At 42.7% G+C, this 219,832-nt stretch overlaps 16 protein-coding genes across 24 annotated transcripts; 8 read left to right on the top strand and 8 right to left on the bottom strand.

The window, feature by feature from the left end:
- The first annotated feature begins 17,163 nt into the window (after positions 1–17,163).
- On the top strand, positions 17,164–20,860 carry gale (UDP-galactose-4-epimerase). Of its 2 annotated transcripts, none has more exons than XM_063498846.1 (11): positions 17,164–17,329; positions 18,001–18,130; positions 18,336–18,448; positions 18,799–18,912; positions 19,228–19,404; positions 19,485–19,598; positions 19,714–19,780; positions 19,881–19,966; positions 20,060–20,137; positions 20,274–20,388; positions 20,513–20,860. In XM_063498846.1, the coding sequence occupies exons 2-11, from the start codon at positions 18,010–18,012 to the stop codon at positions 20,572–20,574; spliced, it is 1,047 nt and encodes a 348-aa protein (XP_063354916.1). In that variant the 5' UTR covers positions 17,164–17,329; positions 18,001–18,009; the 3' UTR covers positions 20,575–20,860. The 2 variants fall into 2 exon arrangements, with proteins under 2 accessions (XP_063354916.1, XP_063354915.1); XM_063498845.1 differs by having other exon boundaries at positions 18,333–18,448.
- A 288-nt stretch (positions 20,861–21,148) lies between these two features.
- zbtb8a (zinc finger and BTB domain containing 8A) lies at positions 21,149–25,537 on the top strand. 2 transcript variants are annotated; one of them, XM_063498669.1, is made up of 4 exons: positions 21,149–21,308; positions 22,478–23,340; positions 23,435–23,604; positions 23,753–25,537. In XM_063498669.1, the coding sequence occupies exons 1-4, from the start codon at positions 21,244–21,246 to the stop codon at positions 24,068–24,070; spliced, it is 1,416 nt and encodes a 471-aa protein (XP_063354739.1). In that variant the 5' UTR covers positions 21,149–21,243; the 3' UTR covers positions 24,071–25,537. The 2 variants fall into 2 exon arrangements, with proteins under 2 accessions (XP_063354739.1, XP_063354740.1); XM_063498670.1 differs by lacking the exon at positions 21,149–21,308 and adding an exon at positions 21,581–22,162.
- Positions 25,538–27,075: 1,538 nt separating this feature from the next.
- hmgcl (3-hydroxy-3-methylglutaryl-CoA lyase) lies at positions 27,076–31,333 on the top strand. Its single transcript, XM_063498029.1, has 9 exons — positions 27,076–27,189; positions 27,361–27,444; positions 27,563–27,670; positions 27,788–27,883; positions 28,007–28,155; positions 28,249–28,312; positions 28,397–28,585; positions 30,445–30,570; positions 30,697–31,333. Exons 1-9 carry the CDS (start codon positions 27,094–27,096, stop codon positions 30,796–30,798), a joined length of 1,014 nt encoding a protein of 337 aa, XP_063354099.1. The 5' UTR covers positions 27,076–27,093; the 3' UTR covers positions 30,799–31,333.
- An 854-nt stretch (positions 31,334–32,187) lies between these two features.
- On the bottom strand, positions 32,188–34,870 carry gjb3 (gap junction protein beta 3). 2 transcript variants are annotated; one of them, XM_063498521.1, is made up of 2 exons: positions 34,789–34,870; positions 32,188–33,912 (listed from the first exon to the last, which is right to left on the bottom strand). In XM_063498521.1, exon 2 carries the CDS (start codon positions 33,848–33,850, stop codon positions 32,990–32,992), a length of 861 nt encoding a protein of 286 aa, XP_063354591.1. In that variant the 5' UTR covers positions 33,851–33,912; positions 34,789–34,870; the 3' UTR covers positions 32,188–32,989. The 2 variants fall into 2 exon arrangements, with proteins under 2 accessions (XP_063354591.1, XP_063354590.1); XM_063498520.1 differs by lacking the exon at positions 34,789–34,870 and adding an exon at positions 34,602–34,702.
- A 3,189-nt stretch (positions 34,871–38,059) lies between these two features.
- gjb10 (gap junction protein beta 10) lies at positions 38,060–39,885 on the bottom strand. The gene is made up of 2 exons (XM_063498536.1): positions 39,815–39,885; positions 38,060–39,426 (listed from the first exon to the last, which is right to left on the bottom strand). Exon 2 carries the CDS (start codon positions 39,340–39,342, stop codon positions 38,557–38,559), a length of 786 nt encoding a protein of 261 aa, XP_063354606.1. The 5' UTR covers positions 39,343–39,426; positions 39,815–39,885; the 3' UTR covers positions 38,060–38,556.
- An 845-nt stretch (positions 39,886–40,730) lies between these two features.
- Positions 40,731–46,510, bottom strand: ppie (peptidylprolyl isomerase E (cyclophilin E)). Its single transcript, XM_063499563.1, has 10 exons — positions 46,468–46,510; positions 46,095–46,193; positions 45,957–46,000; positions 44,708–44,734; positions 44,170–44,251; positions 43,981–44,084; positions 43,768–43,891; positions 43,465–43,650; positions 41,551–41,693; positions 40,731–40,952 (listed from the first exon to the last, which is right to left on the bottom strand). Exons 1-10 carry the CDS (start codon positions 46,496–46,498, stop codon positions 40,884–40,886), a joined length of 909 nt encoding a protein of 302 aa, XP_063355633.1. The 5' UTR covers positions 46,499–46,510; the 3' UTR covers positions 40,731–40,883.
- Positions 46,511–48,435: 1,925 nt separating this feature from the next.
- On the bottom strand, positions 48,436–58,451 carry pabpc4 (poly(A) binding protein, cytoplasmic 4 (inducible form)). The gene is made up of 15 exons (XM_063499067.1): positions 57,864–58,451; positions 55,036–55,229; positions 53,451–53,566; positions 52,362–52,501; positions 51,660–51,754; positions 51,448–51,585; positions 51,244–51,339; positions 50,901–51,170; positions 49,958–50,048; positions 49,766–49,861; positions 49,509–49,639; positions 49,337–49,427; positions 49,116–49,246; positions 48,904–49,028; positions 48,436–48,802 (listed from the first exon to the last, which is right to left on the bottom strand). The coding sequence occupies exons 1-14, from the start codon at positions 58,054–58,056 to the stop codon at positions 48,927–48,929; spliced, it is 1,884 nt and encodes a 627-aa protein (XP_063355137.1). The 5' UTR covers positions 58,057–58,451; the 3' UTR covers positions 48,436–48,802; positions 48,904–48,926.
- A 5,680-nt stretch (positions 58,452–64,131) lies between these two features.
- Positions 64,132–70,525, top strand: tmem54a (transmembrane protein 54a). Its single transcript, XM_065472086.1, has 8 exons — positions 64,132–64,263; positions 64,347–64,450; positions 64,624–64,712; positions 65,923–66,119; positions 66,592–66,651; positions 68,265–68,459; positions 68,548–68,685; positions 70,394–70,525. Exons 1-8 carry the CDS (start codon positions 64,132–64,134, stop codon positions 70,523–70,525), a joined length of 1,047 nt encoding a protein of 348 aa, XP_065328158.1.
- A 354-nt stretch (positions 70,526–70,879) lies between these two features.
- On the bottom strand, positions 70,880–75,901 carry LOC134645834 (probable histone deacetylase 1-B). Of its 2 annotated transcripts, none has more exons than XM_063499439.1 (14): positions 75,776–75,901; positions 74,962–75,074; positions 74,771–74,888; positions 74,620–74,694; positions 74,358–74,496; positions 73,561–73,702; positions 73,392–73,484; positions 73,199–73,307; positions 72,964–73,104; positions 72,694–72,802; positions 72,207–72,337; positions 71,938–72,108; positions 71,760–71,811; positions 70,880–71,658 (listed from the first exon to the last, which is right to left on the bottom strand). In XM_063499439.1, the coding sequence occupies exons 1-14, from the start codon at positions 75,825–75,827 to the stop codon at positions 71,631–71,633; spliced, it is 1,473 nt and encodes a 490-aa protein (XP_063355509.1). In that variant the 5' UTR covers positions 75,828–75,901; the 3' UTR covers positions 70,880–71,630. The 2 variants fall into 2 exon arrangements, with proteins under 2 accessions (XP_063355509.1, XP_063355510.1); XM_063499440.1 differs by having other exon boundaries at positions 71,956–72,108.
- A 1,550-nt stretch (positions 75,902–77,451) lies between these two features.
- lck (LCK proto-oncogene, Src family tyrosine kinase) lies at positions 77,452–93,146 on the bottom strand. Of its 2 annotated transcripts, XM_063497104.1 has the most exons (13): positions 93,008–93,146; positions 91,203–91,315; positions 90,588–90,648; positions 89,576–89,666; positions 87,725–87,823; positions 87,470–87,573; positions 85,154–85,303; positions 84,906–85,058; positions 82,481–82,660; positions 80,506–80,582; positions 78,681–78,834; positions 78,457–78,588; positions 77,452–78,366 (listed from the first exon to the last, which is right to left on the bottom strand). In XM_063497104.1, exons 2-13 carry the CDS (start codon positions 91,308–91,310, stop codon positions 78,170–78,172), a joined length of 1,506 nt encoding a protein of 501 aa, XP_063353174.1. In that variant the 5' UTR covers positions 91,311–91,315; positions 93,008–93,146; the 3' UTR covers positions 77,452–78,169. The 2 variants fall into 2 exon arrangements, with proteins under 2 accessions (XP_063353174.1, XP_063353175.1); XM_063497105.1 differs by lacking the exon at positions 93,008–93,146 and having other exon boundaries at positions 91,203–91,361.
- A 2,593-nt stretch (positions 93,147–95,739) lies between these two features.
- On the bottom strand, positions 95,740–99,216 carry fam167b (family with sequence similarity 167 member B). The gene is made up of 2 exons (XM_063498016.1): positions 98,852–99,216; positions 95,740–98,393 (listed from the first exon to the last, which is right to left on the bottom strand). The coding sequence occupies exons 1-2, from the start codon at positions 99,188–99,190 to the stop codon at positions 98,130–98,132; spliced, it is 603 nt and encodes a 200-aa protein (XP_063354086.1). The 5' UTR covers positions 99,191–99,216; the 3' UTR covers positions 95,740–98,129.
- Positions 99,217–101,416: 2,200 nt separating this feature from the next.
- On the top strand, positions 101,417–108,299 carry zgc:154055 (uncharacterized protein LOC556036 homolog). Its single transcript, XM_063497879.1, has 10 exons — positions 101,417–101,818; positions 102,930–103,038; positions 103,178–103,303; positions 104,984–105,157; positions 105,814–106,031; positions 106,106–106,267; positions 107,182–107,323; positions 107,581–107,801; positions 107,887–108,038; positions 108,185–108,299. The coding sequence occupies exons 1-10, from the start codon at positions 101,634–101,636 to the stop codon at positions 108,283–108,285; spliced, it is 1,590 nt and encodes a 529-aa protein (XP_063353949.1). The 5' UTR covers positions 101,417–101,633; the 3' UTR covers positions 108,286–108,299.
- Positions 108,300–109,466: 1,167 nt separating this feature from the next.
- On the top strand, positions 109,467–112,807 carry tdh2 (L-threonine dehydrogenase 2). Of its 2 annotated transcripts, none has more exons than XM_063497881.1 (9): positions 109,467–110,138; positions 110,268–110,462; positions 111,043–111,085; positions 111,170–111,240; positions 111,329–111,478; positions 111,571–111,743; positions 111,822–111,912; positions 111,995–112,264; positions 112,351–112,807. In XM_063497881.1, the coding sequence occupies exons 2-9, from the start codon at positions 110,282–110,284 to the stop codon at positions 112,494–112,496; spliced, it is 1,125 nt and encodes a 374-aa protein (XP_063353951.1). In that variant the 5' UTR covers positions 109,467–110,138; positions 110,268–110,281; the 3' UTR covers positions 112,497–112,807. The 2 variants fall into 2 exon arrangements, with proteins under 2 accessions (XP_063353951.1, XP_063353950.1); XM_063497880.1 differs by having other exon boundaries at positions 110,248–110,462.
- A 2,474-nt stretch (positions 112,808–115,281) lies between these two features.
- srrm1 (serine/arginine repetitive matrix 1) lies at positions 115,282–126,608 on the top strand. Of its 2 annotated transcripts, XM_063497424.1 has the most exons (17): positions 115,282–115,387; positions 116,302–116,391; positions 118,138–118,260; positions 120,435–120,605; positions 120,952–121,046; positions 121,143–121,391; positions 121,484–121,666; positions 121,762–121,881; positions 121,984–122,192; positions 122,390–122,470; positions 122,984–123,070; positions 123,284–123,419; positions 124,125–124,214; positions 124,414–124,893; positions 124,998–125,178; positions 125,529–125,705; positions 125,794–126,608. In XM_063497424.1, the coding sequence occupies exons 1-17, from the start codon at positions 115,367–115,369 to the stop codon at positions 125,902–125,904; spliced, it is 2,604 nt and encodes an 867-aa protein (XP_063353494.1). In that variant the 5' UTR covers positions 115,282–115,366; the 3' UTR covers positions 125,905–126,608. The 2 variants fall into 2 exon arrangements, with proteins under 2 accessions (XP_063353494.1, XP_063353495.1); XM_063497425.2 differs by lacking the exons at positions 115,282–115,387; positions 116,302–116,391; positions 118,138–118,260 and adding an exon at positions 118,514–118,635.
- A 3,189-nt stretch (positions 126,609–129,797) lies between these two features.
- On the top strand, positions 129,798–149,740 carry clic4 (chloride intracellular channel 4). Its single transcript, XM_063499246.1, has 6 exons — positions 129,798–130,108; positions 141,499–141,608; positions 145,787–145,912; positions 146,241–146,347; positions 147,171–147,352; positions 147,966–149,740. The coding sequence occupies exons 1-6, from the start codon at positions 130,040–130,042 to the stop codon at positions 148,128–148,130; spliced, it is 759 nt and encodes a 252-aa protein (XP_063355316.1). The 5' UTR covers positions 129,798–130,039; the 3' UTR covers positions 148,131–149,740.
- A 20,250-nt stretch (positions 149,741–169,990) lies between these two features.
- On the bottom strand, positions 169,991–217,670 carry runx3 (RUNX family transcription factor 3). Of its 2 annotated transcripts, XM_063499254.1 has the most exons (7): positions 217,660–217,670; positions 198,688–198,929; positions 197,828–197,984; positions 196,351–196,455; positions 184,081–184,227; positions 177,802–177,876; positions 169,991–173,033 (listed from the first exon to the last, which is right to left on the bottom strand). In XM_063499254.1, the coding sequence occupies exons 2-7, from the start codon at positions 198,850–198,852 to the stop codon at positions 172,552–172,554; spliced, it is 1,131 nt and encodes a 376-aa protein (XP_063355324.1). In that variant the 5' UTR covers positions 198,853–198,929; positions 217,660–217,670; the 3' UTR covers positions 169,991–172,551. The 2 variants fall into 2 exon arrangements, with proteins under 2 accessions (XP_063355324.1, XP_063355322.1); XM_063499252.1 differs by lacking the exon at positions 217,660–217,670 and having other exon boundaries at positions 198,688–199,800.
- Positions 217,671–219,832: the final 2,162 nt, after the last annotated feature.

Genomic DNA, 219,832 nt, shown 5'->3' with positions numbered 1-219,832 from the left:
GTACAATTCTGCTGGAAGAAGCTAATCTAAGTTTGGATTGTGTCGGATCCACGTTTTTAACAAACTGAACGGTTTGATTTACTTTCAAATGTCTCAAAGCAAAACTCAGCTTGAGTTAAACTGACTCATTTCGCAGCACGTCTCCATCTAACAAAGACAGACCGCACTGTTGTCTATTTCTCTTCACCGTCAGCGCTCTGTGATTTTCTCATATTTCGTGTGCAAGTCTTCTTTTTTTCGCCATAATGGCTAAATGTATGCGGCAGTGCGCCACTTGGCAGAGTGTGCATTCTTTTTCCCTTTCAGTCGGCAGACCAGGGAGGAATTAATCTCCATCATCGGACATTGTTCCCCTCATTTGCATAAAGCTGCAGTATGACCAAGTCAAATAATTGCACAATCGGAGCCGAGCCGCAGGCCTGTGCCTTGCTTTCAATAGGCCTCTGTGCCCCGGTGCCTCCTCACCTGCCTGAAAACACACCGTTATGTTTGTTGGAAATGGTTAAATGATAGATTAGCTGAATAATAATGTAACAAAGTCTGAAATGCCCATGAGGCAGACTTAAAACTGCGGGAAACCTTTAAATTATTTCAGTAAGTGACAAAGTTTGACCACGATTTTGAAGTTTTCTCTGAGAATCACGTTTAAACGTGTCGTTCATCTAATCGTAGCTGGGTTTTTTTTGTTGTTTTTGTATGTTGTTTTATTTTCACGGGTTTCATCGACTGGCCCAGAGGTAATTATAGATTTTCTCTAATTGAGAAACCTCTCTAAAACCTTATTTCTGTCCCTGCTGCATCACGCTCTCCTCCGCCGCTCTGTAACTGTTGTTCTTTCAGTCTGCGCGTCTATTAGTCGTGGTTTGTTGGGACTACAAGCTTTGATGGCATTTTAACGAGTTCCTCTTTCCCCCGAGATAATTTCTGTGGGGCGCGTGGGCCGGTGTGTTGGCCTTGGCCGTACCGACGCATGCGCGTGTTTGCTCAGTGGCGCGTGCTGCCCTGCGCGGACGGGAAGCATAGGCGCCTAATTAGCATACAGCTGCAGCTGCTTTAACGCAGGCCCAACTCCATCCTTCTAACCTTATGGCATGCTATAGGAGTCCACTATTGCTCGAATTTGCCTCTTTCTTACAGGTTATGATGTTTATGTTGAAATATAATATCGGTAAACGTGTAAAATATATCAATAAGTACATTTTAGATGTTTTTTTTCATTGAGGTTAAATCACATTTCTTTGCTAAAGGCACGCTTTGTTTTGTTTTTTGTCCATCCTTTTGCAAATAAGCTCTTACAATGACTGCTAAACCTTTGTAGGCCTGTTAGTTTATGGCTTAACTGCATCACCAGAAGCCTGATTTGAATACTGGTCCATTTCTGAGCTTCTGGCTTCAGAGCTCAGCTCTTACTTCATTGCACCACCTACAGGATGAAGGGTTAAACTCGGTGACAAAGGCAGAGTTTACCTCCAGTCACCAGAACCTAATGATCTTTTAGGCATCACCACATAGTTTGTGTTCAGCATTACTCGTGATTACAGACGGAGCTTTGGAGCCGTTTGGTCATGTCACACAGATTGGATTACACTTATTCTCGCTGTAGCTGTACAGACACCTCCTGTACATCCCTGATGAATGATTGCCTCCATGTGCTGTGCCAATCAAAGCCAATTTGAAAGTGCAATAGGACGTGACTGTAATTGGTGCTCACTACAGGGCCACATTCAATGCACTGTCAATCAATTATTGTAATGGATTAGCTGAGCTCCTATTCTGGCTGGTTGTAATCTGATAGAGGGCTTTTTCAGCACCATGGAGAGAGCCAGCGAGGGATCCAGATTTAATCAGACTGGCTGTGGACACAGCACAGCCTCGGCTACAGCCTTTGTCCCCAACGCTGAGAGCAGGCAGAGACCAGCAGTAGAACAGAGATGCAGCAGAACAAAAGAGCCTAATGAAGCCATTGTTTTTTTTTGTTTTTTTTTTAATATCCTTGTTCAAAACACACAGACACAATTTTTATCAAGGGAAACAGTGTTTTACTTCACTCTCGTCCAGTCATCCGGCTTCACCGGCTCCATATTCCTCGACTTATTCAATACCTTCAAAGCTCGCAGTGACTTGGCATTCTCATATTTTTCAGACCTTCACCCTTACACCCCTTCCCAGTTTCAGCTGCTCTTCTGACTGCTCCTCACTTCAAACCTAACACCACGGGTGCCCGAGCTTTCAGCTGTGGTGCAACTCATCACCTCTACACCTTCGCCAGCTTGACTCTTTGTCACAGTTCAAATCTCAGCTCAAAACCTGCCTGTTTTCATTTGCATATCAGCTGTAATCATCCTGTTATGTTTTACTTGTTGTTTAGCGTTGTGTAAGATGACCTCGAGTGTTTGAAACACGCCAACGGATGAAATGTGTTATTGCTGTTGTCGTCTCCAGCTCTAAGTTAGTCGGTGCGTTTTCCCTCACTGTGGGAAAATAAATTTATTTTTAAAAATAACTGCAGTTCTAAAACACCTTTGTATTCAAGTTTCCAGATACTGACTGTAAACTGAAGGATTTTAGTGCCTGAAGTACTTTGTTTGAAGGTCACATCTCTAATGCGGGCTAACACCTTAGTTTCCTGCTCTCTGACCAGAGATCATCGTGGCTGTTTTCACAATTTGCGTCCCGTGTGACCTGGAAAACCATCTGTAGGCGATGTGGGGGAATTCAACAAGTCCCTGCGAGGCAGGAGTCAAACTGCTCCTGTAAAGAGCAACAATAGTAAAAGGTTTGTAGAAAAGAAGTCAGACGGTAGAGCCAGAGGATCAATGGGGAAATTGGCTGTTTAGCAACGAGTGCAGCACGGAGGTCACTGTCTAGACTTTAAAGTGTACTTTGGATGGATGCCCATGAGACCAGGTTACTGTGAAAAGCCCCATAAAGTGGTATAGCTCTGAGCTTAAGACTAATGGACCTGGTGGACCTGACTGGGAATGTCCCTGATGCCATCTGTACGTTTGACGGTGATGCTGATGACTTTATGACAGCACAGACAGATGTTTTCTGGCTTTAATGACATTTCTAAAAAGGTTCTGTGGATCTAGCTGGCAAAACAGTCTTTTTGGAATATAGCCGCAGTGCATCTTTAGAGGGGGATTGTGAGGAAATCCAAGGCGAATAAACGAGAATGCCACGAATGCTTTTAGTGTTTATATCAAACATCGTATGATCAGACATGTGAACAAAGGCTTCAAAGGGACAACACCAGATTTTTCCCCCCTTGTAAAGAGCCTGTTATTAAAAGGAGGTCTTTCTGCATATCAGGCATCAGTTGCTGGAGTCCCAGGGGCATGTTTAGCTCTAATTTACTCATCAAAAACATCAGAGTGTCTCTCAATAATCTCTGCAGTCCATTGGTTGTTTGGGGTGGAGTCCCCTGTCAGAAAGCATGCCCTGGAATGTTAAACACTAATTCACCTCTGAGCGGTGGAGGTGGATAAAGTGATTGTTCTATCTGGGAGCTGATTAAAACAGGCTCTAGCCCGTTTCTCCCCTCTGCGTTCACCTCTGACGTCCATCACATTCATTTCAGTATTCATGAGTGGATGAGAAAGCCCAGGCAGAGCGGCTGCCGTATTACGGATAATAAGGCCAGCGGGCACCACATTCACTGCCACAGGTTCCCCCACCCCCACCCCTGCCCCAGCTCATTCAATTACTCTACAAGAGTTCTCTGAGGCACAGCTGCACTATGGGGGTAAAGAGGAGCAAATTGAGGTACATTCATATAGACGCACACACACTCACGCACCTCACAGATACAAAGAAGTGGAGGAGGTACGCACACGGCAGCGAGAGCAGCCAGCGTATAAAGGATCTCACTGACAGGCATTTAGCTTAGTAGTCAATACATTACACAAGTAGACAACAAAAAAAGGCTCATCCTCTCTAACTCACTGGCTCCCTGAAGATTATATTGATAATGACTCTATAAGAGAAATGAAACCAAGGCCATTCCTCATAGACTCCATATATGAGGTTGCCATTATCTTGATGAAAGTGTAGACAGCAGCTGTATCATCTACGAGCATGAAAGATGGACTCTGGCAGACCTAATGGGCCATATCCGTTATCTATTGATTATCATCCATTCATCTAAAGATGCATTAGGGCCGTGTGAAAATCTCTGTTAAAAACATAACTGCCTGCTTCCTGAATTATTTACAGAGTTAGGTTTTAAACAATGGCTCTAAATGTGATTGTCCACCTGGTGTTATCACTCAAGAGAAGACTGGCTGCTCTCCGTGGTGCTGAACTTCTCCCCTGGAGTTTACAGTAGCAGCTGTCTCGTAGAGCACTGAGGTCTGTAAAACACTTAATGTGTAAATCCTGCTCTCAGTGCGCCAATAAAACACCAATTTTTCCACTGTGCGTGCTTTGATTGGTTTTAAAATTAAAATTATACATAATACTTTTTGGAAATTCATGTATTTGCTCATGTCCCACACAACGATTGGCCAAATCTTTGCATTTCTAATGGAAATGTTTGGCTTATCTTAGTAAAGCACAGCGCTCTCCTTTTAAGTAAATTTATCCTTTTGTTTTTATCCTTTTGTTATAAGTGTTATAAGGGTAAAACCACAGCCTGTAACATGATATCGCGAGTTTAGCCGTTTCCCTTGCTTTCAGCTTTTCTGCAGATTCATATTTACTTAAATCAGCGAGAGTGGTATTGATTCTCTTTTCAAACACTTACTCTAGCAACTTAAATTGTAGGCTACAGAAAAAGATGAACGTAGCCACCGTGATGTCTCCAGTCAGATTTGAAGCTTTATGCTGGAGCATCTTGGATTTTTTATTTTTATTTTTTTAGCGGTGGATCTATGAAACTGAGGAAATCCCAATGCAGACTTGTAAAAAGCTAGTGATTGAGATCATCGATTCAACAGGAAAGCGTTTAATAAGGTCATAAATTAAGGGAGCAAGAAGGTCATTTTCTCATAGATTTCTATACAATGCATCTTTTTTTTTAAGGAATAGGAGTCGCCCCCTGCTGGCAGTCAGAAAAAATACAGATTTAGGGCACATGTGCACTGGCTTCAGTGCAGCATGTAGTCTGTTTAGTAAGCCTGTTTCACAGACATATCTTCGAGTATTACGGCCACACGTTGACTTTAATAACGTACCTACTTTCAGCCGCTCCTTTATTCACCAGGGTCCTCACAGCAGGTAACTCTGCACGTGTGATTGGCAGATTTTTACACTAAATCAAACGTGTTTCGCTCCTTAGATGAATGTGTAAACCACTTTATCTTTCATTAATATAACAAATGCTATGTCATCATGACATATCTTTTTCTCCTGCTCTCACAGTTCTCCGCTGAGATTTATCAAAATCTAACAAATGCATAAGTCCTGGAGACATTTTGAGCTCAATTATCAAGTCCACCCTTAACACATGTACATTTCTTGACATTTGATTTGGGAATTTTCCAAACAAAGAATTCACAGAATTGGTACACTCTTCATTAGATTGCATAATTTGCATTCTCTTGTAATTGTGCTGCTTCCTTGATTATTAAATGATCACCCTAATTAGGGAGCATAATAGGGTTAATCAGACTCTGCTCGTCACACTTATTATTCCTCCAAAAAATGAAGGAAAAAGATACAGTACTTGATTAATTATATCAGCCTTTTCATCAGCTGGGCTACCATCCCCCCCTGAAATTAATATCATGTTGTAAATGGAAGGAAGGAGCTGGCCGGACACAGACAGATGAAAGATTTCACTCAAATTAATTAAGCACTAATTATGCGGCGGGAGTTGGGAGCAGTTTGCATAATGAGCTCTATCAAAAGAGATCAGTCATGAAGAGGGACTGTAGAGTTTCTATACAGCCTTCAGATCATACAGACACACCACTGCACTGCACGAAGAGGGCTAGCAGAGAAGTGGGAAGAGGGTTAAAGCACTTCGATGCTTGAGTCGTGAGGTTGAGGAGTGTTTTGTTTGGTTTGTCAACATGCCGAGGATCAGAGCCTTCCTCACTTGTGCCACAAATATGGATTATTCCATTCTCACTTAAAGGTATCACATCTGTCCCGGGGCTGTGTATGTAATTTTTTTCTTCCAGCTTAAGAATGAGATAATGAATTCCCCAGTCTGGCGAGAGGAAATAAGAACAGAATGTACCTATAAGTCCAAGCTAATCACAAACAACCTGCATCCACACTCGAGGGAGCTTTAAAGACCCTAATCACCTCCCACTCCAATTCTTGTGGTGTTCTGTTATTGCTGATCAGGGACTACACTGTGGCTATCTATTTAGACAATGGGAAAAGGGATTAAATAGACAGAAACTCTAGGTCTTAATCGCCTGTTTAATCACTGCAACTGTGCAGTCTGTGGAGCTGAGTTACTTGAACTGATTTGTGCCATAGCAGCAGCAATCATGCATTGGCTAATCAGGGTGCACAGCCCGGAACTGCCCTTCAAGGTCTCCGAGTGGAATTACAAAGACTATGATTAGTTAATCAAATGAAGAACCCAATGTCCTTTCTTTATTTGTGTATACACCTTATCTAAATGGAAATTGTATAGCTGAGGCACTTCCAGAAGGGCACATCTACATGTGAATGATCCTCCTCGAGTCCTTGGCACTGAATGCAGAATAAGATCTTTCACTCCCAATCATCGTGTTATGGCATTGTGGGGACTTTTACATGTCTGAATGATATTTGTTGTCGATGCACGTGCGAATGATGCAATCACTCCGTCTGTTGTCAAGTAAATCACAAAGCACTAGACAGCAACTCTTCGAACGCTCGTGATGATCTGTGACAGAATGTCAAGACTGTATTACTTTGAGAAAGGAGAGAGGGGGAAGCAGACGGACAGCTTTCCGATTATGACGATAAACAAAAAGGAATTAATCAAATGTGCAAAAGGCTAGTATGTATGTATGTGGCACAGAGATGCTGTATGTAAGCCTTTAATCATGTTGGGTCTCTGCTAATCAGGTAGCCTCCTCTCATTGTTTCCTACCAGAGTCCAGATGATCTTTCCATCATCTGGATTCACTTACTGGTAATATCACAAATCTGTTGTAAAGACAACCAACCAACCAATACATCAAACAAATACACCAAAGATTAAAATTGTGTTTAAGCAGCTATATGTATTACTGATGCTCAGCTCATCTAAACTTTAGTCTCTCCTCTCAGCACACAGAGATCAGAGCGACCTTCCAGGAATGGTGGTGCTATGGTCCAGAGAATTGATTGGTCAGTAGGAGGTGATTTCATACCTGCTGATCTCTAGTCTGCATCATAACCTGCTCCAGAAAGGTTATCTGGATAAGATGAAACCCTGCTTTGTAAAACTGGGCCCTGTTCTGACAGTAAATTAAGAAAATATTGAAAAAGTCACCATGTGGAATACAGAGTTCTGTTCTTTAACTCTAAAGGTGACCATTTTCACCATCATCATTTTAGCTTTTCTTTTATGATCTGCTGACTCATATCTTAGTGACCGGCAGTAGTGGCACATCCATCCTTTTTGGTCCTTTTGGACACTACTGGGTTCCATGATTAACCAAAACAACGCCATGCAGGACCATAAAGTCATCAGGAACGTGCTTATTGAGTTCACTCGTCAAAGAAGCCAGTGTTTAAATTTCCGTAGGCTTCTACACTGAGGACTTATTTTTGCAACTACAGGAGATTACAACAAATGTAGATTAAGCCACTTACTTCACTTGTCTGACCCAGAAGTTAGGTCCATCCTTTATATACAGTCTATCGCCTGGTTTTTGTCCTTCTGTAATAAATTTTTCTCCTGGACATTTTTACTAGTTTGCATTAATTTGCTAATGCACTAATGGCTTGTGTAGGTTTTCTCTGCACAAATACATTTTCTGTTATGTTGCTTTGTGACTCACCTAGTTCATTTAAATCAGATTCAAAAATTATGGTGAAAATGACTCAAAATAATCAAAACATCTAAAACTCCGGTAAAACCTTCACTTGAACTACAACTGAATTTTAGCATCAACAGTCAACAACATGCTACATTTTAGTTGTTTCCAGTTGCTTTTAAATAACAAATATGTTCTGGGTTCACTACATGGTGTCCAAGAGTGTACAAGTCCAAGGTGGGAATGCCATAAAATGGATGCATCCGTGTGTCTTTTATTGAAATGCTCGTGCTAATGAAACAAGAATTCCAAAGGATGCTGTAAGAGTGTCGTTGACTCGGCCCAGCCAAAAGCACATTATCATACACAGCCATTAAATGCGCTCTTTTCTTTTCGGTATTTGAAAAGCGAAAAATGCTTCCCCATATTTCCCCCCACTATTTATCACTCATAACTGTGCGTTGAATTACATTTAGATTGATTTTAAATAAAGTCATTTTTTAGTGTTAAAGCTTTCTCTGCCTCCTGTCAGACATGCTGTTTGACATTGTGACTCTTGTTCGTAAGGAGAAAAGAATTTCCCTCCATTGCTTTGTGATAACTTCCTTCCAGGGCCAGCAGACTTGACCCGCACACTCCTACTAGAATCACCTCTATTATTAGTCCGTGACAGCAGCCCCGTGGAGGGCGGGGGCCTCCCTGAAAGGTACAGGGTCGCGGATGTCCCAATCCATCTCTGTCTGCCAAGCGATTGATTGTGATTTAGTGCACGGGGCAGGAGATGGTGGGGTTCCATTCTGATGAGCGATAGGTGGGAACCCTTTGACTCCCAGCACATGGCAAGCAGAGGCAGGGCTATGATGAGGGGTCACAGGCAGCTGGTGGGGGTAACTATGGTGGTAGAAGCAAGGTGGGGGTTGTGTGGATCACAAGATAGAAGATGTCAGAGATCCAGGACAAAGCCCCTCTTCCCCAGCAGACAACCAACCGCCTGAGTCCATCACTTTACCCATCTATCACCCATCCGGCTTTGTGGGCAGCGTAACAGTTGCCTGCTAATTGTTCATCATCAGGGGGATCCATCATCAGCGACGATCAGTGTGAATAGAGAGGGGCAGGGAGGCCACATCAAAAATATAAGCCCCTATGAGGGGCGTCGTGCCAGCTGCTTGAAAAAAGTGGGTTTATCCCACTGAAAGAATGAGCGACATTACCATCCTGGATTTACCTCCAAGACATATGAACACCAAGAGTGTAAGATAGAGCTGATTGGATGCTTAGAAATGAACAGCTTCTTCATTTTTTGGATTCTGAATCAGGATTTTTCCAATATTGTGCTCTCAGAAACTCTGGGGACATACTGTGTCTGCCTTGATTAGGAGACTAAAATATGGCCAGAGTGAAGAGGATATATTTGATATCCTGTCAGATGCTCCAATTTCCCAGTTCTCCTCTAAATATCACCGACCCCAGACAGATATGCATAATACACAATATCTGACTGGAAATCAGAGGGAAATGGCTTTCACTTTTTTCTTTTTTAATTTCATTTTTAAATCTCAGTACTCAGGAGCAAAGTTCAGACAGAAAATATTCATCCCGCTGTTTTTTTTCTCCCACTTCAGGCCTGGTGTGAGACACAAGCTGTTCTAGGATGGATGTTAAGCCCAGCCGCAGCCTCGCTTCACTGGGCCGCTCCGGCAGCTTAACTCCATAATCAACCTGAGACCAGCTTTGCTAGGAAATACACTGCACGTGTTAGGCTGCATTTTTATATAATGAGGGGGTTATCTGCTGTTTACTTTTTATTATCCACCCAACCATCCATTAGCCGTTCTCGCTTACCCTTTTAGAGGGTCGCGCAGGGCTGGAACTCCAAACACAAACGCCGTAGCCAGCCAAACCCAGAACCTTTTTGCTGTGAGACGCACTTCATATTTGTGATTTATATATTTTTGTTTTTGTCCATTTAGATTGTATCCAAAAACATTGTTGTCTCAAATACATGTGACCTTAATATTATGAGGCCAGCAGTGAATAAGGCCAGCATATTGTCAATCACAGGAAGTTGTGTCAGCCAGGTGAATGTGTAGCCAGTAACCTGATCTGCTGTTGACAGAACAGGGACAGGTGCACCAGCCAAACTAATCCATACATGCATGCCAGACACAGGTCATCCATTAAGGCAGATTGATTCAAAGCATTAAAAGACTGTTCCTCAACAATCCCTGGCCCGGCCTTACCTTTGCTGTTGCCACGATACCAAATTGCAGTAATTCAAGATGGCCTGAACTGGAAAGGGAAAGGAATGTTCACTGTTTGCCCAGCTAATGCTGGAAACATTTTGTCACACAGCAGCCGAGGGAACATTTCTGGAAGTTTTGTCTGAGCTTTAGAAAATGAAAATGAACTGGCTGGTTTAGCATCTGATGTATTAGATATAGAGACTCTTTATTTAACCCGAGTTTCTTGCTGCAGAAATATCGAGTACCTCGGGCTCGTGGGAGGACTTAGACCCTGCGTGGCCATTTCACATAACAGCCTTGTATAAAGACATATAAACCAGATTTCACTTTGATTCAGTGTTATTATCAAGCCCACTGCTATGAGGCCCCAAATGCCAAATAAAGGTTTACTGGCAGAGGCTAGACATCTGCTGCTTTCTGATTGGTTGACAATGCAGCAGTAGTCTCACCTGTTTTCCACAGCCCAGTGCATGGTAAACACCCTGAGTCAGACCTGCAGGGAGAAGGAGCCCATCTGGTCAGCAGCATTAACAACTAGCTCTTTAACAATGGCTTCCAGGAAAAGGAGAAGGGCACAACAGGCCATATCAGCCAATAAAAACAGGCTATGCATGACATTTAGCGCCTGATGTGGGGCTTAGCAGTATACAGGTTACCTACTGTCCACACCAGCCTCTGGCAATAAAACAAAAGCCAATCTCACAGAGCGAGGGGGATGCTGTGCATAAAGCTGCCTGTTTCGGCTGTTGATCTTATAAAATCTGTATAAAGATGCACACGGAGCATCAAGGAAGAGGATCATTTTCATATAAACATCAAGCAGCATAAAAAGCTATTTTTTTCTGCTATGCACAATAGTTTTCAAAAAGCTTTGCAATAATCAAACGGACCGCGAGAGTTAATGTATAGGCTCGTTTAAAAAGATGAAAAACATGAAAAAGTGCGAGACAGATAAGAGGAGAAAACCACGTCTACTTCTAGATGTGGAAGTGGACGCATATCTACAGAAAACCACTGAGGAGGTTATTTGACTAAACAGTGCCATCTTCTGTTCTGCTGTTAAACTCTGAAACTGCAAATGTCACATTGCTGAATTTGTGATCACACCAGCTTCCTCACTGCTCTACAAACAGTTTTTCATTATTGTCAAACCTGTGGAGCTGAACTAACGCACATTACTACAAGAGGCCAGACAGGCTAGGAAACGGAGGCACCTCGGGTTTTTAAATATCTGATCGTGTCTGTTTTTTGCAACTAGGACACAGAGGATGGATGCAAACTCTAAATAAGATCTAGGATTTATCAAGAGGGATGTGAAGACAGAAATGTTCGGGGTGGAGTTTGAACAGCAAGCAATGGGCTCTCTACAGCTGCTGGCACTAATGAGGATAATTACCCCCGTAATAACATTAGCCTATCTGAGGGAATGGAGGGGAAGGACAAGTGGTTGTGTTTGTGTGTGGGAGGGTATTCAAGCTTGTGTGTGTGCGTGCATGCTCGTGCCTTTCCTTCTATCTCACTTGCGGTCTCTCCCTCATTCCCTGAATCTCAATATCTCTTTGTTAGCCCACAATAATTGTATTTGGGCCTCATATCCGCCATATCAGATTCGAGTTTGTACAAGGTAATTAGCAGAGGAAGGGAAGCCTCCACACCAGGAGGACAAATGCCCCCATGACATCATTCTGGCTCCACTCAGGAGGGGAAGCTTTTTCCCCTCGCTCCCTCTTACTCATCTTTCTTGTCATTCGGCTGTCAAGAAAGCACAATTAATGGGGGCAGACTTGTAGTAGCAGGCAAAAAGTTGATGACATTGAAAAGGAGGAGAGCCGGGATTAAGAAGATAAAGAAATGAAGAGATGGAGGAGAAAATGGGGTGGAAAGTGATTTGAGATGAGATGGAGGGCTGTGTTTTTGCAGCAGGCCTGTAATCTCCAATCAGCTTCTACTAACAGACAGCAGGGGAAAGTTCCTCGGCGTTAATGCAGCTTGCCATTCAGAAGGAGCCGGTGTATCCAGCTGGGAGTCGGGGGATGAGGGGAGGATTAACGGGCACTCAGGTGGAGAGAGATGAAGAGAATCAGACGGAGACCCCGCGGACGGTCACACCCTCTCTCCCTCCATCTCTCACGCTCCTTTTTATTTTTGATGAACAAATGTACTCCGCCGTTTTAAGAGTGGAGTGGCGAAAGAAGGAGGAAATGATGGAAGCTTTACTTTAGGGGTGACTTCTCTATCTGTTGATGATTCTAATTTGGATCTGTCCTCCAGAAGACAAATCAAAAGCTTCTCCTGTATTGTGAAGGACCTGGATCTAGTATCTGCCTGCCGTGAAAGAACATCCCAGATTTTCCTTACAGATCAGTAAAACATGATCAGACAAATTTAAAAAGCTCCACAAGTCCACGTAGAAGTGATTTACTCTTGTGCTCTAATGTATCATTGTAAAAAAGTCAACTATATGCAGAGGCATTGCTAAATTAGTCATTCATCATATCAAATGAAGCACGACTGACAAACATCATGTCTTTTAATTTTATTTATTTCTTTTTTTGGCTGATCCCATGTGCTGGTTGAAACATTTTTTTCCTGAAGCCTCCTCATCAGCTGCTCCTCTAAACTGACTTAAATTAATGGCAGGTAATCTGCAGATGCCAGCTGTGCAGCATCACTGCCTTCCTCCAAATGATCAAAGAGTTCTTCCTCTTCTTCCTCATGGCTACACGGCCTTTCATCGACTTCATCTTTGCAAAGAAGATTTTTTTTAAAAAAAATTAGAAATAAAATATGTATGGTGTAGTTAAAATGGGTTTGCCATCCAGCTGAGAACAGTTAACAGACCTTGTTGTCTGAGAACTCACTTCTCCGAAAGTATTGTGGGAGATGCGACAGCAGACTCCTGCAGCAAAGCGAATCTATCTGTCTCGAACAAGACTGAACAGAAATGGGACTAAAAAGATAAAGAAATGAAGAGATGGAGGAAAAAATAGGATGGAAAGTGTTTTGATAGACCCTAAAACAATTTTGTGTCTTGGCAGTTGAAGTCATTGCAGGTGAATGATGGTGCAACACATTGCCATGTGAGTAAGGTCTGCACATTTTGTTGCTACTGTCATCTCAGCTTTCAGTCCAGTTTTGTTTCAAACAGAGGCTCTTTACTGAGGGATGATGGAACATATGACTCAACACCAGCTTTTCTCTCTTTAGTAAAAATAGATCTGTTTCTCCATCTGCAGTAATTTATATTTTGTGGTATGGCTATTTTCTGGGACCTTTTCACACTTCCATGTGCATATCTGAAAAACCTAAGGTAGGGAGAGCACTCATCCCTGCCTGTGCACGTACAGTTAGGCCCACATGTTTTAGGACAATGACACATTCTTTGTAATTTTGCCTCTGTAAACCAGTAAAATTAGGGGAAAAAAAGTTTCACTGTCCAAAAATCTGTGGATCAAAATGTACACAGACCCCTCGCAGAACAGGGGATTCATAAATAACAGACTGTGAGATCAGAAATAACATGGATGACATTAAGTCAGTGTAAAGGTGGGATGTAAAAAAACAGCTTGCAGAGTGTGCAACAACTGCATGCAGGTTGAAGCAGCTTAAATACTTTATATTTTTGCAGATATATTGAGATAGCACAAGTTTTCCTGTTTAAATTGATACTTCTCTGGTTAACTATTATACTTTGACAAGATGATAGTCAAACAACAGGTAACAGTTAAAAATGTAAAAGCGTATTTTATTGTAACCTACCTTTTAAGCCACATGGATCATTCGGTATTCCAGAAATAAAGGGTCTGGTATCTTTTATAAAGTCATTTTGGTGATTATTTTCCAGTGTTTGAAAGCTCACAGAAGAATTTGTTTTCAGCAGAACTCTTGAGGATAAATATGTGCAAAATCAGTTTTAATATTCTTTAGTATTCTTGATTAGATGATTGCTGGATGAAGGGGTGTTAAAGTGGCACAGGACACAGTTTAATTTAACAGAAATTCTTAGTGAAACACGCAGTTGTGTATAAAAACTGAAGGTCTGCTCAAACCTGAACAGAAATGTTAGGATCATCTCCTGTCAGGAAGTCAGTCCCTGTCCTCCTCCGGTTCAAGTTTGGAAGAGGGTAGGCTGCGCTCTCACAGCCAAAGGTGATGTCACTCCCTGGATAGCTGGAGAGATTTATGGGACCTCAAAGGATACAGCAAACTGCGGTAAAAGGAAAGGAACACCCCAGTGTTTAATCGCCTAAAACTGCTCCATGTCAAGATAATAATGCATTTACAGTTTTAAAATATGAACTTTCCTAAACTATGATGTATGAAAAACAGAAGTGCATTAACTGGAATAACAGGGTCCCCTCCTGCTGAGGTTTATGGATGTGTTACTGCTGCTGGCAGCCTCTCTCAGCTGGCAAATATTGGGGTGGGTCCACCCATCTGAGCCACACACAGGGACTTTCTCCTGGCACACACATGAAGGCTCTGGCTTGGTCCTGTGTCCCCTCTTTGGTAATTTAATCTGGCAACCAAGGCAATCTCCACAGTGGTCGTATAACTTCTAAGCTCCATCTGGGTCACGCTACACGTTTGCACACAGCATCTGTAAGTGTCCTGCACCCAGTCTGCAGAGCAGCTGTCCAGCACTGGAGGGCAGAGGTGCTCGTCACACTCCCTGCAACCCTCCACCTCCTCCCACAGCCGCAGACAAATATGGTGCTGGGTCGGCAGCCTGGGGGAGCGTGCACCCTTACATCCATGCATACATAGACGCAAGCAAAGCTGAGGCCTGCTGCTAACACGCATCAGTGCACAAAGTCAAAAATGAAGTCTAAAGTAACCAACTGAGGCCAGACAATGTAACTGCAAAATGGCTGCAAAATGAACCACATTCATAAGAGAGATTGCATTCCTGTTTTTCTGCTCTCTTACAGTCAAATAGTAACATGTTGTTCCTCCTCTGAGTTTTAAATGTTTCCTTCTGTCTCCTCTCCTCTGTCCTCTTCTGAATGGTTGATTTAGTTTTTTTTTTATTAATACCATTGAACATTGCTGAATGATATTGCCATGCTCGTGCCCCTCCTTTGAGATTTCTTCATCAGCTTCGATTCCTTCCTAACAAAGAGATGGAATTTACAGGGAATGAAGCGAACAAACTTCATCTCTCAGGTATCTGTTTCTTTTTTTTTTCTTACTTTACTCACAATTCTGCTGCCTTTCATCGTGTGCCAGTGAGACAGGACTGGAAACTGGGATTTACAAATACTACGGGAGATAAAAGAATTCTGCGCAGTCTGCAGGTTTCAGGTTGAAAAACTTTTGTCAGCTATGACATTCATGTCTCTTAGAATTATGACTTTAACAGATATAACTTACATTCAAGGTACTGTATCTGACCAGGAGGAAAATCATCATGTTTAGATTCACTAAAACATGAGGTCATTTTGTATCTGCATGTTTGTTTTTTGTTGTTGTTTGTTTGTTTGTTTGTTTTTACAGAGCCTGCTATTATTTTTGGGATTTGAAATGTTAGCCTGCAGTTTGTGTCTTAAGCCTGTAACACTACCATATTTGACGCATGGGTTCTCTAAATCAGTGTGATTTTATTTTAATTTCTCAGAGAGTTTAATAAATACTCCAGTTTACAAGAAAATTGATTTCTGGCAACTATTTCATAGTACAGGCATTAAGGGGTTAATATAATTGATTTCAGCTTCCTAAAACATTTTTTAAAGTGTTCACTGAGATGTGCTGTGTAGCTTAACTGAGTTTCATTAGGCTGCTGTGTCATAAAGACACTGGTGACTTAATTATTTGGGTTGGAGAAGGGTTCGGTCACCAGCAGCGGCTGAGACTGGGTGGAGGGCAATTTGTTCAACCACGTCTTAATGTCATTTGCTTAAATCAAATCCATAAACATGCTATAATAATACGTTGTAATACTATATCATAGTAGTGCCTCATATGATATATGAGGCACTTAAATGCTATGAGGCCTGGTTTGAAAGCCTTCTGTGTTTGTGTTTACTCCTGCGAAGCTGCACTGCCGGTAAGTGTGGTTTTTAGGTAACGTGGCACTTTTCCCTTCGCCATCTAGTGTGGCTCTGTGCGTACACAGAGGTGGAGGCTCTGCACAAACGCTTCCTTGTGTAAATGCCAAAGAGGCGTGGCTTACCTCACACGTCACGTCGCTCACGTAGCACGGCAAGAGGGTTGGAGATCCGTGAAGTTAGTGAAGACGCGTCATTAAAATCCGTTTAATGCTTCAAAGTAAGAAATAAATTTGTTTAATGTTCCCAATAAATGTTAATATTACATTTATAAAAGAGCACAGAGGCTGCACATTTAGGGGTCACCCCAACAGATCATCTGCCTCACCTTTTCTCCAGCGTCCTCCTCTGTCACCCCAACACTCTCCATCAATGAACCTGTTTTCCTCCTCCTGCTGCATCCAATATATATCCAGTGTTCCTCTACTGCACATGTCTCAGCCCCATCCCTCTAACTTTAACTCCAAACCTGAGCTGTCCTTCTGGTCACTAGCACCCTTGCCTCACATAAGAAGGTTGTGGGTTTGAATCCAGTCTGGGGGTCTCTGTCTGGAGTTCGCACGTTTTTCCTGTGCTTACCTGGATCCTATCTGGCTTCCTCCAACAGACCAAAGACAATTAGTAAAGTAAGTAAATAGGTAAATTTTGGTGAATTAGATTAGCAGATGAGAATGGATGGATGGACTGCTACTAATAAAGCATCTGATGGCCAGTGGTGTTAAAGTATATATCAGTGTAACATTAATGGATGTCAGAATTTAAGGAGTAAAGGAAACAGCGACGGACCTAAAACTAAACTAAACTGAGATGGACTGTAAAGAAGTCCATCAGTTATATTTATCCCATATGGTTTCACAGAGGTTGGTTTCGCTTTCTTGAAACTAAAGTGAAGTTACCATTTGTGCTTTTATTTTGAAAGTAGACGTACAGGAAGTTGTCTGTTAGACTTTCGCTTGACTCCGCCCCACGTTTTACAGGAAGTAAAGAAATGTCTACAGGAACAACTAGAAGACTTCACTGAATGAACTGACGGATAAACCTTCAACACTCACCTCTTCTGCTTCTGCTTCCGACAACGTTTATCAAGAGTCTCCACCGGAAACGCCTTTTTATCTCTCAAAGAGAAACGGTGAGTATTTTACAGAAACTCTAAATGAAAGTGAACTGTTGTGTTTCATTTTAGCACTTATTACTTAGGTTATGTTTTTATTCTTCAAGTAATATTATCAGTTTCGGTTATTTAGCCTGAAGAAGCAGCTTTTACTTTTTTTCTTTTCTTTTTTTTTTAAAGCCTTTAAAGTTGCTCTTATCGAATATTTCATCCATTTGAATTAACTGTAATATGTGGCGTTCTGTAGAGAGATAAAGTATAAGCCTTGAGATATTCTGATTGCTTCCGTGGAACAAACAGGATGTCTTAAAGCTGAGTAATAACTGGAACTGAGTAATAAAGTTTCATCATACAAAGTGCAGGGAAGTTGTGGCCTGTTGGAAAGAGAATATCACTCTCTCGAAAGATAAGATGGCTCTTAGCAATAGCCAGTAGTCACTGACGTGTTATTCTTCGAGCAATATAATTGTTTCATGTGGTTGGACGGGTGAAGGCTTGAACCTGCTGACGTGGTACAATACAGGTGTGTCACTTAGCTTTAAAGTGGACTTAACAAAGCTTTCAGGTGTGTCAGGATAAAGGATCTCCTCATCCTCCAGTCAGGGTGGCATAGTTTTGCTTCCACTACAGCATTCAGACTGAGAGAGGATTTTGATTGACTTGATGTGATTGTATCTTTTATCCATCAGACCCAAAGAATGGCAGAGAAGGTGCTGGTCACAGGTGGAGGAGGCTACATCGGGAGTCACTGTGTGGTGGAGCTCATTGAAGCAGGCTACCAGCCAGTCGTGGTGGATAACTTCAGTAACGCTGTGCGAGGTGAGCTCACCAATTAAGAGCTTTTACTGAGAAAATTACTGAAAAAATTGTAGGGTCTACCTTACAGTATAAATTGCCTTGAGGCAACTGATTTGGCGCTGTATAATTAAAATTGAATTGAACTGAAAAATAATCAGCGTGATACTTAGACCTAGTGTTTCTCTGTGTGTGTGTGTGTGTATCCATGGTGTTTTGGATTGAGGAGAAGGGAATGTGCCAGAGAGCATACGCAGGATAGAAAAGCTCCTGAAAACCAGCATTGAGTTTCATGAACTGGACCTCCTCGACCGCCCCGGCTTGGAAAAGCTGTTCAAAAAGGTCAGAAAGTTGTTACACTTGGTTTGTTTTTCCTGATTATTCCTCTGCATCTGCTACTATTTTAGAGAGTGCCAACAGTGTACACACTTTGATTTGTAAAGTCAGTGTGTTTGGGGTTGTTTGGCTAAAAAAAACAGCCCAATTTCTGCTTTACTGTTACACACATAAAACAATCAGCAATAAGATAAATGCACCACCATTTAACTTTTTTAGCCTTTGTTTGTTTCCTTAAAAATGTCCCTGCTGGCCTGCATAAACTGTCATGAAGGCAGTCCATTTGTAGTATTTGCATGCCTTAAATCTGAAACCGGCCTGTGTCACACATGTGCTTCTCTGTTTGTGTGTTGCAGCATTCCTTCAGTGCTGTGATTCACTTTGCGGGGCTGAAAGCTGTGGGCGAGTCGGTGGAGAAGCCATTACTCTACTACAAAGTGAACCTCACCGCCTTCATGAACCTGCTTGAGGTCAGTCAGTAGCTCCTGGGTGATCTGATCTCAGATCTGCACTTTCAATCTTTGCTCTGCACTCATTATTAATCCCTGCTCTGACCTTATTCTGTGTTTGCCGAGCGCACACCCGTGTGTTCATTTGAAAATGAGCTGATAAATTCTAAAACCGCATCCTTCTGAGATGTTATGCATGTTGAGCTCATCATAACAGCCAGAATCAGCCTTTTTTCCTCAGCCCTGAGCTGAATGCATGTGTGCTGTGGACTGCTGACTCGCTGGCCACTGATTGTGTGTATGTGTCATGTTTATGTGTATCTGCATGTGTCCCAGGTGATGCAGGCTCACAGAGTGCACAATCTGGTCTTCAGCAGCTCCGCCACAGTATATGGAGACCCCCAGCACCTCCCCATAGATGAGCAGCACCCCGTGGGAGGCTGCACTAACCCCTACGGGAAGACCAAGTACTTCATCGAGGAGATGGTCAAGGACCACTGTAAAGCTGAGAAGGTAAACTCAGAAGAAACTCATTCACAGACGCGCACATCTCCATCTCCTGAGTTGTCTCATTATTCCTTCTCTGTGGGCAGGACTGGAATGCTGTGCTGCTACGCTATTTCAACCCAATTGGCGCTCATTGCTCCGGTCAGATAGGAGAGGACCCTCAGGGTATCCCTAACAACCTGCTGCCATATGTTGCCCAGGTATCTAAAGTCTCTGCCAGATGCCACGCTGTGCTCATCATAGTGATTGTATTTCAGTCTTTCATCTGTCTCCATGAATCACATGACTCCGATTTGCTTGCATTGCTTAATTTAGGTCGCCGTTGGGAGACGAGAGTGTCTGAGCGTATATGGGAATGACTACGACACGATCGATGGCACAGGTAACGGAAATCACTGCACTTGCAAGCAGCTTTGAAATAGCACTTTAAATAGCAGCCAGATACTCAGTACCATGCAAACGAGGCTCCTTTCTCTTTGCAGGTGTGAGAGATTACATTCATGTTGTGGATCTGGCAAAGGGACACATAGCTGCTCTGAAAAAGCTGAAGGAGGACTGCGGGTGCAAGGTATAACAACTTGGAGCAAATTTCCATCACGACCATTGTCACATAGATGCTTTAGGTATTTATTAGTGTGTGTGTGTGTGTGTGTGTGTGTAGGTTTACAACCTTGGGACAGGAAAAGGCTACTCAGTGCTTGAGATGGTGAAAGCCATGGAGAAGGCTTCAGGAAAAGAGGTGAGTCATCGTGGTTACTGTGAGAGCTGAATCATGTTTATAGAAGTGACGCAAAGCACGACCAATCTGGCACTGTGGAAATACGTCTGATCACCTTATTTGTCCATGTAATTAACATAATGTGTTTTCTGTTTAGATCACATATAAGATCGCCCCTCGCAGAGGAGGAGACGTAGCTTCCTGCTACGCCGACCCTCGCCTAGCTGAGAAGGAGCTGGGCTGGAAGGCTCAATTTGACCTGGAAAGAATGTGTAAGGACAGCCACGCTGGAAAATCTGATTCTTCTCCATGATTGCTTTTCTACAGTCAAATAAAAGTGTTGTAGTATCTCCCGTATGATCTCTGTGTTTTTTCTTTGCACCCCTTTCCATGCAGGTGAGGACCTGTGGCGCTGGCAGTCCATGAACCCCACCGGATTTTCTAACGACACTTGCTGACGCAACCCGAGCGGACTGTTGCTTAAAAATCCTCTTTTAAAATCACCAAAGGGAACCACCAGCTTCCTCATTCGCGCAATGACACATAAGACCTCAAGAGAAGCTGCATTGTTTTTATTTTTGTTAAACTCTAATGATTCAGCTGACTACAAGAAGAGTATCTAAATGTCTGTTTACTCTTTGCTGTTAGCTCAGACTTAACAACTGATATTTTCTCTATAAATGTATTGATCTGTGAGCCATAACAATGAAAGAATAAATTAATTTTCTTACTGAAAAGCTGAAACTTTGCCTTGACTGTCTGGAGTGATTGTAACCCCGGTTGTTGTTGTTGTTAGATACATATAAATATTTTTTTCTGAAATACGGGGGCAGATTAAAGACTCGGACCTGTGTGGTGAGGTTAGAGGAGCATCATGAGCCCCTGCACAAATACTGTATGAATGTCGCTCCTTTCGCAACGAGGGCGTCTGTTTAAACGGGGCACTGGGACTTTAAATGGCTCCTTGAACCCTCGGGCACCCAGTTAATAAACACCCACGTCAGCACTGTGCTCCAGTCGGTCTAACCGGGTTTCGGTCTTTAGGGCTGAGCAGGAAGTGCCTGACTGTGGACCCTGGACGAGCAAAGAAAAGAGCGGAGGGGGGGAAAGGCAAACGGGAATTAAACATGGATATGGTGGCGGACTTGGGGGCGAGCAGGCTGTACAGGGCGCCGGGTGAATCGAGCCACCAGTGAGTATCGATGGATTTTGTCAGGGGGGGTATGAAGGCGTGGGGCGTAAGCGGGTCCTGCCGACACCTCGCGCCTGCGAAGCAGTCGCTCGCTTTGGGCAGCAGTCAAATCCTCCCCGCTGCTCGCCGGACCTCCGGAGAGAAGTGGGGGTGGTCTTGAGGATGAAAACGGGCGTGTTAGTGCGTCGTTGCCCCAGACTGTTACACAATGCGAATAGATGTGTTTTTCCAGCTCGCAGCGCGCTCACTTGCCGGAGGTTTGTGTCTGTTTTTCTATTGTGTGCTGGCTGAAGCCTGAAGTGGGCGTCGCTCCAGGACAGACAGACTGGGCTGCCCGCTTTCCTCTCGCAGGACTGCAGCACTGTCGTGTCGCTTTGTAGGTCGAAGGATGTCTGATTTTACGCGGAAGAGCTCGGTGGGGACGTTAGACTTGATTTCGCGTGCCGTGAAAGGCACCGTGGAGTCCTGCGGGCGGGCGTTGCACCGTGGGTTGTCGGGCGCTGCGGAGGTTGTCACACAGCCGCGCTGACGGCTCATTAAACACGAAAGCGTGCAATCCCGAGCCTGCACGAGCACGGATTGAACAGGTTACCGTGAAATAAGAACTGTTCTGAAAATCAGGGTGCTGGACATTTTTTTTCTCTTTGCGTGTCCGGCTGCAGTGTTTTATTTTCTCTTCCTACAAGTCTGACGCGTTTACTCCATCGGGGGTTTCCGGAGCGCGTGAGACCTCAGCAATGATTAAAGGTTTTGTCACCCGATGCTCTCTGACTGACTTGAGTCGGGTGTAACCCATTAGGAGAAGATTTTGCTTGAAGGATCCTTCAACAAATCAAAATGCAGAAAAAAGTCAGGTGGGCGGGCCCTCTGCTGAGCCGGTGTAGAGACAAAGATGCAATAATTGACAGCTGGAAGCATGTGGTGATGCTGCTGTGTTTGTTATGCTCAGATCAGTGTGGCATGATTACCATTGTAGGCTGTTACCAGACCATTAAAATCCAGAAGCCCGTGTTTCCTTTATTTATCTTGTTAATTTGGCATTGGGAGAAGTTCAGTAATGAATGTCCACCAGGTCACGGGACTTCTGTCATTTCTTATTTTCTTGCTAAAGAAGTGAGTGTGTCCTGCATACAGAGCTAGTGAGCGAGCTGTCATGTTGTCTCCTGCAGGCAGCCTCAGAGGTGGTTCAACACGGCCGACATCACAGTGTCTCACCAAAGCAACCTGCTGAAGCAGCTCAACCAGCAGCGCCGCCAGGAGCTTTTCTGTGACTGCAGTGTGTTGGTGGAGGGCCAGCTCTTCAGGGCTCACCGCAATGTTTTGTTCGCCAGCAGCGGCTACTTCCGCATGCTGCTGTCCCAGGGGCCCGATGACTCCGTCAACGCCACCTTCGACGTCTTCAGCCCCGAGACCTTCACCGTCATCCTGGATTTCATCTACTCCGGCCAGCTGGACCTCTCCAGTCACAATGTGATTGAAGTTATGTCTGCAGCCAGCTACCTGCAGATGAACAACGTCATCAGCTACTGCAAGAACTTCATCAAGTCCTCCTTGGACATCAGTGTGAAAGATGAAGACAGCGATCGCTGCCTCAGCTTGTCTGAGACCTGTAGCTTTACCAGCGGAGCAGGAGAAGACTCCACAGAGCAGCATCAGGGCCCCTGCTCTGTCAGCCCTCCACCTGCGCTCTGGACTCGGGACAACTCCAGATCACAGTCTAGCTTTATGGGAAAGGACTCGGACCAGGATCCTTCGGCCTCAGCCCTGAAGACTGACCCTAACAGCCCTGTTAATGAGCTCAGTGCAGATGCGGAAGACCTCCAGGACCCTCAGGACCCTTTGTACACCTTGCCTGGATCAGAGCGTCGGCGTGGAAAAGGGAGCACAAAGAGGCGAGCGACCAACAGCGCTCGGTCCAACCAGCATGAAGACTTGGACATCCAGGAGGCGCGGACACGAAAGGCTGAAAAGGCAGAGGAGCTTTACGCTACTCTACCACCGATTGTGGGTGTTATTGGACACTTTAATAAAGGTGTGTGCTGCCAGAAGATGATGATGACTGGAACACTTGGACAGAGATGATAGGAACAAGTCAAATGTCACATTTTGTCTGTTCCTCTTTGCAGATTCGAATCCTACCATGCGCTTCAAATGCCCCTTTTGCACACACACAGTGAAGAGGAAAGCAGACCTGAAGCGTCACCTGCGCTGTCACACCGGGGAGAGGCCGTATCCATGCCAGGCCTGCAATAAGCGCTTTACTCGCTTGGAGCATCTACGCAGCCATTTTGAGACAGTAGGTGTTTTCACAGCAGATGGTAAATTTACACTTTCTTCGGTGTCTGTGTCGGCTTACAGCTCCAGGAAAACAAGCTGCTAAACAAATTGACTCTAATATTGAATAAATCTTTATCCGATCTTTTCTTTTCTTTTTAATCTCCCAGATTCATCAAGCCAGGAAGCTGGTGTGCAGGAAGTGTAAGTGTCAAGTGACCGAGGAGACCGGGCATGTGGTGTGTGAGGGCACGAGACGCTACCGCATGTGCACGGTGTGCATCCAGGAAGTGGGCTGTGACGACGTCCCCATGAACAGCCTGGAGGGGCACAACGAGGAGCCGGCGCTGTTACTGGGTGTGGACGGGGAGGAGGAGGGGGACACAAAGAGGAGCTGGATGGTGACTGACGACGATGACCTGGCAGAAGACTCGGGCGCCGACCTCATCATCCAGCAAGTGGACGTCAGCGATGAAGAGCTGCAGTGAAACTGGACCAAAGTGTGCGTGTGTTTTTGTGTGTTTGTGTGTGTGCAGATGCGTACCCATATTTGAAGTGTTTGTGTTTTAAAGTGCCCCTGGTATGCTTATTTTCAATTTAGGGGTTTACTACAATAAGTTTACATTCATTAGTATTCAAAAATCATTTTTCTCATATTGTACTGTGCATAGTGTTACTGCTGCACCTCTTTTCACCATCTGCCTGAAATGATCTGTTCTAGGAAAGCGAGGTATCCAGCCAGAGTTACGAGTACCCCGGAGAGTACTTTAGCAAGAGCAGTTAATTAAATTACAATTTCATTAAAGAATTGATTGAACTTATAGAATTTTTGGCAGATAATTAATTGAAAGTAATGGTTAAATAGCAGAATTGGGTGAAAAAAGTCATGCATAAATGATTCAAACATATAAGAAATGATCAAAAATGAAATATCCTGCTAAAAGCACAGCTAAAATCTTTAGCTAAGAGAATATGCAGTTCAAATGGTTGATTGTGGATGAATATAACAGTTATATAACAGTTACAATTAAAACACAACAGAAAAATAAAACCTGTTTTGTAGGCTGTATTATAACACAACTAAAGATGGTTAGCCGTGCAGCATGTTTGGGATTTCTACTGTCATTAGATTTTTTTAATTAAAAATGGAAAAAAAGAAATTCACCAGGTCTTCAGTTCATCAGCCGGAGGGCACAAAAGCTTGTTTTCATTCTTCCAGCCTCGCAGAATATTTGGTTTGCTGACATATTTTACATTTAGTTTGTAGAAAAGAGAAAAATGGCAGACTTTTAGGCAGTTGGTGCAACTGGATGTAGCTGTGAGGCATTCTTTGTTTAGCTGCTAGACTGGCATTTTACAAGGTGACATAGAGAAGTAATGGAAGAACAGCCAGTTTCACAGGCAGTTTCACTTCAGTGTTTTGTGTGAGTGGGTGAAACTTTACTTTTAATAAAGGTGTGAAGAATAGGGAAAAACCCCAAAAGCTTAACAGGGGCACTTTAAAGCCAAGCAGGAGAGTTTATGCATAAAATGTGGGATTCACTCATGTAAAAACACACGTTTATGATATGTTGTGTATTAGTTTAGTCTTTTCTTATCAGTTTGTTGAGCTTTGTCAGAAAAAAAATGAAGGTTTTCTGTTAAGCTTCATAAAGATATGCAGTATCTGAAGCATGCATACTATGTGTTTCCTTTGCTTCAATCATAATATGATATTATAATCCTTTCAATAAGCTTTTTTTCTCTCGTGCATGAAAAGCTTTGGTCCTTTTGGCTGCTTTCTGCCGGCCTTTCAGCAAAAAGGTGAAGAACAGAATGATCACCTGTATCCTGTAGGGACAGTCTTTTTAAATGTTTTGTTATGATATGCAGTATGATACAAACACATTCATAATTTATTTGTTTGTTTGTTTGTTTTTTACTTTTGGACACATTAAAGATATTTTTATAAATTTGTTTTTGGGTCTTTAACTTTAATCACAAACAACTGAACGACTTCTCATACAAAGGAGGCTCTGTTTTTTATTATTCTTACAGGAGTATTAAATGGAGTAGTAAATGTAAGATAGAAGTAAAGTCATAGAAAAATAAATAAGATAAAGGACAACGATTGTGGGAAAACTGGTAACAGTGAAAAAGTGCAATAAACTAAACTTGAAAAAATTATAAAATTTTGTATATAGTTTTGTCATCTTGGAACGAATACATCAGTATATACAAAAACTTTACAACTCTGAATGCAAATTGCATGTTATCAATAAAATCAATTCTGGAGTCATTACGGCATCTGTGATGGAAAGGTTTAAATAATAAACGATAAACTATTACAACAATGTTGAATATAACCTATTTAAAACTATAAACAGAGGAAAATTGGATCAAGATGAAAAATTCAATCATCTTCCAGTTAATTTCTGACAAACTGTCATCTCACTCTGACAATGATTTGCTTACATCTTCAAGAATGTTCTTGGTTCGATGTTGTGGGGAGGTTTTTCTTAACCATGGAAATAATTCTGTGATCATTCACTTTAGTTATCTGCTGAATTTCTTGCTATTCCTCTGATACACCTACTTTTGTTCTTTAAACCTTATTCTGAAAGTTCCTGTCGTGGAACTTTTTAGTAATAAAGTCTGCAACACGGTCAGCTGTGGTCAAGCTATTTTAATTACTGCATGTAGGAGAGCCAACACACATCAAACATTACAGTTCACAGTCATGCGAGCTCTGCCCTTAAGATGTTGCAGGTCTCTTTTATACCCTCACACACAATTCTCGGTATCTTTTCCTGTCAGAGAGAAACTCCCTCTATCTTTTCCCATGAAGCTCCTGGCACTGGTCTTCTTGGGAGTTTCGTCCTTGTACGTCCTAACAGTTAGCAGATAACACAGTGAAACATCGTTTCACAAAGTCATGTTGACACATAATGTGAAAACTAGAATTTTCCCCATTACATTACAGATAAAAGCTACCAAACACAAGTTCAATACTTCGACAATAAATCAACTCTGGATGTTTTATCTGGTTAAACTGCCTTGCCATTTACCACTGAAGCTCTGAAAATGAAGGACCACAAACACATAGTCCTTCATCCATAGTTTGCTACTGTAATAGTGTACAGATGCAAAACTACAAATATTGTGGACCTAATTATATTTTAAAAGGAAAGGAAACATATCTGGCCACAAGGAAAACCAAAAGTGAGCTAAATTAAAAATTAAAAGATAATAATCTAATAATCTGGTTTTGCTGGAAGTTTCTTCCTGCTAAAATTGAGTTTTCTCTTCCCACTGTCCACAAGTGCTTGCTCACAGTGGGTCGTTTGATTTTGGGTGTATTGTAGCCTCTAGAGGAAACTGTTATTGTGATTTGGCGCTTCATAAATCATAAACAATTCTTTCAGTTCCACCCTTTCGCCCATAGATGGCGTCCACGCGGTGCTTTCGTGAGCCTGTGAGGACCTCGCGCCTGGAGGGGACGTCGTGACGTCAAACCGGAGGCTGGACCATCATGGCGACTGTCATGAAGCTCGTTCACAGGAGCGCTTTAACGTCGCTTATGGGGCAGCACTGCCTGTCGTTCAGCTCCGCGGCGGCGCACAGAGCAGTGAGTTTGAACTCTGTGTGATATGATGCGCTCCTTAGATGGACGGCCGTGTTTGTCCGCTAGCTGTTAGCGTCCCCTGCTGTTATGCTAAGTGTCGTTACATGACCGAGGCCCCCGATTAGCTAGCTGCTGGTAATTTAACACCACTTGTTTCTTCTGTTTGTGTTTTAGGCTGGAATAAGAGCGGGCCAGGCTCTTCCAGGGAAGGTGAAAATAGTGGAGGTGGGACCAAGAGACGGCCTTCAGAATGAGAAGGTAGCGTGTGTTTATGATGGCGCAGGTGCATAGTTCGTGCTTTGCGTCACCAGATGATAACAGAGTTACCCGAGTTAGTTAGGCCGTTCCTTACATAACCAACTCTTTCCACTTTCAGACTCTTGTACCAACAGAGGCCAAAATTAAATTAATTAACATGCTGTCAGAGTCGGGGCTGTCCGTCATTGAGGCCACCAGCTTCGTTTCCCCAAAGTGGGTTCCACAGGTGAGTGTGCACCCCCCACACGCGCACACAGTGCTGGCACATCCGGCTAAGGGCAGTACAGAAACTGCATGACTTCTTTTTGTCACTGCTGACCGGTTTCTGTCATCCAAATGTCAGATGGCAGACCAGGTGGAGGTGATGAAGGGTATCAGCAGGAAGCCCGGGGTGACTTATCAAGTCCTCACCCCCAATCTCCAGGGTTTCCAGGCTGCTGTGAGTGTCAAGCATCCAATCTCATCACCCGTCACTACATAAACATCCTCCATCGCCATCTTCACACACAGTCGGTGGTGCTTCAGTTTAATTCCTCACAAGAAATGCTCTTATTTACTTCAGGTGAAGGCAGGAGCCCCAGAAGTAGCCATATTTGGTGCTGCGTCTGAGCTCTTCAGCAAGAAGAACATAAACTGCTCAGTGGATGAGAGTTTACAGCGCTTTGACGAGGTTATGAAAGCAGCTAAAGAGGCCGGTGTGCCAGTTAGAGGGTAAGAATAGTGGCCTCCCCTCAACTGTCAGCAGATCTTTAAATCACTTCAATTGCCCTCTAATTCTTGCTTATGTGCTTCTTGTCATCACAGTTATGTCTCCTGTGTCGTCGGATGCCCATATGAAGGCAAGGTGGCACCTGAAAAAGTGGCACATGTGAGTTATGGCTTCTTTAAAAAAAAATGCACAACTATTCGGCATTAATTGATGTCGCCGCTCAATCTGTCCTCTGCCTCACAGGTAGCTAAGCGGCTGTACTCCATGGGCTGCTACGAGATTTCTCTGGGTGACACCATCGGAGTGGGAACTCCAGGCAGCATGACTAAAATGTTGGAGGCAGTGATTAAAGAGGTGCCCGTCAGCGCCTTGGCGGTGCACTGCCATGACACCTATGGCCAGGCTCTGGGTAACATCCTTGTAGCTTTACAGGTCAGGCTGGTTTGAGACTATTTTGTATACACACACATATTCTAGGGCTGCCACAAACGATTATTTTGATAGTCGACTTGTCAGATCATGCATAAAATGTGCAGCTTATTGCTCCAGCATGTATCTGCTCTTACATAACTATCATTAGCCTACAGCTTTAAGTGTTTAAGGTATGTGCTCACTAAAAATAAAGATACAATGACAGTTTATTGAAGATTAGATTAGGTAAAACTTTATTAATCCCTCGGGTGGGTTCCTCCAGGAAATTCTGTTTCCAGTAGCACATCACTGACAGAAATTGCAAAACGTAAGCAGAACTAGAAATATACCATATATGCACATATATAAATACAGAGACATATAAAACTACAGAGTATATAATAGCGATAAATAGGCAATGCCAGGGACTATACTGCACAACTACACTATATTGTGAGTCTATAGCACCGTTGAATATAGAAAAATATTGCACAGTGAGGAGAGGACAGAACTATTAGATATATAACATCATCACAAAGAAGTAGCAAGCAACCTGTAGCTGGGCATCCAACTTCTGGGCTCCTACCCTCCTATCCTAAATCAAGGTGTATGCAGCTACCATACTGGTGAGATTGACTTCTGCACTCCCACACACTGAGAATCCCACTACTGATCTCTACTTCTACTCTACTACCTCCTGATAGATAACGATCACTGGATGCAACAACAGTATCTTAAAAACAATCCTGCGGGGGGGGGTGATGATATCTCCCCCCTGTCCTGGCGTCCTGGCTCCCCCTTGCCGTAGCATGTGTGTTGTACCTTGTCAATCTCTAGCTGCTGTAGGCTCGCTTATCTTTACTGGATACAGATGCCCCAGGCGGGAATCGAACTTAGAACTCCCACTCCAGAGGCATGTAGTCTTACCACTACGCTATCCAGCTGCTATAAATGTACATATATATATATACATACATACATACACACACATATATATGTGTGTGTATGTATGTATATATATATATATATATATACACACACACATACACACATATATACACACACACATACACACATATATACATATATATATATATATATATATATATATATATATGCGCGCACCGTGAATAAAAATACAATAGTATACAGGAAATTGAAGTACTTTTATTTCCCCCTTTACCAACATAATCAAGGGACTCTAAAAAAGCTCTGCAATTAGTGAAAATTGTGAATGAAAAATCTAAGATAAATAATGGAGCTGGAAAATTGTTCTTGAATTCAACCGTTTCTGAGACACGTGGGTGAAAATCACCTGGCGTTAGTGTTCTAGGGTTAATCTTTGAGTAATGCAGATAGGATAATTGGGTGTCCTCAGCTGATCTGTTGTTTGCAGGATTGTACTCAAATATTTGATTTCTTTAGGCGGGGTTTGTATCATCAGGCTTCAGTTCGCCTCACGTAGCTTGGGCGCTACGTTTTAACCTTCTTAAAAAAAAATACAGAGGAAAAATATTATTTGTGGTTCTGCTTTTTATAGAGCAGGAGAGTGAGGAACACCTCTCTGTACACCGAGTGAGCTGCAGCAAGGCTGACACTTTTTTGTTTGTAAAGGGGGGAAAAAAGGAAGAGTCGTTCTGTTGCTTCTAATTTTCTTTCTGCGTGATTATATAGAGGAAGTCACATGACAGCCATTAACTTCCAGCTGGTGGTGCTATGTTGTTTGTGTATGTTTTTTCTTAATCACCCCATTTTGCTGTTGATTACCACTCAGTCTCTTTAAAAGAAAACCTGTTATTTTTGGATAGCTGTAGCTGGTCACTGTTGTCTTTTTTTCCTGATTTCTACGCTTTGTGTTTGTTTGTTTGTTTGTTTTTCAGATGGGAATCAGTGTGGTGGATTCATCAGTCGCTGGACTGGGAGGCTGTCCCTATGCCCAGGGGGCTTCTGGGAATGTTTCAACTGAAGATGTAGTTTATATGCTGCATGGACTTGGAATTCAGACGGTAGGAGGACTGCAGACTTTGTCTGCGTAGATGCTGCTCGATCTGCTACCTGGCTGCTTGAAGATAATTACGACTTCCGTGCTTAAGTGCTCTAATATGACCTCTTAAATTTTGTCTTTACCCCAGGGGGTCGACCTCTCTAAGCTGATGGATGCTGGAGCTTTCATCTGTCGAACCCTCAACAGGAAATCCAGCTCCAAGGTGGCACAGGCAGCCTGCAAACTGTAGAGGAAAGACAAACTGGAGGCTCTCTCTCTCAGACTGAACACTAAAGCGTGATTATGTAACCTGGAGCTGATCTCCTCTCTGTGATTTTTTTTGGGGGGGTTAATTTATCTTCTATGGAAGATTGGGATCAGTAGGCTATGCCAGTCGAATCAGAGTAAAATATCTAATTGGATATTAACATGACAGCATTGCTGGAACGGTGCCTTATGTAAAGTCAATGTAATCACATCACGACCTGTGTGCCTGTGTTTTAATGGTGTGCTTACATTAGTTTCCAGGCACTGGGGAAGCCAACATGATCGCCAGACTTTGTTTATAACAATAAATTATCCAGTAAGCATCTTGTGGGTATGGATGACATCACCATTTGAGTTCCCATCATTCTCCATCCTCGACTCAGGCATTGAGCTGGCTGGTGAAAAACTGTATTTACACAGGTTAATTTTATTTTAAATGTATTTATTTTCAAATCTAAAATGCAAATGTTTCTGTAGACTTTTAGTTTTAAAAATAAAGATTGATAAATTGTCTTGAATCTTAAGGATCACATGTGTCTTATCTGGTATGATCTGTGGCCTGAAAGGTAGCTATACCTATACTCACATTTATTTTGTGCTTTTTAACCGTACCTCACACCCACAGCCAATTTAGAGTAATCGGTTAACATGACATGTACGTCTCTGGGCACCAGAGAACATGCAAACTCCTGCAGAAAGGCCCCAGCTGGGTTTCAAACTAGTAACCTTGTAACAATGAGTTTGCAATGCAAGACAATGGAGGTGAGAGTGCATCTTCACCATCTCTATAGTAATTTTCCAGCTTGCGGAAATGACTCAGGATAAAAACGGTTCCTGCTACACCTTTTAAAACCGGCTTTGCGAGCCTGACGGGCAGATTGAGATTCCAGAAATGTCCGTTAAAGATCTTAGACGAGAAAAGCCTGAAGGAATGAGTCGGTGACTGAAATCTAACAGTTATGTAATTATCTAAATTCTAACGTGTTTACAAATGTGAACGTATGTTGATTTTTCAAATCGACGTATGTGTTTGAAACAACATAAACATAATATATTGACAAGTAGACGTCCCACCTGATCACAGAACGGCCTAAAAAATTAATCCAGGGGATTAAAGGCAGCTCTTAATAGCAACTGTAGAAAGTTTCAGGTCCTTACTGTTTTCTCAAACAAAGAAACAAATTATATAAATACATTTAAAATACTTTCGAGGATGAAGATAGGGCTGTTTTTAGACATTTTAGGCATTTGATGAACTGGCATGGAGTGACGCTCTGATAAAAGACCAAACAGAAACATATTCCAAACATTTAACATCTTTACAATTATAAAAATGAAATAATAACAAGGACAGGAAATACAATTCCTCCGAGTTTCCACAGTGGCCGATGAGTGACTCACAAAAATACTTGAATACAGTTCAGTGAGCTGTGTGTGTGTCTCCACAGTCTTCCAGCTCTACCAGCACTGAATTAAACAGCAGCATTCCTTTCACCTTTAAAATCAACAGTGGTCTTGGATCAGACGGCGTTGTGTACAAGTACGTCAAAACACAGCGTGTCTACAGCATAAACCTGAGACCAAGCAACATGTCTACCAAGGATTCAGAAAGAACAATGCAACAACAATAAATGCATTTTTTGTTACCATAGTTGATCCTAAATGCAATAGAAAACTCATTTTTTAAGCCAGTTTGCACAATTTCTAGTATTCCTCAAACATACGTATCACCAAACAAGCCTCCACACTCCACTGCACAACTCTTTACTATAAAACTGGGAACGGAAATCCATGATTTAGGTTCAAATTAAAATAAAGAGATCACAGAAGCAAAACGGGAAGTAGGGTGCTCTTACATGGGATACTGGCAGGGAGGATTAATTACCACCACCACCCCCTCACCGCACAGTGAACCTTTATTACAAAATTCAAACCGCATATCCCTAAAAGACCAATTTTGCTTCAAGCCAAAACAAAAGTTCATGTGCTCCTTAAGTCTTGCATGTGGACACAAGGGTCCACAGGATGAATCCAGTACTGATGACTCAACTTCCAGGCTCTGACAGAATGTAGTTTGGCTCATTGTTCTGAGTCTCTCGTTTTTTTAGTTCTGTCTTTGGATTGCAGCCCAAACTCTGCAGAGCTTTTGCTCTTTGGCCTGGTTTCAGCTCTGATCATGAGATGGATAGGTTAGGAGCAGAGGCTCGTATCTTCTCCTCAAGTCTGATTGAAGATGGCCTGTACGGAGGAGACTTGTATGAAGATTTGAGGAACGCAGGCTTTTCCTTTAGATCATGCTTCGACCCAACACGGTTGTAGTTGTTAAAGGGGTCCTCAAAGTCGTCATGTTGGATGTCCATGGCACGGTTGCGTCTTTTAACCTTTTTTGCACACCTTACAATGCGCTTGTAGATGAGATAAAAGATCTCACAGATATTCAGGACGATGCAGAGGGCTGAAGCTCCGACCATGAAGTATGTAAAGACTTTCTTTTCAGTGGGGTGACCAATGTAGCAGTCCACAACGTTCGGGCAAGGCAGCACTTCACACTTGACCAGCCTTGGCAGGTAGAAGCTGTCGTATATTCGATGGAGGATATAGAGGAAGGCGATTTCAATTCCCGTCTTAGCAAAGAGGCTGATCAGGTAGGTCCACCATAAGCCGCCATGTTTCTTGCCCGTGTTGTTGTACAGCTTGGTGTTCTCACCATGCTTGGCCTTGTACTTGCGCTCACGGTCATCACGATACGCCACATGCATGACCACCATTAATGATGGACAGGTGACAAAGATGAGCTGCAAGGCCCATAGGCGGATGTGGGAGATGGGGAAGAAGTGATCATAGCAGACGTTGGCACAGCCGGGCTGCTTGGTGTTGCAGTCAAAGTCCTTCTGCTCGTCACCCCACACTCGTTCTGCTGCCACCACATACACCAACACCCTGAACACAAACACCACTGACAGCCAAAGACGCCCAAATGCCGTGGAGTATTTGTTCACCCCACTGAGGAGGGCTTGAAAGGTTTTCCAGTCCATGGTCTAGTCTGGCAGTTAAGTATCTCGGTTCTGGAACTGTGAGTAGCAGTTTCTCTTCAGACCTGGATGTGGTAAAATGAAGAATGGTTGAGCATATATTCACTATCACCTGAATTATCCGCTTTGAGACTCTGAACGTTAGTGTTTGTGAGCTCTTACATAAGAGGCTTTCTTTAAAAATGAAAAAATTTTCTTACTTAAAAGGAAAAAAATGGCACTGGATCTTCTAAAGCTGATTTTTATTTAAAAACAGCTCCCACTTCTAATCTATCAGTGCTACCAGAAACACCCACAAACGCAATTATGAGTAGGCTTCATGCCAGCTTGCTCAAAAAGGAAATAGCTGAGCCAACACTAACACACCCAGGGCTTATACACATAAAATGTACTTTTTGGAACTTTATAGTTAAACAGTTAAACATTAAAAGGAGATAAATAAGCACCAGTCCTATTATGTTAATTTGTTAATGAGTAGACTCGGGTTCTTTGAATCTTTACAGGTCTTTAAAAAAAGCCTGTTACGCACGGGCTGTCTTGGGTTTTGTTTAGTTTTTTGACTTTTTGGACACCGCGGCACGTACATGGCTCTTCTCATTCACCAGAGATAAATTACAGTTACATAAATTGCTCTACGAAAGTCAGCGAATCGATCACTCAGCCTGCGATCATTTCCAGCTTGCGCAAACGCGAAGTAAATTTACGAAGTTTAAATGTCAAAATCAAGAGGAGGAAGAAAAAGGTTTTCACTAACCCAAGAGTTTTAATCCATAATTGTTCCAAACCGATGCAAGCACGTGTATATTCCCCGATGATCTGTCGTTTCTTTGAGTTCGTTTGACTCCTTTAGTGCACAGATCTGGCTCTGCTCGCCAGGTAAGGGAACGCAGTGCTGAGAAATGTCTTTGTGGGTGTGGTTAAGACGAAAGACTAGAACTTACCCCCAGATGTTCCTCATCTCCCTCTCTCCCTGTGCCTCTTGTTCGCCAAGACAGTATAAAAACTATCACAGCAACGAACTGCGTTGTTTCCGGGTAATTCTTGTAGGATTTGAAAATACGGGAGCAATCACCACACTTGGTTCAAATGTACTGGTGGCAATCTGGGGACCACCAGGAATCATTCTGAGGGTCTGAAGATCAGACTTATCATTACTTCACAGTGAATAAGAGTCTTCTTCCCCACACATGTACCTTCTGAGGTGTACCAATATTAATCTGACTGATTAAATCTCATCGAACAGCGTTAACTGGCATAAACCCCTTCAATATATTACTTATTTATTTATTTTTCAAAGGTTTAAAAGGCAAAGCGCTTAGCTTCATTTTTTTATGTTTGAGGATTCCAAGAACAGGGTTTGCTGCCTTGCCTCAACTTGTTTCTGAGTGCTTAACAGAGTAGACTAAAAGGAGGACACACCCTAAGGTGAATACATTTTTTGTTGTTTTGTGTGACTCTTCCTCTTCATGTTGAAACTTTCCCTACACTACTTTTTTTTTTTCTTTTAACGAGGTTAAAGCAAAAGATTAGACTTTTGTTAGCTGAGAGATCAGTTTGTATATTTGTTTTGTTTCTGTTCTTTTCTTTGTAAATGAATCAGTTTTCTTCTTTCATTTAATTATGACTTTCAAGGCTGAATATTGTGTTTCCTTTATGCTTTTCAAGCGTGTACTCTTCTCAGATAACAACTCACAAACTCCCAGAACGCTCAAGCTCCTCTTCATTGTAAGATCATAAGCTGCAGCTTTTGTCTCCTCATCTGTAGGCTAAAAACAGTATTGTATTATTTTGCAGATGAAGATTCTGTCTGGAACATCCAATGTCTGTTTGTTTGAAATTCCAGGGCCTTGCTACAACTTGCCAGCTCTTGTGCTGAAAGCATTTGTATTATATACAAATAATATAATACAATAATATAAGTCAGGTTTGTTTGTACTGTTTAGTATCACAAACACAATGCCCTAATGGGTTTGGTACAGGCTCATAATAACCATGGCTCCCCACCAAACACAAAAGTTAAAATAAGTCCAGGAAAAGTTCTCAGAAATCACAGAAGTTCCTGTTCAGGTGTCACATGCACGGTGCAAAACCAAACCTGATCATTAAGTTAAGTTACCGTTACTCTTTGCACCTTGTAAACCGCTTAAAAGACAGAGTTAAAATAAGAACTTTGAACTGAGATGTGAATTACAATTCATTTATCCAGAACCAGGTGAAAATGTGCACAACCACAATTAATTCAACTGTATATCTTTAAATGCTTTAGAAAGAACTTCCTTTACATATTCCAGTCTTGCATTCAAACAACAAACACCTTTGTGTCATTTTGTAAATGTAAAAGCAACATTAGAGGCAGATTGTTGAAGTGGTGCTCTCTTTAAATGACATGGTTGAACTTTTCAGGAAATCCTCTGAGGGCAGGGCAGCACAACATCAGCAATTCACAACTTAGATCAGTTCAGTGGACAGAAATTACATTCAGTTCGGGGAGGGGTTAAAAAAAAGAGTCTTCTAGACTTTTAATGAAGAACTAGTCAAGGCAGATGAGGCACGCCTGGAAAAATGCAGACTGTGACTCAACCGTGGCAAGTCTTTACGTGAGAGGCCAAAACAACAGGATAAACACTTCTCTGGTTGTGATGAAAGTAAGGAAACAGAACAGAGGAAGTTGGTGCAAGATGAGAAGATACACCAGGGAAGGTCTGATGATGAGGCTCATTAAAGAAAAGACCCACACAAACAGACCACATAGAACAAGGACAGAACAGAGCTGAGCATGAAGTTGCTCTAAATTTCAGTGCCAGTTTATATTACACAATACTTTATGTGACGAAGGTTAATAAAGTTATTATTGGGTTATTGTCATCACCATAAAATATCAACTATCTAAGGTCCACGTTCGTCTTCTGCCTTTTCCCTTGTGGAAGGATCCTCTAAAAAAAATTCTGACTAATTTACTTTATGTTAAGCCAAATCATGACTGGTCACACTGCTTCAGGAAAACTTGCATTGTTCCATGACAGGAAAACATTATGGCCGTAACTAAAGTTACTCTCATTTCTAATGCATCTAATTGTGCTGGACCTGGTGGGAAACAACCACCTATTCCAAAGTTTCTCCCACCAAAAGCCCCAAACTCAACAACAGTGAGTTACATATATAAAACTATGTAAACTTGCAATTATTCCCATTTGTGGCAGACGGTACCAGTGAGTTTTGGGGCATTTGTCAAATAATCTGAACTATTGGCATTTAAGATTCTCTCAATCAATATTTAATTCATCTCTAGATGGCCCGACAAGGACCTCCGGCAGCCTGGAGAATATTTCTGAAAGTTCAGGTAATTTTAAGGATCACTTGACCTAAGTCATGCACATACATACCAAAACAAATTTTTCTACTTAGTCCACGTTACATGAAAATCCACTGCACATCTCTCATATTTCTGATGCCATTCCACAGTGAAGGTGAAAGTGGGTTTCCTGAATGTTATTACGATAATCTACAGACCTCACGGGTATTTTTTGAAAGGAGTGTCTGCTAAAATAGACTTTAACAGTTCCAGTTAAACATTCATGGCTACATGTCTCAATGAGAGCAAAAAACTCTCTCCTTAGGTCTACTTCATCTCTCTTACAGTGTAAATGCTGGAGCTGTCCATTCAGAATAACAAATTCCTGTGCTGGGTGGATCCACACGTCAGCAGGGATGAAACAAACCGAGGAGTGGGAGGTTCCTGCTCTGCCCGTCTCAAAGTACCAGTCAACTGTAAAAAGTTATGAGGGCGCTGCTCATGGCAACAAAGCAATTTGTGCAGCCAATGAGAGAGGGTCTTATGAAACACACGGATGAAGGAAGAAAACAAGAGAAGAAAGTCTGACGCCTTAGTCCAACCACAGAACCTCTAATCCTTTTCTGGACAGGCCGTCTGCTTTACATTGTTCTGCATGGGAAGATTATCTGTTTACTGGAACTACAGCTCTCATTCTGAAGTTAATACAGTATATGCTGCAGTATGTGGACCTCTAGGACTCAACCCTGGACTAATAAAAACATACTCAAAATGCAAAATTATAATCTTTAATGAAAAATAATCACAACAAAACTGCATCTCAGTGCAGTGAAATATAAACACCCTGATATCACTGACTGCTCTTTGTTCTCTACTGCATGTACACAGGAAATACTTTTCAGAAACAACAACAACAACTACAGACAGTAAAATGCACCAACTTTCCAACCTTTTGATAAATAATGAAAAATACAGTTCACCAAGAGTCTAACACACGTGTCTGAGTCAGAGGGAAAGACTGCACACAGTTTGAACCAAACATCTTGAGGCTGGGCAAGAGCAGAGGGAAAATCTTACACACTTACAGCCACATGTGTTTGTAAAACCTTACTCGCCAAACCAGCGAGTGACTCATGTATTTGATCTCAAGGCTAAGTTGGACACCGCTTTGCACAAATTGGTTTTTATTCTCTGAAAGGGCTAAAGAAATGTAAACCGTAAAATAAGTCCCTACAGCAGAGAGGAGTGCAGAATTTAAACTTTTAAAACCATATAGAGTAAACTACACTGCAGTTCAGTCTCTGAGAAGAAGAAAAATCTTCTGTCAAGTCTTTTAAGGAAGTTGCTGTAGAATGACGAGAGACAGCTTTGCTTTCCCATGTCTTTTTCATAAAGTCTGTGTAATGTTCTCAGTATCTCAAGATACGACGACATAGTACGGCTTCTTAACATTGGTGCCTTGTTCCGCTGACTTTAGAGCGTTTGCCTCCATCAGTTTGCTTCCGCTGGACATTGAGTGGGTGATGACCTGACGAGAGTGATGGGCTGAGCTGAGAAACTCATGGCAGCGTTTTCCGACTAGGTAGAGGATTTCAAAAAAGGAGAGGAGGATGCAGGCCAAGCTGGTGACCACCATGAAGATGGTGAAGATTCTCTTCTCAGTAGGCCGAGAGATGAAGCAATCCACCGTGTTGGGGCAGGGAACCTCTGTACACTTAATGAGACTGGGGAAGCTGTAGCCCTCGTACATGTGGTAAACGAGGAAGACGAAGGTGGCGTCCACGCCTATTTTGAAGACCAAAGTGAGGACATAGGTCCACCACAGGCCTCCACGCTTCTTGCCCGTGTTTGGGTAGAGACGTTTGCAGTTCTCTCCATACTTTAGCTGGTTTTTCCGTTCTCTGTCCTCCCTGTAGGCGACGTGCATCACCACCAGGAACGAGGGGCAGGTGACGAAGATAAGCTGGAGGGCCCACAGGCGCACATGGGAGACGGGGAAGAAGTGGTCAAAGCAGACATTATGGCAGCCGGGCTGATTTGTGTTGCATGTGAAGTCTTTCTGTTCATCTCCCCACACCTTTTCTGCTGCCACCACGAACACCATAATTCTAAAGAGAAAAACAACAGAGAGCCACACTCTGCCGAAGGCTGTGGAGTATTTGTTCACCCCGCTGAGGAGGCCCTGGAGAACTACCCAATTCATGATGACTTTTGTTCACAGTCTGTCTGCTGATGGAAGACAGAGGCAGCCGTTGGTGGAACAGACCAACGTGAGGGATAAACTAGCCTGAAACAAGAAGAAAACGCAGTCGAGTCACAAATGCATAAAAAGGGAGAAGGAACAAAGTGAGGAGGAGCTGGGTCATAAACGTACACGTTTGCGTGTTTACACGGATTTGGGGCAACAGTGAAATACACAAATCCGTGTAACGTGAGCAGAAAAGAGACTGAAAACGTATACCGTGTGTTTTCAGTAGCAAAACGTCTGACTTTGGCAATCATCTGCGTGCGGAGTCTCAATCCGTCAAGTCAAACCAGCCTTTCAACTTCACACAGTTTTAACAGTTAACGCGCAATAGCGCAAACCAAAGTAGACAACAAGCACTAAAAACACACTGAAACAAACTGGCTTTAATATCTGAGCAACTTCTTTACACATGTCTGAGAATACTCACAGTTTAAACCCAGATGTCGCGGTTCAAAGTCGGAGCGCAGGAGCGGAGTTTGGACGAACCTCTCCGATGACACTCTCGGAACATTTCCCAACAGGATGGGAGTGGAAGGGGCGGAGTCGCCCGTCTGCCTCGAGCTCAGCGTGTTCAGGTGAAATAACTGCTCCACCTAGAACTTGTTCAGTCATGGGGAGTTATTTTGGCTGCTTTGAAATATGCAAAAATAATTCCGCTGCAACTTTTTTCCTCCTCGCTGTTATTTTTTTTAGAAGACTAATTAAAAATCAATGATGTGGTGGATCCTGTTCAGCTGGGAAACAACAAGCTTAAGCAGAGACAGGCACAAGTTAAGGCAAACTGAAAGAATGCAGATGTCTATTTACACTGTCTGCTGCACATTTGTGCTAATTTGCAGTTGTGAGATTTTTTTATCTGCATATTCGCTAAATAACGTTTCCCGAACAAAATGCCTTAAAAGTCATTTCAACATTAAAATTTTCTGTAACACCAAACGTCCACTTTCATTCTTGTTCTAAATGTCTTTACAGTAGATTTAGATTTATTTAGATATATCATGCCTAATTTGCATATTACTCTTTGCTTTATATTTTGCAGTTCACATTAGATATTCCTAGATTGGAAGCAGCCCCCTCTACTTTTGTGAGGGGCAGCCAATCGGAGGAAAGCGACCTTTAAAGGGAGGATGGTCTTTAAGTGAGTTGCACCAAAACCCAGGTTAAGATTAATTAGGATTATTTTTAAATTTGAATCATGCAAGAATAAAATTACGGAGCATATTAGGTCCCTTTAACCTTGCAAAACCATACAACAGTAAATATCTGCAAAAAAATTGCCTTCACTGTGGCGCTAAGCAGATAAGACAATCAAAGAAACACGTTTCATTATAAAATGAGTTTATTGAAATATTTACATGGCAGAAGATCTGGTTTCAAAGTACAAAACAGCAAAAGGTCATCTTGCTCTCAGACATGTGCCGCTTTCATACACACACACACACACACACACACACACACACACACACACACACACACACACACACAGTGCTTTTTGTTCACACATACTCTCCACAGTCCGAGATGATCACTTTCTGCTTCGGCTTTCCGTCTTTGGCTCCCTGAGCCTGCAGAGAGAAAACAACAACAAGTTATCTGACATGACATGATCGTTCACTGTCAGTCCTTTAAAAGTGACATCTACAGGGCCACAGTAGTCCGAGCCGTCTCTGCAGATCATTCCAGAAACAGGGAGCCACGCATTTGAAAGCTTTGTTGTCCGATTCTGTTCTGAATGTTGTGATAGCTTTTATATACACTTTATACTAGTATACTGAATATTCCACCCCCATATTCAACATCCTTTGCTCTCCACCATCTCTCCTCTGCACATGTCCAAAACATCTCAGCATCGCTTCCTTAACTTTGTCTCCAAGCTGCACAACCTGAGCTGTTCTTGAGAATTTTCTAAACAGAAAGGTCCTGTCCACCACTGAAACACTCCAGATGCAAAATGAAGGCGTGAAAAGGCGAAACAAAACTGTGCTGGAAAGGTCTGTGTTGGGAAGACGCACATCCCATCCGGTGCATTCCCAGGTTTATGGAGCACAAACAGTGGTGTATATTGAAAAAGAACACTGTTTTTTCTTAACCAATACCTCTTAAAAGTGAAACAGCAGCCTACACTGTTAGAAAGAAAACTCCTCCTGCAGCTTTGACCCTTACCTCCATTGCTCGCAGCACATCCATCCCCTCCACCAGCTCTCCAAACACCACATGTTTGCCATCCAACCAGTCCGTTTTGTCAGTGGTGATGAAGAACTGAGAGCCATTTGTGTTTGACCCAGAGTTCGCCATGGAGAGTTGCCCTGTGTGCATAGGAGACAACAGTTAGTCAGTCAGCCCTGCCTGAGCCTAGTTCTGCTCGAGGTTGCTTCCTATTAAAAAGTAGTTTTTCCTTCCCACTTTCATCAGGTGCTGCACATAGGGGATCATCAGATTTTGGGGGTTTAGGCCTAATACTGTAGACCATAAACGATCTGCTGTAGTGAATCGGCAGCATTTTAATAAAACTGGTTTCAACTGAATGTGGAAAATATGTTGTTACAATATGTCTGCACAAAGTCTGTGATAACATTACCAGTATTGCAATGATACAACGTGTGTATTAGCTGTACAGCCCTATTGTTCTTCTTTATCAGGTCCAGTCTGCTCGCATAAGCACCAAACACTGAATAGCCTCGATCCACTTAATCAACAAAAGTAAAAGAATTCAAACATGCTTTTACTGAATGAGGTCAAAAATCTGAGGGTAAATACATGCCACGAGTAAATAAAATAGCTTTTCTTATTCACTGTGGATTTTGCAATGTTCGTTCTGCACATGTTCATATAACAGTGATGAAGAAATTATGATTTATCAGTCATCTCTATGTCACGAGTCTAAAATCATGCCTTTTGTGCAGAACCTGCCTACGTATAGCAGTGCTGATAACCCAAACAAAAACCTAGAGCACCATGATAGCTGTGTAATATTCTTCGTGTTATTCCTATTTGACAGGGAATGCGCACGTTAACACGTTAATAAAAATATAAGACTCTTGATTTTACATCTTTAGCCTCTCACAAAAAGTTATAGATTAGAAGTGGCACTACGAATATTACAGAAACACACCTGCCAGGTTACAAGTGATCACAGATCGAGTTTGTCACTGAGATGCGTCTTCCATGTAGGATTTGTTACTGCAAACTGTGAGCTATTCCAGTATTTACTTTCCTTTAGTCAGTTTGTTGAGTGGGTTGCGCCTACATAGTTAATCATGTAGCCTGCAAATTACTTTAAAAAGAACTCATTCTCATCTATAACGCTAATTTTAAAAATGCCTTTGCGTCAGTAAAGTTCAGAAATCCACCAGTAAGGTTCATTCTTCGTTAAGGCATAACTGTAGTTTTCAGGCTAATAATCCTGAAGTGCCAGAATTACACTTAATGCCATTTATGTTCAATGGTAATTGACAGTAGTGTTAGTTTAAATAGGTGTTAACTAAAAGTCAGATAAAAAGATCATTACAGCAGCTCTTAGTTACGATTGTGTCCAGTGGTGAGAAAAGTAAGTTTGTCATGAACTAGATCCCACTTGTTTGACTCGTGTGAATGTGATTGGACGATGGACTGATCTGTTACATTCGCCAACCTGTGACACAAGTCTGTCAGCGAGTTATTTGTGTTTCCTCACTTGATTTATGAGTTTTCAGCTACATATGCAAAGAATTCCAAATGTGAGCAACAGCTTCAGTCGTGCCACGCCGCTTTTCAACACTTTAGCAATCACAGGTTTGAAACAAAAATGCTGGCGTGTCCAATCCGGCTGTAGGAACAGGAAGTAAGAGCCAACACACCTTTGTCTTTTGTTGCGCTTCTGACGTAAATCACAAAAGAGCTGATTCACACTGAAAGACCCGTTTTTCCAGTGTTAACACTAATTACACAAGCAACTGCAGCTGTTTTTTTTAAACTGGAAGATATAGAAATACCTCTCCAGTACTGATATGTCATAAAAAAGCTACATCAGCTAAAAACCAGGAGCCTTGCTGACATGCTTCACTGCACCTTCTCAGAGCAGCATAAACGACTGCTCACCTGGAGCTGTGTGTTTAAGGACAAAGTTTTCATCATCAAACTTCCGGCCATAGATGGACTTCCCGCCGGTGCCGTTGTGGTTGGTGAAGTCGCCTCCTTGGCACATAAACTGAGGGATGATGCGGTGGAAGCTGCTGCCCTTGTAGCCGAAGCCCTTTTCGTGAGTGCACAAGCAGCGGAAGTTCTCTAAAATTAAAGAGCAGAGTTATTCTAACAGATAACACAGGTTTCTTTCTACACACATGGAGACCAGTTCAGAAAAAGAGGAAAAATTTGGGATTTGTAGCATATACACATACACACCTGCTGTCATGGGAACAATGTCAGCCCGGAGCAGGAAGCGCAGTCTCCCTGCTGGCTTGTTGCCGATCTTTATGTCCATGTAGACCTGAGGATTTACTCTGCCCTTTTTAGCCGGGGGCTCACCCTGCAAGAACCAATTATCGCCTTGCATCTTAACAGATTTATAGAGTGAAGACCTCACAGAGACACAGATTAGAAGTGAAATCCTCTCACCTCCTGAGCTGTAGTTTGGGGTGTTTCTCCAGCTGCTGCCTCTGCCTCAGCTTCTTCCACGGTCTTCCCAGAAAACTTTTTCAACCAGTCATCATCCGACCACACTGCAGGAAAGGCAGACTTAAAGTTAAAACCGCAATTGTTTTTTTTAAAGAGACAAACAAAATGTATGAAGTGTTTGTTATTCACCTGGTCGAGAAGAACCTTCTTTGATTCTCATGGGTTTGGCGATATTGACGCGGACAGTCCTTCCAAAAAGTTCAGACTCATTCTAGAGGGATAAAAAAACATTTTAACAATAATCAAGCAGATCATTTTGTTTAATATTACAAGGTTTTTGACAGAGTGAAGTTATCTGTGAGTGTCTGCATAACAACCATACTAAGAGCTGCTCCAGATCTCAGACTACTAAGGAAACCTGCTTCGGTGCTTCCCTTAATACCAAATTTAGCAGATGATACACTAGAATGTCCTTTATGACACTTAATGAAAACAAATGATCAGGTGACTGCCGTGTTTTCAATCATGTGCCACGACTTTCTAATATTTAGGGTCGTGGTGGGGTCGGAGACTATCCCCGTTGTCATAGGGCGGGAGGCGGGGTACATCCCGGACAGGTCGGCAGGCTGTCCGATTGATTGATTGGTAAAAGGGTTCTTTTGATAATGTTTTTTGGCTATTCAATGGGAATAACGTCTCTGGTCTAGCAGTTATATGAGAAACTTACCATGTTATCAATAGCTGCTGCAGCATCCTGCAGAAGATGAGAAAGAAGCCATAAATAGGTTATGAGGACAGAAATATGTTTCTCCTGAAGTCACCAATAACCATTCAAATGACTCACTTTGGTAAATTCCCAGCTCTTAAAACTGCAAGATGCAGATGAACACTAATTAATGACTAATACCCAAGTTAATACTAAGTGATGATTCCACGCCAGAGAACAAACAAAACTACTTCAACAAGGAAGTGGAAGATCATATTAAGATTTAATACATTGTAATTTTTAATTTAAATTAAAGTATACAGAGCAAGATTAACATGTGCATAAAATAATCTGTGATTGATTCATTTTACCTCAGTTCATCAAAAAAACATGGATATTTCAAAAATGAGAGAGAACATCAAACTTTTTTCATATAATATGAACACAAACTCCCTCTTCCTAAAAGCGATGACTTGGATTTGGTAGGTAGTGTCATATCTGTGGAATTACACACTTGAGATAAATGAAAATGTGTTTTTGTAATATGTGTAAAACCATTCACCTAATGTGAACCCTGGCCTTAAAGATACTATGTGCCTTACTGGGGATTTATGCTTCAGTGTGAAATCTACACTGTAGCTACATTATAACTGCAAACCCCTTTGAAACCCTACATCCTAACCCAACAGCATAACATGATGTCCAGCTCCCACAAAATCTAACTACATGTGGGGTCGATGCAGCCCACAGCTACTGTGAGCGGCCTGCCGCCGTCAAGCAAATTCCTAGAGGGTGATGGCTGAAACTATCAGAGTGGATGTGAGAGAATGTACAAAGAAGTAGAAGAACTGGAGGAACAAGTAGGAACCTTAAAAAAACTGATCACACGAAAGCACGAGGACCCAGGAGAAAAAAAAAGTACCAGCGTTTATTTTTGTTTCTATCATAACTCACAGCATATAAAGCACCAGGACACGACTGTTATCTAGCTTTGTAGATAACAGGTTTTTTAAATGATATCAGAAGAATATCCAAACAGCTGCCTATCTTCATCCCCATTAAGTATTTTTAGTAAGATTTTTAATGACAGCAGGGACCTGACATTTTGCATAATCATTATTAAAAAGAAATTTTTGCCTGGAATTTTTTTCAGGAAAATCTGACCTGACATAGAATGACCCAACGATATTTGTTCCACTGCTGTATCATTTACATAATACCATTAATAGGCTAATATTAGCACACTGTAGGCTGTTGACGCCGGACTCACCTCTGCAAGCTCAAATTCGATGAATGCAAAACCTCTGTGCTTCTCTGAAAATGTAAAGCACAAGACAAAGCGAACACTTTCATCTTGTGCTGCTGCAGGGTTTATTGTTAATCGTGGATAAAACGGTCCTGATCTTACCCGTTTCATAGTCCAGCGGGATCTGGATGTCGATGATGTCTCCAAAGGGAATAAAGGCAGCATGGAGCACCTTCTCATCCACCTCTTCTGCTAAACCACCTGACATAAACACGCATTTTTAAGATCCGCATTCCAAAAAAGGGAAAAACATTTTAAACAAATACAGTGTAGAGAGCTGGGATAACGGACAGTATTTACATGCCGGGTTAAACGTGAGCTCATTTTTCGGGCTAAACTTCGCTTTCGCGCGTCTTTGTCGTGTTCCTGACATGCGCAGAATTACTGCTACGATACAGATTTATAATACAGTCGTAAACTCGTAAGCTACATACACTCAAACAGCGAAAATTTAACAAAAACAGCCATAACGTACCCACATACAACACCCGCTTGTTAGCCGCCATATTGGATTTAACCCTTCAACTTTGAACCCAGCAGCTTCCTATTGGTGGAGAGAACCCGAACTAAAACAGGCAGCCTCAGATTAGTGAACTCTACCGCCCTCTGTCGGAGGAATCTCCCATTATTACCAATAAACTCTGAATTTTACTTCAATTTAGATTTTTTGTAGTTTTAAAGCCACGATGCAATCTGATCTTTGCTTTGATTTTTTTTAATTAATCTATTTTTGTCCAAGACCGTCCCGCTTAGTTATCAAGCCTATGTAATCAAATTACAGGAAATAAGTAACTTTTATCAGCCTGGGTCACACTTGAAAAGTGCTATTAAATCATAGTTACATTGCCATGGATTACTTTTTTGTTTCTCTTTAAACTGCCACTTTAAATTGGTGTAGAGGGAAGATGTTAAACCATTTAATCACTGGGTTCCTCGAAACAAGTGAAGAAACCCTTACAGGCAAGCTTCCATGTTAGTAAGCCAAAAATAAAATCATTTGATGTGGGTACAGATTTGATTAAATAAAGGCACGAGCAACAACTTACAGTTCACAGTGTAAAAACAATGGAGCATAACTTGGTAAGATTGCTTAGTGGGAAAAACAAGAGCAAAGCAGAAATTTAATGGCAGCATCCAACGTGAAGGCCGAGTCAAAACATACTCCGAGGTTTCCAATAGAAGACTTAGCAAAAATGGCAAGAGGACCTAGAGTTTCCATTACTTTGGGCATAAAATTCATAAAGGCTCCTGTTTTCTCTTCATTAACTTTTAATAGAGTCAAACTAATTTCCACATGTCTCTCCTAAATCAAATATTTTCTCTCTGCCTGAAACCAGTCCTTTAATCCGTCAGAGAAATTAATCACAAATAGTAGAAAACAATTGCAAACTTCACAATTCCTCAAAACTGTTAATAGGACAAGCTAAAGACAGAGTTTGACATTTTACTACAACCTTTTAATTCTTTGCAAAATTTGCATTTTCAGAAGTAATGTGTAAGCACTACAAAGCCACTTTGACAGTTTTCCCACTGGATCATTTGAATATAGGGAAACGTTTCCTAACTTTTTTCCTTCTTTTTGATTAAATGCTAAGAAAAGAAACACCCTAAATAACACCAAACACAACTTATAAGTACGTTATCATGTTTCAGTATTACTTGGTACCAAAGTGTTTATCAGACACACACTTAAGTGTGTTTGGTCAATAACAGATTTTGCAATTTTGGCTCTGTACACCACCACCATGGATTTTATATCAAACAGTCAAGACGTGACTGGAGTGCAGACTTTAGCATTAATTTAAGGAGTTTAACAAAAGTTTAGCATTGCAACCATTTTAAAAACATAGTTCCCCATTTTCAGAGGCTTAATAGCAGCTGGACAAATTAACTTAATAATTTTTCTTGTTTTTAATATTTGGATGAAAAATCAATGACTGCTGAAAGACTAGAGCCCATGAATATCATCAGGTGCTTTGTTTCATCACTTGAGATGCTCGGCCAGGCTGTCACTGCAGTCACCTTCACTTGCTACTTGGTTTGTGGGTCTGTGCCTTCAGTTTTATCTTCAGTAATGAGAAAAGGTTGCTCTATTGGGCTGAGATCAGGTGCCTGACTTGGCCACTGAAGATTATCTAGATTTATTTACCTGGAGTAAACTCTTGCTTTTGCAGCTCTGTGTAATTATCCATTTGCACGTTGTAGTGCTCTCTGTTCGGCTTCATTTCAGTTGTCTGAACCTGAGCAGAGTCTATAGCTCTGCACACTCCACATCACATCCTGCTGCTTCCATCAACAGTCACATGATCATTAAACTCTGGTGGTCCAGTTCCACTGCCCATGCTATAACATTACCTCCATCACGTTTCACAGATTACTTGATATACTTCTCCCCTTCTGCACTTTCCTTCTCAATTAAAATAACACAAGGTGAGTCGCCTGGACATATCATCCCTTTATTGAAATTACCACACACCCATTGATAACGTGTTAGGATGGAGGAGTCATCTCACACCAACATGAAGCTTTCAAGCAAAGACAAAGAACAAGGCTCTTTTTACTTCCTCTCCTTTGCCACAAAATAAAGGGCCTTTGTTCAAGATTCATTTGCATCACTGCATCTGGTATGCAGCGTTAAAAGTATTACAGAACTACAAAATTATGCATTATGTAATATTTTTTCAAAGTGTACATTTAAAATAATGTTTTCCTTTTTTTTTTTCTTGATTTGTTTTCGTGCGATTGTTCAGAAGACTCTGGGCTTTCCAGTGTAGTGCGTCTCTTCCCATCTCTTCTCAGTTTTCTATGCTCTGAAACAACACAATGTCTTCCCATTAGTGCCACACAATCTTTATTATGTATAGCCTAATGAACCTGATTGATGAGCTTGACTAAACATGGATTTCCATACCAAGTTAGAATAGCTCAGAGTCTTCAGGATGTGGCAGCAGCAGCAGTAGGAGCCATGCCACCTACTTTCTGGGTGGCATCTTTCTTCGCCTGGTGAGCCTGTAGAACTGCAACAGCTTCTTCTACCTGTACAAACACAACCACAAACATGAGCATGACGCAGCTTAGAAAATGGATACCAGACTATTCAGTGTGCTTGAGGTAGCGAGGTACCTTTGAACGTAGAGACTCATGGGACTCAAGCATGTGTAGTAATTCAGAGTTGTCGATCTCCAGCAACATGCCAGTGATCTTTCCTGCTAGGTTGGCATGCATGGCCTGAATCAGTGGGAACAGACGCTCCCCTACGGAGAAAAAAAAAAATTGTGAGTGAGTATAAATTTGCCAAAAAACCAAAACCCTGAACAGCATTTGTTTGTAACTGTCAGTCTTACCCAGCATCTGTTTCTGCTCCTGAGGAGGTGCAGCAGCCAGCATGGAGGCCGTGAGAGGCTCTTGGCCCTGAACGTGCACAGCTGGCTGAGTCTGGAAGGCACAGTTAAGACTTAATGAGGAACAATGTGTCAATTATTTGGATGCTTAATGTGGGAGAAGTTAATGTGATACCTGCTGTAAGGCAATAGGTTGCACCACCTGGGGGTTGGGGTTACGGACACCTGTGGCGTATTTGTAAGGAGGCATGGCCCGAGGACCGGAGACTCCAACTGAAGGACGAGGACCCATGCTCTGACCACCAGCTAGCAACCACGAGGAAGAAATTATAGTTTTAATAACACGGAAAACATTTGTATAACATCAATATCATTGACTTCAAATTCCAAACCCGTAGTCAACGAAATGATGCTATTTTTTTGTGAATGCACCTCGTGGGCCTTGTGTGTTGCCGCTAGGACTCATGTGTCTGAGGTTGGCACGGGGCCCTGGCTGACGCAGCGAGCTGGGCATTGCTTGGAAACCCCCTGGAAGTGATGAAAGAACAGATAAAAACAATGTGAGTATGGGCTTAATGTTTAATATATCACAGACATATGCTCCATCATGGTCCACAGGCTCACCTTGACCTCGTCCACCTTGTTGCTGCCATCGGGGATTTGGTCGCATTTGAGCGAGCTGATTGGGTGCATAGTATGTAGTCCTATTCTGAGCCTGATGAATGCAAGAAAGTCAAATGTATCATCTTAAAAAAAAAATCATATTAAATCAAAACTGCTGATCGGACTCATTTTATTATATATAAACGTTTTTCCATCTTTGCTAGAATGAAATACAAACTTATTATTTTGGGTCCTTGGAGACAATCAGAACAACCCTGACAGCAACATACTCTCTCCATGTTGAGCCCAGCGTCAGGCCGTAGTAGTTAATCCTCAAATCAACTCTTTCCCCCATAAAAACGACATTCGAGGACACCCCAGCACCCTCAATGATCAGTTTTGACACCTCAGTATATATCAATAAAAATGCGGTGGGACGACCATTAGAATAGTTTCTGAGTTTTTCCAAGGATAGCTTCATAGCCAGAGACCACCCTCACTAACCTCTGATGCACACCCAGTCATTTTGTTCTTCAAGCAGGCCTGAAATATGACAGAAACCACCCTGAACATGCATGCGTTCCTACTTGTAGGCTTTCAAGGGGAGAAGAATTAAGTTGCTGCTGCTTCTGCAATGCACTTTGCAACCGATCTCCACTTTGCATGGCATTAATGCCTGCTCTGTCCTGTAACAGGTGTTGCTGCTGCTGCTCATCCAGCTTCTGTCTTTTCTTTGTTTTTGCAAAAGAAGTCATCTTTTAACCAAGTGGTCATGACTGAAATCACTTTTTTGAGCTTTTTCACAATAACACCTGCACTACAGCTCTAAACAAAAACAGTAAAGTTGAACAAAAAAGGTGAAAAGCATCTGTGCATTTGTGATTGTAATATAGCCCTTTCATATTAAACACAGTAATACAATCAGTTTTAAAATGCACATCAAGCCTGAATTTGATTCTCACACCTGCGGCACAGCTGGCATGAAGTATCCACTAGTGGGCTGGAACTGATTAATGATGGCATTAGCTGGCATGGCCCTCATGCCAGCTATTCGCTGCATGTACTGGTTGGTGAGATGGGCTTTGCGCTCCTCTTTGCGCTGAGCAAGAGCCACGTAGAGAGGTTTAGAGCCAACAATACGTCCGTTCATTTCAGTCACAGCCTTGGTAGCCTCTTCAGGGGAGGAAAAGCAGACAAAGCCAAAGCCCTTGGAGCGCCCCTCCTCTAGCATCACCTAAAATACAGACAGCGGAGGTAACTTATGTGTTGAAGTCTCTTATTTATTCAGTGTATTGAGCCATTTTTACCTTAGCACTTGTAATTGAGCCAAATGGAGAGAACTCCTTGCGCAGTTTCTCATCATCTATTGTGTCATCCAAGTTTTTAATATAAAGATTAACTCCCTGAAACAAAAGGTAAGATTTATCCAGAACCATCAGCTTACTTACTGACATTGAAATATAAAATTAATTGATTTTTATTTTGACAGACGACCAGTAGTTTCTGCAGACCTGATAACGACTGATCCTCTCTTGTTTCAGCTGCTCAAACTTCCTCTTCAGCTCCGCCTGCCTCTCCATTTTCTTCTGAGCTCGGCCCACGAACACAGTTTTTCCGTTGAGTTCAGTGCCATTCATCTCCTCTACAGCCTTTAAACAAAGCCACATTTGTCAGAGAAAACAGATAAACGCACACTTGACACATTTCCAAAAGTACCAAGTACCTTGTTGGCATCCTCGTGTTTTTCGTAACTAACAAATCCAAACCCTCTGGATTTGCCGCTGGGGTCTGTCATCACCTTCACACTGAGTGTTTTGCCTGCAAATGCCAAAGAAAGTGGATGGAAAATGAAACAATGTGGCTGCACAGGAATATCAGTGAAGCACAGCATTTTTGAACTCCATCTACTAAAGGTAAAACCCACAAATTGCTCCCAGTGCACCGGCTACAACCGGATCTCTCCCAGGATGTTGTTCTGGATTTGCGCATCTGCTATGTGCACTGGATTATCTTCACACATCTTTCAAAACAGTGACCCTTTCCTTCTGGGTGAGAGGTCAAAGTCAAAGGGAGCCAAGTCTGGCAAGAGTGTGGATCAACCTGAATGAGCTACACTTTGATCTCTCCCAGGTCTTCCCCTGGAGGACAAAGTCACAGTACACAACGTGCATGCTCGTCATTGCTTTACTAACCAGATGCACCACCTTCAGACTTGGACAACTGGATTGTACCTTGAGACACAGCTCATAATGATCCTAATCAAGAAAGATGAGCAGTTGTGACACAGAAGTTTTGTTTTGCTGTCCTTTCAAGTTACAGGTCTACACTTAAACTGCAGTGGTCAGAGCGATCTAAAAGTAGCAGGAGTGCTGCAAATGCTGCAACTCTTCATCTGGAAACGATCAGGAAACAAATTTAGATTTACCGTATTTGTCAAAAATCTCCTTCAGGCGTTCATCATCCATGTCGTCCCCAAAATTCTTGATGTAAACGTTGGTAAACTCCTTAGCTTTGGCACCGAGTTCAGCCTCCCGTTCTTTGCGAGATTTGAAACGACCCACAAACCTGAAGACAGAGGGAGAGCAGCACAGGCACACTCTTGTAAAACAGTCTTGACAAAAGAGAAAAAAGCAAAAAACAACAAACCAGACTCCATCTCTTTTGACTTCCACTTTCCAGTCTACAAAAACACTGGCTGTCCGGGGTTCCACGTTAAGAATGATCAGCAAAAACCTAACCCCGCAAACACAAGAACAGGGACAACATCCACAACACAAATTCACAGCTACGTTTCATCATGGGACTCATCATTCCTGGGGTGAACAACGTGTACAATCCATTCAACTGCTGTTAATACCACCAGAGGCAGGCAGATATGTCGGCATGCTAGACAACACAGTGGCAACCATCTTAATTCTTGGTCCAAAACTTGATGTGGAGGTAGATGGAGAGGGATGGAGGAACAGTACAAACGAAAGCTGAGGAGGACCAAATGATCTTATATACCTTGCCATGATGACCTCTCCCCTTCTGCCATCCAGTATTGCATTCCTGCATTCGATCCATCACTAAAACACACAAGCATGGTCATACACACACACACAAACACTCCAAGATGGGTGACCAGCAAGTGAACTGAGGCAACAGAAAATGCAACTGGTAGGAAGGAAAGGTAAGAGGTTTTTAGTCTGTTGTCTCTTAGTTTAGAGGCTATCGTCAGACTGGCGGCAGTAAGAGATGAGTGTATTAGTCATATTATTCACACACAAGCTCACCAACTGAAAAAAAGACACAAAAAGTCAGTTCGCGCAACACAAAGGTAGGACACACAAGTCAGATTTATACATTAGACACAGAATACAACACGATCTAATGCACATAAGCTGCGGTTTTCAATATCATGATAACTTTCATATTATATCAAAGTCAGCTTGAAATTCAGGCAAATTCTTCAAAAGTCTTCCAACAACATTAAACATCCACACCTCCAGTTCAGAGATTATCAGACACTCACACCTTGCGGTCATTCAGAAGCATGCCGTTCATCTTCTCGATGGCGCGATCAGCCGCGTCCTGGGTCTCAAAATGGACAAAGGCATACCCCTTGGAGCCGTTTTCATCACAGACCACCTAGAGTGCAGGGAGACGCACATGAAGCAAGTTCGACATTTGGAGAGTGGCGTAAGGCGACTCAAATCGGTTTTATCACTTCTCTGGATGTGTCCAGTGAAGAAATGATGTTTTGCTGTTTTAAATGGATTTATTGTAAAACTCCTTTAATTTAATTGTAATTTTTCATATATTTTGTCACTGTTTTTAATTAAATTTTCCTTTCTTTTCTTTTTTTCCCTTAAAGATACAATAACAGATTCTAGGCTTCTGCTATCAGCTACAAGCTTAAACAGCAATACTGTTTAAGTATTGCTTAAAAGGATCCATTATGCTTTTTTTCTAGAGTAGCTTTGCATGATTGCCTGTCTGAAATAAGCCATTCTATCTCCTCAATAAATCAATTTTTCAAATGGAATACCTTCACAAACAGAAAGTTTGAGGGGAGCTTACAAACTATCTGAAATCAAACATTTGGAGTGAATCCTGAGGTTTTGGCTTTAAAGGATTATTTGTACATAAACTGACGTCATTACTGGAAACACTGCCCATGTGTAATGTGAGCATCCACCACAGGAAGAGCAATCTTGCACCAAATACACCAAATCTGTCAGGAGTTCAGCAACCAAACTTGGCACACATGCACATCTCAGACCTCTGAAGGTTCTTATCTATATCAGATATTGTGATGCCATCATGTTGCCTAACAACCACCTACCAACAGCTGAAGCTGCCACAGGTTTCACATTTATGCACCTTTAACACCATAAAAAGGCACTTTATCGTTCTTATTTTATGACAAAAAACATCAAATGTATATCCGTATATATCCTCTCTGAATATTATGATATATGATCTATTATTATACTATCATGTTGCCTGGTGTTTGTTAGTTTGTTGCCTGGGAGTCACCTATCCACAACAATAATTTACTGACTATAAAATTTCAATTTGTGATAAATAACTGTGCTAAAGGTGCTAATTTGTCAATCTTACAAAATAATAATTTACCAAAGCATCTAATTATGCTTTTTCCCTCAGCTGCATGTTATTGACCCACAAAAGTAAAGCATGGAGCATTAAAATATGCAACGATAAGAAAAGTTAATTTATGACATGAATATGGGGGTATATTCGATAGAACCTATTTTTCACCAGATCAGAAAAACTAAAGAAAGGCCTAACAGGTCCAAATTAAGAAACAGGTGTGGGGACATTCCTGGTCCCTTTTCTTGTTTTGAACGCGTGCAACTACCAAAAAGTTGCAAACTTGGTGCATTTACAGAAACTGAGGCAAAAAGCAGTTGAGGCGTTGTTTTTTTTTTACATTTGTCCTCTAAAGGCTTCTGTTAAATTTGACCACTTTATGCTCAAGGTGGAATTTGACTAGTTTTCCTGTTGGAACCATGATTTTTTTTTAATGTATGTGTTAAATTTCAAACCAGCAAATAAATTAATACATAAATAAATCAGTGTTATGTCAACTGTACCTTGCAGGAGAGGATGTTGCCAAAGGCAGAGAAGGTGTCGTACAGGGCTTTGTTGTCAATGGACTTGTCGAGGTTCTTGATAAAAACATTGCCCACACCAGACTTCCTGAGGGAGGGATCTCTTTGGGACCACATGATTCTGATTGGCTTCCCTTTCACCACGTCAAAATTCATGGTGTCCAGGGCTCTTTCAGCTGCCGGAGGAAGAGCAGAGAGGTCACAGGAAAGGTCACTGGTGGTTATTTACATGTCAGAAAACATATCAGTCACCTTTATGTGTCATGCTTCGGTCTGTTATCTGCTGATACCATGCAACAATAATAATGCAGCCATTTTTAATGCATGCACTATAATAATAAAAGCGAGAAACCGCTTAAATGCATTACAACAGGCCGCTAACATGTTCAAAGGGGTGAAGGTACTGCAGCAGACAATGAGGCTGATGAGCTTTCTGCAAGCAGCTGGGAAAAGTGTGGGGGGCAGCTGCAGTGGGCTAGCTTGGAGCACATGTCTCCCTGTTCTGATTAACCACATGCTGCTGAGCCACATGCCACTTAGCAATGCAGCAGGCCTTCATTTAAGAATATCAGCTCATGTGTTGTAGAGATGTGCAGTAATATGTTTGCATTGACCTTTATTCTGCGATCTGTAGGCCCGGGCGAACAAATGTACACTTTTTTCCCCCCCTCACACATCATGTGGGCACATGCCAAACATCCTTTTGTTCACACTCTCTCACTCACACACACACACACACACACACACACACACACACACACACACACACACACACACACACACACACACACACACACACACACACACACACACACGTCTGGTTTGCTATCCTCGTGGGGACATCCCATTGACATAATGCTTTCCCTAGCCCCTTACCCTAACCCTAACCATTAAAAATGAATGCCTAACCCTAACCCTTACCCTAAACCTAACCATAACCTAATTGTAACCCTGACAGTAAAACCGCATTTTGAGTGTGAAAATTGCTTTCAACCCCGAGGGGACCTGGATTTTGGTCCCCACGGTGCAGAAAGTCCCCACCAGGATAGTAAAAGTCAGATTTTGGTCCCCACCAGGATAGTACGAACCCGTACACACACACACACACACACACACACACACACACACGGCTTTCCAGCTGAAAGTGTCTGGTAAACAAAGCGGAGCTGCCTTGCGTCTGCTGGCATCAGCAGTTTGGTTTGCAATTGTACTTCACAACCTGTGCGCTCAGGGAAGGTGAGTGGTCACCGTCAAAAAAAACGGGGACTTCGGGAAGGTTCAGAGTTGGAAACTTTATTCAAAAAAGGCCAAAGTGACCTCTGTTGACCTCATATATCAGATGTGTCGTTTAGAAGAGAAAATGGAGCCATTAACGGTCTTGAATTACCCATTATTGTTAACCACTTTTTATTTAAGCATTACGGAGCAGGCACGTTTTGGGCTGCACAGGGGGAAGCTATATTTAGAGAGGGGTCCTGAGAGGTATGTGCTGGCATGGAGTGTGAGTAGAGCATTCTCTACCACTGATGGGGAAGAGACATGTTTAAAAAGAATGCTCAGAAGAGTGACACCCGGGTTTGTGTTTGTTTACAGATACAACTGTGACATTAAGAAATCCAGCAGGGAACACAGCGAAGCATGAAGACCGCTCTGTTTCATATGAAACGCTCGTTACTAACATATGCTTAGTTATAGTTTTGCATTAGTAGCTGTATTGTTCAGGCTCAAAGCTACTGCCCCACAGACACGTGCTCAGGACTCCATTTAAATGCCCAACAGCCAACACCCCCTCCCCCCTGGTGTCTACACCTCTTGTAACAAATGGTGTCTTCTAACTTTTGGCTCTTCTCACGTTTGTAACGGAATGATATCCTGGAAGCGAGCCACTTGTAACCTCTCATTTACTTTGGCTTTTGGTAACCGACTCGAGTGCAGATAAGCTGTGACAGGTGTTTTTTGTTGATAGGACAAACAGTGTCAGCGGGCCCCCAAAGAGAACCACAACACCTGCTACCTTTGCTCAGTGCTTTGATACTCCTGCATTGTAGCTGGAAACAGTTTTATCACAAAAGGTACTTAACAGCATTGCTGATACGGTTACATATACATTCACTTTTGTGTATCATGACAGATTAACAGCTTTAAGTGGTGAGGATATAACAGATAACCCAACAGTGTGAGTGAACTAATCCCAGCTATTAAAGCTGGGATTCAATTCAAATAGAAACAGGATCAGGTTTTTCCATTTGCAGTGAATATACCGACAAGCAGCAGCACAAACAAGCAACAAGCAGTGCAGCGGGCTCAGCTGTGCTTGTCTCTTTCATGCTTTCAGTGAACATGCCAGCAGAGGGCAATGGGAGTTAGTTTCACTCAACTCATTGGCCCTTTAAATAGGCACAGAAATGGGTCATTTTGGTTTTTAAAAAGGTGTAGGAAAAGACTTCATATACCCAAATCTAGGCCTGTGTTTTATGGGGATGGTTTGTTGATTTTGGCCAACTTTTAAGGACAGTTTAAACTCTGCATGTTCTGGGGGCTTGAATTACATTAGAGACACACACAGGCTGCTATATTACCAACCATACACGAGAACTGGGACGTGCTTATGTAGGTCAAATAACTGATCCCATCTAAAGAACTGCTATGAACATTTCACACCGCAAAATTAACCAAATTTATTTGCGTTCATTTCAGGCTCTGTACACAGTTTCAATGGCAGGCTGGAAACGCATTTCTACTATGTCAACATGTTCACGCCTTGTGGAGGCAACGTGCTCACACAGCACAGCTATCCCATCCCTGCTTACCGTCAGCCGGCTGTGAGAAGTTCACATAAGCGTATCCCAGGGACCGCCGGGTGATCATGTCTCGGCAGACCCGAATGGAGAGCACCGGTCCGGCAGGGCTGAATTTCTCGTACAGCATAGCCTCCGTGATGTCGGGGTGCAGGTCGCCAACGTAGAGAGAAGCCATCGGATAACTCCCCGTCGCTGTGTTCATATCGCTGATTTCAGAGGATAAACGCAAGGCTTCGTTTTAAAAAACGCCAGAAAAATGTCGGTATGGTCTCTAATCCGGATCCAAACTGCGCTTTGGCTTAAAGACACGCTGCACAGACAGCTGATCGGGCGTTTTGAAAATGCCAAACCTGGAAAAAGCAGCGCGATAAAGACGGGTGTCTTCTGAAGTGTTTCCTTTAAAAAAGACGACAACTTCGAGTTAAGCCGGAGGCCTGATGTTTATGTTTTTTTAAAATAATATTTTGCTATTTTTTTTAAAAAGGTTTCTATTTCTTTAAGTAGATCTGCACTTTTTAAGATTTTGTGGATTTTATATTTTTTATATTATTTTTATTTTAAGTTTTTCAGGAACAGTGAGTTGGACACTCACGGTTGTTTTGTGGCCGGGGAAAGAGACTGCGTGGGGGGAAGCATGGGCACTTTATAGAGAGTGACGGTGCGGAGGAAATAGTGGCCAGGGTCAAACTTGGGGTAGAAAAAACACTGAGCATGCGGCGTAAAAGGGAGAGCGCACATGGTACTGTCCCAACTACAGCGCCCAGCTCCCTACAGCGACATCTGGGTGGGAATAAAAGCCTTTCACAGTAGCCAGGATGGGGTGTTTTATAAACAGGCTAATAATGTGATGCACTATTGAGCACCGGTGGAGAAATGTTGTGAATGAGTATGACTGCCTTATTTAGTCGACAGTGTCATTTTAAAAAAAAAGAAAAAAAGAAAAAAAAAGCAACTTGTGTTTCAGACGTTTGCTGCTATGATGCCAGGTTTCTCTTGGAAATGAGATTTTTACCTGGATAAATAAAGGACTAATACAAATACAACTTTTATTTTAAAAAGCAAAAGTAATGAAACCAGATAAGTGCACATCAGTTTTATTTAGCTCAAGTACAAGTTTAAAGTCTTTTAAAGCCGTGGTTATTCTGCATTCTTCATCCTCCTGAGGAAAAACAAAAACCAAATTAAATCAGCCATCTTCACATGCATTAAACAGTCTGCCAGCTAACTGCAAACAAGTCATTTACCTCAACAAATTCAAGAAAGTTGAGTGCAGCCCCTTTAGTTTCAACTGTTTTCTTTCCACTGGACTTGTCTTGTGCACCACTGCCTCTTCCTCATAACTCAGTGTCTGCGACCCATCAGCAGCTTTGGAAAAGGTGAGTTTGGAGCGCGTTATTGGTGGGATTTCATGTGTTCCTTCAGGCATCACAGCACCATCGGTCAGCATCTGGGGCAGATCATCACGGTTTGGGTCCTTAATCTCATTCTGCAGCCATTTTTCACTTTGGGATTCCTCTACAGCAGCTGTGTTGTCCAATTCTGCTGAATTTGGCCTTTCAGCCAGCATAAGGTACTTAACACTAATCTCAGCTGGCAAAGAAAAATTAACCGGTTCCTCTTTGCTGTCAAAGTTGCCAGATCTTCCAGACCGGCTTTTTCTTTTGAAGTCCTCTGGAATAGCTGGTTGTGGAGGAATCTTCCACCCGTTAACCATAGTTGGCAAATTCATAGTTGACGGAGAAACACTACTGAAACTTTGACCTTTGATCTCATTGGTCGGATTCGGATGAGGTTCTTGATTTGTGGTTGAAGAATGCAGTTTGGTAATGTCATTCGAGTCAGACTGAGGCGGCACCTGTTCAGGTAGCCAGAGTGTCAGCCTGGTGGCAGGGTCCTGACTCACAACCACTACACCCTCTGGGCCAGCATTGAATTTGCTTCTTGGAACAGAAGAAACTATCACATCAGCAAGATCTGGAGGAGCAGACTGCATGGAGTTTGGGACATTAGCAGTGTCTTGTTCGGCGATTGAAGGCAGAGTTCTCTCACCATCTTCATCCACAATGACAAAGGGACCAGTGCTGACCATAGCTTTGGCATCTGAAATGACATGCATGCAGGAAGTCTGTTATGAAGTTTCTGTCTTCCATCACCTTCAGACAGAAAACCAAAGCACTTACCACCAGGAAGGTTTTTGCCTTTACACCTTGAGCTACAGCACTCGCATGCCTCCAAATCACCACTTAGTTCCTCCCATCTGAAAGGAAAGTTTAATTTATAGGACATTTGTAAAAGAAACAAAACGCATACATTATGTGAATATTGATACCTTGATTCAATCACATTGTAGTTGCAGGATTTAGAGCCAGGGGTGACACCTTGGCCTGAGATCAGCACGCTACAGTGGATATACAACTTGTAGAGAAGAGTACACAAGTCAGTTCAGAGAAGATTCAGAGCTGCACATCAGTGAAATCAGTTTATAGGGACTTACCTCAGAAATGAGATAAGATGTGTTCAGAACAAAATTAACCGCATCTGCTCTGTTGGAGGCCACAAACGTCACTATAGTAGTGGAGGAACCCAGTGGGGTTACGCACCTGCAGAAAGCAGTGATATCACAGGCGATCAGAAGGTTAGACATAACAAAAACAGTTGAGATAAACACCCAACTGAAAACTCACCCTTTGTTAAATATGACTGTTTGCCTTGGTTTGGCTTGAGGCTCAGGGAACACAGAGACAAAGCAGGACTGGATGAAAGCCTCTTGATTTATTCTGGTTTTAGCCAAAACCTGAAGATTGACAAGCTGGCCTCTTTTGTAGATGTTTGACTCTGCTGCGCTCGTCCAGGACGCTGCAAGAAAGAACCGTGTTTACAAATTAAGCTGCAGCTAAAACTTGACGTTGGATGTGTTTTATTACTTACGACTCATGGCTTTGATGCTAATATCATCATTTTCAGGAAGTGCTGTGTCGCTAAACTTTGGCATCTTGTTCAACCTGTAAATACATGGACCTACTGTAAGTATGGTTGGTGACTAGCTGCAGACATTGAAGTAACAGCATACCTTTTTGCAACACAGAACACGTGGACTGCAGAGGGAGTTTTCCACCAGGTGGGAGAAATTCTTCTTAGATTCAAGAACAGGGTGTTGGTGAACACCAAGTCATCCTCCACCTGTAAGATGGTGGAGTTTTGGTAAAGGCTTCATAAACAGATGCAGAACTGCAACAGAACTTTATGCTCACCATAGGTGTAGTTCCACATTCATCAAAACCATAAGTGAAGACAAATTCATTTGCAAGCTCTCCATTGCTGAAGCAGCCATTGCCCAGCTGTATTTCCTCTCCAGTCAGTTTGAGACCACTGACACTCTTATCAACCAGCACAGTTAGTGTAGATGCGTCACAATACACCTGTACTCTGGGAACATTGAGGAAGGGAGAGAGTCCAGCTAGCCTGTGAAAGTCAGGGATCCAGGATCGCCAGGAGCTGAAGATTGTGCCTTGCGGAGTAAAATCAAAGTTTCTTCCAAATGAAAAAGGCACTCGATTTTCATAAACTCCCACAACATCCTGGGTGAATCTGCCATTGTGATACAGAACAGACTGAACAGAAATAAAACAAACAAGAAACACACAAAAAGATATCTGCGTGGTCCTCATCATGAGCCCCAAACCAGACCAACAATTCAGCTCCTTCTCCTGCGACAAGTGCGTCATTAATAAGGTGCAGCGATAGTGGAGACAGGTGCTGGCAATCAAGCCAATGAAGCTGACTGGAAATGATTCTTCATTCAGTGTTAACATCACGGCAGCTGGATGGGACGCATTTAAGATGCTATGAGTGAAAAATGCAAAAATAAAATGAAGCAAAATGTGTATCTTGTTCACATTTGTGGTTGTTCAGAACTTGGTTTTAGAAATCACTCCATTGAAGGCCCAACCAGCTGCTGTTTAAACCTGTTCTTGAGAACTATTCCAACCAGAAGGCATAAAGACAGGATGGCTTTATATGGAGACGAGCTAAAAACAGCACGTTTCAGACAGAGGGACACTGAAGGGCTGCACCAAGGCCCCGTTTTAGATAAGTCAGGATTATTTGGAACTGTAAATTATGCAAAACTGTTTTAGTAGACTCCAAACACAAAAAATATGGTGCTGGATATAAGAATTTTGCCTGTTTGTGGGCTTGGTGACAACATCAAAACTTGTAGGTTAAGTCATCTGGCAGGCCATTCCTCGGCTACAATCTGAACAAACCAAAAGCTGTGAAAACTTGGTTAGTTTGGGTTAATCTAATGTCTATAACACCAAAAAACTTAGGGGGTTAGGGGGAAAAACTACAGAATTTTCTTAGGCAAAAATATTCAAAATTATATATTTCTATTAAGTAGATGAAAGACATGTAATTTAACTCTGGCTCTTCTTCTGTGTTGAGCAAACCTCAAGATTTAAGATTTAAGATTACATGTGTTAGATGTGTGTAGGCACACATGGCAGAAAACAAAATCACACTATAATTCTGGAATACTTTCAGGGAATGAAAGGAGTTGAAGGATAGCACAAAAGAGGAAATTGGTTATAAATGATTAAAGAAAGACATAAACTGGGAGCACACCACCTTCTGCCTCATCTAGGTGGAGCCATTGTCAAAAAGCTGACTAAAGGAGACTTGGGTGCATGATGCTTGCACCTAAAGGCCAGGCAAGTCATGCATGGCAGGCGCGTAACCCAGATTAACTGAGAACTCATCAGATGGCTGTCAGATAAGGATGTTGTTTGTTACAAGGTAAAAATGATTGCTTGCTATTTTGAATTTAGGGCACTGAATGTGGTTTTTAATTTGAGATTTCTAAATCTCAAATTTAGAAACGTGACTAATTCTCCACTGATGCTGGTTGTGAACAGACAAGCGTCTGCTTTTTTTTTAGCAGCTGATTAATCGATTAAGACCCAATGAATACAGAGCATTTGCCCAACACTTTGTTCTTTTATTTGACACTGGTATTGTTGTGATGGATTGTGCAAAGTCAGGAAAATTTTTAATTTGTAACATAGGTCTCTCCCCAGCAATATAAAGCTTGAGCAGGCAAATGCAGTACTGTGCAAAAATCTTGAGCCTCCCTCATTTCTTTACATTTAGCTTCCAAAGCGACATTTTTTTCACTGGGTTTTCTGGAGGTCTTTCAAAGATTTTCTTTGAACATTGGCCACGTTTTCACTCATTTTCAGTCCCGTCCTTGTACCTGACAATTTTTGGAAGAGTGTTTGGTTGTTTTTGTTTTGTTTTTTACATTTGTTAAGACACTTAACACTGACATATGAGTCACTTAAGCATTAAAAAGGGATCTAACTCATAGGAACAAGCTTTTTGTCTACACATAACAGACACGTTAGAACGAAAAACCAAAAAACAAATTAAAATTGTAACTTTGGTTCTTTGTCTTAAAGAATTTTACAGATTGTTCCCATTTCTTTAGTATAATCTTTGTCAGAGATAAAATATATTCACAGGCATGAAATATTACTTTTGCACAAAGGGATTCCCAGAAAGCTGTCAGCTGAAACCTTGGCATATATCATCCAGTCCTTAAAAACTGAGGAAACTGGACAAGAGGAGGATGAAACAGTATCTGAAAACTATCTGTAAAACACAGTGGAGGTGCTGTCATGGTTGAGGCTCCATTTCAAACAGTAATGGGATTATTAATGTAGAAAAGCACCATCAGGTTTTGATATCTGGAAAGCATCTGATTGGCCACAGCTTCATTTTTTTTAGCATGACAATGATCCCAAGCGCACTAACAATGCAGTAAAAGCATACCTGAATATAAAAACACACAAAGGAATACTCCCCAGACCCGCAACTCAACTTACTTAAACTGTGTGGCTTGAGAGCAGAACAAAAGGCAGCAAATGTCACTTTGAGGCTTGTTAGACTTGTACAAACTCTGCTTGTGCCTTATCTGTTTCCATATAGTGTAGTCTACATGTTTTAAGAAGTAGCTGCACTAATTCCCAATTTCCTTGCAAAATATAAAGAAATGAGGGGTGATTCAAGACTTTTGCATGGTCCTGTAAATAACAATTGGCCTATATTCTCATTCTGGGAGAATAGGAAGGCTAAATCCAGGTTCAGTTTTAAACTTTTTGCAGAGAATATGTAAGCTACAGTCAACAGCATTCATAAGTATAAGAGTATTTCCCATCAGCAGACAAAGTTTGTCTGAGTCCACTTAAACCTGCCGTTGTGGTTAATAAGTTACACAATCATGAAGCACGGTGACATGGTGATTAGCACTGTTGCCTCACAGCAAGAAGGTCCTGAATCCATCAGGCCGGGGTGTTTCTGTGTGGAGTTCTCTCCGGGTACTCCGGCTCCCTCCGACATCCAAAGACATGCAGTTAGTGGGGTTGGGTTAACTGGTAACTCTAAATTGCCCACAGGTGTGCGTGAAGGTCAGTGGAAATGGTTGTGTGTCTCTAGGTGTTAGCCCTGCGACACACTGGCGACCTGTCCAGAGTGTACCCTGCCTCTCCCCCTAAGACAGCCGGGATAGGCTCCAGTCCCCCTGCCACCCTGACAAGGAAGTTAATGGATGGGATCACGATCATGACACTTTTTTTAAAAAAAAATCTAAAAACAATCTAATAAAATATAATAATAGCCTATGTGAATAAACTGTATTGTTTGGAAACATATGAATCCTTGTTATTGTCTCCGACCGACACTGGAGTGTTTTTTTTTTTTTTTTTTTTTTAAGGTATCGTGGGCGGACCTTCCGCTCAGGTAGAGCCCGTGTGTTCCCAGGTGTGCGGCGTTTAGACGAAACCGACAACCCGGCGAAAAACGGTAGAGTCAGAAAGCTGTCGAGAATGAATTTACAAATGACAATAATATGAAAAACAAAGGAAACAGAAGGGGCACAGGTGAGTTAACCTTTCACGAAGTCTGGCAGGTACCGAGCAGGGGAATGTACGTGCTAAAGTTTCTAGGCGTGGTCTGTGCTTTTGAACATGGAGCTCAGTGAGGAAGAGACATAACCAAACCACAGTGTTATTGTTCTATTATAACTTAATATTTTAGTGTTTTTCTCGCCGTTTATACCAGTTAAGAATAATCCACCCATCGTATGGTTAGGTTTTACTATCAGTGATATTTCTTTAGACTTTCCTTGATATACAAGTGAATCTTTTGGATAGCTGTGAATTATTGGATGCTAACAGTTTGGATAGGATAGTACAGTATGAAGCTTGTACCCCTCTAAGCATCCTTTAAAAGTATGGAGCCAAATAAAGGTGAAAGGATTAGCTTATACTTTATCTATTCACACTGGGAGTTCGGTACTGTTACTGCTACTAATAGAGACTTTACACTGCGGTGGGAAAATGTGTGGCAACAAAGGACAAACTGCCAATATTATGACTGAAAACATTGCAAGTATTTCCACAGCACCCACCTGTGAGTGAGAGGAGCGGACCATTGGGCCACCTCTGTGTGGTGATAAATGTTTGAACACCCCACCCTAAGCTTTGTCTTGTTTGGTTCAGGATTTGCTTACATGGTCTCTTAAAATGTGTGCTTCACTTTTCTTTCCTCTTAAAACGAGGGACACAGAATAGTGCAGCATGAGCCTGCTGAGACCTGCAGTCTTACCACAGCTGCAGTATTTTCTGCATGCAGTGGAAGACATCTTCAGGCCTCTCTGCAGGGGGCTGGGGATAATTGTGGTTACTGCCTTGTTCTCATATTGTGCTAACCGCTGCCCCGCTTCCTTTTTAACTTTGAATAAGCCATGGTAAAGTCTGCAGTAACTTCACACAAGGTTTCAGTGTTTCACATTGAGATCGTATTTCAGTTCAATTCACATTTAATAAACTTGTATGCACACGCGTCAAGCTGGTGTGCACACAGCTGTCAGAAAGTATGAACTGCTGCACACACAATGCAATCATGATGTAGCTGTTTATCAGTTTTTTCCCCTGACAGAGATCATCATGTTCAAAGCTAAGTTAAGCTCATGATTTCAAAATAACATATGTTTGGTTTTGGCTTCCCTCAGGACTATGCTGTGCCAACCTCAAGGACAACAAAGTCTTGATGAAGATGGGGTTGGCGCTGGTGCTGGTGGGCCATGTAAACTTTATTCTTGGAGCACTGGTGCACGGCGCTGTGCTCAGACACATCAGTCTGCAACTCCAGGTCAAGAATTTGGTGTACCCCATCGCCAATATCATCGCTATCGTGGCAGGTCTTTTGGTAAGGGCTAGGACAGATATCCGCGTACTGTTACATACTGCATATTAAAAGAAAAAAAAAAAGAGAAAATTACAGGACATATATTTAAAGGGTCATTAATGGCTTTATCCTGACCACACCAAAGGGCCAATCCCTGGATTAAATAAACAAACAAACCCATTGAAAAGCTGTAGGAGAAGCAGGTTTACAGAGACAAATTTACAATCGGAAACATGATCAAACCATCACAATGGCACATTCAGTATACAGCTGGAGTGTCCTCTCAGTCACTTGAATGTTAAACTGAATGTTTGAGTCATGTTGCGTCATCTGTCTGAGTAATCATCCTTTTTTGCTGAACTTCTGCTCACGTTCTGTAACTTCTGTCGGTGCTGTGCTTTTGGAAACCGAATTTCCCAGAGGAACCCACCCGAGGGATTAATAAAGTTTTATCTTATCTTATCTTATCTCTTATCTTCTGGTTTTTCTTTAGGGAGGGATCTGTGGAATAACAGCTATAGTCCTATCCAGAAACAAGAAAAACAGGATCCTGGTAAATATTCACTTTGCCAAACGGCTCTTGTTTCCTGGCTGCTGTTAGAACCTGCTTTTTGTTTGTGACTCAGTGCATGCGTGTGTGTGTAGATAACGATTTAAATACGTAACATACTTGCATGCAAGCGTAAGCTCCAAACATGTTTGAAACATTGGATGTTTTCACTGAACAATCTGTGCCATCAGCTACATGCTAAATGTCATCTTTTCTATCATGGAGAAATATCTCTATCACTTCCCAACATACACTACAGCTCAAAAGACTTTAGCCAACTCACACTTCTTTATATTTTGCTACCAAGGAGTGCTCTTGAGCAATACTCCAAAAGTTGACTCTGATCATCTGGACGTAGCATTTTCAGTCCAGATGAACAGAATCAACTTTTGGAGATTTACTTACCTGGATGAATGAGCATGCATCAAGACTCTTGAGCAATAGTTCTCCAGGCATTCTAAAGCTAGTGTCCAGTTTTGTTTTGTTTTGTTTCTTAAGGGAACATTGGATGCTTTTTCAACCATTTCAGTTGAAAAAGCATCTGAAAATTTTCAGATGATTGTTTTTGAGATTCTTTTTTGTTAATCCACATAACACAACATAACATAAGAACCCATTTGAAATTGCTTCTTTAGGCACTTTGTTACAAGTAACCTTTCACAAAAATCATAGTTTGTTCCAGTTTCTTCATCTGACTCTATGAAAAATGCCGCAGTTTAAAAATAACAGTTTGACAGGCATAAAATAGCAGTTTTGCACAAAGTGATTCCCAGAGTGCTGTTGGCTGAAAATTTATATCTTAGCATATCTTAGCCTGATGTGCAGTGTGTCCTTCAGAAATCCAAGGAAACAGGACAAGTGAACGATAAATATGAAGTGGCAGGCCTAAAAAACTGCAGGTTAACAATATTTGAAAGTCATGTCTTTAAGAAAGATGACCCAACACAGAGATGTATCTGGCACATTAGCTGATCCATTTACCGTTTACTGAAGCCTCATCAGAAATGGTCTCAATGGAAGAATTCATTTTTAAGTAAATGAAACTGGGACAAAAAAACGTTGAGTGGACTGAAAATCAGTGGCAACAGTTCTTGTGGAGTGGTGAGCAATTGAAAATGTTCGGTTAAAACTGGCGTCAGTCTGTACACAAAAGGTAAGGAGGGGGTTACATGGAGTGTCTAGAACCATGTGTAAAACACAGTGGAGGCTCTGTCATGGTCTGGAACTGCATTTCAGTCAATGTTGAAGGTTAAAACTGATGGATCTATGAATGTTGAAAAGTATTATCAGATTTTCACCCATCACACACTTTCCATCAGGAATGTGTCTAATTGGCCACAGCTTCATTTTATTTATTTATTTATTTAGTTGTTAGCATGACAATAATCCCAGCGCTGTTTTGGCAGTCCAAAAAAAGCATACTTAGATGGAAAAACACACAATGGGACATTTTGAGTCATGGCTTGGCCTCCCCACAGTCCCACAAAGCTTTGAATGTCGTTCAAGAAGCCTGGAGAACTTTTCCTGAATAGTACTTAAAGGTGGTCATTCCAAGTATTGACTTTCAAGATCATTCGAATTGTACCAACTCTGTTTTCGTCGTGTTGTTTTTGCAGATATGGGTCCTGCTGGTCTTCAGTTTCATAGCAGGTTTCCTGGCGTCTGCCTCCACCGTGGGCTTGTTAGTTTCTGTGGTTACAGCCATTATGTCCAAAGGAAAGGCCCTGCTGACACAATGCAACGAAGCCGTTCAGAATATTAGCTCTTTTAGCATCACAAGTGAATGCCCCTTTGACCCCACCCGTATCTATGTAAGTTTAATATAAACATTCATCTAGTGACCCCACTTCTGATTTGAACTGTTGTGTGGTGATCAGTTTTGCACTTTGTTTCATCAAGGCGACCACCATCATTCTGTGGCTGCCGCTCATCTTTATGTCTGTTGTGGAAGCAGTGTTCTCCTTCCATTGCTTTGCTGCCTGCACTTCATTCCTCTACCTCTGTCCATGCAGGAAGAGGCCACGTGTGAAGAACAGGGTAAGCTACAGTCAGATCATGGTCAGCAGCGTTAGCGTTACATTACTTATTAGGGTCACATTATAGTAACAAATTTCAAGATTTTGTTTTTGTGAGGAAAATGATAACGATAATACATTTCTACCTGACATTCTTACAATGATATCTCTCTAGAATAAATATATATTAAAAAGGCAGAGATGTAAATGCTGAATAATCATCAGCCAAACATCACAATGTCTAGTTTTGGTTGAAAAATACTTTGAAAAGAAAATTTGCGAAGATGTTGAAGATGTCATATCGCCATTTGTGGGACGTCCTTCTTGGTAGAAGCAAGAAAAAGTTTGTGTACAAGAATAGTTTTATTTGATCATTTTAACGACCAGTCACTGATTCAGTCACTGATCACTTTTGAGTGACAGCAGAGCAAAGAAGGGAAGCGATGATTAATTTTAGGAAAAAATGGGATAATAATTTTAAGAAAACGTGAAAAAGTTAAACACAGAGGTTGATGCAGAAATAGCAGCAGACTGTGAGTGTCTCTGTATGCTAGAACAATATTAAAAACTGAACATGTGCACTTTAAGCACTTTTATATAAGCACTTTTCCAGTGCTCATATTAATAAGGTCTCACCTATTTGAAGTAAGGAAAAAAGCAAGTAAAGAAACGTATCGCTGTCATTGTAGCCCTATAATTGATACCAAATCTGATGCATTAAAATTGTTCTTCCATTAAATTAATATTTGTGCGTAACACAGTTTTATTCATTTTTTTTCAGCTGAAGCATCGGTGCAGCGTAACGATCTGAATGTAAAGAATAAATCAGCCTAATGTCCGAATTAAGCTTTAGTGGGAAATCTACTCCGTAACTTATGACGTAATCTCCCTTAACCCTAACCTACCCTCCAACTGTCCATGCCAAGCAGAAGCTTTGTGGGCTGCGTTGCCCGCTGTCAAAGTTTGCCCGCTGAAGCATAATTCGGGCATTAGCTGCATGTGGATTTCTTACAGCGTCCACAAGTATAAATAGGTGTCCTGTTTTATGATAATATATTAATGCTAATGAAACACTTGTAAAGTCCTCCTGTTCAAACCCAGGGTTAAACATGAAGTTTCCTGGATAACTCCAAAATCCTGTATTGTAGGCTTCATTGTATCCATAAGTAGCAACGTGATTTGTGTTTGTGTTTAATACAGACAAATGGAGGACAGTGGTAACTGGTGCTACAGATATGGCATAGCTTATATAATCTGCAAGATCTTCAGCTAAATATAGACCAATTTCAAACCAAGCAGTACAATGACTAGTAACTCGTACATAAATCTTGTCACAATTAAAACTTAAATTTTGTGGTTGTTGGGTTATCTCAAACCCAGGTATTACCCAAAATAATGAAAACACATTTGTGCACTCTAGAAAATATGAAATAATGTGATTGAAAAATGAGTTGTGGACCAAACTGTTTGGATGTAACATCTTAGCTACATGTTAAAAAAAAAAAAATAACCAAAACAAACTCCTGTCTCGATGCATGTTGCATGACATGTACTTGTGTTTTGAACCAATTTCTGCATATATAGCTTTGCAGTAGCTCTAATCAAGAGATTAGAAGTTGACATCTTATTGCCACCATGAAGTAAACCTGTGCTATTAATTCTATCCCATCCCCACTGTTGGAAAACATCAGCATGTGCCCTGTGATCATGTGAAATCACTCATATTTCAGGTGCGGAGATCTGCTGAAACCACACCAATGCCGACACCGCAATATAGGGAGACGGACGCTGAAGCAGGAGCTACAGAGCAGGATGACCTGCTGGACAGCAACACTGCTGAGGTGCAGAGTGACTCACTCTGAAGCAGCTGAATCTAAGAGAATAGGTTACAAAGTGCTGAGCTGCACTGGCTAAAGCGTGGGGTGTTACACACTTAATGTATGAAGACAAGTTGACAATAGGGCTAGCCTTTTTATATCAAAATGCACGATCAAACAGTACTGCTACTGGTTTGGTTTAATATTTAGATTTTTTGTTTAATGTACTGATGTCTTAAATACAGAGCTGCCACCTGTAGCTTAAAAGTTATTTTCTTTTAAAAAGCTAACTTGGTTATTTTTTTGTATTCTTATGTCAAAGAATTAAAACTTTTCCAAACAAAACTGAAAACTTCTACAGAAGCTTTTGTTGCTCAATAACATCTGGAAGCTCTCGTCTTTTGTGTTGAACACTTTTACTGATGTTTTTCAGAATACAAATTTATATATACACACACAACAGATGATCTCTGACATGTCTTGCCTCCCAAGTTCCTGTGAAATCTAAGCCTTACACTAAGTCTGATTCAATCTGACAAAACGTTATCAATATCACAAGCCAGGAGCCCCAGAAATCAGACAAAGATGTCATTGTGTCTGTAAAGGATATAAACTAGAACCTGAAATATAAAAATATGCTTATGATGTGCCACACAAAAGCTAATTGCAAATGTTCAAGCATCTCACTGACTTTGGCAGGCAAGACCAGTGACACAACATTACAGAAAAGGATCTAGGGTACCAGCATGCTGTTCAACTACATATTCAAAGGCACAGGACAAAAGTGGGACTGAAATACCTAAAATAAAGTAGCCAAAATATCATATGATTTAAATAAATTAAATCCATCAGATATATAAAAGCAGACATGTGCGAAGCCATTTTTACATTATTGGTCACAAGAGGGGGAAAAAAGCAAGTATAAGAGCATAAAAAAATGAAACCGTATACAAAAACAACACTTCAGTCCATTAACAGCAAAGTTGAAAAGGTTTTCTAGAAAAACACAGAACCCGTCTCCATTCTCATGGAGAGAGGTCTCATTGTAAAGTCCTTTATTTGTTTCCACTGCAGCAGTCTTATCCAAACAAAATCTCGCTTTAACATCCGTTCTGATCTGTTGTATTGGCATCACTGGGTGCTGAGGACCTCAAGGTGTCTTGGATTCCTCTTTTGGCCTAAAGAACCCAGAGTAACAGTGAGTAAGGACATTATTAGCATTCCCACTTAACCACCTCCTGGACGACAGGGTCAATGTGTGTGTGCAGTGTTTTCTCACTTTGATGTGTCCATTTTCTCCTCCTCTGGCACCTTCTCCTCTTCTTTGACTTCTGTTAAAAAACAAAAATAGCATCAGCCACCCTGAGAGCCATAAAAATCATATTTAACAATATAAGTGCTCATTATATTACAGAACTACATGAGATAGGTGAGATGAGAATGAAAAGAATAGATACCTTTTGTTTCTCCCTCACCTTTCTTCTCCTTTTCTTCTCCCTCTTTCTCTCCTTCGGTTTTAGTTCGCTTGACCTTCTTGAAGCTGGCAGCATTTCTGCGGCCTCCTTCACCTTCATCCTCCGAGTCAGAGAACTCCTCCTCACAGGCTATCCTCTTGTCACGAGAACGAACTGAGGGATTAAATTTGAACATGTTACACTCTCCCGTCTGGCAGTTTGAACTGAACTGGGGTCAGTGTGAAGGTAAAGCGACTGTATGAGGTTCTTACTGGATACACGCTTGTTGGGATCCTCCTCCTCCTCATCCCCGCTGTCCTCCTGCACTGCATCCTCTGGAATGGCCTGCATCTGGACACCAGGGGCATGAGGGAGCATCCGCAAGTTCTCAAACAGGCGCTGCCTAGAGGGCAGAAAGAGGATTTTTCAGTCAAAACATTTTCCACAACCTATGTGAGCTGATCTTTTCCAGCAAGGCTGCTATAAAAACTAAAGAGCTGTTGAGGAAGAGCTTTGTGTATGCCTTTCTTCAATTCTAGCCAGGACATCAGATTTGTGTTCATTTAACAGGCCCAGGTTTCACACCGAGTGTAAGCAAACAGACCAAATTGCTGATTTAGGTTCTGTTTTGGGCTACAATGTGTCATTTTGGAACATGTTTTGCTGGCAGGGTGCTACGGGATATTTTTGTTCTATAAAATGTGTCGTGGCTCAAAAAAGGTTGAAAAATACTAATTTAATCTATTTTCATGAGCTTACTTGATCTTCTCCAGGTAGTCGTTGGTGTTCTGATTGGTCATGTTGGAGGGGCTGATGTGCAGCTTGAAGTCTGGCCCAAAGTACTCAAAGTAGTCGTTGTATGGAAGCTCTGTGAAGCATGTTTTATTAAAAGTATGTTAATGCTTTAAGGAGGCTGCTGGCCTCCTTTAGTGCTATGAAACCAAAGTTTGCTGCTAGTTCGTGGGACCACCACAGAAGAAGGTTACCCAACGTCTGTGTCTTAATTACAGCAAAGACATTTAAACACACCATTTGGGATGGAGGTATCTAGGGCCACGGCAGTCTCATACGTCCAGCAGCGTGCCACATTACGGATAGTATAGCCTCCTCCACCCAGCATAAGCAGTGGCAGGTTGAAGCTCTTCATATACTCCACACACTTAGCATGACCTAAAGCACACAACATGGAAATAATCATTAAGCCTTCTTTAGAGTGTCAGTCCAATTTAGATCAAGAGAAGAGGATTTTTTTTAGTTAGCCAACCTTTAATGGTGAGGTTAAAGCAACCAAGCCTGTCTCCAGACAGCGAATCGGCCCCACACTGGAGAACCACCGCACTGGGTTGGTACATCTCCATCACTTTAGCCATGATCTACACAAACAACACAAACACTATCACGAATGTTTCAGTCCAAAAATGTCAAAGTGCAGAAGTTACCAATAGCTTTTTACTCACAGGCTTAAATATGGCTTCATAGGACTCATCGTCAATCCCATCCCTCAGCGGGTAATTCACAGCGTAATATTTGCCCTTTCCAGCTCCGATGTCCTACAGAGAACAAAGCAAATATCAACTGGCTGCATTACCACACTGACATTTTGAAATGTATTCATCAAAGACCTACCCTGAGGTCACCGGTGCCAGGGAAGTACTCTCCATACTTGTGGAAGGACACGGTCATGACACGGTCTGTGGTGTAGAAAGCCTCTTCCACACCATCTCCGTGATGGATGTCAATATCTATGTACAGAACTCTCTGGTGGTATCTGAAAATAAAAGGAAAAGTTCTTGGAATCCACATAATGTCAGAAATATCGTCATTTACTTTTGAGGCTATATCACTTGTGCGCTTTGGGTCAGTGTCTTCCTTCATCTTGCAACAACACAGTTTCTTCAAAGAACAGTTTGTTATCAGCTGTGAGGTACCAAAGAAACCACAAACCACGATGCTTCTTCCAGTATGTTTCACAACTGGAATGAGGTTTTGGTATGCAGTGTCTTTTTTTTTTCTTTTTCTGCCCTCCCAAAGGTGGTCTTTTGAATTGAATTTGGATTTTGGTGGGCCTTGAGACTTCTACAGTGTTTTTATCAACAGTCATGCCTTTATTTACACCTCCTGGTATGACTTTTGATGGATTTATACTGAGTATAGTGAGTCTGATGAGCAATCAAGTGTTGAGAAAAGCTATTTTGCCTTTTCCAATTTGTGCAAACTTAGAATTCTTCATCTAAGGCTGTGTGAAAGTTGATTTTATCGTGTTATAGTTCCTACCAACCCATCTGTCTTGCACTGATCACTGATAAGAGTGTGGGACCTCCTCAACTTTTGTTTTCAATCTACTCATCTAAAACTGTATGTTTTGGAGAAGTAATTTGCAGACTTTTGCTTCCCTTTTCCCTGCTGTAGCATTTTTGACTTACTTCAGTAACTCCAGGATAGCCAACACGATGTCATTGACATAACAAAACCCAGAGGCCTCTGACTTCTTGGCGTGATGAAGGCCTCCAGCCCAGTTGATAGCAATGTCTGTCTGCTGTTTGTTCAACTTCACAGCACCGGCTGGAGGACCACGAGGATGTGAGAATTGAGAATCAGATTATGCTGAATTTAGCAGATTACTGACATTATTACTGAAAGATGCTGCATGCCTCTCTGATGAGAGTTCAAATAAAGAAAACTCACCAACGGAGCCCCCGCCTGACAGCTGGCAGAACTCAAATAATCCATCAAACACTGGACAGTCCTCCCCCACATTAACTGTAAAGAAAAGCACAAAATTAGTCAACATACACAATCAGTTTAATTGACTTTACCTAAACAGCGAGTCTCTTACATCTCTGCATTTGTTTGCTGTATTCTGACATGTTATCGGGCCGGATTGAACGCAGGAACTTGATGTAATCGTCACTGTGATACTTGGTCATCTCCTCTCCACTCGCTTTGTGTGGACGCTGCAACAAAAAGGGCAAATTACTACAGCTACTAAAGCCAAGCTTACACATCCAGACTGTAACTTTCACATACGTATATTTCCATCTTTCTGTAGAGGCCATAGTTCAGTAACAGGTTGTGTGTCATGCGGATTCGGTGGGGCTTCATGGGATGACCCTGGCCATAATAATAGTTTCCAACATCACCTGAAATGAGAACAAATAAAAACACACTGGATTACTATTTTACTCTACAGTCACGACCTCAGTTAGGAGAAGCAGAGCTGAAGTACAGAGGTTTGCACGTATGAAACATCCATGCAGCGGAAAAGGTTGTGAAGGTATCCAGCTGTAACTTCACGCAGGTCTGTTAAGGACCTCCAGCCAAGACACGCAGATCAAAGAGTCTCTGTTAAAGTCCAAACTTGTGGCGTACACGGAGGATTTAGTGCACTGTGGGTCAATATCGATGAAAAGCGTTTTTTTTAACCAGAACCACCGACATCTGAAGGAAGTAAGACGACCTAACCAAGTGTTAGCTTACTATTAACCAACTGCATTAACAATGAAGTACCCATTGTTAGCCTGCTAGCTAGTAACGTTAACTAGTCCAGTTAAAGTAACAAGGTCCGGAAGAAAACGCATTTAAGCAACATCTGAAAAGAAACCATGATGTTTAGACAGTCTGAGCAAATATTATTGGAACATTAAGGCTCTGCTCGGACACCGCGGGAATGTGAGCGGCTCAGATGATGCGAAGCCGCCTGCGACTCGAGCTAGCTACGTTAGCAACAGTGCCAGGTTAGCAGGAGGTTAAAAAAAGAAACGGTAACCTTTGTTAGTGCAGAGAGGCGGGTTTAATTCATCAACACGCCAGCGGTTTAGAGTGCAGCCACCCCAGTACTCACCATCATAGTAGTAGCAAACTTTTTTCTTTGTTCCTTGAGAAGTAAGCGCCATTTTTAGTCCGTTTTTAGCTGAATTTCACCGCCGCCGCACACACACCGCAGGAGACAACGGCGACAAGAGGCGGAGAGTTTGTGCCACGGCCAATCAATGGAGTGTGATGCTACAGTCTCACCACAGGGGGCGACAGAGGAACAGGCTGACAGAATCCACGACATGAACCTCAGCGCGGATGAGGAAGGAAATTAGTTATGTAGTTTACCTCATTAAAGACAGCAATATCATAATTGTTTTTATTTTAGTTAGAAGAGATTCTGCTTCATCCAAATCTCAACATTAATATAGAAGCAGAAGTATAATAAAGATCCCTTTAGGGGTCGCCAAAGTGGATCATCTGCCTCCATCTCAGCCGATCTGTAGCATCCTGTCAGCCTCACCTCTCCAACTTTGTCTCTATTTGTCTCTGTCCTTCTGATGTAGGCATTCCTTATCTTTTCTATCATTGAAAATCTTAAAATCTTCAGCTTGGCCACCTGACTTTTTTGTTACTATCACTGTCTCCTTTCTCCATCTTTTTCTATGTAACTTTGCACTGTCCACTTTCTGCCGTAACAAAACAAATTTCCCACGTGTGGGACTAATAAAGGTTATCTTATCTCATCTTGTTAGCGTCTTTTCACCCTTTCACTCTCACTGCTATCCTTTTGTCACAAATCAGCGTCTCCGTCTCCTTACTCCACCCTGCCTGCACTCTCTGCTTCACCTGTCTTGTGCTCATTCTCATTCGCACATGTCTTCTCTCTTGCTTCTGACTTTCATTCCTCTCCTATCCAGTGCATACCTCCACCTCTGTGGGCTCTCTTCCACCTGCTCCCTGCTCTAACTACAGATCACAATGTCACCTGTGAACATCATAGTCCTCAGAGCCTGCTGTCTGATCGTGTGTGTCAACTGTTCCATCACCATTGCTTCTCTCCATCGTACCAGCAGCTCTCCTCCTTTACCTGTCAGAGTCTTTAAATTAGAGTCCATACTCTCACCTCTGCCCTGCCTTTCATTCTTTCTCTGCTTCCTAACACACCTTCTCTTTTCTTTTTCATTTGTCTTCAGCCGACCTTTGCACAGTTTCCACCTTCACCCTGTTGCCCAACAGCACCAAAGGAAGTCATTGTTAAACTGGGATCTGACTGAAATGGTATGAAGATCTAATTTTTGGTATGGCAAAAAGTTTACTATGTCCTTCCTGATACAACACTCTCGATTGATCCAGGACTGGAACCAGCACTACAGGTATGCTGGCTTTTGTCTGGACAGAAAACAAAGCAATTAGTATATTTAATTATAAGTAAAGCCAAAGCTAAAACTGAGATTGATTTTGTTTTATTTAACTTACAAAAATAAATTGTTTAGGGAAAAAAATTACAGTACTTGGGAAAAGCCTCCCTATATTATTATTATTATGAAAAACTGAGCTAGAATTGATGCTTTAATTAGTATAAACTAAACTAAAAGCAGTAAACTTACTCAAGCAAACCCACTCGGGAAAAGAAAACTAAACTGAAAACAAAAATTAAAAATTAATTCTTAATAAATATATAGAAAAAACAAAAAAATGACTGTGTTGTAAACAGCATTTTAATGATGCGGCTGCTTTCTCCATATTTAATCAGAGGCACATTTCTCAAATATAAACGTCTGTGTTATGTAAATAAAATCCTACAATAAGCAAGTAGCGCTGCCCCTAAAATAAATACAGCATTGTAAAATATTATTTGCCTTTAAAACGAAATGCAGTACAAGTTTAAAGAACCCAAGATCAATGGAAGACTCAGAAGTTACCCCAAAACTTACAGTACTCGAGCAATAGCAATAGTTTGACGGCTCTCATGATTTTAGGGTAACGCACTGCAACATCAGCAATGATAAACTAAAATAATGCACATGTCATCTGGTAACAAACAACATTCACGAACAACTTCTCTTTTTTTACTGAAATTAAAACACTTTCAAAAACATTTATTAAACAGCAGAGGTAAAACACAGCTGAAGCAGTGAACAGTATTTACATGTTAACAACAAGCACCAGGAGAGCAGCTGCTTATCCAGCTACATCGGTCAGTCCCCAGTTAATTCAAGCAGCTTGGCGATCACTCTCCCCTCTGCTGCTGGCTCTGATCCAGCTGTTTCTGGTTCTTATTCATAGTTCCATAGGTAATAGTATCATATCTAAGTGGTCACGTCAGAATATATTTGATGCAGAAACTTGGAAAATGTCTGTTTATCTCTATCAGTAGAAAGGCATGCATTCTTCTAAAGAAAAAAAATCAAAATCCAGCATCCACTTTCACAGGCTGTGCCTTAGTTTGAATCTGTTTATTGTATGTGTCTATTCCTAGCTATTCCTGGTATTGCCTCTCTGTGGATGTGAAGAAATCCTCCAGAACATTCCTCAGGTACTCGAACGTAGGTCTCTCCTCCGGACTCTCCTTCCAGCAGTGACACATGATGCTATAAAGAGCATCGGAGCAGTTGTCAGGCTGTGGCATTCTGTAGCCCCGCTCCAGGTTCTGGATTACCTCTGGGTTGGACATACCTGATAAAAAATAAATAAACAAATAAGAAATCAAATGTTTTTACAATTATTATTATTACTAGAATGAGTAATACGAGTGTGATCATTTACCAGGGTAAGGAATGCGTCCATATGTCACTATTTCTGTAAGGAGGATCCCAAATGACCACACATCAGATTTTATGGAGAAGGTGCCATAATTAATAGCTTCTGGGGCCGTCCATTTAATGGGGAACTTTGCACCTAGAAACAATGGAGAAGATTAAACAAGAATCTATGAAATGTTCTGAAATAGAGCCGAAGAGATGCCGTGATATAGGTAAAGCTGTTGCTACCCTCTCTCGCTGTGTATTCGTTGTCCTCTATGAGTCGTGCGAGTCCAAAGTCGGCAACCTTGCAGATGAGCTCATGAGAGACGAGAATATTGGCAGCTCGCAGATCTCGATGAATGTAATTTTTCTGCTCAATAAATGCCATGCCGTCAGCCACCTGCAGGGGACAGCACATGACAAAAGAAGCATGAGGCATGAGTGTGTGTGTTCAAGCACAAAATAAATGGCTGTAGACGGCCTGTGTGTATTTTAGCACTGTGCAATGTTTGTGTGTTAGACACATGAACCAGACAGGTTCCCAAAGTAGGGAGTTGACTACTTCCTCGGGTCAGTTCTCTCTACCCTTTCACCTCTGTGCTCCACCCAGGTGCGCAACACCAGCTCTACTTCCCAAAACAAAACGCTGCAGTCCTGGCTTTACCTTCCCACAGACTGAGAGTTTAATACACTGGCAGTCTGTGACTCATTCAGGTACAACACAGCTCATTTTGAAATATGTGGACCTATAAGGCACTCTGATAGTGCACTCTGATGAATCAGGAAATTGATGCTGAGGATTTCCACAGAATTCACCACCCCACAAACACAAATTATCTGATAAATTTATGGCGATCTGTTCATTTCTCTAGTTTTATCTCGTTTTTCTGAAGCTGCGGTGCATATTTCGGGCGTGAGAATGTGTCACATAGGCGGGGAGAAACCTGAGATGTACGTATGTTTGTGTCTTTCACAAAGCGGCAGCGTGACCTCCACCTCTACCTCTTTAAACCTCTTTACACCTTTGTTCCATTCATTTGATTGTGGCATGAAACAAATAATGGAAAGCATTTAAAAAGTTCTTAAAACCACACTTCGATTTGTGGTTGCCACTGTCAAAATATTATGAGTAAAATCTCTAATTCCTCTAACTGCATGCATGTACTTTGATTTAAACATAAGGTAGGGTTGTGACCACGGCAATAAATCACATTTGTCTCTATGGTCCACTGCATGGTGGTTACAGTTACCACAAAATCTATCAGTGCATAACTGGCTTGAAAACGTTGATTCTGTAAAAATGCGTTCACTGCTGTGCACAAACTCCAGCCCTCTGCAGCGAGCTCTGAGGCGTTCGAGAATTTGCCTCTTGCACATCAAGAATCTCGTCAGGTTAGACTTTGAAGCTTCAGCCTGCCTTCCTGTGGTTTTGTTTTCCATTCCCAAACCTACACATTTAACTTCTTTGACAGGTTATATTTCACAAAGTAGGAGTGGGTACGAATAGTAATATATGCTTAAAATTTTGCAGCTGACGCCAGTGTGAAGTCAGCAGCTGGCTGGTTTAGCTTCGCTTTGCACTAAGAAGGGAAAGATAAGGAAGCAGTGGGTCTGACTTGAAAGAAGTTTCAACTACACTTTTTCGTTTTCGACCTAAGCTTATTATAATACTTTCACTGCCACATGTATTCAGTGGCAAAGGCCATACTTTTAAAATTTTAGCTACGTTGGCATCTTTGTGCAAATGTGTGATTAAAAAAATACAAGATAAAATGTTCAGGCAATAGCCCCTTTGTTCAGTGGTAATAAGCCTCTGTGGTATATGTGCCACAGTGTCTAGACCAGCCTGCATTCATCAACATGGTTTCACATCTGCGCACACACACACACACACACACGCGCGGTTCTGATATTATCACCAGATTAAACTAAGCCTCAACAGTGGGTACTTTACTGCGTGGAAGTGCTGCACTAGAATAATAGGAAGTGAAAAACTAAATTTTGTAAATAACTTGAAGAGAGGATGAAGATAAGTGGGCAGATATATTCACTGTAACAATAAATGTCTTGCCTGAGATGACATCTCTATCAGGACGTTCATGGGCAAATTGCTCCCCTCTGTTGTTTTCAGGTAATCCACCAGGCTACCTGTAAGAAAAATATACAACTTAAGTTTTCATTCATTCAAAAAGAATAACAGGTTGCATAATGGCGTGTCCACATTACTAACTGTTATGCAACAAAGATTAGGCAACAACGAATGCTAAAATGAATTGAAAAAACCGTGCACTGTCCACAAGACTAATTATATTTCCCTTTATCCACAAAAAAAGCGCTCGCGATTCTCCGCAGCCATAAATACAGCGAGCTGGACCAGAATAGCAACTCAAATCAGTGAAATATCACTTGGAGGAAGTAGAGACCATCAGTCAAGTTTCTGATAGCTGACTTTGTGCTGACTTTGATTAGCAGAGAACAATACCTCTGTGCGCCACCCAACCAAGTCAGACCAAAGGAAATAGTTTCAGAGGAATGACTGTGCCAGGAAAGAAGAGGCAGTTACTCCTCTGCTTAAGTCCGGAAGACAGCTTTTGAAGTATGAGAACCAGGGTAAAGCTCTTTGTCAAGGTCACAAAGGGAAGCTGGGATGGCACGCCTGTTATTTTCCATCTTTGTTGTCTCTGATAATAAAAAAAGGGAGAAGCAGAAAAGATGGGAACTCCAGAGCCGTCCTTTCTTTTCACAACAGAAGCGACAATTGTGTCCCGTTAACATGTGGATCCCAGACAAAGACACGGCCTCACGTAGAACCAGTGCTGGTGGTTTGCAAGCTACTCACAGACGACTATACAAAGGCACGCCATTCATTTCAGCTGTAGGCCCGTTGTTGTGTTTGTGACAGCATCTCTCTGTGCATTTTGCGATTGTTCCTCTCAGTGAAAAATTTGTGGGCAGTAAACCTTTATTGAGAGTACTGAAACTGCTAACATGATTTGTGATTCACTGCAATTCCTCATATGTTATGTAAGAGGAGAGGGGAAAAGAGGAAGACACAGCGGCGAGATGCTGAACAAACTGTTATTCAAAGCGCTGCGGCATGTTTGTTTACGGCCGCAGCGGTGCAGTGTGCCGACATTTGTGTAAATGCGTCCCTGGAAAAGAGCCAGGCACCATCAGGGGTCTGTGTGAACAATAACACAGTGATTCATCCTCTCCTAATTTAACACCCTTCGTCTCAGACGGGCCCAGAGAGACTTCCCCTCGATGCGTAAACACCAGTAACCTGTCTGGAAGAGGCCCAGGAAAGAAGTGAAAGTTCATGTTTGCTTTGAAACATTTTAGCACCCAGCAGTGAAGGCCACGAGGAGAAGCCGAAAATGGCCTATCAGAGGCTTGGCTGCTTCATCAAAGCAGCAGGTTTTAAGAGTTACTGTGGCTGCCTCATTCAGATTTCCTCACACGACTCGATTCATGTAAAAATTACAGAGCTTCATCTCTTATCAAACATCAAAGTCAAACAAACAGAAGGGCAGCTGTGGATGTACCATCAAAACCTATTCTACTGATTCAACAGGCTCACTGAGGTGGAGCAGATGTATGACGACATTATGACTCAGGGAAAAGAAGAAACGCATTGGGCTGCCCGCTCTTTTGTTCGAGCATGTGCTTTCACCCAAAGTCTGATAGGAGATCAACATGTTTAATCCTGAGCGTCTATAACAGCGCAAGAACTTACAACAGAAATTCTTTTGTCTTTGCTGCAGGCTGCAGGCACAGAGCTCACCCTGACACAGCAGGAGATTAGGGCAACGATTTCAGACAGGCTTAGACATATTTTAGATTATTTAATTGAATGGAAAGGAGCTGGTGTGATTACAAACGCATATCTCTTTAATTTACCTTCAAATAGGAACTGCTCAGAAACACTCTGGTTTATTTTCCTTTAATGCTTCAGCTGACATGTGGAATTCCCTCTTGAGTGTTGGGCGTTACTAGCTCATTAGTAAAATTCTCCAGGTTGTGACACATGTTGTGTTTCTGCCTACCATTTTCCATGTACTCGGTGACAATGTAGATCGGCTCCTGGGTAACCACAGCGAAGAGGCGGACGAGGCGAGGATGCTGCAGGTTCTTCATCATGTTGGCTTCTGCCAAGAAGGCTTCCACTGACATAGTGCCCATTTTCAGATTCTTGATTGCCACTTTCCTGTCGTTGTTGTAGACACCTGAAAACATATGGGCATATAGATATCACAGGGTTAACTCATGCTGGTGTTTACCACTTAGCACTTTTTACTTTAGTATGTCAGAGCTGAAAAAATTGAGCTAACAAGCAAGTGCCAAAAAATGGCAAGTGTTTGAATGGCCACTAGAGGCTGGTTTAAAGAAAGTTAATCCCTTCAGACTTTAAAAAAAAAAACAAACTTGAGAGATGAAATAAACCTTCCCATAGTCAGGTGCAAAAACAGGTTTATAACTCTTTCGCTGTTCAAATCGTGGCAAGAGGACATGCAAACGCATGACTGTGGGTTGAAGTTTGAAAGGACTCTGAGTGGCCAAAAAGACAAAAGAAGTGTTATATAAATACACATCCATTTAGCCTTTGGAGTTACGCATTACAAGGGTGTGTCTGTTTTGAGTGTCTTAATATTTAATCTGTTACCCACCACCAGTCCAGTATTTGTGCAGTGCACCAGCACAGACTATGACTTTAACTTGCTAAGCAGTTTGTCTGTGAGATGGCTAAAATGAAGTGGGTGACTCCACGTTTGCCGTTTATTAAATAACATTAAATGCTAAATCATTACTTTGTGTGTGGCCATGACTAACCGAGTCAAGCCAAATGTTAGAGCGCTGCTTGAAAAAAGTCACCCAGTACTTTATATAGTGTAAGGTAAAGACCCCAGAATAATACAGAGAAAACCCAAGAATCCGATGACCTCCTATGAGCAAGCACTTGGTGGCAGGGGGAAGGAAAAGCTCAGTTTTAACAGGAAGAAGCCTCTGACAGAACCGGGCTCAGGGCAGCCATCTGCCGTGTCTGGGGTTGAGGGTGAGGGGAGGAGCGTTTAAAGCTGAATGGAGAAATGCGGTGTATAAAAATGTTTGCAGGCTCAGTTCTTCTGAAAATGAAATCATTGTGGGTGTAGCAACAGAAGATTTATTATTGCACAGCACCAATCCCAGCTATGGAGACATTTGGTAAAGCTGTCTTTTAATAAGATGTTTTATCTTCATTTTATTGTCTTTTTTTCCTTCCCTGTAATGAAGGCCGATTGATATCATATCGTGCCAAATATGTCAAACAAAGTAAAGTCAGCAGGACTCCACTCTATTCATTTTTAGAAAATGTAACGACTTTTATCCACAATCAAATATTAGATTATAATCCTGAACTGATTGACAAACAAAGCTATGCCTCTACTCCAACTAAGAATGTTCTGTTCTGTCCACACGAGTAATTAAGCCCATCTAGTTGCCGGCTGGTGATTTGATGACTCTAAACACAGCTCTTTTGTCACCAGTGGAGCGATTCAACGTGGGCCAGACGAGCAACAGTTTTTAAATGGCTTTCATGCAAACGGGATCTCATTCCAGCTCTGGAACACTGACACCCTCCTCATGCCAACTAAAGCCACAACCGAGCAGTTTCACTTTCAGTTACACAAAGCGCTGAACAATTCACACCAAGCATGAAGTGCAGCGATACTGTGAGCAAATTATTTTTACTATTCAAAGCATCTCTCTGCCCCTTTTATCTACTATGGAAATCTCGTTAGAAGACGTAGTTGTGTATTTTCATGTGCATGTAAATAAACATTTCAAAGCCAGTGACAGTCGCACCCACAATTCAAGAATGTCACTGAACCAATGTTTGGATGAGGATGAAGAAACAAACAGAGCTCTGGCTACATGGGAGACGACATTGTAAGTATAAAGTGGCTGTGAGTGGAGAAGTTCCATGGTTGGTAATGTTTAGCTCTTAAAGAGAGGTTTGTTTGGGATGTTAAATGGTGCTGGCAAATGAGGATGGGGAATAGAGGGAAAGTTACTCCTGCAATTCAGTAATAATGGGGTTGTGGTACAGATTAGTTCAACTGATACCCATGTGATCCAAACATTTTGTGTCTTGTTTACCTTAATCCTTCACAATCACAATTGCCATTCATGGATGTATTGTTAGGAGACATGAGCTCACAGGAAAGCCAAATTTATGCTGCTTGAGCGATGTTGTGTAACACGGTTAATACCTCCCATCACTCTTCAGTTAACCAGCTCAAACAAGCCTACAATTAAGACTGCATGGAGGAAACGCTTCTGCATACACTGCAGAAAAACCCTGGCGAAAACTTTTTGGCAGCCACTCAGTCAAGGCCACAACCAGATTGAGCAACTGGGCTTTGTACACACGATCTTTTTCTGCAAAATTCTGCAGGCCTTTAAAAGTCATGCAAATGGAAATGCACTGACCCATCCAGACTTCTCCAAACTGCCCAGCTCCGAGCCTGCGTTCCAGTTTCAGGGACTCACGAGGAATCTCCCACTCGTCCTGCCACCAGGGCTTCTGCGGTGCCCTCGACTGACATGGTTTCACCAGCTTTGTGCACAGCCCGTCTGCATCACCTGGATGACAAAGAAAGGAAACGTATAAAATTATTGGAATGAAGACCCCACAGTAACCAGCAATATCGATAATCCCCTCAAGAGGCTGTACGCACGTGAGTGATGCTGGACGAGCTCCTTCAGCGAGTTGAAGGATATCTTCGCTGTGATGTAGAAGCCACCATTGTCCATGTTGCGGATCCTGTAGTGCTTCACTCCTTCACCTGTGTTATGGTCCAGATCTCTCACTGATAACGAGTATGATCCTGGAACAGGAAGTTAGAACCATGATGATTTACTCTAAAATGTCCTAACTAAGCTTTTCACTGTCAGACACTGCAGGCTTTCCAAAATACATCATCCACTACAATGCATGAAATTAGTGGCTAATGTATTGGAAATGTCAATATTAATACATTAGTACTATTAAACATTTTTAATTTTCTCATAATATAGACAAAGTTTAATGCTAAAATGGCCTTTGAAGCAGAAATAATGTTGTGGGCTGATTCGCTCTGCATAGATTTGCAACATCGTGACAGCTTTAATGCTTAAAGTTGCTAATCTGATCATTTTTACCAACTGGGAGCATTGAAAGTCCTTTCCACCTGACAAAACTGAGATACATGCACTATCTACTCCCATGTAACATAAAAATGTTTGCTTTGTTTCCCATAATGCTTTAAACAGGAAGCATATTGGTGTCATGGAGTTGTTATAGCTTGAACACACGTGGTAACCTCTGGGGCTTGAAAATTAAGAAAAGGCTTTGATGAGGCAGTATTAGGGTCTCAGCTGTTTTGAGTGACAGGTTGATGATACGTGTAGCTTCTAGTTGTCTTCCAGGTGTCACCTCACCCGCTTCCTGTCACCGAAATGGACTTTTTGAGCATGTTTGCTGCCATGCTAACAGACCGTCCACAAAACTCTTCCAGTTTTTCGGTGAGTGACTTACTAGTATTATCTTATTTATGTGCTAACACTAACAGCGAGTAGCTGTGTGTGCATCTGGATGCATCTTAGCAATTAAGCTAGCTAATATAGCACTCACTGACCATATCAAAGATGGCCAACATGATGGGGTGATAGCGGCGTTTGCAAACAGACTACAGTTTTCTCGGTGAGAAAAAGCCCCAGCACTGGTCTCTGTAAACAGTTTCCTGGTGGTTTTATGGGTTTAGTCGCTGGTTTTTGGTGAGTTTTTTGATTTGTTGAGTAAAATATTAAGTCCATTTTGTAAAGTTTGATCATTCTAAGTGTCAGAAAGCGGGTTTATCGAGAGGATGCTCATTAGCTAACGACTTTTGGTTTTCATATTAGCACTCAACCATCTGGTCCAAGTATTGCCACTCATTGCTCCACAATAGTGAAGCCCATAATGCCAAACTTCAAGCTTTGAAATATAGTTGTGCAATCATCCATCTTTTATACACAGCTTATGTTTTATTCAGCTGAAGGCGAGAGTTTGAATCCTGTCACATTTCGGAAAATTTACCAATGTGAGAAAAAAAGCGACCAAATGATGCAACCATCACTCGATTAAGCTGGCAATGAAGAAAGCACGACAATGATTCTCAGACAGGTTTTGGTTTACGTGGCCGGGGTCCTCTTGTAAAGCTTAATGCACATATGGGAACACCCCTCAGTAACCAGCCTACATTGTAGAGACGCTGGTGTGGTCGTCTTTTTGTTGGAAAATGATTTGGGTGGGTTTTTTTAATGTGTTTTTATTGTTTTATGTGTCATGAGATTTATCTTGTTTTTATGGACTATGAGTCTGGGATAAATAAAGATTGATTGATTGTAATAATTTATATTTTATAGTTATTTTACCACAATGCATAGAAACATCAGTTTTCTCACAAAATGTGAGTCACCGTGTGTTCCAGTGTGTTATGAGTCAGAGTTAAATATCTGTGGTAATCACACTGTACTGCGTTGTTCTGTGAGGCTGTACGTGGGCACAGTCGAGTACTTTAACAATTATAAGGTTCATTCGACGATGTTAAAAAAGCACAGTGCAGACCGCCGTACAGAACTGTGTGTCAGTGGCTAAAATAATGAATCGTGGCAGACTTCAGGTGGGTGAGCATTTAGCAGTCGTGGCTTCATTTACAGTGAAATTAATGCAGCATGTAAGTCCCCGGCCATAGTTTTATTTTTAGCAAGAAGCAGGAAAACAAAACTGAGACAAAACAGATGAGACAAATTGGGAAACAGGTAGTGGGATTACGGGAAATGCACGTAATAACAAAACTGACTGATACTGAGGAAACCAGTCATATTGTTCATGATCTCACTTGTTCCATTTAGGCTATTAAAGGTTTAAAGTGTGACACAAAGCATTTAAGTGCATCTCAATGTGAAGTAAAACAGACTGCTGAGAAGCTGCCTGCAGATCTGTGCAGTCGGTTTTCTGTAGAGCATTTTACCTTTGGCGGTCTCACTCTCTCGAATCAGGAAGGAACCCTGCGTATTCCCAGGAGCGAGGAGCAGCCTCATGGCTTCGTTTCTCGAAATGTTCCTGAAGAACCACCTGCAGCGCAAACACACCATATGCTTCACACTTTGAGCTAACCACTTCCCTTCCCTCAGGGACAGATAATGCATTGTATGACATGAGATGGTGTTGAGGTTGAATGACATGGCTTTGAAAGGCGTGTCAGCGTGCTTCCTGTGTGACGTACGGTTCGGTCTCCACGGTGGACAATGCGACAAAGTTGTGGGGGATGTAGCCCTGCTGGCCTGTGGTGAGAGACTCTGCCAGATACCATTCTGGATCATCCCTGCAGGTCAGAAGAGGCAGCAACAATACTATGAATTAGTTATCATAGCCGCGATGCGTGTCACACAGCTTCAGAAAGCAGGTTCAGTTCAACCCCAAAAAGGCCTCAATAGTCTTTACGTGAATAAAATGAAGTGCATCGCTGGGAGGGAGAAAAATGTGTTGCTCTGTGTAAAAGAAGAAGACGCTGAAGGGAAAGAAGGATGCTCAGCACAGACTTAATTGTAAATGGCTCTAAAAATTAAAGATTTAAGATCTTGAGCTACATAAATGAATCTTGTTATGTCGTTGGAGTTCTGCCTAAAATCATTAACAATTGTCACATCTTTTAAAACAATATTAGCTAGCAGTCGTGCCAGGAAGTTATGTTTTCTATGTCACAAACATATTTTTTTACTGAAAAACTGGTATATCTTGCTACATTAAGTGTGCATGCAGAACACTAGCTTTTTATATTTTGATATGTTAGCTTTCACTTTCAAGCAAAAGATTATTTTCTTTTCTTCGTACATATTCTAATGAGTTTCTATTGCACATTTTTATATTTACCTACATATATATAGTATAGTATGTCATATGGCTTTATTTCCTTTGCTGTTATATATATGTTTTTCTCTTGTCGTTAAAGTTTGCGTTTCCTCTTTCGAACCCGCAAAATCACATGTCTGAATTTTTTTGGCACTTTTTTGTATTTATTCAATTTTCAACAGCACACAGTGACAGGAAGTGTTGGGTGAGATCATGTAGTCACAACATCTCCCATCTGAAAATACATTATAAAACACATGGCGTGTATTTACAGTGGGTGCTCGGCAGTCCATCAGACCCACAGCTGTGAGCAAAAAATATTTATAAATGTGCAAGTATGAATAAAAGCTGAATTTAAGTCATTTGCAAATACGTTAATCCCAATATTTAACTGAAAACGTACAAAGACAATATAGCAAATGATAACTCTGCATTTTTGTTGTTTTTTAAAAAATGTGCTCAATTTAAATTTGGCGTCAACAATACATTAAAAGAAAACGTGCGGACAGAGCAGTTAAAGACTGGAAAAACTGTGTAATACCAAAACAACAGTTGGTGGAACATGAAGCCAGAAATGTTAATTAGAATTATAACGAGCGTCGCGCAGATGTTTTCTAATTTAAGTCTTTATCTGAGTGATATCTGAGTCTTTCGTATTTAACGCTAGGGCGAGGCTGAGCACCTGAAATATCGATACCCATGATCTAAAAACACCACAGCCATCTTTTGGTGTAGTAAACAATGCATACTGCCATGCAGGTGACAGACGTTCTTGCTTATTTTAGCAAAACACTGCTACTCTGTATTATTATTACAACAGCTTGGCTTCACTTGTGGTCCAGATGTGTCAGCCATTCCAAAAACAAGATTACCCCAGCTGTTCCAATCAACAAACAAAAAAGAGATTTCACTTTCAAAACTGCAACAATTGATTTTCTCGTTTTCCTAACATACACAGAGTTACGATACACAGTGGAAAGTGTGTCAGTCCCAGCTTTTTTCAAACATATTTCTGGCATTAAAGTCAAAATGAGTGTATATATAGTTAAAAACAAAACAGTGCAGTTTCTCAGTTTGGGTTGTCTTTGTACAATCATCAATTAAATGTCCTGGTGTTAAGGTTTTATAGCTTATGTTGCACTATTTATGGGGTGAGTGGATAATGGACCAGATTAGTTCTTGGTTTTCTTTGCAAGACATTGCTGTGTGTTTAAAAGCAGATTACTTGTTGAGGATCTTGAGTTTGTCTCCTTTGTCGAAGCCGAGGTCGCCGTCATGAGTGGGCTCATAGCTGTAAATGGCCACCACAACGTTGACTGCAAGACAAAATTTGTAGTTTTAGATACAATTTACTTACAATTAACATGTCAAGCTTATTTCAATCTATTCCATTTTACATATCTGACAAAGACATGTAGGGCCTTTTCACGGCGGCACATTGTAATGCAAAGACCACCCAACATTACACAGAAAAAGCCAACGATCCCCTGTGAGCGTGAGCTGGCTATGGCGAATGATCCCCTTGCATCAGAGTGTACGAGAACAGCAAGTAGACATTTACAGGTGACTTAATTAAAGATTTATTTATAGGGCAAGATAAAGGCATAATAAATTGTTGTCTTTTCATTAATTATAGAACTAACTCCAACTTAGAGGCTAAAAATATAATAGATAAACTAGCGGAAGCTGTTTCCTGCATGGGGAAGTGAATCATCATAAAAAATGTGTCACTACATGATTTACTGTAAGTATCTAAAACCTGCACTGATCCCGGATCACATTCATTATTACACAAAGGACCCAGGAAACAAAGTGTGGCTGTGGTACTTGAGTACACAATAAGCCCAAAGTTACTTGAATAATTTCATGCATGCTTGGTCATATTTGTGTAAACAGCAAGAGGAACCACCGCAGAAACCAGAAAATGGAATGCGAATGGAAAACTTTGTGTTCATAAACAATGAAATGGAAAGATTTATAGTGTGATGGGATGAGGGAAAAGTCCAGATGTACTGACACTGACACAATAAAAAAACCTTTCATTATATTACATAATTATGCATACAATTACTTTCAAATTCTACTCATGCAGTGTGTCTATTAGCCCGCAGGAAAAGTGCTAAACTGAGGCTGTCGTGTGTAACTAAGTGAAATAATTAAAAATGGATTTAACTCCATCAGGATACGTTTACAGACACACAGACGCAGAAAAATGTAGTTGTTCTAAAACTTATTACCTGGTAAAGGTGATGTAGGAGGTGTCATCTGCGATGGATATGGAATCAGCTGATCTGTGTACTGGGAAGAAATAAACAAGATTAAATTTCCATTTTATACTTTGTAAGATTTGTGCGGTCAAACAAGACACCATCGCACGTCACATTCACTGTAAAACCGTGAAGTTCTACGGTTTCATACGTGGATCGTGACGGTAAATCGTAAGCGGTTTGATTTTTTTTAACTTCCAGGTGAAATCTCTGTGTTACACCACACCACATGTGGTTTTCTCCTTTATTTCTGTCATTTCCAGTCTAATGGGAAATCTAATTCTCAGAGAGGAAACAAACAACATTGGACGGATAGTTACGCCCGTATTTAATTACACAACCAAAAGGAAACTTTCCTCGCAGTTATGTAAGTTATACAGGAATCTATGACAATAACCAACAACAATCCACACAACACAAAATACACAAAATACACTGTGGGTTTACAGCTTATGTGTTTGTCCCCCAAGTGGTCATTCACACTCACCACAAACCAGAAGCTTTTCATGTATGGACGCTCATTCATGCACTGCACCAACACACTCACACTAACGTCCACATACTACACACAAAATGAACACTTACTGGGTTGCATGATTGTGGCGGTATGGGACAGTTGCAGTGTTCGCAGATTTCATCCAAGTTCTCGATCCAGTCACTGTCTGAATAGTCTGAACTGCAGTTGCAGCCCATCTTTTCTACACGGCGGAAATTTGTGGTTATTTTCAAAATGCGATGGTCATAAAATTTGAGCAACAACTTTGCAGTGGAAGAAATGGCATCTTAGATTCACCAACGAATGATTCCACATCGGTTTACAACCACATATTATGATCAGTATTTAAAATTATGTAAGTCGAATTCTCTTGGAAAATCTAAAGAAAACAGTATGAATAAATCTTTTTTGACTAAATTTGAAATTGTGTGCTCTAAAAAGCTTTTGCTTCCGAAAACTGCTTCAGTCGGATGTGATCGAGGGCCTCGCCTCAAAATGGAGCCTCAGAGGTAAATCGGGCTCAGAAATAAGAGTCTGAGACCTGAAGGGACTTTAAAAAAAAATGCTACCCTACGTCAGTTAAACAAAATCACATCTAGAACTGACACAGTTTTGCTATAATGTTCAGCACAGGAAATCACATCAGGCCGTCACCTGCTCTCATTCTGGAGAAAGTAAAGCAGGCCCTGCAGAACTGTACCAGTGCTAATCTGGTATAATCCAGCATCTGCACGTGCTCTGTATTGTGTTTTAGACTGGTACTCTGTATGAACCGGCTTTCTCAGGCTCGCTTGGCTCCCACCAGACCATTCATGGAAGAAGGTCAGTGGGCCAATCGCAGCAGCCGTCTGTCCCAAAGGCTCAAAGCCGTGAGAAAAATCTGGAGAGGCCTCACCCGGCAGTAACAGCCCACTACTGCCCCGAGACCCCAAGAAAGGAATCACAGAGGGATCATAAAGATGTTTTTACTTTATCATCAGCACTCCTACACTTACTGACACACACTCGGGGAGTAATACAAGTCAGCATTTTCCACTGAGGGGTTACCCTCTGCTTTTTATCATCGACATCTGAAGGCTTTTCCAAAATCATACTGATGGTTGTTGTTATTGTTTCCAATGTAGCCAAGGCTACTTCAGATATTAAGTGTACCAGAAATGATGTGACGAGCCAAGATTTTAAGACTTTTGACTTCAGTCACTCATTGTCAGTTCAGAAGCTTGAAGAAACAAACCATAAAAAACATCTTTTTTGTAAAAAATAATAGATTTTAATAGAGTGGAATAGATATTTGATTGATTTAAGTTTTTATGTAAATTGCTGGGACACCATTTTAACAGCATACTGTTATATTTATTTACCGTTTTAACAGTTGTCATTGTCGACATTGTTTCCATATACAGACAAACTTGTATAGGAAGTGTCAACTTTGTATCAAAATACATCAATACCCAAACTTCTTTTTTTTTGGGAAAATGTTATTTAAGGACAGATTAATAAAGTAGATTTACAGAAGCGTTTGTATTTCATTACAAGAAAACGGTTTGCTCTTTTGTGGTCACATCTTCCTTGTAATGCAGATTTATATCAACAGAGGAGATAACCAGTAACTGAATGCGCTTTGTTACTGTTGTGAAAGATGAATTTCAGCAGGCTGAACATTATTCATTTATTTATGTATTTATTTTGCGTTGCTGCTATTTGTTATTTTTTTTAAGTTCAGTAAACTTCATAGAAAAGTCCAAATTTGAAAACAAGCCCCAGATTTATGTAGAATATTTGCTTTAAGACAAGAAAGACGTTTAAATCCTTTCCTGTTACATCTTTATCACAGTTTGTCTTTACCCCTTTAACCTAATCTTAAAGTAAGAAGAATCACACGTGTGAAACTCACCTCTTTGGATATCAAACGTCTCCTCAAGCGTCCAATAATGTCCAGTAATGTCAGATTTCAGGTGCCGCCATTGGGAAATCTTATTTAAATCTTCTTTTTTTAAAAAGAGCTGTTTAAGTGCAGCAAGCAAGTTTTTCAGCACTTGAGCCAAGGTGTGAAGATGTCATCATCCGCTTCTCTTATTATAACGCTATCACAGGAGCACTTATGCGGTGCCTGCATGCACACATGCGCACTGTGGAGGGGAGCAACCCAGAGAGTTTCCTGTCGTTGAAAGGTTGAGGGTTGCTCTGCAGGCTTTTAACAGGTGCTTACTGTGCAGCTGTGTGAGAGCAAGGGGGAACGTTATGGGCTCTACGGTAAAGGGGTCAGGACAGCACCTTTCCCAAACAGGGGAACAAGACATGAATTTTCCAAAACAGTTTAGAGACGGGGGGCTTTTGTAGGCCGCGCTTTTGTGTCGCTCGCTGTTTGCATTTAACGTGCGAGTTGCTGACCTTTAAAGTAAAGAACATCTTCAGTGTGCAGCTGAGGTGTTGGTCCAGAGCGGTTCAAAAGATATTTGAATACCTTGCAGCACTTGGGACAGTTGCATTTCCTGTGTCGTGGTTTTATGCCTCAGGTGTTAAGTCAACAAGACTACAAAGTTTTCTTTTTTAGTCAAACATGTGGTTTGAGGATATTCTTGTCTGTGGCCAAAAAATGCTTTAAAATCAACCTTTGGTCTTAGTTTACTCAGCTTACTATTAAAAAACTGTGAAAATATAAACAGAAAAAGCTCGTCACAAGCTCCACATCTCCTTTATATAGAACATTTTGTAACATAGAATCATAATTTTTGCTCTTATTTTGCCTAGCAGGCTGTATCATGGTCACATTTCTACTCGAGAGAAGGCATAAAGTAAAAACCTCTCTGGCTGTTAACACCCTCTAAGCCTGTGCTGTCGCATTTTCGACATTTCATACAACTCTAGCCGTGGACCGCATCTCTTGTCTTGTGGTGAACGGCTGCTGCTACATAGCGTGCACTGGCAGGAAGTCAGTCCAAACATTACAAGAAGTGCACAGAAATATGTGCTTAGAAGACTGCCACAGCATAGATTAAGTCTCACTCATGATGAAACCACCTGAGTTCACTCTTTTTTCCGTTAAAGTGCAGAGTATAAATCTAGGAGGATGTGTGAAATGTGCTTCGCTTTTCTTTTTTTTAATTTTGAGAGTGATGTAAATAGGTAGGTGCATGTGACTGAAGATAAAGTCTAATCATCCAAGAACTCTTCTTTGATACGTGCTGGGAGAAAAAGAGTCCCGCCATGTTTGGAGATCAGCTTTGTGCAGGCCTTCTGGAGCTTTAAGGGTATTCCTTTCTTCCTCTCGACCACAGTTGTCACTACTTCCAAATGTGGTTGGAAATCACATTCTGTTACGCAATCAAACTGCGATGCTATCAGTGTGCAGAAAGTTTTCCAGACCTCCTACCTCCTGCTACATGATGCAGGTGCTGGCCTCTTTCATGAATGTAAATGAGGGTTCTTTTTTTGCTTTTTTTTGCCTCTAGTGCTTACTCATGTGCATCATGTAAGCTTACTTGGCTTCACAATAAACAGATGGATTATTATTCTTTATTTACACTATAATATGTTCTGCTGGTTTGATGGCAGGCAGAAAGATACGGGCAAAAAAGGGTCACGGGAAAGTATCTACAGGGCAAAGAATGAGCAGCCTGAGAAACACAAGTCTGCAGCCCTTTATTCTGAAGGCATTCACTCAAGAATACGGCCTCAAGCCATAGTACTTAATCCTCTGTCTCTTCCATATGATACTCATTTCCATGTGTCTAACTATTGAGGTCCCGCGACCCACATGAGATCATACAACTCCTGAAGTATGTGATCATTTCAACAGCCCTAGTTGCGCTCTCATTTAACACGGTGTCCGCGCTCTGCCAAGGCATATTTCGTGTCGAGCTTGACTATGTCTGTTTCTGCACATCCCTCCAGGGCCCCTTTCATACGTCTGAGTGTTACAGCAGGTCATGGCTGTCTCTTGGGAGGAAAGAAGATACCGTTGTGCCTGGGTGGCTTTAGGACTGAGGGTGGATGATGGAGATGGATGTGCTAGAACATGTGGGGATGTTTTCCCTCACTTACACCGACAGAAATCATACAGTCATCAGCATTTCATATCTCTGTTCATCCATGCTCATGTCTGCTCCTCTCATCTCACAACAACAATTCATTTGAGCTCCTTTAAACATGGCAGGAGTACCTCTGGGCACCCGAGTAAGTGCAGGGTCGAACTGGCCATTGTTTGGATGAGCAGAGCTTGTTTGTTTGACTGTCCTTGCAGTGTTCACAGCTCAGTTTCAGAGCCTTTTACCCATAATTTTAACCCTGATCTTAAACTGAGCCTAACCCTAATTCTAACTTCAACCAGAACTACCTACAAACAGGTCTCTGAAAGGCTGTAAAAATAAAAAATAAAAAAGCAAAAAGAAAAGAGATATCTAACCAAAACTTTCAAGCTTTTACAAAATATCATGACTCTAAACGCTCGAAACCTCAACCTGTTTCTGAAAAAGATGGCTGGGAATGTTTTCATTTCACTATTCGCTGTGCGTGGTTTCCTGAGACACTTATGTTGCTCAGATGAGAGTTTTTTTGAGAAAGCTGTGACCCATTCTGAACAGGCAGGTGTAACACTGTCTCCCATCATATAGTAATTATAACTGATTCAAATATGACAAAAACCTCTTTAATATGTCCTTTATGTGAAAGAAAAAGATTTAGGAATTTACACTTTAAGGCGTTTTTTTTATATATTCTTTCAGTTAAGTCATTACATTCATATTACAACTTGATTTAACAATCTGCATAGAATAATACATTTAATAGATGTTTTACACTTTTAATGCAACCAAAGTTAAATTCATTCATTCTTTAAAAAAAACTAAAATAAAGAGAAAATCATTTAAAATACAAAATACACTTGGTCACTGGCCAGCCACATATAGTCTAAAATCAGTGCTCTGCAGCATCCTGACGTGCTAATGAAAAACAAAGAACAGCGGACACGAGCTCCTGGTTTGTGTCACTGCAGCAGCTAGGTTGCAGAGATATTTTTGGTTTGTGAAGAAGAGGTGTAAAAATGCTGGAGTGTGACCTGCCTGTGGCTGCTGTAAGTGTCTGCATTAAAGGACTTTGTTTACTTCAACGTGTTGCTGAGCATTTCCGTATCGGCCCAGACCAGACAGGAGCAGCTGCCTTCATGCATCAGTTTCAGTAAAGCTGTGTTTCCCAAACTTTTTGGCTCGTGACCTTTTAAAGGGGTCGTTAATGGCTTTGCCTAAATCTTACTTGACATTCAAAGTGCCGAAAATATATTTGATGGGAATACATTTGACTCTTTTCAGAAGTCATGACCCAGTTACTTAAAAAATAAATAAATAAAAATCTGCAGATGTGAACATCAGCAGTTAGTGCGCGGCTGTGCAGAAATGGTATCTAATCATGATGCTTGTAAAAGCATGATGGCATGTAAGAAGTAAAGAGGTTTTAACCTTACTTAACTGCAGTCCTCACATGGCAGATCACGGTAGGTTAAAAATAAAACTTGAGTCATGATTTCAGAGAAGAGACGTTGCTGCTGAGGTATTTAAATGTATTTTAGGGGAGAGCTATTAGATTCCATTATATTCAAGAGAAGCCAGGCAAAGTGAGAAACTCACAGCCAACCCAAACCAATCCAGAGAGATGAGTAGCATGAGTAGCACTGCAGGCCACAGGGGAAATATGTAATTTTGGTTTGTTGTTTTTTTCTGCACGGATTCAAGCTTGAAAACAGCTTCAATATGTTTTGTCTTTATTTCATTTTCTAAATTGTAACATCTCACTTTTGTTCCAAGACCTATTTAGGTTGGCAGCATAACTTCTGAGGTGATGTAAAGTAGTGTGACCTGAACACGTGGGAGGGCTATTTTCATTTCTGTATAAACTTAAAGTTGACCTAACATTTCCTCATTTTCTGTCATACAGTGCTTAACAAATGAATTAGATCAGAAATGATTTAGAAATCTGTAAAAAAAGAAAAAGAAAAAAAAGACTTGAACAAAAAATTATTTTCTTTTGTTTTTTATCAGGCAAATTGTTGCTTCTGTTCAGGAATGCAAGTAAATGACTGTAAATGACTGTAATTCTCAGATAACATTAATTATATTTTTTTATTTTATTTTCATTACAAATATAAATTTGATTAAAGCGCCTGCACGTGCTGACAGATTTCAGAAGCATAAAAATTAATTTGGTAATTTTCGAATGCATGCTCTAATGCATGTGTTAATCACTGTATATATAAGTTATATCTGTTCTAGGCACATTACAATGGAGAACAGTCATATTAAACATGAATGAAGTTCCCAATAATGAGGTCAGTGTATGCAAAGTAATCCCCGTGAGCCAAAAGCTCAGGCTGCAGACTGCTCCAAACACAGTTTCCAACAGTTTTTTTCTAATGACCTCAATGAGAGGGGATAACCTTAACAAAATCGCCTCACCTCTTCTCAAGAGGGGCAGCCAGTCACAATAAAGGTGGATTCGAGGAGCTGAAATGTCTCGTTTCCAACAGTGGGTGGAGTGAACTCAGTAGAAGGTAAATAAGGCATAGTTGAAATGTGAATATGTGAATATAAACAGATTTATAAATGAGTTATTGTCCCGCTTAAACTTCTTTGTTAAATATGAATTTGCATCACCAAATCACCTTGGTTTCTGATATTAAAAATATACTCAGTTCACTGAGTATACGTCAGTCTAGCTCTTAGTCTTCATTAATTCTCTCAGTCAACAGCAGAGCTGCCCAGACCTCATCCAGCAGGAAGCTGCGTGATGATAAAGGTGTGTGAGCTGCAGGTCTGTATGCACAGGCTTCCTCATGCATGTCATACCAAGGCACACATCAAAGTCATCATCGTTTTCATTTTCATTCACAGCTGCTAGTGGCTCATCTTTACTTTTGCCCCACTGCACCTCCCAAAACGGAAATAACCCTTTATAACAATAATGCCTACACAAACACAGAGGAGGTGACGGAGCGTCCTCAGTGGCACGAGTGAGGCCTGCGGTCTTTAACACAGTGAGAAACGCCTGGAGTTGATGTTCATCTTGGTGAGGCCCAGATGTTTTAGAGGGGTGGACAGAGCAAAGGCAGCCTTCATAGGGATATCACACAGCAGGTCCGACTCCTCTCCGCACTCCTCCAGCTCGTACGTTGCGTCGTCCAGCATCTCCTTGTGACGGTGGCACACTTGCTCCACTTTGAGCCGATGGATCTCCACCCGCAGACGGATCAGCTGACGGGCCAGTCGGTTGTCCTGAACTTGCATTTCCCTCTGAGGGTAGAGGAGGGGGTGGAGGGAGCGCGGTTGAGAAGAAAGTGAGTTTCAGTGTTCAGTTTAGCAGAACATATGTGGAAGTTTGGATTTGGATGGTGCCTATCTCCTCATCAAAGGGTAAAAATCATGTGGAATAGATGGGTTGCAGCTTATGAGAAAACAGGCACCATATTGTTTCACAATCTGTGTGTTTAGACTTCTTTCCCTTAAGTTAAGACAAGCAGTCATGCAAGGAAGATCACTGACACCTAAAGAGATGCCTATCTGTTTTAAAGGTGAAGTAGGAGATAGATAGCTATCTGTATTTCTCGAGAATGGATAAGAACTCTGTATTATTTATTTATTTATTCATTTATTAGTTTTAATGATTGGAGATTATCAAGAAGTGAAAATTATTTCTCAGGGCGTGACGCATCTTTAGATAAAAATCTAATCAAATTTCTGGAGGAACTCACCAGCTCTTTTCTAAGATGCTCCAGGGCATCGTCCATGGTGTCAAAGCCACAGATGCTGCCCACAACCAGTTCTGAGCTCCCGTTCCTCAAAATTGCCGGCACGGAAACGACTTGCTGTCCTCCTGAGTCGGGATCGTCCGCGGAATTTCTTTCCTTCCACGCTCGGCTCTGTACGCGCTCCTGCCACTCGAGGTAGGACGGTCTGCGGGTCTGTAACTTCAGCTTCTCCGTGAGCGCTTTCACGCTGTCCAGATCCTCCGTGTCGCCCTCGGAGGACGAGCCGTCTCCAAGCTCCTTAAAATCCATCGATGCAGCAGATTGCTGATACACACTGAGCATTCAGGGAGCAGGCTCGCTTTCTGCGCTGGCAGCTTGGCGATTAGAGCGCAACAGGTCCATGCCTCTTCCTTTATAGGGAGAAATAGCGCAGTGACCGCCCATCCCGCACAGGACAGGGAGGCTGGAGAGTTTGCAAGCTTTTGTCAGGCGAGGGAACAAGATATCCTGAAACCTAATCCCCCAGGATCTTACAGCAAAGTCTGATTATCTGCCTAATAAAAAAATAGATTTTATTACTGTGCATTCACAAGTTAAATGACTTAAAACGATTTAAAATAGTTTTACATTTATATTACAGGAGAAACTGCCAACAGAGAAACGAATACAGATGTATGCATGTATTTCCTGGACATCACACGTTGATGTGCAGGAATCGCTTTTCTCTTTCTGCTTGCCTTGCTTTGCATTCTGGGGTAGTTTTGATCTAAAAGTGGGTCAATTAACTGCCTGCACTGAAGTACAGATTAAATTTTCATCTGCAGTATGAAAATGGAAATAATCAAGTAAAGTACAAAAAACGTGCGGGTGGATGTCTGAGAAAAATCTATACATACTTACATACTTACACACAGTCAGGTGAAAAACCAAGTTTTCTGTTCAGCTATGTAAAAAAGTAAGTAGCCTGCAGGCTTACTGTGCAATTTCCCAACAAATTCCCCTCAAGGTCAGACCGAGCAATGCTCAGAAAAACTGCAAAAACCCAGGAGCTCCATCTCAGACTCTACAGGCCCCAGTTAGCATGTTAAAGGTTAAAGTTCATGACAATAAAATTAGAAAAAGACAGAACACCTTGGCTTCTTTGGAAGGGTTGCCAGGAGAAAGCCTCCTCTCTAAAAATAACATGGCAGCACGGCTTAGGTTGGCAAAGTTGCAAATGAACAAACCATAAGACTTCTGGAACAACATCCATTTGTTTGTCCATAACGCACAGCACCATGTTTGCAGACACCCAAACATAACTTATCAGCCCAAACCCCTTATATCAACTGTGAGCATGGTGGTGGAGGTGTGCTGATTTGGGCACCTAGCAGTCACTGAGTATACCTCCTCCTCTGTATACCGATGCAGAATGAAATGTGGAGACATCTGTCCAACAGATAAAAATTGGCCAAAACTGGGTCATGTAACAGGACAATTACCCCAACCACAGCAGCAGAGATACAACGGCTAAACTGCTTAAAAAAAAAAAAAAAAAAAAGCAAAAGAATCAATGTGCTGCAATGATCCAGTCAAAGTACAGAGCTCAACCTGACTGAGAAGAGCTGTGCATGAATAAGATCCTGCAAACCTCAATGAGCTGAAGCAACGCTGTAAAGACGAGCGGGGCTAAAACTCTTCCACAATGTGACACATCGATAAAGTCAAACAGAAAACTGCCAGAGGTACTTCTACAAGCTTCTGAATCATGGGGGTGGACTCAGTTTATCACTAAGACTGCATATAAAACTTACTGGATACATACACTCAAGTACATAAATATATCTAAGCTAGTTATTTTAGGCCTATGTTGCTCACTTTTTTCTTTCACTTTAAAACATGTTTGTGGGTGTGTTTTCTTGCATCAGTGTTCCTGTTTTTATTATTGTGGTTTATGCTGCATGAATTATATTCCCTGGGGCAAAATGTGTGTTTAAATGGATGGATGGGATAGGACAAAGCACCATATTTTCCAGTTGGTTCAACAGCCCACACGTGGGTGCACAGATACACTGTACTCTATTACGTTACGTTTACTCTTTACATTAAGGCTAGATACTTATTTATATATTTTACAGGTGACTTTATTTAATGTGTCATAGCTGAAAGTTGTAGGTTCAGTACCAGCTACACTTGTTTACACTGTAATGCATCGTAATACCAGCAAAGTGATACTGTGTCAATATTTTGTGGCTGACAGATTTCAATAGTTACACACAGCAAAAGCCAACTTGGCAGAGGAGTTGTGATTTACGATCTTTTGTGCTTGAGTATGGCGCCATCTAGTGACAATCTAATATACTACAGGCACCTCACAGTGGCTCCTTCCCCTCCCCGCCCTCCCTTCTGCAGTGCGCATAAGTTTTACTAGTGATAAGTGACACTTCTCACTCACTGTCTCAGGAAACGTAGACTTCCGCCTTTTGTCGCCTAAAGCAGCACATTTTCCACTCCCACGGCAGTTGAGCTTTGCCAGCTGTGTGTGCAAAGGTGTAGCCACATAAGAGGACGACAATGTTCAGGAAAATATGAAGCTTCTTCTATTTATAGACTTCTTATCGCCAATCAAACAGAGCGCGGCTGCAACGCTGCCCAACCAGCTGTGCGTGCAGAGGAGGAAGCCTGCTTTCGTTTTCTTACAAGAGACGCGAGGACGTGATTGAGGTGCTGCTCGGCCTCTTCTGTAGTTTAGAAAGAACAGAAACAAAGTTCTGCAGACGGACTTTGGGTGTTTGAAGGGGGGCTGATGGAGTTTGCTGAGCACATCAAGACGGCCAATGTGGAGGATGTTGTGCTCCGACAGCCGCTGCAACCTCCGAGCAGAGGAACCCTGTGCATCACCGGCCACCACCTGCTCTTCTCGGACAGGGAGGAGAGCGACTCCCGGCAGGTTTTATTGCTCCTCAGGAACATCGATGCCATTGAGAAAAGGTGAGGCAGGATTGAGGTCAGAAAGGTGATAAGGAACCAGATCAAAAATGCGTCTTATTAAGAAAGGTAACGAGTATCCTGCGAGAACAATGTCGCACTTTTCTCTATCTCAATTATTTTTTAATTGATTAAATTGTTGATTAAATCTTTTGATGGTGGACTCGTGACTCTTAGAACTTCTTTATTATGATTGTAACTCGCTTGATCAAACCAGTAATCACACTAATCAACACGAAACGGTGTGAACTTGCCGGTAATTCCTCTAATCTCTCATTCCTTCCTCAAATCTTTTTTAACCAGTGTGGAAAACCTTACGGGCTATTCCGGTTTCTTCTCTAATGCAAGCCACAGTGAAAGGTTGGACATCCTCTGTGTTGCCATGTCATGCTGTGTGTTGCTCTTGTTACCCGCAATTCTGAAGAAGTAACATTTCCCAACAAGATTAACGCAACGTTTTTTCCGTTTGCCGACCTCCACATGCTGTGTGCTGCTTGCAACTAACAGCTTTTTTTCTTCATAGCTTTCTGAAACCTTTTGGTAGGTATTGCCCCCCCCCCCCCTCCCCCACCACACACACACAAACACACACACACACACACACACACACACACACACACACATGTCTGGTTTGCTATCCTCGTGGGGACATCCCATTGACATAATGCTTTCCCTAGCCCCTTACCCTAACCCTAACCATTAAAAATGAATGCCTAACCCTAACCCTTACCCTAAACCTAACCATAACCTAATTGTAACCCTGACAGTAAAACCGCATTTTGAGTGTGAAAATTGCTTTCAACCCCGAGGGGACCTGGATTTTGGTCCCCACGGTGCAGAAAGTCCCCACCAGGATAGTAAAAGTCAGATTTTGGTCCCCACCAGGATAGTACGAACCCGTACACACACACACACACACACACAATCTACCTGACTCGTTTTGCCCACTTTTTCTGCTGCAAGTCGAGCCTTATGCACCTCCATAGGCAATATATGGGGCTCTTAGAGGGGGTGCATTTTTTCTTTTGTGTAAGAATCATATATTTGTGTTTGTGTGTGTGTGTGTGTGTGTGTGTGTGTGTGTGTGTGTGTGTGTGTGTGTGTGTGTGTGTAGGATGTCTGGTTCATCTGGAACAATTACGATGAAGTGTAAAGATCTGCGTGTGCTCCAGCTTGAAATCCCAGGCATGGAACAGTGTCTCAACATTGCACACTCTATCGAGGTATACAACTAATGCAACCTGAAACACACAGGCATAAGAAAAGCAATCTAACTGTTGGTCTTAGAGTATCCTGTTATTTTTCTGCATATGTTTTTCACTGCTTTGCATGTATCGGTAATCTCTCTTTAACTTTCTGCAGACACTGTCCTGTCTGGACTGCGTGTCCGCAATGTACCCTTTCTTTTACCGACCTGTTGATCTCAGCCTGCCGGAGCAGTGGGGTCTCTCATCTCCTGAAATGCACTACAGTCAGATGAAGGAACTTGTAAGCAACATATAAAACTCTGTATGCTTGTTTTCTGCTGTACATAATGTAATACTTGTAGACACAGACATTTTTCAGGTAACATTTTCCAGCAATGTCCCTACAACCACATGACAGGAAAATGCCAGGGAAGTGTAGGGGTCGGGATTCAGGATATCCTTCTTGCTTAGCTTTCATTTGTTTCCCCCTTAACTTCAGAATGTGTTGCACACAGCTTGAATTCATGTATAACACACCAACGTCTTCCCGTGGGAATGGCATGTTGCTATGGTGAAGGGTCGCAGCTGAGGGCAGCATTTTTGCATGTGTTTTACAGACACAAAATTCCCAGAACATGTAGGATATCTGTGCTTTTAACCAGACCAGCCTGAGTAGTGTTTTTCACCCAGGATAAAGTGGTTAGAATTTGCAAGTCCCAATTATTTCTCTCCCACTGACTCTTTCCATCAAAACAGGAGCTGAGCTGTTCTGTGTAGTTATAAACTACGAGCTTAGACTCTATGCCAAAAGGAGTTTTGAAGAATACCTTTTACCATTTAGGGAACTTGATGATTAAGTTTCTTTGATAAAATTAAAAAAAGTGAGAAAGTTGTTATAGCTGTAAGGCAAACAGAGCTATAGTGATTTAGCTTAGCCTGACACATTATAGGAGAATTCTTCAACAGCAATGATGGTGAAAGAAGTGTGACACCTTACTTTGGCGCAGACAGGTGATTTGATGCATGGTTTCTATGGTTTTATGTCATTGTGATGTTTCAAATAAGAGTGCAGGGATGTTTTAAGATAGTTGCTGAGTGGCTTCCAGAAGGACTTTAGCTTAGCTTAGCTTACAAAAAACATTAGAAGTAGCTGTAAACAGCTGATCTGGCTCCCTGCAAGGGTAAGAATCAGTGAGCTTCAGAAGCAACACTTCTGAAGCTCACTGATTACTATGCTGTATTTTTTTGATTTTACCTGTTTTTTATAGGCAGGCTCCTCTGGTCACCAACCTCACAGTGCCAAAAAGACTTAAAAAGAGACATGCCCCACGTTAGGTTTTGTGCACATTAAGGAAAGCAGATATTCAGTAGAGGTCTTTGAATGGAAGCTTTCTTTACTTGGGAGAGAGCCAAGCTACTGTTTACAGTACTTATCCTTAAGTAACCAGTTGGTTAGAGTACATTTTTATTTGTTATATTGAGGAAATGGTACCTATTCATGAGGTTAACCGATTAGAATCAAGTTCCACAATTTGGGTTTTCAGGACTGCACCTAATCAGGTGTAGGTACTACTGAGAAAAAAAGTCCCTAAAAGAGGCCACACAGGAGTGATCCTGCAGTCTGGACATGAAGAAAGGTTCAGATCTCCCTAAAATCATCCCCAAGTTCATGAACTGGTAAACAGCCTGTCCAGTAGTAGTCATGGTCTTTTATTTTTCTTAATCTCTTAATAAGAAATCAAATAAGCCATCATAGGGCAGTTGTTATTACTTAAAGATCCACTAAGGATTAGCTTGGAGCATAAGCACACGCTTTATGCAAAATAAAAATAACGGGACTTTCCTCACCTGTGAACTGGACTACTCCCAGTCCAGCTCAGCTCAAAGAGTCCCCTGTGACTTTAGCAACCGGGAGGTTAGCATGAATAATAACAGGTTACTTGATACTAAAGCTCACATTTTCCTTTATCGCCTTTTTCAGTATGAGAAGTGGAGACTGAGCACCGTGAACAGAGATTACTCGGTTTGTCCCTCCTACCCTCCGGCAGTCATCGTCCCAAAAAGCATAGACGACGACACGCTGAAAAAAGCAGCCAAATTCAGACAGGGAGGACGTTTCCCTGTTCTCTGCTACTACCACAAGAAGAACGGCATGGTGAGGTGATTTAGTGTTCACTTTTAGTGTCACGGTTTGTGGCAGAATGGCTAAAAGCAATATAAAATCCAAACATGAACAGAAAACACCAGAGGAAACAAACAATCCAACGACTAACACAGGAGAGACAGGGGGACAATATATAGTCGAAGGAAGTGGGAACGGCTGAAGACAAGACACAGGTGAAGAGAATCAAACAGCCACACAGGAGGGAAGCAAAACTAGACAAGACACAGGATATGTATATATATCTATCTATCTATCTATCTATCTATATATATATATATATATATATAGATAGATAGATAGATAGATAGATATAGATATATATATATAACTGACTACCAAAATAAAAGATCTGAATTGCTGAACATGGAGAACTTGACTCAGGAGGATAGAACAGTACTCAGAGGAAAGAGAGTGAAACTAAAACTCATAAAACCAGTGAACAGAAGAAAACTGTCAAATATTGCGCAACACTTGACACCAGGAAGCCATAGAGAAACTCATTCCATAATGATGCAAAATACTCGAGAGCCAAAATCAAAGCAATCATACGAAAATAAAATAATTTAAAGTCCCAAATTCAAAAAACCTGTTATGGTTAAGGCTACACATTTAACTGAACATTGTTAACAGGATGAAAAATGTTGTAGGTAATCATGCGCAGCAGTCAGCCGCTGCTAGGAGCCAATAGGAAGCGCTGCAAGGAAGATGAGCTGCTCCTCCAGGCTGTGATTGAGGGTTCGGACAAAGGCTACATAATTGACACTCGCTCCAGTCAGCAGGCTCAACAGGCCAGGATGACAGGTGGAGGGTTTGAGTCTAAATCGTTCTACAACTGCTGGAAGAGATTTCACAGACAGATGGAAAGGTGTGTTTGCTGACTGTCTGATAATACTGATTTGTCAAACTTGCTTCACTACACACTGCCTCATATGTGTGCAGGGGTAAAGCTCTCCAGGAGAGCCTAATTAAACTGGTGGAGGCTTGTTGTGACGAGTCCAACAACATGGACCGCTGGCTCAGTAAGCTGGAGAATTCAAAGTGGCTGTCACACGTCCAAAATGCTCTTTCCACTGCCGGCCTGCTGGTGGAGTGTGTGGAGAGGTATGAACAACACCCACACTCTTATGACTTGGAAAACTTTATGGTAATATCTTGTGACTAATTCAATTTTATCTGGAAAGTACCAATTTACAGCAACTCCCATCTCAATGTGCTTTTTATTGTAAAGACGCTATAATATTAGAGAGAAAACCCACCGAGGATCAGCACTTGGTGACAGTGGGGAGGAAGAAATTACTTTTAACAGGAACAGAGCTCAGACATAATCAGGATCAGGGACAGGCAGCTATCTGCTCTAAGTTTAGTCTTCAAACTTTCCTTTTTGCTAAAGCATATAGTTAGGGCTGGATCAGGTGACCCTGAATCCTCCCTTAGTTATGCTGCAATAGGTGTAAGCTGCTGGGGGATTCCCATGATGCACTGGGCTTTTCTTCTTCACTCACTGTGTAAATAGACCTCTCTGCACTGAATCATACTTGTTATTAATCTCTGGCTCTCTACCACAGCATGTCTTTATCCTGTCTTCCTTCTCCCTCCTCAACCAATCACAGCAGATGGCCCCGCCCCTCCCTCAGCCTGGTTCTGTTTCTTCCTGTTAAAAGGGAGTTTTTCCTTCCCACTGTCGCCAAAGTGCTTGCTCATAGGGGGTCATATGATTGTTTGGCTTTTCTCTGTATGTATTATTGTAGGGTCTACCTTACAGTACAAAGCGCCTTGAGGTGACTATTGTTGTGATTTGGCGCTGTATAAGTAAAATTGAATTGAATTGAATGTAGAGACAGAAATACCAAGAGCTACCACAAGCAGACACAGGACAAGGAAGTGAGGGCAAGTCAACAACCACTTCTTTTAAATCTTGAAGAAACAGAAAGAAGGCAGTTCCCATAACTGTCTTCCTTACATATACACACTGGTTTGCTTTTCTTATACATGTTAATGAGTGTTGTTTCTTCCAGGGATGGCCATTCTGTTCTTGTTCACGGCTCTGAAGGGACAGACTGCTCTTTGCTCATCAGCACTCTGGCTCAGCTCATCATGGATCCATGCTGCCGCACAGTGGAGGGCTTCTTGGGACTGCTGGAGAGAGAGTGGATACAGGCGCGTGCCAGGTTTTAAGTCGGGGAGGATTAGGAAGAATTTTAAATGTCTTTTTTCTTGATTTGCTCCCATAAATGTTGGCGAGAATCCAAAGAAATGCATTGTAATGTTGGGGATCTCAGTCTACTTCTGACACGAGTGTCCAAACAAGTCGTGAGCTTTTAAAAATAGAAGCACACCCAGCGACTACAGGACTGAGTCTATCTGTTGCCACAAAATTAGATCCTAAAAGCTGACATGTGTTTGTGTGTTTGCAGGCAGGACACCCGTTCCAGCAGCGATGCGCTCACTCAGCTTACTCCCATGCTCGTCTCCAGCAGGAGTCTCCGGTGTTCCTGCTGCTGCTGGACTGTGTGTGGCAGCTTTGGCGGCAGTTCCCCTTGGCTCTGGGCTTCTCTGAGGCGCTGCTCCTGCGACTGGCGACTGAAGCTTATGCCTCGGATTATGGCACCTTTCTGTGTAACAGTGATCAGGAAAGGTCAGTTTTTTCTACATATTTAAAGATTGCTGCTGAGTGTCTTCATTTCAAACTAAGATTCACATTTTATTTGCCTTTCAATCAGGTGTGCCTTGGGAGTAAAGGACAGGACTCACTGTTTGTTCCAGGCTCTGCTAAGGCCCACAGAGAGGGATTACTACTCTAACCCCCTGTATGAACGCACTGAGCTAGCAATCTGGCCCTCAGTTCATCCTCAGTCCCTGCAGCTCTGGAAAGGTGAGCTTTGCCCGGCACTTGTCTTCAGACCTTATCTTTGTTAGCCTTTAATGTAATTGCAGTGTTGCTGTTCTGAGCTTATGTTGTTACCGCTTTAGTTTAGTTTAAGTGTTGGTGCTCACTCTGCCCCGCTGTCTGACCCTCAGGCTATTTTTTGAGGTGGACCCAGCAGGTTCGTCACCTTGAAGAGGCTCAGGAGGAAATCAGAAACATGGTCATTGAGTGGGGGAAGTTAGCACGCAGCTGATGCCTCGTTCGTGTGAACGAGGTGGGATCACATGGTTCCAAGGAGTTAAAACAAAATACCTGATTTTGATTTGACCTCTCGCCTTCAAGGTTGCCCGCTGGGCACTTCTGGACTGTTTTCGCCCTGGCTGAAACTTGTAGATCACTCCAAACCTGGAAGTCCCATTCTTATTGCACTCCATGGATTTAAAAACTTCTATGCCAGTATGATCCAGCTTTTATTAAAGATACTTACCTGTGAAGAGGACAGTGTACCAGACCAAACAGCAGACTCCACAGTGTTCCAGTCAGGTGAGGAGTGTGAGTGCGTTGAAAAGGCAAGACGATCTTCATGTTCCTCCTCAGAATGATATTCAAATTGTAGGCTCACGATTTTGATGTGTTCCAACACGCATCACATTCAAAATTGTGCAGGGGGCAGAAGAATTTCATGAGGGTTAGATTGACTTGGACAAAACAGTTAGATTTTGGATACATGTCTAAATTCACCTGTTTCACAAAGCTGTGGATACCCATTGTTAGAGATGTTAAGCAGGAAAATGGCACACTGAATTGTAACTAAAATGTTTTTCAAAGAAGGAAAAATTGCCAACAGTGACGCTATCCAACCACGCAGCTCTGTTTACCACAGTGGAAAATCTTAGTCTTTTTAAAGACGTGTGAAGACTTGCCTTCAAAACGGCAGTAAAGATGTAACAGTATAGAGTATATGAAGTGTCCCTCCTACCTCAGTCAGACTCAGAGCAGTTTAACAGAACAAACAGAAATGGCTGGCGTCCTCGATGCTTTATATTTAGACAGGATCTTAAAACCGCAGCGGTCTGGAGGTGACACAAACTTGAGAGAAAGATCAGCTAAATTTAAATTAGGTGCTTTTCTTTTTATTGACAGAGTTGCAGAACTTTGTGATCCTACCTTGTGTGAATTAGAGAAGATGGTTAACCTGAACATGTTGAAAGTTGGTTCAAGATGAATGTTAACAATATGCAATGCCTAATATGTTTTAATGTACAGTATTTTTTACACTTGCATAAAAGTTTTCTTACAAAAAATGTGGTGCTTGTGTGATTTTGATACACTAGGCTTGTGTTTCGGTCTAGCATTTTCATATATATTTATCCCATATTGTGTTAAATAATGATTGATGTTACTCTGATTTCTCTTTTCTAACCTGTATGCTGAGATAACCTGACTGCCTTATGACTATAGATTTACATTTAATAGACTGAAGCAGGAGTACCTTTACAGCTCCCCATGCATCACTATGAACAGGCATATTTCACCAACATGTCTAAGTGATTCCTTCAGAACTCTAAAGCTGTTAAATACAGAGGACAAAACTTGCCAAAGCTTTGTTATTTTTCCAGTGTTTAGCATAATTGCAAAGGGATAATTATTTCATGATATGTATTCACTCATAAATATTATGAATAGAAGTCGGCTGTATAACAGACACACCTCCCAGTCCTGTTAAGCTCAGCTAAACACTCTTCACAATGCAAATCCCTGTGCACAGCAAGTCAGCATGTTTGCACACACGTTGCTTTGCACGCTGGAGACTGTAGTCCTGCTCAGTCAGGAGCCACAAGCCCTGGTGATTACACAAAGTGGAGAAGAACCACATAGCCCAGCATGACTTAACGCACCTGCTTATTTATCCAGCTTGACTGGGTGAACTGAAACGGTGACCAATGGGCTGGTAATCTTTTTGATTCTCACCCCTAAATGCTGTCTTATCAGCCCTTATTTTATAGTTTAGTTTAGTGGACTAGTTGTGAATTCACTGTTACATCTGCTGCTTGTGGAACAAGAATCATCTGCCTGGGATTCTTTTTCTAAATTATAAGGACACAGGTAATACATTTTCCCCTTTTTTTAAAACATTTCGAAACATCTTGTTTGTGCCCAGGTGTCATTCAAGAGATTTTAACGGGTTTGGTGTAATATATTTGCTCTGCTTAAGTTTGGTGTAACTTTATCAAGGACTGCTCCTGGACATGCGGGTCTGTGTGCCCTCTGCGGCGGTCCTGGGCCTGTTTTGCCGAGGCTGTCTCAGCAGGTCGCGGAGCTGGCCTGGCCGCAGCTTCAGTTCTTTGCCCAGGCAGATGAGCAGGTGGAACAGCCAGGACACCTGCAGCCCCCCATCTCCTCAGGAAAACGTGCGCGTGCTCATCACAGGTGATGCAAATTTCCATCCATCATTAACGCACAATAGTTGCTTGTGTGTGATGTTGATGTATTCAGGAAAGGACTTTTCCACAGTTGCCCAAACACTGAGCCTGGGAAGCTGCCATTGTTTTCTACCACTTTCACTGCGCTGCCTCTGTTCTGAATTGTTGTAAGAGAGAATGAGTCGGATCATTTCCGAGCAGAGTCCCAGTTTCAGATCAAATCAAGTGTAGAAATATGATAATGAAGAATTAGTTTTACTGGAGTATCAGTGTGAAATGCTACAAACATGTGCTGCAGGGTTTTTTGAGTTGTGTTCACTTTGCTCCAACAGCGGGAGCCCATTTTGATTCATCACAATAGAGTGTGTACAGACAGTGCTAGTGAAATAAAAGGGCCAATGAGTGACTGTGGGGAGAATAATAGCCTGCTGTCACTTTTTGTCCTAGGATCAACAAACACAAAGCTTTATTCATCTGAAAGTGAAAACCAACAACATGGATTTGACTTTTATCGATTTTCCAGTCTTCCACAAATACAGATTATCTGTGTGCACAGGTAGAAAGTTAACGCCTGCCTTTGTCTGCAGGTGGGCTTGGGCAGTTAGGTGTGGGACTTGCACAGATGCTGAGGTGAGATTGTAGAAATTCCTGAGATCTTGAAACTTGCTAAAAGGTTTGAAGTTTAAATGTCATCATATTTTTGTTAATGTCTAGAAAACAGTATGGAAGGGACAATGTAATCCTGTCAGACATCAAGAAGCCTCCACCTCACGTTTACGCCAATGGTATGTAAAATCTAATTCAAGTATGCGTATTACTTTAAAAGTTACCGATTACTTTACTTTTTTTCTGGCATCACTGTTGTTTTTTTAGGCCCGTTTGTATACGCTGATGTTTTGGACTACAAACACCTCCGAGAACTTATTGTAAACAATCGCGTCACTTGGCTGGTCCACTACAGCGCTCTGCTTAGTGCTGTGGGTGAGGCTAATGTGGCTTTGGCACGAAAGATCAACATCACAGGTCTGCTTGAACATGCACATGCTTTACACATAACCAGGTTTTAAGGAACAATCAGGGTTGAACTCGTGCTCTCTTCTTTTCTGCCCATCCAGGCCTACATAATGTGCTGGACTTGGCCTTAGAGAACTGTTTGCGCCTCTTTGTCCCCAGCACTATTGGGGCATTTGGTCCCTCTTCTCCACGTGACCCGGCCCCTGACCTCTGTGTTCAAAGACCTCGAACCATCTACGGCGTGTCTAAAGTGCATGGTGAACTGATGGGGGAGGTAAAATGTTTTTTGTACACGTGCTTACAGAGACGCCTGTGACTCCATTTCATTTTCAATCAGCTTCTCTTTCTTTAGTATCTCCATCATAAATACGGCTTGGACTTCCGCTGCCTGCGTTACCCTGGAGTGATATCAGTTAACACACCTCCTGGTGGTGGAACTACAGGTATTACCTGTGTGTGTTGTGCAGATGTACTCCAATCCATTGGATGTCATGGACTAAGTGCTCCGGACCTCTGTCTTCACAGACTACGCAGTTCAGATCTTCCATGATGCTCTCAGCACAGGTCACCATGAGTGCTACCTGCGACCTGACACCCGTCTTCCCATGATGCATATCTCTGACTGCCACCGTGCCACGGTAGAGTTCATGCAGGCTCCAGAGTGCCAGCTGTCACTGCGCACCTACAACATAGCTGCCATGAGCTTCACCCCTGAAGAGGTGGCCCAAGAAATCCGCAAGCATCTCCCTCACCTCAAGGTCACCTACAATCCTGACACTGTCCGCCAGACCATTGGTATGGTATCTTTTTGTTTTTAAATCACTGGTTGGACTGATAATAAACCAATATAAAACTAAATTGTCCTTGCTGGTTTTTTGCAGCAGACAGCTGGCCTGTGAGATTTGATGACACCAATGCCAGGAGAGACTGGGGCTGGGCGCCAGCCTTCGGGCTTGAGGAGCTGGTGTCGGACATGCTCCGCTCCATCCGAGACAAGAGGACCAGCGAGGGATTGCCAGTCAGCTAGCAAAACCTGCTGCACCAAGACTAACCAATGCCCTACCTACCACTGACTTTTCTTCAGTCTACATTTACCAACAGCACACTTTGTTTTACTTCACTTTTACAAATTGTCAACCAGTATCATCTGTTTGTCTGGAGCATCGCTGCACCGTGCCAGGGACTGATTGTAAAATGGAAATTCTCAGTCATAACCTCTTTATATTCAGTGGAAAGTGAGATGTCAAACACATGTGCACACACACACACACACATGCACACACACAGACACACAGACACACACACAAACACACACACACACACACACACACACACATGCACACACACAGACACACACACACACACACACACACACACATGCACACACACAGACACACACACACTTCAGTCTTTTCAGGGAATCAGATACTGTCAAACCTTCTCTTCATCTTTGTGGTTTTTATTGTTCTCATGGTATAAGCATCACTTTACACATGGGCATGTTGCCTCAGGTGGAACAGAAACATTTCTTAAGCTTTAAAGAGTTTCAGATGTTGATCGCATGCATGGGCACACCAGCGTGTTTCAGCGTCTGTTACAATATCTAATACAATATGGACAAGTTCCACGTGTAGAACAACAAATCTGTTGGACATTTTGAATCCAGGATCATCTGGAATGACTGGCTCAGTTGACTTTGGACTGTAATGAAAAATCATGTATCCTGGCTGTTTTGTAAAGCACTCTTTTATAATATAGGCTATCAAACGAAACTCACAGTATATACAACCGCACTACCCTTGCCGTGGCACAGAACAGGAAGCCTTTACTTTTTTGCCAGCGGTGTGATTACAAATATGAATGAGTAACAGTATCAAATGAGGCCGTATTTACTTAGGAAAACAATATATTAAAAATGCTGTGTACTTTGAATCAGACCTTTAATAATAAAAATGTTATTTACCCAAAGAGCATTGAATACCGTATGCTGCCAAAGTTTCTTTTTTCTGTGTCGTTTTTACATCCAAAACACCCGATCAGCATCAAAACAAGAACGCTATAAAATGAAAAATTAAACTTCTATTTAAGAAATAGTTAAAGTTGTCTCATCTATGCTTTCATTCTCTAATTTGAGTAACATATACAAAATTAAGGTATTCACCAGCCACTTTGTTAGGTACACCTGTTCTAAATATCTAACTAGCCAATCACACCGATTAAGGCATGTAGAAAGTCCAGATAGTCTGCTGAAGTTCAAACCAAGCATCTGACTGGGAAAGAAACATGATTTAAGACACTTTAAATTGTTATTTTCAGACTGGCTAGTCTGAGTATTTAAGTTGCTGATCTTTTAAGATTTTCCAACACAGCCATTTCTAGGATTTACAGAGGTCTTAAAAAAGAGAAAATACCAAGTGAGTAGCCGCTCAGGTGAAAATCTAGCGAACAGGAAGGCAACAGAAAATTAAAAAACCCCCCACAAAAAAACAAGTTATAACCAAGGTCTGCAGACAAGCATCTCTGAATACACAACACATGCTTGTAGCAGATGGGCTACAACAGCAGAAGACTACACTGAGTCCTACTGGGTGAGTTAAAAACAGGAAACTGAGGCTACAAGTCACACAAGCTCAGCAAATTTGGACAAAATAAGACCGGAAAAGCATTTCGTGGTTGATAAGTCTCTGTTTCTGCAGCAGCATCTGGATGATAGAGTCATAACTGAAGTAACAACATGAAAGCATGGATCCATCCTGCCTGGTAGCAGCAATTCCGGCTCCTAGTGGAGGTATAATGGTGTCGGGGGGATTTACCAAAATCTCTGCAGAATGTTTCCAGCAATCTGTTGAATTCTGTAAAGAATTAAAGGAAATGGCTATAGAACAGGGCTCCAAATATAGTATCTAACTGATTAATTTCTTGATAAATATGGTCCAAATTTGATTTTAAGAGCCCATCTCTTGTTATGAATGTGGAATTTCCCTGACGATGAGATCAACAGGTTTGTTTTTTGGCTGGAAATGGGACTGGGGGGGGTCTTATTCATATCTGTGCAAGCTGTCTCTGCATATTGAGGCACATTCTAGTCACTGATTGCTTTGCCAAAATCATTTAATGCAAAATGGACTGTGATTTTTGCAGATGACATTGTGATCTGTGGTGAGAACAGAGAAGAGGTATGAGTAAAAATGAGTACATGAGAGGAACAACACAGGTTAGCAAGGAGGGTGAGATGGTTTGGACATGTGTAGAGGAGGGATAGAAGATATATTGGACAAAGGATGTTGAAGATGGAACTGTCAGGCAGGAGGAGAAGATGAAGACTACAGAGAAGAAGGATCTCCAAAAGTGAAGAAGGATGTTGCAACAGAGGAAGATGCTAGGGATAGGGTGAGGCGGAGGCAAATGCAGGCTGGGGTGACCCCTAAAGGGAGCAGCAAGAAGAAAGTATATAGATGGGTTTGTTTGTTTTTCATTTAATCAGAGACCTTCCTAAGTGACCTCAAAATCTTTTAAATGACAGTGCACACTGAAATAAATAATTCCATGAAGATTAATATCTCCCCATGTTTACCTTTACCAGCGCTTGTTGGAGCTGCAGTTATGTGGTAAAAGCAGAGGAATGAGCTAAGTAATGGGAGTTCGTGTGGCGGATTGAAGGGCTGAAGCACATTTAAAGCCAGCAGCAGAATCTCAAGAATAACAAAAGCTAAGCTAGCGACTGCCACATTTCGTGCATCAGGTGATGAGCGGAATCTTCTTCCTCCTCACTGTAGCTGCAGTACCTGTTGCTTCCTGTGGGGGCACTCCATTCATCCGGCTCGTCACCCTGAATTTCACCGGCGGACCAGCACACGGCTTTCTCCACAGCACAAGTTACGATCCATTTCACCTAAAATGGACGCGGGATTCTTCCGCGTAAGTTCTTCAAACTTTTATCTTTGTATTTGGTATATTATTATTTAGCTGCATGTAGATCTATATACGTTTTATGGGATGGATGTTTCCTATGTGTCTTCAGTGAAGAGCCATGCAGCTAGCTAAACAGCGGTCAGGGCTTCGACTATCAACTGGGAGCCAACAGTCTCAGGATTTGCAATTAGTCTGCTTCACCTGGTGTATTCTGGGAGTTGTTGCGTGTTCCCTATATTGATGTTTTCTGTCTTATAATTTATGAAAGTGTGTAACTTCTTACGTTAAAACCCCGTACGTGTTATTTTACAGACAAATTTACAGGAAATAGACGAGTCAAGTTAGCCAGCTAACTAAAGATGGCGCCCGGGCGGTGCATCGCTTCTGTCTCCATGAGCTAGTCACGACTGCTGCTGTGCTGGCCTTAGCAAGCCCTCCGTGTTTGCTGAATAATGACATTAATGTGTCTTTTAATATTCTGTCAATGCCAACTCCGCTGTCAGTCAAAGTAGCCTTCGGGCTGTGCCTAAGCGAACGCCTGTGCGTTAGCTTTCGAGGATTAAGCAAGTGGTTAGCATGGCTAATGCTAACCGACTTGTGTCAGTGTCGCCTGAGGCTCAGGTAGAGGAGCTAAAAAGAACATGAAGCGGCGCTCTAGGGAACACACGTGTCTTAAGTCTTTATTTTAAGACACGTTAGCGTGAGCAACGTAATGTTTTTCCATCTTAACATTATTAACGAGAGTCAAAGTTTATCGGTAAGTAAGACTGCTGTAACTAACATGGGCCTAATAGTGAGGAGGCTGTGCAGCTTGAGACTAAAAACACTGTTCGAGACGGGTTTCTGTTCGTCTCTGATTTGACATGTCCAATGAAAGCTGATCATCACGAGTCCGCTGATGTTGGCTGTTATTTCTGCAGGGTACGAGTGCGGAGCAGGACAACCGCTTCAGCAACAAGCAGAAGAAACTGCTGAAGCAGCTGAAATTTGCAGAATGTTTGGACAAAAAGGTAAATGATTACCCGCAGTGACATTTGTTTTGACATTTTTCTTCTCAAATAACTGTTAATGATTGGTAAAATCACATTATTTTAATTTTCAAAAATCATGTTAAATAGTTATCTACAAACTTGTATCAACATGAGGCAGTTTATGGCAATCTGTGTAGCCTGGACATTCATATACCACAGGTATGAGTGTGTCTGTGAGAGACATTTTAGTGGCCACCACCTCACCAGGCCTGTGATTAATGAGCTTAAGTCAGGTGGGGGGTTTTTTGGTTTTTTTTAATCCGGTAGCCAAAAATAAAAGGTAAATGTTCATTTTTCTGTTAATTAGTCATTACTTTAACTTTGGTTTATTTATATATAACCTGTTTATATTTTTAGTCTCCACCCAAATGCCGTTTTTGAACCTTTGCAGGGGACTGCCTGGTCAGTAACAGGTGGGACAACAATTAATATAGTTGAGTAACATTTAAGGAAAGCCACAAAAGTTTTTGATTTAAAAAGTCCTTCTTTTTTTGTCACTGTAACTTCTTAAAAAGACACAAAGAAGTGACAGTGGGGGTTGAGGGTAGGACGCCATCTAGAGCGCACCACATTTGAATAAAAGGGATTATTGGAACACGTTATCACTTATAAGGAAAACTTGACACATGACGTTTTAAAAGCAGATCTTAAAACAGCCAAATGTGTGATCAGTTGATACATTAACGTTGATACATTAATACGTTTGTATTTGTCTTCTGTTTGTGTATTTTTATTTGTATATCACATATCAGAAGTTTTGTATTTTTTGAATTGATGACCACTAAGTGGTTCCATGGTCCACACATGGTTACACATTGGTCTTAACAAGCAAAAGATCCCGGGTTCTTCAACATAACGACCGACCCATGACGTCCATTAATATAAAGCGTCAGAGTCAGATAAAAACAATTTTAAGGTGCGACGAGATAAAAATTAAACTGGATCCCAAAAGTGAACTTCTTTGTACAAGAGCTAAAAGTTAAGTCAAGTACAACAAGCATAAAACCAGACAGCTTTATAGAGTAGAATGATGCATCTGGTAAAGTAAATGTAATATGGCAAAACTAATATCTTACATTAAATTAAAATAAATACAGTAAAATATAGATTTATGCAGAAATATAAAGCCAAGCTTTGTGCTACATTTTTCACCCCAAAGCCATCCCTGGTGAGAAAATCCTTTTGTTTGACAAAAAAGGTTTTTAAATTTACCTTTTATGATTTTTAAATATGTAAGTCAGATCTTTTAAGGACAGTAAAGCTTTTTTTTTCTTTATTTAAATCCCTGCCATAGATGAATCACTGTGTTTTGTCTTGTGGGATTTGTGTGTAATCTATTTAGTCGTCAGACATCAGAGTGAAATGGACAGGTTTTTGTCAGATAACACAATCGCTTTGTGCTCTGATTGCATTTTGTGCTCATTCTGAGCCAGGAAAAGCCATGTTACATAATAATATATTTATAACAAAGCAAAAAAAATTGTTAAAAACGACCTCCTAAATCTGGCTACAAAACAGAATTGCAAATATCGGATGGAATTAAAGCAGCTGTGTATAAAACAGTGTGAGCTGGCAGCGCAGGGTTGAAATAAACCGTTAAGATGAGAGAAGAGACAAAACGTTATGAAAGATATCTTGTATCTTTTCAGGTGCATATAAACTGAAACTTACTGTTCACTGGAAATGCTGCTGTTTCTTGTCACTAACGGTCTGTTTCACGCTCAGGTGGACATGACCAAAGTGAACCTAGAAGTCATCAAACCTTGGATTACGCAGCGAGTCACCGAGATTTTGGGGTTCGAGGATGACGTCGTCATAGAGTTCATATTTAACCAGCTTGAGGAGAAGGTAATGTCTTTAATCGTGTTTATTTTTTGTTCTTTCAGAACTGTCATATATTGAAGGGCATTGCTTAGTGCTTAGTCAGTAAGAACGATATAAGCAAATAATTACACGTCCTAGTCAAACTGAGATTGAATGGGAAAAGTAACAGTTGGTGTAAGACTGATTTATAATGACATTACCATGTTTTGCTGTTATGTGACAAAGTGCCTTTATCCAGCAGTCTTCTAATGATGATGTGATTTATGATTTAAAAGGCCTGAACCAATATGGATGTTATACCTTGCATCAGAAGTATAGCACCAACACCTAATTAGCTCTCTCCTGAGCCCAAAGTCACTGAGCCCAACTCTCCCTTCATGATGCAGTGTGTGGTTTGAGGTGAGTTATATGCAGGGATCACCTATATCATGTCAGTGAAAGAAACGCCTAAAAAAATAAATCAATTTTAAAAAATGCCATAATCATATTCTTCGTAGGTGTTGACAGCCCATCGGTAGACTGCCCAACTCCCTTTAAACGTAACAGGAGGTACAGGCTCAAAACAGGACATAAATGGGCTGAAACAGCCTGATTTTCTGTTCTTTCTACCAATTGGGTTATCACGCAAAACTGAAAAGTATTGTCTCACTGACCACCTCTGATTGCAAGTTTTTACTGTCTTTTGCACTCTGTTGAGTGTGGTCAGAAGTGTTTTCGCTTTCACTTGTTACCACACATAACAGTCATGTGAGGGTGTCAAGAACACAGCCCAAGTGTTATAACGTCACTGCAGCAAGTTGAGAACTTCAACCTCTGGAGGTCAGCATAAACACGATTTTCACCCGTAAGAAACAATACTTTTCAACTTGGTTTTAAGTTAGTACAAGTTCACTTATTTTCTACAAAACCCCTCTTAACAGTAAACCTGTAATATTGTAGATCCTATTTTTGTAGACTAAAGTGTACATTCACTCCAGGCTGTTTTATTTTACAAGCATTATGTCCAGCTGTTTTCCTTTCCATGAACTCTACTCTGTCCCACTGATAGATCAAAGCATGTAAGATGTCTGGAACTTGGGTAACTTCCATTGCACAGACATACTTTATAAAACAGGAAACATTTCAGATAATTTATACTCTGTATTTGTAATTACCATACAGTCAGTGTACTCGTATATTTTTTGAATGCAAGTTTTGATTTCAGTGCCATTTATCTTCGTTTATGGCTCGTTATTCTAAGAAAATCCAGATGTGTGTATTTTCATATTTTATGTCACCAGCATCACACATGTGTATTATTTTTTACTTATTATTTTATCTTTTACTTGCCAGTGGGTGGGGTGGGCTGTTTAAGCTAAATTTAAAGGGTACTGTTGCATAATGGAAAACAGTTGATACAGTTAATGAGATTACGCTATCTCACAATCATTCTATCAGTTGTTGAAATAAAACTCAGTTTTTGTGTAACTGTGTACTCATTATTGCTTGTTCGTCTCTTGCAATTTAGATAAATGATATAACATTAAGCTCATGGTGGTTGAGTCTCAAGCAGTAGGGAGGCGGAAGCAAGCCAAGGGAGCTCCGTGCCCACTGATCCCACGGGACTCACTGAAGACACCGGAACTGTACTTGCAGTGTTGGGTTTTAATGCACTCTGTATTGTGGCTGTTTGTTTACCTCCTGAAGTGTAGACTGTGGGGAGACTGGAAAGCAAGGGGTGGGTAGCGACCAAGGGGATGTATGGTAGTGGGCTAGCACTGAAGAAATCAAATTATACTACAATTTCTTTGTATTATGGGAGGTTTTGTTTTCTTCTTTTTCTTTTTTGTTATGGTAGATTGTAAATCTAGGGCAGCAGAATTGCATGCTGTGTTTATTTTATTTCTTTAACATCATTAGATGTGTCTCCCCTCAGCTAGCTCACAATCTCAGTTTCCTGAGTTTGTGAGTACAATTTAAATCAGTCTCATTTTTGTAGGTTGAGTCTAATATTGGACCCAGGGATGTTAAATAGTCTAGTCAGTGTCTTACATGTTTTTAAGATGGTTAACTAAATAGTCTGAGGTATAAATTTATAGAGGAGTAGAAGGTAGGGAGCCCCGTTTGTGGGACCCTACCCCCCCTTGATGTTTGGTCTTCAAGTATTTCAATGGCTACGTTTTTTTTTTTTCTCTCCTCCCTTCGTGTGTGTGTTGCAGCACCCAGATAGCAAGATGATGCAGATCAACCTGACAGGCTTTCTGAACGGGAAGAACGCCCGGGAGTTTATGAAGGACCTCTGGCCCCTGCTGCTGAGCGCCCAGGAGAACATTGCAGGCATCCCCTCAGCTTTTCTGGAACAGAAGAAAGAGGAAATCAAACAGAGACAGGTGGGTTTTTCTAAATGGTGGAAGCGGGGATGGGTGAGATCACGCTGAGCTTGGTGGCTTTCCATTTATTTTTTTGAAAGTGTGTCATACAAGACTTTTTTTCTTTTTTTGGGTGGGGGGTGGCTTTTGTTGTAAGTTTGCACAGCTGCTCCTCAAACAATTACATGTAGGAGGGGACCTGTAGCACAGACAAGGGAATATAATGGTGTAAAATAAGTCTTGACAAATTGCAGTAATAAGACCCCTTTTCTCTTAAAAAACTCTACAAAATATATCATGTTGAACTCAGTAATTATTTAAACATGGGAGTAAAATGATTCATCTCTCATTGATCTGTTTCTGGCAGATTGAACAGGAGAAACTTGCTTCTCTGAAGAAGGTGGATGAGGAAAAGAAGGAAAAGGACCTTAGAGAACGGGCTCAGTCAAAGAGCCCCAGGAGGTACGATTATTTTCATTTTGAGACCCGTAGATGGAACTACAGCTTGTGAATTTGTTGTAGAACATGCAAACCTCTTGTATTTGCCTCTCTGGCCAGACGGAAAACGAGGTCACCATCGCCGCGAAGGAGGTCGCCATCACCACGGAGGAGGTCACCAGCGAAGCGGGAAAGGAAACGCAGCCCCTCACGCTCACCAAGGCGCAAACAAGCTAGTCCAGTTGGTGGCAGTTCACCCCCTCCGCCCCTGATGCAGCTGTCCACAAAATCTTCAGAGCAGCCGGTAGAACCAGATACTTCAGGAAGAGCTGTGCCAGAGGCAGTCGTCCAAGAAGCTTCTTCCACCTGGTTTGTGGAATTCTTGCTTTTATTTGAAGTGGGCATTTAGTTGGACTGGTATTATTTAGAACTTAAGACATTTAAATACTTTTCTTTTGCAGTGAGACAGTTGTGGAAGTAGTGAAAGCCGACTCTGTGAATGAAGTCAAAGAACAGTCGCCAGAGAAAACCCTTAAGAAAGAAGAAAGACCGAGGTCACGAGAAAGGGAGAAGGACACGAGGAGGGAAAGACACCACCGCTCACGCTCTCATTCTCGTTCTCGCAGACGCCGCTCGCGCTCTAGGTGATTTGACGTGTGGCTTTAACTTAAACTTTCATTATGAAAAATCAAAGTCTGTAAAGGAGTTTTCTATATTTGCTGATTCTCTACCCAATCAGATCGTACTCCCCTCGCAGAAGACAAAGTCCCAGAAGGAGAATGTCTCCTCGTCGTAGGAGCCCTCCTAGACGTGCGCCAGCTAGCTCCAGGCACAGACATAGGCGTTCCCCCGTCCGCAGGTCGATATATTTATTGATTTTTTTGTATTGGCATGGATTTAATATTTTACTTCATGTTGTCTGTGGTATACAGAATACTTTAAACCTTTTCGTGTCCCACAGGAGGCGCTCCCGCTCTGCTTCATCCTCTGGTAGCAGCTCATCAGGCTCTCGCTCGCCTAAAAAAGCAGTGAAAAGAATATCTACCACACCACCCCGAAAACAGGTCCATCATCCTGATACTTCCATTAGTCCCACAGGCAAGAACAGACGATCACCGTCTCCACGAGCTAGAAGGGGCCGGGGCTCTCCTTCCCCACCCAGATCATCAGGTGTGCTTCAGTTCCTCCTTTGTACATTATATTAAAATATTTTTACCTATGAAAACATTTGAAGACTTTATGCTTCTTCTGCACAACCAGTGTTGGATTCCAGTGTTAAACTTTATGAGTAATCTCTAAGCTCGTTGCTGTTATTTCAGTAAATCTGTGACAAGTGCATATAATCTTTGCTGTGCATTGTTTTTCAGGGTTTAAGAGAAAACAAGGAGCAAGGGCTGATTCTCCCCCTGACAACGTCAAGCCCAGACCATCTGAAGGCTCCGACTCGGGTAAGTGTAAAACGTGTTAAAGAACCATGCTGCCTTTCACCTCATGGATCTCTAAATGTGGCGACTGTTTAACACTTTAACTCATTACTTTGCGCCCTGTGCAGTTACTGTGGCTTTCAACAGGATGTACATGTTCACTTGTCATGCTTGTGCACCATATTTTGTACTAGGAGAGCTTAGTTTTAATTGTTCTCATTGAGAAATTAATTTACCAACACAGTCGGGTACTTGTGTGAAATTCTCAGCATTCCCGAGCCTCAGTCTTTGGCTTGCTCCCACACTGAGAAGGCTGAGTCCGTGTAACATGAAGGATCTCTTCACAGGCTGAACCTGAGCCACCAGAATTGTTAAACTGTGTACTAATGCAAGGGGAAACTGTAAATGTTGTAACATGATGACAGACCAAGCGTCACAGCTATAAGTCTGTCTTCTGTAATACTTGTAGCATTTCCTTGGCAGTCTGTTTCCCGGCTTTGCTAACACTGATGGGACACTCAATGCTCTGCATTTCAGAGGAGGATAAAAATGAGAAAGGGGCAACAGCAGATTCGGTGCAGCAGCGACGTCAGTATCGCAGGCAGAACCGACAATCGTCTTCAGGTTAAAAGCGTTTTTATCCCCGTTCTTTCTTTTCCCATACCCCAACCCCCTCCCCTCTCTCTTTAACAAGTCTGTCCATGTCATCTTGCACTCATCGTCTCATGGACTTTTGAAGCTGTGTCCTAACCCCAACCTTGGTGTTTTTTCCCTGACCGCATACAGCAAAGGCTTCGCCGAAGCAGCTCTTGATGTCATTTGTTTGTGTGGTTTCAGAAACGGGGTCTTCATCCTCAGAAGATGAGGCGCCCAAGAGGGCAACAGGAGGGTCAGGTGCCAGAAATGGTGAGGTCAGGAGGAGGCGCAGTCGTACACCGTCTCCTCGAAGGCGACACAGGGATCCCTCACCGAGGTCAGATAACACAGTATTTACACATTATCTGACTTTCATTATCTCACTTTTACCTCCAAATCTTAATAGTTTGTGCTCTGCTTATCTTGTTTGTATGTATTAATTTTATTCCTCTGCGCCGACAGAGGCCTACTCAGGGCCAGACAGTGTTACGTTAAGTACAGTGTATCACTATCCGCCCACTTTCATCCATAATGTGGCACAAATGGAGCTGCGTGGGTGCTGCTCTTCCTAAAAGTGGATGTTTATTTTCCACATAACATAGTAACGTAGGCTGTACTAGCTGGAGAGCACTGGATCACAGTCTGCGTTGTTCATAGAACAGCTGATATCTTTTTTTTTTCTTTTTTAAAGTCTTGCTCATTGTGCTCGTGCCTGGCAGCGGACCAGTCTCGACCCTGGGCTTTGTAGTACTGTGGCTGAAGCTGACTTACAGTCAAATCTAAGTTAAAGATTGTGACACATTAATTACATTAAGAATTTGTAGCTTTTTTGTCACTGGCAGTTATTTACTGGTGTGTGTATATATTTTAATCCAGTGATTGCTTTATTTTGGCCAGTGAATCCTTTATTACCAAATTCCTTCAAGGTCTTCATAACAGATGTTTTGACTCTTTATAGACCTTGAATAAACCTGCAGCTTGTCTAGTTATGGGAGGCGGGCGGCCACAAGTTGGTGACTCTGATTTTGTTTTTTCCTTGCAGGAAAAGACGTTCTCCATCTCCAGTACGCAGACGTCGCACCCCTACTCCTCCTCGGCGTCGCAGATCTCCCTCTCCTCCTCAAAGACGCAGGTATAAGAATGTTTCCTTTTAAATTTAGACAAATGATCTATCCAAACTTTAGTGTTGCAAACAGACTCCTGGGCAATGGCATGCGTTTCATACAGGAGTCATTGTTCCTGTCCTGTGGTTCTTATGAAATACTTAAAATTTTATGAATTACTTACTAATTTTAAAGGATTTCCTAAAGGTTGTATTTCCTGCTTCACAGGTCTCCTTCCCCACCACCCCGTCGTAGATCTCCATCCCCCAGACGATATTCTCCCCCTATCCAACGTCGCTACAGCCCTTCACCTTTGCCTTCTCAGAAGAGGAAGCTGTCTAACTCTCCAATGAAACGCTCTTCACCGGCTACCAAGCGACGTCCCTCCAGATCCCCCAGACATAGAAGCTCTCCTCCTCCAAGAAGACGATCCCCTCCCTCCTCTACATCTCCACCCAGACACAGGAGGAGCCCCATGCTGCCACCTGGGCGGCGAAGCAGAGATGCACGATCCCCTGTTGCAGCATCCAGACGCCTCTCCCCATCCCCTGCAAACCGCAGTCACGCTGTTAGAGGATCCACAACCCCCCCACGGCGCTATGAAACCTCGAGCACATCTCCATCTAACCAGCGCAGACAACAGTCACCTCCACACAATAAAGTCATCCGCAGAGTTTCACGCACCCCAGAACGCCGTGACAACCAGAGGTAGGGATCACTTATGTATCAGACAGAACAGTGTTTCAATTTCTGTTTACCTGTGACATTTTTGTGTGCCAATTATCTGATGTCACCTGTGTCATCTCTCTCAGACCATCTCCAAGCCCTCAGCCTATAAGAAGAGCGTCCTCCAGATCTGTTTCCCCAGAACCAGCACCTCAGAAACGTCCGACTCAAGCATCCGCCTCCCCTTCCCCGTCTCGCTCTGCCAGTGCATCTCCACCACCAGCCAAGAAAGCCAGCAGCGGTTCTGGAAGTCGATCTCCAAGCAAGGTTTGAGCTTATTGGCAGATATAAACAATATTTTTTGAATTTATTTTTTTTAATGGAATGGAGGTGAGGGGAAAAAGTTTAATGGTCTAACTGTTCAAATCTGTGCACGCCAATCATGGCAAGTTATAGCCTCAGGAAGTTGAACTTTTGCAGCATTGTTAAAAGGAAATGTCATCATATATGTTCAGTGTTTTTAAAACTTGAAACTCTAAAATTCTAAATTTCTCCAACAGAAACACATTAGCTGTAAGCTGAGCTGCAGCACCGTTGCCATAATCCTTCTCTTAGCTTTGTGTTGATATAAACATGCTTCATGCCTGTGTCGTCAAGTTCTGATGTTTCTCTTTCAGACTTCGGATGTTGACGGCAGTGCAAAGAAAAAGAAGAAGAAGAAGGAAAAGAAACACAAGAAGGAGAAGAAGCATAAAAAGCACAAGAAGCATAAGAAGGAGAAGAGCAGTGCTGTTGCTGTGACTGGAGACACACAGGAGAACCAGGCTGCAGAGGAGGACAGAGATTCCAGAAAGGTAACATCCGTTTCCTCTCTGTCTGATTTCTGTTCGGTACAACAGCGGATATAGGTCGTTGAGTAAATGATGCGTTGTTGTTGTTTAGGAATCGGACAGTGACGTGGAAAACACCTTGGATGATCTGGAAAAGCACCTTAGAGAGAAAGCGCTGCGCTCCATGAGGAAGGCCCAGATGTCTCCATCACAGATGTCCTGAAAGCGAGCGGCTCTCACTCGTCAATTTTCCAATCACTCTTGATGTTTGTCATCAACCTGGTTCAGCTTTAGAATGTACAAATTGTTAAACCTTGACTTTTGTGTTTCTTTTTACTGGTTTGGTACATTCTGAAGGGTTTGATTTGTTGGTTAGTGTATTATCTGAACTGTAAAGAAGCTTGTGATGTTCATAATTTTAATTTGTCAGCAGGGAAACAAGTTAGGCTCAGAGGTTTTGATTTGGGCAGGTTAAATATTATTTCCACAGCCTACAGTAGATTCTGTTGAGAAATGATTGCATGTGCAGTGATTGTCTCTGATGTGCATGAACCACTGACCTTATGAAGTATAGGTAACTATACAGTAACATACAGTTACAGTTACTTTTGCCTTTTAGTTGTGAGAGACGGCTGTGTCCACTATTAAAGAGGCTGTAACGGAACCTTTTGTCCCATATTGTAACTTAATAGAGGTTTCAGCATCATTTAACCTGCTTATTTTTGAGTTTTAAATTCTTGTTTGAAGACAATGTGATACCTGCTTTAAGTTTTTTTGTTTGTTTTTTTCCAAACCGATAGATGATGCAGTTTGTGTTGACACTCTTGTACCAAGCTAATCTCTGTGGGACTGCTAATAGTATCTTTGTATTTAGTAATTTGCCTCTTGTCATCTTGTCCTTTCAGAATTAAAACCTTTTTTATAGGATTAATGGTTTTGGAACATTTTGTCATTCATTTTTTTGGTGTAATAAAATGTTGTAGAAAAGAATCTAAAAAGGGATTATTATTATTATTAGTTTTATTTGTTTAGAAAAATAGGGTGCTGCAAAGTCAGGACAAGCAGCAAAAATGCTAATTTCTATTTCTCTGTCATAATCAAAAGTGCAATTGCCAAACATTTTTGTGTCAACTTAGTAAAATTCTATTAAATCCATCTTAAACGACAAACATTTTGGAACAAGGTTCTGTATAAGGCCTGAGTTCATTTAGCTTAGATTTAGTTTGAAAACAGTTCTATATTATGTAATGTATGAGATCAAATTTAAGAAGCCATGAGCTTTAGAAACATACAGCAGCACAAACACCTGGAAGGGTCAGGACCTTTTCATCACAACCTGAACTCATTTAGGCAGCTAAGTAACTTCTGACATTTGAATATTCTTCAGGAATAGTTCTCCGGGCTTTTGAGGCACATTCAAAGCTTTTCTTTGGATGTTGTCTGCCTTCAGAGCCCACACTGCTTCAGTAATGTTGAGGTCTGGGCTCTGGAGATCAATCCATGACCGGTCGTGTTCCATCGTGTGATTTTTATTTTTTTTATTTTTTTATTTTTTAAATCCAGATATGCTCTTAGTGCACTGTCAGTGTGTTTGGGATCATTGTGACTTTGAAATGAAGCTGTAAAAAGACTCGTTCCAGTATTTTATGCTGGATCAAAATTTGAAGACTTTTAGGTCTTCTATCAATTTTGACATGATCCCCAAACTATGAGACGTTCCACCATGTTTTACAGATGGCTGCAGACTCACTGTTGTACCTGTATCGTCCACTTTCATAACACACACACCATGCTGTTTTATGAACTTACTGGTTTTCAGATAATAGCTGTTAAGGAATCACTGTCAGTAAATTGTGCTATCTTTTGTCATTTTTCATTGATTGTATTAAAGACGTGTTTATTTTTTAATACAAAGTTCCTAAAGATACAATTTAAAATGGGTTCTTTGCTAAGTTGTCTGTGATGTGTAAACACAACACTGGTTCATCCCTTGAGTTAGCCTTTTTTATGCTTGAATAATTCATAAGACTTAACAAACAAAAGGATTGGACTGAAAACGAGTCAAAAAACAGCCAAAGAAAAGCTTTGAAAGACCATCGGAGAGGCTAAAGCTCAACACCACTTAAAAAGAATTACAAGTCTGGCTCTTTGGAAGCTAAATATAAGGAAGTTAGGGGTGGTTCAGAACATTTGCACAGTAGTAGGTGTAGACTTCAGTGCAGATGCAGGAGACACCTCCCTCAGAACGTGTATTTTCCCCCAGGCAGATTTACCTAAAGAAAAAAGTACTATACCATTACTCAGCAAAGCAACAATTTCTCTGACTGGGTGGATCTCTAACTGCCTGAAATATGATTGTGAATTATGAGCTTCTACCACCACTGACATTTTGTGGTAAATGTCATTATCTCCACCACACACATACGGTGTTGCGATCTCAGCAGCAGCAGCAGCAGCACGTCTCCTCCTCATGATGGCTTCCATATGCTGCAGGTTCATGACGATGAAAAACACTAAAAGGAAAAAGAGGGAGGTCCTTTTTAAAAAAAAAAAATCTGAAAAAAGTAAAGTTCATGATGGAAGGGGCTTGTGGAACAACCCAAAGTAACAGTTTTCTGCATAATTTTAGCAGTCTCTCACATTGTTATGGAGGAATTTTACTCTACTCTTCTTAACATTGCTTCAGTTCTTTGAGGTTTGCAATCACCACAGCATTTTAGTCAGGTCAGAACTTTGACTGGGCCCTAATTCTTTTCATTCCAATGTGTTTAAGCTTTAACTTTCGGACAGATGGCCTCATATCTGACTCTAGAATACTTTGGTACACAGAGGAGTTTGTTTTCAACTCAGAGACTCCGAGGTGCCCCGATCCTGTGGCTGTAAAAACAAGTGCAAATCATCACCTTTTCACTCTTTTTTTTAGAGAGAGAAGTTTTCTCCGTTCATACTTTTTTACTATTTTTCTAATTTTACTGTCATGATTTTTAACATTTAACATGCTAACTGAGGCCTGAAGAGTCTGAGACGTAGTGCTTCTGCAATGTCTCTCAGTACTACACCGTCTGACCTTTGGGTAAATTTGTTGGGATTTCCTAACCTGGCAAAATTGTAGCATTATGTTAACACATGCATGAATGTGTCAGACCAGCAGGCTGCAAAAACTTCTGCTCTTTTGCAGATGATCAGTTAATCAAGTAGATTTGATTACCTGGCTTCCACTTACCCTCCTAATTCCTAAGGAAGCAGTGAGGTTTTTTTCATAGGACTGCATAGAATCCCTAAGAAGAATTTGGTGACTCTAGGTTCTGCTTGATTTTTAAAAAATATGATTAAGATTAAGTCCAAGGTGATGTTTTTTTCCTCACCCAGAACTCTGACAACTCAACAAGATGATGCTGTTGTATTTCATCTTGGAGCTACAGCTAAGCCTCTTGTGACAGTTACACAATTCAGCAATCAAAACCACAATCGAAGCCATAAGAGTCCTTTATTGAATGACCTGTTCATAAAAGCAGTTTCTGTGTAGAAAAACTGCTTCTTGAGTTTGCAGCAGAACTTTGAATTTGACTGATTTCTCTAAAACTTAATGTCTTCTTTCAAGCAGCAATGCCTGCAGCTTACAATAAAACAGAATAGACCCAAAAAATACTTAAATAAGATAAAAAACTAAACCGAAATTTAAAATAAAGGAAAAAATTATTAAATTAAATTTATTTTATTATTATATCATTTTTTAAAAAGGAAAATATTTAAAAATTTTAAAAAAATGTATTTAAGTGTATATTTACAATAAAGGAAAGAGGTATATACATATATACATATATATATATATATATATATATATATATATATATATATATATATATATACATATATATATACACATATATATATATATATATATATATATATATATAATTATTAATTCAACTGGCTTACTGAATGATACGTACTTTTTTATGGTGCCTGTGCCACCCCTATGAAAGTCCTGGAAACGCCCCTGCTTTTTACTGGGATCCTTAGCGACCGGACTCCCTCCACCTCCAACCCTCCCCGCTGATGACGTCACGCTTTAAATATTCCCGTAGCTTCTTCACGCCGTCCTCATCACCGTCACCACCCACCCAGCAGATAGATCCTGTGGCGGGTCAGCCGTACGTGTGTAGCCTGGAAGCGTTTCTGTTGTCTGGAAGGCGCCGCTGCTCTGGTCCGCTTTGCTGTGCAGACCCTGAAGGGAAGAAAAAGGCGTCTTCGGGATTGAGTGCGCAAAAAAGGGGGGAGGCGGATAAGAGCTAAGTCGGGCGTGGTAGCGGGGAAAACTCATCTTTGTGAGGAGAAACTTCAGAGCAGCAGCCACCATGTCGCTGTCGGTCCCGCAGAACGGAGTGAAGGCGGATAGTGAGCCCGTTATCGAGCTGTTTGTGAAGGTAAGACCGCAGGATAAGTTTTTCTCTTTCTCTCTCTCGGCGAGGACACTTGGCTGAACCCACATCTGCGCTTTGTGCTCTCACGCGCTTTATTTCTGCCTCGAAAGCGAGTAATGTTAGAGATTTGCACAAATAGTGTCTCCACGCAGGACGGCTGTATGGAGGCGTGTGTTTGAAAGGCTCGGAGCTACATGTTCATTTACATCCATAAACCTCTTTGCCATTGTGGCCATGTGGAGCCTGCAGTGTCACCAGGAGGGCGGATACGGCCATCTCCCACCTCTCCACCCCTCAGCGTGGGTGAAGATCAGCCTGCCGTGCTGAAAACGGGGCGCTAATTCTGCAACAAAAGCCCGGCAGCTGTGCTTCATAAGAGTCCACCCGAAAGTGGGATACATGCTGCAGCTGCATTTTCGTGTTTGGGGCACTCAGTGGTAGATGGTATGAGAACTGACCCTGGTTCAGCTTTAAATAAGAGTGCAGGGTGTTTGATGTTTGGTTCACCAAAGCAACAAAGAGCCCTGAAGGACGAACTGCTTCACCAGTTTTCCAGCTTTGTTTCACACACAAAAGAAAGTGTGTGGCAGACAATGCTGTTGGTGCATTTTCATTAAAATTGTTTAAAGTGGGCAGTTGGGTAGCTTAATGGATGATCTCCTGCTCAGTGGAGACCCTGGTGGAGGTGGCTGTGGATGCCTGTTTTTTTTCTTTCTTTGAGCCTGATGCTTCCCAGAGCGGGAAAATGGCACCAGGAAGAATAGAGGGAGAAGCACACTGGGACTGAAGGGGGCTGGGGTAGTGGGAGGAGGCTGTGGGGTAGTGAATTAGGTGGTGGAGTGTATGGGTGTTGGTACGGCAGGCTCATAACAGCAACAGTGGATGATTGCGGCTTTGAAAACACTGATACATGCTACATATGAGAGCAATTACCCTCAATAAGCCCAATTTATAAAGGGATCCCTATCTAGGAGAACCACCTCCGTTAGATCATATCAGTTGGATGCAGTACAAACCCCGCCTCCGTCATGTTTGTGGTGTTTTTGTAGTCTCTGAGTTTAAAGAGGAGGTCTCCTCAGTGTAAAACTACAGGAACAAACCGTCCAGTGCTGCTTCTACTACTGCACTTCACTGCCTACAGGAGAGGTTACATCATCCCGAGGCCTGGAAGGTTTGCACTTGTGGCCAGCTCTTCCCTCCCAACCCCTCCCTTTCTAGCCCGCGCAGCCAGAAGTTTCTTCATTGTGTATCTTCTGGACACGTCTGCGTGGAAGTGTGCTAGCGTTTCCCTTCACTCCCTCTCACATGGCTCCGTGTTGCATGTACCAGAGTTTGACTTGTACACATCTATTATTCATGCAGCCGTTTTCACTGTGTTGCATTAAACACAGCCATGGGAGACAATGGCTGGCATGCAGGTTGCCATAGGCACATTGCTGTTAGCTGGGCCTCTGGGAACAGCTGATAACAAAGTGTGTGTGTGTGTGTGTGTGTGTGCTCTCCACACACAGCTGTCAGATCTGTTAGGCCTCTGCCACATATCAAAGCTGACTAATTATGCTTCCAGAATATCAGTTGCCACAGTGTCCATGTCTATAGATTGAGAGGCGTCAACACTGTTTACTCATTAAAAGTAGCTGGCTCACCCAGTTCAGAGACTGTTCGATTATCTTGCAGCTTTTTACCACCAGTGTTTATAGCAACAGTTGTCAAACTGCTATGGGAACACTTGCAGTGGGCTCATCAAGGGTGGGGAGGTGAAGCTCGTATTGTCTCTGTTTATTGCTCTGTCACATCAGCACAATGTGATGACTTTGTAAATGGGAGGATCGACCCTTGACCTCATCACAGCGCAGCAGATTAGATATTGTTTTTGATCATGAGTAGCTGTTGGGCTGTGGAGGGTGACTTCCTAGCATCCACCCAGCACATTAGAATACTAAATGAGATGTCGTAATTAAATGGGACAGTAAAGCCTGTGTCTATCTTTTGTTTTTGTATTATTTGTTTGAAATTGTTCCTCTTAATCACGACATCATCCAGACTTGGGAGCACATTAGACTGCTTTGACCTAAGCGCAGAGCATTGCAGACCAGTGTTTTGTGGTAATTCGTGGATGTCTGCTACCACAGTGTCAAAATATGCCAAACAGGAATGTATGAACCTCTTTGAAGCTCCCCACTGCAGGCATCATCTTTGGTAACCATGTTCAGTTTCTTTTGATGTTTTAGGTAATGGTGCTGTCTCCTGTCAGTCCCCTTTCCATGGTCACGCCAACTGTTGGACTTTTCTGTGAATAAAAGTAACCTCTGCTTAAATGTGATTGGTCAGTCGAGCTCGGGCTACAAATGTAACCTGAAAGATTCACACTTGCTCTCGCTCGCAACCTCTAAATCCTCACATTTAACACAATCATTCTGCTCTTCAATGGTTCTCACATCATTTCCTCGCCAACTTCATCTCCTTCTCTGACGATCAGCTCTCCCGCCCTGATGGCGTTCAGCTCCAACCCTTCTGCTGGTTTTGGGGGCTATCACGGTAGAAGGCGACTCTCCTCTAACCTTCCAAATTCAACCTTCAGCCTCACTTCTCCATCAAGTCTTCTCATTGTCCAGATTTCATCCTGATCTCTAGAGAGGAGAAGTCTAAAAAACACAACATTTAAGATCATAAGAGCAGCACGAGAAGCACTCCACTGAGAGTCTAAGGAGCTTAGAAAGAAAAGCGTCTGGACTTCTTTAAGTTGCTTGAAGATGTTTCACAGACACACTCGACACAGAGAAACTTTTAACTTATTTCCTCTCCGTACCAAGCCAAAGGCACAAGAGTGATGCAACCAAGGGTTAGCCCACAGACCAGTTGTTTGATTAAACGTTAGAAAACTAATCAGCCACATTTCCAAAAAGTGGAGGAAGCTTCCAGGTCTCAAGTTTCTTTCACCTGCATTTTACTTAATGGTCACAAATGAGCAGGAGCAATAACTTGTTGTGCCTACACTAACTGCCAGCATTGTAACTATAATCCTATATTCTGTTTATGGTTATTCCACATGTTTTTGGTACTGCCACCTGGTGACAGGACGCAGCAACAACATGTAAATGCCAGCATGCAAAGCTGTGCATAAGATGGGAGCACAGCCATGCTGGTTCTTTACATTTTGTGTTCATAACTCGCTCTCAAATTATTCTGTATGTTTTATTCAGTTTTCCTTACGAAATTAATTCGGGACAGGCATGCAAATGAGTCATTCTGCACCAGCATATGATCATGGGTGGATGACAGTGAATGGAATATAGATGAGTCAAAGGAAACAAACAGGCTTTATCTCCACTCGCATTTGTGCGTCTGCTGGCTGAGACTGTGCCAGGGTCACACGACCGGTCGCAAAGCCTTATGCTGCTTCCAGCTCTCAGGCCAGCAGAGGTTGAAAACATGTTCAAGAAGTGCTTTTAGGTCTGGATGGCAGACTGTTTACAATGCCATGGGAGCCGTGGAGATGAAGGCCTACAAAGCCCAGAGAGGCGCTCACAGCTATGCAGCGCTTCTGTGCGGTCAAGGAGGCTAAAACGTTGTTAGCTCGGTCTGTAAAAGAGAACAATGACAGCTCGGGTTTAACTTCATCTTAACGCGCTACACTCTGAGCTGTTTGCAGGCTTTGCCAAGATCGGCTCATCATGTTGTGCAAGCAGTTGGAGCATGTGATGGTCAGATGTATGGCTTGTATACTGCGGCTCATAACAATGCACTGCTCACCCAAAAGGTGTAACCATAAAAATGTCGGTAGTTTGAAAGGTTTAGTATCACTACCCGTAGCAGTGAGGTTCCATTTATTGTTTGTTTCTTTTCAGCATAAAATAAACCGTTCCTTTGTCCCTCGGGTGGTATTCTAGGGAACGAAGTGCTGTTTCTTTATAGGAAAATCAATAGAGCGCTTTATTTTTTGTGAGTAACGCTGCAGTCAGCATCTTGAGTTAGAGGACAGAGATTAATGGCTTGTTAGTGGTGTGGAGCTTGCTGAGCTTGTGCTGTGTGTCCTCGTTTCTGCACCATGGACTTGCTTTTGCAGCACCTGGCCTGTCACAACTTCTTCTTTGTAACTGTCTGGTTGACTGACTCTCTGGCCACTGGCCTAATCGATCTGGCAGTGTGTTATTACACCAATCTGAAATGGGGCTTTGGAACCACTCAGAAGTTAATTTATGTTCTTGCCAGTGGAGTATAACATGTACTTAAGCAACACGGCCCTAGTTGTACCTAAATAAATGGCTCTTATGTAAATGATGTTCAAATTTAAAAGCTTGAGTCATCTCATTGAGGGGCGGAAGAGCTGGTCTCATTTCTGTGCTGTTCAGTCAGGAAGCCGATGGCTAATGACGCATTTTTCAATGACAGGAAATGAGGTCAGTCCAGAGCAGCACGGATTGGAGAACTTAAGGAATGGATCCAACCACTGAGTCATGTGTTATACTATTATTGTTAAGGCTGTACCTGCCGCAGCCTCTGGCTGTAGCTCCTCTATTACTTTTATTTTCAGAGGTTGTGTGTGTGTGTGTGTGTGTGTGTGTGTGTGTGTGTGTGTGTGTGTGTGTGTGTGTGTGTGTGTGTGTGTGTGTGTGTGTGTGTGTGTGTGTGTGTGTGTGTGTGTGTGTGTGTGTGTGTGTGTGTGTGAACCCTTAAACCACATGCAGTACATCAATACTGATTGGGATTACAATCATTTGATGAAGGTGCATGCTTATTGCTGACTTGATGCTTTGCTTGTGGCAAACATTTATATATGTGGAAATGCTCAGTACTCGTGCAAAGTCAGGCTTGTCCATGAGTGTTTTGCATGTTAGATTTTTATGATGGTATAAAAAAAAAAAACTGTCGATCATGCACCAGACAGGCACTGAAATGCAGCTCGCCGGTGGGTCAGAGTGAATCCTGATGCTGTGGCTGGTGTTTGTGTAGCCACGGTCTGGGCTTCTGCCGCCATATGTGTTTCTGGCATGCGTGGTAATGGCACACTAAGGATGTGTTGATGCCAAAGGGTGCTTCATAGCTGTCTAGACAGGGCTTTTGCCCTGAAGAAATCACTACAGGGTTCGGGGTTGCTTTGATTACAACACTGTGCAGGCAGACTTCAAGTTTACTGTTAAAGGCTTGTTTTGGGTCATTTCAAAGGAAAGTGAGGAGAAACGGGCAGGAACAACGCAAACATTTGGCTTTTGTGTTTGCGAGTAAGAGCGCGTCTCCCTTTATGGTCAGTGAAGTGTTTGCAGAGGTGGGGTCGGGGCTGACCTGAGTATGCAGCTTATTGTTTGTATTAGGCACTTGAAAAAACAGCAGAGTGAGGAGTCAGTTGGTTCATGCTCGTCTCCCACATTTACTGTCTGCTCTGCCTTCATTTTGGATCTGCATTACTCATCACTTCCACTCACCCTGGGCCTGGAGAAACCTGACCTGGCTGCTGCTTATCTCCTCTGGTTATTGAGTAAACTTACATCATTGCCACAGCAAGAGTAAGCCTCTTTTAGACGTCAGCTTTCCACAACTTTCCACTGAATCTGACTGGGGGTTTTTTGGCATAGAAATCCTGTGAACAGTAGGCTTGTGTCTCAGTGGAAGTCTTAAGTTTTCCCCTGAGTGATGTCAGCCTGAGTCACAGCCACACCGAGGATGTTGCGATGTTTCCATGTCCCAGCAGAATCCGACTCCTCTGCACACTCGGGCATCCACCCTGTCTCAGGTTGGAGTGATTCAGCCAAGAGGCCAAATCTGACTGGCTGATTTGGTCAGTCTGCCAGGAACCCTTTTAAGTACATGAAACTTACTTCACATGTTGAATTATTGCTCATCTTCATTTCTTACTTTTTCTGATTTTCATCAAACGGCTGCTGAATTCAGATTGATTTATTTGGGCAGACTTGACAGGCTGCTTGGTATTAACATAAAAATGCTGGCATTTAACAATGTTTTTTTGTTATCCATAATCTACTTTATGTTTTTATATCTTCTTTATGATCAGCTTGGTCTATAAAATGTCTCAGAAGTCCAAACACTGGATAGTTTATGCGTGTAAAAGTTTTTAATACAGATTTTTTATTTTTATCTTAAATAAAACTTGATTAAAAATTAATTAGATCCTTTCCGAATAAAATAAGAACATATTATTATTTTTATTCCTTTTGTCGTCTTATTCATAGACGTCAGCTTATGAATAAGGCGGTGACATATACAGAGTCAGTTCATGTACAACTAGGAAAGTTTCTGGAGAAAATGCCACAGCAGAACTTCTGTATTTTCAGTTATTTTACATTGTTAAATATTAAAATTGGCTGTGGTGTGGCTGACCCTCACCCTGCCATGTCTGACAGTGTGTCTAATGAATTCCAGCCTGACTCTGTTTAGCTTAATCATTCAATGCCAGCGTAAGCTGACAAACCACGAGGGGAAAAAAGCGGGCAGTTTTTGGGTCCAGCTTCTTTTAATCCTACCTTGGCCTATATGTGTGTGAGTGTGTGTGTCCAGCAAACAGGGAGAGGCGCTGCCATGACGCTAGCAGGGCTGCCCACCCTCAAACGGACATTCCTGCAGTGTGTCGAAGCAGCCGAGCTCCAGAGCTCGTTACTTTGTCAGTTCCTTATTCGGTCAAGTGTGGCTTGAACTCGCTGAGCAGCCCAACCTATTTAGAATGTGAAGTGTGGGGAGGGGAAGGCGAGGGCCGCCACGTTACTAAAATTAGGCGGTGAGCAGAGATTGGGAGGACTGGGCCCAGCATGAACAGGATCATTGTCCTCAGCTGCTCACTGTAGAAGCTGTGATATCACACCGCTGCTCTAGAAAAGGAATGTCTGTCTTAGATAATGTTGAGAGCCTTTCTGTGAGTGAGTGAGAAAGGTGTGGGGAGCACATTAAGCAACTCTTTTATGTGCCAGGTTGTAAAATGTTACTGGACTGCAGTGGATAAAAGGATACCTTGCGTCCCAGTTAAAAGTACAGCCATCTTTAAGAGCTCAGATGGCAATGAAACGTTCAGGAATCCTTGTCATCACTGCTGAGATCTGTTGGACATTAACAGGGACGTTCCTGACTGGCTTAGTGATTTAAATAGATGACACACAACAGGCGCTGGATGAAGTTAAACGTTGTCTCTACAGATACTGCGTGTGACTTTAGATGATTTAAAACCATTAATCAGATTCTTAAGTAAACAAAATGCATTTTAAACGTTTGAGTGGATTTTTGTGGATAAAACTGCACACAGACTGCAGTTCCACTTTGTTATGTTATAGTTTCAGGTGTGCAGGTCTGCTAGAGTAAGAGGCTTCGTGGAGATCTTTAAATGCCTTCTAATTTTTAATTTTATTTATTTTAATTTTATTTTCCATATTTACAAGAGGAGGATACTACACTGCACAGCACCAGCTATGCACTTTATGTAGATTTCAAAGAGGTCTCAACTGAGTGTTATCCCCACTTTAAGGTGGATGAAAGCCTCACAACCCAGCGTGCTTCTGCAGTGCTTTGATGTTGGAAATGAAGGATGTTGAAAAGTAATTTCCACCTTACTTGATTCGATCTCCTGGGGTGCAGCCCAGGCTAGTGAGGGGTGGCTGTGTAGCATCTGAGACCCAACAGTGAGCTGGCGTTGTACAGTAATGCATAAAGAAACATGACACTTTGCTAATATCCCCGCTGACGCCTGGCAAGGGAAGTAATGTTGAACCATCCAATAGGAAAAAACGTCGATGAGGAAGTGATGAGCGGTGTGACCTCAGCGCGTTCAAGACGAGTTGGCTGCTTGTCATGCGCCCTTCCAGTGTCTCCAAGGAAGTCCTGGCCTACTCCTGCTGGTAATTGGCTGACATGAGAAGGTGATCAGCTGATGCAGCTCACCTGGGCTTTCCAGGCTATAAAAGATGACTTACTCTCTTTGATTTAACAGAAACTAGTGTGCACTCCCTCCATGTCACACACTTGGAGCCAGTTTGTGCCGGTTGTCCTGGGTACCGCTGCCTGCATTCCTCTGTGTGTTTTGTTCTAAATATCTGTTTGGTCAACTTGCTGTGCCTTGGAATTGTTTTGCTGGCAAGGAAAACTTGAGCTTGTGGGAGTGGCTGGTAGAAAGGACCACTTTGTGTTGTCGTCTTCTGTTACTTTGACTTGTGTTTTGACTTAGTTGTTACATCACTGGCTCCACGAAGAAAGGGAAAGGGGAAGTGATAAGAGGTATGACCTCACTGGCTGGAGAAGTCTGCGTGTGTTTGCCCACACAGACCCACCCTCATTGTACTCGTCGATGCGTCACACTGTCCTGAACTCCTAGATAACATCCAAGATTAAACATGACTCACACCCTTCATCAAGCAGCTGTGTGTGCTGGGATTAAATAAACAAGCATCTGCTGACTTACCATCCACTGAGCCTAAAATAAAGCTGGAGAGCCTGTTGGCAGCAGTCAGCTGTTGCTGCTGTGGGCCAGACGTTATTGCAGCAGATTTGCATTTGTGTGAATCTGTGAACGATTTCTGCAAAGTGCGAAGTTTCTTTTTTTTTTTTTTAACAAATAATTATTGTGTGTACTTCTTGTAAAATGTGCTTCTTTCCAAACTCGTGGGCTTTGCCTTATAAAGATTTTCTCCCCTAACTACAGTTTTATTGCCTTTTTTTGCTTGCTAGCTGATGACGTACCCGGCGATCTACAAACAGAAAGTGCTTTGTGCTGAAGCCCTTTCCTGAATGTCACACCTTAATAGAGGCCTTCTGGAAAGTGTCAGTTGGGCCCATAGGCTCCATATTAGAAGAAAAAAAGAAATCTAAGGTTTTCTGATTCTTCTGGATTTATTTTGGCTATTTTAAAAGCAGAAGTGCTTAAAATGTCAATCAAAAGCCGTTCATTTAGTGCCTGGCAGCTGCTCCCGAGGAGCACGTCGGAAATGCAGCTCCACCAGCATCACTGCTTAAACTAAACAAAGCGCCGTCTTCGGCGGGAGGAACAGGACATTTCTGGAATAGTTTCTCCCTCCTCTCCGAATGCCCAACCCCCCTCTGACTCCACAGAGGGGCCCAGGATAAGGGGTAAGGGATAAAGAGGGAAGAGAAGGAGGAGGAAGAAACAAGAGGGCCAAAAAGCACACTGAAGCTTACTATCTTTCCTCTTCTTCACGCTTTAAGCATCCGTTACCACTTGTTCTCCCTCCTGTTGGTTAGCACCACATGATCCCCAGTTTCCTTCTGGTTTCCTGTAATCTCTCTCTCTGTGTCTGCAGCCTGCTCTGCTGCAGAGTCCAGAGAGTAGGAGTCTGAATGCCCAGAACCTGAAATTGCACTGAGACAGGAAGAAAAAATGAAATGTCTTTCTCAGCTGCTGTGGCCTTCTGTCTCACCACTCGACGTGCAGAACTCAGATGAACTCTCCTTGAAAGCGGTTCACTGAGTGGACGTGCAGTAACATCTTCATAAATGACATTCAACAGTGTATTTGCATTTTATCACCACCAAAAGAGAGCTGGCTGCAGACCGCTCACCTGTGCATTGTAATCCCTTTTCACAATGCATGCATTGCTTTCCATGTCATACGTTCTGGCCATTGCCATGGGAACAGTTGCTGTGCTGCGTTACCACCCTTGATGCAGACCTGAATGCTTCTCTGTAGGTGTAGCGCTGCGGGGAAAATGGAGTAATCATCCCATTGATGTCTTTCTGATCCCCTTAGGTTCAGCTAATGCTAGTCCAGCACTTCAGGGCTAAAGCCTTATTTTGGAATTGAATCGTGTAATGTGAAAAGGGGACTTTCATTTGCTAAACAATGGCAGTGATCTAATCCAAGCTTTTCAGATATTGAATTCAGAGAGGGAGAGGGAGAGGACAGTGGCAGTACAATGGGAGCCAGCAGGCAGATCAAACAGAGCCGTCTCACTGGGCGTCACACAGAGGACAACAGCAGCCAGCCTGTCCACAGCAGCAAGGAGCTGCTGCACTGACTGAACCCTCCATAACAAAGCGCCCTATTGAGGACCTGCATATCTGACATTAAAAAATATATATTTTTAAAGTTAAAAATCATTTGAATCTTATGTTTATTCAGCACTCTTTTGCAAATTGGTGGTATTTATGTGTGATTTGTATATCTTTTGCATTACTTGGTATAGCAGACGCCTCTGTGCAGGTGGAAAAAGGCTGAAAAGGACTAAAGAAGCAAAGCTGAAGGGAATGAGCAGCGAGTGACGTCACACGAGGCAGACAACAAAAAATAAATGACATTCAGCCTATTCAGAGGCTCTGCTACAGTTATCCACTGAATGAATAAGTGGATTCCAGAGTGCCAGGGTTTCAATGACCTCCATGTATGTCCTTGTTAATAGAATAGCTTGGCAGGGTTGGTTACCACAGAGCGCACGAGCTGGATGATGGAGGTTGTTGTGTGTCTGCTTTTGTGAATATTGAAGAGGAAGTACAAAGAAAATGCCATTTTTCTCAATGCATGTTTTTAAAAATGACAATTAAGAAAAGAAAGTAAGCAGGATTTCTTTAAGACACCGCGTAAAACTCTTAATCGGATGAAACGCTTACTCTGCCTTCTGATGTGGAGTCCAGATGATATTTGTGCTCATGTCTCTGAGTTGCGCAAAAGATCATTTAACTGGAAAAAAAAAAAATCTGGAGTAAAACTAATAAAACAGCCAGCTGTATGTATGTGTGTGTGTTTGTGCGCAGATTAATTTCCTGCATTATTCCCTAGTTTTGCAGTACTTAGGCTGAACTGCTATTGATTTGTTTTATTTTTTAAACAGATTAAATTTAATATCCAAATAGCGTCTTTACCGCGCTCCTTCCCATCACTAAACGATGAGTGTGCGTCATTCATTTGGAGCGCACACGCCACTTCCATTGATCTCGTTCCCCCCACAACTCGGCCTTGTTTTTGTGCAGTCTGGCTAAGAAGGAAGCACAAGGCTATCTGAGCCTTAATCACTCTACAAGTTTCCTGTTGCTCTTAGGCTGTGGTTCTCCAAATGGAAGGGGGAAGTGTGCAGACGCCTTTAAAGGCAAGTGAGTCTGTTCTTCAGTCTTTCCCTCCTGCTCGAGTCTGAAAGAGTCATTGTGTGAAACGGGCCCCTCTGGGTGAGCGCAGCAAAGCGCCTAGGTTGTGCAGTACAGCTGAAATCTCTATCAAGGTTATCAGGACCTGTTTGTGTTTTGGACTAAACAGTAAGCAAAGTGCTGTCGGTCATGGGAACCAGTCATACGTGCTTTTAGATCTTTGTCTGCTAGATTGGGTTGTATGCCAGTGGTAATTAAATGTGAGATGCTTCCACCCATCTTTTGTGTACTCAGGTCTCAGGAATGGTACCTGGAATATGTTTCTAGTGGTTAATCCTTCTCCTCTGTCTGTGTGTTTGTTGAAGGCGGGAAGTGATGGTGAGAGCATTGGGAACTGCCCCTTCTCCCAGAGACTCTTCATGATTCTGTGGCTGAAAGGAGTCGTCTTCAACGTCACTACTGTGGATCTAAAGAGGTGAGCGCTGTTCTCTTTCCTCTATAATCATCTGTTCCATCATTTTTCCTTCTTTGTTAGCCTACTGGAGCGTTCCTGGGCGTTTCCCAGTGTACTGCTTTGATCCAGCCCCGCCTCTGACACACTCACTGCTTCCCCACTGCTTATTTGGTTTTCCCATGACCCCTTCCCAGGCCAGGGAAAATTGGGGGAAACTAAACATTCAGACTCTGGAGAGGTTATTTTAAGATTCTTGACTCTGCTCACTTCCTGCCTAGAATTTGTTGGGCAACTGTCTTTTTTTTTTTTTTTAAACCACTGGGATCAGTGATCCTCTGCAATTTTTTTTTTTTTCCTTGCCAGCTGCAAGCCAACACACTTTCACATGTGGATTCCAGTACTAGGAGCTCCAAACAGACTACGTTTCCGTCTGTATGATTCATCTAAATACTCCCTAAATGTTTATCCACTTGTTAGGCCTGATTATTTTGAGCTGTATCCACCAGTCAGATGGACGCCTGGTTTCTGCAGTCTCTATTTATGTGTCTTTAGATTTTTAAGATTACCGACACTGGTTTCCACAGTGTCGTTCATCCTTTGTAGCAACAGCAGAGATGCATTTGATAAAAGCGTTTCCTTTGTTTTTTGTTTTTTTAGACCGCTCACAGGAGGAAAGTAAGAGCCATTTGACTAGTGGCTTAATTTTCACACATGCCTTGACGTTCAGGATGAGTGCATGGGTTTGGGTATTTTGCATATATTTTCCTCCCGGGTAGAAGGTCTCTGTGTGAGGCAGTGAATAACGTCCACTGCTTTTGCTGTAGCTGGCCAAAGGCCATATTTGCTGCAGAAGCAAAAAAAAAATATATTGTTATTGTTTCTTTTTGTTTCCGTTGGGTAGGTAGCAGCCAGTTAATCAAATGCATTTGAGTAACTGATCATCAGGAAGTGTGAGCACTGCTATAAAAGCTGAATTTTGTCAGTTTGCTGGTCTGGTCTGGACCAGCAAACTGACAAAGTGCTGGTCCAGTGTTAACAGGATGTCAAGAAGGAACAACATCAGTAATCTCAGAGAAGCAACTGCTGCTGCTCATCAGTCTGTGAAAGAATGTGCTCATCATTCTGCAGTGAGAGAGATTATTCACAAGTCGCAAACATTCAACACAGCTGTGAATCCTCACAGCAGTGGGTGTCCCAGCATACTGACCCCGTCAGACCGTGCAGTGCTGAGGGGAAAAGTGCAAGAACTGCAGGGAAAGTGCAAAAAAATCCCACGAGCTGCAGCTTGGACTTCACAGGTGTCAGTTTGCATGTGTTAAAAGTTAGGAAAACCTGTAAAGTGTGGCCTCTTTGGAAGGGTTGTTGGGAGTAGGGCAGGGCAATATGGCCAAAAATATTTATCACGAAATATATTTGAAAATTTGCAATAACGATATAACTGATGCAAAACAAAATACTTTACAACTCCACAACTTTGTTAGTGCAAAAAACCCCCATAAATGTATTTTCACTTAAACAAGCAGCTGTTTTTTATGTGCTTTAAAGTTATATATTATATAAAAATGTAACAGTGCAAATGCAAATTCTTTGCTGACAGTTTAACCAAAAGGCATTTCAAGTGGAAACTGGCCGACATATCCTCAGCATAACCATGTATAACATCCACAAAACTTAAAAAGAGGTTATACACACACAATACGGTAATATTATGTTGAAGCACAGTACGTATCACTCCGCGAGGCTCCTGCCTACGATAGCCGTAATTAGTGATGCGCGAATCATGAACGAATCGTTCAATACTCGAGAATCACTTTACTGACTCATGAATCATGATTCACAAGCCCAACTGACTCACTGACTCATCCCTGTTGCTGTTAGCAGCAATATATCTAGCTTATAATTAAAATTGTGGAGAAAAACACAACATCCAGTATCTTAACAAAAACATTTCTGCTCTGAACTGGAAGAAAAAACCGAGTAGAAGCTCACATCAAGACAATATCCTCGGTTCACAGTAGCATCGCTCTGCTAACATGCTAACAGCACATTTGAGCTACTCACCCCCTCCTTTCCTGTGCTGAATCGTAGAGCCAGCGAGTCACTCAGGACTCGCTAACCCCCTCCCTCCTGTGCTGAATCGTAGAGCCAGCGAGTCACTCAGGACTCGCTAACCCCCTCCCTCCTGTGCTGAATCGTAGAGCCAGCGAGTCACTCAGGACTCGCTCACCCCCTCCCTCCTGTGCTGAATCGTAGAGCCAGCGAGTCACTCAGGACTCGCTCACCCCCTCCCTCCTGTGCTGAATCGTAGAGCCAGCGAGTCACTCAGGACTCGCTAACCCCCTCCCTCCTGTGCTGAATCATAGAGCGAACGAATCACTCACTCACTCACCCCCTCCCTCCGGGCTCACAGCTTCTTCTTCTTGGTTGGCAACCAATGTTAAGGCGCATTACCGCCCCCTGGCTCACGGCTCAGTGGACATTTAGATGAGAAAATATATACTTGACACATTTAAGGAAAATACTAATAAAATAATGTTCCCTTTAGAAATTTTTTTGCTCTTTTTTGCTTTATAAAATTGTTTTCTTTTAGAATCACTCATCTTAGCAGTAGGATTTACATGAAAAGAGAAAAGAAATTAAGTTTGAGTGAAAATGTACATTTTTTGCACTCTCTGGTCAACTGACTCAGTGAATCAAATGACTCAAAAAACCCGATTCACTTTGGTGAGTGACTCATTAAAACTCGATTCAGTAAAAAGAATCAAATTTACCATCACTAGCCGTAATGCTCCGACAATCCATCAAGCGGTGCGGCTTCGTAGCTTAGCAAAGTCGTACTAAAACATTTTTGACAGATTTTCGAGCGCCGTGTAGCACATAAAATCGGTTCGGTAATAACGACGGCCCGCTTGCATGCGCTACCAAAAATTGTGCTTTTGTTGTGTATCTGACGGACGAAAGCCAAACCAGTTCCACACCACTGAAGCACCATTTTTACAAACCAATTCTGGTTCATCCGTTTCACTCAACGATAAGCTTTCGCCCTTCTCATTCTCTGTCGCCGTCATGCTTTTTCCGCCGTGTGCGTATGAAAACGAAGGCACTGCGCGTGCGCGTTTTACCCATATTCTATCGCGATATTTCATTTTCTTAGGCAATGATAACATACCGGTGTTACCGTGAACAGTATGATATGGCCCAGCCCTAGTTGGGAGAAAGCCTCTTCTCTCGGTTTGGGTTTGCGAAGCTGCATCTGAACAAACCAGGAGACTGATTCTGTAAGTTACTGTACTTGGTCTCACACACTTTCTGCAGTTCGTCTGGTTTTTGTTGAATAGATAACAACACAGCATAACGTGCCATGTGTTTTTTCTCATTTTAAAACCTGCAAAGAACCGTTTTTATTTTATTTATTTATTTTAACTGAAAGTGGGACTAGTTTCATGGCTGTACTACAGATTCTGGTGACACGGCATGTGTAATTTTGGGTCAGCAGTAAAATGGCAACCAAGTCAAATATGGTGTTTTATTTCTTCTTGTCGTCTTTCAAGGCTCTCCTGTTTTTCTGTGATTCGAGGCAGTTCCTTCCTCACTCCTCGGTGATAATCGGAGGGCATGTCACTTCCCCCTGACATGCCAAAGAGTTGAAGTAATTTCCCCTTTTTTCTGCCCTTAAATGGTTTGTCCCAAAGCTCGCCATCATTATGGGCATGGACTCAAAAACCTGCACTGTTGGATAAATGATGTTGATGGTATTATTAATATCGGTCACACTGTTTAGACAAACCCATCAGCGGCTGAGTCACTGCTGTTTTGTTGTTTTTATACTGAAGACTCATTCAGCACATGCTCATTGCTGTTTGTGTGTCAGCCTCATCTGCCTGCCAGAGACATCTGGCACGAAATGTGCTGGTTTGAAGGCCACAGAGAAAAAAGGGGACAAAACAGCAAGCAGCACAGCGGCTCCAGCTGGAGGAGGAGGAGGGGGGTTGTAGAGGTCTGAAAAGACATGCAGCAGAAACGCAGCCCTTTAAATATTTGAACTTAAAGTAATTACACAGTATATTATACACACAGTATTAAGTTAAATCTCTGGTTCCTTTTGTGGGGATAAAAGCAGATTTTACATGTTAGAAACAAGCTCCTGGATTGGTTCTGCCTTCATCTGCCCACTGACATTTTTCCACTCCGTGTCCCAGGAAGCCCGCAGACCTCCAGAACCTGGCCCCCGGCACGCACCCGCCCTTCATCACCTTCAACGGCGAGGTCAAAACTGACGTCAACAAGATCGAGGAGTTTCTTGAGGATGTTCTCTCCCCGCCCAAGTGAGTGCTTTCGCTTTCAAACTCCTGCGATGACTGCTTGCCACACCTAGACACCAAACACCCCCCACTTATGATTAACTGCACCATGAGCAGTTAATTACAGAGCCTTTTGTTGATCGTAAATGACGATTAAATAAAGTTTTGCGGTATTTATTTTATTGTCAACACATTTTATGAGCCTTCCACTTATGTGTGTTGGTGTCTGTCAGTAGTAAATGGGGCTATTATTGAGCTGTTCTTTGCTCATTTTTATTTTCTAATGATGTCTGCACAGAGAAAATGTAAAATAACAGCAGCATATGTGGCTTCATATGTGTTTATTTTGCAGGTACATCAAGCTTGGTGCAAGACATCCTGAGTCAAACACCGCTGGCATGGACATCTTTGCCAAGTTTTCTGCATACATCAAGAACTCCAAACCAGATGGGAACGAGGGTAAGTCTTTACGCGCGTGCACGCGGGAAGGTGCAGGACTCCGGAGCAGAGATATAGAAACCTTTCAGCTTCAGTGTGTAGTGTGCTTTATTGGTTGCTAGGTGACACTGGTAGCCCTGCCTGGATTGGTGGATTATAGCCTGACTCGAGAACACACAGCGCTTTTGTTCTGCTACCTCCTCCTGTCCTTTCGCTCCCAGTCTCACCTGGAACTTTCTAGAAAAGTGCACAGCCATGATCCAGAGAGCGAACTGGTGCTCATAACCTCACCCTCGTTCCAGATTTATGTCGCCCACAGTCTGTAAACGACTGTCAGAAATTTAATATATTATTGGAATAATGTGAAGAAAAAGTAGTCTATTGTCTTTGAAATCCCGTTGTGTCCTTCTTTGGGGGGAAATGTGGGAGTATGATGTTTTGGAATGTAAAAAAACAGACTTATCATATCATGTTTTAGTTGGCTGATCTCCACTCTGAGAAAATATCAAACCACAGTGAGCTGGATGTGAAAGCCAAGGCTATGTCAACAGAGTTAGAGAGTGAATGTCATGGTTCAGTGATAAGTTACGGGTTAGATCTACTGTCAAACCACTACACCTCGTATGTGTTCATTCATGACATACTTTCTATTTGTGGAATGAATTCTTTAGTATCTGTAGATGGGTGGAGTGTGAGGACAAACTATCACCTGTGCATTCCTTTTGAGATGGCATTTGAACTTATAAAAGTGCTCTCATATTTATAAAGTGCTCTCTGTGTGCGTCTCTTGATGAAATGCTGCCACCGTGTGGTTGCTCTGCAGTAACCGTCTCCTTCTTTGCAGCTCTAGAGCGCGGGCTGCTGAAGACCCTGCAGAAGCTGGACGAGTATCTTCGCTCGCCGCTGCCCGACGAGATCGATCACAACAGCATAGAAGACGTCAAAGTTTCTAACCGCAAGTTCTTGGATGGGGACGAAATGACCCTGGCTGACTGTAACCTGCTGCCCAAGCTGCATATAGTCAAGGTGAGTCGTGAAACACACCTGCAGGCGTTGTCATTTAACCACCGAATCAATGTTTTTTTAAGAAGAGAGCGTACAAGCTGTACTTGAGGAATCTCTCGCCTCATGCTTCAATTACTGGAAAAAATGAAAATGGTTCTCGTGTAATTCTCAGGCTAATTAATCTGAATAAAGGAGAACACCTGTGTGCATGCTCGGGCTGGTCGGATAGAAACGGCTCATTGTTTGGAACTTAAGCTTTTCAGTCACCAGCAATGAGGCTGCTGTTCATGCTTCTGAAAATAAACTGAAAGGTCCTAATATATCTCTACAGGGCAGTTAATTTTCTTAGTTTGTGATCATTTTAGAAATTAATTTTCAAGAAAATACTAAAAACATTTTCCCACAGCCCAAGGTTATATATTAAAATGCTTTAGCAAATATTGGTGCATCATCAGAAATTTTGCCCTTGCCACTCTATACTGTTTACTTTTCACTGCTCTGCTTCAAAAATTACCCAGCTACCCCGGCTCCCTTGATAAATTTTAACAGTTAACCTTTAATGTGTCATATTTGTGGAGTTTTTGGGACATCAACAGTGTGATTGAATGACTCGTGTTCCCCTTCGTTCTTTCAGGTGGTGACTAAGAAGTACAGAGGCTTCGAAATCCCCAAAGAGATGACGGGCATCTGGAAGTACCTGAACAACGCCTACACACGCGAAGAGTTCACCAACACCTGCCCCAGCGACAACGAGATCGAGATCGCCTACGCAGACGTAGCCAAGAGGCTGGTCAAATGAGCTCCTCCGTCGCGACCGCCTCCTTCCATCCCCACCACCTCTCTACACTCCCCTGCACCTCCCCATCCTCGGCACCGGGACTGATGTGCTCATTCATCATAAAGGAAAAAAAAAAACTTTGGACTTCGTTTCCTTCTCTCCTCATCTAGAGTGAACTCCATGCATGAACCCTTGGTCATTCATTTCTTTTTTTTCTTCCGGTCATTATGAAGGTCTGTTTAGTTGAATCACCCTCGCTCATATTTGTCCCCTTTAATTGCTTTTTGTTTTTCATTTGCCAATGAATGTTGTGAGGCGATGGAGAAGCAGCCAGGCGTGTACGTCAGTGCTTGTCGATGCTGGGAGTCAAGCGCGCTCCCTGATAAGTGACCTTCAAGCTGACCTTTCCTCCGTATGCAGGGGGAAAGGCCACACGCTGGTATTTCACTGTCGTCTGTTTAAATTTCACTGTCGTCCGTTTCTTGGATTTCTGAAGACTAAGAAGCTTTTTTTTCTTTCCCCTCATCTTTGTTTATGTAAACAGTGTTGACGCTTCAGTGTTTTTTGGCTCAAGTATTTGACAGGTTAAAATAGAAGCTAATCCAAACCTAAGTGGTCGACATATCAACTGAGAGATGCTTTATTTTAATGTTGAGCTGTTTAAAATAAATGAGAATATTTGTAACTGCAGGTAAATCTACCTGGCAACCATGCTCTGATTTCCTCACTGCCCTAAGTGGGCACAAGTCTTGTAGAACTGTAGGAAATTTCCCGTACTGCTTGCAGAAGTAACAGCAGGAAAAATGCAGCCTGAGGTCTAAGAAATATTCACCTGTATGTAGCTTATTATTGCCTTTGAAAGCGGCTGTTTTAATCAGTAGAGTTTATTCTCATATCGAACACGTCGTGCTTACTGTAGCCGTAGTTTGGATTATACGTCATGAACCAAAAATGGGGGGGGGCACATTATTCTGGTCTCACTGTGGATGACAAATGAAGAAACCACACACGCTCACCGTCTCCTGCTTCATAACACACAGGTTGAAGGACACTAATGCTGGGTTGAGCACCAAGAAAAGCAACTCTAAAGATATTTATGACTAAAAAAAAAAAGAATAGAGGAGAGTAGCAATGAAGGAACAGCTGTTCAGATTTCTGTCATCAGTCCGTATGTAGATCGATCTCTGAGGTAGCGAATGTAGTAGCTCCAAAAAGTGCTTTAGTGTGGATAAAGCAAAACCTGTTTTTGTTTTCTCCCATTTGCCATGTTTTTCTTTTTTTTCCTTTCATGAATTTGTTATAAAACAAATCTGATGGAAAAGGAATTGTAAATATTTGTTTTCATTGCTCAGATTGTAAATTGAAAGCATTTCATCTGAACCTTTGAGGAAACGTGGGCCTTTTTCTTGCCTGCTTGGATTTGAACACTAGAGAAAGCATCTCCTCTTTGCCTTACTCGTTTCTCTCTGCAGATGTTTCGCAGGAAGGATTTTTGTTTTACGATATCATTTCATGACAACGTGAGTGTGGCGTTGTACCAAGAAAATATCCAAGCTATGTCATTGTTTTGGGTTTTTGTTTTTTTTTTGGTTTTTTTTTAACAATATTGACTGAATTAAATAAACTTCTTATTGGCACTCGGGGCTTGTGTGTTTGTTTAAACCATCAGTGTTTTAGTTACATTTCACAGCCCAAAGCAACATCCCATACCAAATGAAACTAGCTAAATTCACTTAAACCTTATATTGTAACATAAAGAGTCTAAATCCATCAGTGTGAAGATCTGCTAAGGTGGTAAAAGTGAAGAGGACGAGCCCTCTTTTAACAGGAAGATGAATTTGAAAAGCGTAGTTAAAGCCCTAATGTCACTCTAGACGTGCTGGAATGAAAAAGAGGACAAGATGTGTGTGAAAAGCCTGACAGGGACTAGAAAGAGAGAGCAGATTTCTCCTGTATTGGCTTCCCTTCATTGGCTCCCTGTTAAATCCAGAATTCAAAATCCTGCTCCTCACATACAAGGTCTTAAATAATCAGGCCCATCCTGTAATGACCTTGTAGTACCATATCACCCTATTAGAGCACTTCGCTCTCACACTGCAGGCTTACTTGTTGTTCCTAGAGTATTTAAAAGTAGAATGGGAGGCAGAGCCTTCAGTTTTCAGGCCCCTCTTCTGTGGAACCAGCTTCCAGTTTGGATTCGATTAGGCTTTAAACTTTCCTTTTTGCTAAAGCATATAGTTAGGGCTGGACATGGTGACCCTGAATCCTCCCTTAGTTATGCTGCAATAGGTGTAGACTGCTGGGGGATTCCCATGATGCATTTAGTATTTCTTCTTCACTCACTATGTGTTAATAGACCTCTCTGCATTGAATCATATCTGTTATTAACCTCTGTCTCTCTTCCACAGCATGTCTTTATCCTGTCTTCCTTCTCTCACCTCAACCAATCACAGCAGATGGCCCCGCCCCTCCCTGAGCCTGGTTCTGCCGGAGGTTTCTTCCTGTTAAAAGGGAGTTTTTCCTTCCCAGTGTCGTATGATTGCTGGGTTTTTCTCTGTATCTATTATTGTAGCGTCTACCTTACAATATAAAACGCCTTGAGGTGACTGTTGTTGGGATTTGGCACTCTATAAATAAAATTGAATGTGTTTAACAAAAAATGAAAAACCTATGCAGGTCTACTATTCCTTAAGGCAATTAAAAACAAGCTCCAAAGAAATGAAATACAGATGGAAATATGTTGTACAGCTGTAAAGTGGTCGATGAGTTCTTATACTCGGGGTCACACTGATGAGAGCGGCTGTGTTGGAAACGGTGCCATTTAAGAAAAGGGAGGAGGGAAAGATGGAGGCGGCTGACTTAATGATGTTAAGATTTGTGTTGGAAATGTAAATATGGACAGGATTAGGAATGATTATATCAGAGGGGAAAAACTAAGAGAGGTGATATTGAGTTGCTTTGGATAAGTGTGGAGGAGTCATTATTGGTATGCTGAAGACGGAGCTGCCAGGGAAAAAGAAAAGAAGTCCAAAGCGGGGTTTATGGGTGTCATGACAGAGGATATGGAGATGATTGGTGTGACAGTGGAAGATGCAGAGAACTGGGAGAGATGGAAAATGATACTGCTGTGGCGATGACCTCCAACAGGAGCGGCTGAGAGAAAAGGGGAAACTAGGATATAGTATTTTTGATATTAGGTCTCAGGTTGAGCGGTTTGGAGGCTAAGATGGAAAGACAAGGCTGAGATGGCTTGGACATGTGCAGAAGAGAGAAAGTGGATACACCAGACAAGAGAAAAGCTGCAGAGAAGATCCGTGAATGCAGTGAGGGAGGACATGCAGAGGGTTGGGGTGACAGAAAAGGACGCTGGGATAGGGTGAGATGGAGGCAGATCCACTGTGGCGACCTCTAAAGGGAGCAACCCAAAGTAGAAGAGGTCTAACTTGTTTTTGTTCCTGGTGCTTTTTACTAGCTTGGCAAGGTCCTTGGCACTCTCACCTTTGGTCTGACCTGTCTGATGTTGGACTATGATAAAGAATATCAAATACACTACAAACATTGTGGTCCAGCTTCTTCCCTACATGGAAAACAAGCTTTCTCACAGCCACGAACAGCTTACCCTGGAACAAAACGCACACCTTCTAATGAGTATCGGCACCACAGTTTGTCCAGGTGCACAGCATCAGGATCCTGATTTCACATTAGCAGCTATGATTTATGTTATTATTTATCTTTTCCTGGTGTGATGAATGTCTCTCTGCGTGTTGCTGTGATGTGAGAATAAAGTTTCACTGCAATAAAAGTAGACATGTAGCAGTTATGGAACCATTTATAGCCTTCTGTGAATAAGGCCTGAACGGGAATTTGAGGTATCGCATTTAGTTTTATTTTCCGCTTACTCGTGTTTAACAAAAACAGATGTGTGCCTCTGCCAGAGAGGAAATCCACATCTGAATGACTGGAACCGGTAGCACAAAAACATCCCAAGCATCCCACAGAGGTACGGGTCACCCTGACATTTTTAACTCTTAAAAATGAAATCAAATTAAGTCCCGATTAGGAAATGCAGCAGGAATTTGTTTTCGGCACGATAATAAAAATATCTATTTGGCTTTCTTGCTCTACCTTCAAATATATTGCTGTGAGTCTACAGGATTTGGAGATCTGATACACAGATTTACAGGAATCCTTGCGCCAAAACATGTTTGTTTCCAGCTCTATTCTTCTGCAAGGAATGTGTCATGTGGGTGTCCGCCCACTGTGGCTTCCACCTCCCCCCCAAAGACACCCATTTGCAGTAAACTTGGTGATGTTTTCAGCCAGTTCCCTACTGTTCCTACACATAAACAAGCCCATTCTGAAGGGCTGATTGCAGCCAAACTTTCGCAAGAGAAGAAAAAAAAAGGTGTGGGGGCGTAAAATTTTTGGATGCCCTCCAGCTCATTAAAGTGTCATGTTTCAGCCTCAGAGATTCATGGACCGCCTGCTCACTGGTGAGCACTGAGACATGGACTCCACTTGTAATTCACAGGCAGGAAATCCACCCAGATGCAAACAGACAGATGTGTGTGTGTCCATGTGTGTTTTGGTGTGTGTGTTCCTTTCTGAGGTAAGAACCAACACAACAAGGCTGGCTATCGTTCAGACCACACAATCATTACAAGCACAGCGAGTGTATTAGTTTAATTGGGTAATGAAGGTGAGGCCAGGAGGGGCCGAATGTTATTTCTCAAACATGTAGACTGGGAATGTGCGGCTTTGTAAGTCTATCTTCGTAAGGAGCAGTTTGAGTTTTAGACCTTGAGGACATTTTTGGAAAGTGAGGAGAATTCTGCTTTTTGGAGCGAGCTTCAAAGAGGTGTTTGAGGGCTAAGAGTTGGTTTCCAAGTTAAGGTTAGAATTAGACCGAGGTCAGGCATGCATGCATGTGTGTATATGTGTGTTTTTCTCTTTATTACACACCGTGTGAGGGAGCCAGCACGTCAGCTAAACTACAAAGACACACTGACTACATTTATAATCTTGGATCTTTCTTTGTTTCAGTGAGAAAACCTCCCCATCTATTATTCATTGACGCTTTAGTTTTGCCCCATTATGTTTTACCTTTAACACGTTAACTCAATCAGCTGTGTATGCTTTAGTGGAGCCGTTTCTTTTTGGCATTGACTCTTTCCCAGCACTGCCAGTTCAATTTGCAGGTTTTACACAACACCCATTTATACAGCTGACTAAATATTTACACTGGTAAAGTAGCTCGCTCAAGGGTACACAGTGATATCCCAACTGGGTTTTGGACCTACAATGTGTTAAAAACCTTCTTTGCATATGGACTCTGTGCACCTGACATTTGATGTGGCTCCATGTATTTGATTTATCCTGCTGACTGACAGGACACAGACCTGAACATTTTATATGCCACGAGAACCCGAGATTATCGCTTTTTGCTGTGAATATTGCCCAGAAACACTGCTGTGGTGTAAAATATTAGACTTTAAAGGTTTGTCAGCAAGTTAAATGCTCTTCAGATAACCCTAGTTCACCAAAACTTGTAATAAACTGTCGGTATGAATAGCCTGTGTTTACTTTAAAAAGTCAAGAGTGTTTGCACACAATATTTAAATGATGCGTTCAGAGGCAGAAATCTCAGCTTTGGTTTCATTCTTGTGCCCCGTACACCACACGGTTAGAGAAGCACTGGTTTGGCCAACATTTAAACAGCAACCATGAACCTTAATACTCACTCGGGGTAATGGTGTCCAGTTTGTGGCCACAATATGCATACAGGATTTAAAGTTACACATTCAAGCAGTCCCATGAATCTTTGCTCTTACTGGATTTTATTCTTAGAAATATCAAACAGATCGCTAAATGAAACATGCACAGTCCTGTGAAAAAGTACGTTTCAACAGGACTCTATTCAATCCTACACACACCTTTACTGCTTCCATAGGAATCAACAGGAACTGGCAGCCACTACTAATCAAGTGCACTTTATTAAATAATCAGCAACAGTAAGCGTGAGCATCTCCATCAAAACAGAAATGTTGTCTGTTTGTAGATCTGGAAGCTTCAGGAGGGGACATCCCAGCAAATTCACCCCAAGGTCAGACCGTGCCATACTCAGAGAAACTGCAAAAAACAAAGCGCTGCTCTGAGGCCTCAGTTAGCAGGATACATCCTAAAGTTCATGATAGTACAGTTACAAAAAGACTAAACAGGTTTGTAAAGCTGCATCTGAATAAACAAAGAGTTCTGCAATAATGTACTTTGGACAGACAAGACCAGAGTGGAGACACCTCATACCAGCTGCCAGCACGAAGGTTGATGATTTGGACATTTTGCTGTCACTGGGTAGACAATGAACTTCTCTGTATGCCAAAGTGCTCCAGAGTCAAATGTGAGGCTGTCGAGCAGCTAAAGCTTGGCCCAAATAGGACAATGACGCCACACTCAGCAGCAGCTATACAGCAGCACGGCTGACAAAGAAAAGAGTCAAATCAGTCACAATTCCAGCAATTTGAATGCTGTGACAGCTGTGTATAAATTATTGCCCAATTATTGTGAACTTAGAATACTTTCTTTTTCACAGGACTGCATATAATACAGATGGGTTGAAATAAAACTTCAAACACTGCTGTTTGCACTTACAGTGTCATAGTATTCATGCTCACGTGTATACAAATGATCTGACCTCTGTCGTGATCGCTTTAGCTCTTCAGGAGAAACTGCACAGTGTTCAGTGTGGCCCAAAGGTGCCATCAGCCAGCATCAGACTGAGTTAACCTCTCTCGGGGTTGAGCTTTATGATAGTTTAGGGGGCCAAACAAACATGTTCGGTTCAGCGATCTCAAAGAGAAGCCTGCTGGCAGACCAAGACAAGAATACACTGCTGCATATTTGTAATAAACCACAGTTTATATCATACAATGAAACAAGGCAGCATTACTCTTCTGGTCTTACTATCATATGCTTCCTAACACATTAAACAGTAAATAAAAAAAACTATAAAACAGCAAAAATAACAACATGATACAAGCAGACGTGGATTTTGTCCATATGTTGGTTCCAAACATGTTAATAAAGTGACCATCAGACATGTGATTGTAGTAAAATAAAGACTGACTTTATTTTCTATTTCCATTACAGGAACATATGAAAGCAAAACAAAACAACTTTTCTACTTTTTGTTTTTCGGCGGCTTGTGAGGTCCAGGCTCTGATGTGTGGAGCCAATGCCTGAAGAACATAAGCACCAGTAGTATGTAGCGATTACCATAATTATAATTATGTGGTTCTGAAAGTATGCATTTCCTATTTTTCTGTTACAACAGTCGGGCACGCCTTAATAGGGTGTCTTAGCTGTCTAAACACACTGTAAACCAGAGTGTGACTTGTAAATGAACTAATAACATTAATAGTGGCTGTATTCCACTCAGGTGAGCCAGTTGCAACCTGCATGCTGGCTGAGCTTCGGGATACTGGCACATATATATATGGAGCACAATCATAATTAATGTTATTAGTTCCACCTGTGCTTTCCCTGCTATGAAAAGCCATTTTGTTCAGCGATGACTGCGCAACACATCGCTGCACGTGGTTTAAACTGCGGCTGTGCGAGTGTGTCCGTATTCAACAATGAGCAGAAAGTGTGGAGCTGCTGCCATCCTGGCACAGGCCCCGCGGTGTTGCTGCTGCTGTTGTTGTTGGATTGCGGTGAATTTCAGGCATTTCTCGAGTACTGCAGACCTCACAGCCCCCATAATGCTTTCCATGCTCTTTATCTGCTCCTTACATCTACACTAATGTTATTCAGAAAATATGCTGGCATGAGCTCGCCTCCTTTAAAACCCTCCGTCGTCTGCGGCTGGTTAACAGGAGCGCCGACCCGGCGTGCTGATCCTTCAACAAGGTGCGCTTTTCTTGCCAAACGTCTTCCACTCCTAGAACCTGTCACTGACCCATCATCTTGCACGTCTTTCTTGGCACCAACAGAAACTTTTTCCCTTTTTCTTTTTTGTCTAGTGGTAAGTTACCCATGTCTGATAGGCCTGGAAAAAACCGTCAATATGCTCAGAGTGATGCGGAGTGGCACACTGCAGGAAAGCGCGAAACTCGAGCGCAGTGCTCGTTATTTGGCTTTCACATGTAATAAATATCAATATTTTGGCAATTTACCAAACTAACAGTGTGAAGACTGTAATAAATGGTTCACGTGTTGTAGGGGCGGTGTTTTAAAGGTGTAGTCCACCCAAAGATACAGTACAAGGAAGTTAATACTGTTGCAAGCAAGGCTACAAAAAGTTGCCTACATGCGTACATAGAGGCCACTTTATTAGATGCACCTGTTCAAGTGCTTCTTAATGCAAATACTTAATTAGCCAATCGCATGGCAACAACTGAGTGCGGTCATGCATGCATGTAGGGTCAAGGTGAACTGCTGAAGCTAAGCATCAGGATGGAGGAGACTCTGAGTGAGGCACGGTTGTGTGGTCTGAATGTTTCAGAATCTGCTGATCTGCTGGGATTTCCCCACACAACCACGTCCAGGGTTTACAGAGAATGGTCCTAAATACAGAAGGTATCCAGTGCCAGCAGTCAGAGGAGAATGACCAGTCTGTTTAGGTTGCTTTTTGGCAACAGTAGCTCAAATTAAACCAAGGAATGCTGAAGAGCATCTCTGAAGCACGAGACGTCAAACCTTGAAGCTCCGGCAGCAGAAGGCCACACTGAGTGCCACTCCTGTCTGCTGAGAGCAAGAAACTGAGGCTGTAATTTATTCCTGGCTTCTCTGCACTCTGGCTTGCACTTCAGGATGCTTTTACCAGCTAGAAATCAAAACGAGGAGGAGCTTTACTGTCAGTAAGGGGCATGTGAGAGAAGTCTATTGTCATTTCAGCAGGGAGGAGCCAGCTGGGATGTTTCTATTTAACTGGCGTCTGCAGTTGTGGCTGGCATGAAAAGAAAGCCTGAGCTGGAAATGCATGATTGGCAGTGAATTCCCTTTTATGATATTCTTTACCTGTTATTCATGGCCATTTTATAGACAAACATGTATTTTCTCCAGTGAAATTCCACTTTAAAAACTGGTTTCAAGTATATTTGAGTGATTTTTGTGAATTGAAGGCCAAAACCTCTTTTTGGAGGTTTCCCAAGCCAGTTGAGAAAAGTGTATCCTGGTTTTGACCCACATTTTCCTTCATGTTGAACATGCGATACACCTGAGCTGGCTCCTCTTGATGCAAAGGATCAGGAGCTCCTCTGTATATGTTTTATTTTCCCACTGTTGCATCCAAAATCTTCCTTTTTCTGTCTGCGAATCTGTGGCATCTTTTATATACGATGAGGTCGGCGTAAAAAAGGAATCATGACCAACACTCCACACCTTTTATCAACCATTAACAGTAAAACTGGGTCCAAGTGCTCGGGCAGTTTTCTTTAAGAACATTACAGTCAGCGTGATAATATCAGCAGATGCTTGTTTGTTTCTTTTAGCAACAAAAATTGTGTTTATTCAACTTATTTTGACTTCATATTTTTCTCTCCAGTCATCCACACCCAGTCTGCAAAAAGAAGTGGTGCTAAAACAGTTGTTCCAGACAGCAGATGAACTGAATGACCGCACAAAGGCTCACGATATGATAAATACAGATTATTTGAAACTGTCGATCATGCAGAGCTGCTCTAGTGGAGTCCCAGAATAAAAATATGGAGGTGGAAATGAGCATAATGGGTCTGAAAATATTAGAAGGTCAGAAAACAATCAGCGTAAGCAACATAATATCATACTATAATAACTAATGTAAGTGGATTGGTTTTATTAGTGACCCCAAAATATTTAAGCCACATATTGTTAGTGTAGTTGGTTCAAGTAGGATAGTATTTTTAGATATTTGTGTGCAATTTGGTAGTTTAATCCAAGTTTATTTTACAGGAACAAATGTTGCTCATGTGTTTTCATGATATAAATCATTTCCCTTCTTGTTGTGCACAGGAGCAGAAATCATCAGATGGGTATCTCAAGGAACATCTCGACTGTCTGCATCTCTGAGCAGCACCACAGGTACAAGATGTGTTTATTCGTCTGTTTCCATTCAGTACACAAACACTGGCACCCATTATTTTGGGAGTCGTACGGTTCTGCATTACCGTTCAAGTTTTTAGACCACCGAGTAACAACCCAGCTTATCTGCGCCTCTTCAGTGCCTACAGTCAACCAGTCAGGGTGGATTTTTGTGTGCTTGCATTGTTTATTTTAGCCCTCATTAAAACGTGGTAGTTTGGCTTTCTCTCTCCAGGGTTTGGTGGCTACTGTGGTGGGGAGATAGGGGAATGCGGTGGACCCCTTGGGCGTCCCACAAAAAGCTGCCTAACCCCCTTCCCCGGCTCACCACTCACCCCATCTGGGTCCTGCAGTCACACCCTGTGGCAGGGCTGCGGTTAACTGCAGCTGTTGACTGGTAAAGAGGCACAGTGAGGGGTTCTAGGAGGCAAATCCAAGCAGATGTGACTTTCACTTTAACTACCACTAGAGGGTACTCAACCACAGTAAGCCAAAACAGGGGGACCTCAGAAAGCTGGCACAAACTCTTCTCCCGGGGTTTCTTTCTTATCTCTTTTACATGGTCAGCACTTTTTTGCAGGGAGCACAAGAAGTTGTGTGTGTGTGTGTGTGTGTGTAAGAATAAAGAGAGATGTGTCTTTTACAGGAGATGTTTTTAAAGAGAAAAAGGGGGGCAGAGAGCCCTCCTCAGTACTTAAAAGACACCTTGTGACGTCAGCTCTGCTGCCTCAAGCAGCTTTTGTCCATGTTGTTTAGTCTCTTTATAGGACTACAATAGTGGTCTGTTTTATTTTGTCTGTGACGAGGAAAAAAAAACTATTAGACATAAAAGGCTTTGCTCTGTCAGCAGCCACACCCTGACCTTCGCTCCACACATTTACCTTGCAGTTTATGCTACCTTAGTGTATCAGAGCCTGCGGCAAATACCTGTCTGGTATGCTCTGTGTGTGCGGCTGTGCATGAGTTTAATGCTGTGTCTGAACGGTGTATTTTCACAATGCACCATACTACTGTTGTTCATTTTTAAAGGAATCAGGAAACGTCTGTTGGGTGTCTTGATAATCCCAAGTGTGTGTGCTTAACAGACAGCGCACGTATGTGTGTGTGCGTGTCTTTGTGCTAAAGTGAACTAGCAGGTTCTCTTTCAGAGTTATACAGCACATCGAGGGGGAGAGAGAGAGAGAAGAGGTCTTTGAAGTTTTGGTTCTGCCATCCGTCTCCAGCTCTCAGGCTTTCTTTTCATGCCAGCCACTGCAGATGCCTGTTAAAGAGAAACACCCCAGCTGGCTCCTCCCTGCCATGTCTCTTTAGTAAAATGACAACAGGCTGCACTCACATGCCCCGTACTGACAGTAACGCTCCTTTCTGTTGTGATTTCTAGCTGGTAAAAGCATGCCAGAGTGCAAGCCCGAGTGCAGAGAAGCCTAGAATGAAAAGCAGTTAAAGAGCAGCCAGTATTAATGGACAAATCTGATCTCCCCTTTCTCCAGCTGCTCACCCGCCATTGCAGGTTTTCCTCTGATTTAAACCAGTGTCTCCTTTACACGCCAGCAACCATAGACGATGCTATGACATTTAGCTTTAACACTGGAGGAGGAAAGCAGCAGCAGCAGGAGGATGATGATGAGGGGAGATGTATTGATTACCCTTAGCTGTTCTTTCATAGTCTGTGCGCTTGGTTTGTGTTGGCTAAGCCCTCTAGCCTAATGGCTTTTAGACTTCCATTAGGTCGTTGCAGGCAGCGTGGTTTAAGTAAGTAACAAAAGGCTCTGTCAGAATGCTTTAAGCATTAATAAGACAGTCGGTGTTACTTCTCTGGTCTGCCAGCTCATCAGGAACACACAAGTCTGGATCAGAAAGCCAGAAGGCTGGTTTACTGTCGTCATCTCAAGCTTTTATTTGGCTATATTGCTCCTGGTAAGCCCAGAGCTGGATTAGCTTTTAGACTTTGGGGAATTTGTTTCGATTGAGCAGTGAAAGCTGCGGCTCACTCACCCCGTAAACTTTCAGGGTCCTGGAACTGTGCGCAGTAAAAGTCCTGTCTCACACTGACAAACGTGAAGAAGTGCCAGGAGCTCTCGGCATTTGTATGGTTCACTTAATGAGGAGAGAGCTATGGCTCGAAGTAGGGAAAGAGGCTCAATAGGAATGGGGTGAGGAGTGCATTGTTTGGTGCTACATGGCAACAGACCCGTGTCACCAGTTTTAAGGAGGCTTTTGTGTTGCCGAGTTGTTTTCTGGTTCTACTTTTATGGGCATCTTGTTTTTATAAAAGTTGTTTATTAGGAGCGAGGTCCTTCTACTTTTGGTATAAGAAGCTGTGGCCTACACTGTTTCAAATCTCTGTAATTATTGGGTAGGTCTAGCTTTGATGGTGAACATGCTAGTATTTCGATATGTACACGTTTCCCATATACACTAACTTACAGCTCGTCTCATACTGGTTTGATTCCCTTTCAACAGTCTGCGGGTGTACGCTGCCGCACTGACCCATCAGTCCCAACAAACTCCTCTGCTTTCTGGATATTGTGTGGTCTGCACGTCTTAATGTTGCTGCATCCCTGCAATCCCTCAAAGTCCTGAGCTTTAATGCATCGGTTACCATATTTTTCCACCGAGATGACTGTCGCTTGCCGGGAAAGCTTCACATTGTGTGTATGTGCGTGCATGCACTTGTGCCATTTTTGGACAAGACCCTGTGTTCTCTCTGCACCAGCTACGGAAGCCTCCAGGGTCCATTTCTTCTGTGGCTAGACCACATAACCTAGAATCCTGCTTTGGTTGGAAATGTGTCTGTTTTCTTTTTTCATCAGCCATCATAAAACAGACAAACTCCCCAACTGTCTCCATCCTATATTAACAAGCTGTGTTTGGCCCTGGACTCATCTTAACAGCTCTTCTCTGGGTTTCTGCTGGTTACAGTAAAAATTAACACCTCCTCTACTGCAGGCTGAGGCTTTTCATTGTGTGGATCCAGTTTCTGCTAAGACCTGCTCAGTCATGTGGTCTGTTTATGTTTATTGCCTATAAGAACCTCCAGACTTTACACACTGTATGTAAATGATGTGAAAGGTCTGCACGATGGCACCCACTGGTTCTTTGGCAGCTGCCGTGGTGTTTTCTTTGTTGCTAAGTAGCATGCAAGTAAAACTGCAGACACCAAAGCTGCGCACAGACGTCTTGCTATTTATCAGATCGTTTTATTTTTAAAAAACGTTCTGCAGAAAACACCGACAGCAAGAGAGGTTGAGTTCAGTGAGTGAAATTAGTGGAGGTGAAACCAGGCAAACGACTTGCAGCTACAGCTGCCTGTGCTGGCGTACTCGTCAGTCAAAGCGGCCATGCCCCAAACTTTAAGCCCTACTGAATCCGAACGGGTGAGTAATAAAACAATTTGTCCAAAGTACAGTTCTTATGAAGGGTGAAATTTGCTTTAGAGGCCAAAACAGGTTTTGTAGCAGACGGTAAACACGTGGGCACTCCTTGATTCAGCCTCAAGTGGACATTAGAGGAACTGCAGTTCTTGGCACTTTCACTTTAACTTTATTTTTGCAGACAGTTGCTGCTCGGGGTCTGCTTTGATATTGGGTAGTATTTACAGGACTGTACAAGTCTTGAGTTCTGCCTCATTTTGTTCTTATATTTTGCTTTTAAGAACAATTTTTTAAAGTGCTCTTGAGCAATAGTTCTCCACATTTTCTTTGGCTGCTTTTTTATTCTTTTTCAGTCCATTTTCAGAGAAATATCACTTAACACTGACCTATGAATTATTCAAGCATAAAAAGGCCTAACTCAGGGGATGAACCAGTGTTGCATCTACAGATAACAGACACTGGTGGCTCATTGCAAAAACACATCTGTCCTCGTTTCTTTAGCTGAATCTATGAATAAACAGATTGACAAGCATAAAATAGGATTTTTGCAACAGTGAGATAATTTCCAAAGAGCTCTTATCTGAAAACTTGGCATATCCCAGCCTGGTGTGGAGTGTGTCCTTGAATAAATGAAAGGAAAGTGGACAAGTAGAGGACAAAAAAAGGACACAGTATCTAAAAGTCATGTCTCTAAATGGCCTGTAGTCCTGGGTGTCTCGTCAAAATTGATGGAATTATCAACACAGAAATCTGATGGCAGAAAAGTCCGATCAGATTTTGATGCACTGTGCAGCAACATCTGGAAAGTGTCTGATTGGCTCCGTTTTTTCAGCATGACAATGATCCCAAACACGCTGCCAGTGTAGTAAAAGCATACCTGGATAGAAAAACACTATCAGTCATGGATTTGCCTCCAGAGCCTGGACCTCAACGTTATTGAAGCAGTATGGGATCATCCTGACAGAGAACAGAACAAAACGCAGAAACATCCAAAGAAGAGCTCTGAATATTCTTCGGGAAGCCTGGAGAAACGTTCCTGAAGACCGGAAAGAAAGCTTTCCTAAAAGAGAGTTCATGCTGTGAGGAAGAATAAAGGAGGTCATACCAGTTATTGACTTTCAAGTTTATTAGATTTGTACAAAGTTTATTTTTGCCTTATATACCGCATTTTCATTTATATTCCAGTTGGTGCGCCTGTTTTTCATTTCCATAGTCAAAATATAAAGAAATGAGGCATGGCTCAAGACTTTTGCACAGCACTGTATATAAATGATCTTTTGATACTTGCTAAGCTTCCTCACATTCTCTCCTTTCACATGTTTTCTGCTGCTAGACGTGACCATTGTCTGCAGTAATTTTGCAGGATTATCCCCTCACCACGCCACCTCAGACATACTTGAGTGGCGCTCCAAGACGAGGATAAATCTACCTTGGCCTCTTGCTGGCTGGCTGCTCTCTGGTCTGCCAACCAAGCAAGGAAACAATAGAAGTCCAGAACAATGTGCTGGCTGCAGATCAGTAGGGGCCCACTTGGACTCTCCCAGACGCTACGTCTTATTTCCTTTTTGATTACTCACGCCTGCCTGATGAGCGGCATACTCACACTCCTCGCCGTCTGCCCGTGAGAGAAATCGCAAAGAAAAGACTTTTTGTCGGAGGCTGGTTTTGATTTGCAGGCTGGAATGCCTTTGTGATAATGTCGCAAGATTTGCTGGCAACGAGAAAAGTTGGGGAGAGTTGTGATGTGCACATTTTCCAATTTTAGGCACTCTCAGGTGTCAAGGCTGTCAGAGCATGTGTGCTTATGTGTGTCAGAGTGTTTTTCTGTGTCGATTTATGTCACTTTCCACCGATAGGCTTTCAGGATATGCTCGTAAACAGCTTTTAAATGAAGGAATAATAGTACTGGTCAACTGTAATGCCACCCAAGCGTGCTGCACGCCTGCTGTGGGCTGGGCTCCCTTTGCCTTGGCTCTTGCTAACTCCCACTTCTCCTTGTAACCCCCCCCTTCACCGCCAGGCCGGAGGTAGGAAATCAAACCAATTACGGTTGTATTTAAAGAAAATTGGAGCAGGGCCGGAAAAGTGGGGGCATTTCCAAAAGCCACAAAAATAAAACTGCAGGGCCACACTTGACAGGATACATGGTGGCTGGAGAAGAAAACGTAAGGAGAAATCCAGTGTGAGCAATGAATGGCTACTCTATCTTAATAAAGCAGTCAGAGCTGGTAATCTACCCTAGCAACAAAACGTGCCAAAAACTGTAATATTCCTCTGGATGTCATCAATAATCTGTTTCTGTGTCGGTCTCGAGGAGAGAGATTGATGGATTTTGCTTCCCGGTGGATCTGCTTGATGGATGGCGTTTAAGCGGCCAACCTTGTTTATATTCAGGTCTGCTGTGCCCCGCTGCGACTGGCCTGCCAAACGGCCGCACCTCATAACGTGGCTGAATGTGCCAAGAGCCCAAATCCTCCTTGGCGTGCTCTGCTGCTGCAGCCCCTGCTGCGGTGTGGTACGGGGTCTCTCATAAAACACAAACACCTGTATGCTTCATGACTAATGCACATATGCGCACAATCCTTTGGCCAGTGTGTGTCACAGTCTGAAGCCGCCTTTACAGCCAAAAAGCTTGTCTGGGATCAGTTGTGTGATCGCCACCTCCTGATCTGATGCATTCTCTCTGTTTTACCTCTCTCCCCCCCTCCATCGCTCTCTGATCCTCCTCCTCGCTGTCATCTCTCAGGAAAACCCCCTCATTACCAGGGCCCAAATGTAAATGCTTCATTTTCCATAACCCCACAATCCCTCTTTGTTCCACGGCCCATTTGGCTGTTATATCTCAGCAATTATTTCTAAATCTGAATGCTCCCAAACAGACTCCTCCAGATACTTGAAAGATATTTTTCTTCCTTCATCTTCCCCTCTGCCTCATGGGCAAAAACAAAAGGAGCAGAAATCAAGGTGTCTGGTGTCTGCAGGCCATCATACCTCATGTGTGTAAACTCATGTACACACACACACACACACACACACAGTCAGCACCTTGTTCTACAGGTGCATGCATAGAAAACAAGAAAAGCACACACTCAGACAGACTGTTTACTTCACATGCACACACCATAAAGAGTGTAACATGATCTCCCATTAAGGATGAAAACAAACCAGTGAGTGGGAGGTGTCCCCTGAGGACATCCACAGTAGCTATAGTGGAACCATTGAACCATGGGAACTGGTTAGCAGAGCCCTGCGGGGCGGCTACGGCCAGACACAGGGGTGGGTTACTTCCACGCACACACTGTTGGCTGGTGATGGAAACACCAAAGTAATGGCTTTTAATCACGTCACCTGTCTAACAGTAACAATGGTTCACATTTTATTGGGTGTCAGCAGTAATTTGATTTATCCACACCTGGCTTTGTTGATGTTTGACAATCAAAGCACCAGGATCACAACAGCGATAAAAGTGACTGCGAAGGAGAAAATGACGATTTAAGAAACGCAACACTGATTATTTAGTAATGTTTAAAAAGATGCTTTAATCTTGTTGCTCTGTGTCAATCGTCTTTTTTTACCCACTGATTTCTTAACAGCCACTTATTAGATAACAGATAACAACCATGTAGATTTACTGTTACATAGAGATGCAAAGGAATTAGTGACTTTGCTGCTTCCAAAGGAGACAACGGGAGCAAGAAAGGACGGGACAATGCAGCTTTTAACAGCCATCCACGTTCCCACGTGATCCAAAACAGACTTAAGCAATCATCCTCATTTTACTCGCTGTTTGCGCACATGGATTAAAAAAAAAGGAGTAGTAGTAAGGGAGATAGAAAGATAGAAAGTGTGTATGTGAACCACCAATTTAGCAAGTTCCCCTGCTCAAGTGAACACAGACCTGGTCCACAGGGATCCCCGTTTCCTCTCCTCGCCGTCTTCCTTCCCCCCACTAAAGCCCCTACCATGAGCCTGGCAGAGAGCTATAGTGTGCGTGTGTGTGTGCGTGCGTGTGTGTGCGTATTAATTTCCTGTTTTATAGAGGAAGTAGTGTTTGCATGTACAGATCGTTATTCAGATTTTCTCTGTGAGAAAAAAGCACAGAAAAAAAAAGATTGTGTCAATTCTCATGAATCTGTATGGGAACAACGAGTATTGTTTCTGGGAAGCTGCCCTACTTTCTTAGTAAAAACATATTTTGGTTCACTGGTAAAGTGCAAATGCAGTGTCTAAATCAAACTGAAAAGCATGTCATTTCATTATTCCAATCAACAAAACACTACAAACTATCGTCCTTTCATTTCAAATGTTCTACTTTTACTCCCTGACAAATTAATCAAATTAAGGGCAGATTGGTTAGACACAGAAAGCTGTGGTCATTATGCAATAAGGACAATCTACATCACAGCCAGTAGGACGTCTAAATGAAAGTTAGCTGCTGTGGTCTTAGCCAGATTACCCTCTAACCATGGACTGAGCCACAGGTCGGCCATCCAGTGGTCTGATGGGTTTCTATAAAGGCCTCCTTCTGTTTTTGATTCATTTACATGTCTTGGTTTCCTGTGATGAGATGACTGAGTTTAGTCATAAGATTGTTTCGAGCGTCGCTTATCGGTGTCATCACACGTCTTTGTATGAGCGTTACTCAGTAAATGACGTGCAATGTGAAATTCTGTGAATTGCCACCACGGAAGGAAAAAAGAAAACATCCTGCAGCCATGCGGCCTTAAAAGAAAATCCTGTGGTTCGAAATCACGCCTAAGTTTCATTCGGGGCTGTTAAATCATAAAAGAATGCAACTGGCAATATGGGCAGAAGGATGTAGGATATATTATTGCTTTTTGCATCTGCATCTGTGGAGTTATTTTCGTGTCTGTAATGTGCAGTCAAGCAGAACAAGTCTGCTGTGAAAAAACAGGCCTGAGAGAATCACCATAGACTCTGTGATTTTTTTTTTTTTTTTTTTTTTTTTTTTTTTTTTGCAAGTAAAATAAACACGAGATTAAAATATGAATAAAGGAGTTTTGCTTGCAAATCTAACAGTTTGTACTTGTTGCTGAGCTGATTGTAGTTGGGAAGTGCACTGAAACAGGCTCCCTCTTGTTTACTGACAGCAGTCAGTCGGCACTTACGATTAAGACGTGTGATATTTTTCAGGGTAGGTTAAGCTCAACAATATCCAGGTTTGTTAACAAAACTCTTAAGATTCATGTTATAATCACAAATTCCCTCAAAATGAAGGTTAGAAAAAATATTCATTTCTTTCCAAAAATCTGCAGATTATCATTTTTACCATTGCATTAAAGAAGTAATCATTACATCCTCACAGCTGAAATTAGGAACATATTTCACATCTTGGCTTCAAAAGTTCAAGTGTGATGATGATGATGATTCAACAACAGTTATCGTGTTGTTCATGGCCCACGTCTCTTAACCTTTATATTTTCCCCCTCTTTTTAAGCATAAATAGTCACAGGTAATGAAGCATTTATTTATCAAACTGATGAGTAACAGCTTGAGATATCGTAGGAAAATATGTTCGGTTGTAACCAAATATTTTCCAGGTGCTGTCAGTACACTGATGAGATCACATGTAGGAGGACTTTAAACTAAACGGCAGTGTTTTCCTTTGCTAAGGTTAGTTGAGATCTAAAAACCGTTTTTATTCATTTTTTTCATACATTTCCCAGCAGTGCATCCAGGGAGACGGTTAAAGTGCGACACAGCTGATTTAACAGATTGTTCTTTGGGAGATTTTTAAGAGCGACGCGTCTCCCATCGCTGCTGAATTTGTTTGTGTTTTTATGAGATCAGCAGCTCATTAAGAGGTCACACAGCAGAGTGTCGTGCTGGCAGCTCTCCGGGTCCATCTGACACTGTGACCGTTGCTCCCGCTTTGAGCGGGAACCGACTCCTACAGTACAGCCCCGCAGAGAGGTGCTCCACTGTGGGAACTGGGAGTCGCCCGGTTCCAAAGATCAGTCTCTGTAGACTCGGCATGGATGAGAAACTACCTTCACTGGGATCCTTCTGAACTAGGAGAATTCTCTCTCTCTCTCTTCATCTCTCCCTCCATATCCCACTCTGCATCAGCAAAGCAGTGCTGGTCCTCTGTGTGAGAATGGTTGCATCACAGCTCTCGCGGTTTCTTAGCCCCTGGCCCCTGTGTTCCTCGGTCAATCTGTGGGAACCCTGATTTTGGACGGTAGTTGCTGTTCCCACCACCAGTCTGGTTAGAAAATAGACTGCTGGCCAACGTACCAGGCACCCAAAACAAGCCGGTTCAGGCCCACTGCTTCTCACGGGTTCAGGGCAGAGGTTGTTATTGGCTCCAGAAGAGGCTGTAATTGGTTTCGCATGCAGGTATCACAGAAGCGACAGCGGATACTGTTATCATGAGAAACTTTCTCTGTTTCTCTTTGTTTGTGTCTTATTTCCAGTTCAGTGCTTTATCATCTTTCTTTTGAATAAAGATGAAAAATCCTGGAGGCCAATAAGCAACAGACAGAATAAACAAAGCAGTCGTTAGTTATTCTTTTCTATCACCATGGGGCAAGTTATGCCTCTATTTTTTTCAACTTTACCCACTTAAAAAGTGGTTTTGTTTGTCCTATACACCAATTCATCATGCCTTTTGACTACAATCACATCCAGACAGGCAGCCTGATCCAGGCAAATGCTTCCCCTCTTTCCGGGAGAGTTACAGTTTTCGGAAGAGGAGCAGCAGCGCTGCAGGAACAGAGAGAAGATGAAGAAAGCAGCTCTGCTCGTGTAAATCCACGACTAAGGCAGAGCCAGATGAGAGCCTCTCTGCTCAACACATGTGGACAAGAGAGTCGGGTCTCACAGAGTGTGTGAAGACAGCTGGAAAATTCCCCTGAGCCTGGCCTAATTGAAAGCTTATCATTTTCTCTTTGTGCTTCCTGAGTGGTGGGGGATCAGCGAGGGGCGAGGCAGAGCGCTTCTCTGTGATGAGACCTGGAGGAAACGCTGTCGTGAACTCGCACTGTAAAGTGGAGCTCAGACCGTCTGGGTGGAGGGCTGGTGCATGATCTGTCAGCGGGGGATTGTGTGCGTCTGCGTGGAAATGCTTTGAGTGTGCAGAGTTAATTGAATGCAGTGTGTATCGAGGCTGCATGTGTGCATCCTGAGGCTCTGTTGTTCTGCCAGCGCTGCCCCCATAGAAGGCCTGACACAGACACACGCATGCAGCAGAAGCCACACAAAGGCAAAGAAAGGAGAGAGCTGAACGAGAAGAAAGGATGAAAGAGGCAAAGAAAGAGAAAATGCAAGAGTATAAACACAGGAAACAAAAGAGTGAAAAATTAGTGAAAAACAAAGTGAAAGCCTTTCATAGCACATCAACAGGTGGCATTAGTTAAAGAGCGAAGAATTGTGGGTGTTTGGTGTCAGGATAACCACATCTGAAATCAGACCACCCCGCAAGGTGGCATCTCAAGTGTTTAATCTTATGGCTCGGCTTCAAATGGGGCAAACAGATGCCATCAGCGCGGTGTAAATTAACGACCGCGCCATCGGTTAAAAAAGGCCGCCGACATTCCAAACTTCTGTATTGTTTTTAACAAGTGACGACTTGCCGACGTGCGCTAACATGGAGGCTGCCAGGGTGGTGTTGGATTCCTGAGCAGCGTTTTATTTACGCTCAGGGTACCACCGCGCTGACAGCTGAGGCATTTTCAAACCTCTGGGAAGCGAGGGGAATTGCCAGCGAGAGTTTCGCTAATGGGAGAGAGGAGGAGAATTATTAGAGGGTTACTGGGCACAACCCAGCAAATGTAAGGTTATGAGATGAAAACGGTGGCATTCGTGGTATTTTCTGTGTGAGCAGAAGAAGTTAGAAGTACAGAAATTGCTGGATCAGAATGTGCTGGCATGGAATCGGGTCCCATGGATGTTTATGAGGGTTTTCTTTTTCCTTCTTCATTTCTCAGCTGATGTGATGGTGTGTTGGATTCTGGAGACGATTTAAAAATGTACCCCCCCTGTGTTTTAACCCTCAACACCTCGCCCTGTTAAACTACAACACCTCACAAGCCTAGGAGTACTGCTACACTGTGCTATTGTTTTTATAATTAAGCAAATAAATTCAAAGAATGTGGCCATAAATATGCAACTTTAATCTTACCTAGGTGTGATTTATTCATTTCACTCCAAGAGTTCCTTTGAAGGGGGGCTATAATGGTTCATTCCTGGACTCTGCTGTAGTAGCTGAAGCCTTTCGGCTCTGTTTTTATGTTCTCTTTGAGCCTTTTTTCTGATTGGCTGCTCCCTGTAAACAAAAGGTTTCACAAGTGGGTGGGTGGAGCTGTGAGCCTGAAGTGTGGCCATGTTTTACAAATCTTATCCTCCAAAAAAAAAAAGCTTTGGAGACAAAAGTGAGACACATTTTTTTTTTTTAATTAAAATGAATAAAAACTACATTATCGCAAACTTTACAAGCACTCAGTATAGAAGCATTATTGATATCATTACATACATGGTGAAATTTTTTTTTAAATTAACATACCAGTTTCAGATGTACATGCTTTGAGCATTAAAGAGATGGAGAGAGCAAGATGAAGGAACATTTTGCTGGAAAGGGATTGTTTAAAAAAAAAAAAAGTAACATTGTGCTCTTTAATTAACACGCAATAAAAATAAGATTTACTCACACACTTGGGCTTGTTTGCAGAAGAAAAACAAAAACAATGATATTTTTTGCCACACATTTTCTCCATCGAAAACATCCAAACAGTATTACAGGCAGTTGTGAAGATCTTTGGTTTTTTGTGTTTGAAGGAACCACACAAATCTCAGTACGTAGGTGGTTTCTCTAGCTGCATGATGTTTGCCTATAATACAGTAAGGTTTTCAGGCATATCCAGGCCAAAGGGAGATAGGAATGAGACGTTGTCATTTAGAAAAAAACTAGGAATAAGGCAGAGGGCATACAAAACAGCTTGCATACTTTTTTTTCCTTTACCTGAGCTGCAAATGCTAGCTTCTTTGGATCACTTCTCACTTTGACATTAAAGCTTACTTGTTTATCACATGAGCCGCCAACTTTCAGAGTCGTGAATACTAATCATCTTCATTCTTGTGAAAGAGTTTCCTGGTAAATACTGGATACCTGATACTTTTTGTAGATATCTTTAGCACACCTCGTGCCAAGGCGATGTGTGCAGGCAGAGCTGGCGGAGCTACGACCCCCTGGCACTGACAGTAAATTAGACTGGGGGCCATAAAAGGTTTCAAAGCACTCACTGATTATTTAGAACAAAAGGACCGGTGCACAACAACAGAGGGGTTTTTTTTCAACTGCCCCTGGTTTTGTAAGAAGATACCCCTTTTGACCCCACCTGTTTTCCTCCATCCCTTCATCCTCTCCTCCTAATTTATGGAAACACGGGATCACATGTGTAGCTAAAGGGGAAAGGCCCTCCCAGGACAGGGGGAATGCGCACACACACCTGTGGTGCAGGAATGTGTTTGTGTGTCTGATCACGAAATTATTTGGCGAAAGACTTAAGTTGATGTCTATATATCTATCATGTTTAGTTCGGCACGCTTCTGGATATTTGTAAATGTATAAACCCAAAAATAAAGAGAGAAATGAAAGTTCAAACATAGTGCAAAAAATTCAGCAAATGGCTTTTTTGTCTTTTTAAGCGCAGGAAGGCAATTTTGGAACTTTTTTAAAAGCTTACAGCTCTAGAAGATGCTGTTGGGCACTGTTCACTCAGGAATAAAAGTTTTAGTGCATCAAAGCTACATTGGAAGGCAAAAAATTACATTAAAGGTTTTGGTTTTTTTATAATTTAGTAGCAATATATTACACAAATTCCAAATTTATACTTAACAACAAAACATGGTATATATACTGTATATATATTTATATAAAAAAAAGGAAAGGCAGAGAGAAATGCTTAAGGATTTGGGGTATATGCATACATTTCCTCAAATTTTGGCTCAAATAAATATGAAAGGTAAACTGTCTCATCCAGTTTAAAAATACCAGACTAGGACTTTTTTTTCTTTAGAAAAGGGCTTGAATAAGAACATCAAAGGAAAAGTAAAGAGTAGAGACAACAGGACTCCTACAGAAAAACAAAAAAACCAAGAAACCCTCCTCTGCTTTAGTCTTTATACATTCCTTGAAATATCAGCCACTGTCCTGTTGAAACGTGATCGACTGATGACGCGGCAGAGGAGAAGTCATATCTAAAAACATGACAGGTAAAATGCTTTTGTTTCTCAATAATGCAGCAGTTGTGTCGAAACATCCACTGCGCAGTGTGGCTCCAAACGCTAATGTGTCCATTTGGATAATAAATTAGGCAATAAGGTACTGCATAACCACCGTGAGCGCACGAAACAGCCTTGGGTGCAACTGACAATGTTTTCACAACTGACTCAATAATTTTTTACAATGTTGAAATTTGACAGAAATTAAAGCTTTAAAAAGGAAGGATTGCTACAGCAGTGCAGCCATGCCTCGCAGGAGTCGACATCCAGCCCGACTTCTCTTCTCCGCCCGCCGAGTGAGCTGGATCGGTCTGTTTGAGGGATTTCTGCTGCGGTTTTTCAGTTCATCAGCTGTGCTGATTGATCACACCTCCGCCGCCTTTTGTTCATTTGTCTTTGATGAGTACCTGTTTGCACAAGACAAATGATGCTGACACATTACTGCGGCTTCTCTCGTTTTACTCTCTCTTCTGTTTACAGTCTCTGCCGAGTAACGCGTCAGCTCGTATGGCTTTTCCGGTTCTTTGACGGTACCTCGGTACAGTGCAGGAGTTCAAGAATTTACAAAACAAATAGAAGTCTTGGGGGAGTTGGTAAAAGCTTAAGGTCTTTAAAGCGAGTGCTGGAGAAATAAAAGACAAACATGCAGCATTTCTCTTTTTTTGTTTTTTTTCTTCTTTTCTTTCAGTGTTCAGCTTCTTTTTTTCTTTGTTCATCATCCTCTTTACTTTGTTTTCTCCTTCTCTTCTTGTCTAGCTGTCTGTCAGTCAGTAAGGCCTCCAGACAGATTCATCCAAGCGACCCGAAGCGCTCATGGCTGTGGGGGAGTTGCTGTGGCTGCCGTCGGCTTCGACGCCCTCGCTCTGGGTGTTTAGGCCCGGGTTCATCAGGCTGTTGGTCCCACCAGTGCCTGTAGCCCCCGAGCAGGACAGTAGGCGGGTGGGAGAGCGCTCGCCCCCGGTATTCCCCGGAGCCACCATGGAGAACTGGTAGGATCCAGAGCCTGTACCATAATACAGGTAAGAGTTGGACTGGAAGTTTTGGGATTGGTTGTTTGAGTAGGGTGGTGGCAGGTAGGTGTGGTATCTAGTAGAGGCTGACATGCTAAGGCCACTAATGCCAGTGCTGGAGGTGTTGGCGGAGTAGGGGAAGGCCCCGGGGTAGTGCATGCGGGGATCTGAGAAGCGAGGGTCGGTCAGCGGTGACAGAGACGGGAAGGTGGTCCTCTGCGGGAAGAGCTCTGTAGTCGCTGTTATAAAAACAGAAAAACAAAAGGTTGGAAAGAGCCAGAAAACATTCAAACTGCTCTTGCAATTATGAAACCAGCAACTCAGAGATCTCTCTTTTCTATTATTCGCAAGAAAAAAAAGACCCACATTTCCAGAGCAGCAAATCTCCCCAGACCCCCAATTCTGAGCTCAAGTTTCTTGCGATATACCGGTCCATGGAAATGTTTGCTCAAAGTAATGAACTGAGACATTTCTTTGCTTAATAACAGTCATCAAGCACTGACAGCACATCATCCCACAGCCCCGTGCACAAGACTGAAGTTATGAAAAGGCCCCCTTGCCACAGCCCTCCCACCACTGCTTCAAAAGACGCAACGCACAGTTTTCTATCTTTTTCGGAGCAATGAAAAGAGGCATTGTCTGTAGTGAGGGGTGCTTTGTATAAACACCGACGGCTCGCTGCACTGTTGTGCGGCTCGTCATAAATCATATTTAGGTGGCAGAGGCAGACGGTCACACTCGGAGACGGCCAGAGAGACAGAGAAGGGGAGGGGACGCAGGAAGAGAAATTGTGTTTCTGTGTATATCTAAACTAATGTGTATCACAGTGAAGGACCTGTCAGAGTCGCTGCCAAGTGTAATCTGACAGGTAACGGTGCACAGTTGAACCAGGCTGCTATGTCTGCCATTTCACTGCACACTTTCTCATTTATTCAGCTGGCAAAAGGGAAATAGAAATATTGCTGAAGGGTTCGGCTTGGCGGTTTGCTGCTCTGAGATTTGATGCCACTACTGTCACCAAGTAACTCAAACACCATATTTCCCTCCTCGCTCAGCTAAGGAGTGTTATTGGCTGATCTTACACCACCCGAGCTTTGGAAACGAACCCATTCACAGATTTATGAAAGCTGCCGACTGACACCTCCGATAGTATTTGTGTTTCAGTCCAAGTACAGCACCAGTTATTTTCCAAGTTTCTGCTTAATGTACTTATGATACCTTTGATTTATTTTCACTTTGTTTTAATTGCATGTAAGCTAAATGCTAACACTGGGAAAATTACCTGCTACTGTTGTGGTTTTACTGGCTTCAGACACACTTTTAAATTCCCAGGTAAAGGTGTGAAATATTAATTGTTGCCTGGCAAGTTGAGCGCGTCGAGTCTTTGTGTTCATGACACTCAGATATTTTGCAAAACAGTAAGGTGGCCTTCAGCCAGAACAAACGCCCTTGACCTGGTTGTATGCCATAAAGACTAGTGAGTGTTCCTCATACCTGATGTCAGCCTACAGTATGCGCTCAGTCCACGCCTGTGTGCGCCCGTGGTTATTTGTTTGTCTGCGTGTGGCTTCCATGGGTCCAGTGTGCCCACATGACTTCAAGTGTAAAATGTGGATTTGGATGGCAGAGAAAAGAAAGCTTGTATTTGTCAAATAGCAAGCGCTTGCACGCCACAGCCCCGAGGGGGGAGAATGCCAAACTTGCGTGCCACGGTCTTGTTGAAATGTCTTTTCCCTGTGTCTGGAGAAGTGGGTCCATTTTCAGCTGCAAAAAAATCAGTTCCTTTGCAATTTCCATGGCCCCAGCTTTACTCTTTGTTTTTTTTTTTCCAGCAACACATTGCTGCTGTTGAATTTCCTTTTTTTTTTTTTTTTTTTTTTTGGAGGGGATGAGGGAGTTAGTAGTGGTGGTGGGGGGGGGGGGGGCTGTTTCTTTTTCCAGAGTCTACCAGGCACAGGAGTCGGGCTCCGTATCTGATTTCACGTGAGGAAAATCCAAGCCCTCAGCTGCTGTTGATTCGGGTGAAGTGGAGTCAGCCTACTAATTCCTACCGGACTCTCAAAAAGCTTTTGCTCCCTCTCCCCGTCTCTCACTCTCTCTCCCTGTCTGTCCCTTCATCTGTCCCACTCTGTGCTAAATTTAGGCTTCGGGGTGAAACTGGGGAGGGGTTCTGTGGCTTGGGGACACGACAGCTCTCGCTGCTGCCGCCCACGCAGCACACGATCTCCGCTTAATTGAAGTCGGTGGAAATGTGTGGGCCAAACTGCGGTGGGGATCGACTCCTGTGTTCCGTCAGGGGAAACTGGACTGGACGCTTATCACAACACCTTAATGGGCTTGTGCAGTCTCAGGTTTTTGGCTGGGAGCCCTGAGGAGTCTGGTACAGTACAGTAGCTCCCTCTGGAGGAGAGGGCTAAACAAACTGTCCTGTAATTGAGAAGCAAAGTTTGCAGTCTGCTTTTTCTCCCTCTTGATTGCGTTGCATACCTTCCTGCATCCCCACCCTCCCCCACCCAACATAAGTGCAGGGTTTGCTGCTGCGGCTGTGGTAACGGTGGTGTATCTTTGGCAGAGAGGGTCTTCCTAACTGAGCCGAGTACTTGCTGCCTGTAACCTCTACGGCACAAAACCACACATGATCTCCATTAGGCTCATCTGAAACGTGTTGACTAAATTGCAGGGACAGGATAAAGGATGGACCCCAGAGGCCTAGCTAGCACAGTGTGTGATGTTCTGAGTGTATGAAGCGGGTAGCTGGGAATCGGGGCTTTTATAGAGAACACGGTGTTCCAGCATGAGCTCTGAAGTGCAGCGCCATGCTCTTTTTGAATTCTGCAGTGCCAAGGGTGGAGCCCTCCTCCTTTCTGCTTAGGTCAAGAAGTCCTCTAGTCCACACTCAAGCGTGTAACCCAGATATGACAGGAGGTTTGTCTCGTTTGCATACGGGAGAAACTGATTTTGGTTGTTAACATAAGGGCAGGTTTGAGGCGGTCACGTCTCTGTGTGTAATTGTGCACGGGCTTATGTGTGTGTGTGTATGCACGTGTGCCTGAATGTGGTGGCTGACAATGGGGGGGATGCAAATCCAGGCGTTCACCTGTGAAATGTTTACTCAGGCTTGATGCAAACTGTGACAGCCAGCACCCAGGGAAGGGTGTCTCAGGCAAATAAGTGGAAGGAGGAAAAAGAGAGAAGCCTGGGCTGGTGGGGCTACGTGGAAAGAGCCTCTGTGCTGTGTAATAAGATTGTTTTCTAATCTTTTTCTCTGATATAATCCCTGAAAAGGCCCAGCTGCTCTGCATTGTGGACTCCCGAGAAGGGATTTAAGTCCTTTCACAAGCAGAAAGCGCCTGGTTGATTTATTGACTGGTTTGAACAGTGGATGCCATTAGGTTGAGAAGGCGCTGTTGATAATTGGCCGACGAGTACAGGGTAACGTAACGCCACGGCAGGGCCGGTGCTGCAGAATAGGAGACCCAAATGAACACAAATGATCTCCAGGTGTTTATTTAAGCGCCGAGGCTTTGGAGCCGGAGCATCATGTCGGATGCAAATACCGATCACCTCTGTACTGTGGCAACACGGTCGGCAGCCCCAAAGCCTCATCCACCTTAGCACTTTATCATGTGAGCGCAGATAATTTTGCATGTTCTCAACTTGTGACATGCAACACAAGCAAGGGAAAAAGAAGTCTGTGATTACAAAAACCCTGAGATTTCCCTAATGCGTCGACACACGAGGTGACATGATTAAAATATTTTTTTGTTAAGTAAATCTTTTTCTGCGAGAGATATGATACTCACTTGTAAAGTGACTGGTGTGATGTATTTGTTAACCAGTTATTGGGATTGTAGCTACATGAGAATTGCTGTTGTTAAATTTTTTTTCTCACTGCTTTCAGTGTCTCCCACAAACACCAACAAACACGTATAATTCTGCTGTGTCAGTGCTTAGACACATTTCTCTTCTTTGCCTTAGACATTGTGTTGTATCTGATAACATGCAGAAAAGAGAGCAAGACCACAGTGCTAAATCTAAAAGTCATTTTGTGTCTGAATGCGGGACTTCGTCACAGCGTGAGCGTATGAGTCAGCACGTCCGGTGTGGAGTGGTGGGTTGTGCGTAGGAGAATGCGAGACTGAGAGGGCTTTTTGATCAAAATTGCCAAGATACAAATGAAACAAAGGAGAAGGAGGAAAGGCAGTGGAAGAAAATGAAGAAAAAAAGAAAAGAAAAGCGGATGGTGGCATTACGGGAACGCCGTGTGATGTAGTTTGGCCCTACAGGCAAAATGAAACAGACTCTAATATCGTTGGTACGCTGGTGCGCCCTTTCCAGCTTTTTCCTTTCAGTTTGGAAAAACTACGTTTAGTAATTAAAACAAATCAGTGCGAGATGTTTTTAAAGACTTATATTCAAAGTGAACTCCACTGTGTTTTGCACGCTTGCTCACACAAGTCCTTACTAGTGACTTCACCCTTCAGGCTGCTTTTTCGCAACTAGCGAACACCCTTGGTTTCAAACTGAAACACACGCACAAAGACACCGTCATGCATAAACAACATCCTAAAATAAATACAGAGTCTCATGCTTAGTTAAATTAGTTCTTTTATCAAGTATGAAGTGTAATGGTGAGACTTGTTGCAAGAACCAACCATGACCTACTAAACACATCAAAACGTCTTTCCCCTTACTAACCAGTGTGCAGTCTGAGACACTCAGACAGGTTTCTGATTTGATTTTTACTTAAATATGTTTAATTTAATTTGCTTATATTTTATCTATAACTATTGATTGCCTTTTAGTATTTCAGAAACTGCACAAACTGTCCTCGTATAATTTTCTGTATGACGGCATTTTATTGTGTATGTGTTTTTAGAAACCTCCCTGTCAAGCTGGTTTTTGATGAGCGCTATAAAAATAACCTTGAAAGCCAAGAGACCAAAAGAGTGTGTGGGTTAAAAAAAAAAAAAAAAAAAAAAAAAGCAGTGCATTGCAGTGTCTCACCTGGCCACGGTCTCAGGTCCTCCTCCACCTTGCAGGTCTTCAGGGTGGGGGTATCCATCTGCTCCTGCCACAGGGCTGCAAGAACACACACAATACAAGCAATATGTCAGGATGTGGGCATTATAAACAAGCCAGTAGAGCAATTCTGGGAATTAATACGAGTTGTGTGCGTGTACAGGGTGAGGAGGTCACTGCCTGTGCCTTAGCAATCTAAAACACAATCCAAAAACGCCTTCTCGACAGACTGGGCAGAACCGTCTTGACATCTGGACATTTGGAGATGTTTTCCTGTCACAGGTTGGTCTCTGCTGACTGAGCAGTGAAGGCTGGGAAGAGGAGGGGTGGTTTTCTCACCACAGTGAGACCAAGCTTGGAAAAACATGCTCGATGGGTGCATATGAGATATTTTTGGGACTTTCAGGCGAGACACCGGAGGGATCTGTGAAGCTTATCCAGCCAAGCTGTCAGGAAGCCGAGGAGGGTCGAGGAGCTACTGGCCCAACGCGTGGGACCCTGCTTCACACTGGACGGTCACACCGCAGCACAAACAGCTGGCTGTTTGCTCTCGGTCTGAGACGGCGCAGTTGTTACACGACAACGTGCACGAAGCTGCGTGGAGCGCCTCGGCACATGTGCTGCGTGACAGCCCAGTCTGCGCGCCTCCGGATAGTGTTACGTCTCGTTTAAAACTTTTTCATCAAATATGCGTAAATATTTTCAACATACAGGCAGAAAAACGTGTATAAAATTTTTCTCGTGTCGTCTCCCTTTAACGACAGCATCGATCAGCCGTCTAACCTCAGCGTGACTCTGCACACCCTCCCCCCTCAGCCTCCTGTAGCGGCAATTAGGATGGAGAGGGGATGCCAGAGGCAGAGAGGAGGGCGGTGCTGGGTTGTTCACCTATAGCCACACTGGGCTTAACTAGTGTACGATCTCTGCTTCCCCTGGAGCTCCTCCACTTCCTTTGCAAAGACCCAAATCAGCACTCAGTCACTGAGAGGTCCTGCACTATGCCTCACAATGGCAAATTCTTAAACATAAATGGCCTTATTCAGAAAGGCTTGCAAGCAGCTGGTGCGATTCGCTCAAGAAAATAAACATTTCCTTCAAATATTTTGATTGGCCAGCAGACAACGTCAATACCAGAGGCACAGATTACCCCTGTTAATAAGACGGCCGGCCGCCCCTCAGCCCTGGGCGGAGCCGAGGAGTGAGGAAGGCGGTGGCTGAGAAGGGAAGAAGCGGCGACCGCGTCACTAATGAGAAGCTTTTGGGGTGGTGCCAGTGTAGTTTTGGAGAGGACTCGCATATAAACACACGTGCTGCTCTTTGAAGTGCATGTGTAGATGAAAGGAGGAGGCTGAGAAGATGTTAGAGCCAAAATGGCGTCCATCCTCGTGACTCGGGATCTAGCGACGCCTCTGAGACATGTAATGCGCCTGCCGTAATGAAGCGTGTCATTGAGACAGTGAATGCTGGTCCTTGTGCTGGCTTCCTGTTTCGCTCAGGCCTTAGGCGTCGCAACAGGGAGAGAATGTGAGAGAGCGAGCAAGACAGAAAGAAAGACGCCAGCGAGGGAAGGGGAGAGAAAGAGAGCGTGTTAGAGAGGGGAGGAACACGGCCTTGGCTCAGCTATGTGGGACATTTGATATGTCTTTTGAGCCCTCACTTATAACGTGAGCAAAAACAAACACATGGGCTGAAAAATCCTATGTTCTCTTTCAGGGCTCGTCGTCCGCCCGCCCTTCCCCTCTCCCCAGACTCAATAGAGACTGTTCATGGCACACATGTAGTTTCTGTAATTGCTGAAATGTAAAACTGGGCCCGGCTCTGATGTGAAATTATAACTTACACAAACAGTTGAGTCTGGTAAAAAACATCTCGCTCTCACTTCTCCTTTTCTTTGTTTTTTTTTTTTTTTGTGTGTGTGTGTTTTCCCCACCAGGGCTTCAAAAGAGCTTTTTTTCCTCAGTTGAAGAAAAGAAACATTTTCAGTTTGAATTATTCATCTCAGGGTCACAAAAAGAGACTAACCACAAGTGAAGCTTTCAGGCACCATAACAAATAAACTATGTGGCGGCCATTGACATATTATGTAAATAGTGGAGTGCAGAAGTAAAACAGAGTGTCTAAAGGACTGTTCCAGTTCCTGCTCGTTTTAGTTGCATTTGCCTCAGAGGGCCAGCTTCCTGCTCGGCTTTGGCAGAAGTCTGCATGAAACCCAACGAGCGCGGTGGCTATACTCTAAAGTCTACACCACAGCTACCTGACGGCGCTAATTTCCTGTCTCGCTCTTGCTTCTAATTGGCTGATCATGTCGTTCGGGATGTGTGAATTAGCGCGAGCCTCTCAGTTTGCGGCAGTAGCAGAGTGCTGCCTCGAACCTGGGGGGCCGGCCGGCTTGTTTATGTGGAGTAAACAGTGTGGTCACTGTGGACGAGGCAGGAGGGGCTGAATCAGGCCGGTCCTCCATCAAACGGGAATTTTTCGAGTCAATTCCAACTCAGAGGCCACAGCCTGAACGCACTGAGCGAGCTCGCCAGAGCCGAGCTGCAGCAGATGTGCGCCAGTTGTGCAGCGTGACGCCAGCGGTACCAACATTTGTAGAAGAGTCATTAACGGGCAAGAGCTTTCCGGGTAAACGCTGAATACGGCAAAAAAAATGTAGTGAGTAATATAGTAGATCTGGAAGATTATGCCGAGTTTTTCAGCAACATCACCACATGAGTCAGACACACACACGCACACACACTTTTGGGCCCTCATCAAAGCCCTGAGCACTTGACTTGATGGTGGAACGTTATGCTAGTATCTGATATTCATCTTCAGAGAGGAACACACAGGTGTTGGAACAAATAACATGTTAAGTGATACCACCTCAAAAGTGCCAGGACTTTCTTTTTGGATGATTAAATTGGTGCTCCATTTCTTTTCTCCCCCCTCCTGCCTCTCTAACTGTTAAAACACATTTAAAGTTAAAAGAGCGTCTTTCTTCTCGGCTGTCTGTTAGAGGCTCTGCCAAGGGCTTGTTGAGTTTTGTCTCCTTTTAAAACGGATTAGGGTAAAACTGGAATCTGTTTTCCACTTTTCACTTTGATATAAATCAAATTTTCAATCAGCTGCTTGCTTCCCTTAAGACTGTAAATGTTGTCGAATACGTTGTGTATCAGAGGAAGGGAAGAAAAAAAACTGCCACCCACAGATACACATAGTATACACATGTAGCTCACTTGAGGTTTTGAAAACCAGAATAACAATTTAGTACTTGATTGTCTGAGTGTCAGATTTGCTTGACTGCACGAGTTGAACCATGCATTTTTCAACCACACACACACACACACACAGTCCCTCCACCCTAGCTGAGAATCATTCCACATGTCTAGCAGGCTTACCTGTGGACACAGAAGAACAAAAACAAGCAGCGAGTGTAGCGTCTGCCAGCGCGCAGGAATCCTGTCACTGCATGCACTGTAATGAGCTCTTAATTACCCTGTCTGTCTGGGGCACTAGCGGAGAACTTGCAACACTAGAATGAAACTACGTGTGTGTGTGTGTGTGTGTGCGTGTGCGTGTTTTATTTTCAGTGTGCTTATGGTGCAATCATCTTTGTCTCGGTGTGATTTAAGAATCCAGCGGTAGCTGATGTCTGCAGACGTGTCCTGTTGACGAGCAAACTGAGACAGTATTTCACGGCTCAGACAACAATATGAAGCAAGGAGGCTTTAGGAGGAGGGTGACACTATGCTTTCCTTTTTGTAGCCATCTTCAGAGGGGACGGGGTTGGGGGGGGTGAGGTTCCGGCCTCGGATAATGGAAAACATCTTTTGTAACAGCAAGAAGGGAATCCATTTAATTATAACATGTTGATGGGCGATCTATCACCCGGCAATTCTCAAACAAACAGGCTCGGGACTTAAAGTATCTGCAAAGTACAACAGCGTCTGGCAGGGATTGTCAAAAGCAGAGACGTGTGTGTTGTTGATATGTAAACACCTCCCTGTGTCTCTGGATGGGATTTATTACAACAAGTCTATTTTTGTTTGAGCTTTGCTCGTAATGCTGTCGTGCTGTTGTCTGTGCACCATTCCTATGCATACGGGACCGCTCTGCGGGATCCGTGCCACAACATACATCCACGGGCTGCCGCTCAGCCAGCAGATAGACGAGGTGGGAGGGAGAAAGGCTCTCTCCCCTGTTATTTAATTATTTTACCACTCTTGCCCTGCGGTGTGCCGTCACGATGGTAATACCACAGATTAAGGTGTGTGGTTTTTACAGCCCTTCCCCTCGTCTGTCTCACTCACATACGCTTCTTATAGACAGCCTCGAGTCACCGGCAGCTGTAACTTGAAGCTCAAGGCCTTTAACTTCTCTTGACACTTCCAAGAGATGTTAACGTGTTGTGTCTGCTCTCCGACTACATGTGTGTGTTGCAACATTGCAGGCCTTTGAAGCCAGGCGAGTCTAATTCCTGTCCTAATCCTGCGTGAGGCAGACGAGAGCCGAGCGCTTCGTCTGCTGTCTGGACCGTGTCTGTACACCTCTCCCCGCCGATTGGCGTGCATCCCCGCCGGCCCGCCCACGCGCTCCCCCCGCCCACTTTTCAAGTCAGAAACCTAAAGTGTGAGCTTTGCTGCAGGGGTCTTTTTATTGGCAGGCAACCTGCGGCGCACACGCCAAACCCTGAGCCTCAGAAAATGATCATCACAGTGACTGTATTGTGTCGAAGAGCCGCACCGTTTAGTTTCAGCATAACCTGTCGTTGGTGTTTCTAAAATGGCTGACGTGTTTTCATCTCGGTACATGCCGTGCAGGGGAACAAAAGCGATATCAACAGTAAGTAAGGACAGAGGAGAGCAGGGTGAAAGACCCCGTGTTCTCTGCAGTCAGCTGTTAGATAGCCCCATACTGGTGAGTCAGTGCTGGCTAAGCTAAGCACAAGGCCAAACAGTGTGCACACTGATAGTGTTCCACCCACACACGGCTCAGAGCTCCCAAACAAGCCCTCCTGTACACAGCAGCATGCTGATACAAAGGTAATGAGATTCATTAGCCAGCATGAGAACCAGAGAGTGGGCCGAAGTTTGCGTTCAGGCATGTGTGCTTCCTGTTAAAGAGGCTCCAACAGAGAGGGAAGAGTCATCCTCACCCACGCAGCTGTCCACAGCTGACACACAGCCTCCTCCCCTCCAGTCGCACCACCTCTGTCTGACTCTCAGCCCTCCCCCCAGCCTCCCCCCGCACCCCTACACATTCGGACAGTCTCAGACTGACGTGATTGCCAAGGTAGCGGAAGGCTGCTACATTCCTGAGGCTGTAGTTGCGCGGTGTGCGGAGGCCAGCTTCGGCACCTTGGCCAAGCCCGGCTGGCAGCGGCGGCCGTGCCACCTGGCTGCAGATTCTACCCTGCGCACTGTGGGGCCCAGACCCACCAGCGCAGGGCATCCGGGGACAAAGCTGACATGAGCTTCCCCTCGAACGGCCAACACATAACAGCTCTTAGATTAGTGGAACAGACCTCAGGAAAGTTTGTGGAGAACATGAAAGTCTCTTGGCTTAGCTCAGGGTGAGGTGAACAGCATGTGCTGTGCTGACATATGAACAGATTCAATTACTTCAGTCAAATTAAACCAAATATGTTCAGCTTATTAAAGGAGATTTTCAGTTCTAAGTCATTCTAGTTAAAGGGCCAAATTAAAGTGTACATATTCTTCCTTCTAACTCATTTTTGAAAATATAGGCTGTAGATGACTTTCTTCTCTTAAATATGTTTGTGGAAAATTAGATAAACACGGTTAGAAATATGCACACTTTGTTTGAACTCGTTTCTTTCAGCTGATCTACATCTGTCATGAAGCTAAATAATGTGGGTCGCCATTAATGTTTACGAGCTTCCCGTCACAGGTAGATGAGATGCATCCTTGCCTCTGCACAGTGATGCTTTGTGGGTGTAGCTCAGTAGAAAGAAAATAACTCCAACAAATAAAATTACTCACAACAAGGTTTGTGTATTTTTAGATGTAGCTATGTTGAGTTTTTCAGGTGTGTGTGTGTGTGTGTGTGTGTGTGCTCAGAGTCAAGCAAAAGCCAAAAACTATCAATAAAAAGGGTCCAAGTTGAATCATAAATAAAGGTCAGCACGAAAGTAACAGCAAATTTTGTTTGTGAATTTTCCCTACACACACTCATTCAGCGTCACAGTTTCAGAACTAGTGCTTTCGAAAGAGATGTGAAAGTTTGCTGGTTGTACTCGTATATGTCAGTGGACCTCCTTACCTGGTGTGGTGCCAAGGTGGGGTTGGTGGATTTGGCGAGGATTGGTGTTTCCTGGGCCTATCCTCATACTCCGCTGGTAGCGTTCGATCTCTGACAGCCTGTCTGAGAACTGCATCTTCTGGGGGTCTTCTAACTTCACCCTGTGCCCTGAAAAAAAGACGAGGAGGAGAAAAAGTCAAGCACTTGCACATTTTACCTCCTACACAACCTGGAAAATTGGCACTTGTTGCCAGGCTTGTACAAAAATAGCAAACACAATAACAAGAGTCCTATTAGAAAATTCCCCTTCTCCCTAATTTCTTTCTGGAGCACAGCGGTTTGACACATCCTGGCAAAACAACTTTTCCTGTCTAAACTGTAATTAGTGTAAAATTAGCTTGGACTGTGACGAGCATCAGTATGCTTCAGTGCAATTCATTTATTTATATATATATATATATATATATATATATATATATATATATATATAAAAAAGAGAGAGAGAGCAAGAGACTGTCACCATGTTTTCAGCTTCCACATACAAAAATATTATTAGAATGTCAGCAGACCTTGAAATACATTGGCTAGACACTAAATGTTATACAAGCTGCACCTGCTGCCACGTCATCCGCAGATAACGATAGCGTAAGTGGTCAAAAATAATTACTGGAGGAATTTTGTTTCCCTGAACCTAAAGTCTAAGAAACAACACACTACCAACTGCTGCACTCTTCTGTGGTCAAAAGTGCTTTTTTTGGTCTTTTTAACAAGATTAAAAGAAAAGAAAAAGTGCGTGCATCTATCCCCAATAACCACTCGTCTCTCACACCCACACCCACGCAAATTCAGGTCTGACTGACACAGCACTTAGTCAGAAGGAAACACCCAGACGAGGTTAGCAGACCATACAGTCATCGCTGTTAAACATAACGAAGAGAAGGGAAAGAGAAAGAGGCTTTAGCGCGTGTCTGTGTGTGCAGGAGGTGAGAATCAACTCTAAGAAGCGAAGCAGCGCTTCTTTAATACAACCGAGTACCTAACTCGCACACACTTAGCCCCCATATCACTTTGATGCCCTGTTCAGTGAAACGATGAGATGAGAAAAAAAACCTCTGATCATGCTTTTTGTGCAGACACACTCATGTACAAATACACATGTGAACACACCTTAAATGTCAGACGTGAGTGCGGATGAGGGCTGTGCCTCTAATGGGAGGAAGACATTTTAATGTAACTATCAATGCACCAAAACTGTGTGTGAACCAGCATGTATACATTCTGTGGTTTTCTCCCTGGCATCTCTACAGAGTGGCCTAATGTGAAGTAATGGCTGGATTTGAATATTTTATCACTATATAAAGGGGGCAAGGCAGACGGACCAATATGGATTTTGCCCGTCCTTTCTCTCCACTGACCCATGGGCAATATATCTTCCCTCCGAGGCTGACCCATGGGTAAAGTTTCCTCTCGTTTACCGCTCTGTCCATTTGTTTGTGCCCACCGCCTCGTTTCCGTCCTCTCTTTACAAACTATATAGAAATATCAAGCTTTGAAGCCCCCTCCCCGTACACACACGCAGGCAGCCACATACATGGAGGGGTGATGTTCCGACATAATGTGAACACAAGCAGGCACTCAAATCAAAATTGTCGCTCTGCATTCACTCATTAGGAGTTGGATGAAACTTTAAATGTGTGAGAAGAAAAAGAGTCAGTCATGACTAATCTGTAGGAGCAGAGACAGGAGTCGTGTTGCTGCTCTGCAGCTGTTTGTGTGAGTGCGTGTGACTGAGTCCACCCTCTGGCCTGCCACTTTGCTCTGTGCTGTTACTCAGAACAAATCCCGGATAGACTCGTATGCTCTTGCACGCTCTGTAATATCATTTTTATTCACATGTGGCCTTCTTTTTAAACTTTGATGGAAGGTAGAAGCCAGAATATTTCTCTCTCTCTCTGCACACACACACAGAGCGCCTGGTCCAGGCTCCATAACCCACATAGACACTGTGGCTACTGTCTGTTCCAAGCCAGAGCAGGGGCGGCCAGGGGAAGCAGTCCTCCAAATATAGCCCCTATATGTGTCCTTGTGTAGTTATTAAGAGATTTACACCACCTCAAACGGCTGAGGTCAGGGAAATGATACATCCCACTGCTCTCTGGTTGGAAAAAAAGACAGGCAGCACGGGGGAAAAAAATGATAATTGGTCAGTTTTTCTGTGGCCACTGGTGGTCTGAGATGAATTGGCTGACTCTTTAGGGATGAAAGTGATCATTCAGTTACCCACAAACATGCACATGAACGCACTTGAGCTGTGGATCCCGTGGCCCAGTTCCAGTTGGCAGGGACGCTTTAGCGACACACTGTTCGCAGCTTCCAGCAGGGGGTTTAGTGGCTTGTGAGAGGGCGATGTTTGGAAGGAGGGAGCGAGCGGTGGCATCATTAGAACAAGACCTGGCGCTCATTAACCCTGGCCTTGCAGTTGCTGTAAACACTGCACGTCGACTGGGAGGTGGCTTGAAACTTTCAGCACCTCCTCTCAGTTTTACTCCTCGTCCCTTTTGTCTGTGTGAGCCTGTAAGCCTTACTGGGAAATTGTGATCAGAGGTGGTAGGGCATGAGCTTCGGACTGCCCGTCTAGCTTGAAGCATGCAGGAATTGAACGCTACTCTGCGACAGCCCTCCTTTTTTAATTATTATTATTTTGCCATTTCTGCACATGGCAAGTGTCTTAAAAAGAAAACTGTTGCTCCCTGTAGAAAAGTTTTAATAGCTGTCTAAATGAGCCGCATACAGAAGCCAAAAGAGTCTCTTTGGCCAGCTGACCCCGGCTATAGCTGCTTTGTGTCAAGTCCAACCGCCAACATTTGACTTCTACTCTGCAGGGCTTGGAGGGCCAGAGGGGTGCCGGTGCTCCACACCAGCCCCATTTCAGAGGGGTTTCTGTGGTCAGATGAATATTTAATGTGTTAGTGTGCACTTAGGAAAGAATGCCTTTGTTTTTCTCTCTATGATATCATAACCACAAGATAGAGCTGGGAGATGGGAGGCAATGCACACATGAGGCCTAAACAGCAGCGCTCAATATGCATCCAGAGCTGAAAATGGATGCTAAAGGTTGTAGATTTACTAGCCTCCTCTCAGAGTAGTGGTCGCATCATCTGAAAGCATTATGGAAGTCTATGAAGAACAAATAAAATGCTTGATATAAAATGTCTGGTATTAACAAAGTAGTGAAAGGCGATGGCTGTGTTTTGAAGAAATGGGTGTGCCGTTCCCAGCCCTGCTTTGTTTTGCGTGTGTATGTGTGTGTGTATGCTTTTATTTCCTGATAGTGTTTTATCTTCACTGCAGCATTGCTTTGCTCTTTTGTATCTGTGCTTTGAAGCATTTTGAGGTAAGTTCAGGTGTAAATCGTGTGAAAAGTGCAAAGTTATGTTCTTCCTCACACTGCACGTGGGCGTTTCGAAGACCAGACCAGACCACACGAACAATCTCCACCGAGCGTTGCCCAGCCTTCCCTGCACAAAACCCGTATCAGCTCAACAGGGAGGCAGTGTTTGCTCAGCGAGGTGACTGCCAGGACTTTAACACGATGCCACAGCTGAACGATCACCCAGTGCGACCTGTTTCCTTCCTTCACCTTCGCACTTTTCTCTACTTCTCCTCTCATTTTCTGTCTGTCTGTCTGTCTCTGCCTCCTTTAAAAGAAAGAAACATATGTTGCCGTCCAAAGGGAGACACATTAAACACAAGCCCTTTTTAGTTAAGGGCTGGGTTCTTTTTCAGGGACAAAGTGAAACTCTATCTGAACAGCAAAGGCCAATACGTGCTTTGGCTGTGACCCAGCTCTGCACTGAATATATTTGAAGTGTAAATATTTGTTTTCGTCGTATAAATGGACTTGATAGGCCCCTGATAACAGACAAGAATTAATGTGGAGTGCATGTATCACAGTGAAAACTATGTCTGGACTGTCTATGTATGCATGGTATTGAATTACATAAAAAAAAATAATGTTTGGGTAGTGTAAGGAGCACTCCCGAGTCTAGCACAAAGTACACAAAATGGCAGCTGTGTGAGCTTTTTTTGTTGCATTAATGAATCATTTTAATGATACCACAAGTTTTAGGTCAGGGAAGCCCTTGTTGTTTGTGCTAGCGCACTGAAACTAAAGTCTTGAAAAGATATGAAAACAAGCTGCATCCTTATCTAACTTCTGAAACTCGACAGTGTAGCGGGGTGACAGTTGAACACATGTTGCAGTGGGGCCTACTTGCCTGCGAGCAAACTTCCGTTTGCCCTCAACAGACACTGAGGACGTTTCAACATGTGTTGAGCAAAACCTTGTACACCTGTCTTCCTCTTCCTCCTCTCTAGCGGACCTGAACCCCCCCCCCCCTCGCGTTCCCACCCTGCTTCTTTCTGCCACCCTTTTCGTTTACTTCCCTTTTCGTTCTATTACGAGCACAGCCCAAAACACTTTTCTGCAGCAGTGCATTTGGCTCTGTGCTTCCCAAGGCCACCAATCACACCATTGGGTATTTACAGTGGGGCAAATCAAAGTTCTTGTTTTGAGGCTGACCCTGAAGGATGTGGGTTTTACCCTTGGCTGGTGATTGTGGCTGTCTCGTCTGGGCCTAAATGAGTCGATGCTTGCCACACTCAGACATTACACTGCTTTAAACTCATTTACATAACGCTCCCGTACGTCTTTATGAATAAATGCGTAAAGTTTTACAACTCTGTGCACTCACTTCATGATAATGACAAACTGTATCTCTGGATATAAGTGTGAGCTAAAGTGTCTATCATAAACACAGCAGCGCTTTTAGTTGGTTTTTTTTCGTCTTTTTTTTTTTGCGGAAACATTATTTAGGCTTTCAGGGGGACGTCAACAAAAGTTGTGGCATGCTTTTATCATCCTCTACGGCCACAGCTGGGGGACCGTCTGGTCCCTGAGGCAGATGCATCAGCCTGTCTCTGGGGACATCAGCACTGTGAAAATCCCCCTCGTAGGCCTAACACAAGCTGCTCACAACGGAAGTTGCTACATGAGACTGTTTGAGCAAAGAGCGAAGCCTTCCTTTTCTGATAAGGGGATAAAGTGCTTTGCGTGCGTGTGTGTGTGTGTGTGTGTGTGTGTGAGTGTGTGGAACAGAAGCAGTGCCACACAAGGACAGCCCTGCAGCGAGGCAGGTTGAGGCAGGCAAAGAGGATGAGGGGGTGCCAAAATAAGACCCAGTGCACCCGGATTCTCGAACAATACAGCAAGGCCCGTAGCACATTGAGAGCAATCATCCCTCTTTTGTCTGGCCTTTCTGTACTTTTGTGTGTGTGTGTGTGTGTGTGTGTGTGTGTGTGTGTAACTGTCTTCTGAGGCGTGTTGGGGGGTGATATGAGCGGGGCTGTTTTGCAGGCCTTTTGGCTGCTTGCCTGCAGACTTTGCAGTGCTGCTGCTGCTTTGGCCTTGTTGTGCACAGAAGGCCTATTTGGCTCGGGTGACAGATCATATTAAAGCAATAAGCTACTCTGAGTGTGTTATTTTAGCTCAAACGGTGAATGAGGTTGTTGTGCACATCTGTGTGTGTGTTTACGCTCGCGTCTGCATGGTAGTCAGGTTGCTCTAAGTAGCGAGGTGCTGGGTGAAAGGTGGGGGCCTCACAGAGCTGTGGGAAAGGAAGACAAGCTGCTGCTGTCACATACATCAATGCAACGCCAGCAGATGTGTCAAACGGCTTTGCGTTCACACCTCCGTGCATAGTAGCTCACACACAATTATGTGCAAAATGAGTGCATTTGCCCCTAAACACACACGCAAACACACAGAGTTCCACTGAATGACAAGATTAAGATTCCAGGTGGGTCAGAGCAAATGTGTGAAATGTGAAATGTGTGAATTTTCCATCATGTAGGCACGCATAATTTTTTTTTTTTTTTTTACTTTCAGTTCTTTCTCTGTGTTTTTTTTTTAATTTTTTTAATGCTCTTGGTGGACTGTTGCAGAAGTGTCGAGGTTACAAGACTGACCTCTCCTTTGCTCTGATGATTCCAGTCTGTGTTTACCTACAGAATTACAACTTTCTCCACTGCTGGAAGCAAAAGAAAAGTTCTTGCTGCACCTATTATTTGCTCACTGTTCCTAACCATTAAGGCCTGAAGAAATAAATATCCAAACCGCAGGGTGGTGGTACACAGCGTCTTTTCCAGTAACCAGCAGGTGCCTTCTTCCCACAAACCGCCCCCCCACCCACCCCTCGCACTCTTTGCCCCAACGCAGAAAACGGTTTATTGTCATAATCCAGCGGGGGAGAAAAATATTCCTCCACTCATGGGCCATTTATTTTTCTAAATGCAGATCGGAACTTTTATTGAATTACAGCTGAAAGGTCGTAATGGCTCCCTCCTGTATGGGTCAGTGTAAATAAGGAAGAGTGAGCACACACAGAGTGGGCATTTTACTTCAAGTCATAGGTAAGTAAACAGGAAAGACGCTTGGCTGCTGAGTTTACAGGGGAGTGGGTAGGTGGAGAGAGCTGAGTGGAGATGTTGGCCCGGCTTCTTATTTGATTATGAGAATGTGTCTTCTACTTGCATCATAAGACTGAATTAAAAGTGCCGTCTGGGACCTCTGTAAATAATTTGGTAATTCCTGGTACGTCCTGCTGTTCTATTTGGCGTCAGTGAATATAGGGAGGAAATTTGTGTCTGAGCGGAAAAAGAAAGGGCATTTTACCCCAAAGCTATTGTGTGTGTGTGTGTGTGTGTGTGCGCGCGCGCGCGTGTGCCTCCAACAGTCATCAGCAGGCCTGAAGGAGGAGGATTCACTGCACTGTTTCAAAATGTGGACAATGTTCTTCTTTTTCCTCATACAGCTGAAACTTGTGCATTGACACTGCAGCAACATGCCGAACAACAAACAGAGGCAGCAAAGGGAGAAGAGGAGAAAAAACGGTGCCCGTGATTGGCTAATGGCTGCAATTTCTTTGTTTATATCACAATTCGGCCGAGGTATTTAAACTAATTAGCTCTGCTTTCACAGGAAAGCCTAAGTGCAAAAGCTTAAGCAGGATTACCTACAGCTGTGTGTGAATGCACGAGTGCGCGTCTCGTCCTCAAAGAGAATTGGCCTCAAAGCTTCTAGATGTGGTTAAGGTGGCAACAGTGGTCAGAGAGCTTCCATCTCAGTCCTTTATTTATCCTCCCACGACAAAATTTGATCATGTTACACTCACAACGAAAAAAGACATGAGAAAATAATTAGCAGCCGAGTGGCTGCTTCTAAAGCTTACGGATATGCATGATACGGCCCTCATCTGCCTCCCGTCACAAGTCTGAAAGCTCAAAATGCGGTGGATGGTTTGTCCCAGCACATGAGTTCCTCTCTGAAATCAGTTCAGAACTATTCAATATGTACCACTGCATTCCAGTGGATTTATCAGTTAGCCAATATTTGCTCTACGTCTAATCACTGAAGCCAAGTATGATGCATCTGGAGTGACCCCGGGGAGGAGGAAGACCACAGTCAACAGGCTCCAGTCAGTGCAGACGCCACAGAGTGTCATTTCTTTGAAAAGATATAAAATCTGCCCTTTATCAGTTCCCATCTGTCTGTATGTGGTGTTGAGGCAGACTCTCGTCTCAACCAAATCATAAATTAGGTGGTCATGAGGTTGATCGTTGAGGCTCGCCACTATTTGTCTGTGTATGTGTGACTGTGTGCATGAGCAGGCCGCTATGTCTCCAGGTTATAACATCTCGTAGTCAGGAAAGCACCCGGCGTCACGCACGCCGCTTCCCCCCCTCCCGTGGCACTGATACACCTGTAGGCCTTTCTTTCAAAGACACCCATCTCCATTTTCAAACATCAAAGTTTTCTTTGAGAGAGCAATTCGCACCGAGGGGGATCCTTTCATGTGATCTGCGGAGCATGGGCGTGGCTGCACTTAAAGAGATGCACCTGGCAGGTGCATAAGCTGGGCACCCGCACACGCAAATGCATACGCAGCAGCATTCATGCTATCTCTTTGTTTACTTTGCAGAGCGACTGCAATATCACAGGAAAAATAACACAGCAAATGTCATTGTTTGTCTATTTGCATACTTTGTACAGTCTGTGTGCCAAATGCAAATAGAATCAACCCGCCAACTCTAACATGCACCCGACCCCCCCCGACTACCTCCCTACGCCCACCATTCTCCTCATGGAGCTGTAGGAACACACCCAGCCGAGTAAACACAGGCAACAAAACACGACAGTACTTGTGTGATTTTTGGATGCGTGGGCCTGTGTTGGTGGGAAAGTGTGTCAGCTCTGGCTGAATGTATACAGGTACTGCACGTATACTGTGTAATTATGTTAGCGGTTAAGATGTTTTCACGTGTATCATTCTCAAGCATCACGAGACAAATGAGCACTTTGACGTCGCTCAGGTGGAACGAGCTGCCGCATCCTCAGCATTCAGCAAACAACAGTCTGTACAAATCTCATCAGCCCATACGTGCACAAAAAATAATGAGCCAATTTATCTAACAGTTCATATTCATCGTTTCGCTTCTAGTGTTATTTATCCGTCTTGATTATATTACTCTGATTAAATGAGATGGCACTCGAAAATTCATTTGAAAAACTCAACAGCAACCACGACACGGTTACTCAAAAAAAAAAAAAAAATTCACAAACCTCATTGGGAGCGGTTTCACATAGGAACTATTTTGTTTCTACCGAAGCGCACCCGCCAACCAAAGGAAACACGCAGCTAGATAATATTACAGCTCAGTTGAGTTACAGCATTAATGTTTACAAGCTGTCACGCTGTCACAAGCGTGACCCTCTTGTTGCAGGTAGAGAAGCATTTTCTTCTGCATACTGACATAGTTGGCAGGTGCAGTTCAGTTAAAGAGGAAATAGTTCCCATGTGAAACTGCTCACATCAAGGTTTTATGGATCATTTTGTTTGGTTTTAGTTTTTTAATATCTTGGTTATGATGTACTACTAATAATGAAACACGGGGCACAGCACATATCTCCAAAAAGGAGGGGATCTCCACAGCAGGGCAAAGAGGCAGAGTCCCTTCAAAACTTTAAAGATATTTAAGATTCAGCTGAAAATGTGTGGAAGCTGTTTTCTAGTTAGTGACATTACAAACGCACACACTCATAGCTGAACTGATTTCTCACACACAGACAAGTCTCTAATCTGCTGTCAGATATTAAATTAATTTTTTTTTCTTGACACCATATACTTGTTATTTTTCAGCCTTAACGAAAGAGCTTTATTTTTTCTCAAGCTCCAAACATTCCCTACCCTTGTCTGAACTCTCTGCCTTGACCCGCAGCAAGGTCTTTCGGGGAACTGATTCATTTCAGGTTGAGAGATACAGAAATACAAACGGGCCCTTCCCCCGTGGCCAAATAGGCAGCAGTTGATGTCATGTATAAGTGAGGTGGTGAGAAGGGCAACAAAAATATAGCTGAGGGATTAATCGGTGAGAATAACCCTGCTCGGGTGTATGAGCTGTTGTGTGGCGGCATCTGATAGCAGCGACAAACAGGGGAGGGACTCGACACTTCAGTCATCTGTTTTCCTTTTTTGCCTTTCTGTCTTTTTCTAGCTCAGCATGCCCTCTCTTGTTGCTGGATGTGATATTTTGTTAGAGCTCAGACGAAACTGGAGGGAGAGCTTTCATCGACAGTTGTGCTTCCAGTTTGGACTCAGCAGAAGTTTGATATTAAAGTCTGACAGATAGATTGGGGGGTGGGGGTGGATTAGGATGACAAATGCCGGATGTTTGATGAGGAAATCAGCAGCAAGGGAGACAAAAATACTGTTCAGGAACAGAATTCTGTCTGTGCATTCATGACCATGATGCTGTGTGTCTGGGCATGTGGATATACATTGGCGTACACAACTGTACTCATAGCGTAAGTGTTTCCCTTACTGCTCGAGCGCTTTCAAGCATAGCATTCTTTGTTACATTGCCGCAGGCGAGCCACCGCTGCAGTCCTGTCCATCAGGTTCTCTCGACTAGATCCGTAAACATTAATAAAAAAAACCCTCCTTCCCTTCGGTGCCAGCTCCTGCCATGGCTCGGCAGGCAGCCATGCAAATGCAGGCCGTACACAAACAGCCTGCAAAGCCCCGCACGGCCGGGCCCAGCGGCCTGCCAGCCTGCAGACAGGTGAGCCCGGCACTGGCCAAGATGTACAGACATCGTTGTGTGTAATCGCTGACTAAAAACAACCAAAAGCAAAGCAGTTTTTGCATATAAAACTGTCTCTGAGATGACATTCATAATTTAAAAAATGCTGTTTTGTGTGTTGGCAGAAGCGCCTCGCAACTTTTGGCTCGACACGTTGCACAGCTGGTATAATGTGCTGCCTTGTGGTTAGAAAATGATCTGATTAATTTTATGGTCCTAATAATGTCTGAATGTTGGTGTGTGTTCCTGTTCTTTGACTGTCTGATATAGTCTCAGAATGTGCTTCTTGTTTAAATAAGAGAGGCCCTTAATCTCATCTTGTGAGGTTTCTATTTTGAGTTTTTTTTCTTTCTTTTTTTTTTTTTTTTTACGAACTAAGATCATCTCGGCCTCAGATCAGACACACCACATTGAAACCAGCATAATGAACAATATAAATATGCTGCGTTTCAAAATGCTCCCTCTATCCTGTTCTCCTCACACAGTGCATTTTAACCTTTGCACAAAAGCCCAGCAGTCTGTTTGAAACTGAGGGGGCTCTAGTTCGAGTTCATGAATATTGAAATCATATTCAGATCAGCGACGTTTCTTTTCTGTCATTCTGTGAATTTCCTCTCAGCACAGTGTAACAGAGTTTAATGGAGCTCTAAATTCCTCCTGCCCTAAATTAAACAGTGTTACTTTATAGCACCCAGCGCCAGTGTAAAAGTAGCACGGCCTCTCTGACGCCTCAGCTGAAGCCGTAACTTGTTGACAGACAGACAGGAGACAGCATTAACGTACACAGTTATTTCACACCGACACACTTGCAGATGAACCAGAGAATGCACTTGATGCACTCGCACACACATTCAGCTTCTTTTTTTTTCTATTTGAACAGAATACAATCAAATTGAAACCATGCCCGCACACACACACACACAGCGTTTATTATTATCTACTCGCTGTTCTCTTTTATACCTCTGCAAATAGACGGCACTTAGTTTGGCAGGGTGAGGAGTGGGGGTGGGGGGCTTGATGCTTCTCACTCCATGCCCCCTGAGCTCCCTTTGCTAACCGTGTCCTTTCATGTGGCTCTCGCTGCCACTCTCTCTGTCCCCTGTGTGCTCCATGTTCACTGGTTCTAAAGAACCCACTTCCACATAAACCGCAGTTATCCACCTCTAAGCAACCCTGATAAGTAAGATTCCTCCATAGAAACTATCAGAAAATCCTATTTCTCATATCTATCTCACCTTGAGCTCATTAAAAAATAAAAATGCACACATACAGCTCTAACCGTCAGTGACTGAGTCATCTGAGTACCTCTGCTTTCACCATCCCTCACACTAGAAGCATTAAACCACAAGAGAATGTAGCTGTGGCTGAAGGATGGCGCTAACAGCTTTAGCACGCCGTGCCTTCCTGCCAGGGCTAACGGTGGCTGGAGTCTGCCCTGTGTTAAATCAACGAGCCACTTATGTGGTTGTGCAGGCAGGTACAGTACGACCCCTCTGACCAGCGCTGAAGAAGGTAGGAGTGAGGAGGAGGAGGAGGGTTCCACTGAGCTGAGCCACCTGCGGCTTGGAGACTCACTCAGCTCCTCTTAGTGGTCTTGGGTTTTGCCTTAATATGCTTTACAGTTTCCTCTGACAGGGCCCTTCCCTGTGCCCCTGCTGCACACACACACAGACACACAAGCCTACCCTACTATTTAAGTGAGGACAATATATTGCCCTACATTCATTCTCTAGAGGCTTACCATAACCCAAGCTTAACCCAAACTTCACTCTAATCTTAACCCCAAAACCCAAGCCTTAACCCCAAAAGAAATCTAGGGGAAACTGGATTTTCTAGCACATCTTGATCGTGTGAACTGATTCTCTAGCTCTCCCTTCACCAAGGCACTGCACACCCACGAATGCACTTGCACTTGCTTTCAGGCCTGCTCAGTGTAAGACTCTCATCTACATTCAAGAAGCCAGTGGGTTTACTGACACCCACACTTAGAGAAAAAGGAGTCGATGCTGACAGTGCTGTGCAGCATCGCACCTCAATGCATTTTAGCAATAATGCTAGTGTGAGTGGGTCTCTTTGTGCGTGTGCACTTACTGCGTGGTTCGCGGGGTCCGTCCACGGTCACTTTGATGGCGCGGTGGTACGTGGCCACCTGAGGCGGTCCGGTGAACACGGTGATGGTCAGAGTGAAGCTCTTTCCTGCAGCACAGCAACCAAATCGCGTTCATGAGTGTTATTTATTCTTCTTTGTAAACGACCGTTTAGAATGATCTGCAAAACTTATTTTCTCTCTTCTCACAACAATACTTCGCTTGTTCAACCTCAAATCATCACCGGCTTTCGTCCCGCTGCTGCAGCCTTTGAATTCAAATTAAATAATAAGAAGAAGAAAAAGAAGAAGCCAAGGACCGGCTCTCTTTTGACGGTCTGGCTGCGGGTATGATTTGGATTATTGAGGGAATGTCTTCCAGATTGTGCCAAAGAGCTTACAGCAAGAGTTTATTGTTCAACAAGGCAGGCTCTCGCTCCCATCTGCATCAAAGTGCAGAGAGAGGAAGGCTGGACCACGCAGGGAGTCCGGCGCTCGTCCCCGGCTCTGAGAATAGCGTCCCTTGTTAAATGGAGACTGAGTGGGAAGACAGACATGAAATCCTGATGTGGGTGGGCTAATTGGCTGTAGAAATAAAAGGTACGAACTACTTAAAAAAAAAATCATGGAAAAGACAATCAGACAAAAAATAGAAATATAAAATCCAGAAATGGCCTCACGGATAGAAGCGAAATGACTCCGATGAGGCTTTTGAAATTGTTCTCTTTTATTATTTAAGTTGAGCATATTTACTTGAACTTTGCGCTGTTTTGATTTTCTCAATATAGCATAAAATGGTACACAGTAGGCCTATGGTTTGACCACAACATCCTACAAACCAGCCTGCTGACGTGGGAATTTTTATACAGCAATTAAACGCAATAACCGTGATAAATAGTGCGCAATAGTCCATAAGATGCACGCATCCTAAATGGTGGCGGGGATAATTTGACAAATTGCCCCGGGACATAAATTGCACGGTGGTTTCTCATCCATCCCTCCGACTTGCACCACGTGGATGATTATTTGTATTCCCTCGGATTAAGAAAATTATACAGCCACATTGCAGCTGCATACCGTGACGCAGGCCAGATGTTTCTGATGACACCCGTGGACGTCAGTTGGCAAGGTGTGGGCACTCGTCGTACCCAAACATAAACGCTTCCACATTTGCAGAATTATCTCAGCAACAGAAATCATCCCCAAAACTGACAGAAAGGTATTTATGCGCGAGCTGTATTTTAATACGCGCAGCGGTGCAGCCTGTGCAAAATATTTAGTTTCATATCATCCGCGTTCTCTCAAAAATAATATGTTGTCACTCGTTTTATGTTTGTTTTTTTCTGTGCCCAGAAATATGATCTATTATTATGTGTTTTCAAATGCATTACACGCAGACATTCCCTCATTGTTTGTGTGCAGGCCTGTGTGTGTGAGAGAGAGAGAGAGAGAGAGAGAGAGAGTTTCAGAGGTTACGCTCACCTCGTCCGCTCCTACCCACGAAGCGCAGGTCGTTGAAGCGAGCCACCTGGTTCTTCATTACAGCCGAGGCGTTCCTCAGCTCGGCCGAGTAGTTCTCGTCGTTTCCGGCCATCACGGTGACCAGAGTCCCGTCGGGGACGTCACCAAGAGCCACAACCTGAGCGCAGGAGAGGGGAAAAAAAGATGTTGGTCAGTCGGGTCATCAAAGCAAATGTGCTCAATGCGCGCGTAAAACCGCATCCGACTGTTTCGTAATATTAAGTTAGAAATCGTACATTGTACAATTTCAACACAATGTCAACAATAAACTGCTGATTGAATTATGCAGCTTGGAGATTTTTTTAAAGTAGACAATGTCATCACGTTAACAAGGAAATCATATAAATTTCAACTACACGTTCTGTTACCGTGATGTCCTCATCCGAGCGGATCCGAACACATGACAAAGACAGTTAACTGATAAAAACACAAGAATTGACTCAGAAAGCGTCAACATTGCGTAATCCAGAAACACATAAAGGTACAAAATATTAATTCAGCTGCTCTTGCTACTTGCACTTAAATTTCTTATCCCTTATTGTGCAATTTAAAGCCTAAAAAAGCAAATGTTATGTTAACGATTTGATATTTAAAATTTCACTCAAAGCAAAAACTGAAAGTCACCCAAAAATCCCATCAGATAATTCTAAATAAAAGAAAATGGATTACTTCCTCAAGTCCCATTTGCTTGGTTTTAATTTATTTATTTTTTGTTCTTCTTTTTTTTTCTTTACTCGTACATTTAAGGAAGTTAGAGGCCTGCAGTGGGAATTATTAAATGAAAAACATAACACATGATAATAAGGAGCGATGTGTCTTGCCTTGAAAGCCACGGGGAGCGTCTTGTTGCACCTCCAGTGAGACGGCAGCACAGAGCAGAGGAAGTTTGGGCTGTCGGTCCGGACCAGCTCGCCCGCGTGGTCCGCCAGGACGTCCACCACGTTCCTGGTGTCCGGTCTTGACCTGATGGGCCCTGCGGTGGCCATGGCCCCGTTGCTGTCTCCAATCTTGCTGCAGGGGAAGGATGTGGAGGGCGGCGTGAACCGTCTGGTGGTCGGCGGCTCTACGGGAATATGCATCACAACAGCTTGGGTCAGTGCCACCTGACTGGGTCGGATCAGAGGAGCAAAACTCTTTGGAGGGAAAAGTTTTTGTCTGTCTCTCCAGACGCCGCTGGTGTCAAGAGTCCACTGTGTTGGCGCAAAGGTTGGAGGCGAGTGGAAAGAGCCTCGCTACCTGAACAGAAACTACAAACTGGTGACTGTGTGGCTAGATCATCTGCACATGATGTGTCGGCTCGAGCAGCACCAGAGCCGACGAGGTTTGCTCTAATTTCAGCAAAGACGTGCAAATAAAAGCTCCGCGGCAGCGCTCAGCTTGTCTTATATCGGTGCTCGCGTCTGCTGCACTCCGTGGATTTCTTTCTGCCGCGTGAGAACTGAATATAAGCACCACAAACTGCCCGAGATCTCACTCAAACTCGCAAATAAGTGAATGAATCTCCCAAATATTTTTCTGCAGATCGGTAAGAGTCTGTTGGCACAGGTAATCCAGGCGCGATATATTAAAAAAAAATTAATCCGCCTAAACTAAAACCAAAAAAATGTCTCGACTAAACAGCGATTTTCTTTTTAAGCAGACGCCTCCCGCTGATTGCACCAGAAACGTTTCTCACCGCTGGTTTAAAAACAAAACAAAACAAAAAAGTCTAATTAAATTTCTCAAACTCGAATATCTACAGTCAAACTGCAGTTAAAGCACAGCGATGTCCTGTTTCTTGCGTAAAAGTTCTCGCAACCGTATCCCAGTTTAGGTGTTCCCACAAAAAAACAAAAAAAACCCAAAACCAATACAATTCTGGAATAATGGGAACGATCCTGTCGCTCCAGTTGGATTTCCTTTAAAAGTTATCCTTTAGGGCGCAAGAAGGAGCCGTGAGGATGAACAGGGTACAGAGTGCCGCGATATTATTTTACCCTAGTCATTTTAGTGTTTAGTGGTTGGGAGTGTGGAGATGATTTCGACCAATGAATCTACTGGGCTGGGCTTTCATCAGACCAATCAAACTCGCTGGTGCTCCCTCTGCAGCTATGCACTGTTGTCACACACACAATCTAAATTATTGATACATATCTCTGCTTTTCTGTGTTTTTATGCGCGACACACGCTTTTTACATGAAACAAACAGAAAGCAGGAGACAGCGTGCGTTAAGAGGAAATGTTTTATTTTTTTTTCCAGAATAAGAGACGCCAGATACAACTTACGAAAACAAAACCAGCATGCAAGCAAACACTTTTGCTTAATTTTTTTTTATTATTATTATGACTAATAAGGAAATAAGCAGATGCTTTAAATGGTGAATTTGATGGACTTTAGCGCTTAAGAATAAATCCTGCGTTTGGCTTCTGTGGAGATTTACTGTAAATCCCGAGTGTCACAGGGCACCGCCTTAATCGTTAAAATATTATATAAGATCAAAGGTGTGCACCTTTATCTCCACGCTGGTTTATCACACAGCCTCATCTGAACTCAGCTGTTTGGAAGTGATCTAAAGAAGGCCCGAGACTGCGCAGGTCTGCGGTTTCAATCTCATTTATTCATTTTAGACGCTATTATATCTCGAGGCTTCGCAACATCTCTAAATTTTCATAAAGTGAAATTATGGGTTTAAGATAGATCCATATCATTTTAATTGACTGAGCGGAATTCAATAAGAAAATTAAAGCAAACAAGCAAATGTGTTTTTTCCACATCAAAGAACACAACAGAGTCAGTGTGTGTGTGTGTGTGTGTGTGTGTGTGTGTGTGTGTGTGTGTGCCAGAGGCTGAATTCATTAGAAATGTTGAGGGTTACATCAAATGACGGCACACCCTGCTAAAGCCTTCCGCCGTGCTGCTTTTTGACACTAGTTGGCGCATTTGCCTTTTCAATCGCTGACAGCTCCGGCGGTCTGAGAGGCAGACATTTCACATCTGCAGAGGAAACTTTTATCTGCGCCCTGAGATGAGTCGGAAATCTGAATTAATTTCGACTTTAGGCCAAACGCTTAAACATATTTTTGATTTTTAGGGGGAATTTTTGTTTAGCTGGTGGGAGATTTGCTCCCCGGGCATTTTCATATTCACATCCACGTGTGAGATATTTGCCCGGATCACAATAAAATGTGTTATTGTCGGGAAATAAAAATTCTTATTAGAGCACGCACATTTATTCGTTTAAAAACTTCACATTGAAGCCAACTGAATGAATAAAATGCGATATTTGCGCGTCTACATACATCATTTATAGATTCAATTGTCTGAGAGTTTTTGTGTATGTGTGTCTGCTTTAATTCATTTTAAATGCACAGGCAGGCTTTTAAACATCGCTTAAAAATACCGTGTGCACATTTTACTGAGTTTGGCGAGGAGTGATCGATTAGGAGAGAAAGCATTACGCTCTAGAAATTTGGTAGTTTTGATTTAAAAATGGCACAAAACGTAAAATAATAATTAATGAATTAAATTCAGCGAATATATGTTTTAGTAAAATTTTCATAGTGTGCGTGCAGTTTTTTAACGCTGTTTGTTTGCAATATAATTAATTAAGAGCAGCTAAGTAGCTCGTCGGAGTGGTTTCCCTTAACCTTTCCTGCCGCAGTGATCAGAGCTGCAGTCACACAGCAGGATGCAGAGCTTAGATAGAAACAATATAAACATCATTCTAAAATTTTAAGCTGTTAAAATCGTCTGAAAACTCAATTTTATTTCCTAATAGCTATCAGCAAACATCACTTGATCATTGTTGGCGCATCTGTGCAACATTCATTAATATTTACAAAGGCAACGTTGCACAACCGTGTGCGCAGAGTGCCAGCCAAGTGTTGCTAAACTTTAGTTCTCTAAATAAATTCTGTGAAATTCTACCTGCGTGCCTTTCTGTCTCTTTTCTTCTGGGCTGGATGCTGTGAGAAATATTAATGTGCAGGCTTGTTTTAACACTCTCACACTCCTTGTCTGTGGTTGCTTGTTTTTTGTAATGTAGGACAGCGGTTCAGAGGGTTTGAGCAAAGCTTTGAAAAAAATTACGCACTGAAAGCACATGAGGAAAAAAAAGAAAGAAATATTTTATGGTAGCAAAGCCACCATCACACTTATCCCTGGTTCACAGAAGACAGCAGCATAAATAATTGCTTTATGTGTTGACATTGTTGGTATTATTATTATTTTTTTTTTACCTGATGTGAGAAATCTCCAAATCACAGAAGCTTAGAGCTGTACAACCTGACCTCCCTGAATTAAAACAATAAATAAATCGGATCAGATCAGCTATCACACTGCCTCTATTTTAAAAAAGCACAGCCGGACTGGGACAATGACAATGCTGGTGGTATTTTAGTCATCCTCCTGCCCTAGTTCATTATTAATATGTGACCACACGCCCCAGCTATACCCCACTCAGCCTTAATGTGCGCTCCGGGCGCCTGTCACATTTAGACCTCCACATTTCAACATGCAGTTTCTACAGTTTCAGCCGCACAGGCATCGAGGACGGAGCCCGCCGTGCCCCTGAACGATTTTTAATGATCCGAGTGGGCTGAGCCTGAAATCAAGACAGAACTCCTGGAGGACATGTGAAACCCAGGACCCACCTCAAAAAGGCCTCAGCGTATAAGATTCTTGAGCATTCAGGGATAAAAAGAAAACAGATCCTTCAGATATAAATCAAGAAATCACATCATTGTTTACTGATGGTTGCTCTGTGAAAACTTGTGGCTGAGAAGTTGCCTTCATCTGTTTTCCTGGCCTGAATCAGAACAAAAGAAGGGGTCCCCTCAGCATCAGAAAGCATCACACAGTCTGTCTGAAGCACCGCAGTAAAACAAATCTGAAATGGGGCATTTTAGACACTCTGGACAAGTCGAAATACAAATAAAAAAGGAGTTCAGAGGTTTTGCGGAATCTTTACAAAGTCTTCTGTGAATTTAAAGCCAAAGGAAACCCTGCTTGCTTTGGGTTCTGTGTGCAATGAGTCAGATTGTAAAGACTAATATGAGTATGATCCCTATTAGTGGAGAAACAGGAAAGCCTTTGGGGTCTGTAAAGGTATACCTGGCTCTAAATGCCAACCACACTGCTTTCAGTGCCACTTAAAAGCCACTTTGAAGATGGGGACAGTCTCAGATATGTCGAGATCTCTTTAAAGTTTTTCTTTTTTTTCACCCCCCCGAATATGATCTATTAGACTGTGTAAACTCCCAGGCTATTTTCAGACATGCACACATAAGCCTTTGGATGGGTAGCTATTCATTTGGAAAAGGGGGCTATGGGGGCAATTAGAAATAGTTTGAGGTTCAGCGATGACATAAGACAAAGATTTCTATCTTTAGAGGAGCTGCGGCGGTCACACATTTCTGTACATTCACAAATTACAGGGCAAGCTTTGGCCCTCAACCCACCGAATGCATTCCTTCCGAAAAGTGTCTGCTCGAATTTCAGCCGGGGGTTTCTGCTCAGTGGAAATATGAGTGTTCTGAATGGACGACTTCTATGAAATGGAGTTTTATTCCTCTTGGATTAAATTAGCTCTACTTTGGGGCTTGGGGTATTTTTTTGTATGAATGATGAATTCTGTGGTGACTGTGGAACGCCAAGCTTGTTTACCCTTCCCTCCCTTTTTTCCCCTTTTTGCTTTTTTTCAAAATGCAGCTCGCTATGAAATGGACTTTTTCTGCTTGATATGACAAGAGTGTCTGTGATTAGACTTCTAAGCATGATGTAAGTCACCAAAGCCATTTGTGCTAGTCCCCTCAAAGCCAAATCATATTCTAGCGTCAGAGTGTTTATATACACAAGTATATGGAGAAACTTTTAAACAACAGTGAGTGGGTACAGACTGTTTGGGTTTGGGGCTCTTGCTGCTCTGATGGCTGATTCTTTCTCAAATCTTGATTACAGAATGTGTCAGCACATCACAATTGGCGGTCATTTTTGTCCATTTTGATGTTCGGGCAAGAAAATGGGAAACACATTGAACAATTTTGATCATGTAAATTTGCATGTTACTTTTTCTCCAGCAAGGTCGCCTGTGTTAGTTTTAATGATGGCTGGAATGCATCTGTGTACGTAAACTTTGTTTGAGCTCCTAATGACCCCAAAAGTCTTTATTTTCATTTTCATTTCTATAGTTTTCTGCAGCGTTCACCCCCCACCGCCCGCCGCCTTGTACTCGGGCCCCAATTTCAGATCCTTGAAGGCATTTAGAGTATATTTGATCCCAGAGATGATGAATAGGATGGTGACACTTCCAAACCCAGCAGCTAATTACTATGTTAGCATGATGAGCTGTGATCAGGCAGTCACCAGAGGAGACAATGAGCACATTCATCTCATGCATCTTTAATACTCTGCATACATTTTAAAAAAGGTGCAGAGTGGAGCCAAGGGCTTATTAAAGCCTCCTGAATCAATTGAGCAACATAATGGCTGTTGGGGGAACGACTCCAGCTACGTTTTTATTTCTGTCTGCTGAATGTAAATGGCCTTCTTAAAGACTGCATTCATCTTCAGACCCACCAAACGGTGCTTCATCACTTCATCCCATATTGACTGCATTATGAGTTTGGTAGTGTCGATTCTGACCAGCCCGGTGCTGCAATGCTGGAAAGACGCAACAGTGCGTTTGTTCGACTAATGCAGGAAATCTGAGTGATTATGGCGGAAAAACTAAAATCACACTTTAATGGCAACCAAACAACTGACATGATGACACTGTAATGCTAATATTTTATAAATCTAAACAGTTTGCGTTGATTACAGTGACTGAAATTATCATCATTTAATGGGAAAATTTGGCACAGCATACGTTTATTTAGCGGCTACGTGTAGTCGTCAAATTAAGATTTTATGTTCAAAATACTTAAGTCTAACAAATACACCCAATTAAACTCCAACCAGGTCATTATTTAGGTTATTAAATTTCTTGTTATGCCAAACTTCTGAAACGGCTTCAATCTAAACATGTAATTAAATATTTGAATTCTATATGGAATTATTTAAAGCAACACAACTCAAAATACTGCAGAAACCACTGTGGTACCCATTTATAATACAGCCATTATAATACTCACTGGGGCAAAGTCAAGAGCAAAAATAACACAACTGCACTGCAAGTGTTTGTACTTTGCACACAATGCAGAATCATTTCGATTCGATAATCTGACAGGTGCTTGCACGCCGTTTGCGATCAGCAGCCTGCCACGCCCATATAAGGTAACATCTTTGCTGCACCGTGTCATAGAGAAAGCAAGCTGTTCTAATTGAGAAGCCGCTGAAGTAAGACAGAAATTGAAACAATAGTCTCCAAGGCGGAAACCAGAAAGGTACACTTTCTATAATGTTTCAACATAAGTGATTTTAGTAAAAACCGACAATGACAAGCAGACTCTGGGAACGGGAAATAAAATGATAAAAATGGGTGTGGAATTAATTGTGAAAAATAAAATTGACCACAAGACAAAGGAGGAAGTAGCCGCCTGATCTGTGAGCCCGAGGCGAGAGACACTTATGTCCACAATATAAATGTTCAAGTGATGAAACCCAGCAAGGATGAAAGGCCTTCAGTGTATAAGTAACTGCATTAAATATTGTTTTCTGTCAGGTACATTCTAATATTTAATAAGACGAGTGTTTAGATTTTCCCTAACAGCCAACAGAATGAATACATTTTGATGAATGAAAGTCGTAACTGTGTGGGGTCACAGACGTCTTTGTGCCTCGGTGATGTTTTTAAATGCTTCTGAGCATAAATTTGTTAATGCTCCTCTACATATGGTATAAAGAGTGGAATGGATATTATAAAGTTATATGGGGACCCGACTAATATAAGTATGTCTTTTAACATTCGAGGCTTTGATTTTATTATTGATGCTTTGCTGCTTGAGAGCAGGAAGATTTACTGCTGCGGAAGCCTAAACGCTCAACGTGACAATGACACCGGATCAACTGGCAGAGACCATCCTCGTTAAGTTATTTTTCCATAAAAAGTGATTAGGAACAACAATTAATGGAATCAGAAAATGATAAAGACAACAAGAGCCAATAAGAAGTAAAATAAGTGAGTCCTGTTGCTAAGCAGCTTGGTGAGTTGAGGGTTAAAAGATAGATTCGTGTGTATGTAGTTTTTGCAAAACGGCAATTGTTTCTATTCCAAATAAAAATTTAAATTTACCATGAACAAAGCGCGCATCTATTCTATTTAATGCTGCTTCAGCTTACGTTCTTAATGCCCACTAGCTTACGGAAACTAATGGTTGCGTAAAAAATGCCACTTTATTGTCAGTTTCTCACTTTGGTTTTTGTTAATAATACTCTAGTTTTTTCATTTGAGTAGAATTTGACTTGTCATGGAGCATTTTTGGATTGTTGTGGCTGTTTTAAAGAATCTGCTGCAAGTCAGTTTAGGTCCCCCTCCTCCCCATCCATCCTTTCAATGCCAGTTCACCCCACCCCCGAGCCAGGCGGGGGGGAACTCGCCGTAAACCTCGGTGTCACGGTCGCTCCGCCCTCACATCATCCGTCGGGTACACTCACCCAACGATGACAGTCAGAGGCCTGTGATGTGGTTGGCAGGCCTGTTTATTCTTTGGAAACCCACTAAAAGTAGCATTGGATGGTAAGCTCACCAAAAGGCCCCAGTGCTATTATAGGAGCACTTTTGGGTTGAGTTTTGATCTGGTGGGTTTGTAAATAGGGCCCTGCCTTGCTGCGGGGCACCACTTTTGGGCTATATTGTTTAGTATGACCTGAAGGAAGCTTTTTGATATTCAGGGTGATTTGTAACGTGGAACAAAATGCAAAGCCTTAAACTGGAGGCATATAGGCTTGTATACTCCACGAGAGCACCAGTATATGTTTCTCATAATGTTGATGATGATGGACAAAAGGCCTTGAAAATGTGCCCTGCTCTACTTTTACTGAAGGACAGATTGAATTTTTTTCTTTCTTTATTTACCCGAGTAAGTCAGTATAACTTTTAAATCTAAATGAGACCCATAAATACGTCAACTCCCCCATTTTTTTTTCAGTTGTGGTTTTTAGTGTGAGCTATAATCATTTCTCATCTTTCTTTGTCTCCGTGTCTCTGTCTATTTGTGTGTAACGACACACACACACATATGCACACAAATGCACAGTGTTTCTCCTTTTCTGGCGAGAGCTTCTGATGCAAGGACGGCAATCTGTAATCTGTAGTAATTGCATGTTGCAGAAAAACATTTTTCCGCTGTGGTAATCGCTGCAATATGTGCAGTTGTGTTGCCAAAGTGACAGCACCCCCACCCCCTACAGTCTCTCTCACACACACACACACACACGCAGACACACACACGGACTGTCCTGAATCACTTTGACTTTGCCAAATGTGGCCGAAATTTTGGAGACTGCTCCTCTCCTCACGGGCAGACAGGAAAAGAGACGAGCAAATGTAGTAGTGTGAGTGGTAAACACGCACACACTTGTGCACACACCTGTGCCGCTGTCATGCTGCTGCATTCACCTTCTGCAAAAGATTTACAGTTCCTGACTGTGACAGTTTAACTGCCATGCAGCCCCGGTGCCAGAGCCATGCCAGAGCCCAGCTGCCGCATACAGATCGGCAGACAAATCTTTCACAGGAGCCACATCAATTCACTTTCCCTTCTCCGTTTTACCAGCTATCGCACAGTACGAGCAGGTGACATTAACACGAGTCCGACTCTAATCCCCTGATCTTGCTTGTAAAGTTGTCTCGGAGAGCCGAGTTCCTCCTGATTACTGGAAGTTGCAGCCGCATTAAATTCAGGCGGTGCAATGACGGTCTGTGGCTGAACCATTGATGCACGTTGATGCTAACCATCGTCTACCATTTTCAACACGCTGACACCAACATCTACTCGACTCTGTTGGACTGTGGCTCGGGTTTATGAGGTCATCACCACCGTGAGACCGAGGGCAAACTATGGTGTGTGTGCAGAAGAAAAAACCCGACACAGCTTAGTTGCTTCACTTCATACTGCCTCAGCAGAGAATCTCTCGCTCTCTGGCTGTCTGTCATTTCAGCCCAGCAAAGCAGCGACGCACGTTTATGATATCATTACTCACCGCGTCATCGCCCCCTTTTGCCCAACAGAGCCCCCAAAGTATGTCAGCCCCGGCTGTGTCACCACACACACCTACTAGAAGGACAGCTAATACTCAGAGACATTTATAGATACACAGCACAGACACCAAGATTGCAACCAGACTGTGTGTGCAAACCTTTTCCTCTCTGGGCTGCTACTCTGACTGCTGAAGCCATCCAACCTCCCAGCAGTTGAACTTCCCTGTGTCTCTAATGGAGTCTCTCTGTCAGATCAAACAGCTCCCACTGGCGAGGAGAGGAGACAGATCGCAGCGCTGGAAGCCGTTCAGTCTGACAGCCCAAACACGTTTGACTGGCAACGCAGCCTGCGTCTACTCTTCCATCGCTGGAGATCCCACACAAATATAGTAGCGCCACCAGAGAGGGGAAAAGGGGGTGAAGAGCAGGGAGGGGGTAAAGGAGCCCGTCAGCTCAGAAAATAAGTTGTGAGGCGTCCCGCTCGCACAAAAGCAAAGCCCAAAAGCTCAGCTTTTTCTCAAAATGAAATCGCATGTGAGCCGAATATTAGGAAGTGCACATGGCTTCCAGCAACCACCAAGCCATTATAGCAGAGGCTGTAAACCACATTTTCACCAGCAGACAATGCCTCTTTGTGCGTGTTGTGTGGCGGTCCCCACTCGATGGCTCTCAAAGAGAAACGCTACATGTTTAAAAGCTAAAGAGAAGTATAGCTGATGAAGAGCAAGTGTCACTTTTAATATCTGGTTAATTAGTGGCAGTCGTGACAGGAGGGGCGAGCAAGACAGTCTGCCCTCGTTTAGCCCCATGGCGAGGGAAACCTTTGATGTGGTTGCACATGGAATGCTGTTGTTCATTCCTCTCTGCAACAAAAGCCACATGTTTTACTTTTTGAGACGAGGTTTCTGTTACTTTAAACTGTGAAGGAGCACGGCAAGGTATGTAACGTGTGACACGAACGGCACGAATGCTGACAGGCAAAACGCACGAATGTTTTGTTATTAGCGGTGTTGTGCATTTAAAATCAAAAGCCTTAGTCATCACTGCTCGCTGTGCATGTGCACACATTCAAAGTCGCCTCACGGGGACACACAAATCCAGACAATGTTCATGTTTTTGACTTTTAAGCTGTTGTCATCAGCGTTCGTCTCTTCCAGCTCCTCTCGTTGCTGAAGGGACTCTCTCTCGAGGGTCATTCCAGGTTCTGTCACACTCATTCAAGTGCAGAGAGACTTCAAAGAGCCCCCAAATATTGAATTTGCATTTATTTCCCTCTTCAGAGGGTCAGCCTCCCGAGCACCATCTGACTCACTGCAGAATTCGACCAGATTTGAACAGGAACCCGGCGCTGGTTTCCTGACAAGTGTCCATGCCACTTTCCTCTGCAGACGTGAGACAACTCTTGGAAAGTACTCGACTGGCCCTCTGGGCTTTTCATCGTAAGGAAACAAGGGTGTGGTGGCCCTCAGTCTGCAAGCCAAACAGTTTTGGAAAGCACTTAGATGCATAATACTGTCATCCCTCATAAATTTAATCTTTTGCACAGTAAATGATTATTGTCAATCACTGCGATTGATTACAAAGTAATCCAAAAGAAAGTGAATTATCTCCAAATGTCACTCAATCTTGCATGTAGCCATGTGTCTGTGTCTCTTTTTTGGGTCGATTCCCAGTTTTAGATTAAGTAAACCCAATTGAAGGCAAAAACTTATTTTCACTAGAGTCCCTCCATTCAAGTCATTACGCCAGTCAAGTACTAGGTATAATTGTAGTCCAGGAAACCATCCACGGGTCTGAAGTGACTGAATGTTTCCTCTCATCATCTCCATCACTAATCAGCAGTGGCATTGCCCGAGTACAGTTAGCACCCCGGCCACGTGGAACTTGCATAGTAAGGCAGGACTTTCCCTTCTTTGACTCAGAGCCTGAGGCGTCCATCGAGGCTTTGCTGTAACTGCACTCTAATCCCCTGATTGCTGTGTTTACGCCCGGCATGTCGCTGCTCCACGTCAAGGCGGCCACAGCTAACGACGAGCTAATGACACAACGATGACAAGGAGCGTTTGTAAACCCAATCAGTAGCCTCGAGTCTGGCTGCCTGGTGATTAGGTTAATCAAACTTTATACTGACTGAAAGACTGGCTTGCTGTCTGCCTCTTATGTCATCACACTGATTAAAGGGGAAAAGCTGTGTTCACGTCCATCAGGCTCGTCTGACACACACATACACACACACACACGCACACGTCTTTCTGCCAGGTTGGCAGTGTTAACAGATTCGGCTGTCTTACTATAAAAGTGGAAAGACGAATGCCTCCATTTAGCTGAGAACTTCATCTAACGTAGCCTTAACCAATCAGCTAGATAACCCTGTAGCAAGAAGCTAGATTAGCTATTAAAAAAAAAAGTTAACAAATGAACAGATGACCAAAATAAAGATGCTAAATATATAACAAATAGTCAAAAAGGGCTAAAAAATACTTGAAATCGCTTACTACAAGTACACATACATAAGATGAAACTGTTACCTAACATTGTGGCTAATTAGAGGCTAACCATGTTGAAAGAGCTAGCTAAAATTCTAAATAACAATTTGGAAAATTCTTAGCTACCGGTATGGATTCGTAGTTGAAAGGGCTAGACAGAAGAAACCATCTTGAAATGTTGCCTAAAATAATTAATAAGAATCTGAAATTGATGACTAAACATAAAGAGTAGCAACTAAAAGTAAGTAAGCCAGTTCCTGTTGATACCTGAGACAGTGGTTTAGGCGTTGTCTCAATTTCACTGCCTCTTACCCGAATTCAGCCGAAATAGTCTTCAGCTCATGGATGGATAGATGAATGAGACATTTTGATAACTGAAAGCACACATCGTGATGAAGATGGAGTTTAACATTTCTTGAAAAGGTTTCTTGACTCCTTCTTACTGAGCTTTAAGGGCAGCCCAACTCCAGGTGAAAGATGTTGGGGACCACTTCTACAACACTTCATATCTAACAGGATAAAATAAATTGAGTCTCTTTCCAAGTCACAAGATTTTCAAAGTTTTACAGTCTCACAGGAAATGCTTATTTGGTTACCACCATCTCAGTCCCGACATTACAGTAGTAACCACAGTACACAGTAGTCGGTTAAATATTTTTTTAAGCTTGCAACACCTTATAAAATCATGAAGGCGGTTGCTGATATTTTCCTGTTAAGTCCTGTGTGTGTTTAGTCACCATGTGGGTAATTCTGCTGGACTAAGGCATCAGGAGACCATATGTTAGTCCTGACCAGCTATTATGGTGAGGTCAGACAGCATTTACAGCGGGAAAACGTCACAGTCATCATGTTGACATGCACGGTCCTCTCTGAGTCAGCACGGGGAGGAGTCTGGCGGTGGACTTGGATATGTGCGTGCACGCAGCCTATACACGTCGCCGCCGGTCTGTACGTTTACGCTCGTGACGGCTGCGATCGTGAGAACGGTATTTGCAGCAGACAGAGTGACCTCAGTGCAGACAGACTAAGGAGAAGAAATGGAGGGGCCACTTCTGCTGCACAGCTGAGGGGGAATCCCTGGCATGGTGTTTCCTACTGAAATAATACAGAAGTGAGCAGCTGCAGAGAAAGTACAGGCTCCCTGAGTTTACTTTAGGGCAAAAACCTGCTGCAGCACAGGGACAGGAGATCGTTATCTTAATTCTGCATGAAGTTTCACAATGTAGACAAATACGGGAATAATATACGGGCAGCATTTGTGGAGGAAGTAGATAGTAATTTTAAATTAATTTAAGGAAACATCTTTTTTTAAACGAGTAGTCAGACATTTTGGGAAATATACTGGAAGAAAAAACTTACTTGAGAAACAAAGCGTAAAACTAATTTTGGCTTTTACAAGGGGGGTGGGGGCAAGTGTCAGACTGTTTCTTATCCAGACGCTGCGACTTCCTCGTCGCTGAGCACTTCAAAAGACACAGAATCTGACCACAAAGCCGTCAGACACATGATGCCAACTGTCATTATTATTCTTTAGCTTTTGTAGCTGTGAAATAAAACTGTTAAAGCCAGACGCAGGTTTGCCACACTTGCTAAGCTAAGCTAACTGGCAGTATCAATACTATGTGAGAGTGATATCAGTCATTACATCTCAGACAGTATGTTTTTCCCACGATGTCTGACTAATTCCTCAATAATATGTTGGTCATAGTAATACGTCTTTGTTTTGGGTTTTTTTTCCCAATTTGCCCACCCCCACCCTTTTCAGTGCTAAAGACAAAAAGCACATTTAGGTGGCGCGTTACTGCAGCATCGTTACTCATCCGTTTCCCCCTGATGAGCAGCCTGAGAGAAAACTAAAATCCCATTTTTGAAATGCTGTTTCCACAAAAATCAATTCCCTGTGGTTAAAGTTATGTTTGAGGGGAGGGAAGAAGCAACCCAAAAAACATGTTTTATTGCAGCAATGACAATTAGCTGTATGTAAACAAGTCAAGAAAAAAAATTCTGGGAAAATGGAGGAAAATAGAGAATCAGAAAACATTTCATTGCCTGCAGCCGCTCACATCCTATCATTATCTGCATTTTTCCTCCACCGTAATTAAGTGTTTTCTTTATTGCTTATGGGAAGGAGGATAGGCTATAAGGATGTTTTGAGCATGATTAAAGTTGGTCATAATGAAGTGAAGATTCAGTGTGGAGGAAGGATTTTTGTCTGTGAAAAACACTGCCTTTAATCCTTTTGATGGTGACAGAATGAGTTGCTCTGAACCTTAGATCTTTGCTAACCTTTCACACATGATAAAGTACTCTTTCTTTGCTCGCCATTTCATTTAAAAAAATTAGAAGTTTCTGCTTCTGATATGTTTCTGAACATGTGGGATCTCCATAAGTTTGAGTCAGTTTATGTGCCGCAGCGCAGACCCATGCCTGCCCATTAAAGTAATTTGTGGGTTAGAATGTGACTGTAATGTCAAAAACAAAAGTGCGCAGGAATCGGCGTTGTGCTTAGTCACAGGCAGTTTTTGCTTCACCTCTTTTACTGCAGCAGAAGAGATGCTGTCGACAACATCAGCCTAACGACAAAGGGAGGGGTCCGAACAACAAGTCCTCTTCATCTGAGTCAAGCGCAGGACACGGCTCTCTAATTGTAGCCAAAGTCACTGAAAGCAAACTAAGCCTGTGATGAAACAAATGCTTATTTCAGGTTTTACTAAGAATTGTTTATCTTATTTCCAGTTTTGCTGAAAATTGCAAGCAAATTCCATGCACCGGCATAATTGCTGCATAAATTTAGGTTAATAATACATAAATTAGCTTAGAATAATACTCCTGTTTTTTCTGCAATCCCAGCCTTACCATGTAATAAGCTGTGAGGCCGGCCTGTGGTTTAGGGCGTAGGTTTAAAACAAAATTAAATATCCAAATTGCAAGAGGAGCTTTTCCTTAATTTAGCTGTCCGCTGTGCAGGATGAGTGAGATCATGAAGAGTCTAATAACAGTTTGGATTTAATCATTTTAACGTATGAAATATCATCAGCTCCTAAGCGAAGCAAATTAACCGTAAAGAGATGACTCACCAAAGTTGAAGAGACTCATCCGGTATGGGCATTACTTTTTAGAAATAAAGCTCGAGAGTTTTATATTGTGATCATTTCCACCTCATTATCCAATTACACGAGCGTTTTCAAAGTCTGCATATTTTCCTCCAGACATATAGTTTGTTCCCGAAGAAGTTGGTCTAGACATCGTAAATTCCTCTGACATCGCTTGCATCATATCAGGAAATTTTTCAGTCATTTTTTTAAAACGCTCTGTAATTCTTATGTAAGACTATAGTGCATTTTCAGTTCTCTTGCTTCAAACGTCAGATTTCTCTCGGTAACACACCCGCAGGAAGTTTATTGCTTTCACAGTAGCAATGCATGGTCAGATCAGCATTTAACGTGCGAGGAGCTGAGTCGCGCAGCAGCCTCGGATCGTTTGCACCCTTCGCAGGATGCCGGTTCGCAGCCAGCACACCTCCAGTTTACTTTCCAGCAGATTCACAGAAACATGCCGGGAGTGTTTATTGAAAGAAGTTGCTCAACCTTTCAGAGCGCTTTTTTATTTTTTTAAAGTCAGAGAAACCTTTAAAAACAAAAATCCATATTATCAGATTGGCTGCAAAGAATTTGGCCCCTGTGGTCGCTTGCTAACCACCAGAAAATTGTATTTACTACTGCACTTAACACAGCTTTAACCTTGACCAGTGCAGAGCCGCTGTTTTCAGCCAAAAGTCTGCAAGGGCGGAGGCACGTTTAGGATTAGTCGACCACATAATCAGCACGCCCCTCTGCGTGCTCTACCTGGAAGCCATCTTACTGGCAACCCTCCCGCTCCCCACCCCCTCCCACCTAAAGTGTGCCCCATAACGTTGTGTTGACAGCCGGTGAAAGCAGCGAGACGGACCAAAAAGTAAATAAGTACCTCCAAAAACGTTTACAGCCCTAATCAAGTCCAGAGCGCTGCTTCTATCCAATATGCCTTCAGAGTTTTATAAATAGATATTACACTGGGCTAAATTGGAGACAGGATTTCGCCGCTCTGTGGCTGTCATGCGTTTTCTATTATTTGCTTTCACTTTAAAATACTGAAACTCTTAATATCTTGTTACAGATTTCAGCCGGCTCAGCCAGTCTTTTTGTTTTGGCGTCACTCGGGGGCCTCGCACTCGGCAGGATTTTGAACGGGCTCCAATCAAGCATGTTAATTTAAGAGAGGAGAAAAAAACATTCACCATGTGACTTGTTATTAATAAATTCAGCAGAGGCCGGCCATGTGTTCAGTTAAATTTATAGCCTTTTTTTTTTGAGCTACTGTATAAGGCCTTTTTATTTGTCAGTGGTTCTGAGGCAGAAATTCATCTTGAGTTTTATCCTCTGTGAATGATTCATTTTGATGCATATAAAGGGTATTTTTCTCATACTGCCTTTTTCCCCTTTCTAACACTTGTAGAGCAAACAAGACCACCTCCCAGAAGCCTCCAAAATACAACTCATTCTCACACACGAGCCTTCACTTCCATTCATGCAGCTCAATAAGCCAAACATATAAAACCATTCCCACCCTAATAAACTGAGGCCTTTTTCTCCGCCACAAAGGGAGCTGGCTCCCAAGAGTGTTAAAAAAAATCAAATTGGACTCTTGAATGTAAAACAGCCTGCAGGGAACACAGCGGCCCTTCCAAGTGGAGGGAAATGTGGTGACAGATACTGAGCCAAGGAAATGACCCAGCACACAGCTGCTGTAAGGCAGGTACCCCACCTGATGCAAACGCTGCCAGCACTAGGGATCGGAAAAGTCAGTAAAGTTTATACAACTCTGCTTCACGGGGGGAAAGTCCGGTGCTTTTTTTAGGAGCTACTGAGTTTTTTGGGGTTTTTTTGCTTTTTCAAAAGGTCTCAGAAATGCTGCTTTCTGATTAAATAGTGGTGCTGATGTGTAAGGGTTAGCAGGTGTAGCCTCATTGTGGTTATTATCAGCAAACTGCAGCAGCTCTGCGAGTCTGCATCAGATTACCATGTCGCAAAGCTCTCCCCGTTGCTGCCTGTTTCTTTCACAACGTGCTATCAGACTATTAGCTTTTTCTTGTGATCTATACAAAGTTAAAGTTGACGAGAGCAACGGTGTCTGTTCCCTTTGTGCGTGTGTTGTGTGTCTCAGTGTGTGTTTGTGTCTCCATGAACTTTAGCGGAGGACTGAGGTTTCTGAGGTGAGGCGTCCTCTCGCTTCTCACGCGAAGTGCATCTGATGTTGCACATCACATGTGTCGTCTGTCTGCTCTGTGAGATCGGTTGAAATATCTAAAGTTACCGAAATAACACTTACAGACCGATACGGTCTGTGTATGGTGCTGATATTTTTGTTACAGTTTTTTTTTCTTGTCTTTGTTTTTTTTTTTAGCTCCAATGAAAATGTAACATGATTTGAAACAACAAGACATGTTAAAGATCAGAATGATCTTGGATGACTGTGTTTTTCTAAATGAATAAGATGCTGCTTACGGTAGTATTTCCTGACATCTGAGGAGATGAATGCAGTATTTCCATAAGCTTCACATCACACTGCATTAAAGTCAGAGCTCAGGAAGCCAGACATTTAACAGTCTTCTTGATTTTCTGTAACCGTTCCTCTTAATTTCAGTTTGATTTGAGTCTAAAAAAGAGAGCCTTGGCCAAATTGCTTTGCCTGTGTAATGCAAGTTGTTAAACTAACCGCTGGGGTATTTTGCTTACATGAGGTAGTCCTGGTTGGAAATGCTTTCAGATTGAACTGGGGGATTTAATGAGTCTTGGCCTTTGTTCTCGTGCAGTTCGGTTCAGTCTCCTGACAGAGCGAATTGTAAGAGGATATTGCATGTTCACTAATGATTTCCAATGGTTGATCACCATTTTAAATGCTCGTCTCTTCTTTTCCCCACACTTCTGACCTACTGTCTCCTTCTGCCCCCTCAGTGCTCTGCTAGGGTTCAAAGACAAAAAGAAAATCAGGTCCCCCGAAAGCGCATTACGTTAGAGGTTAAAAGACAGCAGGCGTGAACCCTGAAGTTGGTGACACACTGATCTGTAAAACGGTGAGGAGATAAAGGGATGCAGATCCAGCGGTTATAGAGAAGAAAAGGGGGGCCTGAGCTTGTCATGAGGAAACTATAAATGCCTGAGTGTGTGTAGAAGCTGTGAGAACACTAGAACATCATCTCCTGTCACTGCGGTTCCACTGAGGATATCAGAGGATTGCTCTCATGTGAGACACAGATGTACAGAGTGTGTGAGGCTCTGGAGATTTTAAGATATACTCTGCAAACAATTACCAACTGGTAGTGCTTCTCCTGTGGCTGTCTCTAATTAACACGGCAACAAGGCCTTAATTGGGGGGGGGGCGGGGGTATCTCCTTTTTTTCCCTATTGCCTTTCAGCGGCTGCCTCGGTGGTTGTGTGAGGAACAGTAAGAACAACTCGGCCACCGTCGGATTAACAACTCGAGTGTCAACACTGCTTCGTCTCAGTGTTTTTCACGACTTACGGGAATAAACAGGATGAGGATTGAAATCAGGTAAACGTTGCGCTCTCGCTCTCCATCTTGAGAGCTTAACTGCAAATAAAAAGCCGCCTGATTGGAATTGCCATGGCAACAAATGGCTTCTTCACTGAGGCTCGTCGCCGAGCATAGTGCACTCACCTCACCGCACAGACCAAAAGTACCTCCTGGAAGTAAAGCAGAGAGAGCCTAATATGTTTTTTCTTTTCTCTTTTATTGTATTGCCGTGTTCCAGTAAGGGGCCCAGTCACATGGAGCCTCTGAGCTCGTATTCTCACTGAGAGAGCGCCGAGTTTCACTTGATAATGAATGTCTGTGGTGAGAATCCCATTATGGCACTACTCCATCAAGCCTACAGAAAACACAGGAGCTGAGAGGCCTTTATGGGACATATCAGATGAGAGCTACTGTGCAAATCACACCCTCCTTTATGAACCTATTTCATAGCACACGTGACAGACAGATAAATGCATTCACACGCTACAAGAAGCAACTCTCACGTTTCACTGTGGTACTGTCAGTGCTTTTTTTGTCAAACTGACAGCACTGCACATTGAAAACAATGGTCAGAGGGTGAGCAGAGCAGAGTGGAGAGGGCAGGATCAGCACTTACCTCTTAGTAGACTGCTGCTGTAGTTGGAGAAGGAGTCAAAGATGCTGTTGGATGCCATGACAGAGAAGCCAGAATGGTGTGGAGCCCTCGCTGAAGTCAATCTCCACAGACTTCTGAGAGAGGGGGGCAAGAAACAGGAGGATTGAAACACAAAAATAAAAGTGTAGCATAAAAAGAAGTGAGGGGAGGAAGGAGAGCACAAGAGGACAAAACTCCTGGAGCTCCGAGACTCTTTGCAACCAAGAATCTAGGGTTTGTGACTACCACAGGAATCCCAAGCCACAAGCTTGCAGAGAGAGCAGCAGCATGTGTTAGCAGCAGCACCACAAGACATTTGAGAGAGAGAGAAGTGAAGAGAAGAGGGTCAGAGGCAGAAAGAAAGAAGAAACAGAAGAAACAGCAAATGTGGTTGAGAGAAAAACAGTTTAAACAAAGGCAGGCATCAACATTTGGGTCTCCAGGTGCGGAGGTGGACTCACCAGGGCTGGAGATAAGAGGGGGCCCCACCTAACGGTGCCCGGGTGGCGTAAGCAGGCTGACGGGGGCGGGGGGCCGCTTTTGTGGTGGTCTGTCAGCGGCCTGAAGGTCTGAGGTTAGCCAGCTAGCTTGTTAGCGTGGTCTGTCTCTTTCTCTTCCACGATGGTGGCGGCCTGACTGGAGCGTCAGTGCTAGTAAAAGGCTAAAAGCCACAGTCTATCTGCATCCTCCTCGCCATCCTCCACACAGACACACACTCCCCTCCGTGAGTGGTGGAGCCCACGTCACATGTCACGTGAGGTCACCGGGCCTTTCCCTCCCGCCCTCCTTCCCCTCCCTCCCGTCTTCTCCTATCGTCTTTGCCTTTTCTCTGGTTTCTCTTTTTCGGGTTGTACTTTCCATGGTTCTTCTTCTCTGACTCGCCGTCTTCATTCTCACTTTTCATTGGTCGTCCAAGTTTTGGAAATATTCTATTTTCTTTTGAGTTCAAACCAGGCAGCGGCCTGCGCCGCTGTGGCTCACTGAGGTTTGCAGAAAGAGCACTAAAAACCACTGCAGAGGAGCTGGAGAGACATTCAGATGTATTAAGCCCAAGACAAACACAGGAGAGAGAAAAAGACAGGACTGAATCAGATGAGGAGAAATAGAAAATGAGAGATAGCTGTGGCTTGAGGAGACAGGAAAGTGTTGTCTCTAACTGCCGAACAACACTGAGCATGCTGTGTATACTGTGTATGTGTGTCCTGTGCTAGTTTTATGTTTGTCTGACTCACGGCACATCTGTGTTTGTAAGAACCGGTGGTTTTGGGCCTGCAAAACCTCCACCCTCACTTACCACTTGATAGTATCATAATCTTAGTCTCATCAGAAGCAGAACGGCTCGACTCTGCCCGGGTTCTCTCCTCTGCCATCAGCCTTTGAAGTTCCCTTTTTTTTCTCTCTTTATTTTGCCCTCTTTTATATTCATGTACATTTAATTCTCACACAGCTGAACCTGCATAATGCAAAAATGAAACTTTGTGTCCACGTCACAAAATCTTTAAATATTAATTATATGCGTCCCATTTTTTTTTTCTAACCTGAACTTCCTTATGCAATGCGAAAGATATTTTTATAAAACTTTAGTATTTGCGGGCAACTGAAGTCTCTTTCCCCTGTGAAAGTGCAAAGCGATTTAACCTGATTGTGGTTTTCACACTTTTTCATTTTCTGGGTTGAATTTAAGAACGGAAAAGTGTTCACTGATGTGGCTGCTTGTACTACCCGAACGGCGTGAGCCCAATGTGTGATAGCATATCACATATTGTGTTATTTTTGGAGATTTTGAACTATTTATTTGGAAGTTTCGTCTATAGTTATGAGCAAAACAGGAAATGGTTCATGTAGTTTCAGACTGCGAGAGAAATTAAGGCGCGGCACGACAGGCAAAAAGATAGTTAACAGAGATTTTGTTTCTACGGTATATTTTGTTTCAGACCGGTGGGAAGAAGATATCAGAACAAACCATCAGGTGATATTGATGCAAATTAGAGCATAATTAATGAGATAGAATCAACACTGAGTAAATTCTCATGGTGTTATCTGTCACTTCATTTCTATTGAAGATGCATGTGCGTATCTCCATATCTAAGCTGTGTTCTCAAAATGACTTTATTCACATGCACTTGGCTGTGCATCACCTCGACTGTAATACACC

Source organism: Pelmatolapia mariae, linkage group LG16_19 (assembly GCF_036321145.2).
Source record: "Pelmatolapia mariae isolate MD_Pm_ZW linkage group LG16_19, Pm_UMD_F_2, whole genome shotgun sequence".
Lineage (NCBI taxonomy): Eukaryota > Metazoa > Chordata > Actinopteri > Cichliformes > Cichlidae > Pelmatolapia > Pelmatolapia mariae.
The sequence above is the reverse complement of the archived record's forward strand: the minus strand, read 5'-3'. Positions and strand labels throughout refer to the sequence as shown.

Coding starts and splice junctions, on each gene's coding strand:
- srrm1 (XM_063497424.1), top strand. CDS start 115,367: ATGGACGCGGGATTCTTCCGC. Junction 116,392..118,137: donor CAGAATGTTTGGACAAAAAG/GTAAATGATTAC, acceptor TTTCACGCTCAG/GTGGACATGACCAAAGTGAA. Junction 118,261..120,434: donor TTAACCAGCTTGAGGAGAAG/GTAATGTCTTTA, acceptor TGTGTGTTGCAG/CACCCAGATAGCAAGATGAT.
- hmgcl (XM_063498029.1), top strand. CDS start 27,094: ATGGCGACTGTCATGAAGCTCGTTCACAGGAGCGCTTTAACGTCGCTT. Junction 27,190..27,360: donor CCGCGGCGGCGCACAGAGCA/GTGAGTTTGAAC, acceptor TTTGTGTTTTAG/GCTGGAATAAGAGCGGGCCA. Junction 28,313..28,396: donor CACCTGAAAAAGTGGCACAT/GTGAGTTATGGC, acceptor TCTGCCTCACAG/GTAGCTAAGCGGCTGTACTC.
- runx3 (XM_063499252.1), bottom strand. CDS start 198,945: ATGCATATTCCCGTAGAGCCGCCGACCACCAGACGGTTCACGCCGCCC. Junction 197,985..198,687: donor CGCTCCCCGTGGCTTTCAAG/GCAAGACACATC, acceptor TCCTGCGCTCAG/GTTGTGGCTCTTGGTGACGT. Junction 173,034..177,801: donor GGACCTGAGACCGTGGCCAG/GTGAGACACTGC, acceptor TTTTTATAACAG/CGACTACAGAGCTCTTCCCG.
- pabpc4 (XM_063499067.1), bottom strand. CDS start 58,056: ATGAACACAGCGACGGGGAGTTATCCGATGGCTTCTCTCTACGTTGGC. Junction 49,862..49,957: donor ACAAGGTGGACGAGGTCAAG/GTGAGCCTGTGG, acceptor CATCACTTCCAG/GGGGTTTCCAAGCAATGCCC. Junction 49,247..49,336: donor GGAGCAGAAACAGATGCTGG/GTAAGACTGACA, acceptor TTTTCTCCGTAG/GGGAGCGTCTGTTCCCACTG.
- gjb10 (XM_063498536.1), bottom strand. CDS start 39,342: ATGAATTGGGTAGTTCTCCAGGGCCTCCTCAGCGGGGTGAACAAATAC.
- fam167b (XM_063498016.1), bottom strand. CDS start 99,190: ATGCTCAGTGTGTATCAGCAATCTGCTGCATCGATGGATTTTAAGGAG. Junction 98,394..98,851: donor AGCATCTTAGAAAAGAGCTG/GTGAGTTCCTCC, acceptor CTCTACCCTCAG/AGGGAAATGCAAGTTCAGGA.
- tdh2 (XM_063497881.1), top strand. CDS start 110,282: ATGCGGGTCTGTGTGCCCTCTGCGGCGGTCCTGGGCCTGTTTTGCCGA. Junction 111,241..111,328: donor ACCTCACGTTTACGCCAATG/GTATGTAAAATC, acceptor TTGTTTTTTTAG/GCCCGTTTGTATACGCTGAT. Junction 112,265..112,350: donor CACTGTCCGCCAGACCATTG/GTATGGTATCTT, acceptor GGTTTTTTGCAG/CAGACAGCTGGCCTGTGAGA.
- gale (XM_063498845.1), top strand. CDS start 18,010: ATGGCAGAGAAGGTGCTGGTCACAGGTGGAGGAGGCTACATCGGGAGT. Junction 18,913..19,227: donor CCTTCATGAACCTGCTTGAG/GTCAGTCAGTAG, acceptor CATGTGTCCCAG/GTGATGCAGGCTCACAGAGT. Junction 20,138..20,273: donor AGAAGGCTTCAGGAAAAGAG/GTGAGTCATCGT, acceptor TTTTCTGTTTAG/ATCACATATAAGATCGCCCC.
- gjb3 (XM_063498521.1), bottom strand. CDS start 33,850: ATGGACTGGAAAACCTTTCAAGCCCTCCTCAGTGGGGTGAACAAATAC.
- tmem54a (XM_065472086.1), top strand. CDS start 64,132: ATGAAGCACGGTGACATGGTGATTAGCACTGTTGCCTCACAGCAAGAA. Junction 66,652..68,264: donor ACAAGAAAAACAGGATCCTG/GTAAATATTCAC, acceptor TTGTTTTTGCAG/ATATGGGTCCTGCTGGTCTT. Junction 68,460..68,547: donor TTGACCCCACCCGTATCTAT/GTAAGTTTAATA, acceptor TGTTTCATCAAG/GCGACCACCATCATTCTGTG.
- LOC134645834 (XM_063499439.1), bottom strand. CDS start 75,827: ATGGCGCTTACTTCTCAAGGAACAAAGAAAAAAGTTTGCTACTACTAT. Junction 74,497..74,619: donor GTCAGGCGGGGGCTCCGTTG/GTGAGTTTTCTT, acceptor GTGGTCCTCCAG/CCGGTGCTGTGAAGTTGAAC. Junction 72,803..72,963: donor AGATACCTCCATCCCAAATG/GTGTGTTTAAAT, acceptor CATGCTTCACAG/AGCTTCCATACAACGACTAC.
- zbtb8a (XM_063498669.1), top strand. CDS start 21,244: ATGGATATGGTGGCGGACTTGGGGGCGAGCAGGCTGTACAGGGCGCCG. Junction 23,341..23,434: donor TATTGGACACTTTAATAAAG/GTGTGTGCTGCC, acceptor TCCTCTTTGCAG/ATTCGAATCCTACCATGCGC. Junction 23,605..23,752: donor TACGCAGCCATTTTGAGACA/GTAGGTGTTTTC, acceptor TTAATCTCCCAG/ATTCATCAAGCCAGGAAGCT.
- lck (XM_063497104.1), bottom strand. CDS start 91,310: ATGGGCTGCAACTGCAGTTCAGACTATTCAGACAGTGACTGGATCGAG. Junction 89,667..90,587: donor TCCTACATCACCTTTACCAG/GTAATAAGTTTT, acceptor TTTGTCTTGCAG/TCAACGTTGTGGTGGCCATT. Junction 87,824..89,575: donor AAACTCAAGATCCTCAACAA/GTAATCTGCTTT, acceptor TCTGACCTGCAG/GGATGATCCAGAATGGTATC.
- zgc:154055 (XM_063497879.1), top strand. CDS start 101,634: ATGGAGTTTGCTGAGCACATCAAGACGGCCAATGTGGAGGATGTTGTG. Junction 107,802..107,886: donor TGTAACAGTGATCAGGAAAG/GTCAGTTTTTTC, acceptor CCTTTCAATCAG/GTGTGCCTTGGGAGTAAAGG. Junction 108,039..108,184: donor GTCCCTGCAGCTCTGGAAAG/GTGAGCTTTGCC, acceptor TCTGACCCTCAG/GCTATTTTTTGAGGTGGACC.
- clic4 (XM_063499246.1), top strand. CDS start 130,040: ATGTCGCTGTCGGTCCCGCAGAACGGAGTGAAGGCGGATAGTGAGCCC. Junction 141,609..145,786: donor ACTACTGTGGATCTAAAGAG/GTGAGCGCTGTT, acceptor TCCGTGTCCCAG/GAAGCCCGCAGACCTCCAGA. Junction 146,348..147,170: donor CAAACCAGATGGGAACGAGG/GTAAGTCTTTAC, acceptor CCTTCTTTGCAG/CTCTAGAGCGCGGGCTGCTG.
- ppie (XM_063499563.1), bottom strand. CDS start 46,498: ATGGCGGCTAACAAGCGGGTGTTGTATGTGG. Junction 46,001..46,094: donor CCCGCTGGACTATGAAACGG/GTAAGATCAGGA, acceptor TTACATTTTCAG/AGAAGCACAGAGGTTTTGCA. Junction 44,085..44,169: donor AGAAGGTTCTTCTCGACCAG/GTGAATAACAAA, acceptor CCTTTCCTGCAG/TGTGGTCGGATGATGACTGG.